The 288358-nt window shown below is 40.4% G+C and overlaps 3 protein-coding genes and 1 long non-coding RNA gene across 5 annotated transcripts; 2 read left to right on the top strand and 2 right to left on the bottom strand.

Moving 5' to 3' along the window:
* The first annotated feature begins 49738 nt into the window (after positions 1–49738).
* Positions 49739–213653, top strand: SLC35F3 (solute carrier family 35 member F3). Of its 2 annotated transcripts, XM_015621114.2 has the most exons (8): positions 49739–50007; positions 50287–50516; positions 167857–168181; positions 200742–200961; positions 206648–206773; positions 209130–209322; positions 210853–210942; positions 211976–213653. In XM_015621114.2, exons 1-8 carry the CDS (start codon positions 49955–49957, stop codon positions 212218–212220), a joined length of 1482 nt encoding a protein of 493 aa, XP_015476600.1. In that variant the 5' UTR covers positions 49739–49954; the 3' UTR covers positions 212221–213653. The 2 variants fall into 2 exon arrangements, with proteins under 2 accessions (XP_015476600.1, XP_015476601.1); XM_015621115.2 differs by lacking the exons at positions 49739–50007; positions 50287–50516 and adding an exon at positions 152046–152253.
* LOC107201614 lies at positions 150558–154583 on the bottom strand. The gene is made up of 3 exons (XR_001520291.3): positions 152925–154583; positions 152597–152845; positions 150558–151535 (listed from the first exon to the last, which is right to left on the bottom strand). It is a non-coding gene; the product is annotated as an uncharacterized LOC107201614 (long non-coding RNA).
* Positions 213654–222900: 9247 nt separating the features above from the next.
* LOC107201613 (cytochrome c oxidase assembly factor 6 homolog) lies at positions 222901–224801 on the top strand. Its single transcript, XM_015621116.2, has 3 exons — positions 222901–222968; positions 223093–223238; positions 224296–224801. The coding sequence occupies exons 2-3, from the start codon at positions 223095–223097 to the stop codon at positions 224389–224391; spliced, it is 240 nt and encodes a 79-aa protein (XP_015476602.1). The 5' UTR covers positions 222901–222968; positions 223093–223094; the 3' UTR covers positions 224392–224801.
* A 537-nt stretch (positions 224802–225338) lies between these two features.
* TARBP1 (TAR (HIV-1) RNA binding protein 1) lies at positions 225339–257604 on the bottom strand. Its single transcript, XM_015621113.1, has 30 exons — positions 256773–257604; positions 256590–256687; positions 255711–255780; positions 254737–254885; positions 253957–254009; positions 252930–253027; positions 251738–251873; positions 250630–250726; positions 249698–249787; positions 248871–249009; positions 247088–247184; positions 246620–246795; positions 243520–243617; positions 242712–242873; positions 240907–241100; positions 239966–240221; positions 239642–239830; positions 236258–236457; positions 236043–236114; positions 234765–234885; positions 233833–233943; positions 233146–233295; positions 231909–231995; positions 231153–231349; positions 230576–230657; positions 229055–229226; positions 228617–228808; positions 227537–227661; positions 226931–227067; positions 225339–225717 (listed from the first exon to the last, which is right to left on the bottom strand). Exons 1-30 carry the CDS (start codon positions 257602–257604, stop codon positions 225552–225554), a joined length of 4746 nt encoding a protein of 1581 aa, XP_015476599.1. The 3' UTR covers positions 225339–225551.
* Positions 257605–288358: the final 30754 nt, after the last annotated feature.

Here is a 288358-nt window from a genome sequence, read left to right on the forward strand (position 1 = left end):
CACATTATATTAGCTACCAGCTTGCCCTGAAAAGATGAGCATCCCTCAGATATCCTCTTTAACAGGTGAAGCAGGCCATGCTCCTCTGAGCACCGAACATGAGCATCTTGTCAAAAGCTCAGCTCATTCCTGGTCCAGTTTTTCAACATGCATTTTTCAGCACAGCACTGAAGCCAGGGTGCCACACTCCTGCCAATACACAGGGTGGTAGCTCTGCAGAGGAGCTGTGCTGTGGGCATGAAGTAGTAAAGGGAGATGGCATTAGCCACTGTGCCCCTGCCTCCATGCTTTCCCTCTCTTTGGTGGCCCCCTGGTTTCCCTTCATCCCTCTCCTCACCTGTGGAGCACACCTGATACTTGTCCCTACCCCTACAAACTTGGGGGAGACGCATGGGGACAGAGAGTCTGTGGCAGCATCTCTGGTCTAGATGGTCCTAAGTGTCTGACACAGAAATATTGATTATAAACACAGTCTGCTGCACCCTTCAAGAGCCAGGAGCTTTGTAAATACCTCCCAGTCCATCTGCCAGCTTGCTGTGCAGAAGCTGTTTGCCTCTTGTGTAGACCCCTGGGATGCAAAGAGGTTATCAGAGCTCAGAAGAAAGGTGGGCAGACCCACCAGAAAGGTAAATTGCACATTTATTTCAGGCAATCTCAGGGCACTCATTTTGGGCAATAGGGCTATCTCATCAATACTCCTGTGCTCCTGGCTGTGCATTAGTGCCTCAGGCATCAACAAGGTGCTGAGAACAGACATGAATGTATAAATGCACCCTTGGTCAGGAGTGAAGTGCCTTGGGGGGGGGGGGGGGGGGGCATTACACAGAGAAGGAAGATGACTTTTTATTAACTTCAGGGTACAGGTCAAAAAAAAAAATAAAATAAAAGTCTTCCATGCACTGGAGCTGCTCCAGGGCTGTAGCATCCCCCTGTGACAGTGCCCCTGTGATGCTCCTGGGGACACACGTGCTGCAGCCCCCTTGGTGAGGTCTAGTTGTTATTAAAATGTGTTGTTATTAAAATGCAACTGAGGCTGCAATTCCTTATTTGAGATGAGGCAAGAGACTTAACTCCAAGGTACTGAGGTAAGACAATGTCCTGAGTCAGGCAGCAAGGTCCCAAATCTAAACAATCCAAAACCCTGTGAGTATCTGTCAAGCTACTGATAATTTTAATGGTTCAAGTATTGCTACCTCATCTTCTCACCAAGGAGGCTAATAAGAGTTGCAGGTTTTGATTTCCAAGTCATGCATTGAAACATAAACAAATCTCAACATGAAAATAGTTTTTAGTCCTGAATGCCCTTAGATGTGAGCTTGGTGACTAAACAGAATATTGTAATGATTGGTACGTGGGCAGGAGACTGACACTGAAAGCTTGAACAAAAATAGGTCCCCTGAGCAAACGGTTACCCAGGACTTTCTTTCCTGGCTGAAAAACATAAGCCTGGATGAAACTCCCAGAGGTGGTAGCTGGAGCAGAGAAGCAGGGCTGAATGGAAATCACACAACCTTGGTTCAGCAAGACCCCCAATAAGATAATTAAATTGAATTCCAAGAAACAAGAGGATGTGTATGGACCAAAATGACCAAGAGGACAGCAAAGAGAACAATTTGCTTCTGGTGTTTTTCTGTCTTTATGTCTTTATCATTCTTTGCAGCCATCCTGTAATCCAGAAAGTGTCAGCCCTCTTGAATGCACTTGGTTTTAAATGTTTTCAGAGATGTTACATCAGCACCACAATGGTGTGCTAGTGCTGTGATGTTGGCAGCTCAGTGAGGCATTCCCTGAGGTCATGTGGTCAATCTGGCATTTTAATTGCATCTCATCATTTAACCTCACATCTTGTTAGATGTGAGATAAGAAATCAGTAGAAAACCTATGTGTCAAGTATTGCAAGGAATTGCTACTACAATTTCAACCTGTATTTTTGCAACTCTCTCAGAAAAAAAAAACAGTTTATCTTGTTTAATTATTTTAAAACCCTTTTGCTTGATAGACCATGGCTCTATCACACCTTAAAAATGCAACCAGATTCTGTCCCCTTTGTATTTGTGCTACTATTTTACCAGAGATTAAAACATTGACACAGTTTATCCAAGAATCAGAAGCATGTATGAAACCTGGAGCTTCTTCCTCAATCTCAACAGCCCAAATTCATCTCTGTAATGACAAAGTGGTCTCTAAAGGACTATAAGGAAGCAAGAACAGGCAGTGAGATCAGAGGTGATTTTCAGCTCCTGTCTTGCTTAGATTCAATTCATATTCTCATCCTGATGCAGCAGCCACAGTGCACATTCCCATGGAAGTTTAGCAAATTTAACATAAATTTGGTCTATTTCACATCCAGACTTCAAGGCCATGCATGAATCAGAACATTAATTGCTATTTTTCTGTGTGGTATTGTTTAGCTTCAAACTCAGCTAAGTGGATTACAGGAAGTTATTTATGACAATTCAATCTGAGGGACAAATTCAAAACAGAGTCTTGGCTTCGTACCAGCTGCAGGTATGTCTTTAAGCTACGGCAGAAAATATGTTTATAACAGGTTTAAGTCTTACTCAGTTATCAGTCCTCTGAGAGATGCTGCTGTCTCATGGTTTAGGCTAAGCACATCCAATATGCTTAATGGCTGCCAAGACTGGTTCTGAAGACTTCATGCCCATTTGCATTACAGATTAGCAGCTGGGAAATATTATTGGGTGAAAAATGCGCACTTTAAATAACAGCTCTGTTGGTTTTGTGTAAATGGGTTGTACCTCTTCAGCTATTTATATGCAATGTTTTCTATTTGTCACTTAATAGGATTTGATTCTGCTGTTTATTTGTTCTAATAAAACAAGAAAACCTGGATGAGTATGGAGCTTGGGAAGGGTGCAGACTGAAAGCCGTACTTTACAAATGGTCATGGTTTCTGTAGGCAAATCTTCCCCAGAATGTGAGCATCTTTCCCAGTCCAGATCTACTGATGTGTGGAAATCTTTGCAGGACTGGCCTCGGTTCAGATCAGAGGAAAAAGCCGCTCAGTTGCAAGGACATCTCAATTGCAAATGGCAGTGCCTTTTTTCATCATATTCTTTTTTGGTTTCAAGCTCTGTCATCTGCCAGACATGAGAGTCTTCCCCTGTTTTATCTAATGCCACTTAAAATTTCATGGAAAAGAGCAAGCAAAATTGCTTGCTGAACCACTCTGAGGCCAGGGGGGACACAAAGTGGTGCACTGCCAAAAAGTTGTCCCTGTGCCACTGAGGCATCCACACACCTGGACCAACATCCTGGTGCTGGCTGAAAAAGCTCTAGAGCTCTAAGGAAGAGTAAAATTCAAGCAAACCCAAAACAAACAGCATCAAGCACAGAAGAGAAAATTTGTCCTGGCACCAGGGGATAACCAGGAACCTGGCCTAGCATGAGACTAAATCTTGTGTCACAAACACATGTGACTAAGTCTCCTTTCAACTGGAATTCTGAATAACACTAAAGCAATTGAAACTCCATACATTACACCATCTTTTCCAAACCCAAGAACCATCCCTGTGCTGCACAACCTCTTCTGTAAGTTAATCTGACATTATCTTATAACAGTCAAACACCTTCTCCCAGCATCCCATGTTCAAAGGCCACTCTGGCACTTTATTTCTGAAAGTTAAGTATCCTCTTTCCAAGCCAAATACTTTCAGGGTCACCTGCTAAATCTTGTAGCAGCTTTTACCTAACTGGAAACAATTCCTCTCTCTTCCTATATTTATTGCTCAAATGTAATCCAACATTCTCTCAGACTTCTATTAATACAGCTGTACAAGACAGGCTATTTGATCTGCCCTTCAGAAACAGAGAAACTCAACTCCTGTTTCTGAGTAGCCCTTTTCCTATTTGTCCTTTTAAAATCATCTTTTTGAAAGGCAGCTGATGGGATGTGCACACTGACAGCTCAGTGAGGTTGTTGTTGTGCCTTAGCCAGAGCCAGAACCTTCCATGACACCTCTCATGTGACACTTCCTGGACCTACTATCATGTCTTTCCTGGCTGTGGCACTTAGCCTAAGCAGCAGTGTACGCTTTTGCATCAGCATCCCTTGAAAATATCTCAGCACAAGGCAACACACCTTCTTCTTTGACCCCAGGTGAATTATGCCACACTTTTTTCCCATCACATTCCATACTTTGACTAGCTCCAGGAGTACCTAATTCTTCCTATGACAAAATGCAGTTATCCATTATAAATACAGGCCTTGTCTTGCACCATAGGCATGAAGGGAGATGGGCTAATCTGTGAATTGAGATACCTCTGTGGGCTGGTAACACCCCTACCAATTGATCTTTTTATACTGCTCTGTTTGCCCAAGAACTTAGGTTGTCTGTAACTCTTGAAGTACATCCCAACTTTGCAAACAAATTCTTGTGAGTCTCTGTACTAAACACTTCTGTAGAGATGAGGCCAACCAATCTGTGTTATTTTCACAGCACTTCCTATCTGTATGTATTTGTATGTAACAGACAGATATTTCTATGATCAAGATATTATTGATATTAAATATAGATCATATTTCTATGATTTCTTTTCAGTGAGCATAATGGGTTTTGCTATCTTCCAGATTTACCCATGCTTACTGATAAAATGTAACAAAGGAGATGAAAATTACTTGTTGTGTGTGCTTGAAAGAAAAAAGGAAGTGTCTTGCATCTTGATGGATACCAAAACACTGGCTGTATATGTGAAATACAAGACCTAAAATGGTTTAATCTATTGGGTGTTTCTGCTTGATATCCTTCCCTTTCTCACAGCAAGAGGTGGTCACAGAGAGCCCAGATCTGCTCTTAATTGAGCAATGCCTTTTGTTTGCACAGCTTCCAACAAGCCCCCAAGTGCTTAAGAGTTAAATGAGATTCCCTGCATATGAGAAGTGGGGAGAAGCCTGATTCACCTTCTCTTGCCTGTGAGGAGGAATACTGGCCAGGGCTTGGGCTGGCTGGTGCCTTCCCATTTCTTGGCAGGAGGGATCACAGATGGTCCGGAAATCAAACCTCCTTCCACACCGGCTCATCTCCCTGCCATGGTCATTAATGAAGGTGCTTATGCCGCTTTTCTCAGAAAGGTCAAACATATGCTGGCTAACAGCTCTCACCAATTCATTTTCCCCCAATAATGTAGAGTTGCCATTTGTAGGGTTTTCTAGTCTGTGGCAGAATTTGCCTCCCACAGAAGCCAGCTGCAGCTCCACGTTCATGCTGCTTTAATAATTTCCTCCTCGGGGTGAGGGTTCGTTTGTTTGTTTGTTTGTTTGTTTGTTTAATCATCTCCTGCTCTGTTGTGCCGGGCTCTTTCTCAGTGCCTCACACTCCCCCACTCTGTTCCAGTGCCTGCTGTTATTCTTGGCACCCAAATCAATGCTAACTGGTATATAATCAGCCTGTGTTGTACCGACCAACATTTGTTCCACTGTCAGCTTTCATTTCAGCTTCTGCTCTGATGCCAGTTACTGTTCTGCTCTCTGGTGTGGAGCTCTGATTGCTCTGTGGGGTGCTGTACACCACTCTTTGGGCCTCTTCTCATCAAGTTACTGTCTGTACCAGGGAAGCTTGCTGCCCAGTGTCCCACCCTCACTTCCTCCTAGTCTGCATACTCGGTCCACTTCTACTCTGTACCCGCATATCCCATCCTCTTGTATTTGCAGGTTCATGTGATTGCAATTCTGCAGAGAGTAATTCCTAATTTTAAGGCTAATATGATAAAATATTAAATAGATGGCTCTTGAGAGACACATGTAGATTGTAAGATGACTCTTTGTGGTATAGAGCTATTTTATTACATTCTGCCTGTGATAATGAAAGCGCTAAAAACCTATTTTACTTGATCTCCACTTTTCCAAATTTGTATTTTATTGATCACTGGATGCATGTATTATGCTGAACCAATAGAAATGCAGCCACCTAGGCATTTATCTATATATTACCCATGCTGTGTGGGACTAGACTGTGTAAATCAGACTGATTTTTGTGAAGAAGAGGCCACAATTAAAATAAAGGAAATTGGTGTACGCAAGAAAGGGCCATGGTGTTTGGGCTGGTGGGGAAGGGCACAGTGACCAGGACATTAGATCTGTGGTTGATGAAGCAGAAGAAATGGAATAATGCAGACAGAGCAGCTGGGCTCATGCTTCACCTCTTCTGGACTCCAGAAGTCTTTCTTCTCCAACATCACATAGCTGATAAGTTCCAGCCTAATTGGAAAGAGGACACAGCGTTTCATCATTCAGAATGTGAGAAAAGTCTGCTGGAAAGAGCTGAGCAGCCAGGAAGGGCACTCACACCAGAAAGCCAGAAAATAAGGGGAAGCTGAATATGAATTTTTTTTAGTTTCCTCAGTTTAAGAAGCAATGATCAAATAAAATGAACCACAATTCTCTGCTTTTATGAATAAGGAAGAGATAGAAGAGTGACCAGGGGATAAAATATTCTGATAAAAATGCGGCAGTTCATTTGAAAATAATTAAAGATGACAGCCTGGATCCCAAGATAAGGAAAACAATGATACAAAAAGGAATCATCAGCTCAGTAAGAGTCTGGAAGCTCTTTTGTGTGGCCTGATGTGTTTTCAAAACTAGACAATACTGTCTGTTGGGCAAATACTAACAGAGAGTAAACAAAGCTGTATTTTTTTCAACAGATAAAGTAGATATTAACTCCCCTTAAAGGGGGAGTTAATATTCCTCAATAGACCAAATCCTTCCCCCAAATCATACTCAATGTTATCTTTAAGATATTATCATTTTCTTTTAGCTAAACACATTTACTAGCTTTGCTGGATTAACATGAGTGTACAGGCACAGAGTGATCTGCAGAGCTCCTTAAATAAAAAAAGTGTGGCCTCTGAGGTTGGTTCATGCAGTTCCACCTCTACCTGGCCTCAATGAGGCCAGGCAACCTGATGTAGGTGATGGCAATCAGTGGCTGGGTGGGGAGAGGTTGGTTTGAAGGGCAGGAGCTTCTCCTCTGTGGAGAGATTGAAAGGAATATGATGAAAATGTAAAGAAAGAAAACCCACCAGGTAAAACAAGTCCTGGAAGCTTTAGCTGTGGTGTCAGGGCTTGCAGCAGAGAGTGATGGTGGCTCTTATCAGTGCTGGCAGGTGTAGGAGGTGTGAGCAGCCTTGCAGGCAGACTATCCAGGTCACTGCATCCAGGTACGTTCAATGGCTCTGGCCTCACTCCTGGAGAAAGGTAAGACCCAAGTGTGCATCTCCTGCTTGCTGCACCTTTCCCCAGATCAGGGCCAGAGTTATGGAGCATCCTGGCCTGATCCAGGGGTGCCAGGGATGGTGAGGGGTTGCAGCTGGTGCTTGGGGTGGGTGCAGCTGTGAAGGACTGAGGGTGATGCTGGCAAGTGAGCAGCTGAGACTATAAAGAATCAGAGGGCTGTGCTGGAAGCAAATGTAAGGTAGAAGATCAATTTTCTTTTTATATTCTCACAAGTGCTGTTTGGAGACCTAGAGAAAAAGGCTGAACTGCCCTGGGACTAAAGGATGAGTTTCCTATCTGAGGAAAATTGCAAGGGAAGGATAAAGCCCTTGTTATGAGAATAGCCAAATATATTCCTTTGATCTAACTGGGTTTAAACCTCATTCATATGTTTATTAGCTTCCTCTTATCTGAGCCATATGCCTTCTTGCAGCTGCATTTCCCTTATCGCACAGCCGTGGAAAAGATTCCAAATGCCTAAAAATCATGTCACTCTTTCAAATGATTCATAAAATCCCAGCTGTCACCCATATCAATGTCATAAATGATCACTCATCAATGTCCATAACTGCCTTAAGTCCTCCTTGCTTTCCCCTTGATTTTCCACTCCTTTCTCCTCCCAGTCTTCCCTTCACCCCTGTCGCCCTTCTCCTCTGACCACCTCCTGCTGAATCATCCCCTTCTGGGGATCCCTTGAGCTCTTCTTTCCTCTGTCCCTGCCCAGTTCACCAAGTGAACGTAGCTTTAAAACCTACTGGGATGCAGAAGTGCCTTCATGGTGAGTCTCTGGCACATTTACAAACCCAGCTGCTCCAGACAATTCCCAGGAGAAGAAATCTCCCCATTGTTATGCCAAGTGAATACCAAAGAGCTGTCTGGCATGGGATGTCAGGCATTAGGGTTGAATGCTCACAAAGTTCCAAAAAATAAAGCAACCTTCAGCAAAATGTAGGCTGTCAGAGACTGGAGCTCTGGTATGTCTCTCCTATGCCTATCTGGGAGAGATTTTTGCATGGTACATCCCCCTGTGGGAAGGTGGAGGTATATGTTGGTGCCCTAAAGCACACTTGTAATGATATGACCTCTGTCCAATCTCCTCTCTAAGGCTGCCACTTGGCTGTGTCCAGTCTGAGGGAAATTTCACATAGAAAATACCTTTCCCACATGTGACGACTCAAGTGTGTTTTCTGCTTGGTGGTAACCTGTGAAAGTAGGACATGAGACACCATGATACTTGTGCTGAGCCTGTGAGAAGATGATAACCTAGGGCTGAGGCAGTGTACAAAGGAGCTGGACAGCCAGGTTGAGTCTGAGCTGGTATGAAAACCTCACCCATATTGTGTCTTGTGGAGCATATGGACATGTTCTGAGGCTCTGCTTGACCCCACAGCTTGGCAGGTGGCAGGACCCATAGCTGTGGAGGAGCATCTGAGCACTCCAGTAAGCATGAGCTGAGGACAGGACCTGTCTCTTCTTTCCTGCATAAATTGCATGTCTCCTGGCCCAAGGTGCTTGTCACAACATTCTGACTGAGGCTGTCCTCACAAGGCAAAGCACCAAGCCCAGGCTCTGCGTGCCGACACAGGGCACAATGAAAAAGTCCACATGGAATAGGGGTTGGAGCCTTTCTGAAGGTACCCTGCATGGAAGTAGTGTTTGGGCACCAGTAGCTGCAATTACAGGTCTCCACCTGCCTGTAGCCCTTCTTTTTGATTTGTTTTCCTTAGGGGAGGTTCATACTCTGACTCATACTCACATGGCCCCAGCTGAAGGAGCTGTGGCTTGCAGGAAGCCCTGATGTTGGTAGGGCTCTTCTCTGGCCACAAGGCTAGGATGTTCCAGGTGGCATCTCACACCAAGCAACATGGCAGAGGAGTCAGGTGGTTTTAGTTTTGTTTTGTTTGAATTTTTTTATTGTTGTGCCAAATTTCACTGATGGAATTGACCAAGACACATAAAATTACAGCTTTCTTCATGAGGTAATTAGCAAAGTGATCCACTGGCTCAAGAAGAGACACCAGGATTATTCTGTATTGCTAAAGTTTCATCTCTGCTCTGCTAACCAGGGAAATTACTTGACAGGGAATAAAGGAGGAAGAGGACAAGGGCACACATACAAGACAGACTGACACAAGCTCCCATGTACTTCTTTATTGAGGCAGCTCCAGAAACTGCCCAGCTTTGCCAAGTCCCTCAACCTTCCCTGAGCAGTGTGTTAATGAAGGAAAACAAGTGTGATGGTACAGGCAGAACAGCAAGGTGTGGCTGGAGCACAGGCATCATTCTCATGGCTATGCTCAGCCAAGGGCTGCTATAAAGGACAACATGGCAGGAGAGTGTAAACAGGCTTAGACCAGAGTTCTGCATCAACAGAGCGACTTCTAAACACTTTTTCTTATGCTAAATCTTAATTAAAACAAAAATAAAGAACAAAGTTGGGTTCATGTTAGGAAGACTGCTTAGGAGCCTTGATGTTATGGTGGTGTTTGGTCCATCCTCCAACCCCATCGAGCCTGACATTTGAGTTCACCCTCTTTCCCACTCCAACAAGGGAAGGAAGCCAGATGCACACAGCATGGTTACAACACCAGGTTTATTGTCCTGCTCCAGGCATGTTGAGATGTTGCTGCATGGATATTTGACAAATAATCCAATGAGCCCAGATCACATGAGTTGTTTCACTTAGCAGTCCTTTTTAACACCTTCCCTTTCCCAAATAACCAACCTGCCTCTATTTAATTTTCACCCACAGGGTGATTTGTTTTGTTGATTTGACCTCAGTGGCAGCCAATAAATCAGCACTTCCCTATCTCTTGGGGTTTCACCCAAAGGAAGTTTTCAATGTTCCCATTTCACTTGCTGAAACGCCTGGTAGTCTTTTCCAGTTCCTGTTGGATTACTGCACATCCCAGGTGTGGCTGGCCCACTGCTTTCCCTCTTCTGTGCAATAGTTGGTGCTTTTCCACACTGTTCTCCTGTTAGTTCAGCCTATGGGCTGATCACCTGTGCACAAACCTTAACACCTGATACTTCCTTCTAAAGACTGTGAAACATAAACCCTTTATGGCTGTATTTATGCTTGTTTCTTTCAAAAAGTGGTGGTTTCAGTTCTCTATTCTACCAAAACACTAAGGCTGAGTGAAAGGAAAAAAAAAGCAAAGTTCTGAATCCTGTGAATTCTGTGTGTAGAGTGCCAGTGTCTCCCAAGCTGTTCAGCTGGTATTAACAGTACACCCAGCTTCAAGGTTTCACACATTTGCAACTATTCTGGGCTAAAAAATACTGCTTTCAAACCCAGAGCAGACTTCATAATAAATATCTGGTGTTCATGGGAAGAAGTAATGCTTTTTCAGACACTGTCAGCTCTAAGCTTTCATCAACTCAGCAGCTGGGCAATTTGCTTTTTATGCTTTCTGTGGCCTCACTTGCTCCCTGTGCCCTGTGGTTGCTGTGGGACCAATTGTACATCACTTGACAGAGGGATCGCCAGGGCTCTTGGGCAGATGAATCCATTTGTTTTGATTGTTGGTCTTGAAGACAGCAAAAGGGAAACCACTCTCTTTGGACTTTGTGCCCATGTCTGTAGCAACCTGGAATGTTGCTTTACTTTCTAATGTATTTGGGTACAAGCACTGCACAAAGAGTTGGCAGAGCTGGGTGGGGTACTCTGGGAGCAGATGGTGGAGCAGGAATCTTTGAAAGCTGAACTTAAACCTGAGGGAAGCAGAAGAGAAAAAAGACACAGGATGGGACACCAAGGGAAGAAAGACTAGAAACAGGGACCATGCCAAAAGGGCCCACAAGGAAGTAAGACACAGAGAGAAGGGACAATGATTTGAATTTTTGTAGATCACATGGGCAGAAAGACTTTAATTCTCTACAATTGACTGTTGCCAGTGACTGGTTCTGGAAGTGCATGGATCTTCTTGCTTTTCTTCATAGGAAGATGCAGTTTTGAGGGTCAAATCTTGCAAAACCTCTATGTGAGGGAGATGTCTAGCAATTAAATGCTGACATCAGGCAAGAGACTGCCTTCAGACACTGAGCTCCCACCTGAATCACTGCTTTGACACTGTGACAGCTCTTGGGAATAGACAAAGTGTGGCCTCAATTTAGAATTACCGTGTATAACCACCTAGCAAGTGTGGTGTATTTGCTTCTGCAAGCCACAGGCAGAGCCATAAATAAGGATTTTTGCCTGAGTACATGGGCTATGAGCAGTGAACATCCACCACCCCCTGGGTCCTTCCCTGTGTGACACAGCCTTTTGAGTCTCCTTCTCCCACAGCATGAGCTGCACTCAACTGTTTGTTCAGATGCCAAAATCTCATTTTTCTGTGCAGACAAATCCTGTAATTTATTCCCCCTATTTCTGATGTAAGACTTACAAAAGCACTCAACACTCAAACACACCACTACTAAATAGCTAGGAACTGGGCTTCAAAGCTAGAGGTGGTGCCTAGGTGAGGTGGCACTGGGTTATGAGAGGGCTGGTGCTCCCTCGCACAATAATGCAAACACTCAATCCTTTGTGTCTCTCTCTGCTGGTTTGCCTAAAATACCTGCATTAGCCCGAGTGTCACCATGCCCACAGCACATCTGCTGTTATAGAACTCTATCATGTGCAGCAAATCTGTATAATGTGAGTATAGTCTCCTCTATAAGGAGAAATCTCACCTATCTGAAGCTGACTGTGCCACGAGTGGACGATCTGACATTTCAACTTCTCTTTATCCTCCACCTAGGAAGGGAGAGAAAGCAAAAGTTCCTCAACACCAGATTTCCTGTGGCAGAAAATGTACACCTATTTTTTATGTACTCAGACATTACAGTGTGAGTGTGAAGAAAAACACAAAAGAAGCAACAGTTTTCCTTTCATGAAAAAGAAATCCAGAAATTAGTGTGGTCAGACAAGACAATGAAGGCGAGATAAAACACTGAATAGCTATATTAAGCAAGCTCCTACTTTGTTCAGTGTACAAATGGGTCCCGCTGGAAAAAGCAAAACAAAAAGCAAGTGGAAAGCTGTAATTCAATACACTGTTTGAAAAAATGACCCCAGATGTAATGTTTCCTAGCATCCAGATAGTTCAACCAATATTACAAGACCATTAATGTCATAGGCTGTGTTTTATTTTACTCATAATCCAAGAAAAGGGAAGGAGAAAAGAGATTTGTCGCAGGTGTGTTCAGTAGAAATTCTCTACAAAGGTAAATGGCTGAAATGCCAGGAGATGGTCAGGCTTAAATTTGTAACACTCCCTCTAGAACTGTAGGACTGGATAATGCCTGCACTGCCAACACCATGCAGCATGTTACACATTTGGCACAACGGGTAAAAGAAAGATTGTATGTAAAGTGATGCAGCTGAAGCAACAGTGGAACAGCATTTTGGAAACTGCTTTCAGTGTGGGAAATCATAGGATTTGAGTGACAGGACTGGATCAACAGAAGGGCTTGGGGAAGAGGTGTGGAGAAGTTCCATGTTTGGGTCTGGTTTGTTTGTTCATCCCTTGCCCCCTCTGTACAGTCAGCAGCACACAAGACAATCTGTCATACAACAGATTCTGCCTACAGTCTGGGTGGGATTGCTAAGGGAATGAGGTTCTTCCTCCTGGTCTGATGACTGAGCAGAAAAGGAAAAGAAAGAAGTACTTTAATCTGAAAGGAAAAGTTCAGCTTTGTGGGTTCCTGACAAGACAGTTTGGTATGAAAAATAATCCTGCTGTGAGGAAACTTTTAATCACCCCTTTCGTTATTGTTAACAACAGATTAGTACAATTATAAATTTGATATTTTAAAATTAATTGAATTAAAAAATAAATACTATTATATAATATAGTATAGTATTATAGTATATTATATATACTATTCAAAGAAACCATTTCTGATGAAAAATATTCTTAATCCTATTTTTTCTAGACACTTAATTTGACCAAAACTCATTGATGAAATTCTCCTGAGACATCTTTGAATGCTGGAAGGGCTATGTAAGGTATCAAATAGCAGGGGCCACCTTCAGTCCTACAGTACTGGCCCACCTGACTCAAAAAATGAGTGTCTCTTCTCTGGATACAAACACCTCTTTTTCCTCCTTTGCAGAAAGAGCATGGAAACACATTAACTGAGCATGGCCACACTATTGAGGCAGGATGTTGTCACCAGTCTCATATCTTCTTCCAGCTTGCCATTGCACCAGTGTTAGCAGGTATCATCCAAGTCTTACCTGAGTACTTTGAACACTTTGCTGTTCCTTGTTCTTTTCCTCAAAATGTGACACCTGCAGAGGGTAGAGGTTTGGTTCTGCATCTTACCTGAGTGCTTTCATCCTCCAGCAGGTCCTCAACACCAGACTGGGACCAGAGCCTTCATACCTTGACTTGTCTCAATTAGCTGAGCATATATGATGCCACAATTTGCTTTCCAGGTAAATGGTTTTACTACATATGAAAAAAATAGTTATGCTGTCCTCATCACTTTGGAGGGAAGGTTTGTATCCACCATCACTTAGCCCAAGTGTTGTTCACATTTTCTTATATAAACAGGTTTTTATCTTCAAGTTATCAATAGCCTGAAGTTTTCAGATGCTCTTATCTTATTGACCTTCACCAGACACATAAGCTACCTTTTAGTTTAAATATTGGAAGAATGATTCTTGTCAAAATGTTGTCAGAGTGCTCACTGACTGCCCAGGCCAGCACTGTCCTGGTTTCACTTTCAAAGGCCCTCTGTCCTTCTGATGCTTGGGTCATGTACCTCAGTGCTCTTTGTCAATTTTAGCATGGATTTTGCATTCTCTTTGACCTGCCAGCAGGTATTTCCACCCTTTAGTAGCAGCCAAGGCACTCTTCTTCTCAGGCTGACACACAAGCCCCAATCCCCACACCCGTTTCTCATAGGTAGGCTGAGCAGCCAACTTAATTTTCTTTTTCCAGAAGAGCATGGCTCAAAGTCGATGGAATATGGAAGTAACTTGAAGATCAGTGGAAGTCATATATTATCTCTACTCCTTTTCTTTGTTACTTAATATTCATAGATGATTTGCATCTACCTAATAAGCACAAAGAAGTTCTACTGGGGAAAAAAAGGAGATTGAAACATGCAGCTGATGTAAAAGTCTGGAAATACATAGTCAGAAACTGGGCTCATGTGTATATAGTGTATAAAAGTGGCATGTGAAAATAGGATTTATAAATCCCATTAGCTCTTGAGAAGCAGATCTTTTGGGGTTGCACTTTCCATTGCAATTTTCATTTTTTATGTATACATATCACAAAAAGATATTTTCAAGTGCCTCAAGCGAGAAAGCAGCCTTAGGTTCAAGAGCTGCAGATCACTTGTGGTTTTCAGAAGTCTAAATTATCCATTCAGTGTCTAATGAAGATTTGGAATAACAAACTCTGACAAACAATTTGATATATGCAATATGTGGAAACTCTTTACAAACCCTCCTTCCACTGATACAAAAAAATAAAAAAAGAAAAAGTCATAACATGCTGGGATATCATTTTCAGTTTGCCGTAAATCTGGATCTAATAATGTATTGGGATTTCTTTTTTCTTTTTTTTTTTTCCCCTTTAATTGACACTCTCAAAATTAAAAAGGAAAAAGGTGTGCCTTGTCTGAGCCACCAGCCTGTGAAAGGCAGAAGAGATCAGCACTTTGCACAGGTGTGATATTATCTGCTGTAATTACTGACAAATAGAAGGGGAAGAATGGAATGCCCCTGTTTCAGTGATGGAACTTGCTGCTAGGGTGTCTGCAACCATGCCCAAATCAGGGGAAGGACAGAGATAAGCAGCTCCTTTGTGTGCAGAAAGGATCTGCAAAGGGGAATTTTAAGGTCACAGACCATAAGGCTATCCCTGCCTATGGCAAAACACACATCAACTCTCTAAATATTACTTTTCCAAACAAGGAGTTGCCACTGGCTCAGCATTATTCTGTGTCTGCTAGACAGAATTATCTCTAAAAACATGTTTCTACTTTAAAAATTAATTTCTACATCTGCCTATGAGAAAAGCATGATCACACTACAGTTTCATGAAGGAGAAGAATGTGGTTCTGGAAAAAACCAAGAAGACCTGAGGGGTAACACTCAAAAGGCAAATGTGTTACAGGAAACTGAGTAAGGGAGGGTTATGTCACAAAACCCCCCATGTTAGTAAATATTTTTTAAATTATTATTTTGATATTTTAATATTGTAATTGTTTTAGAATAGTTATGCCTACAAGTACTTATTTAATATATTGGTATCCCTATTAACACACATATATTACATACATGTATAAATAAATATGTCACTGTTATTTTTTACTTTCTATTTTTACAATATTTTACGTATTTAGAATCTAAACACATATAATAGAAGAATGAACAGAGTATTTAGAGTATTTAAACTGACCGGTACCATTATTGATCTGCTTCATATTCTGTAAATAATATTTAATTTTTAAAAAACAACAACAACAGTTCAGAATCAGTGAATATTAAAGACAAAAAAAGGACTGAAATCTGATTAATTTGTGGATTTATATTTTGTTGCCTGCAGGAAGGGGAATCACACAGTACACTGCTCTGATGTGCATTGTAGCACATTTCAAATACCTGTTTGTGACAATAAAGAAACTACCTGGTCTTGGACCAAAGGATGTATAAGCAGAGCAATATTGCATGAGCAGAAAGAATATACTCTTTCTGTACAGGTTAATAATGCCACCTCTGCAGGAATAAAACAACCTGCTCTAGAGCTAAAACTCTTTTGTACTATGCTTTGCTCAAAAGAGTTTAAGAAAAAAATTAAAATGTCAGGAAAAAGATACAAAATTTAATCTGTTTGCTTGTTGCAGTTGAGGTTAAGAGGTAACTTGATCATGGTCCACAGGTATGTGAATATGAAAGGAATTTGACTACTTAGGGAGAAAAGCTCACACACCCAAAAAAAAACCCCGTCTCTGGTGGTTTAATGATAAACTATCACATCTCTATTTCCTGACAAACTGGAAGTCAGAGAACTTCTGCAACTTAGCCTGTAATTTACTGATATAGATGTGAAGCAATTCTGAAATCCTATTCTTATCTCATGATTGTTCAAATATTAATTTGCTAAACTAATGACGTCAAGAATAATGTGAACAGGAACATCCAAGTATAAAAATAATTTATCTCTCCAGCTTAAAGCAGAGTCTCCAAAGTCTCTCCTTTAATTCTCGGTCTTGCTCAAATGTAAGTCAGGTTCATTTCTGGACTAAACTAAGCTGTCATTCTTCTACCTGAATTGTTTCACTATACCTCCTAAACCTGCATTTCAGGGATTCACGAGAAGCATTGGAGGCCAGGAGAAGTGTTAGTATAGAAAGGCACAAGAAAATTTTTAAACTTCATCAAGTACCATTTTCAGAAATATGTTTGGGTCATAAAGAGCTCTTGTTTACAGTTATTTTTGGAACTGTGTACTCAAATCATACAGATGAAAATCTGGGTTTGTTTATTCTCCTGCAGGCTGGTGGCTGAGTAGACGTCCCCAGAGACATGTTAGTAGATTCTGTAACAACTGGATAAAGAAGAAATGCAAGTGTGTTCTCTATCTGGTATCTCATTTATATGGAAATGGGATTACTTACATACATTTAACTCTCCCTGGCACCAACATCTTTCCCATGATCAACCCATCACTAGCTTTCCTTGGCACAAGAAGTCAAGCAACTTTAAAACCTATAGCTGCTAATATTTTGTTCCCAAAATGTACTAGTATAAATCCTAAACGTGACATGCACTTCATCTTAGTCAGATGGATGGAAAATAAAACCAAGCAGCCCAAAAACTTATAGTAGGTTGTTTTTATTAAATGTAAATTGCACATCTCTGATGGGCAAGGTCTGGCAGAGAGTTTTTTTTGTCATATAGAAACTACAGCCTCATTGAATGTATATTTTAAGATGTTTTGTGCACAAATTATCCTTTATGCAGGTCTGCAGCAGTCAGTTTGTGATTATTTGTGGTCAGGATGATTTCTCTGCAGATTTTCTTAAAGTACAGATTATCAGCCTAGTCTCTTGTGGAAGTGCTTCCTGTGCATGACACATTTTCAGTCAGATACATATGATCTGAGTCTAATTAAGAATCTGATATCTGTACTTCTGTTAAAAGTGTCTCCCTGATGGTTCTTGCTGTCTTTCACTTACAATCATGTGAACTCAAAAGGAATTGGCTTTTTCTCTCTCTTTGGTATCATACAATTTATATTCACTTCTTGCAGAATGATTATCTGCAGAATTGATGTGATTGCTCTGAAAATTGCACCTAGCTCATGAAAGCAGCAATTGATTTTAAAATGGTGACTATTCTCACTGTGATCTCTGATCAGGCTTGAATACACTGAACTTTGTCTAAATTTGCTGGGCATCTCTGCAAAAGTGTTTCACTAATGGGAAGCTACAGTTTTCATTTGCATATTTAATCTGTGACCTGCCCATGATATCACTTTGGATCTTGTATAGAAACTAATGGGAATTGCTTTGAGAGAATAAGAAACTTCCTAAGAGTCTCTGCAGACCTTCATGCAGCTGGTGAAGATAGGTCTGAATTGTATTAACACCCACAGTGCACAAATAAATACCGTTCAGATAGAGTTTCTGCACAAATTGGCTCTAATCTCCACCAGAGGCAATCATTGCCTGCCAAATTTCAGATCTTCAGCCTCCTTTGTCCTACTCTTGCCTCTAGCATCAGCAGCTGTATACACCTGTGGGAGAGCAAAACATAACAGTCTAAGCCACCTGAATCCTGAGTCCTGAAGAATCTTGAAGAGTTTTGCAGAAGAGCTCAAGCCAACACAAACTAGTTCAATGTAACTGTGTGATGTCTTGTAGAGAAACCTAACCAGCAGAGTGAAGTCTGCCTACTAGGAATCCCTGTGAAATCTTATTTTGTATCTTGCACTTCAGGACCCTGAATTGGGGGCAAGGGAGCAATCAAAAACCTATTGACTGGACTCATTACTCATCACAGCCTCGACCAAAACCTCCTGCCAAGCCTAGCTTCCCTATCAGTGTGTGGCAAAACAACACCACAGTGCTTTAGCTTTGCTTCATGCAAGGTGCTTCTGCCCAGGGAGGCAAAGATTTAGATTCAGGTAAGCACTGTTAAAGTGAGAGATGTGGCTTTAAAGCCCAGGAAGAGTGGATTCCACCCTCTGCCTCAGGGGATGTGTCCTGTGAGCCCGGGATGAGTTGCCCCACCCAGGACCCTCTTGGGGTGGCAGTCCAGGGTGTTCTGGTTGGTTTTGTGCCCCTGAGGTTTCTCCCTTGCTCTGTCCCTATTAGTGCCCAACCTTAAACTCCACCCTGGCTCTGCCCCATAAAACCCCCACCCTGCCTCTGTTCTGGGCTCTGTCTCTGATTTAAGATGAATAAATGGTTTCCTAAGCTTAAACAAGCAGAGACCAGTCTCATTGAATTCTCATGCTGGTCACCAGCTACTGTAGCCTCCCTGGACATGATCCTGCAGCCCCTGGAATGGAACACTAGGGCTTCTCTGGTAAATTTGATGCTGCAGTTATTTCCTGAGCTGAAAATACAGCAAACGCTGTTCTGCTGTACCTGGAATTTCTACTCTGGGGAGTTGCACTGTTATTTCAGAGTGCAAACGTGCAGCGTTATGTTGGTTGTTGCCTTCTTGCTGGTTGTACACTTTCTAGGGTGTTTTGGGGTTTTTTTGGCCATCACTTTCACAAAAGTCAAAATAGCTTTTTCTCACACTCCTTTCAGAGCTTGCCATGGCTTTGTTGCAGTAGCTATCCATGTGAATATTCTCTTTGCAGTGTCTATGATCCTTTGCTTGCCAGCCCTAAACAGCTACAAACTGTTAGCAATGGGCAATCTGTTGTTTGGTACAATCAAATCCCAGCTGAGCTTGTAATAGAATGAATGTATCTGGAAAATTCTCTCTCCTTTAGTGATAATTAGAGTTGAAGTGTCCAGTCTTGTGCATAAATTTGCAGCAGAGGGGCTCAAACATTGTAATGTTACCTTCTCTTGTAGGTAGGTGACATGGGAGGTCATCCTCCAGAAATATGGGGTAGTTCAGACAGGCTGATGATATGTGGACATTCAGAGAAGCAAAACTACTGCTGCAGTGTTACACTTTGGTTATACTTTTCTCTTAAGATTATCAAATATGCAGTGAATGGACGACCAAGGTACTACATGAACTTGAAATAAAAAAAAACAACTTATATAGTACATTAATCGCTAGGAAGACTAATTGTTAGCAACACAAATGGCCCTCGTGGTGAATTTTCACCTTCCAAAACAAAAAAAATATTGACAGCCAAATATCTGTAATGATTTCTGTTAGTATCATATATAAAATATTATTCAAGAATCATGTAGCTTTAGGAGAAACAATATTTTTTTTTAAAAGGTGTTTATTGAATTAAAGTGTTTGCATTTGAAATGGACTTTAAAACTGTAATATAATTTCTAGCTTTTTTGTGGACAGACTGAAGTGAAATAAATGTTGTATCTCAGATTTCTGCTTTTCCCATGAATGAATATTACTTACAAGTATTTCACAAGTGGTAGACTTCAATGTCTGTGGGTTTTAGAGCTCTATCCCTTTGCTAGACCATTCTTCAGCAGCATAGACTTTGGACAGTTAACTTAGTTTCATCAGCAGTAAAACAGTTAAGTTAGTCTTGCCTGAAATTTTCAGTGATTTGAAACAGAGGACTGTTGTGCTACAAAAAAATATTCCGTAAATCTATTGTGATTATTACAAAAATAATGCTGTCAGTATCATAATCTGGACTCAATATTTTTCTATTTACAGTTCAGGTTGTTTTTTTTTTTAAATGAACACTTTTTTCTGAATTAAAGCAGAATGAAAATGCTCACATTAGATACTTAGGTCCAAAGAGACAAGTAGGGAACTGTGAACTCCATTTGCTTAACCAGGTTTTTAGACAGCTTTCATATCTTCCTCCCTTTGCTTGTCTTTAAAATAAGATCATTGTCTTGCATTGTCTTAAAAGATGTGTTGGTCTTCGAAATGTGAAGGATTTTATTCAGGGTTGCTGGAGAATGCACAGTCTCAAAAAGACTTAGGGGAGAGCAGTATTAAAAAAAACTTACATATGGAGGCATAATCTTTCTTTGGTATTCAGGTTAAGGCTGGCCAAAAAGCTTCAAATGCGGTTTATGTTTATCCAGATGCCAGTTTGACTTACAGTTTATACAAACAAACCCACTGAAGACAGTGGAGATCAGCAGAGAGCTTTGTATGGATCAGGGGATCATGGAATAAAAGGTGGTATCTGACACGAGTTTGCCAGGTGATCACAAAAGATCTCCCAGCCTGAAAATCTGTATGCCGTTTGTTGTTGTACAATCTATTTCCACCGAAAATACCATTTAAATGAAGGCTACACTAAGGCATCCATAGGCAACACAATATTGCAATTTAATGGTCTGACACAAAGTCAAGGCTTCCTGTGGGATGGTGTTTGGTTTGCAAAAGTAATAGTATCTGAATGGGGTTTTTTTATTTTTTTTCTTTCAGCACAAAGGCTACTGATGCTGCAAAACCATCTTCAGGGTGGTTTTTGTTCTACTGCTGGCTCCAGGCTAGATTTGAGCTTGGTGTGTTTTGGGGCAAAACAAAATAGTTAGCAACTCTGGCAGCTCCTCCATACTGCACATACCAGTGCCTCCAAAGTGGAAATTCATATTCCTGTGGCATTAGAGAGCTCTAAACCATTAAGCTCTATGATTTTCATGTTTACAGTATTAGCCTGATGAAACATGTAGGAGGGCAATCCCGAATACGAAGGGGCCTCTGCTCACTTTTACCTGCTGTTACCTGTTCCAGTGGGATGGAGCAGCTGGGCCACAAGGACTAGCCTGGGTTTTTGAGAGCAGTCATTGCTGTGGATGCAAACACCCTTGGCAGCTCAGTGCTCAGACAAATCCAACCGTGGATTTCATCAAATGCAGCTTACTAGTGCAAAGAGTTACAGTAGGTGACTTGTAGCCCTTCACAGTCTTCTGAGGCTGAGGCAGTGACAGAAAAAGTGTATCCCCTGCAGCATTAATCTGCTTGAGCCATGAGCTCATCTTTTCTGACTCATCTGCTGAGTGCTTTCCAGTTCCTACAACAGACACAGGAGTTGGTTTAGCAACTTGCACAGCCTTGGTTCACCCTGCAAGCAGGTTCATCCCATGATCTGAAGGAGGAAGGTCCTGGGCAGAGCACTGCCTATAAACACATGCCACCACGCGCAAGAGAGTGTGCAGTAAGCACACCACAGTAAAGCTGCAAGAGGAATAGTAACTCTCACCCTTCTTGATTTCCAGACATTTTTCTTTCCAACCCCTTATTATACCCTGGTGTATAATAATTTAAAGTGCAACATTTCCCCTTACCATACTGCACTGCTACACAAGTAACCCAAAAGTTAATTAAATCGTGCTTAATCAAAAAGTAAAACCTCACTGTCCAGGATATGACAGTCATCTGCTTCATCTATTCTATTTCTTTCTTGGAAGACTGCAGTATCCAAATTTCTGCTGCTGCTTCAGAGTACCATGAAGAAAGGCAATAAAATTTGTCCAGGTATAATATTCTGTGCTATAGGCAGATGATTATAATCATACTTCTAAATATCTTTCTGTCTTTATACAGAACACATTAAACTCAAAATTAAGCATTATTTTCATATGATGAAAATCAATGAAAATATGGTGCAAATATGGGCTTATACTGGCATGAAATAACTGAATGAGTCATACTTTTGATAATTTTGAGATTCCTTTTGATAATACAACTTTTTAAATTTTTTCCTTCACTCCGTCACAGCTCTTTAACTTCATCCTCCCTCAGATAATGCTATTTGAGTAAAGGACTGTTTTCATGAAAGATCTTGTGACAAGGAAGAGTTATATTAAAATGACACCACTAACAGAAAGACAGCATAGTCCTTTCTTTTGCATGTGATGTTTGCAGTTCAAAACCCTTGAGTTATTTATTTACTTTGGAACTGGTTTGTTTAATGGCTTAAAAATCACAGTGTTTTGCTTTCTAATACCTTAAAATAGACAGAATAGTTTAGCTTAATGATCCCTTGGAGGCTGATGAGTATTTAGTTAGACTCAAAGCTATATCCCAGCAAATTTCAGGGGAAAATGGGCTGGGATGTTCACTATTCAGAGAGAAGCTGGGATACCCTTCCAAGAAGTTTGCATGAGCCAACACTCAACTGGAATGGTCTTGAGGAAGAAAAACCCTAACATTTCACATAGTTGCAAATGGACCTGTAGAAGAGAAGTGCTGAAAAGCAGGACTGTCCTAGCAGAAGTAACCAGCATTCAGCCTAGGCAGAAGGGGGGACAATGCATAACAAGGTACTTACTGCACACATCAATTCTGATTCATCCCAGAGAAATGTGGAGAGACATTTTAACAGGTATTATTAGGATTTTTCTTGGTTTGTAGACCACAGTCCAGCCACTAGGAGGGCATTGTTTTTATTTCAGGAGAACTTGACAGGTAAGATAAAGATCATGTATACTGAAAAATAAATACTCTTATAAATCCTAGTAAGAGCAAGTAAGATTCTTCAAATGAAAATAAACTATTTTCTCAGATAAAAATCTTATCTCTATTTCCCATGATTTCTATCCATATCAGTGTGAACACCATGTTATGAATGCTCATTGAGAACCTGTCCATCCATTTTATTATTGTAAGTGAAATATAGGTATAGTGATGTTTCTTACATACAGAAAAATACACCCCTTCTACAGTGCCTTTTTTTAGGAGAAGAGAAATTTTCACACGTATTCCAGTTCAGCAAAAATGCTGAGATAAAATATAATTCTTTAGCTTATTTTATAGAGTTCAAAACAAAAGATATTGAAGCTGGAAAATCTGAAGTCTTAGGACATAGCAAACTGTGTGAAGAAACAAATGGATACTGTAGGCTTCAGCCTTCATACCAGTTTTCAACTGGTTTCAGTATACATGAGTTTTTAGTTGTTATGCACCTGGATTCAAATACCAAAAAAGTGCATTGAAATTGACTAAAATCTTGCACATTGCCTGTTAAGAAACAAGTAGCATGAAGGGGATTTGACATATTTGGAAGCAACAAGCAAAATCATGGCAGAAATTATAGTTTCTGTGAGATGATGTAAATGTGATTGTCAGTTTCTGAGCATTACCTTGAAAACTCTGAGGAGAAAAATATCTAAAGCAAGGACAAATAGTTACAAGTTCTCTTAAAGTTATTCCCAAGACTTTAAGGCTGCAAAATCACCTCTGCAGAGCTATTTGGCTCCATGGGTAGAAGCCATGACATAGACATCTGTCATATCCACAGGTGTTCCTCCCATAAATAGAACTACTTTTTTTTTTTTTTTTTAACTTCTCAGCTTACTTGTCTCTAAGCACTGATTATGACAATTTTCACTTGCCCAGATTAATACAATTGTCAGAGCACAAGTGCAAGTATTTACAGAATACAAACCACAGAAAATCATGGAGTATATTGTATTTGCAGCATCTCCTTTGCCACAGTTCAGGGTCTCTCTGTGTTCAAGGATTATAAGCTTAAAAAACTGATTAGCAATAGTAAAAAGGTTGATATTCCATTACTAATGCTAATTCCCAGGTTTTATGCAACTTTTTTCAAGTTGGTAAAAATGTGTAAGTTTATCTATGTATGTATCTGTTCAAATAAATCAACCAACAGCTATGTGATACTGAAAACAGGAGCCTATGAGCAGCTCAATAGTGTTTGAGGAGGATATAGCGTAACCTACTGGCAGATCTCCTAAATCCCCCTGATGAGCCACATCAGCCTTTGCTCTATCTCTTCCAGATCTGTGTTGGAGCAGAAAGAGGCACAACAGCCCTGAGGCCACCTGGAGTGCAGCCATGAGGTCCCACAGCAGCACACAGCACATCTGCCTGAGCTCTGCTGCTCACTTTGCAGCCAGCTGGGTGTTTGTTACCTCTTGCCAGGTAATGAGGAGAGTTCTGTTTTCCTTGGTGACTTCTGCACATCCTGTGTAACATCTCTGTGTGTCTCTCCTTGCTTCCCACTGTCTGACAAGCTTCTGTCCCCTGTGGCCAGCACTGCACAAAATGAGAATGTGTAAGAAGAACTCTTGGCCTGGTCTTACAACTTTGAGATGCGTGGGAATACTTCTGCAGAAAGTTGCAGGCAACACAAAATGTAACCCCCTCCAATCACAGAATGGGTGAGGTTGGAAGGCACCTCTGGGACTGATCTAGTCACTCTGGGGATGGTCTAATCTAGTTGAGCCTCCTGCTCAACAAGGCTTTCACTAAAGCAGATTACCCAGGACCATGTCCAGATCTGGGACAGCTTTTAAAATAAAGAAATAGTAGGCCAAAATAGTGGTCTCCAACATTTTTCAGAATAGAAGGGACAGTCTACAGAACCCCAGGAGTGTACCAGGCCATGCTCTGCAATGACATAGAGTGTCACATAAATCAAACCCCTATATTCTGGGTAAGTAACCTGTACTGACCCATGAACTCACCTGAAAATAGGATGGTTTAGTATGCATTCTGCCCTAAAGGTCTGTTTAGACAGGGAGAAAAGGCATGGAGCTCATATTTAGAAAAAAAAGTGGGAAGAATTAAAGACCCTGTTTTCCACAAAGTAATTTCAGCACAATACAAAGACTGACTGAAATACATTGATCCTTCTCAAAGTGTAGAACATCTCTTACAAAGAGCCATCATGAGTGAACTGCATTGTGTCCTTTTTCTGTTGTCACAGAAATGCAAAAGAATGTCCAAGTCTTTTTGGAAATCAAAGCAGTTTTTCTATCACATTTGCATAAAAATACATGCTCCTAAGTGTTTGTACAAAAGCACCTGCAAAAAAGAAATGTGTTTTTGAAAACCTGCATCCTATGAAAAAGATACTACATGGTATTCTGGAGTGTATAGAATGGTTTAATTTTGAACTGAAATGATTGTGTTTTAGAAAAAAACACCTTTGCCTTCTTTCTTGTCATGAGACATTGCCCTGCTCTACCAAATGAAAAGACCACTTCATCCATTCTTTTCAGAATATTTCAGATATTCCTCCCATGCTTAGTTATTTTGGGGTAGGGGAAAGGCTGATTTGGGGTGTTTGTTGGCATTATAAAATTGTAAAAATATCTTATTTTAGTAATATTAAATGTCACTCAGTATGTTCTTTAATTTTGATTGTTTTTTATAAATGAAACAGTCTGCTTTCTGTGGAAAAGAAAGATGTCTTAAATTCCAAACATCAGAAGGTTCCAAAGAATTAATCCAGGAGATATACCAACAAATTCTTCTGAAGACATTATTGTTACTATAGAAACATGCCTACATCCAGAACTTCACTGTGAGGTAAGAAAGGAGAATTTGCCTCTTTAATCATTTTTACTCTCCTGTCTCTTGGTCGATGGGGATGATTGATGGTAACCACAGGGCAGAAAAGCACAGAGGTAGAAACATCTCCAGCCCTCTTCAGTAAAAACAGACTGAGCAAGATGCAAGTTGCTGTTCATGGCTGTCACTGAGGGGACCTTTCCTTCACCCACCATGTTGTGTGTTACAGAACCCAATGCCAAAACTCTCTTAGATATCTCCTGCTAAAAGACATCTACAATTGTGTAGTTATAGCTTCAAGATTAAAAATGTCAGCTTGTAGCCCTTGCCAACCTGCAGTGTGGTCATGCCCCTGTCTTCTTGTATCCTCATTCCAAAAAATATTTTTTTTAAATTTGATGTTTCTTTAAGCAGACTTTCATTAGCGGGTGGGTTGCGCTGCTGCAGGAAGTCACTGGGGCAAGTACTATGGCATGAATTTTTTAATTGAATGGACAATATTATTATTAAAGTCTTATCTAATATAGGAACACAGACAAAGATGTTACAAAATCCCAGGCTTTAGAGAGTATGGATTCTTTCATCTGCCATTACACCACTGCTCTCTTTCAGGTTTTAATAACGTTGCACGTATTCCACCTTCCCTGCTGTCATTTTCTCAAGATACATTGAAGGCTATCCTCTACATAGGCAAAATGCCCCCAGGAGCCAGAGCTGGGCTGTTATTTCCCTTAGATACCATTTCAGTGATTTAGCTCCAAAACAACAGGTTATGAGCGAGTCTGTTGGCCAAACAGACCACAGAAAGGTAGGACATGGGGTGGCATGGAGACTTCCAGTGATTTAACTTCTGTCTCTCTATGGCAGTTCCCAGAAGTACACCATGCCAAGATGGATTTCAATAGAGTTGGTACCCAAGGTGTTCCTTGCTGGGAGCAAAAGCTGCCTTGCTGAGATGACAGCCATGCTCTCTGGCCACTACATTCACTTGGCTGCAGTTTGTTGGATTTAGAAGTCAAGGAGGAGCTAAGGCACCCAAAACTGTGCTCACTGAACTTTCCATTAAATTTCTCATGCTCCCTGCAAAGTACCACAGAAAATCTCATGTGCAGGCAGGAAAGGACCTTTATGTACACATCCTTTGGGCTAGATTCAGAGAAGGCACTTTCAACAGCCGTTTCTGACCCAGGGACCTCCCAGATTTTCCAAGTAGCCAGGCCACATCCATATACTCACAATTTCATTTCAAAGACAGGTACACAGCAGCGGGTGTTGTGGAAGAGATCCGCACTGCACTCCATCCAGCCTGTCCCCAGCCTGGTGGTGCAGAAGGCCAGGGCTCCCCACGGACCTGTTCAGCAGAGGCACATCGCCACCCCAGTGTTACCTGTACCATGAAGGGCAGCACGCTGCCCCAGAGGGAGGCAGGCTGAACTGCTGGCTCCTCTCCACACATCATGAAGAAGGTAAAATTATGCAAAATTATGCAAAAGCTGACACAATTTCAACCATAGTTAAACTTTCTTGGAAGGTTCTTTACAGGGTTTCATAAAGATTAAAGCAGTAGACTACTTAAAAAACTATTGTCAGAACTACTGAAGTTAATACAAAATACCTTCTCTACTGAGATATTTCAAGAACATCAATTTAAAATGCAATTTGAAGGATGATTTAAGTTCCCTATGGATATCCAGAGAACTTTCTAAGGAGATCTGCCACGGAGAAAACCCATTAACTTTTATATGAGAATCTCTAGGAATCTCCTATAAATTGATTAGTATCCAAACCAGAAAGTACAAGACTTTGTCTCCTCAGAAGGAGCCCCCTTCTTATTTCTTATTTCTAGCCCCCCCCCCAGCCTTTTAGTCCTAAAATGCCTTTCAAAACTAATGATCCTTCCTAAAACAAAGATACTAAATTTGGGGTTCTGCCAAAGTCATAATTAATGGTCAAGCAACCAGACTCACATACTTGCCTCATTTTTTCTGTGTTTAATAAATATATATTTTAATATGGATAATAATTTTTATTGATGATACAGAGGTATAATGATTTTTATATTAAGAAAAAAAAAAGGTACTACCAAGTAATGAACTCTGAAATAATGAGCTAAAAAGCAAAAAGAAGACTACATTAATTTGCTTCATGGGTGGTTTCATGAAAGTTAAATTTCATGCAAAGATAAAACATGAGCTTTCTAATTTGAATTTTTTTATAGTTCTGGATTACATAGATAATTACTACAGGGGTTTGTTTTCTTTTTCCATGCAGACAGCTATGTACTATAGTCAATATTCTTAGGCTCACTGTTGACAAAATAAATGAACTACATTTTAAAATCTCTCCCTGTGAGGAATTTGCTTCAGCCCTTTAATCACTTCACAATAATTCTTTGCACTCATTTGATTTTGCAACATTCTTTAAAAAATTGGAGTAGGTAAGCACAATGCTCTATTGCAATATCAGCCTCAGTAGCCCACAGAGTTCCCCTGCCTTCTACACCCTTTACCCCTGGGCATCAGATCAGTCCACTTTGCAATACAACAACTTTAACACCTCAACCTATGTGGAGGTACAAGCACCCTTTTCTTTCCATGGTAGCAGCCTAGAAAGAGTTAAAAGGAGCCTGCTTCCTCCTCATGCCCAAATTGCCTATTAGGCAGGACTGCTCTAGAAGGAAGGTCCTCAAGACAGTCCTGGAAAGGGTGAAAAATGAGAAGGGTTCATAAGAGATCTACATGTAGGAAATGGGTAAGAGAACCCTTTGCAGGCTCACATGGGAAGGGTGAAGAATCTTATTTTAAACAAAACTCCCCATTTCTCTCATACCAACAAAAAGGAGGCCCAAAGTCCATCTGCTGGTATGAGACTTGCTCTAGTCTCATACCACTCTTGCTTTAGTATCAATGATGCTAATTTATGGTCTCTTATTTGGGGCTAGGTGGGACAGGTATCTGTGCCCCAGGCACCCTGTGCGAGAGGGAGCCCTGAAAAGCCCTTACCTGGGGCTTCTGCAGGTAGCTCTGGGAAGAGGGGGATGCCTGTGCTTGTGTTGGGTAACACAAGGTGAAGGCTATTGGAGGAGGCACAGTGTGACCTCAGTTGGGAAATGTCAGCTCTGAATCCCTCTTTAGACGCAGTGTAATTGGCAGAACTGTGCTTCAGGAAGCTGCCAGTTGCTAACAACTGGTGAGCATAGAATGAATAATTACTGGTGTGGGTCCTTCAGCCTGCCCCTGCATCCAATCTCTGCTTCTGGTTTGGTCTAGTAGTCCAGAACAACTCCCTGCTTCTTCTCCTCCCAAAACTTGGGAGTTGGCACATTGGGCTCAAGGTGTGAGGAAGTGTGGTTGACTTTCCCTGTTTTGCCTGTATATAATGTACAAAATAAACTTTGCTTGTTAGGGTTTTGGGTATCAGGAGCACACTTGTGAGAGGTTGGGTGGTAAAAGAAATTACTCACAGCAAGCATCAGTTGAAACTAATACTTTGTTACAAAGCCCTGTTTCCTACAGAATCTTATTATTGAAAGGTTCCTGCACTAATTGGAATCACAACTTGAAAGTATCAAGTTTTAAAATAATCATAATTTAACATTTTCTCAAACTGCCTTTTAAATAAATATTACATTACTTGTTTCATAGGGTTTTTTCCCTTAGTAATGAGGTTTGAGGTTTTTTAAAATATCATGAAGTGCAATCTTGCTTTCACCAAGGAGACTGTGTTTTGTCAGAAAGACAATTGTTCTTCTGGAACTGTTAGACTGTGAAATTTGTTGAAAATGTTTGCATGGATCCCTGAGACTTAAACTCCTCTGTAGTGTCACAGTTCATGCTGTGTAAAGCATTATGGTTTGCTTTTTTCTTTTGTCTTTCATAAAGCTCTAATAATGGTCCAGGTTACAAATAATAGCACAGATCTAGGAAAAAAGACAAAATTGATTTTTGTGATGAAGAAGCAAATTGTATTAAGATAACTGACATGTTTCTTATTTCCCTACACTTTCCACCTAGTATTGCCACCTAGGGCATTGCATGAATAGATTTATGCAAAGTATGTTCCCATGGGCTAGTTTGCCAACCACTCATTCTAAGTTTGTTTGCACTCTATCATTTTATGTAAGTCATACCAGAAGTAAAAAGGAGATGTGTTTGCCATTGGAGAACACACCTATAAATTGATATAGAACAAGGGCAAAATAGGGCAAAAACTGGAAAGGGAAGAACTAAGTTTTATCTGACTGGATTGTGTAAGACACAGAGGTTCAGGCCCCTCTTGTAGCAGTTACATCTCCATTGCACAGCAGGAACCAGTGAAGTGGGATTTTGAAATAGTGTGAATAAAATAATTGGTTTCACAAGATTTGAGGGAGGCAACTGCATACTCAGGCATCAAGGAATAAATATTCTTGCCTGAGTATATGTTTTGCTTCTGTTAAACTCTTTTGCTAATTTGTTTTTTTTTTTAACATTGTTTCAGACCACAGGCAGCATGTTTATCCTTTGAAATTTTATCTAGAGGTGGCTAGACTTTCTTGGCCTCATGTTGCGCAGTCCATAGAATGACGGCAGATGAAGGTTTGGGTGGATGAAGTACATTGGTCAGTGTCTGCTCTTCAGGGCAAAATGAAAACAAAACCATGCTTGGAAGAACACCCAACTTATTCCACGGAGAAGATGTCTTTTTCTGCCTCTCCAACCATCCACTCCACCTGCCACACATTTCTTGAGATGCATGCAAAATATTACTTGTCAGAGGTGAGCAACTCAGTTAGAAGCTGTTGTCAATATATATAAATTGGTACGTGCTCCCTTCTCCCACACAAAGAGGCAGTAAGGGACTGCAGAACGGGGTACATAGTAGAGATTTGTATTATGATTTGCCTTTGATATTTGCATCAAATATTTCATCATTGGTTTTAAGCTTGATTTAATTCCCTAAATGTGTTAACAACTAAAAACCATCAAGTTTTTTTCTAATGCAACTTATTAAATGCACAGTATAAAATAGAGTAAGGATTGAATTACATGGGTGTGTGATTATGCTTGCAAAAATGTATCGCAATGAGCTTTTCAATTTACAGGCAGGAAATGAAGTTCTGTAATTATGTGAAAACATAAAATCAGAGCACTGAAATTGGAATCTGGTTCCTTCTTTTTCTTGGTCTACTGTCAGAAGACATGACCTTGGCAATTCTCCCTTCCACGTAGCTCAACAGAGATTCTGGTGAGAATCCATCTGGAAACTGGTAATTTAGAGACTTGAGAAGAGTGTGTCATTGCCCAAAGCATTCAGGGGTATCTTGCTCCAGTGCTGATGAGCAACAGGGCACTGTTCCACAGTTCCTCAGCTCCCTCACTCAGACATAAGGTCTTTCAGAATACAACACATATTTTAATCATAGTAAAGCACCCCTCAATACAGAACAATTAAAGATGGTTTTGGAGTATGTTCTGTTCTGAGGTTCAATCATGCCATAAGATATACTTGTGAGAAGAAAAAGGACAAGCTCCACAACCCTTCCTGTCCCACACAGAACAAATCTTCAAATTGTAGGTCCAGAGGATGAACATGTTGTATCTCTGATGCTGCTCAGCGGTGGAAGTATGGTTTAAAAAATACAGTACCAATACCAAGATGACACGATAATGCCAGTTTCATATAATGCTTTTTATAAAATATTTGACAGAAAGGCTACAAGAAAACCAAATTGATCCTTTCTGCGTAAGAGATTCATTCTTATTTTGGAAAAAACACATTGAATAAGTACTGCACCTACGGTACAACGAGCTCTTCGTAACAGTGATACTCTCTGAAGTAAATTTTAAATTAAAGGATTGCAATTAGCTCTATGTTTCCAGAAATACAGTCTGGACCTACTGCATCTCTATGAATGCTTACTACCAAAGTGTGTATGACCCTCAAAATAGAAAGAGCTGTGTCTGAATACTCTCATTAGGAATTCTGCTTCAGCTGAAGTAATCTGTGGTTGGTTTTGTGATAGTCTAAGTGCAGAGACTGGAAGACAGAAGGAAAAAATGGACTAAGGTCTTTCCTGGTAAGGGTTGAGACAGGATGGAGCTTCAGCCTGAAAAGGGGTGCTGAAGGACAGGCTGAGCTGCCAGAGGAGCTATCCCTTGAAAAACTTGCTTCTGGGCTATGGCTGGGGGTTTTATGCTGAGGCTCAGTCAGGTATATGCTGAGAAATGTGGATAACGAATCTAGGACTGGGATTTCTCTTGGAAAGTAGAGAAACCATTGTTAATTGCTAGGAAAACCACAACACTGAGGTCTTCATTTTAAAGTAGCCCATATTAAGATAGTTTGAGTAACCTCCCCCTCAGAAGCTGATACACTTCAGGCACACTTCCAACTCTACAGAAGATGTTCTATGTGATGACTGAATATTAATTGACTTTTGTACAGAACTGCAGAACTTAAACACTTAATCATAATGTGTGGATCAATGCTGATTTCTACTTTCAGTTACATAGTTCTTATATGAAATTTCTTTGTACTTGTATAATTGTTTTCAGTACTGTGAGAATAGAGAGTATTTGCGATCTAAGCAGTTAATCTTGATTAAGCTGGAAGGGGATGCCACTTACCGCATACATAATGCATTAACTGAGTTATAAAAGCTTTTGAATCAGTGATCTCTAGCAAGTACATTCTGTGTTAGGCTGCTGTTATGGTATGCTGCTGTGTTATGGTTTACTTGACTTAATAGGAAGAATATATTATAACAATTTTTTAACTGTCTTAGCAAGAAATATAGATACTCTGTTTTTTCTCTTCATGATCATAGGACATATCACAAGTTGCTAGTGGAATATAAATATTCATTGTGTTAAGAAGTAGCATATGTATCTTTGTAATACAGAACTGAACACTGAAGCACAGATTTTTAATGTGGGAAAATAGATATTGCATAATCTGTGTTAGTAAAGACAAACCTTCCAGGTGCAACTGTATTGCATAGAAAATTTGAGTACAGGTCTCTTGCTCACTCTAAAGCCCTTGTTTCCTCTTTGCCTGAGAGGATTGATATTCATAGAGGAAAAGTGGGTCTGAGAAAATTATCTATATCTCACTAACATTGTCAGGTCATTGTTTGAGTTTTTTCTCCTATCCAGAGTGAAGAGGACTAACAAAAATCTGGTAATAATGTTTGCTCTGGCATGTGATCTATTTGCTCAAGAGGTTTCTGTTGTCACTGTTGAGAGATCCATTTGAGACCACCCTCATTCTGTTTCAAAGTGTCTGTTTGGGTAAGCTGTGTTTGATCTTCAGTTTGGTTGGGAAAAAAAAGCATTATTGCTGAATCTTACAGACCACAGTATAAAGTCAATGAGATCTCTGCAATAGTTAACACTGATCTGATGGAACTGCAAAATTAAGAGATCTGTCCTGTGGAGCTATAAAAGCCATAAAAAAAAAGCTCAGTAAAGGGAATTTCTATAAACATCTTTGAGTATTTTCCTATGCACACTAGTTTCTCAGATTGCCCTCTCTTCCATGCTTCAAGAAAATCAGGAGGTGAAACTTCCTATCTCCTCCATATTAATTTAATAGTTCTTTATTTTTCTTGCTCCTGAAGACAGATAATCTTTAGAAAAGTATTCTGAAAACCCCAGGAATCCTGTTGAATGAGTTGGAGATGAATTATCTTCTCAATGATCTCAGAAAAAAATGCCTGACTTCAAGTCCCAGTAATGCTATCTATCCGGCACTGGGAATGCTCACAGAGGGTGGCAACAACCTTAACCAATTTGGGACTCCAGACAGCATTAAAGTGTGATGATGAGGGATTGAGTTCTTCCCTACATTCCCTTCTGAATGGAGTTAAGTGGCTACTGCTGAATACAATTGTTCATCTTCTAAAGTAGTCCTAAATCAGCAGTAGTAGATATGAACACAAGAAGGAGCTGACTTTATACTTTCTGAATATCCTGTCTTGGGAAAAGGTGTATTAGATCATGTAATTAATAACAAACATTATTTCTAAATGATTTAAGTGAACACCCCATGTTCTAACTGATCAAACTCCTCAAAAAACTAAAGACCTAAACAAATGCAACTATTAATATTTGCATAACCACAGCACCTACACAAATTCTTCTCCATATTTTTAGATCTCTTATTTCATATGAAGAGTAGACAAGCACTTTAATACTAGAATTCTACTGTACTCTAACAGGGTTTTTTGATTAAAATTAACAATTGAGCTGCTAAGAATAGGTAAAACAAAGCTATGGGTTTGTTGGTTTGGGGTTTTCTAATAAAAAAACAAAAAACAAATCAGGTGGGAAAAGACCTTTAAGATCATTGAGTCCAACCTATGAGCAAACACCACTTGCAAACTAAACAAATATCACTGTCACTTCCATTCTTTCCTTAAACACCTCCATGAACAGTGACTCTACCACTGCCCTGGGCAGCCCATTCCAATATTTAATCACCCTTTTTATGAGGAATGTCTTTTCTCATGTCTAACCTAAACCTCCCCTAGCACAGCTTAAGACTAAGGCTTCCTGTCCTGTCACTAGCTGCCTGGGAGAAGAGACTGGATACCTCCTGGAGAGGAGGTACGACCTCCTTTCAGATAGTTGTGCTCCCTGAGCTCATTTTGTCCTGGCTAAACACCTCCATCTCCCTCAGCCAGTCCTCACAGGACTTTCACCAGCTTCACTGCCCTTCTCTGAACACACTCCAGCACCTCAGTGTCTGTCCTGAACTGAGGAGCACAGAAGTGGATTCAGTTAACTTGTTAGTGATTTGAAAATCAAAACTTGGATGCAATCTTTCTACCTGCAGATTAATGATATTTAAGTTTCCAGTTCAGACCAGGACAATTAAAAGTTACATGGTCCTGTTAGGTAAAATAATTCTCTACAGGTTGTGTTTTGAAAATTAGAACAATTTTTCTATTTGATGTCTCTGACATTTACTGATATTAATAAATTCCAACTATAAAAAAGCTTACACGGAGAAAGATGAAATTCTGGACTGCTTAAATGGTCAAGCAAATGTTTTCAGAGGTACTAATTGCACCATTCATCTCAATAGGGTTCTGGTGCTAAGGCCGAGTAGTGACAGCCTTTTTAATTTCCTCACAACTGATCAAAGCAGGCAAGAGGAGAAAAATGCTGTCAAAATTGTTTTCATAAGATCTTGATAAAAGCTCACCTAGTCGAGGCAAATGGATGGTATTTTGGAAAGTATTGCAAAGTCTGATCTGCTTTCCCTTCTGTGTAATGCATTTTCTCCCTGTAAATGAAGAGTATGCATGAGTCAGTGTCAGCCTTGACATTCTAGGAAGCAAAACAATCCTTAGAATTCAAGTAGCTCAATATTTTTAAATACCAAAATTCTTTTGTGTTGATGGCTAAGTGGGGAATTGTGGTGGGTTGGTACTGGCAGGACACCAGGTGCCCACCACAGCTGCTCTATCACTCCCCTCCTCAGCTGGGAAGGGGGAGAAAAAAACATAATGAAAGGCTCGTGGGTAGCAATCAGGACAGGGAGGAATCACTCAACAATTACTGCAAGAGGTAAAGCAGATTTGATTTGGGGAAAACAGTTTTAATTTACTACAAATCACATCAGAGTAGGATCCTGAGAAAAAAAACCTGCAATCTTAAGACACCTTTTCCTCACCCCTCCCTTCTTCCAGGGCTTAATTTTACTCGTAATTTTGCCTACCTCCTTCCTCATGAGCAGTACTGAGGGATGGGAAATGGCGGCTGTGGAAGACTTCGTCGTGTTTTCTCTGCTGCACCTTCCTCAGGGGAAGGAGTCCTCACAATCTTCCCCTGATCCAGCATGGGGTCCCTCCCATGAAGGAAAGTTTTCTGCAAATTTCTTCTGTGGGAGTCTTTCCAATGGGCTGCAGTTTTTGACAAACTTCTCAATCATTAGTCCATCCTGGGGACTGCTAACAAACCTGCTCAATGAGAAACATCTCTTTCCCTTCCTTCTCTGACCTCAGTGTCTGCAGGGCTATTACTCCCACATATTCTCACTCCTCTCTCCAGCTGTAATTGCTCTTGCACAGTAACTTTCCCCTTTTTGACTAATTATGTTATCCCAAAGCTGATACCATGACAGTGTTTTCTTACGTCTGCTCATAGCAATCCTCAAGGGAAACTGGTGGAACTTTACTGGCCACAGAAAATAGACTATCTCTCAAATTGAATATAGCTCTATAATCTGATCAAGGGTCAGTTCTGAAGCTCTTATTGAGTTTTCTGTGATGGATAAAGGTGATGATTAAAGTCTTGAATATGCAAGAAAAAGAGACACTGAACTGCAGTATTCTAGAAGCTGCCATTATGAAGCTGGTGAGTGCTCCTTTGGGCAGAAATCTCATCTGTACATCCCTGACTCAGAATCTCCTTTGAATCCAGAAGAAATATTTGTCTTCTAACAAGGCAGATTATAAGAACCTGGGCAGCAGACTCTCTTCCCTCTAGAAAATGCAAGTCTTGATGATTTTAAAATGTCAGGATGAACATCTTGACAGTATAAAAGCAAGTGGGAGACTTACTTTCACATGTAATGTGTGCTCAGTCTCCCTTTTTTCCCTGGGTATAGCCATGTCTCAGATGTTTGGGAAAATCAAACCTCATTCAATCAAGCTTATTAGGTTATTTTATTCAGGTATGGTCAGGGAGCCATTAAGGGAGAGAAGTGAAAGGAGAAGAACACATAGTCTGAAGTTCTACACTGTCTCATTAGTGATTAGGCTAATCACTAATAATTGATTAGGATTTCTTCAGGAAACAGGACAGGTGGACACACACCTGTGTCCTGTTCTTGATACGTGAAAAATGTTGAAAGAGTCCTGGTGAAAGCTGCAGACAGAGTCATCAGAAAAGTGGCTGTGTATAACGGACTGAAATAACAAATAAATGTGAAGTGTTGATGAAAGGTGTATTCATTCATGTTTTAGAAGCATTGTCTTCATGTCAGAATGAAGGCATGCGGTATTCTGTTGATTTATGGAGTTTTCATTGTTCCTGGTGTGGAGTGCTAACATAAAACTTCAGCACTTCCACAAGTGCTGAAGAGCTCAAGACGCCAATATAATATTTTAGACCATCATGTCAATAAAATAGCTCTGGTGGGCTTTTATCTAGCAGTGCTGGAGGTATAGATGAACACCACCACCAGCATGGCAAAAGACGAGACATTCCCAGTCAGTCTAGGATTTTATTCATCTTCTGCAATCTTTGTCTTCCTTTCTTAGGGCTTTTATCCATAATATTTGTTTTGGTTCTTTGGTTTTCTGTTTAAAATTTACCTTTGCCTGTCTGTTTTGCTCTCAGATGATGCTGCCTATCTATAATTGCCTATAACTCTGCAATTAATAATCAATATGCACTGCATTCAACTTTCATCTTCACTGAGTCAAAGGCCAGCATGCACCATTATTTCCTCTCAAATGTTTCCAAAATGTGTGGTACAATGCAATTTAAAAAGCCACCTATGAAAGCAGATTATGTCCATGTGATTAAAGTTACAAACAGCCGTCATATTTAGGGGCAGTGGTGCTTATGCTACTGTACTTTGTAGGTCATTGGGCCAAAGTATTTTCTTGTTTTAGGTGATTATTCTAATCAACTGTTGGGTACTGAGATGCACAAGTACACTGTTTTTTTGTTCTGCTCCAAAGTTCTTGCTCTTTGATTCCTGCAAGTTATCATAGTACTAGAGGTAAAAATTGCTCATTTAGTAAGCTCAGAGTTTGCTTTGGCATAAGCATGGAATGCTGGATTTTAGAATTGCTGGAGTTATTTGATCTGTATCTTTGTAGACTCTGACATGTTTCTAATTTACTCTAGAAAGAGAGCTCAGTTTCTTTTAGCTTGAAGTAGAGATCAGTGCCCACAAGCAGCCCCCTTGACACAGCAGCTAAGATATTAGAATGCAGGGCTTTTTCACGGCAGAGCTATATTGTAGTTTTGTATGTGTAGACACGAGAAAATCAATACACTCATTGTAAACTTCAAAGCAGTGGAAAACTACAAATGCATGAACAATGGAAAACAAAGCTACTATTATTCTAACAAGCATGCACCTGGTGGAATGAAGAGGTTTGTGTCAGTGTGGTACTGTTGATATTCATTCTAATGCTGAATCTTGTAGATATGTTTTATTAAGCTAAAATATCACATCTTAAACAAATGAATATATTTCATTGCATGGACAAGAAGTGCTAGGGACTGAGTGTGGCAAAATGTGCCAGCAGCAGAACATTCTGCATGGAGCTTTGCACCAAATTCATTCATTCGAAGCCTTGCTTTTGCACCACCTGGAGGCTTCTCTGAAATTAACCTCTCCAAACTCTTAACAAATGCCATTTTTTACTTATGTCTGTTGAGACAGCCCAGTGTTTTGATGCTATATTAGCACCAAAACTCATACCACTGGGATTTCCTTCTGGTCCTTGTGCCTGTTGTCATCACAAATACTGCTTTACATTAAGTCAGCATAAATTTGCCAATACTATGATGGTAAGCAAGACCTAAATTAAGGTCCTCATCTATTTCCTCCCACCCCATTCTTTCTGACAGCAAACTCTTGTGCTGTTATTTGAATGTCAAACTATTCTTATCTCCAAGGTAAGCTCACCTGACTTGACTGTTACTTATGGATTTTTGGATGGGTTTTTTTTGTTTTGGACAAGTCACGCAAGGTGACCCTGCAGTGAAGTGTATTACAGGATTACTGTCAGCTCCTGTAGAAAGTGTGTGCTCAAAAATTCCCTGCCATTTACTGGCTGTCATGGGTTAGATGTCAGAACTAGGAACTGGGCTTTCATTTCCATATCAACCATAAGGTTTTGGTGCTACAAACTAAATCTCTGTCTTAGTCTCTACTGTCATAATCTGAAAGATAAAGTTGAAGCTACCTGCAGCACTCAGAAATGCTGTTTTGATAGAAGTGATTATTGGCTAGACACTGTCATAGAAGAGGCAGTGACATGCAGGTGGAGGCCAATTCCACCACCCTCTGCCATGAAGCGTCCAGTGTTGCACCTCAGGGATCTCTTACTCTTTGTCTCCAACTGGGATAGAAATTTAGGAATCACTTTAGTTCAACTTAAAATACACATTGCTAACAACTGTTTTGCAGTTTTAACCAGGTCCTTGAATACCCATTTATATTGTCTGACAGTCTAGAACTAAGCAATCAATATGAAGAATTATTGCACTTCACAGTCATGGAGCTGCCACTGGAAAGGATTTATGATTTTGAGTGCCACAAGTTGCTATCTTGTTGCAGATAACCTGAGACTGTTAATTCATGCTGATAATGTTTATAATTGCCTAATAATTAATTAAACACAGTTTAAACATCTAGTTTCTGGAGAAATAGGAAACTTCTTATGACTCCTCAACCACCGCCTTCCATCAATAATATATTTAGAAAAGGAAGATCTAACACAAGTACTTATGCATAAATGACTCTCAGGTTTTGAACTGAGCTCCTTACAGTTGCATCTAATCATGGACCATAGAGTTGAGGTGGCAGAGGGAAGAGAGGAAAGACAATAATTTACAGAAGCTTCTCTAGCTTGACAACTAGAGCAGAAGCTGCGGACTAGCCAGAATTAGAAGCTGCACAATTAATTACCAAGGTCTTCAAAACTTCATCTCTTCCCAGGAGACAAGCAGAGCTGAAAGTTTCCAATTTTGTCAAGCACAGTGTGCCCTCACCTCTTGTTTGGTCCTTTTCCATGTTCCTGGCTCACTGCTGGAGAGAACAGCCTCCAAACAAAAGCTGTGTCACCTGCCCACCACTCTGCAGCACTTGTCAGTCTCATTTTAAGTGATGGTATAGCTCAGCATCCCTACTTAATGTTGTTATGGTGACCGTGGGAACATAACGCCGAGCACTGCATCTGTCTGCTTCTCTACTGCTAATGATCCTGCTGTGTACAACTTCAAAAGGAGCGGAACCAATGCGTTGTTTTTTAAAGCCTGGATGATCAAAGAGGCCAGCAACTACAAAACTGTCCTTCTATTAAAACATTTATGCTTGAGTTGTATCCCAGGTAGAGGAAGGGAGGGTAGATAAATCTCCTGGTACACCTCTACAGCTAGATCCTTTGTTTATTTAGGGCCTGGCCGTGTTCCTTCTTTTGCAGAAGGTGCTAAAAATGCCCCATGTGAGCAGCCTCCAGTGGGGCCCACAACTGGTACAGGAGCTTGGAGAACTTGCATATGCTGGCACATACTTGGGCAGTTCCATGCTACAGAATTGCACAGTTCTCAGGGGATATTTTCCTATCATACCTTCGTGCCTTTTGCTTTACACTGGCAATTGTATCTATGTAGATAAGTAACTTAAAACCAAATAAAATCAACAGGTGCTTAGGAAAAGTGTAGAAAGAAGTGCACATTTAAAAAAGCTTTTTAAACTCAAGTAAAAAATATAATTGATCAGTGAACAGCATAAAGGTTACCTTTTTATACTCAGCCACAGCCATATGAGAGGTCTTACTCTTTTATATCCCAGGAAGTTTCTGTAAATCAGATCCCTGACCTTTCCACTGTATATTTGCTTGTCTTCTTGGTCTGTGTCAAGCAATACCACAACACAGATGGCACAAAGTGCAAACCCCTGCAGTAAGATGCAGTAAGACCTCAGGTGATAAACGGGTGCCCTGCAGCCATCTTGCCTATTCTAGAACAAGGTAAGAGAGGGAAGGCTGAACTTCAGAAGAAAATGGCATTCTGATAATTGTTAGCACTGGTGGACAGCTATGGGCCCTCTTGTATGATGCTCAGCTATTTAGATTCCATATTAATGAGTTGTCAAGAATGTTCACAATTTTTTAATCACAAGATTTCCTTTTTCTGCTTCTGGGTAGTGGGAGGAGGTTCTGTTTTGGTTTTTTTTCTTGGTGCTGTTTACTTTTCCCTTGTGATTTGGCTGCTTCTGTTTTGTCATTTTGATGCCTGCCTCACTCATGTGCCTGCCTGAGCTCAAGAAGCATTATTGGGACAACACAGGCACATGGTGTGATTCCTGAGGATGGTGCTGTGCAGGGCCAGGAGTGGGACTTTGATAATTCTTGTGGGTCCCTTCCAGCTCAATATATTCTATGATTCCATGTGGTGGAATTGGAGCCACGGAAGCAGGCAAGCAGTGCTCCTCCTAACACCCCCCTGCATTGCAGGCTGCATGGAAATCTCCTTTGTGCTTCATTTTTATCTTTACAAAATGTCCCCAAAGAACCTTTCTGACAGTTGGTGCTACAAACTGCACTTCTAAAAGGTATGACACAGATAACACTGCAGCTCTGAGCTGGCTCATAGGCCACAGAGCTGATGAGCATCCATGAGTAAAGCATGAGAATCAAGAGTAATTAAATTTTAACAGATGAAACGATAACTCTGGAGGGGGGTGAAAAAAGCCTTCGTACTTAACCAGAGAATGGGCATTTAGAAAAGGGAAAACAAGTCATTACAAGCCCCAGGATTTATTTCCTTTCAATCTTGTTTGACAACTTGAATGTAATAAAATGGAAAAAGAAAGGAGGCTGGAGATAAAGAGGTATCTATTGACTAATGCAGTACAAAACATGAAATGGTATAATAGCAGCAACAGCAGCAACACTTCCCTCAAAATCTAATATTGAGTCTGTGTTTTTACTGGTGTGATTTTGGCCTGGCACATGAAATAGCTGCTGCCAGTGAGCAATGGAGATTGATGTCTCTGCTGTGGAGAAGAGATGGACAAGACTGAATTCATGCTTTGACGTGTGTGTCCCGCTACTTCCATAACGCTGATGGAGGCTGCAGCAAACACATCTAAGCAAAAGCCCTTAATTGTTTTAGGATGGAAAACTGCTCTTGGTAAATTGCATGCTTGTTGTATATCTCTTCAAAGTCATGAGCAGAACTGAATACTTCTGCTGAGGTTTTTTTTTGTTTTTTTGGTTTTTTTTTTTAATTGGATGTTAAAATTAGGCTTTAAAAAATGGCTTCTGTATACTGCAGTATCTCTGCTAGTGTATAATATTGAGGGATATTGTACCAGGTAAAGCAGAGAACATCCACCACTACTGGAGGAGGGAGGAAAAGGAGCCTGATTTGGCTCTGCAAGGACAAGGTCGTTTTTTATGGACTAATGCAGCCAAAGTGAACTTGAGGCACGGAACAGCACAGCCACCTCAATAACTGCCTTGTGTGGGTGGGCTTTTGTCATGAATGGTATCATAGTAACTCACAATTCAGCAGGTGGGAGGAGAAGCCACAAATAAAGGCCTTTTTATATATGACAACAAAAAGGAATAAATACAAATTTTCTCCCTAAGTGATGTCAAAAGCCAGACTAAAATATGTTGTGATGAGAATTTGTTTTGTTTTAGTTGAGAAATATATTTAACACTACAAGACAATAATTTTAGTAGTAGCTGAGGGTTAAAATCCTTGTTAAAAATGTGTATGAGTACTGGAGGATTGCAAAACACCATCTGCAGTTCAGTGTTCAGGAAGTAACAATGGCTGTGTTCTATTGGGGCTACTTGATTTCTTTTTTAATGTTTATAAAAGTGCATTCAAGGCAATATAAAAATCCCATGTGAGATACAAAATGTGCAAATTACATCTTCATTGCACTGTAAAGCATAAAAAGTTGCTGGTTTTCAACTTTTTAATATGTGAAATCTCAATTGCAGGAGAACAATAAAAGTAAAAATATTTATTCTGTTTATTTCTCCTTTTCAACTATTTTATCCAACTAAAATTTTTATTTCTGGCAGGCATTAAAAAAATCCAGTTAGGAAGGTTTGCAGTATCCTTGTTTTCTCTATTTATCACAGATTGTAAATGTCAAGGCTAACATTTTTACATATTTCGAAGGCCAAATACTCAATTAAAAAACTCACAGTGACCTGAAGAAGACTGTGGGAGAAAAACATTCTTACAGATCCTCTGCTTCACACAGCACTGTCACTTCCTGAAGTGCCATGGTGTTCTCTTAGAAAAACTTGTAATTTTTGTCTTTGGATTATTCTTTCAAGGACAATATTTGTATTGCAAGACAGATAAGGTGAGTGCCCTTTTTCTAAGGAAGATATATAAGCATAATGTAATCTCTTCCTTACCTACATGTATGGTTTTAGTTTGTCTTCCTTATATTTATCATGTTAAGAGGGCTCAATTTTTCTTTGAATTTTCTCACATTGCCCACTTTTACTTTAACAGGAATTTTGCACGGACCAGCAAAGGAAAACCTTTAGCTCAAAACCAATAAAGGTAACCTAGGAAAAGGAATGTAAAAATGCACTTTAGAAGAAATATTACCAAGAGAGGAACACAAGGTTCTATGAACTTTTAAGACATTTTTATGTGCTTAGCTTAAGCAAAAATAGAAGTTAAGATACTTGCAATAAAATTTTCTTTCACTCACATTTCTTTTGAAAATACAATAAAGGGATTGATCACAATGATCATGTCACCGTTCACAATGAGAGTCTACCTGTGAGTTCAGAGACTAGACACTGGAAGCAGCCCTATGCTGGTGAAGTTTCAGCAGTATAAAGTAGGTTAATTGAGCTTAGAGGATAACTTTGCCATAAATTTTAATGACTTGAAGCTAGTGTGCTTCTGTTGAGAAATGCAGTTGCTTGTGTCTACACAGAAAAAAATCTATTTCCATCTAGGTGACCAGAGGTAAGGAATGTTTCAACATTGAATTTAACATTGAATGTCATGGGTCATTCACTTTACATATTTAAGTAAATAATCTAAGCAGTGTTTCCAAAACAGAAGGTTGAAATCTGTTTTATAGGCTGTTGTGTATTAGAATTATAAAGTAATTTACTTGACAATAAAACTTTCTATAGGCATTATGCCAGAGATGAAAGATTTTAAACAACATTGATGTCATTAATCTTGATCTTTGTGATGTTTTGATAGGCACGATTATGTACACATACTTTTCATCCACTTTATCTGTGTCTTTCTGAGCTGGATTTGCTTATACAGACTGTGAGGCAATAGTTAAAGAGGTATAGTGCGTCTGTATCAATTCTTGTAAATTAAAATTTACCTTTAGACCATCAAGTGATGCTAGCATACTTCCAGTTACCAAAAAAGAGAAAAAGAACATCTAAAACACAAAAAACCTGCTAGAGGACATTGGCATATGTAGCTTTTTCAAAACTAAGGTTTTGTATCTAGCTTTCCAATCAGCATGCACAGCAAAACAAAGCCTGATGCATTGAATTGCATATGGAGAAACCATACTATTTAACATATTGTTCTGTGCAGTAAGCAGCTCTAGTATGAATGGGCAGGAGGGAAGTCTGGACAGTTCTGTTCTACATCTTCTGCAAGGTCATTTTCTCCTGACTCAACCTTTAAGAATATGATTTAAAAGCTTTCTGACTTTCTTCAGCAAATGGCCTTTGGCAGGATTAAGCTGCGCCGCTGCCAATCCAGCTCAATACCAAGCATGTTAATGAGGTGTCTTGGCCTTTTTATTAATTCTACAAGCAGGGTAGTCCATTCAGCAGTGACTGAGAAAGTTTAATCAAATAATCTCATTGTTCCAAATTTATCACCACAATAAAAAAATCTACTAAGGAAATACAAAATGAAAGAACTCATTTTTAATGCTATATCATTTTCCACTAAGAAGCAGTGCAGCCTTAAGGCTCACAGCAGTGCTAATGTCTGCCTCTCTGTGGGTATGTAGTGTACAGGGGTGTTGCAATCTGCAGGAGGGACCTGCATAGTAAATTGTCTGCCCCTGGCTCTTACTTTTGCTCTCACTAACAATTTATACTCTTAACAGATTTACTTTTTCTAATTAAGTCTTTTGATTTCAAAAAACATCTGGAAGAAAAGTGTAGTGAGATACAGTCTTTATCCATTACATGATGAAATCTATCCGTTGTAGGTGACAAAGGTGAAGAAAGGACACCTTTTTGCATATCGTGGGGAGAAATGAGGTCTGAATTGTGTAACAGAATAGTTACAGTAGCTTCCAAAGTTAATTCCAGGTCTGGAAAAATAAGTATGGTTAACTTACAAATAGGACTTAAAATGCATAGATGGAAGTAAGTGGCTTTGCTCCACAGTTTGGAACCATATGGCAAGAGCGTAATGCTTTTTTTGATCTTCTGTGCTTCCAGATCAAAAATTCATCTGTGTGTTTTTTAATGCTTCACACACATGTGCGGCATCAAACAGCTGCTATTAATTTTATACAGTAAAAATTGCCTGTCAAATCAGTTTCCAAGTGTTCCTTTCTCTTCAGAAATCTTTCCTGCTGAGAAATCTGTGCCATCCAAGGCTAGTGACACATTTTTTAATAAAAAAAATTTCAACTTTAAAAACACCTTCAAAACTAGAAAGTTTATCAATGCATAAGTTTATCTGAAGGGTGAGAACTATCAGGTTTTGCTTGGGACTAGCACAACTTCCAGATAAGCAACTTTAAACATAACATGAATATTGTCCTCTAGGTCACTAAAGCAACTTCCTACCCTGAGCACAAACCCAATAAAAGTTTTCTTTCATGCTCCTTCTGGAGTCCTTAATTCTCTTTCCTTTATCTTTCCCCCTCTTCCTTATTCCCTGGTTGTTTGGCTCTCCTCTCAGCAAACTTGTGGAACAAGGGTGAACTAGGAGTCATGCACAGCTAAATACAGAAAACTTACAGTACCAGTATCTTTTGTATTTCCTTAACATCAGTTTTGTAGCCCATTATTTCTAGCACAAATAACATGAAATGGCAGAACACGAAGGGATATCAAGGCTATATAATACACCAATGGACTTTGATATTGAAGCTTCTGGCATTTCTCAAGGTAAGGGGTATTGAACGGGTCTGGTCTATATTCTCTCATTAACAACTCCCACAGTCCTTTTGGGGCTCTTGCTCGAGAAATGAAATGTTACTATTTTTCTGCTCTTTGCATGTTTGATTTGAACTGGGAAGAGAGGCACTGGCAGGGCACATACGCCACTAAGACATGATGAGTTGTCCTAATTTTTTTCTGCACTTCTCATCTAACAATGGATATCAAAACAAAAAATAGGTCTATTTTACATTCCAGATATAAAGGACTTATATTTTCCACTGTGTCTGTCAAAGAAACAAAGTGAACACTTTATATTCAACCACTTCAAAGTAGCAGATTAAAATCAGCTTTCTAAAAAGCGACATACCTCCAAGGAACTGGGACACTAACCCTGTATGGATCTTCCTAACTATAACAGGCAGCTTGATTGTGATTTCCAGAGCTTTCCAGTTGCTTTCAGCAAGGTGTCATGACAAAAATTCTGATGCTGATTTGGTTTTGCCATGCATTGCAGGGGGATCAGAGTAATGTGAGAGCTCATGTGAAAAATTTGCTCCCACTTGTCTTAAATTCATCTGACTGCTCTCTCAAGCACAGTGTTGGTTTATCTACTTGAGAGAGCAAGGGTGATTCTGTCAGAGGTGGTCAGGCTAACTTTTGCTTCTCATTCAGTCTTCATTTGGCCATTCTCTGCTGCTGTATCAGTTTTTCTTGGTTCTCTGGGTTTATTTCAACCATTTCAAGATGGTGCTAAATATTTTAAAACATGAATGCAAGCAAATATCTAGGATGGACTAGACAGTTTCTGCTTTTTTGTTGTTGTTGTTGCTGATTCAAAATATTTTGTATGTGAAATGAATTATGCTCAAAGTTGCATTCCTATTCAATATGAACATGCTACAATTAGTCCCATGGATAGAGCTGGAGTAATTTGGGCTATGCAGCAGCATTATATTCATGTGGATGTCAAATTTGACCCCAGCTGGAGAAAATTAATAGCTTTGCCATATAGCATTTCCATATATTATATAGGACTTTTATAAAGGATATTGTAGTTCTGTCCAACACCCAACAGCCCTTGGGGCAGGAACATCTGATTAAAGTCTTGGGCTTTTACTTTCAGTGCTAAACATAAAAATACTAAGAAGCAGGACTATGCATTAAATGCAGAATATTTGGTGAGAAGGGCACTTGCTTAAATCTCTCCTTGCTTAAGGAGGGAGTTAAGTTGTCTGAAAACTCAGGTCCTAAGGCTAATTTTTATGAACTGGGAAAGAAGAAACACATCAGCCTCATGCTGTTGTTTATGCAGTAGTGATTTGTTGCCCAATGAAACAGTGTTGCTATCTTAGTCTAGTATGTCACAGAAACTTTTAAATGTAAAACTTCTATCTTGGGGAGGGGGTTGGGAGAAATAATAAAAAATGCACTTACCTTTCTCATTAAATGAGTAGTATTTTGATAAATACAAAGCTCTATCCAAGAGAATCTTCTGGCAAGCTAGTATTGATGGGAGGTGAAAATAAATACAGTTTAAATTATCTTTTCCTTTGATATGGCATCACACACTAGACAACATAATGCTAATATATCTTAATGGCTGTGCCTTTTAAGAGCTAAATATCAGTCAAGCATATAATTTCATGTTGTCTGGAAAAACATAAAGAGGAGTATCTAAGAGGACTGAATAAGGCGGAACACTCTAGAATAATTACTTACTGTTCCCTTGCTAGAGAGCTCTGCCTTTTAAAAAAATAGTTTCCTAACTCGCCTGTGTTTGAATGATTTCAGGTGTTTTACTAAAGTAATAAACTCTCACTAGTAAGAGGTTCAGAAAAGCTGTTTCTAGTGACTCCAGCTTGGTGTTGCATGCTATTTTGCCCGCTATTCTTAAAGTAGATACATTCTGCTTAGCAATTTTTTTTTTCTTACACTTTGTAGAACTGCTAGAATACTACATATTTTCTTCTCCTTTTATTCAAAAACTTAAACAGATCCATAAACCTACAAATTCCAAGTCATGTGGAATCCCATACTTTATGCTTTAATGTCCAATGCCATATTGTAATGTTTCAGTTTTAGCTACAATGCTTGAACATAAGTAAAATAATACACATGAGAATTTTTGCTTGCATGTCTCCAAAAAACTGCTATTTTAAAAGAAGAAACATCATTTACAGCAAGGTTTGGTAAGTTCCTAAGAGGTAGCTGTTGGTAGATGTTGCTGTTGCATCTTACTGCAATTTTGAAATGTCATCTTTATTAAGTGTTTCAGTGAACTTTCAGATGTTCCCTCCCAGGCATTATTTTCCTCTCTCACAAGGTGCATGCTCACTTCAAGTTTGTCAGTGCTGCCACCCAAGCTGTCCAAAGTCACTTACGTGCGTGAGAGGAGAAACACCCACTCATCATTTCATTTACACCTTGGAATGACAGCAGCTGGGGAGGAATAAAAACAGCTGAAAAAAAAATTTATTGGATAGAAGAATAAGATGGTTGTGGCATATTAAAGTGGATATGTGTGTAATAGGGTATCTGACTTCCATATCTATACTTCTGTGCTTTCTAGTGCTATGGGAGATGGGCAGCTAAACACAGCAGTGATGGAGGTGAAATTTCTAGCAGGGCTGAACCAGCCTCTGCTGTTTGCAGCAGCTCATGCCAAGAGGCAGATGAGTACTCAGCAGGTGTCAGTCACTATTGGCTGGTCAACAACATTAGGATTGCTTCCTTATTGGAACCTTTGCTGGCTCTGAGATTGTTTTATTTCTGGACCTATAATTATGGAGGAATTTTACACTAGATACATGCAGTATTATGGGAAATTCTCAGAATGAATCCTATCCTTGTCCACCACTTGAAGTCAGAGAGAGCATGGATTGTGCATACTGAACAATGCTGGTCCAGTGATGGCCTTTGGAGGCCTGACTGAAATGATTAATCCCATTCACGTCTGTTATCACCATTCCTGCCCTAAAGAGACTTAAATCAAGACAGTGATCAGTATCCTTAGATTTAGTGAGCATTGTGTTTTTATCCCCTCATTTTGAAGCAAATCATCCTTCTGCCTTGATCTGTGTAGCCTGCAAGGAGTTCTGTCATTGCTGGTGGGTGGCATCAAACACCTGCACAATTTACTCTGTATTTGCACTGTTAGACCACTGCTGTTCACCTGTAGTGGATTTTGGAAATGACTTCCTCTGCAGCAAACATTTTCCCCCTTCACAGACTCAAAATAGGGGTTGGAGAGGAAATAAAATAAAGTTAGTGCTTTATTCAGTACATGTGTGTTTAAGATTAGTTTGATTTTTAAACAAAAAAAAAGAAAGTGGGGTTTTTTTTTGTTTAAAAAAAAACTTTTTTTTTTTTTTGTTTAAAAAACTGTGTGATGATCAGTTTGATTTTTGTCTGCTGGATTTTTTTTTTATTTTTTTTTTTAACCTTCCCTTTCTGGTAATGGTGCAGTGATGCTGTAATGTTCCCTTCAGTGACAGTGAAAGGTTGCATTTAACTGATCCAGCTCACTTCCACATTTGATACCTCGGTGGTTTAATGTTCCAAGTAAACTGAGACAGTGCAGTGGTGAAAGGTAACAACCTTTTCTCCTTGGACTTGACTTTTCCCCCCTCCAAATATATATGGACACATATATACAAAACACTCTTTGATTTCAACTGTCTCTACATCTATGTGACCAAATTTTGCCCAAGAATCTACTATCAGATTTTAATCTTATTTCTTTGTGAATGAGTTCATTGTATAAGGTAACATCTATGCTCATATGTTCATTTAAGCTTAACTGCACGTTTGCCACTCAAGTTAGAAAAAAACTGTGTTAAAAAAAAATGATAACAGTAAAGGTGAGTTGGTAGAAGGCTGTGTGGCTCCGGTTCGGCGGCCTTACGGGGGTAACCCGGTGGGTGCCCTCGTCAGAGGGGGTCCGCGGTCACTTCAGAGCTGGCCCTGCTCGGGCTGCCCGAGCCGTTCCGAGCTTGTCGCTAGCGAACAGAGGTGGAAAAGGCTTGGCTGCTCGGCCCGGAGGGCGCACCCAGGGCCTGAGGCCGCCCGGGGAAGGTGAGGCCGCCCCGTGAGGGTGAGGCCGCCCCGCCCCGCCCCGCCCGAGGGCCGCTTGTGGCGGCGGCGGCCCCGGGGGCGCCCCCTGCCGGCGGCCGGCGGGAGCGCGCGGGGTGGGGGGCGCGGAGCGCGCCCTGCCCTGCCCGGCCCCCGCCGCCGGCGCTCCGCGCTCCGCAGGCGGCAGCGGCTCGCAGGCGGCAGCGCTGGCCCGCCCGTCTCCGTCTCTCCATCCCTGCCCGCCTCTCTCCCTGCCTGCCTTTCCCGCCGGGGCTAGCGCCAGCCCGGGGACCCTCTGCCACGGGGGCGCCGCCTCCCCCGCTCGCTCCTTTCCTTCCTTTCCGCCTCTTACCCGGCCGGTGAGAGCCGCCGGCTGGCCCCGCCGGGAAGCCTGGGCGCCCCCCAGCCATCGCTGCTGCTCCCCATGGGGATCCGGGAGTTCCCCAACGGCTCCGCGCGGGGCAAAGCCGGCACGCTGTGAGTACCTGCGGGGCCGGGCGGGCGGGCCGGGGGGACGGGGACACCCCACACCGCCCCACCTCACCTCGCCTCACCTCACGCTGGCCGGCGGCGCCGCCCGCTCCCGGGGGTCGCTCCGGTGGAGGGCGGTGAGGAAAGTTGTGGGCACCGCGGGCCCGGACCGGCTCCCCTGCCGGTGGGGGTCCCGCCGCCCGCAGCCAACTTCGCCCGGGGCCGGCGGAGGGCGGCGGCGCTGGCAGCGCGGCCCCGGGCTGACGCCCCTCTCCCGACCCGCAGCGGCATGCGGCGGTCCCCCGATGTCAGCCCCCGGCGGCTGTCCGACATCAGCCCTCAGCTGCGGCAGCTCAAGTACCTGGTGGTGGACGAGGCCATTAAAGAGGACTTGAAGTGGTCCCGCTCCGTGGAGGACCTCACCAGCGCGTCAGTGGGGCTCACCTCCATCGAGGAGCGCATCCTTCGCATCACCGGCTACTACGGCTACCAACCCTGGGCCGCCAGCTACAAACGTGAGTCCCCGGCACGGACGGGCGCGGGGGGGGTTGCCAGGACGGGGGCGAGCGGGCGCAGCCCGGAACCGGCTGAGGGATGTGGGCTTGAGGGTGCCTATCGCTTTACCGCTGGAACAAACCTCGCTCCGTGCAAGGAAGCTCTTCACTCTCGGCGAAGAATTCTGCGCCCGTGTTGGCTTAGTGCTTTGGCAGTGGCTGATTCACGAGAGCGTGGTGCTAAGGATGATGACAGCTAAATTCTGCTAAGAAAATAGGTCAAATATTTGTCTTGGTGTTGCAGGCACACTTAGCAACGGTGATTACCGTGGCTTGACAGCTGTGTAAATGCCTCTGCACGCTCATGCACATACCATTTCCACAAGTAACGCGTTATCAGTGTGTGTTTCCGTTGTTTTAGGAGTCTGTCAAATTTTCACAGCACTTGAGCTGAATGATCTGTCTATTCCTATGTCGAGTGGAACTGCTTCTTCCGTATGCATACACTTGAGAAAGAAACTTCAAATGATAACAATATGAAGAGATGTGTAGCTGTGTTCCTTCACATACATGATTTACAAAGGAAAGATTACCTTGAGTCTTTGTAACATATCAACTGTTTGATAACATATCAAATATTTTTTTGTGCGTAATGCCCTATTTCTAGTCCATCTTTCATCATGTTTATGTCAATTGTATGCATTAAAAAGTTTTAGAATTAATTGAAGTCATAATAGTAATTTGGTTGTCTTAAGGTCATTTGTAACATTGCAGGGATTTTTGTTGATAAAAGGATTCTGCTGTAACAGAAATCATTGCTTTGCTGGAAACACTGACTCTGATAAAGTGGTTGTTTTTATATTGTACTTACCGAAGTATTAAGTGCAAATTTTATGAAATATTTACTACTGGATTATCTATTTGCCTGTGTGCTTAATAATGGAATAGAATGATACAAGAATGCATAGCACACAGGACTAGTTCAGTTTTTCTCTGAGAGCGAGCTGCTCCTGATTGCCTGAAAATAGGACTTTACTAATAAATATTCTAATACTCTTCTGTGAGAGCCTTTTTTTTTTACTTTTTTCTTTGATTGCAATTACGACAGAAATATCCGTTATTTGCTACTTTACTCACTAGGAATATGGTATTTCTATAAGAGCAATCCAGTGCCTGGATTTGAGCTGTTGAGAGTAAAGCTTATTCAGGCCAGTTTTAAGGATCAGATCATATGTGGATGCCAGACTGAGTTGGATGTTAATGGTTCTATCTGACAGAGTGACTAATAGTCTAGCTGAAGTCACACTGAGCTGCTATGGCTGAACCTTCTGAAGTAATAAAGGTCATGCTGGCTCCTCAATTATAACCTATTTGTTGAAATTTATAACTCTGTCTGAAAAAGTTAATAGCAAGCCTAAGCCTGCTATTCTAGTTGCATTTTCTCTCCTAATTCGATCTGAATAACAAAATTACATACTTGAGTTAAAATGGTGGGGAATAAATATACAAAGTGTCTGAGTTCCATAAATGTATGTCTAAAAATAATAGGTTATGTGAATTTGTTGCCAATTTAAAATCTGAGTTACTAGGAACATGGACACATAGAAGAAAAGATACATCTCTACAGCATGGTTTAAGGAGAGCCATGTTGATGTGCATCAGCAAAAGAGCTGACTGAATACAGTATATAATCTGAAGTGGGAAGACAACTTTATCACAGCCACTTTGAAACATCTTTGAATACTCCTTCAAGTTGGGCTGAAGTCTAATTTTGGGATATGGACTTTCCTTGTGACTTTGCAGTTAGAAAATTTATTTGGCTCAAGTACTGTGAAAAATTATTTTTGTTAAGCTCAAATTGCAACCTGGCTACTTTTTGTCGTCTTATTTTGCATCTTTGTACACATTTGGATGCAGTGTAATTATAATTATGGACTGCATTAATAATGGACCTGCTCTGCAGAAAATAAGTCCATAATACGGTCTGATCTAGATTTATTTGGTCTATCTCTCTTGGTGACATTCTTTTTATTGTAACTAAATTGCCCATAGGGCCAGATCTATCTCTTTTGCTCTCTTCCATGAAGGTTATGTGAATTCCTTTTGTACTTTATTTAGACTCTTTAGTTGTATATATGTATATATAAAATCATTTGAGAGATTGAGAAAACTTTTGCTTATTTGGTTGTTTTTATTTTAGCAAAATTCCATTAGGGAAACTACCACTGATAGCCTGAGCTAGTGTTACCATGACCCCAAAATTAGCTTGGAGAATGATTTGAAACATACTGGGATGCCTCAAGGTTATGTAGCAATTCCAGTATGTAATATCCTTATAAATTAGTTGGAAAGAGAGAGGGAAGAAGTGAAAATGTGCTAAAGACACAAACTGGTGTGGATTAGACAGAATGAGAAAGGACTCATAACATTACCCTAGGGAGACCTGTCCCAGCCAGGTGACTTGCTGAAATGTCAATAAATGTCATTCAGTTATCACAAACAGAAGCCTCACATTTCCTGAAAATGCTAAAATTAGCTGCCAACTTTCACATTAAATTGGCTGGTGATTTTGGGACTGTAAGCAGCTCAGGGAAGACCTCTGCTGTTTGACTGCACTTGCAAACCAGATTTTAGGAACTGGAATAATGTACTGTAGTTCCTGCATGTTAGGATGCCTTCAGCAATTTAGTGAAATACTGTAATTATGGTTATCTGCTCTCAAAAAATATTACAGGAGGCTCTGAGATGAGCAAGGAGAAAGAGTACAGGCAAACTGCAAAGCACCTCAAGAGTTTCTGCTGTTTACCTTAAAGAGGTGGAAACAAAAGTATTGTAAAGTACTGGCACATGCTGCTTAGGGAGCTAGAGAGTTTTTCTTCTTACTATGTCATAAGAGAAAAAAGGTAGACAGGTAAAGAAGCTGAAAAACCATCAATGAAAAACTGATAGAAAAAGAAATAATGTTGAAAAAAACATGTAATCTTTTTCTGAAGATGAAGATTTCAAGGTATTGTAATAGCAGTGACAAGATCTAGAATTCTGGTAAAATGGGAAGCATATTGAAGAGAATATTAAACTTAATTATCCAGAATTTGAATTAGCCCCTCCTTAGGCTGTGAGGAGACTTTTCTTGAGGGTTTCTTGTGTTTCCCTCCATAACATCTGCCAACCTTTAGAAAGAGGAGTGTTCCCTGATCTAATCTGGTAGTTCTTATTTTTTTTAATTCTTTGATTTCCAGAGTAACTAATTGTGTGGTTAACTGCTCTCCAGTCTTAATCAAATATTCATATGTGTCCCATGGGAAATATTTTGCAGAATGTGATTTGATTTTTCAAATATAAAGGCAGAGGGGAAGAAACAGATAAGATGCAGTCAGATTGCAGAATTATACCCTTATGCAGCTACAAATGTGACAGAGCTCAATTATTTGTGAAATTCTCATTGTCAGTAAGAGGTATGTTGACTTTTATTTTTTTTTTCTTTTAGTTAGAACACAGGGATTGAAGACTTTAATTAAAAAAGCTCCCAAAACAATGCCATGAGATTTGCAGATCCCATTGACAGTTTTCTTGTTGTATGGAGATGAAGCTGTTGTTAGAGCTGTGTTAGCTCTGCTGCTCTCTTCCATGAAGGTTATGTGAATTCTCCTGATTTCTGCTTCTGGAAGCCTGGGAGCTTCAGTTGAAGAGCAGAGGCAAGTTTGGAGGTGAACAGCCGTATTCAAAGTTTCCATTTCACAGCATTGTCAGTTAGAATTAGTTTTCTAAATATTTTTTGAAGAACAGCTCCCTAGACCTGGACCTGAAATACGGTTGTCACAAAACTCTTGGACTGTCCTCCTGGTCAGTACGGAAGACTTGTCTATTTTAATGATTGGAACAATTGGCAGGGTGCTTGTTTCCACAGGAAGCAAGCTATCACCTTTGCCAAACATTCATTTTTCTCTTAACTAGGCCTGTTTTCTGGTGATTCAATATCACAGTGTGTCATTATGTGATTAGTATTTTAAATACATTCACGTGGGCTTGAGCCAGCTATCCCTATTTTACAATCTTCTTCCTACAGATCACCTGCTTCTAGTCCTTGTTCAAGATTAGGGTCTTTCTTTTAAAGCAGGAACTTTTGTACATCCTTAGCCTGTCTTCATAAATCAGGATTATATATGGGCCTTGGTCTTCCTCTTTTATTCACTTACATTCTTTGTGTGCTGACAGAGATTTCCCTACCTGCAGAAAGAAAATAAAGAGAATGGTATGTAGTTTTAATTCCTCTTAGTTCTTTTTATTAGGAATTGACTGCTGTCTGTGGATCATGGCTTGTGAACATATATTTCTTTGAGACTTTGACCTTGTAAATAATTCCAATTGTCCCAATGATAACTTTTAAGAGACAGGATGTTCAGGTGAAAGGGAACGATTGTGTCCACTAAATAAGTTCTCTGGCTTTGCTTCTCCCTGCTACTTTAAATATTAATTTTCATATTTTTAATGTTTCTTCATAGTTATTTCAGCAATAACAAAAGAAACCATATCATTTTAATGCACAAAATTTCAATACAGTACTCATCTGGTGTGTAGCACATTAGGTCTTGTTCTGAATGTGGAATTTAAGTCACCAATATCAGTAACGTACTGGAACATGTTGGCTGAATAGCCTGAAGATTGTTCAGAAAGCACAATGGTCTGACTATGCCAGTCATAGGATTATACCACAGAGTAATTTGGGTAAGAAGGGACCTTAAAAGTCATCTAGTTTCAACCCCCTGCTGCCATAGGCAGGGACACATTCACTGGACCAGCTGGCTCAAATCCTCATCCAGGCTGGCCTTGAACACTTCCAGAGATGGGGTACTCCTAACTCCTCTGGGCAGACTGTTCCCAGTTATAGACTTTGATTGCCCTTCAAGGTAAAAAGTGTTGGTTTTAGGTAATTAAATGTATGAACACTGTACCCTTATAAATATTAGAGTATCAGTTACACAGCTAAAGACCAGTGTTTCCAACTGATCCCCAGTGTTCTTCCATGTGATCTTCTTTTCATGTGCCACTGAATGCTGAAATTTCACAGTTGCTAAAAGCAAATCCAGCAGGGATATGAATCAAGAGAAATTTGTGCAAATACCATTTTAATGTATTTGCATCCGAGGGAGAATTTAACTTACTTTTTGAGGTGATGTACTCCAGAAGTTCAAAGACCTAAGTTGAAGACTATAATTTTCTCTGGGGAAAGCCATTTTCAGGCCAACTGTAAGCAATTAATTTAAACTGATTTCTTGCTTTCCAATGCATAAATACTGAATGTCCTAAGTTTATAACTAATGCAAGACTTGGTGGTATCTTTTATGTTGCTGTTTCTGAGCTCAAACTGTTATGTGAGAATCCTGCTTTACAGGTGAAAACATGGAGTAACCTCTAGGTCTCTTGGTGCAGCTATCCAAATCTCTCTTCCCAGGGTCGCTCTATACATCAACAGCCCATCTACAACACACAATCTGTAGGTCAACACTGAAGCTTAGAAGATAAATAAAACTATATGCTTTACATATATATATATATATTTATTTATATATCTATTATAAAAAGAATAATATTTTTATATTTTTATATGGTGTCTGAGGCCTTTTTTAATCAATGTTTTTCGACTCTTCTTTGTCAATACTAACATCAGGAATTTTTATGTTGCAAAGAAAACCTAAGAAAGCACGGGAACACCTACAGGCAAAGGAAAGCAATGGTGCTGAACTGCACTGCAGATTTAAAAGTACTGTAGAGTTGTTTCAAATGTCAGTTGCAGTTTTCTGCTGCAAGCTAAACCTATATGTGGTGTTACATGAACCAGGGATATTCCTAACTTATGTCCAAATGACAGCTCATTCAAAATCTTCTTAGGTAATTTCCTCATTATGTAGTAGTCACTGTGACTGAGAAGATCTGTCCCCGGAAATAGTCTCTGTAAGAATTTCAGAGACCTAATCACAAGTCTCTTTGTATCCCAAATACTAAAGGATATTTTCCTCTTTTGAAAGGGATCCCATTGGCTCTCCTGGGTTTTAGCTCTTTGGGTGGTCTTGGAACTGTGAATTTGCACAATCTGGCCACCTGAGGCAGGCCAGAGCAGTACAGGTGCTGAATACTGAGCAGCTGCAAAGATACCAGGTGAATATTTAAAGAAAAAGCCTTTCAGAATCTTCTTTTTTGAGACAATTCCAATAGAGAAGAAACATGGAGGTTCTTAGGCTTTTGAAAATTGGTAAGACATTTTTGCCCTGTGCTAAGTGGAAAACTGGTTCCTGTTACAAAATAGAGCTTAATTAATCACAAATTTTAAGTTTTAAATTTCTTGCTGGCATGCCAAGTAAATTCTCATTTAAACTGGTTTGCTGAATTTTTTTTACTGTTTAATAAATATTTAGTAAATTATAAATGTTTAGTGAATATTTAGTGACTTGTTTACTTAACAGTTTTAATTGTGTAGTGTTAAGTAACCACCACTTTTAACTAGGCAGAAGAATAAATATTTTGTGTTTTGTATCTAGTTTTCATAGTGAAGAATCTAAAAATTACTGCCTGCAAAATGAGCCATCTTTTTTTGTTTGTTTGCTGTTTAAACAAATTACTTCATTGCTTTCAGGTTTTTTTCAGTGCAGATTTAATTACATGTCATCTTTAGCCACTTATGCAAAACAGTTAATGGGACAGCAATTAAGAGTCTGTTGATTTCCAGCATTCCTTTTATACCCTTAATGAATGTTATCTTTGAATGCTGCTGTGTTAGAATATACTAGTGTAGTCTCTACCATAAAAACCTACTGCTAAACCTAGCTGTACATCTTTGCAGTGTCAGGAGCCATGTTAGCAGTTTTGAGGAGTGTTACCTGACATTTGAGAATCCTTCCACAGGAAAACTGCATTTCTCCATTTTTTTTATTTATTTTTTTTTTAATAGAAATGTGAACACATAACACGTTTTCTAATCTGTAATAATGTATTGTTGCTAAAAAAACACATACTACTCTGAATTGATGTGGAATAATGAGAGAGCAAGTTAATTTTGAAAACTTAATTTGTAAACTATCAAGAATTATGAATGAATACTTATTTTTGGAACTATTTTTATTGCAGACCCTTCCTCAGGGTAAATTTCTGTAATAGTTCTGGAGTGTGCTGTGTGATGGATATTTGCAGCTTTAAATAATGATTTCTTTAATAAAAGCAATTAATTGCACAAGATAATAGTATTGAAATCAGACTACAAAGCCTGCGTTGTCCTTAACAGGATATCAGGTACTGTAGTGTTAATGGAGTGTTACTGAAACACAAAGCAACAGGACAATGAGAAGCAATGCTCATTAGCTTCATACCTAATTTTACTAGATTCTAGCTCATGTCAGGGATCTCTTCAAGATAAGTTTTGGTGCCATAATCTCTCTTCCATATGATGAGATGTGGGTGTTTCATACTCCTCCTGTAAATTGCTGACAATTTCTGCCATTTGAGATAAAATAAGCCAAAAGAGAGGGATGGCAACCAGATATAGTGGCAGCTATCCCCTGCCAGTGGCAGGGAGTTGGAATTAGCTGATCCTTAAGGTCTTTTCCAACCCACATTGTCCTGTGATTCTATAGAAAAGTTATGTAAAGGCTGCTTTGGCCCTTTGGCAAGTGCCATCCTTTGGAATGCGAGGGTGGAGTTCTGCCAGCTGTTTTGGAAGCTGAAGCCATAGATTTTCTGCTGTTGCTTGTGAATGATGACTACTCTGAGAACAGTAATAAAATGAACGCTTATGTTCATAGAAATTTATCTGCAGATCATGTTCCTACCTAGGCAATAGCTTGCCTTCTCGTGGTACATCTTATTGTAGAAGACACTTCCCTGAGTATTTATGATTCCCTGTTTGTCTTCACTAGGCACATGTTCTTTCATCCCTCAGCATATTCTTGGGAGAAAAAAAGATGCTATGATTGTATGGAAGACCATAGAGAAATATTTTCTTTATGAACCACTACATGAAGTATTCCTTAGACAGAAGGGATGCAGTGAAGATATCCCCGATTTAATTTTCTTCAGAAGTTGAGAAGCTTGTTCTCCACTCAGTCATCTCCCCTTATAAAAAAGTGCATCTGAATGGTTTCAGGCACCTCTATTTTTCTGTGGAACTTGAGGGCCTAATAACGTTCATTTTTTTTTACCAAATGGGCCTTATTTTCTTTCATGTAATTTTGTTTCCATGAGTGTATCTGGCCAATGCAGGAGTTGGGTTATTTTCTGAGAAAAGTTCTTCCAGCAGTGTTGGGATTTAGGGGACCTCACATTCAGAAAACTAAGTGATATCACATAGCCAATAGGATATATTAACTCATCAATCCAATCATCTGAGGCAGGGAAATTTGAATATTTGAGCCTCTCCAGGATAAGGGAATGTAACTGGCTTCTAGTGAAATACTAAGACCTTAATCTTGCAATTAATTTATTTTTTTTTTACTGTATCTGGCCTCTGTCAAATAATTCATGAAAAGTGCCTTATATGTCTAAAGCAAGCAACCAGATTTTCATTTTTGAATACTGGTGCAGAGTCCTATCAATCCCATTGCAATATGAATATTGTGGCAGAACTGATCCAATAGCGACAACCCAAAGGGATTTTTTCCCTTGACTGTTACATCAGAAATACCAAAAATTTGGTGTTTTTCCTTGCTATCTCTTCATACCAGCTAAGGTACCAAAGTAGTGTGGAAACTGACCCACTTTTCCACTGTCCAAGCTGAGCAAGCCAAGCCATTCCACCCTTAAAATCACTGTTGTGCTGTGTGTAGCCCTGTGGCAGCCTGGGGACTCTGCCTCATGCAGAATATCTTGGTTTGGCTTTGCCAGATCCATGCAGTTGTGTGAACAGAGCACAAGTTTGTGCTCAGGTGGGAAGTGAAGTAAGGACCTGCTCCTTCAGAGTTGATGAGATTGTGTGAAGATGGTCACGGTGCATCCATGGCCCTGTCCTGAAAACCTGGAGTTGTCTTTCCTTTTTCAATCAGTAGCTGCTTTCCAAACAATCTGGTTCATTGGGTGTTCAGTAGGGATTATCTGCTTGCAAATTTTTGCCCATTTGAAATATGCAGCTCCAGGATTAATATCAACAGAGCAATATTTGCACCGTGAAACAGGAAATACAACTTCTTGGCTTTATGATTCTGTTGTCTCTCCTGCTCACTTCATGCAATGTTTTTTGGAAACTTTACGACTGATTTAATTAACATGAAGCCATTTATTTTGGACAAGAGAAGCTTTTTCAGCTTAGACACTAGCTACTGCTTTTGGTTTTAGTTAGCACTTCCAATGGAATGGAAATTGATGACAGAAACCATTGTTTCTGTCATTGTAGTCTTGCTGAAATGATTTTTTGCTACATGGCATTTAGTGTTCTACTGGCTTGGTAATTTCTCATTTGCAGGTCTTTCTTCACTTCAGAAGCAAGACATTTATAAGGTAAATAAATATGTTTAGGTTTGATTACCAGCAGCTAGTTAAAGGGAAGAAATTACAAAATAATGTAAAGATAGAAAAAGGCAGTCAAGAAAAAAAACCTTAAAGTCAGTGGAGCCATGGAAAATGTCTTTAATTAAGTTAGGAGATTTGATTACTTTCAAGTTGAGCAAGAGGAATGAGAAAAGAGAAAAAAGGCTAATTTTTTTTACAGATTTGGCTTCCTGACACTTCTACATTGTGTGTTGTGGCTAGAAGCCTCTGTTTTTCAGAACTTGTATTTCAGCTATTTCTTATATACCTTACAAGTGTATTCCATGGGACTGAATTTGGGAGCTCAGGTTTCAAGCAAACCAGAGATTATGCCCAGACAAGGTGAATCCTGGTGCATTCAGGAGCTCAAAAATTATTTAAGTTTTTTCAATAAACATGAGAAAGACAGCTGGGTCTTGACTTGGAAACGAACATAAGCCCACATTCAGTTGTTGTTGTAGGTATAGCACAAGACTCCTACATTCAGCTACATGAACTTTCTTCCAATATATGGGAAGTAAAGTCCTCTTTATCAGTCTGGGAAATTACATTAATTGGAATGTAATTAACATGAAGGAATAGAGCTACTGTGTGCATGGCTTCAGGGATTTCAGGGGGATATTTGACTCCTGCCTGGTTTCTTCAGTTTCCCAGGTTATCTTGGGAGAATATATGAAGAATGCACAGAGACCTCTTAAATGACTGCCTACCCATGGTTGTTGGTTTGTAAGACCTATGAAGATCCTCTTAGAGGGTGCAGTGTGGAATTGGATCTCTAGTTCCAGTTCATGAAATTACTTCAGAGTCTTTGGGAAGTATTATTTGATAAGCAACTTATTTAATAAAAAACTTCTCTATTTGCTTTTCTTGTTTCAAAGACAACTTGCTTTCAAACTTTACACCTTAGTAATGTGTGGTTTAATATCTGTAGAAAATGTCTTTTGCAAATAGTGATTTCAAGAGGTAGAGAGCTGTATGTGTGTTCTGCTTCACCCAGAATGAGAAGTGGTTTTGTTTTTTATAATATTTCTCCAAATGGAAACAAAAATGGGAGTAAATCATAGAAGCACAAATGAGTAATTTCTTTGTAGAGAAATGCATGGAGAGGAAACAGTCTTGTATTGGGAGCAATACCTCATGCCTTCTGTGGCTGCTATGTGCATAGCAAAAACTGCATCTCACTGTAAATCATTCTGACAAAGAGTATTAGGCATTCTGTATTTATTTCTACAAAATGAAAAGATTTTTGCATAGTATCTTTATAGGAATCTTTGCTATTAGTATTACTTTAAAATGATACTCGTATACCAGAGTGTTTTATCTCTCCATGTCAAATTTTTTTGCAGCCTACAATAACATTTCTCTAAAGGCACGATATCTCATGCCTACATAATGAAAATACACTGGAAGTGGCACTGAAACTAGAATCTTTAAAGTATAAGCCTAAACTCTCTTATGACTCTCTAGATAGTTCTTGCTTCGTGATGAGCTTCCTGTACAAGGGAAACTGGGAAAAGCATGTGCAATACAGCACTTTTTAATGCGTTATTTAGTTCTGCGTTGATAATAATGACAGAATTAGAAAAGCTTTTGGAATGAATCTCGGGCTCCAACCAAGCCCACGGTACTTTTCTCAGTAACTTCAGTCAAGACAGGTTTCATCTACCAGGCTTAAGTCTTTGAGTTTGCCTTTTAAGCAGGCTTCCTGCTTTGTATGCTGAACATTTGTTCCTAAGGCAACTGCATCCAATTACACCTACCCATACAGGGTCTTTATTATATGTTCCTGAGCACTACTGAGGAGCTCAATTTAAATTATAGAATAATTATTTCTTTTAATAGATGTGCAGTTTAAAATCTCTTTAAACTTGGTATTTAGTTAGTATTTAATAGCTTGTCCCAACATGAGTAGAAAGCATCTGCAGGAATTGAGAAGAGGCTGCTCTTTCTTCCCATTGCCTAGAAAACTGACTACCAGAGCCCAGGTGCTGAAAGGAGGATGAACATATTGCATAATTGTTTACAGGTTTAGGTTAGGAGTAAAGGCTTGAGACTTCTAACAGGGCATGTTATAGAAGCATCAGTATAGGAAAAAAAGTCTTCAAACAGATCTGTTACAAAAAGAACATTTTGCATTGCCCTAATCTCAAACTCACATTTTTACTAAATAATAAAGCATTGTTCATGTCTTTCCGCTTCAGATGTAGACAAACAATCTGCCTGTACTAGAGTGGCTGTCACTGAATGGGTCTGAGGCAGAAGCCTTTTAAAATAGTAAAAGAAAGGCATTCTAGCTCATCTTTGTATAAGCAGCAGTTAGTTATTAGCAGAAGTTAGTTTTTGACAGCCCTGACTCAAGTAAGGAATAAGAACATATAAACCCAGAACTCCTTGCAAATGCAAACAAAGGATGGTGTGCATTGGGATGGATTAAAGTGTTCTTGGAGAAATTTGAAATGCTAGGGATAATAGAATGTTGTACATCCAGCTTAGGTTTTTGGTTTTGCTGCTGTTTTTGTTAAATTATCCCACCACAAGGACATACATGTGGTGGATAGTATGTGGCTTGGAGAAACTCCCTGATAAAGTTTCAAATCTATCTAATGAAGCATTTGAGTTAGTGCATTAACCTCTTATCTCTTTATTTTCAAAGGCCAGAATTGATCGATCTTGATGTTGGTAAAACTAATAGAAGCGAAGAGGAATTTTGCCTAGCTGATATTAATAACTAGTATTAATAACTAATGGCACGAAGGAATACTGCAGTCCTGAAGGGAATTGAGAGCTCTGGTCTGACTCTGTAATAGATTTGTGAAAACTGTGCAGTTTGGGAAGTCTGGACACTCCTAAACCTCCAGAGAGTCCCAGAGCATGACCACCAAAGTATTTTTATAAACAAAACATTCTATATCACAAGGCTAGAGTTGCTTTTGCTATTACAACTTATTCTATGCTTTTCAAATGGAAGTGCAGAGGGACTGGATCTGGTCCCAACTTCAACTGACAGCATTTGTGTTGCAGCTGTCTATGGATGTAAACATGTTTAGAAAATTCCCTTCCAGCCAAGAGCATTACCCTAGTGAATGTCTAGTGAATTCTTGTTTTCTTCACTTTTTTTTTTTTTTTTCCATGCAGAAGGCAATTAGATAGTTGTTACTTTTGATCTCCCAATTATCTATAAGAAAATGATCCTTCATATTTTATGCTAGGTGAGAACAGCATGGGAGCAATGAAACTGCCTTTCTCTCTGAAGCAGTTCAAAGCAAGAAGAGGTAAAGCAGTCTCAAATGTTGAGGCAATTAGGATCTTGAAACACTTTTTTTGTAGGGAGCTTTGTAGAACCAATGCAAAGTTGCATGTCCATTTTTAGGAATTGTACCAGAGAAATAAGAGCTCAAGAGACATAAAATATCCTGGATATCAACTGCTCTGGCTGAATTACTAGCATTGTAGAATAATTGGAAGGTACAACAAAATCAGCACCTTGCAGAAAGGCTTCTTCCACTTGAGATGTATAGCTCTCAGTTAGTTCAAGGTTAAAATAGTTGCATTGTAACCTGCTTTGTGTAATGGCAGCTGATTTTACTAAAAGATAAGTGGTTATATAAATCTCAGCTCAGTGTTGAAGCTGATGTATTTCAATAACCAACCTTGAAAATCTGAGCTTTCTTGGGTTTTTTGTTGCTGTTGATTTATTTCCCAATAGGCTGAATTATTGTCATCTTATAAAAATTATTTCATTAGATTTTTTTTTTTAGTGTTAAAATTGGACCAATTCTCAACCATTACATAATACAAATATTAGAGCTCAAATGATTTTCCATTTATAAGATTTTAGGTCTAACTAATGAATGAAATTTAAACATTTTAGTAGCTATGATAAGGTAACATTTCAAGCATGTCAGCATTGAAGAAGCATTTGGACAAAGCCCATAATAATATGCATTATTTTTTGGTCAGCTCTGAAGCTGTTGGTTGGATGAGGTGATCATGGTAGGTCCTGTCCAGCTGAATTTGTTCCATTTTTTCCTACTCTTCATCTCTCATAATTTTTTTATGCTAATGTTACACCATTAAAATATTAAGGACCTTATCTGGTAACCAAAAGAATAGCTGAAAACACCCATGGGTGTAATTACAGCATCATTCTTCTGATTTGCAGTTGAAAAATAGCTCTTTAGTGGTTTTAGTCAGTAAAATAATGAGGAATCTGTATTTTGTTGGAGCTACTGAGTTGCAAGGAAATGTCACTGCAACTATTTGATATATAAGTTTCAAACCTGCAAAATTACATCTGACTAACTTGAGCTGTGCAGAGGCTGTGTGGCTAAAATTATTTGTTTGTGTATATTAGCTTTGAAAATGTTAATTATTGGTATTGCCCCAGGCAGTTGGTTATAGCCAACAGTGAATGTAATTTTTTTTTAAAATTCTAATTTAATATTCTTCACATCATAAAATATCATTTTTGTCTATGCTAAGTATAGCTATCTAGAAGATTGCATCTTTACACTCATATAAATTCTAAGTCAGTTTGTGTGTGAGTAGACCAAATTTTTTTTTGGTGCAAACATAAATAATTCCATGCACTGTTAAAATACTGGACTTAGTCATTTTGTCCTCTTCAACATAATCACTGATCTATGCTTTAATTTTTTCCAACAGTCTGAACTTGTCATTTTTTTCAGAATGTAATAAAATCCAAAGTAATTTGCATGTGCTGAGCAATTTAGCTTGACACAAAGGTCTGTCTATATGGAAAAATTCTTGTGACAGGGTTTCTTTGTGGTTATTTAATACAAATTAAAGCCTGTATAAATTAGTGTTTTGATGGACGTTTGACTTATTTCAGAAAAATGTATCTCCTCAGGTAATAAATCTGAGTGAGCAATTAGACAACGTTGCAACATGTTGAGAACTTAAGGCTTTGATACCTTGTTTGCAAGAAGCACCATTTCCTTAAGCAGAAAATCCTCTTCAAGCCAAATAGATCATTCATTTTATTTAAATTGGTTCTCTGTTGACTTTAATGAAGTAAAGTACTAATTAAACAGTACAAGCTTGTAGAATACAGCTTAAAATAAGTAGCTTGGAAAATACAAGTAAAGGCAATTATCAGTTGTAGGGTTTGGGGGAGACAGCATTTAATTTTCAGATTTCTCTCTGAAATGAACCTACAGTTCAAATGTCCTGGATCCTGAATGCAGCATGTGAAAAGAAACTGTTCTACCTTTTCCTGGTGTTTTTGTTTTGTTTGGTTGCTTGCTTTTTTGTTTGTTTTGTTTTGAGGTTTTTTATTTGTTTGGGGTTTTCTTATGCCTTCAGATTTAACTCTGGGTCAGGTTTTTGGACAGAAGTTTTGTTACACACAGGTCTTATAGACTTGTAGACTGTACAAGATTTATAATATCTTATGCAGAACACAACTCTTGGTGTTCTAGAAAAACATCACTGAAGGGGCAGCCATCTTTAAGTAGCCACTATTAACCACACTTTATTTGCAAGTGATTAGCTGCAATTTGAACAAAGAGAGTGTGAGGAGAGGGAGAGAAATTAATCTTGCCTGCTGGGAGGTGTCCTGTGGGAAGCTGTACTGTTGCTTTCTGCTCTCCAGCCAGGTCATTCTCTTACTCAGAGCCCACAACCTCTTCCTTTCTTTTCTTACCTCATTTACCACTTCAATTGCCTTTTCTCTGAACTACTGATGATTTTTTTTCCTCTCCTGTTTAGGTTTCTTATCTGTCACAATGAGATCTCTTTCATTTTCTTTCAGCTGGCTGCATTTTGCAACATGCTTGCAGTTGCAGTACTGGTCATGTATAGATAAAGACCAGACCTAAAAGAAAAGGAAATTCAGAAACTCTAACAACATTCTGGTCACTTAGGTACTAAAAAAAATACCTGCTAATACGTTCTGAATTTTCTATGGAAAACCCAAAGAGATAAGATGGCCAGTGCTAGAAAGGCAACTCTCAAAGCAGTTGGGGAAAAATGGCAAAGGAGGAGACTGGTAAATAATGAGTTATACCAGTTGATTTCAACATTTAAAATGAGTCAACAAAGGTTTCTAAGTAGAAATGGTGTTTCAAGTTGCTTTATGATAGGATCTGTACAACTCCTGGGCACCAGTACAAATGTTATGAATGTGAAGTAGTATCTGTCCTGCAGAGGGATATATTTCCCGATCTGTTTGCGTGTAGCCAGTAGTCTCTAAGAGTGAAATGTTAAAAAATTGTGTTGAAGCTCTCTGCCTCCTTTAAACCAGTGTTTTCTGAAAAGCTGGACAAACTGTTTGACCTTTCCCTCACAGCTCCTGCAGGTGAAATTAGAAATGTCAGTTCACACAGGAAATGTCTCATAATTCACCTGAGTTCTGGTTTTGATAGTCATGATGTGCTGGACTATCCATATGCATATATATGGCAGTTAACAAAAATGATTTTGGCATTAACAGAGCAACAGGGATAAAATATGGAAATCTAGGGAAAACACACTGAATCAATCCACCAAGTAAAAGAGGAAAAGCAAAATAAAACACCAAGTGAAAGAGATTTTTATGGAAGTGTAAGGGTACGTGGGTGAGATGCCATATGGAACATCAGGTTGCGGGCAGCCAAATTTGCATCTGATGTGAGCTCTGTGAAAACTTGTAAGGAAATAAATAGGATAAGAAAACACTGAAGGATAGAAAAGGCATAGGAGAGGTCATGGAAGTTTCAAACAGGTCTGAAGAGCTAGAACTGGGAAGAAAAGTAGGCTTCTCTTCTGTTGAAAATCTCAGAAGTGTCAAGGTTTCTGGTATTTTTATACATTTTTTATACTCTTATTTAAATACATGTTGAGCTCAAACATTAGTACATGAACTGATTGCACCCCAAAGAAGTTTTGTTAAAAGGTGAGCACTAGAAGGGCTATGTTGCAATTGAGCTCATTTTGTATGTAGGCAGAAAGAAAAAAGCAGCTTTGTCTGAAATAACCAAATGAAAAAACCCACGCAGTCTAGTATCAGTCAAAAATTACCTTTGTATATAGCCGTATAAGTACTTAGAGAATATTAAGAAGATTCCTTCAGTTTAAACCTTTCCTTCTCTCTGTACTGTATCCTAAGCATCCATAATAAACAAAAATAGTGGTCAGATCTTGGTTATGCTTTTTCTCACCTAGTATTGTTTCCTGACTTAGAAATTTGTTGGCCAGCAAATTAACCTTTTTCTGATACAGAACAAAGAACATCATCCATGGAAAGTAGATTTTTGGGGGGCAATGAGGTACAATTGGGTGATCTTAGAACAAGCAGCAAGGTATACCTGTTATTTTTTACAGGTATTGTTTAGACTTGTATCAGTCCAGAATAACAGGAATACAGGGAATGGAGTAACATATTGATGCTGTCTGTGCTCTAGAAGTGGTTTGTACTGAGAAATTTGTCTAAGAAAGGTACCCTTCCTTCCCAGATAAATTGTTCTTGGCAAAGTAAAACAGGGATCCACAGTTCTCTCTCCCTCCTTTGTTTTGGCTGAGCCTTGGCATATACAATATTCCAGATATTCCAAATCAAGATTTTAATCCTGATGGTACAGTGCTCTGTGCTTTCTATTGATTTAAACATAAATATGATTCACACAAATGCAAACCAAATGGATGTGTGTGCAGTGTTAGCAGCCAGTGCTCTTGGGCTTTTAGTGTTACCTTGGTGAAATGTGTCCCTGAACAGAAACAGCTAAGTTTTACCAGAACGAGTGCCACAAGAGAACATTATGTAGTGATCCCCACTGACATGTTTGGATGGTTTCTTTACGTTGACTGATTGTTCTTGCAATTCATTTCCCCCCCTGCCTTTCTAATAATTTAATTTGTTCACTTGTATAAAGCCCATTAGTTTTGCACTGAATTTATTGTCTCTATCCCAGCTATGGATTTGTTCATCTAAAGTATTTTGCAAAAGTCTTAATTTAGCCTTTTCTACAGTTGCAGCAATGAATATTATAGTTTGACAACCAGTTATTTCAACCTGCATAGAGCGCTCCTTGAGTGGTGTTCATAGAGAAATAGAAAAATTAGTAAGGGAGTTGGAAAGAAAGTCTGTGTACTGTGCCTTTTTTCTTGGCCAGAACAAGGCAAACCTCTTTAGGGAAAAACAGAGGGAAGGCATTAAGAAAGAAATTTGTGCAATTTTCCTATGACTAAGCTGTTCTGCTAAGAAGTCTGTAAGCACCCACAGTCCACTAAGATCCCTGTTTTGAATGCTCAATGGAATTCAGAAGTAGATTTATTTTTTTTAAATTTAGAACTTGGAATCTGCACTGAAAATTTATTTCAAATTACTGGAAATTTTTGTGTTGTCCATGATGCATAATGTCGAGCAGATAAAAGTATAATTTGAAATAATATGACAATACAGTTATAATGAGAATGTTTGAATTTTTTTAGTGGCTTCTTATTCAGTAAAGTTTAGGATCCACAGACAAGGTACTCTAACCAGAAAACAGTACACTTAGCAATTGCAAATTGCCAAGCCCCAAATCAGATATGTTTATTCTGGGCTGGTACAGTCCTTTTAATTTAGACTTTCTAACACCTGGATATAGCCCATTAGCTCTTGTAGCATTTCTTTCCAGTAACTCCTGTTACTTGAGGATAGAAATACAGGAATTGCCATGGTGCCATGGTTGGTCTAAGTTCCCTCTAATTGTTATTTGGCTTTCAAGAGAAAGCAAGGTTAGGCAGGTCTGAGAAGGTATTATGAGAGAACCTGTCCAGAAAGTTGCTGTTAGTTTTTTGTGTTGGATTTTTTTTTTCCTTCCCTGAGCCCTTAGAGTTAGCTGGTAAAAATAGGAGTTCACATATTTAAATTCAGGTTTTGAGTATTTTGGCAGGTGGTGTCTTACAGGTTCAGATAGCATCTTAAAATAATCCAACAGCTTGCCTATGTATATTTTAACTAAAAAATAGAATTTTTGTGCCAGTTATGATAAATTATATGGAATAATTATCTTTGGCCATGCAAATAGGACTTTATTGATTTGATTGTCACTGATTTACTTCAGAATTCTCAAATATCTGACAAGGCAGAACAGGTTTGAAAGACAACAGCAAGCTGATCATGAAATCATGTTTTTCTAAGCAGAAAAAAAAGCCTAAGCTACCAAAGTAACAGTGAAAAAATATCAGAACATTATGTCATCCCCCCTTATGCCATGTGTCTTAGGAAACAAACTTTTCTGAAATGGGAACACAAGCAGGTGAACCAGATAAAGGAGTATAACCTAAAATATTTCTGTGTCTTAAAAGTATAAAAAGGAGCTGCACTGATGCCTAGACATTCCACAGTTTTGCTGAAGGACAGGAAGATGAAAAAAGTAATTTTTAATTTTCAAAAGTATCATCAGAAGATAGACTTATTTTCTTCTTGGTCTGTTTCTAAAATTAAATTACGTGTATTTTTTTTTTTTTAAACCAGGAGACCTTTACAAAAGTGTAAGAACAGTTCAGTTACAGGGGAATTCAGCCCCATTAAGTAAAAAGCAAGCTGGTTACTTACCTAAACTATTGAAAAATGCAAAATATCTTTGAATGTAAAGTGTAAGTAAAAATTAATTTATTCTTTTTCACAATATCACTCTTGTGAAAGTTTGACTTTGTCTTTAATGGAGTTCAGATTTTCAGTTATTGTTATGTTTTCTAACATATTTAGCATGTTGTACCTAAACCCTGTCTCTAATGCTAGTTTTTTTCACATATTGGAACCACAACTTGAAAATTTCTACTATGTGGTATCCAAAAAAGACTGTAACCTGATAACAGGTATTGAACAGGTTTTGAATATTGCTCCCAGCTTGTCCAGGCATTAGATGTATTTTATGATATTTGCCACTGTTTCCTCCTCAAAACAGTTCTGTTTGTCACCTTGTTATACCTTCTTTTGATCCTGTTTATTTTGTATTTTTATTTTGTACTATTGCAAGGAAAGTTCTCTAAATAATAATTCTGTTACTGAAACTGATGGTTCCAGTTTAGCTGGATTCTGAATGCTACCATAATGTAAATATTAATAGGTTATGCCCACTGATAGTAATGCCAAGGGTTGGTGTGTTTCTTGTCTGGGAAGGAGGGATTGTGTGTGGTTTATTATTTAATGGGAGCTAGCTCATGGAGTCAGACAAAGCATTTGGGTTCTCCCGGTTTTGCTGGAAAAAAGACATCCGTATTAGTTGCATAAATGTTTTTCTTTTCTTTAACAGAAAAAGGTAATTGAGAGAACTTTCCTGTTTATAAGATCTATAAATACGAGATGGGGTGTTTGGATTTGCTGTAGAAGTTTGTTAGAAAATGACTCAAAGAGGAATGCTATTCTCTTTTTCACATGTATCCTGTAGGATAGTTTTGGACCTTTACATGTCTTCTGGAGTGACCAGTAACAGTCACACTGGGAGGTGAGTGACCTCAGGCTGGGGGCAGCCTGGATCTTTCAGGCACACACTGCCCCACAACTTAGAACTTCTACAGATTTTTAAAAATTTCTTTTTCACTGATTCCAAGGTGACTAATTCATTCAGAGAGATTACATCATGTTAATTACCAAGAAGTATTTGACAAGTTGTGTTCTTTCCCAGGGTGGAAGTATGAAGTACAGGAACATAAATCAAGCCTTGTGCAGAACAGGCTGAGATAGGAAGTGTCTAGAGATGGGATAGACAATAGTGTTATTTTGTTATAAGCAAACTGAAGTTGTCTCTGAATGTAAGTTCAGGACGAATGGAGTGACATTCAGCACTATTCTTGGCTGTGATTTTCTTAACACCTGGTGAGTTGACCTGTCAGCAGATATGTGCAGGAAATGGTGACAACTCACCGAGGTAAGTGAATAGCTTGAGTGATGGCCTCTTCCCTCTCTGGATTCTGTGGCTAATAGCTCCCTCCTGTATGTTTTTTCCCATGATTTAATTCTTTTGTGCATTGCACAGCAAAGGGAGCATACTGCACCAAAGAATGAACCTCTGAGAAAAATTCTGGTTTTGATGCTTCTGCAATATGGTGGCATCTGCAAGAAAGGTGTTCTCTTGTTCTGTCAGGCTTAACTATCCTCTGTATAATACAGTAGAAACAGATATTTTTCACTTCATAGTGGTCTTTTTCAGGAAGGATATGTCTAGTGAAGCAATTTTTAAAGTGGTGAAATTATAATTGTTAATAATAATAAATTATTATTATTAATTTAAAAGTATTCTGATGTAGCAGCAGAGGGTAGGAGATTCCAGTGATCAGGACAAAGTGAGCAGACTTGTTTGATTAGTAGGTAGCATTGCATGGCATTTTTCTCCTTTTATAACAAGAACGAGATTTGCAAAAGCCTGAATGCTGAAAGCTAGCATTTCCCATTGATTTTTTGGTGGCTGCATATTATGCATCTCACTTGCACCTTTGGAAGTTTACTAAAGTGCCTCACATTCTTAAGTGAAATTAAACCATTTCTCAACTCCAGCAGGATGGGCTTTTATTTCAATCTCAGATTTTTTAGTGATGGACATGGTAAACTGCAGTCCATTTTCTTTCCTTTATATAGATAATTAAATATATAACATTATTTAAAGGGCTACGAAAAAGTCTCATAAGTAAAACCTATTTTTGAAAATTTAGGGGACTTTATGTCTAAGTAAATACATTATAATCTATTCAGGTGATTCCAAATGAGTTTCTAGAAGTGATCAGTGTAACAGCTCTGTTTGCTGCCAAGTGTTAACAATTGTCAAAAGTGAAAGAGTCCCTGGTTGTTTAACCAGGACTGCATCTTTTGAATGGCTGAGCCCACTTTTGGTATTTGTAATCTCTTTGGAGGAGTGGAAAGAATTTTCTCTTGATTGAATCAAGCAAATGAGTAAGCTTGGAAGCTGAAGATCATATTACAATAAGAAGCCTCTTTTCTGCTCTGTGAGTGAACATGCAGTATGTGATTTTGATTTTGCTGGAATTTTTTTTAAAGGATGTACTAGCTCTCTAGATTCCCCTTGAGCCTCCTTTTCTTCAGTCTAAAGAATCCCAGTTCCCTCATCCTCTTCTCATAAGGCTTCTTCTCTAGATCCTTCACCAACTCAGGATCCTCTGAAGTTTTTTTTCACAGTATGAGTTATTCCATCCATTCTCATGAGTTTATATTAAATAGGTTTAAGCAGGAATGAAAAAATAAACAAGGAATTTTAAATAACCTGACTTAACATCCTTTCTCTTTAATGAGAACACCTCAAGTCAGAAAGCCACTATGCATTATTCTGTCAAGATTCCACATGTTCATTATTTTTCAGTTACACATCAAAACCTGGGGAATCTACAGTTATTAAACATGAGGAGAAACACTCTTCATATATTTTATTTAACACCTCCTTCTAAGCATCCTTCATTCTTTGTACAGAGAAAATAAAAGATACCAGGTTGTTTTGTTTGCGTTTTGTCTTTTTAGTAATCTTTTTAGGTTCTTGTGAGTATCTGAAATGTTTTCTTTTAATTCCAACCTGTGCAGGTGATTTCTTTTTTATTGGTATTATTGTTTTTCCTTCCTTTGGTAAGAGTAGTTCTGTAGGTAAGTGTGGATTGAATTCAATGCTGTTTTTCAGGTCAGATACCATATTTCATTCTGGCTTTTTCTGGAATTTTGAAACCCTACTAATTTTTTTTGTTGGCTAAAGCAGCAAAATCAGAGATCATCCTTAATTGGACATGTCATTTCAATGCTTTCTGAACAATGAGAAAAGTTTGGTTTCTGTTGAAAGAAATGTTACTGTTTGGATGAAGTTACCAATATTTCTGGTGACTGCTTAAGTATATTTAATCATGTGGCTTGTCTTCAGTTTTTCTATACTGCTTAGGTATAAATTATTACATTATTATGTTTATTGGAAAACAAAAAACACCACATAACAGTTGTATCCAGTTAACTTCTACAGTTTCTCATTAAATTATTTGTCATTTGTTGCCTTGGTTGGTATGATAAATTAACTGTAAGTAAGTTTATCTGGAATTACTTTTCTTCCTTTTTCCTTTTTTAATATTTCTGCTCTGTTGATATATTTGGTATTTTTCGTATCACCTCCTGTTTGATTGCCTCTGCATGTTTCCATCTTACGTAAAGTATCTGTAATTTCATTTTCATTAGACCTAGGATACAAGGTCTCTTTTTAATTAACAGGAGAAGGCACAATCATCTCTAATTCTGACAGAATTTTTAGGTGACCTTTTTAATCACTGAAACAAAAATAAACTTTCGTTTAGACTTTCACCTGGAAGCTCCTATATGTTGATTTTCTTACTTTTCTCTTAGAATGACCTCAGTTCTTCCTTATGTTTTTCCTTTAATGTCTTAAAACTTGCAACTTACCTGATAGTTGTGGTGGTGTTGTTTTGGGGGGTTTTATTCTGCAGTCAATGTTATATGCATAATGCAATTTTCTTGTGGAAACTGTTAGGTTTATGTTAGTGCTCTTGATCCCAGTGGATCTTATGCATTATGTCCGCTTTTCTTTTGCAGTCTTCTTGGTTGTCTTTCCTTCAGAACCTGCATTTGGCTTGGGGGTGTTGCAACCTGTAGTGTCAATACATCTCTGCTGCAGATTCAACCAGAAAATCTGACTGGCATGTCAAGTGCTGGATTGTAAATGACATATTTGCTGCATAGGAGTGCTGGAACCACCTTGCTTTCCCTGCACTGCTATTCTTCACAAGTAATTCTGGGTTTTAATAACATTGCTTAATTATCAGATGCCCATGCAAACTATTGTGTAGAACTTCTGTAATTAAGTTTTACAACTGATGAAATCATCTGCTTCAGATAGCATAAAGGAATTGTTTATTTTTCATAACTTGACGTGTTTTTAAGATGAATAGGCCAAGGGAAAGTGGGGGATATAGTTCTGTGGCACAGCCAGGTTATATTATTGACAAATTGTGTTTTCCTGGAATTTTATAGTGTTGTTTATTCAGCATTTTGTTGTTTGTTTGTGATTTCTTTTCCTTTATAATTTTATCACACAGTCATTGGTACCTGTGAAGGTGATATCCTAATTAGCTAACTGAATACAATAAATGCTGTAACAGCCATGATTTTAAAAAAGCAAGTGTTAGTTGTTCCCTGGTTGACATGTTACCAAAAGATAGGAAATTCTGTCTTAAAATGAATGGTATCTTTTCATTAACCTGAAATTTATCTCAGAATCTCTGCTTAAATGGGGAGAAGAATTATTGGAGAAAGTAATATACTGCTAAAACAGCTATACTTTTAACACTAAGTATACAGAATATATGTAGAGATAGTAAGTAATATAAAAATACCAGAATAGGTATTTCATATTTACATAAACTTAGAAATATGGATAGATGCAAAAGCTGAATTTGAAAAGTTGCTGTCACATCTCACACACTTGTGAGAGTTTTACTTTAAACAGTTTAAAGAAAAAAGAATTCAATATAAATATTTGTTTGAAAGAGAAAATGCCTGAGCCACAGCAGTACTAAGGGCTATCTGACAGTAGGAAAAATACCATAAACATGAATTTATAATGGGATATATATGGAGGAAAAGTGTGGCTTTTCATGCATCATCATCCCATCCTGGCAAAAAGGCAATTGAAGCAATGAGGGAATTGAACTGCTTATATAATTAGTTTGGTTCTGAGCACAATCTCCTTGGCATATTGTCAAACTTGGGTGAACCCAAAGGAAATAATGTATTTTGCATTAGGTGGCTGGAGGCAGCCATGCTGCAAGAGAAAAATTGTAGAAATTAATACAGTATTTAGCTTGCTTAAGAAATAAGAAGGACAGAGACAACACATGCTTAATTTAGCATTCATGTCTCTGGAAGTAGTAGAGGGACAATAATTCTGCTGTTTTCTACATAGATTATCAGAATCAGCATTGCCTGAGACAAACACACTTGGGAGTGGATTTGATGTGCTTTTCTGGCTGTGAAGCATCAGACCTTGTAGAAGAAAATCCTTGGGGAGGTCTTACTGGAACTGTACATCTTTGGTTTGTTAGCTGTGACCACATTACTTGTAATGCATCTACTGAAGCTTCATTGTGCAGGAAGCTACCTTAAGGAGTTCATGTGTGCTACCAATGGCATGTTTAAAAACTAGGTCCTGTTCTGTTTGCAGGCACGTAAATAAGCTGTACCTTTCTGCAGGATCTTGTAAGTTATTAAAAGGCAGTGTAAGGAGTAGAAGCTGGAAGAGATTTATATCCAGGTGTCATGGGCGGAGACAAAGCAAATGGATCAAGGACAATGAAAGCCTGAGCAAATCAAGAAGTGAGTGAGTCTCCCTACACACTTGCTGCAAATAGCTAAGCTTACTTTGTTTTCCAGGTCATTTAGGTTAATTAATAATGAATTTTTACCCTTAATCGTGAATGACAGCATACATCTTTGTCCTGAGGCTGACACCAGCTATTATTCTCACTGCAACATTGCAGAGACTCCAAATCACTTTAGCTCGCTTCCTAATAGTAGAATATGGCTGTTTTTACTAGGCAGTCCAGTTACCCTTAAGATATTCAAGTATTCTATCAAAGATGTCAAAATCTCCAATCATGTGAGTTGCATCGTAAATCATTGCTTAGAAAAATTAAGGATACAGTCAAAAATATTCATGGGGTTTTTTTTGAGAGTATCTCTGGGTCTGGCAGATTTTCATCTTTCTGATGAAGAATTTTTAAAATAAACTTTTAAAACTTTTTAAAAAAACTTTTTTAGCTAAAATACATTTCATATCAATTGATTAGAAATAATATTGTAGTTTATAATGCAATATCAAAGTTGAACTTGTAGTTATGTTTTATAATGTCAGCTTTTCTTTACAAGAGAATTTGTTGTGCATGATTGTAACTACAATGAAATACAATAGTGGAGGATTCTAAGGTCAAACAAATAAGATCACATAAAACTCACTTTTTCCTGCAGTCATTTCATATTTCTATTTTTTATCTTGCTAGTCTTTGGGGAAATTAGATTTTCTATTTTTAAAATTATTCAGAAATAATTTTAAATATTTTGCTTGAATCTTAATCCGTTTGTTTCCATTTCTTCCAAGGTCAACGTATCTTCCTTTGGTTAGGTTTTAGTGTACTGATGTTTCATGTAGGTCAATGAGGTCGCATCCTGGAATCTTTTTCTCTTATTCTCCTTATGAGAGGTTTTGAAACATTTGCTTTGTCATTATCTATTGTGGATTGTCTGATTATGACTTATTGTGCACTACAGTGGGAATGTAGGTAGAAGACCTTTTATATACTACACAACATGGCAGGGAAAATGTCAAGAAGCTTTGGTGTCTTGTATCATCTTGGAAATCAGGGAAGATGATGGTTCTTAGAGTTTCTTACTTTGATCTACTTTTGTTCCCATAAACATCAGAAGTAGAATTCTCTGGGTTTGAGAGCAGCCAACACCAAGAACTATGAATGTGCAGAAAGGGGCTTTCAAAAGCACCAGATAAACACAATTTGATTTGCTAAGTGCCCAGTAGCCCTGAGGGAAGCAACTAAACAAAACCTGTACCTCTCTAGCCTCCCCTCCTTCAAACCAGTGACTGTTGTAGCTTTGCTGAGCACTTTTGAGAGGCATCTCTCAGGCATATTATGCACACAAGTTTTAAGTGCTGTCACCCATGGCTTCATACCCTGTGACAGACTTGGCAAGAGTTGCTAATATGTATGTCCCCACATATTCACAATCCCATTTGTAGTGCACTTTCTTTGCTCAAACCCAGTGTCACCTCAGCTTTCAGCTCAGATACTTAAAACCAAAGCTTTTCATGGGAGTGAGTGAGCCCTGGATGTCTTTTCTCTTCTGCTGCTGTGTGGTAGGGCAGGCAGCCTGGTGGTGGAAAAAAGCTGGAAAAAGTGAAATTGTGCACTCACACAGCAAGGTTGGCACAAAACATCTGTCAGTACTTTGGTGAGTTTTGGAGGAGCTGGATCATTTACTGTTGGTGAAGTTAGTGATAGTCTGTAACACTGCAAGTGATAATTGGTGCCATGTAGTGGTAGAAGTATCCATCCACATGTTTATTAATTGGACTTGTCGTTTTTTTCAAGAGAGGCTGGAAGATATTAAACACGATGGAAATTATGCTTGCCCTACAGTGACAACAATTTTAATAATAACTGTTACATCAGGAAGATACCCTTTATGTTTATTAAGATCTTGTACATGTTTTCCCAGTAGAAACAGAATAATTTAAAAATGCAGAAAGATTCCATGTATTTATCTAAGAATTCCCATTCTGTGAAGTGCCATTGCTTGGTCCACATGAGGATGAAGAATGAACATCATGTCAGTTCCATTTCAGATGATGCCCAACCTGTGGGTTTTTTCCTACTGTTTTATCTACTGTAATTTCAACCTACTACCATCTCCAGAGACATACACTACAGTGCAAAGCTTAATTATAGCCATCTGAAGAAAAGTGACAATGAATCAGCTCTTCACCAGGCTGAATATTAAAATGATTCAAAATAAGATATTTGCAGCATTTACAGATGCAAAAGATTCTGTGGTTGCTGAGCAACCAGGGAAGAAAAAGCAAACAGCGAACACTTTTCTTCAGTAGTGATGGGGAGGACTGATGCTTCCTTGTCACTGGCAGTAGTCTGAAATGGAAGACCACCTCCTCCTAATGTAGGTTTCTGCTCAGATGAACACATCCACCTCCTCTGGACTTCTTGACCTTCGCAGAAGGTCATTAGCTAGAAGATCAATCGGCCGTGGGAGCACTTGCACAAATTGCTGGTTGTGTAGCCAGCCTTGTTAAGGAGAATTTGTGGAAGGGCGTCATCTCTGTAGCGACTTCATTGGCCTTTGAGTCAATGCCTCTTAAGCATTTAGTTCAGCTATGCCTGTGCTTGCTATTGTGTCATTAGACACCTGTCAGTGTGATGAATAGTTCATCACAAACATCAAGCTTGGATTCATCTGGCTGTGACTGAAGCTCACTTTTTATTCTTCCCTGCATGGACTGAGGACCATTATTCCCTTCCCCCTTGCAGCACTTTTTCATGTTTTGTTAGGGTGTTAATATCCTTGTCTTCTCTGTGTATTTTGCATCCCTTTGACTTCTGTTTGTAGGTCACTCTTGCCTGACTTCTGATAGTCTGATTCTGTCCAGGTGTCTGCTTTGTGGCTGGCAGCTCCTCCACTGCTGTGGCCTTACCTGAGCTGAATGTTTGGAGCTCCTTTCCCAGGCGCTGCTCAGGCTGCAGGACTGCATGCCTGTGTGGCACTTTAGGCAGCATTGAAGTGTGTGTTCTGGTTGCTGTGCTCAGCTCAGACCTTGTGTGGGGGTCCATTTGCTGGAGGAGGCTGCAGGTGGGTCCCTCCCTGTGCCTGGGGCACCCTCCTGGCCATAGCCTCAACATAAGGGAAAACACTTGGAGCACATCTGTATTAGATGTACCCAGTGTGTCTCCAGGTTTCTCCTCTTTAGACATCCCATATAGCAGTATGGTCTCAGTTACTTCTGTTCAACTTATCATCAACAACAGCCCACATTCCTACAGAAATGCTACTTATTCCATATTAGTGTTACTGGGTTTTCCCACCTGCACTCAGGTCCTTGCAGTTATGCTTGTTGAACAGCATCCAGCCTTCCCATCAAGGGGTTGGTGAGACAGCACAAACTCAGGTGGTGTTTGGACAGCTGTTTCTGCTTTCCCTAGTGTAGCAAATCATGTATTGGATGCCAAGTGAGCCAAGAAAGAGAAGTACATAATCACACAGGGAAATTATGGCAATGCATAGGGATGAATTGAGAGTGAACTTCCGCAGATGCCTAGTGATTCACAGGAGTAGTGCCTGATGCCTTTGCTCTGGATTTAATCCCAAGGAGAAGTTTGAGTGATGAGATGGTGAAAAAGTAATGGAAATTCATGAAATTATTCTCTTACAAAGGAAATGGAAATGATAGTTTTATAATGCAGGAAAGTTCAATATTGAGAATATGTTTTGCTGTAGTTCTGTAGTGTGTGCAGAAAAGATTTGATGTTCTTGCTATTTGATGCTACCATCAGCCCCCCCACTTCTTCCCTTCTGAAAATATATTAAGATTGGTTTTACTTTTCTTCATGGCAGAGTAAGACAAAAATCATACCACTGGTTTTTTTTCCCTTGTGAGAGTTCTGCTGGTAAGAACTGTACAGTGTAACTTGCCTAATATTCTAGCTGGTGTTTAAGAACCATCTTCTCAAATAGGTACTTATCCCTAGCCCTGCAATACAGTCATTTCTATAAGTCTATGCTCCACACCTGGCCTTTGTATTTTCCCACACAAATTGAATTGAATTGAATGAATTCCTTCCACACGCTTTTACAGCCTGGATAAAAATGTGATTAAAAAATGAGAATCTTGCAGGTTCATTATTTTCTATGTTTTATAAACTGAAATGTGTCATGTGTATAGGTTAACTTTTCTAATTGTGAAAGCCTCAGATTGTATAGGTTTCTTTAAAGTTTCAGATTGTCAGAGTATTTTTTTTCCTGCTAATATTTGATTTTAAATTATTATCTAAGCCAAAAAATGCAGTTCCAGGGCTTTACAAGTATCAGAATCCAGACACATTATAGGCAAAGCTGGGAAGTAGATGTTGTAGGTGATATTTTTAACCATTATTGCTATCTAGTACCCTGCACTTCTGTGTGTCTGGGTGAGAGTTCTGGGGCTTGTGCTTCCATGTCACTTGTGCTTCCATGTCACTTTCATGCTTTTGAAAATTGTCCTCAATGTATTTGAGCATGAATTCAGAAGTCACTCAAAGGTTTGTAAATGTGTCTGTATTTCAGAAGTTCACCATAACTGTGCTGAAAGTCTGAAAATCAAAATCACTTTCCTTTCTTAAGGCTGTGCTGTTTTGTTGTAAAGGAACTAAATCTTGTGAACTTAAAAAGCTTAGCTTCTGATTCTGCAATAATTATACACATGCTTAATTTCAAAATTTCAAAAGTACAAAAACAGTTCGTGAAAAATTTTAGGAATAATAATGCAAGTTATATTTCAGCAGTGTGTATTTTGCCCACAGAGATTGGGTTGGTTTTTTTTTTTGCAAATTGGAGAGCCATTTTCAATTTCCTCCTTTTCAATCAGAGAAGCCTTTTCAATCTCCTTTATTGTAGAAGTTTATCTAGAATTGGAGCAGTACAATTGTTCATATAATTTAAGGCTATGAAAAAAAATTGATAAATTATTTTTTAAAACCAAAGTTATTTTAAAAGGCAGGTGCAATCACTGCTTTTTGGGTTTTTTTTCCAGTAATTTCCCTCCTCTCCTGCCTTTGCTTTGTTTGCTCTTCAGCTACCTCTGGGCCATCTTTTTCCTCGTCCACCCATTCCCCTGTTGCTGTATTCTTTCTTATCTTTGCTTTACTGTTCTGTTGCTGCCTGATGCAGCATTTCCAGCTCTTTTCATTTGCTTAAACAAACTACACTACAAAAACAGTACCTTTGTGCTGCGGGTTTGATTTGAAGTCTGAGACCCCTCTGAGACCCCATTGTCCTTCAGCATTGAGAACAGCAAATATTTTAAGGACACGCTATTCAGCAGCTGTAGTGTTTTCTCTCTTATGACTGGTCAGCAGGATTTTCCCTCTAGACTTGAACCTGTGGGCTCATAAACTCTTTAGTAAAGTGTCTGGTTTCTGCTTGCAGGAAGGTGATTCAGGGATAAGCAAAACTGGTGTTGGTAAATGAGATTGTTCATAGGTGGGTCTCATAAATGATCTTGTGTGTTGAAGAGCAGATGTAATTTGTCGCCCTGAAAACTCAGCTTCTGAGCTTGCTAACATAGTTTTCTATAGACTTTCCCAGGACAGTAACTGTAAACATAGATATGTGTACATTCTTTCTGTTACACGTCTTGTGATGGGCATCTCTCATGGCCAGTGCAGTGAGAAAGTGTTATCCTGACCATCCAATCCCTGGCCGTGGTCAGAAACCTATAAATCCTGGGAGGAAAAATAAACTCTCTCTTCTTTTCATCACACCTCGACCTGTGTCAGTGTGATCTATTCCTCACCAGCAGCAACATAATTAACTGTGCTTTTCCTAACAGTGGAAATATTTCAGCAGCAGAAATAATCTGTTCACATCCACACAAGTGCAGACATACTTGGGGCACGGCTGCTAATTTTCAATCAGAGCAATTTCTCTGGTAATTTTAATAACGTTTGCAGAAAACTCATGGGGGATTCAAGGTGAAGCAGATCCACACATGGCAGAAGCTGCAGCATGTCTCAGCAGAGCCCCTTTGCCTTAGCTCTGAAAGCAGGCAGGTGACATAGGCCAGAGTAATCCATTATCTGTCAGAGACCAGGTGTTGCCCAGGACCTGCTTCTGCCAGCTGGGCCAGAGTGGGTTTGTGCATGTGTGAGGAAGGGGAAGGCTGAGCAAAGCAGTGGAACTGGGGACCTCAGGTCCAAGAGCCCCCAGGATCTGTGTGAGGTGCTCTTCTGTGGTGTAAGGCAAAGTGTGGCGTCTACTGTTTCTGCCAAAAGGTTGAACGGCCTTTCCCCAGGACATAAGCCACCAGGAGGGTCTGTGAGATGAAGTGAAAACATTTTTCTAGCATCCTGTATCTACTTATTCAGGTTACCTCCCTCTTGCCCTGCCTTTGCTTTCAGATTTAGTATTAACAATGGCAGTAATCTTGAAGTTGTCTGGAAATAGGGGGTGCAGGCAGTCCCAGTGTCTTAAAATATTTTGATTCAACAAAATTGGGCAGGCAGTGCCATTGGCAATCTGACACAAGTGGGATTGACATCCAGTTTGTCTTCAGCTGGTGTGGCTTGATGGTTACTGCAGACCTGACATTTGCTGTAGGAAATACTGAACAATAGCTGTTTGACCAGAGAGGATCAGGATGCTTTGCAGAGGTAGCCACCTTGCAAAACTTTGTACAAGGAAGTTTTGGAGTTCTTTAGATGACACAGAGAAGCAGTACCGGTTTATATATTTGCATATGAAGATGATTTTGGACTAATCTGTGTATAAAAGAAGCAGTCATATAAAATGCAGAATGCAGCTTGAATTAGAATTAAAAACCACCAAATCCATCAAGCAAGAAGAAAAAAAATGGTGGCAATTTTATGGTCAAAAAGCTAATTAAAGCTTTACAGAGCATATGGAAGAGATTTAAGCTTAGAACTTCCATGAAAGCTTGCAGAACCTATGCCAAAGCAGAAAATTAGCAACACTTTGCAATAGCTAATTCCTTTATCCAGAGTGAACTCTATTATCTTGAATTATTAGTGTTTATAGTCTGAATTGACTATACTTGTTTGAAAGGAAAAGACGAGGTGGGGTAGATAATGGGGAAATACAAAAATAACTGCATGCGACCAAATAGCAAAAGCAAGTAATCCAGACCTTCAGTTAGTGGTGTAATGCCAAGTTCAAGGATGATAGTGAATAATTTTTTTAAAAACAACAAATTATTGTACTGTAATTCACCTGCTGCGCTTACAAAGGTCTATAAATCTTTCTTGTTAAAGAATTTGTTTAGAAACACTTTCCAATACCTTTGTGTGTGGAGGGGGATTTATGGGCTGAAGATTCATAATTGCACAACTTTGAAGGGTCCTTCTTTTTTATTTCTCCTCTTCAAAGAGAAAACATTGGGAACCACAAAATATTTTGTAGCTTTTAAAAGGACAGAGAAAGAGCTTTTTGTTTGTAGACTGTACTTCTGGAGGATTCATCGTGTTGCTTTCTAATATATAGAACTGGAAAAGGGATGCAACCAAAATCTTCAGTAGTATTAGTTCTCAATAGGTGATACTAATCATGTTCTGTAGGTAATGGGAACTGTTGCTAATGCAAGCAACCAAAGGTGTTTTCATCAGGAATGGGTATTGGAGGCATCACCTGTGGGCAAAGACATTATTCACTGGGTACAAAGAAAGAAAGTGTCTCGGGAACCTTGCACTATATCTGTGATACAGTGTAAATTCTTTTAAGGTTTGGATTATAAATATTCTTAATTATGCAGCTGGAATGACACAAGGACAATTCTGACAAATACCAAGTTTATATGTATCTGGGTCAAATTAATCTCCCACTGGATTTGTTGGGATGGGTCAGTAATACAGACTCTGTGTTGAAACTGGCATTGATCTACACAAGTTTGGGGAAAGGTTTTCTGAAATGCTTTCCATATGCTCTTAATACTTTTTCTTATCAGCAATCATTACAAAACCTCAGATGATAAGACCAGAATTACTATCTCAGTTCTGTCTTATTCCATTTTATCTGATTCCGCCATTCAGCTTTATCTTTTTACTACTAAAATTCTTAGGACTATTCTCAGGAGCTAAATGTTTAAAATTGAGTGTACTTTTAAATATTTGTTTCTATTTGCCAGCTGAATTTATCTTTTCAATAATCCATCAAGAAAAAAGAAATCCCTTGATTCATACTAATTCTATTGATTTTGGTGGGAGACAGACCTACAAACTTACTTTCTAATTATTTCAGTTATTCCTTTTAGAAGGAAAAGGAAAGACTAGGATTCAGAAAATGAGTTAACAGAACTGTGACCGAGATAGCACAGCCAAGAATGAATCTGGGATCTAGAGACAGTTATGGACAGCTCAGACTGTGGAAGATCAGACAGCACAGCTCTTCTTGGGGAAAAAAAAACAAAACAAGAAAATAGTAGAAAAGTCTGGTTCTGCTAAAATATTCTCCTTTTTAGAGCTGGAAATCTGGTCCAGGACTTATGAATCTCAATATTCCTTAAAATTAACAAATAACTATGAAAACCTGTGTTTTATGCTTGTTAGCCTATGCTAATCACATGTCTGGTATTGATTCTTCCCCTAGTCCAAGTACCAGAAAGATAATGCATCCAGAAATATTTCACCTGGCTTGAGTAAAGTTTCAGTAGGGTGCTGCAAGATTATTTTTTTTCTCTTTGGTTTCACTTTAGAAGTGGCAAAATACAGAGAAATTCTCATTTAAAATAAAATTACAGACAGAAAAATGGAGTAATTTGGAACCACTAGAATTGAAGTTGCCTATGGAACCTGGATGTTACCCAGTTTGTGTAGGTGGAGACATCAGAGTTTCTGAAGCCAGGCCCACTGCAGCCTGTGTAGCCAGCCAGTAGCTGGTTAGGCCAATCTTCACCGTGTGCTTTTACTCACCACTGGCCATAAAAATCCTTTGATCCTGTATTGACCCTCTGAAAAAATTAGACTGATTTAAAAGAATGCTGCTCATGTTTTAGTTTCTGCAGTTGCTAAAAAATTGTTAGCTACATTTTCTCTAAACCATACCACAAAGGAGGCACAAAACTGTGGTGTTATTCTGGACACAGAGTGGAGCATGTCAGAAGACACATCACTCAGCCAGGTGAGAGATTCAAGGAGGTTTGGTCTATAACCATTGTCAGAGAACTCTGTTAGACTTGCCAGGATGGAAGCAATCAGCTAAACTGGGAGAGACTCAGAGCAGGGCTCTGCCAGAATTCTCCACACAGCTCTTTATTACATCTTCCTGTTGCTCCAGAGCAGGAATAAACTGCAGCCACCATTGCAAATGCTCCAGTCAGGCAGTTTAACAGTGCCATTATACCTTTCCTTATACCTGACTTTATATCTGACTTTATTTTTATATCTGACTTTAATTATAACTGACTTTATACCTTTCATTATACCTGACTTTCTCACCACCCACTTGGCCACCTGCAGGAAGGAAAGCTGAGCAGCTCTGTGGGACCTGCAGGCCTGCATTCAGAAGAAGGTGAATGCAGGCATTTATACAGCAAGGTATATAAATTCTTATCTCTATCCCAAGGTGCCGCTACAGCTGTGAGTTCTGGGAGGAGCTGACACTGCAGCAGGTTTCCAGCAGCATCCTCACACCTTCTGGTTTATATCCTCTGTTGTTTTTCTGGTACAGGTAGAGCTGTTGCTGCAGGGTCACTGCAACAAAATGGAGTTTCTTTTATGTGGCACTGCTTGAAGCTTGCTTACATCTCTGTGCTGACTGCTACATTGTTCTATTCTTCTTACCCACAATTACATGTTCTTTTTACAAATAGACAGAAGAACATGCTTTCTTATTTACATATATTTGTGTGTAAAGCCAGTTTGTAGCCTTACAATTATTCTTCAACCTAATTTGTTCACAGTAATAATGTTACCTTGCATATGAACCAAATGTTGATCATTCAGATTTTTAATTCCCTTTTCACTGGCAAATTTAGAACATTCCATGTCACTTTGTTGTCTTTTCTAAAGTCAAGCTAGAGGTTTTCTAAGTCTAACTAGGTTTGATACAAGTTGTAGAAAGTGATTTTGTGGTTAGAGATGATTTTAAATGTAACCTCTTTGTTTAAGACCAACTGGAATTCAAAAATCCTTGTGATACTCTGTATGACCCTGTTAGGAAAAGGAATGTATTGTGTAGAAGTCAAGCAATGTATGAGAAGAGTCATAAACACAGACTTGAAGGTGCAATTCCTCAGAAGATTTTTTTAAACTGAGGTTTCTTCCTGCTTTATGATTGTCAAAGTGTATATAAGTGTAATATTTGAGTAATATTTGGAACAATTTTCCATTTCTGAAGTCTGAGGTTGTAACTGAAGAAGTAACTGAATACACAATGGTGTGTTTTTGTATTTAAAGAAAAGAATCTATGAACTTCTTACCATATGCTGAATAATTACTTTTTCATGTGTATATATGGATATAAAGGAGAACAAAAAAACCTCTGAAAAACATATCCCTCTCTTGCAACTTATTAATTTCACTTTGCAGAAAAATTTCTTGGGTTTTCTTGTCACAGAAGAAATGTCTAACAAAGATAATACAGAAATTGAAGGCTTTTTAAAGAGGTAAAACTTTATTATCTTGCTGAATAAGAGGAGTATGAGTACTGTGTCTGTGAAACTTAGAGATGATGCAGAGTTATGAGTTATTATGAGGAGAGAGAGAAGTGGATAGGAGTGAAAAAACAAAATCCTCTTTGAAAAATGCAGGGTAATACAATGAGGAATTTCAAGATGAATGAGGTAAAAGCTGTAATTTATCAGATGAGATTAAGGTGTTTACTCATAAGCACATCTGTGAATATGTTGCATTAGTCAGAACATGCCTGAAGCTTTTATGACTCTGAAGACAAGGAAAGTATTAAGAATATTTTTCTAGATTACAGGTATTTTGATGTTTTATGAGGAAATTATTACCACCATGTTTTCTTAAGTGTGTGCAAATGATATTATGAGTGCAGACACACTGGTAAATAGCAGAGTTTATGCTCTAGATTCTCTCTGTTTTTCTTGCCTAGGATTCAGTCTGGAATAAATCACAACTGGAGAGAGTTCAGGGCTCTTGTATTAGCATTCCCTAAACCACTGCATGTGTTGCAAAAACAATATAGACTGCAATGTATTTATGCTGTGTTTGCAGCCATCATCTGGAAAGCTCCAAGAGCAAAACCAGGCTTTAGATTGACTGTTTGGCCATTCCAGACAGTGTTGTGAAGAAGCTGGGGGTAATGGTTCCTGAATGAAACCTCTGTTTATGCAGCACCCCACCCACACTGGGTCTGACTCTTCTCTTGTACTAGTATTCATAAACATCCCTGCTTACAAGATTCTCCAACAAAATATTTTAAAGGGTAGCAGACGTATATTGTGCATCTCATCTCAACCTCCAGTAAAACTTCCATTTAGTGTAAACATCAGGCAAGTATGACAGCCTTCTTCCTGTGAAGGCAATGATGAATTCTGACTTCAGGGGCAAGTACAGCTCAGTTATAGTCAATGGCAAAACTCCAGCTGACTTGAGCGGAACTACTATTTGGCCCTTGGTGTTCATCACATCTCTATCTAGCTAAGGACAGAGTAAAGCCTGGAAATCCATGTGTTTATACTTTGCAGTTGTTCCTCAGATAACTTTCTGTCAGCTCCTTAAAGCTCTCTGTGATTTTTTTCAGCTCAGGAACTTGAATTGCTGCCACATTCATGCTTGGAAAATCTCAAGACTTTTGGTATAGTCTTACCTACATTGAAAAATGAGTACGTAGCTCAGTTTGGTACAGCCATGGCTGTTTATTTTAGGAGTTAAAGCATGTTCTCATTTTTTCTTGCTCCTACTTGCCTTGCAGAGTGTATTTGCAATAGAGCAGGTATGCATCCTTCCCACTCTTGCTGTCATCAACACCTTTCCTTTTCCTCTTCATGTAAAACCTCCTGCACAACTTCAGTTGTTGGATCACAAATACCTTTAAACTGTATGAGGTAATGACAAGGACATTGTGCTATGTCAGTGTGGCTCAGACTTTGGAAGGGAGACAGAGACACGGGATGCTCCTGGCCACCACTCTCTTCACTTCAGGACTGCAAAAGTAAGTCTGTCTGAGCTAGGACTTGAAGAGGTCATGTACGTACCTTGGAACTCTTGTTTCTCACACTCAGTCTCTGCACAGGGCTCAGAGCAAACCACACCATGCATGTAATCAGGTGCCTAGAAACAGACTTTTAAAGGAGAATTGGAGACTTCCATTTTACCACAGGAGTTCAGAATCTAGGGCACTAAACATATGAAACATATGAAATTAGAGACAGAATTCCTTTGGTCCAGGTTGAGTTTTGGATGCTAGCAGCTGGAAATTGTTTTTCATTAGCAAGCCAGGTGGCCTTCATTCCATCTGTGCAGAACACAGCTTATTACCTTTCACTGTTAAAAATTACCTTAAACATTTTTGCTAAAGGATTTTCATAAAAAGATTTGAATAGCAACCTATACAGGAATGTGACTGATGAGACTGTCATCTTTAAATGTCATTAGAGATGCTTACAAAGAACCCATTTTATTCTGACTACTTGGATATAGGTGGGAAGAAATTAAGAGTTTTTCCTTCAGCGAATGTGAAGACCATAAATAAATTAAGAAATTCCCATTTAATCCTGGTTGGCCTCAGCGATGTAGGTCTTTTGACTTGCAACCTGAGAAAACCATAGACTATGTTTTGTTTATCAATGTTTTTCTCAAATTACCATCCCAAATTTGGAAGAATGACTTGATATAAAAACAGGCTAGCAAAACCCCTTCATGCAACAAGCAAACTCCAAATATAAACAAAACTCACAGAAAACAAGCAAAGAAAATCCCAAATATTTGTCCCATCTTGGTGTGGTCCATTTGCCTCTGACTTACATTTATTATTTGATTTTTCCAACAATTGGAGCATATAAGGAAGGACCATTTAAATACTGGATATCATTGTGACCTCTGCTAGAAAGTCTGAAGAGGTCAAATATCAATTATGGGAGGAAAAATATGGCAGCAAATAATTGCTTAGGATGTTGAAATATTGCAAATAAAAGAAAGAATCCTGTTTTTCTAAACTGGCTCTGGGGAAAATGTTTTAGAGAAGCTTGGGTGAAAGAGGCCTAAAGATACTTTTTACCATAATCTTGCCCTTACTTGAAACACTTTTTTGACTTGGGTACATTTCCAAATCTCCCCATCTTCTCCTCTTTCAAATCAGTCCACTAAACTATCAACCATGCTGAGTCTCACTGTCAAATTTCTGAAAAGTGTACACAGTGGATTTCCATGTATGTTTGCTGTGTTTTATACAGGATGAACTTGTGGGATAGTAAAAAGAATTGAATGAAAGCATCAGCAGAGCATTTTAGTGAGCATTTCAATAGGTGAAAGTATGTATGAATGGAAATTTGTGGTTGAAAGTGAGCACTAAAGGGAAGTGAGAGGATAAGAACTAGATAGATGCATAGCACTACAACAGGAAAACTGTTGAGGTAAAAATTCAATAAAGGGGTCCTGATTACTTAAATTCTTGTTGGATAGTAATGAGGCTGAGAATGAAAAAATTTTCTTCCAACTCATGGAAGAAAATATTCTGGTTTCTACCCCCATAATGTCTCCTCTTGCTCTCAGTCTCTGTGATACGATCAGTGTCTGTATGACATTGTGAAAATGTAGTGGCAGCTGAGCCCAGAAAATATATTGGAAATGCAGCTCCCACCCTGGCCATCCTAGGTATAATTTCTAGAGAGCTTTGAGATTAAGAAAACTAAAAGTGTTCAGTTCAGTTGAAGCTGTAGAATCAGTGGAGGAATTAATTGGAAATTAAGAGAGGAAGAGCTAGAAGGAAAAGTTTTTTGTATGCAAGTCATGCATTAATCTAGCCATGCTTCAGGTTTGGATGATAGTTTGAAATCTGTGAGGAAACAGCAGGATCTTCAAACTAAGTGTTTGACTCAGCACCGGAAATGAAGAAGCTTTGTAATTTGTTAGCCCAAAAATGGGGCACTTAGAGATTAAGGGCTGAATTACAAATCTTGGGGAAGTTCAGAGGGAAGGTAGACACAGCAAAGTTTATTCATTATTAGGTCAGTGATTTTAAGCATTATACTTCAATTGTCTGTCATTGGTAGACATCAAGTTCATTTATTACTCTTCCTCTTGGCGGACACTCCAATGGTGAGCACCACAGGACAGGTTTACTATCTCTCTTCATCCATGTGTTCCCATACAGAGGAGCTATCCAGACTGCATAAGCATCATTTTTGGTATGATAGTTCATTTTAAAGTTTTGATAAAATCTGAAGGTGCTGGAATGAAAAATACTATTTGTTTGAATAACTGAAGATTTCTAACATAGCATTATGGATTACTTCCGTCTTTCTGCACAATACTGTTTATATTTGTTCAGTTTCTGGAAAAGTTTTACTAGATGAGTTTCTTTCAAGACCTGACAGTGATAGATATATTGTAAATGTAAACATAGACAAATGATAAATTTATTAAGAACAAACTATTTTTCAATACAGATCTGTCTTCTTCCTGAGAGTATTTCTCATGTACCTATCTATCCAAGAATGTCAGTCCTTCTTAACCTTTTAAAAATCATCTCGTGTATATTATGTCATTTGAGTGCTGTTATTCTTTTTTTTCTTTTTTTTTTTTGTGCTGTTATTCTTTTTTTTCTTTTCTTTTTTTTTTCTTTTTTGAAAACTGATGTCATTGAATGCTTTGGCAATCTTTGTTCATCTGTTTGCCTGTTTCCCATAACTCTAAAATTATGCTGCTGTAGCAATACAGAGGGAGTTGTAGTTTGCACAAACCTGGAAACTTTTTTCTGTCTCAATGTAAGACCATTATAGAAAATCATAGGCTGGTCTAACTTTAACCTGTGTTATTTCTTAGAGTGGTTCTTATCAGATATTTTGAGAACAAGAACAGGACACGTAAAATAGGGGTTTCCTGGTAGGGAATTACTTCCCTGTTCTTGGAATTAATTTGCTTAGGGTCTTAGAATTTCACAGTGAAAAAGAGAACACAGGTACCTCATTTCACCTGAACAGGGTGAGAGGAAGCAGCCTCTGATGGTCTGAAAAGGGAGAAATAGCTGTGGACAGCAGCTGCTGGATAAAACATCATAAGAACAGAACCCCTTTGTGTGAGTTGGCCCCAAAGACTGTAGAGTGCTTTTCCCTGCTCAGAGACCTCCTGTGCCTGAGGTGGTTCACAGATGAGGCTCAGCAGCTGTGCTAGCACAGGGCAAAGACAGCTTGAGCGCAAGCTGACATTGCTGCCTATGCAAGACACTTCAAGGGCCCTAATGTATTTTAGCCACAGTTCTCATTTTCTCTGTGGACCTATCCACACATAAAACACATACTTCTCTGTAACCTATGTAGCGCCCCACCTACATGATATAGACTGTATTTTTTTCTTATCTAACTCATTGTGGGATTTTTGTTCATTTTTTCAGGCTTTTTTTTCTCTCTACTTGAAATGACTCTTCAGAGACTTCCAAGTGGCATTCTTCTCCCTGTCACATTTCTCTTGCCATTGATTTTATTCTCTTGCTTCCAGTAAAGCAAAATTTCAACCAATTTTGTAGTTCTTTCCTTCCATGATAATAGCTGATGTGGCAAACAATGTCCACACAGCTCTGACAGTATGGTTTAAATTGCATGACTGCAAAGATTTTCAGAAATGGAAGTTCGCATATTGTAGCTGTAACTTAAAGGCTTTTTTTTCAGATTTTATTTTACTGTTTCCTGGCAACAGACTCTTTTTTTGCCCTCATCTCTCTTTAGTAGCTACTAAGTTTTGGGAATACATTTCCAATCATTAAATAAGTGAAAGTTAGTACAAAAAAATGCCTATGCATTCTTTTTAGAATATTATATTATTAAATTAATTTGTTCTCTTTCTTGTGTATCTTCTCATCTGGAGTACATCTTATGTGCTGTAGCTTCCATATCTTTAGCCAAAGGCAAAAGCCTAGCTGATGTCTTGAAAATAAATAACTGCTGCTCTCTGGATTAACTACATCTCATCAGGAAATAGTCTTACAAATACTGATAGGTATTAAATCTAAATGCTCCTGGATAGTAAATTTATATAAAGGAATAAACCAAAGTACGTCAAAATTTAGCTTCAGGGAAAAGCATAAAAACATTCACTATTTTATTGTATAGGGTATGTCTGCATGCACAGTGTTTGATATCTTGCTTCTTTAAATGTTGACTTGTACTTTCTCTCTCTTTTTTTTTTTTTTTTTTAATGTTCTGTAGTTCTGTATTAGCCCAGATCTGAGGGAGTGAAACATGTGCATGCAATGTTATATATATATATAAAATGATCCTTGAGGAAGGAAGTGTATTGTGTGCAAGGCCTATACTAGGTCATATCAAAGGCCCAGGAACTTCAGTATATTAACTCTGTCAATGACTGTGAACCATTTTCTAAGGAGGAATAAAATCAGGACAAACCCATACTAGCACCTGTTCCTACTACTGCATCTAATATCTGCATCTCACTGACTTCCTGGGCAAGATGTTGTTGTTCCACTCAGTGTAATGAGGGTTTAAAATAAACACAGATGTAATTTAAAGCCCATTTTTTTTACCATTATTGTTTAAAATGCTTTTGATATAAGGGATAATCAGCATCTTTATTTTAGCATAAATATTTTTACTTTATCTGTGGCTGAAAAGCAAAAAGCATAAACTATAATTGTGTTATTAAGCACAATCTGAGGCCATTTCAAAATGAGGTTTTCATTACCATAACAGAGGTACTGCTACTCCTTTGTCTAGAGTACACTCTTTTGTTGGATGTGTCATTAGAAGTTGGGCAAACCAATCATAAAAATCTTCTTCCCCTTAGAATGTATTTCAGCACAGACTATTTCACATTCCCACTCTGTGTTTTGCTATATCTACAAGTGTCCATAACTGTGAAGTACCTGATCACATCTACAAGTAGTTTTCAAGCTTTTGAACTCTCCCAGGTCTTTTAATGTATTAGTTGCATTCAGATTTTCCGTACTGATTTTATTTTTGTATTCTGGTGCATGGGTTTTGTTTTTTTAAAAAAAACCCTTGATGTTCTTTGATGAACTGATGGTTGTCTTTTATAATAAAAGTTTGCCTTAAAAAGAAAGGATGAAAGACATGTATTAACCTTTCCTGATGAAAAGCAGCAGAGACCATAGAGTATTTCCCCTCTTATGCCCCAGTATCTAGGCACATAAATATGCCCTTGTATTCTCCTTGCTTTCATAGGACTAGACATCAGAGTAAAGTTACTCACCTCTGCTTCCAAGACTGCTTTTTTGTACTCATCACTCCAGGGTTGGTTGGAACATTTTATATGTTTGGGAAGAAGAAGAAAGTAATTGATTTCAATAATCTCTGGAATCCTAGCATCTGTCCTCCTGTATGAGTGCACTGGCTTCTCTAGCCATCTTTTTCTGTGTTTCAAGGATACACAGCTCTGTTTCCCACAACATGTTACCTTTTTACAAGTAGGAATGGCAAATCCACACCTTGATTCCAGTTCTGTCTGTAAGTCAAGGTCAGGGCACTCCACTGGGCTGTGTCCTGGGAAACCATCTCAGCCTGGCAGTGCTAAGTGCAGTAACAGGAGCCACAGGGAGCCAATGCCAGCTCCTGATGTGTCCTCTACTCCCTTGCAGTTGCTGAACTGCCTAATTTCAGGGCCTGTGCCAACCTGTGCACCCCACTCTGTCACTCCTCTCCCTCTCAGAGGCTGGGGGCTGGGTTCAGCTCTGAAAGCCCCCCTATCTGAAAAGCATCACTCTATCTAGCATCTTTTTGTGAATCAAACCCTAAGTATGTTTTCACCTCTTAAAGCAGAGAAATGCAAGTTAAAGACATTTTAAAGGCTCTTTGCAATGTCAAACGTGTTGCTGTGATTAAGCAAAGTATTTGTGCCAACGTATGGTATCTCATGAATCATTCAAATAGCTAATAATGGACAATCTGTATTCTGTAGTTTGATCAGAGATTTATTTTTTTGCAATTCTTAGGGATGAAATGTGAACTCTGCTGGTACAGACTGTGTCTCATCCTTGTCGATAATAAAGGAGCTAAAAAAACTTCAGACATCTCATTAATTTAAATTTCCTGGAATCAAAAATAAGGTGAAGGCTTTTCATTATGCATGAAAAAAACGTAGTATCCATTTCTTATTCAGTTGACTTGTCTTTTCTGCTGAACTGATTTTGTGATGGGTTGACCAAAATTCCTGTACACCAGAAATCCACCAAAGCTGCCCTATTACTACCCATCCTGAGCTGGAGATTGTTACTAAGTTGTACATATCCTAGGCAGCAAAATTTAAAAATAAAAGCAAACAGCATCTGGACAGTATTTTTTATTTTTGGTCAGAGAGTTTAGTCAAAACAGGAGGAACTGTGCTGTGTGCAGTTACAGACCCCTTCTAGTGCCCACCCTAGCCACAGAATTCCCTCCCAAGAACTGAAGGCCCTGGGAGATGTGGCTTCTGTTTCTATACAAAATCATTTTACTGTCATTTCCACACAAAATGCACCATTACATCAGAATAAAAGAGCAAGAAGCTGTTCCACATATAACTTTATATATCAGGTAACTGTGCTCCTTCCCAACTGGTACAGTCAAGTTCATGTTGGGCCCAGGTTTGTTGCTTCCTCCATTTATGTCCACAGAGTAGTCTGGCTTGCACCTCCCTGGGCAGTCATGCTCAGGGAAAGAGGGCAGAGAATTGTGATTCACTTTGACAATGCCATAAAACTGAAACAACAGTTCTGTACACACAGAGGATACTTAATTTACATCATGACTTTAGGTTCATAACTCAGGAATCTCTAAAATTTGCTTCAGAATGTTATACATAGATCAATTTATTTTGTTGATCAATTTGTATTTTTTGAAAGTGCAGCCAAGACTGTATTCTCTGCAAATACCTGCACAATCCTCTTAATTCTCAATGCCACTATGAATTCAGAGGTTTCATATCCAATAACATAATTTTAACTACACTCAAAGCTATGTAATCATATATTACTGGAAGTTTCAATGTCATTTTACTATGGAAAGCTATTTCTACAGACAGATGAATTTAAATCACTAAAAATAGTAATAAAAAAAAAAAGATATCTTTTGTTAGATTTATTTGAATAATTATGATTTATACCAAAGAGGTATAAATCACAATTTGGAGATATCTATTTAAGCACAGAAGTTACATCATGGTGTAGGTTTTATTCCAGTGGGCTCATTCTCATTTTTAAAGCAAGTCATGGCAGTATAATTCAGAATATCCGATGGTACTGTTTATAAAATTATTCCTAAGCATGTCTCTAATAGTCAGTTCCTAATTGTTCAGATCATTTTCACAGAGAAACTTCTGCACTGGATTGTCATCTGTGTTTTCCCTGCAATGCTGTAGAGAATCTCAAAAATCATCTCATGGGCTGCCTCTTGAGTATGATCTTTCAAATTGCAGCAGTTGCAACAACTATGTAAGCTGATGTAAGCTCTGTATACTCCCTCAGTATTGACCTTCATACAGCTGGAATTCTTAGTTAATTTAAAAAATAATATGGGGATAAAAAATATGACAAACCACAAGCTAAAACTTGCTGGAGTCTACCTCTCAGTGACATCTATCTTGAGTTATCATACTTCCTTACTAGAAGTAGGAATGTGTCTTCATGTTTCTGCTGTTGTTCAAGTTGCCAGTGATAGCATAATCCATTGACCTTCCTCTTTTCTCAGCCCTCTGAATCAGAGTAAAACATGACTGGAAATTGTAAAGCTCAAAAAAAAAGCTTTAATCTTCCTTTTCTCTCCATGTTTCTGTTGTATAAGATATTGTCTAAGAAAATTTCCTTTCCTACTCTGTAAACTTTGTGTCAATAGTGTCTCTGAGGATACATTAATATTAATATTCACCTGTTTCTTAGGAGAACAAGAAGGCCTAAGTTTGTAATTCTTTGTTGATCTAAGTGCCAGTTCTTAGTTTTATTTTATATCCTTTTATTATTGTAAATGCATTAGGGTAAATTTCTTGGTCTTTGTCCTGTATTGGCATTTCAAATGTTGACATAAATGTATTGAGAGAGGAAACATCTGGCACTTGGTGATCTGACTCCTTGCAGCAAGATTTTTTAAAAAAATCTGCACACTCCTTTCTTACCCTTGGAAGAAATCAGTAGGTTTTATTTGTGCAGAAGTGGCTAAGTGTCCTCAGCACAAGATTTAAGCACCCTTTAATTTTCTACTCAGGAGTGCATTCTTGAGGTCAAGAAAAGTTTGCTTCAGCTATTGCTGACTAAATTTCATCTTTGAGGTCTCGGTGTGGAATGGTTGGGATCATGAGATTTATCCTGTATCCATTGTGTACCTGAAAAATAACAAGGGAAGTCTCTTACCAAAGTTAATTTGGTCCACAAATTTCATTTGCAGCCAGATGGCTGAAGTTATTCCACCCATTAGTGAAATGATAACCATGAAGTGACATTTTTCTGCCCATTCTGAAAGATAGCTCTTTTATCACCAATGTCCTGAAACTTGTATTACTTATTCTTTACATTTGTGATTGTATGTATAAACTTACTTAATATATTGATGAATGGTTTACCTGTAAGTGCCACCCATGTTAGGAGAATCCTTATGAGCTGCACTGGGATAACCCAACAACATTAACAGCTGAAGATCATAGTGCAGAAATGAATCTCAAAGTGGAAGTGTGGAAAAATAATGACCCTGTCCCCCCTTCACTCTTTTCCTCAATTCAGCTGTGACAGTTAAGGGTCTATTTAATTAACTTCTGTGTCAAACAGCCTCCAAAACACTTATTTCATAACACACTGAAGTAGCAAAGAACTGTCTCTTGATTTATATTGTTATTCAATACCTATTCACACCCAGATTACATTAAAATTAATTTATTAGTGAAATTAGTGTTCTGAAATGTGAGTCCAGGAGGTACAACCTCCAGGTGAGTTGGTTTAATATTAAGCAGAGTGATTTCTTTAAGCTGTATAAATAGTTAAGCTGTCAGTGTCCAAACCAATGTAAGCATTTATCCACTTTGAGCCTCTGGGAATGGTGTGGGGGCATAAATCATCTCTCTTAGGAAAAGCAGTTGTGTAACTCAATTTTTAATTTTTACTGGAAAATGAAAACACAAGTACTTGTAGGAAATGCCCTTCATTTTTATCATTTGGATTTTTCTTGGGCCAGCAGACAAGTTATTCTGTGTCACAGTGTAGTATCAGAGCCTTCAGCTACTCAAAGCTATAAGAAAACGCTCAATACTTCACAGTATTTTAAACCTTTTCTTAAAATATTTTCATTTCACATACACACTTGATTGCCTCAATACAAAATATTTGAAAAGTAGCTTAAAAATAATGAATTGTTTTGCTGGAGACGATTGAATTGTTGATAATAGTTGCTACTATGCTATTACATTGATTGATAATTTTACTTGGAGGGTAATGTCATTATCCCATATCCAATCTGCTTTACAAGACAACTTTGTAATGGTGAAAGTTAACTTTTGATTGTGGTTTATCGTAGACTCTACTGCCTCATATTTAGAAAATAACCTGTTGAAATGTCTGAAGGTTTTCTACTTAGCTATATAATCTAAGTTTATTTATTTTGAGTGACTGAATTAAAGAAAAAAGTAATTCAAGTTAATTTTTTAGAATATTTGTGTACTTTTTTAACTCTTCTATAAATTTGACTTGTTCAAGATGAAATTTAAAAACCTGAAGTAGAAAAAAACTTCTCTTGATAATTTTACTTTCATCTGGCTCTACTTTGGAGAAATTATATAAGCTTAAAAATTATTTATTTGCAAAATATTTTCTTACAAGTAGTGATTTCCTAACGATTTTTAATCTTGTAAGTAGATGATATTAAGCTTTTCAGTCTGTCATGTTTTTCTCAATTTTCTAATGTTACAAGTTCAACTAACAATGAAGGTCACTTGTAATCAAAGGTAATGAAGGAGAAAATTAACTTCTCTTTTATTCAGAATATGCCTCCTTTGTATATATGGTTTATAAGAAGATTACTGTGTGCATTCAATCATTTTACATTCTGATTTATGGTATATTTTTACAAAAGAAATGGGGAAGAGGGAGAAAATGAGAAAATAAATGGTACAACTGCAGATACTGCCTGGAGGAATTAGACTAATATTGTAGCTAGAGGGAATTTTTTTGTGTTTCTTTTCCTTCCTAGAAATACCACTAAGATTTCAAATTCCCATTTCCTTTAAAACTATTATATATTTCAACATTTTATCTGTTCTTACAAAAGAGTTTTCTTCTTGTATATTTTTTAATTCAAAAGATTGCCAGGATGTGTTCATGTATTTTGTAATGGTTGTACATTCTGCAGTCTGAGGAAGATGAGAATCTGATACATGTTTCTATGGATGTCCTAGCCTTTATCCAGTTGTTAATAAAGAATCTGAGGAAGATGTCTTTCTAATGCATAACACAACTACGTGCTGCTTAACTATGCAGGTTGGGCCAGTTTTTCAACCTGAGTTTTGTTGAGGAAGAGCTGGCTACATCCTAACCTGAAAGGTACTGAGGGGTTACTTCTAGGCCATACAAAAAGCAGTAGAAATTGTTCTGTACCTTTTGAATGGAAAGCTGAAATCATGTTTTTTTTCTCAGGCTGATGACTTAGCAGGCTTCTAATCTCTGTGAGCTCACAAACATGATTTCTCTAGGTGCCATGTGGCACAGGAGCATCTGGCCTTTGCAGTGTTCATGGTGTACAGGTCCATGGCTGCTGTTTAAACTTCAGCTCTATACTTTGCCTTGGAGGTGGGGTTGTGTGTATGTGTGCAGGTGCTGTTTGAAGTTAGGACAGGGACAGGGAGAGCTCAGTTAATCTTTTTGAACTCTCCTGCTATGGATGGCATGTTACTGACACATTGGTGGTTCAGCTTACCTAGGCAGCAGCTCCATAAACTCTCAGGGAACTTTCTGAAAATTTGGGTGTTTAGGAATAAACTTCTAAAACCCGGTTCTGCTTTTTTCTACCTGTTTTTTGTTTTTAACTGGCCATCCACAGATTCAAACTGGTTCATTGGTCAGCAGATGGAAATAAAATTTTAAAATGTGCTAGCTTTTACAACATTTTCAGTGCTAAACCCAAACAGAGATGAAGAGGAATATTTCCCTGACTTAAAATGTATTTTAAAAACTGACTGCTTTGAAGTTTGAAGTGTTAGAACAAGTCCTTGTCACAATGAATTAGTGAACATGGAATATATCAAGCTGTCACCAGGGAGTGTAGGACTCAAGAATGGCTGTGACAGTCCAGACCAGAGATGTGTCCAGCACAGTATCTTATCTCAAACAGTGCCAGCAGCAGGCTTTGAGGGCAGAGTCTCAGACAGGGCAGGAATGCAGCTCTAGCTCCCCAGAATATTCTCCCCAGCTCCCATGTTTGTGGCTCAGGGACTTTTTGAGTATCACTGTCATTAGTCACCTTTGGTAGGCACTGTAAATATGTCACAAAGTGTGCCTGAGCATCTGCCCTACGAGGAAGCTTGCATGTACATCAGGACAGAGCTGGTTACTCAGCCTGGTGTGCCCTGCAAGGAAACATGCAAATGTACATGGGTTAGGAGGCAGCAGGTCATTGAGCCTAGTCCATCACTGTGGAGTCTGCATCCCCTGGCACTGCTGTGTTTGTTGACACTGATGTGAAGATTCGTGCTTATTGTCAAATTTTGAAGATTTTTAAAGAAAAACAGGAAGTTAAAAAAAAAAAAGAAAATAGTATGCATAGACGCCACAGCTTTGTTTCCAGGATTTGAATCCTGGACCTTACATACTTCATTAGATTCTTAGTGTATTGGTGAATTCACATTAGCTACTGCTTGTGCACTGCTTGCAAAGACAGCCCATGTGGGTAGACAAGTTCACAGCTGGCTTTCTCCTTCCCTAACAGGGACGCTGTGCCAGGGCAAGGATTTGCTTCAGGCTTTTCAATGTAAACAACAACAACTACAACAACAACAACAATATTTCATTGGTATTTATTACTTCCATCTCTGAAATATTCCTCTGAAATACAAACCATGAGTCTTGCTTTCCTTTTTGTCAACTACATGTCTGAAGTCCATTTTGTGCTCCCTGAATTGGTGTGAAATATATTTTGAGTCTAGTAGGCAATGTGGATAGGAAGATTCTGCCCTGGTTTTCTTCTCATTGTACCTTCTCTCTTAAACATAAAGGATTTTACCATCTTTATATGCTGTGTGCACATTGAAAGAAACTTTTCCTTAGATACGTTACAAATCTGTGCAAAAAGAGTGCTCAAAATATGACATAAAGGTTGCATTCGCTTTTCAGGATGAGTATAAACTGCTTTCAGTGGTATAAGCACAAAGGTATCAAAAATCAGAACTTAAAAATATGAAAACTAAAGCAGAAACAATTAGCCAAGTCTGAATGTAGGTACAGGTGATTCCATGTTGAAAGTCTTCCTCTCAGAAGTAACGATGGAGCCAGAAATATCTTTAAAATCCAGAAAGTCTTCTCTAAATGTAGCCATGCTGCATTCACTTAACTGTATGTGACATTTCTTTCTTTTCAGGGCTTACTTGCATCCTAACCCTTACATTGTGCATTCATTTCTTGTTAATCAGGGTCTGGCAAGTCACTGTTTTTTACCATTTCACATTCTTTTGATCAAAAGGTCTTGCATGCTGTGGCTTATCGCTCCACCAAATCATGCTCACAATGTCTCACCTATACAGAACTACACCATTTTATTGATTTCTACCCCCTTCCCCAGCATTTTTTTGGTGCTTATCTCTGCAGTATCTGAAGCATAACAGCTTAATAGATTGACAGGAAACCTTCAAGGCAGTGTTTCATACAGGGTCATTCCAGCAGTAATTTTAAAAGAAAATAAAGCAGCTTTTCTGTCATGATAAAGAGCATTCAGGAGGAGGAACAGAAAAAAGAGAGAAAGAAACAAGAAAGCCGCTGTTGCTTACATGAGGAAGCAAAAAGATCAGTTGATAGGAGAACTAGCACAGGTAGTAATTATTCACAGAGCTATGGGATTTTTCATACATGCTTGAATGATTAAAGTCTAAGATGTGAAATGGGAGTGGTGAGTGAATTTTAAAGAACAGTGTCCAAAGTCATATGTTTGAAAATACTAGGTTTGGGTGGTTGTTTTGTTTGGTTTGGTTTTTAAAGAAAGGGCATAATGATAGCTTCTTTTCTTACTGACATTACCTTGATTTGTGGGTTTATTTTCTCTCTTTTTATAACTATATGTCATTTATTTATTTCTTTTCAACTGTCTGTAGATGACTGTCTAAAATAATGAGGATAAATGTTGCATAATGTGCAAACACACAAACACAGATATATATATATATATATATATATATATATAAAATTCTGGATATGAGTAAGGAGTAAACTCTTTGGCATTACAAAGCCCTGGACTTTGAGCAGTTGCATGGCTAAAGTTGAATTGAAGATTGCATATGAACAGGAGATCAGAAAACAGAGATGTGACCCCAAACCTGAGGACACGGTCAGCGACACGGTCAGTGACACCTCCACTAAAGTGTTTTGTATGAGCTCAGCTGGGTTATTAAGACATGTAACTTATTAAAACTGTTTGAAAGATAAAAGGATCCTGGCCATTTCTGTCACATAATGCTAAAACCATTTTTCAGCTAACCATATATATTTTCAATTGTATATTGTATATTTTCAACCTTTTGTGAAAGTTTGGCTGCATTTGAAAAGGTGCTGAAACACATTTAAGGCCACAGAGGCACCATTGGGATTTGAAAACAGTTAAGGAAAGAAAGCAAGAAAGCACCACCTCTGTTTGAAGCCAAGTCCTTTTGTAAATTACCCTGCATTTATCTTTGCTTTTTTTCATGTATGAGTTCCTTCTGCAGATCTCATCTTACACTTCCCTCAAACGACCAGGAATCAGTAAATCACAACCTTTACAAGGTCTTCTGTGCTCTCTGAGAGTTTGAGTCTACTGTGGGAGTAGTAAAAACAGCAGGTTGCCTCACTTGTAGGCCCCTATTTGAAACATGACATTGTTATACAGTGGGCAGAACTATCAATCTTCATCCAGAGCTTTCAATGTGAGTAACTTAGAAAAATGGGTTTTGTTATTTCAGATATACCTTTTGCATAGTCCATCACAATGTACCAAATTCACCAGAATAAAGAGACTAAAAAGTACAGAATGTGGTCAATCAAAGCTAAAACATTTCACACACTTCTGATTCATGGAACCACTGTAAATGAGACACAATCATGGAACAGCCCAGACAGGAAAGGACCTCAAAAAATCACCTTGGATTACCTAGAACCCTGATCCATTGCATCTTGAACACCTTCAGTGATGGGAAGTCCTTTTACCATGTCCCTGGGGCGGTTTTTTGGATACCTGAATGACATCTTAGTACCAGGATATGAATAGCCTGGAGAGGAAGCATTCAAGAAGAAATGCTAAAAATTGCCTTAAGGAGGAAGTAAGAGTGATTTTTCCTTGTTCATTTTATGTGTTAGAAGCACCTCAGCAGAGCAGATATGAGTTGTCTCATTACCTTTTGAGTACAGAAAGAATATTTATAAATCATATGCTAGACTTCACATCAGGCAGTCAGTGGGGTAACAAAAGCTAATAGAGTGCCATCACAGCAGACCAACAGAACAGGAGTCAAATGGCTGCAGGTAACTTCAAGGAGGTTATGAACTTCAAGGCTGCACTATACACATTTATTTTTTAATGCAATAACTTAAAGTGAAAAGAGGAAATGTATTGTACATGGTCTTGATTTTAGCAGGATTCCACTGAGAAAACAACCTGCTGTAGACATAAAATGAGTCTGGTTTGACTTGCTAGAATCTGTCTTTTCAGATTACATGGAGATGCTTCTGAGACACAAGAAGTGTTGCTAAGGCAAAATGCATTAAGAATTACATTCAGTGCTTCAGGGCACTGAATAGGCATTTTTTTACCCTTAGAATTTGCTTGCTTGTCTGCACTTTTCACATATTGCACTCAACTCCCAGTTGGAGCTGGTAGTGGAGAAAATAGACAGGTTTATGTAAATTCTTGATCTCCAGGTAAAGAGTTGATCTTTCTGAAACATGAGGATTAGTTTTTCATCATTAGAAATGAAAATCCATGCTGAATCTGATATGAAGTGTATTGTGAAAAGAAATTTGTATCTCTATTCATAGTCTTAGTTCGGTCATAATAGCTACAAGTTCATCAGCCAGATTTTGGAACAGCTCCTCTGGAGATGAAGTCATGGACAATTTTTTCTAGAAACCACATTTCAGTTTATGTCAGTGAAGAAAAACCTGCAGCAGGGCTTAGGAACCTCTTTGATGACTCTGTGATGTTGAAGCTCGCCCAAGAGGAGAAGGCTTAAAAAGATTTATTATCTCTCAAGCTTAGCATATTTCAAGGATCTCAAGGAGGTGAAGGGCCTCTCCAGATAGAGAACTTCTGTCTGGAATATATCTCTTATGCCTGAAGGGCTCAATTGTGACATTTGAGATCTAATTTTGCACTGAAACTCAGCTGCTTCTAGTGTTGGATTGGGCTTCTTTTAAGAAAATGAATTGCCTTAGGCTGTCTTCCTTAAAATATGACTCTTCCAGATGCCAGTTTTTCTTAAAGGAAAAAAAGCCTGGTACTGGCTATGTTTAACAAATGTCTCTCCCAAGAATTTCTGCAAAACCATTTACTGCAGATCTGACCAGTTTCAGCCCCAGGCTTGTGGGAGATTTGCTTAGCACTTGTCTGGAGATCTGAGCTATTTATTAGCTCAGCATTTCTTTTTATTGTGAAAATATAAACCATACAGTGTTAATGAATGCAAATAAAAATACAGATATATCTAGTGTAATATCCAGAGTCAAAACATGGGTAGCATGGCTCTCTTGACAATGGGACATCTCTATAAGGTTTTGTATTAGGTAAGAACAGTAATAGTGGTAAAACAGAACCCCAAGTGCTTCTTGGTATTGAGTTGCTATTTCTACCCCAAGTTAGCTGCAGGTGTCAGCCATCCACCCACTGCTTACATTGTTCAGACAAGTACATTTTTCTTCCCATGCTCTAGAGATGCAGATTGTGCCAAACAAGTGGAGATTCTGGTCAACTTTTGGATTCTGTGAACTCCTTTTGGGCTGACTTCAGGAGAGATTCCCAGTAATGTTTTTTGTGGTTGTTCTCGTGAGGAGCAGTGGGTACGTTCACTTTCCTTGTATGATTCATCAATTTTCTGTATTTCTTTAAACAGTCCTAACAAAAATTGTCTCTCTGCTTATGTGGCAGAGGGATTATGTATGAATAAGCCTTGCAGCCACTATCAGGCTTGATACAAATAGGTTGTGTCCAATACATGGATCATCAAGCTTTGAAGAAAATAAATGCTTAACATGAAACAGAGTCCTGCAATTCTTCTTCCCTTGAGCATTTTAGCTACTTTGGCTTCTCATCTTAAGATTACCTTGAGTCTCCATCCTTTGAGAAAAGCTACAAATTGTTCCATTGAGAACAGTATTTAGGTGGTTTGAATGTTTCCTGGTCTTCAAGCCCTGTCTGTAGACTAAGCAGTGTAGAGCTGTGTTCTGTAGCAGTGACAGCTCACAAGCAGAACCATCAGCTTCTACAAGAAAAGCAGTAACAGCGTTAGAAAGTATGTAAATTTTTGCAAGTGACATCTTCCTCCTGTGATGGTGATACATACTGTGAGTACACTGTAATCGAAAAGATATTCTTCACTGTTTAGAAATCAGACAAGATTTTTCTTATCTGTGCTTTACTGAAAATACAGTGGAAGTTGCCCAAGCTCCTTTAGGTGATTCTCTATGGATTTTTACATCCATAACATGAACATGTAAAAATACATTTTAGAAATTTCACATTCAGTGGATAAAAATTCCTCTGCTGGGACCTTTTAACATCTGATCAGAAAGAACTTTGCTTCCTAACAGAGCAAAGCCTTAGGGGTTTTCTTTGCTACCTTGCCTTGGGTGGTAAGCAGCTTTTTGTAGTTGTGTATACCCTGAGTTCTCTGGTTTGGCACAAGCCATTGGGCACTCTCAAATACTTTCTTAAGAATCATCCTGTAACACACTGAAAAAAAAGCTATTTTAACTTGTGACTTCAGAAAAACATGTGAGCGTTGCCCATCAAGGTCTTCCAAATCCGACTTCTTCGCATTTCTAAAGAATACCTACCATGGAGGAAATTCAGTGTTCTCTGCCACATAAACATTTAACCATGGAAAAATTTTTATACAAGGCTCTGCTTATTTCAGAGGATCCCTTGGGAGCCCAACTCAGAGAAGCCCATCAAGGAGTTCTGGATGGTTTCAAATTGCCTCACATGTCATCATTGTTAGAGGCTTCTTCTGGCAAGCCTGAGTTATTGCCTCTATCAATTGCAAGTAAAAGGGGATTTTTCATCTTATCAACCAATTTTGCTAACAAGTGTGGCTTGACAGCTCCATTCAGGATGCTGATAGCTTTTATTCCAGGCTTCAGAATACAGTGCCCAAGGGAACACTCAGTGAGCTACAGCAATTACAACTTTTAGCTGTGCTCTCTTCACTGCTTATTTTCAAGCAGAGAGATTATCTGACATAAGCTTAACTCTTTCATCAACTGACATATTTGTTTCCCAGGGCCTCAGGTCACTGCTGTTGGCACACTGGTGCACGCACTAGGTTTCCTGGTGTATGTGAGCCAGATTATCATTGTGGCTTGAACCAAATTGTGCATAAGCACTACAGTTTAGCACAGGCTCTCGCAGACCTACAGTGATGTTCACAGAGTGCTCCATCTAGGCTAGTTTACCCTGCCTCTCAGACAAGCTTAGGTGCCACAAGAAATACCATTAAATGCCAATGGAATGTCCAGTTTAGCTAATTAAGAATGTTTGTATGTCTCCACTAAACTCCATCATGCAGGGTAGAAATTAAGTTGATGCCTATATAGGTTTTGTGAGACAATTGCTTATTTGGTATTTCTTATTAAAATGATTCTAGGAATGTTTTTTTCTTGAATGCTCGATGTGGGCATGGCACCTGCAAGCCAATGGGTACTTCTTAACTGAAAGTTTTCTCTCATCATGAATTGTTACATGTCTCATCATGAGCTGCTAAGTATTATGTTTTGTTGATATTTTTCCTTTCACTCAAGAGTATTGGATAGTTTTGACTTTTCTGTTCCTCTTGGCAGTGAACGGATTTAAAAATGGCACTTGAATGAGAAGGAAGTTGTTCAGATTTATTAGAAACTGCTGCTTTCTGAAGCCAGTGTACTAAGTTTAACTACCACTGTCCCTGTCTGGCTGGAGATTTGAATTAGATACATAGCAGGGTCAGTGATTATGAAGTATTTGCCCACTGTGGAGTCCTGCACTCACGTTCTAAGCACAAATTCATGGCCATAACACATGGGAGGTAATACACACGGGTTGGATCTGAAAGGAAATAACATTCTCTCACAAGGAGGCACTTCTGTCTGGAGATGAATATTCTGTACTTCCAGATTACTCCTGAGAAACCTTGTCACTATCCAAACTAATAGGAGAGACTTTCCTACTAAATGTGAGTGTTTTGCAGGTGAAAAGCATTACTTTCTCTCTTAGCAGTTCTATTAATGACATTGCTCTGGGGTTTTCACACTGTGTTAAATTTCTCAAACCTGCCTTTTGATGTCAGCTAAATAGTAACCATTAGCCAACTATAACCCAATTCTGAATTTCTTTCCCTGCTGTCTTCACAGAAATCTCTGACACTGGGAGTTTTCCTAGAAGTCTGGTTTTAATTTTCTTCCCTTTTTCTTTTGCCACTTGACTCCTACCAAGGTGACTTGGCCAGGTCATAAATTTTGGAATACTACATTCAGTCTGCAAACAAACCAACTTTAATATATCTTGATCTTGATAACATACACTTGATCAGTATTTGAAGTTTGTGAAGGTGTGTTCCATACCTTGGAGCACACAGGGAAAGTCATACAGGACCATCCAGTTCTATATGGAAGGAAGCACAGTTGTACCGAATGATCCTGCTCTAGAGTCAGGAGCTCTGAAACCATTTCAGCAGTGCTAGGCTCAGCCTGTGTGACACCATCAGGGAATGGATCTGATAATCAACCTAATGGCACAGCACTCTTTGGTCTCACCAGACACCAATCTGTGCAAAAGTTCCTGTCATTTGTGTAGTTAGCAGCCCACATGGACATTCCCAAAGCAGTCTTCACCAAGCTGTAAAAATATACCCACAGAGAGCTTTCAAGTCAGTCCTTTGCTACCTACACAGCAAAGCAGTGCACAGCTCTGTGGTCTCTTACATATGTGATGTCCCACATTAAGTTTACCAAAGTCCCTCCTTTGACTTTCCATGCAGTGTTCACAGGGAAGTAGCACACACAGTCTATTTGCAGATAACTCGTAAAGTGAGTAGGGAACAGGTGTGAAAGGTACAGGGTTGCAATACTTTAAAGACTATGCTGAAATTCGTTGGATTGTCTCATATCTCTTTGATCTTTAATTTCCTTTTTACTGTGTAATTTCACAGCAGTGTGCTCAAAATGAGTGGTGATAGGGGCATGAAAAATCAGAACGAAAAACTAAGTATATTGTGTCCTAGCAAAAGATACATATAACTTATTTTAGGCAGCCTGCGTGTTCTTATTTCCATTGAAACCTCTTTCTAGTTTTGCAATTGCAATTTCCAGCAATTCTAGTGATGTTAAGAAACATTAGAAGATATATTTACGTGTAGTTTATACCCAGAGAAGTATAAAGGGGTGAAGGCAGCTGTCATGAATATAATTAAGACTTCCAGTGGAGGAATGTTTTAAGCTCTAATAAGCAGAAGGCTTCATAGACCAATGTAGAGCACTGATACCAACTTACTAAATTCTCCCACCATAAAGATGAGTTGGGAGCTCAAGCTGTCTGCTCCAGAGGGGTGACAGCAGCAGTGTTAAGAAAAATCTTTCTTCTGCTTTCAAGTCTTCTACTTGCATATTTCCTGTCAAGATTTTGGAAGCAGAAAAGGCAGCTGCCAGGGCTGGACGAAGGCCACCACTGCAGGCCAGTGTATCAGACTGCTTGGGCAAAGCTGAGACAGGTGGTGGCAGGAAGGATGGAGAAGAAGCAGGAGTAGGGAGGGGGTAAGAAGAAGTCAACAAGCGGCTTGAAGACTGTGGTTAAGAGGAATTAACAATAAACTTTTAGCATATTGATGTTGCTCAATATTGAGTTTGTTGCTTTAATATTAAAAGGTGGATAAATAGAAGATTCAGCAGTCCCAGGAAAAGTAGCTTGATATAGCCCATTGAAATTTATACTAAGATGATTTTATAGCATCCTTACAGTTTCAGAAGCTCCTTAAAATTGATGGAAACCTCTTTCTTGTTAATTATTATACTTCTTCACACTACCAGAGCACTGGGAAATGAACTCAGTGTGACTCAGGAGCAAGTATGTTTCTCCATACCCAGAGCTGGCAGCCAAATGGGTCATGTGTAAGCTGGCACTGACTGTGCAGGTTCCTGTTTCTATTCCAGCACCAGCTGGAGAAGAAGCTGACTTTTCTGTCTTCTGAGGACAGCAGCACTGAATATTGGCAAACATAGTAATGTGCAATTCAGGAGCAAAATATTATGCCCTTTCAAAACTCAAATCCTTTCATTCTCAAAAAAACTGGCTTTGAGTGCTGTTTCATGACAAGATGCTCACTATGTCCCCAGCAATCCTTGCAATGGGATTTTTGCATGGTTTCTGTTAATAATCACCTTCTCAGTCAAAGAAAGTGAAGAAAGGGGTTACACACCTGCTGATGCATAATGTGCAATTTTTTTCCAACCAGCTCATAGCTGTACAACTGAGTGAGCTAAGAGATGAAAAATTAATGGTGGACTGAGAAGTGGGATTTGCTAGTGTTGCCAAGAAGCCTGAGACCTAGTGAGATCCTTGCTATTATCCTGCTGTTGGCATTTCTTGGGACTTACTAGCTTGCATGCTGGCAATGCCACTAATGAGGGAGTCTGTGCACTGCCTGGAGCATCCATGTTTCATTTCGTTTTCTGACTAACTGGTTCTCTGAGGAACTTGAAGCTCTCACATCGTTTGATTTGTGATGAAGCAGGAGATGTAAATTTTTGTTTTCTTTACTCATTTTCTCTGTTGGAAGGCAGAAGCCTTTCTAGTCACCTGTTAGTTCAGGCCCAGATTTTTGTGATCATATACCCAGGCCTCCTTTTCACTTTATACTGCACTAGTAAATTCAGTAGCTGCATCTGCTGGTTTTCTGGATATTCAGTGTTTTAATCACTAAGCTTTCCAGAACTGCCAGTCAGAAATCCACAAGGGAAGGCTTGAAAAACATCAGCAGTAGTAGTAGTAATAATAATAATAATAATGATGATGATGAAGATGGTGATGGAACATTTATTGCTCTTACCTATTCATTTTGTCATCTTGTGACTGAATCCCAGAGTGCATGTGCATCACATTTTTGACCATATTTTCCTAGCCAACAGCACTAAGAGTGTTTTTAAAGGTATTTCAGATTCTCACAGGGACACACCCACAATTGTGGTAGAAGCAAAACAGTAGGTGTCTTGAGAATCTGCATGAAATTGAGAGAATTGACAATGCTATAGATTTCCCTCAAAGCCTGACCTTAATGAAACTGAAACTATTCTTTGCACAAAAATTTCGTTGTGTCTATTGTTGCACTGGGACTTTTTGCAGCCAAAACATGTGCTTCTTTTTGGTTGTGCCACAATACTCATAGATACATCGATACTTTCCTCTCCTGTGTAAACTAGCTCGTGGGTAATTGTTTCATTTTTGTTTTAAAAATCTGCAATTTCCAAAGGTACACCTCACACACCCCCACAGACTGTAAGCAAGAGCATTCCCACAGGATGCTCTTCTTGCTGTGCTACACCCTGCATGTCTCCCTTCTTACCAGACATGACAATTTAACGCCTTCTCATCGCTGACACAACGTGGTTTTGAGCCTAGGACAACGGAGTAGGAGTCAAGCCTCCCAGATTATAGCAGCCCAGAGAAATTCAGAGAGCCACGTAGCTGCTCTGCCTGGGGCCAGGGCACAGTAAATGGGAGATGGCTCAGTCTGTAACCACATTCAGCTGAGCTGAACCCTTCAGCAGAGGCACAGGGGTCTGCACCCAGCTGTGAGCTTAAAGCCCCATGTTTGTCCTGCCAGCCCTGTCACTGGTGCAGTCTGGCCAAGATCCCTGCTGTGTCTTTGGTGTTTGATTGTCCCCACCTTCCTTCTTTGTAAAGGGATAGAAATGCTCACTCTCATTTCAGATGTGCTAAAGCACACATATGCATGCATACATACATATAGATGCAATACATGTACGTATATATACATACACATAAACTCTTTAGTGTCCCAGGATTTGTTTTGATCAAGGATTGAAAGTTATAACTTCAGGTCTGGGGATTTTTTTTTTTTATATTTCTGAAGTAACCATAAATCCTGCCTGGTTTTTGAACTCTTATTTCTCAGGCCCTAAATCACCATCCATTTATCTTCAGATTTCATGCATTGTGTGATGAGGAGTGTTCTGAATTTCCAAACAGCTTCCCTAAATTATTTAGAACTGAAAATGTCATGTTTAAAAAAAAGTGAAGGTAAATATACTGAGCATCTTTGCTGGTGATGGAGCCCTGAGAATAAAAGCGGAGGGGATTGTGCTCCCTCTTTCGACCATGGCCTGGTCAGAACATCCTGAAGCTCAGGACAGCAAGATCTTTGGCATGACAGAATGTGGAGAGGATACATATGTCAAGAGACTTTTCACACTTTAGCAATGAAGCTGATTTTGCAGCCACAGTCTGAAGTCAGGGAGAGAAAAGAAGGCAGCTATGTTGCAAAGACATTGTGAGCCTTTGGATTACTTTAAATGCCTAAGTCACTTTATATGAATGTTTAGTTCAACAAATCCAGATAGGTACGTATTAATGGAATTCTACCAGTTACAATGGGAGTCTGTAAAACATAAGCTCAAGTTAGCAGAAACATTGGAATCTTTTGTCTTACATCTGCTCTCTGTCCCATGTTGCTTTTCAAACTGTTTTTTTGAATCTCACAGTTCTTTAAAACTGTGGCATTTGGTGAAAAGGCTCGCACATTCACACCTCAAATATTTAAAGTCCTCTTAAAAAAGTAAGTTGCACTCTAGAGAGGAGGGGAGCTAGGACTGCCAAGTGCTGTATTAATTACCTCATCTGCCTGATCTGGGAATGCTCCCTCCAGTCTGGCAGAGGTGAAGGTCCTGGAGAACCACACTGGGACTTTATGGTGAACACTGACACAAGTTGCCCAGAGAGCTTGTGGAGCCTCCATCTCTGGAGATATTCAAGATATATGGATATGGTCCTAGGAAACAGGCTATGGCTGACCCTGCTTGGGCATGGGTTGGACTAGATGATTTCTAGAGCTCCCATCCTATCTCAGTCCTTGTGTCAGTCTTTGATGAAAGAGGCTTTTCATGTTTTGGAATTAGTGATTTAATTCAAGTCTTCCTGTCTTGAAATGGCACTCTGCAGACTTGTCACTGGAGTGAGGACAGTGTGTGGGCCCAGAAGTGCTGACACACAGCAGCAGGTCAGCACTTAGCAGTGTCCACCAACATTGTTCATGCACCTGGTTACAGCCAAGGTGTGTCTGATGGTGGTACTGATCACCATCCTGCATTATGTTGCCATCTCCTGGGATGGCCACTCCCTAACTCCTCCTGCCTCAAGCTACCTGGAACCTTCTGGTCGCTCTCCTGTCCTTCCTCATCCTCACAAAACCACCACATGCCTCAGTGAGATCAGCAGTGTCACAGAGGGTGCTACCAGGCCATGGGAGGTGTTTCAGGGTTTGCTGTTTCGGAAGGTCAGGGGCAGGGAAGGTGCTTGTGAGTTGGGTAAAATGCAAGGTTTAGAAATCTCTGCATCATGTTCCATGACTCATTCCCCAGGACAATGTCTGTATGGCTTTGGCACCCTGGAAGGGATTGATCTTTTCTCTGGAGCAGCCTCATAAAGCTGTTCAGGAGTGAGCTCTGCCTCCTGGCTCTCTGTAGGAAGAGTACAGCAGTGCAGTTGACTGAACCAGTAAAGCTTTTCTGATCCTAGGCTAGCATCAAGTGGTGCTGCATGTTTGATATTCATACCACAAGGGATGAAACACAGCCCCATGCCAAGCTAAACTCCTGTGTGCACCCTAAATTCCTCAAGGCTGCACAGCAGATGTAGAGATATTTCTTATCCATAAATTCTGGTTTATATGCAACATTGGTGACTCTGCTGGATCTGGAAGTCTTATATAAGGAAATCCATGAACTGTGGCCATTAAGCTTCTTTAAAAATATGTCTAGATGTAAATAACATACATTTATAAACAAATCTGCTGCTTTGGAGGTTTGAGAATGGCATCTAGTTTCTTGTGATGTTGTAAAATGACCATAATATGCCGAACTTCAGTGGAATTCCTTCACCTGTGCTGCTAGTTTGAGAGAAATTTCAGGGGGTTTTGATAATTATTACCTACACTTTCCTCAATGTGCTAACCTGTAATTCTGCAAGTTTTCTCTCACGGAATAGAAGTGACCTATTTTAGTGTTATACTGCATATAGAATGACTGCTTGTGTTTTCTCACCAGAGTTTATTGTAGTTAGAAGTGAGTTGCTGATAAATTTAAAAAAAAAAACAAAACAACTCCTCCATGTGGAGAGTGATTAAACCCAGACCTATACTTGTATATAGATCTTTGTGGCCTGTTGTGGTCAGGTTAATGTAATTTGCTTGAATGTTTTTTGCAATAACTTTTCCTTGAAAGTTCCAAAATTCAGCAAGTTCATTCATTCTCCAGGGAATTTTCCTGTTTATCAGTTTATCAGGGAAAGTCTTAACTGCCAGGTACTGCTGCAGTTTAAGGAACATTCCAGCTCTAGAAGAATCTGGGTTCTGAACTGAGGTCTCTGGAACTTCAGGAAGGAGTTTAATGATAAAACGTTTTCTTCTCCAATGTCCAAAAAGATGTTAAAGTAGCCTTGGGGTGAATCAGTTTCCAGAGCTGGAAGGCTTCTTTGGCACAACTAAATGGTTGAGGAGTTGAAAGGATTAAAAAATGTATCTGAACACAAGGTGGCACTGTAGGAATTAACTTTACAGTGTTTAATTCATTTTCTGAGTTAATGGATTTTTTTGTGGTGCTCTTAACAGGCCCACAGAGAGTATTCTTGCTTCCACATCTGTGTTTTCAGGAATTTGTAAGGGTGTATTTACTGTAAAATTAATAGGAATCAACCACAGCAATGTGGCTTAGCTGATCACAGGCTCTGCAATTTTTGCTCTCACAAAACTGAACAAACACAATGCAAATACTAAACCTTTCCTCACCCTGTTTACAAAAATGTGAAAATACAGAGACTGAGGAGCATCTGCGCTATTGATTAACTTACCGACTTGGCAAGATGGGCTTGATCTGTATCATCCATCTCCTGTTCCTCTCTTGGTTGCTCTGCCCTAGGTGTAAAATGTATGATCATCGGGCCGGGGGCATTACCTTTATTCTACTTGGTGTACTGCCTCACAGGGCTATCCAGTATGTGATCAGATTTCTAGCATCTACTAAAATATACGTCAGTTTTAAGTTAAAAGCCATGCTTTTAGCTGCTGCCAGTCTCAAGAAGTTTATCTCAAGGACACTTTATTTCAATATCTTCAAGTTGTGATAGCGACTTAAAAATCTGTAAATTGAAGTCAAATTTACTGCTTACTTGTGTCTGGTGATTTCACATCTCATTGGTTAGAAATGTAGTGGAACAAGATGTTCTGTTGAATGTACAGAAGATTTTCTAAAATGTTTCTCATTCTTTCATTGTTCTTTCATTTTCATAGACATGAAAATGTTTATAAAAACTTATCTGGTCACTATGTGCCTTGTTGGATGTCATAAAATATACCATGCACACAGAGCATTTGGGCTGAGGAGGTATTCAGTATTTTTTTTCTTCAATGTGTTCACAAATGCTGCTCCAGTTATTAGAATTTGGAATCGCGTCATCAGCCACAAGTGCTCAAAAGCTGTGAACTGCTCTTCACAGTCAAGGCTTTGTCTTGCAGAACACTGTATGCTTTTTTCTTCTTACGGTCCCAAACATAAATGTTGTCCCTGTGTTTTTTGAGCCTGGTTTCTTAGGACACAAAATTATACTTAGATGGTTGGTTCAGACCGTCTTTGCACAGTGTTATCATCTATAGGCATTTTTATTGAAAAACCTTAAAATGCTCATGTGATCAATCATCCAAGAGCTGAAACTTTAGCAGAAGAAAATATGTGATAAAACAATGACTGCTGGAAACACGTTCAAAACTTTTTCACGCAACTGCCATGGCACTAAAGTGAGGATCTAGCTGTGAGTTTCTCTGTATCTTTTTAACAAGATTATTTAGCTATGAATGACTACCTTCATACAATTAGAGGGTACTTTATTTGTCTGTAGTTTTTTAGCCCCAGAACTTCCTGCACTGCCTGCCAATCATGGTATCACACAATACTCATATCACAAGGGCTAAAAGCAATACCCCTTGCCATGTGGTACCAATGGCACCTCCCAGGGAATAACATTTTCATGTTACTAGTTGGAAAGATCAGGGGTCAGCTACTAACCTAAAATGAAAATTTTGGTCTTACTTTTAGTTCCATCCTATGTCAATTAATCCATGTCAAATAATTGTATCAGTCAAATTTTACATGATTTTCAAATAAAAGTTTGCATATAGATGATGTATGGTACCCCCCAAGAAAGTTTGAAGGCTGACCACTGATCCAGAAGGCCTGGAGTCTTCTGGTTTTCACTGTTCTTCCTTTAAAACATCTCTAGTTTGCACAATACTTCATAATTTGGAAAGAGAGAAATTATATAAGGAGCTGCTGAAATCTCCCGTGCTGGTGCATTGCTTAACCAATTCCCTGTCAGAGCCACTGTATAGGCAACCTCCAGAACACTCAAAACCATTTCTCAACTATGGTATTCCCAAAGTCAAAACTTGCAGGTGTCTCCATGTCTTTCCATCTCCATCTATAAATCCACCAGCATGCTGAGAACATCTCAGGCTGGAAAGAAGTGGAAAGACTTGTGTCAAGAAATAATCTTGGGTCTTGGGAAGCTGCAAAGTTTAGCCCATGTTGGATCTCTGAGCAGCTAATTTGCTCTCAGGTGGCACTGGTCCTGAGGATGCCTTGTGCTTGACTCAAGGTCCTGTGAGCAGGAAGCAGCAGTTTTGAAGGTGGTAGTGGTACCAAACTGGTATATAAGCACCTTCTGTGTTCCTTTTAGTTTCATGATCTGGGCTTTGGTTCCTAGGAACTCATTTGATCTGCAGATGTCAGCTCAGTGACACATTCTGGGAAGGTTTGGCTTAGCTCTACTTCATAAGGAGGATATGGGTTTGGCAGTGATTCAGGACTCAATAGTTGCAAGCCCTTATTCTCAAACTACTTTGAAATGTGACAGCAGCAGAACTAAAAATAAATAGAAAACATCTATTTCTGTTTTTCAAATTTTTAAAAAAAAATTATTTTACTCTTTCTAAATGTGTAAAAATGAGGCCTGGGTGAACATGTATATTTATTAAAACACTTAACTAGGAAATTCTAATGAAATGAATCATCTTGTCTCTGGGCAGGGGGTATTGTATAACTAGATAATCTTGAAGGTCCTTTTCAGCTGAAACCATTCTATGATTCTATATTAATAGTTGAAAGTGTCTTTGACAGTATCACATTGAGTGTAGAACAAAAGTACACATTCACAAGTGGTTTTTCTTATTTATCTAACAAATTAAGGAAGTATCCCAATTATTTACACTTTATGCTGTTAATAACTGTCTAATTTTACTTTTGGTTGTAGTAGCCATCCATTTAAATTAATATATTGTATATGCTAATCACAGCAATGGTCAGTGTAGGACAGTTTTGATGATGTTTACTCTTTGATGCTACCTAAAGCAGGTACAAATTTCATGTGGTATTCATTTCAATATTCCCCCTCTGCTCTAGAAGAAGACATCTGGTTATTAAATAATAATAATTACTCAAAAAATAATAATGGTAGGCTTAATTTTCAGATTTTTTTTTATCCTAAATAAAATATTGGCAATCAGAAATTCTCAAAAAATGAGAGTGCCAGAGTGGAAAACAACATAAAATATTGTCAGTACAAAGGGCTGAATTCCTGGTTTTCCCAGGTTTGGGCCAACAGGTATGGTAAGGGGTGAGTAACAAGAGAAGCATATTATTGTGGCTTAATGAATCAGTGCCAATCAACTGAGCTGCACTAAGTACCAAGTGCACAACTGCTTAATAAATCAGCTGGACAGAGGTCCAAGCCAATGCATTTTGTCACTGTTTTGGAGTGGGTGGTGAACGTGCAGAAGGTGCAGTGACTGTGGTGGGGAGACACAGCACCTCCATGGGCACAGCTGGTGAGCAGTGGGAGCCAACATCCCTCCCACTTAGGCAGTACCCAGGCCTTGTACCTGTGACTCCACGGGAGGGACACTGGCCTGGAGCATTCCTAGTTATCAGAAAAAAGGTAATGAAAATTAGCAGTTTGCTGATGATTATTCAGCGGATCTCAGCTTTTCCTAAATACAAGACCAGTACTGTAAATGGCATGGGTTCATTTCACAGGAACAAAGGCTTTTAAAAATAAATATTTACAGTTACTTCTTGAAAGCTTGTATTACGTAGCTGAGGGAGAAGGATCGGCCTGATTTCTTTTTTTTTGTAGACAGAATAAAGTCTACTGATGCCTCTGTTGACATACACAAGTAGATACTGTCAGCTCTCATCTGAAATGCTCAGTGATACAAAGATTTCTTTGTGCTACCCACAATGTGAAAGGAAAATGATCAAATATAAACCCAAGCCTCATTCCTCAATTATAGATTTATTCTGCTTTGTTCATAGCAAATTAAAAAGACATTTGAAAGCAGGAAGGTTTGAGATTTGATTTGGAAGAAGTAGAACTCCAGCCTATAAATAATAATTTCAATTGATCTATAGTAGTTATCTGCTCATGGTACATTGCTTCAAAAGATGAAAACTGAAGTGTAGGTTAGAAAAAGCTCCATGCTGCAATAAATAAGCCAGTCACTTTTTGATGAGACAAAATTTCTCTTTTAGTCAGGAACTTCTGCAGATGTCCTAAATGACCTTGGTGAGACATCCCTCTGGAACCTGTTGCAGGTTACCTGCTTTTTGGAGGACAGGTGCTGGCTCAAATGTCAACCACTGTGGAGTGCTCCTGGCCAAAAGACTTGGAGTTGGACCCATGGGGGTGCTAACTTTCCACAAGTCCTCCTTTAGGCCTGAACCTATGTTTCTATACTGTGTTTAAGTAAAGCCAGGTGATGCTTTTCAAGATCTTGACATCAATATTTAAATTGAAGTATAGCACATAGTTGAAACCAGCACACAGTTCCATCCCTGTGGTTCAAGGAGACTCTTTCCTGCTCTCTCTCTTTCTTTTAGGCATTTCTGTCCTGGCCTCTCTGCCAGAGGTTTCTCTATCCTAGAAGGATGAAGCAAGGTTTGCTTCTCATTTGGGCACACTGCAGCTTAACAAAAAAACCAACCAAACAAGCCAAAAAAACCCAAAAAGAAACCCCAAAAGGGATATCAGGGAAAAAACTGTGAAATTTATAGATTGCTTAAAACAATAAGAAGATTTATCCAGAAAGACTGAGAAGTTCACATTCAAGGTAACATGGTCATGGTTGACTCCAAACTTTTCCTTTAGAAAGTATTTACAGTAGCAAGTATAGAAGTCAAATCACCTATCTTGTATTGCATATTTACATAATTTCAAAAAAAGCTCTATTATCTGACAATGCTGTTATTCATAGCTTTTTAGCTTTCAGTCCTGCAAGGAGCAGGGAGTTGGAATGATCCTTATGGGTCACTTCCAACTTGAGATACTCTATGATTCTACATGTAACAGGAAACCTAATGAATTTACAGCTGGAAAAGAGCAGCTAAACAAAGAGAGGAAGACAGTTTCTCTTTCACAAAGCTCTCTGGCTGAAAACTTCTGGAAGGCAGAAGGATACAACCAGAGATACCATTGTGTATTCCCTCTCTCCTTTACTTCTCCAAGCTCCTGTGCACAATGTGCCTAAACACGCCCACAGGTGGGGACGCTCATAGATACTATACATCATGAACTGTTTCATTAGGGTTCTTGTTTCTGTTTTCCACATGTGGAACAGACACCCATTTCACTACAAGCTCCTCTGCCTGACAGCAATGTCAATGTTTTAATTGTACAAATAATAATAGTATGTGTAAGGTTTTGCAAAACAGCTTCCTAAACTCATGGCACATTCACATTCTAAGTTGGAAGTGGAAAGCCTTGAAATGGTATCTAAAATTAAAATTAATGAGATTCCTACTTTAAATAGTTAAATGACTGCAAAATTTCCTGAAGAGGTTTTATTTTAGTTATGACCAAAAAACCCCCAATTGTTTCTCCATGATAGTGCAGCATTTGTGATTTCTCATTAGCACTGTGCCTGTGGTGAGTGGTACAGAGTGATGCTGTTTCTCTCTTCTAACATGAGACAGAAGGTCTTAATACTTTGCATTTCCCAATAAAGAAAACATTATGGGTTGGTTTTCCTATTGAAAGAATTTGTATTCACTGGAATAGCACAAAGGATCACAACCTGTTAATGTATTCCCACCATTTATTGAATATCTTATTAGTGAAAGTCTCTGGGCATTTGAAGTCTTACTTTACCGTAAGAAAAGAGATGGAGCAATCAAGATATTTCTAAAAAGTCTCTTAGGAGATCATGTTCCAGGAAGCTAATACAGGGCCATTTTGTGAGCAATTTGCCATTGGCAGAACTTGTAGTCCTGAAACACTGATTCACAGTAGTAGAAACTCTTTTTTATTATCTTCACTGGCACTGTTGGCTTCCATTACCACTTGCAAATCAAAGAGAAAGCAAAGAGGAATGTACAAAGGTGTGAGTCTAGACACTCCAAACCTTTTGCCATGTCAGCATCATCTGGGCATCATGTTGCATGCATTGGGAGATAGAGGAGAAAGTCATTCTAAGGACCTGAACTTACCATTTTCAGGTAAATTGCTGCCAGAGACTTTGAAAGTTTTGGATTAATAAGGTCTACAAGTATTTTTTAACAGCACCAGTTTCAAACAATGAGGCCAGCTCTGCAGCAATACCATTTGCAGCCACTATACCACCTTTTCCCTGTATTGAAAAAAATGTTTCAAACTTTGTTGGCTGTAGCTGGTGTCTTAGAACTATATTATAGAATCACAGATCAACTAGGACACAGGATACAAATGATAATAGAGGTATAAAGCAAGCTTCAGTAGCAACTCATGTTATTCATATCTGATCATCAAAACCATACCTGTGATTTTAAATAAGTTCTATTTGCAAAGAGAAAATGCTTGCCTTATTAATAAAGTGGCAGCTAAAATATGTGTGTCCTACATGTATCTAGTGTGTCTATCTAACAAGATCTATGAACAGCAACATCTTATCATTGGACCACAAACAGGTGTGGTGAAAGAGCAAGGGTGAACCAGAGAAAGGCAAAATTCTATTATAAACATCTATTTTTGTTTAATAACTATGGTAAAGGTCCCTTTTTAAAGGTCTGACAGCTATTTGCTGATGCTGGCAATGTCGTCTTTTTTCTAGTTGAAAGAAAGCCCTGTTGATACAGTGAAAACCTTTACATTTTCTTGATATTGGTGGTCCTAATGTAGGAGTTTAAGTTGTAAAATCTTTCATTCTTAAGGAGTTAGATTTTGCAAATTTAGAACATTCTAATGCATGCCTGTGTAGTAAGATTATATTGTAATCATCAAAATGTCTTTTGTTCCCAACACATTGACATCATACTTTATTTTCAATTTAAGGTGTAAATGTTTTTCCACCACTCACACAAGCACAAGCACACAGATTGATGTATTTGTATACTAGTTTTCTAGGCCCAATGGAATTGTAACAAAAGAAGAGTTTGTACATGGATCTGAATATTCCATCTCAGTTGACAGGGAAGAGGAATAGTTCTTAAAATCTGATTGTCATGTGAGTCTATTCAGGTTTTAAAAAGTACATAGAGAGCAGTATCTTTTCTGTTATTGATATGGAGATTAAGATTTTATTTGAGAACTTGGCCCATAACTGGCAACTGAGAAGGAAAAATAGCAAAGAAAAGTGAGAAAGTGAAAAATTATAGAGTGGCCCAAAACTCTACAGCTTCAGGAGCTAGTGTGCAATATTTACTTTTGGCTGATCATTTTAAAGAGCAGGATCCTGTTGGCACTTGTGCCAGTATATTTGCTTTAATCTTCAAAGTACTGAGTGGAGAAGGAGGTGTGGCAGGATAAAAGAATTTGAATTAGAAACTCTTAAGCCTGTTAAAGAGGTTTACAAGATATGTTTGAATTTCCCTACCCTAGAACTCTCTCTTTCAGTGTCTTGCTTTCTTTTCTTTCACAGTCTGCCTTAGAAGCTATTTTGTTAATTAGGTAAAATGTTAACCTTTTTAATGCTGTACTGCTCTTGTTCTTATAGGTCATTATTCTTTCTGTATCACTTAATTTATGCTATGTAATTTATTTTTTTTTTAATACTGATTCTTGCAAATGTGTAATAGTCCTTTCCCCACATAGCAGTAAAATTAGAAGGCTTTTCTTAGGTTGAACTGTTCTCATTGTTCTTTTACATCTGACTCCAGTGCAGCCATCTCTCACTTTTAAGGAGCTCATTCTCCAGGGATCACGGTCTCTGAGGGACAAGCCACCTGGATGTACTGACAAAAAAACTCAGTAGGTAAAGAGTATAGTACCTAAACATTTCCCCTGGAGAGCTGGCATCTTGTGCACCTGCGCTGTTCCACCCACAGCTGGGTGTGTTTGTGTGTGTGCAGGCTTTATGTCCTGTTGCAACCTTTGTGATGAGTCTGTGGCGTTGGCAGCCAAAAAGTCAAAAGGAGATTCAGAAGTGGAGGGCCTCTGAAGCATCTCAAAAAAGAAAACAACATCTGTGATCTTTTCTGCACTCTCCAGGCACGTGAAGGACTGGCAGATGTGCATGAATTGTTAGGCAGCTGTGGAAGCTTCCAGATAAAGTGCTTTACTTGAAAAGCACAGTTGGGCTGGAGGTTTCACCCAAACTACAGGATGACTGATTTAAAAATAAAATTACATACAAATGTAGAGTAACTCTTTGAAATATAGATTGTGACTTCTTACTTCCATGAAACTAATTGCTTGTAGAAAGCCTTTCCCTTGTAGTTTAAATTTTAAACGTTTACCAGCAATAGGAGATTATTTCAGTGACACAATTTATGCCATATTTAAGTGTTTCATCTGTTTTTAGGAGAGATAATAAGCAAATGCTTTGTGTTTGAATACTGTACCTTGGAAAAGTCACTGTCAAAATTAGTAAGTCTAATAATATGTATTTCACAAAGGACAGCAGGAATTAATTTATTTTCCAGAATGCACATTAATTTCTGGTGAGTAATGCTTCACATGGAGTTATTAGTCCTATTTTTATATCCCCAACAATTTATCGTAATTAAAATCACTGCCATGTGCCAGATGTAGTCATAACACGGCAGCATTTTTTGACAAAGCTGTCCACAAAGCACTGTACACCTTTGATTGACTCTAATCTATTAATGAGATTTCCAGATAATTCTTTCCATTGCTTTGGAAAAAGTTTCAGCATTGCATTGCTTCACTTTATTCAAAATCTTAAGGACTCTTTAACAATATAAGACACAGATAACAATGCTACCATTTAGTAGTTCTTCTAAAGTTGTATAGACCTTCTTTGTGTGACCCCACAAGAATGAATTCAGAGCAAGTGTTTAGCATAACACCTACAAGAAATGGGAATGTGTGGGAAGTGCAGCCTCCTGTGATTTGTGGGGTGTGTTCGAACAAAGCTGTGAGGAGCCTTTGCAGAACAACAGTAGCTGGGGTGCAGAAGGGCTCTGGACAGCAGTCTGGACATCTGCTACCATCTAAATAGCAACTGGTCAGTAGAGAACATCTGATAAAATCATTTCTTGTCACAAAACTGAAACATTTTATGGAATGTATATAGAACTGAATGTATGTACTTACAGAATATATGTACTTCTATCTTGAATAAAAACATTGTTTTATTAATAGGGAAGTGTTTTCTTCAATTTTGATTTTGCTCTTAAATTCAGTGTCTCTTTTACTACAGTTATTGTCTTGGGTGATGAGACTATTTCATCCGAATTTGTGTCATTTAATTACTTTTCAACTTGAGTTCAAAATTCTTGGTTTGGAATTGTTTCATTCTCTTTCTCTGAGCTTCAGAGTGTATGATCCTTTATTTATTTGGGCATTCATACTTCTTGACCTCCTTTCACTCTCTGTAGTTGCAGGATGAAGTTGCCTCATTACTTGGCTTGTGCTGACCCAAATACAGTCTGAGTTACAGACTCCAAAATTTTCCATATCAGGCTGTTTTTCAGGTTGACAGCAATACATGGTAATTTTCCTTACCTACTTAAATTTTTAATATTTAATAAATCATATTGAAATGCTAAAAATAGTTCAGAAACTTAATGGCCATTTGAAGGCAGAAAGACCACTGGGAGAGACATTTCACTTAAGGCCATCTGACTTTCATAAAATGTTAATGATATGGGGTAAGACCCAGCTTGCATCTATGTATTTCAACTCTGCATCTGACTGTCTAGATCTGAATTTTAGATGTCTAGTGGAGAAAGCCTCCTAAAATAAGCACCTGCCTTCCATGTCAAATAAATGGAAATCTCTAAAGTGCTCCAGAGGGAGAACCTGTCTGCTTGAATTCAAGCATCTAAATAGGTATTTATCTCTCAGCTCAGTGGTGAAATTGAAAAGGTAAATTTTGCTTTAGTATCTCAATAGGTAATCTCTCACCAGGTGTAAGAATGAAATGAGCAAGTAAAGATCTGCTTATGCAACAGTGGCACTGCCATGTGTAGAAGAGAAGGTATGATTTAATCTGCTCATTATTCCACCCAGAAACACTACCAAGGACATTTTATCAGATGCCTTTTTCGGCATAGTTCAAAAATGGTTATTTGTGAAAACTTGCTTTAGCTGGAAACTAGATAAACCAGAAAACATATTTGCCTCACCTTAAAGGTACCTTTAAAGGTTATATTTTTTCAAGTAGTATTTATAACAGTTGAACTATGGGTTAGTTCAGCAGCAGTACCTATGAAAATGTCCTTCACCTTAAAGATGAGAGAGGTTTTTGTAGTGGTCCAAATGCAACACTGTCAGCAATGAGAGTTTCTGATTGACGGAAAAGATTATTGTTTGTGTTATTAGCTTGTAATTTAAAAGTAAGCTTTCAGCAATATTTTCCAATAAGAGATATGAGAGTCAGTCCTCAACAAGTAAAAGGAAAAAGGTAGATAAACCTTTAAAATAAAAACATGAATCTTAGAATGTCACATTGTGGTGGTATGAGGAAAATCTATTTTTCCAGAGGGAATGGACAACATGGCTTCCTAAGACAATTATTTTGAATAGGTTTCAGTTTGACATGGGCTAGCATTATTGACTTCAATCTGAAGTGATCTGGAAAAGGTTGATTCCAAAGAACAAACTTGAGTTTTGAAATAAATAATAAAAGAACACGCATAATTAGAATTTGACAGATATGCTCCTGTTACTTTGAACAGATTTTGATATACAAGTTTGCTACAGGAGTTCTTCATTTTAAAAAAGGCTGTCTCTATGTAGAAGTTCAAGAGAACAGACCAGAACAGAAGTCTGAACAAAACAGATGAAAGGCAGTGTTGTGACTGGTGCTACACCAGCAAAGCCCCGTGTGAAGGACATGGCCAGCTGGCTGCTCGGCACTGTAGTCTGTCTGAACTGCTTTGGTAGTTTTCTGGGGAGAGGCAAGGGTTCATTGGCTCAGGAGCTTGTTTCTGTCTCTTCCTTAGTGCCTTCAGTTTAAAAGGAGAAAGTACTTGATTGAGTTTCACATATCAGCAGGGGCTGATACAGGCCAGAAATGTGGTGCTGTTGAGTGTCTGTGCAGAAGCCTCACAGTTCAGAGAGGAGGGGGCAGAAACATCCCCTTCCAGCCCAATGCATCCTTTTCCCCTCTTGCCTCTTCCCCACACTGGCAGGCATATCTGTTGGTCAGCATGTCGAGGCTGGAAATTGATGGACATATGGACCACAGTATTATAAAAAAAATACTCTAAAGAATTTATGTTGTTTTTACAATTCCTGCTTTGCTCAAGAATGTTGTCCATACTGTAATTTCATGTTGTTTTCATGTAAAAAGTAACAAACTTTTATCTATTTACAAGTTGAAATCAGTATTTCTTCTACTTCAATAATTCTGGTTTGTTTTTTTTTTAATTTCTGTGTTTGGAACCTTTTTCATGAGTAAAGTATGATTTTTCAATAAGCATATTAGGTCTATGGAAATGTGCATTTGATCTATAGTCAGTTAAGATGATACACGTGAAGCTTAAAAGTAAAACTATTGATTTAAAATGTTTATTGGGAAAGAAGCTATGTGTATGTTTATGAATTATGGATGTTTCCCATAGCTAAATATTGCCAGTAAGCTTAATGTTTCCTCTTTTACATTTATTTCAGTTGCAACACATCCTAGGATTTAAATAACTGGAGTAATTTCCAAACAGGGTGTCATTGGTGTATTCAGTTCTGAGCTAAATGTCAATTCAAGTGCAGAAGGCAGCAGCTGCTAAAAGAGATTTAAAAAGTCAATATTTAGACTATTACCAGTGTCTAATAAAGCTGATTCTTGAACACTTTTACAGAGTTTATCAAGTGCCTATTTGTCTCTAAAACACTTGAAAGAATAATATTGCTGGCAAACGTTGTTAGAATAAATAGCCCTATAGCAGTACCTTCTGCTTGAGGAGTGTGTGTGTGTTTATATGAAATTAATCAAATCATGTTGATCTTTCCCATTTTAATAGTTTTAAAACCAATTCTAATAATTCTTCAATAAGCACTTGTCTATTCCTTATTGCACCCTTGAAAACCTTGCCCTTCAGTTATTGTAACTTTAAAAGAATCTTTGGCTCCTGAATTAGTCAAGGAACATTTCACAATGTGCTTCTTTGTAAGTTTTGACTGATTTTTGTAAGATTTTTAAAAGCTTTTGTATGCCTGATCCCTCTTACTCATGGTACTGACAGCTGAAAGATGGATTTTTGGCCTGGCATTTAAAGTTAGTGAAGCACCTAAAGCTGCAGAGAGACACTTATTGTTATAGACGGAGTTTGGGAGACCTAAGCCTCTTTCATTTCCATTTATTTCAGTGGAAATTTGGCATATTATCAGCTTCTGAAGTTCCTCATCTATACCTACCCATACCTTCAGGCTTCTGACTTTCAAATATGTGACCCTCAAGGTTCATTGTCTTTAGCAAACTCAGCATTGTAATTTGCTCCTTGAACTTAGGCACTGGAAATTTTTTTGGGGAAGATCAGCATTACGGCTGCAATCACTTGATCTTACAACATTTCCCAACGGGAAGATAAAACAGCGACTAAGACAACAGCACTGAGATTTTCTTCTGCATGTCCTTCTCGGTCCTGTGTGGTACAGTGCTGACTTTTGTCCCACAAGGATGCTGTGCCCTGAAAAAAGTGCTCTGGGGTGTGAAAGGTTCGAAGAGCAAAGGTTCACCAAGCGCTGTGAGCAGCTCCTGCCCTTGGGAAGCAACCTGCACCTCTCGGGGCAGGGTGTGTGATTGGGGATCACAGGTTAAAGCCCCAGAAGTCAGAGGAAAAGCAGACAGCCTAAGTGGTGTAGAAATTAATAGAAAAGGGTGAAATACACCTTCTGTCTAAAGGACATTTGCATTCTACACAGAGCACGTAGTGGCATGACTCAGCCCAGTGCCTACCACACAGTGACAATTTCAGTAGCCTTCCGTCTCTCCTTCACTGCAGCTGCAGAGCACCCCTGCTTGTACTGTGGCACACTCATATGCTGAGAAGTAAAATGTATTTTTTATGCTTTCTACTGTAAAACAGATTTTCATTCAGTGACTTCTTTCTGTTGAATTATCCCCAGAATTGTCCCTGCTATCACATTGGAAGCCAAATCTAGTGATACCTTGGTTTGACCTTCCATCTGTAGGCTGGGGATTTGGCATTTTCCTGTTTCTAACTTAACATCAAGCCACTTTCAGCAGTTCATGGAGCAGAACCCAAGTCATATGTGGTCTCCCCCAGCTCAAAAAAAAAAATGAAAAGAGAAGAAAAGAGAAGAAAAGAAAAAAAAGTTCTTTGACTTTTTAATTTCACAGAAGTCTGTGGAATCAGAAAAAGTAACTTGGCGCAAGAAACAATTTTAAATAATAGATTTCAAGGCTCAAAATAGTCTTCTCATAGCATTTAGGAAGTGCTGCTGCAGCTCAGTTCTTGAGTGTCTGTAAAATTCCAGTGAATTTAAAATCAGTAAGGAGAGGGAGAATCGTTCCTTGAGCAAACTGGGTTAAAGGAAGGACCCCATAAAAAAGTCAGGATACTTCAGCAGTTGCGTTTTAAGATTAAAACCAAAGTTAGTTAAGTGAATAGGATTCTTAGGATTCTGTCAACTCAGAAGTTACAATAAATAGTAATAGCTAAACTATTTTGGCAATAAAATGATCCTAGACCAACATATTTTAAGTCTCATTGAAAGCACTGGAATTTACTATATATACTTTAAGATCTCTGCAGATACATTGCTCCTCAGCTGTTAATCATGGACCAGATTTTTGTCTAAGAGTGACCTGACGTGACATCAGACACAAAGAGCGTGTGTGTCACCACCAGTAGATCGTAGTCGTAATGCTGAGTTTGAAGTATCTGGTTATGGATTGATGTCAGGAACTTCAGAAAGAAATGTAACCAGTAGGTTCAGGTTGTGCAACTTCTCAGCACATTTGCTGAGAGGAAGGAGCACACTGTTGTGGTTTAAGCACAGGTCTGGGAGCCAGGAGGTCTGGATCTATTCGTGGCCATGTGCTGTGACCTTGGATAAGTCAGGTTATCCTTTCTGGGCTCCTGCACATCCGGTATGGTATCTATGCTTAGACAAACGCATTACAAAGTGTTTCTATTGTGGTCACTACACTTCTCTTCTGAGGGCATCTTTGCCTTCAAGGCAATGGCAATGGTAGGGGAGGAGCAGGAGAAAGTTTGGGTTTTTTTCCAGGTGGACTCATAACTTCTCCAAGTCCACATGTGATTAACTTCAGTGTTATGTGTGTCTTTCCTCCAAGAACTAAGTGTCACCCTGCATGCCCCAGTCAGCTCTGGTGGGACTTGGCTGCTCTCCCCATGCAGTGAAACAGATGGGAATATGCAGTACATGTCTAATACTTGATAATTTGTAAGTGTGTAAGGCTGTAAACTTTCCTGCCGAAAGGAATGCTGAGGTGAAGCAGTGGCAAGACTCTCTTATTTGTGGACACTAGAGGGCATTAGAGGAATATTTTGTTCATATATATATATATATATATATATATATATACACATTTAAAAAAAAAAAAAAAAAAAGAGGGCAAAATAGTTCCCTAAATCTCAATAGTATCACTAGTAACGCTTGCAGCTGGAGGGTTGTACCAGGGATTGACATTTTTAGGAGCTTATCTGAATTGTTAGCTATCCATCCATTACTATTCATACAACGTTGCTAATCAAACATAAGATATCTCAGGTGTTAACTACAAAGGACACTCTAGCTTCTAAGACTGTCTCTTATACACATCTATTGCTAATCAAACATAAGATATCTCAGGTGTTAACTACAAAGGACACTCTAGCTTCTAAGATACATGACTAAGTAACATAATTGTGGCTGAACAAGGCAAAAAAAAGGGGATTACAGATTTGGTTGTTTATATTGTGGCTGATCACAATTCCAATTGCTTCTCCACTGTGCTTCCAGATCAGGTGGTGAAGGAGAATTTGCACAGAGGTTACTGTATCTTTCCCTTCTGGACACAGAGCAGGTAGAAGTTGATATTTTGCTTTGTCTCTAGCCATAGACTGGATACTAATAGTGATGTAGAAAACAAACAAATAACCAAAAACCCAAAACAAAACAAAATCAAACAAAAAAAATAAGTCATGAAAGCTGGATCACTAAAGCCACTGGGAGATGACAGTGTTCTGTGTGCAGCTCTGGGGGGTGGTTTTTGTGCAGAAGGTGGTGGGTGGTTCTGATTTTCTGCTACCCTGTGACAATGGGAAAATAATAGTTGGAATATGAAAAATACGAGCTGTTTTCTCTACCGTCTGAGACCGGGAGCTATGAAATTCTGTCAGTATTAATATCACAAAAGGGAGAGCAATGTTCATTAGTCTGTTCTGCTACAGTTTTTCTTTCCTGCAGCAGCTCTGACAGATAGAACAGCAGCAGGAGAGAATAAAATAAAAGGAATTAGTCTGAATTTTTACTGCAGGCTTTTCATCACAGAACACGAGTGGGAGGCAAAAATAATAGGAGCATACTGCCATCAGGTAGAAAATTAATAATGTAGAAAACTGCATAAGAGCACACACGTTTGATGTCAGATGCTGTGTAATGGGGTTTGGCTCTCACTGGTGCTCATGATTTTCAAAGAACAGCTGAGAAGAGGCCCTAATGCCTGAGCTCATCGCAAGCACTGAAGCAAGTTCTGGAATTGCTATATGAGTCACAGATTTTGAGTACATTTTGTCTGTGATTGCATGAAACACCTGTACTAAGACACAGAAAACACTTCACCTCAGAAAGCTTTTGTCTGGTTGTCTTGGCATCACTATCAATATATTTGTCCCCACGTCACTGTAATGACAGACTGATCTTAGCTGGAGTTCTCAGCTGTTGCTATAATCCAAAGACTAAATCCTGCCTCCCAGCAACCATGCCTATTACTGTCTCTGTTCTAGGAGATTTAAAATTTTGGCAGTTCACAAGTCTGTGACCAGTGGGCTGAGTGGGCTTATTTTACTTGGAATTTAAAAGCAGGTCTCGATCATGCCTTGGTGTGCAAATGTTAACAAACTCATCTTTGCCTCTGCTAAAGAAGATTTGACAGATGTGGCTGCACTAGCAGAGTAAAAATCTCCTAAATTTACTTCTTACTGGCAGTGATTTTTTTTCTTGTACAGCTTAATCCAGAAATGAAATCAGGTAGGTCAGCAGAACTATTTCCTGCCAGTATGACACCATACTGGGCCATTTTCTGGGCAAGTTCCATACTTTATGGATTAGATATTGTTTCTCAGTCCGGACTGGTACAATCATTCTGGTGAAGTTTCTGATGTGTAGGTGAGGGCTCTCTGATGCCAGAGGCTGTACTGAGTAGCAGCAGATTTCCTCACTTGACTATGGTCTGAAAAGGAGAGGCAGGTGGTTCCTGACATTCCTTTTGGAAGTCAGGATGTTCCAAATTTTTCTGATACTAGAGCCCATGCTGAATAAACAGGGGACATGTCCATGCATAAAACAAAAATCTGATACTAGCTCCTTTTTGCCAGCTTGCTCCAACTAGCTCTGAGAACACGGATAGCAAACAACCTGCCTGCCAGGATCACCAGAGGCTCCTGCTCCCATCTTCAGCTTGTGCAGAAGCACTCACTGCTGCCATCCGTCCCCTGTCGTGGTTCCCCCAGTCAGCATGGCTGACCTGGCCCTGGCACTGACCAAGCCTGCTCTTGCTCCAAGGTGCCAGCAAGCCCTCGGTATCCTGCACAGAGGGAAAACAGCCTTTTGCTCCACCTGTGCAGTGCTGTGATTTTTAACTTCTGGGTCTGTGTGTTTTAGAGATTTGAGAACTCACACTGTGCCCCTGGATAGCTGATCTTTTCCTTACGTTAGCTTGCATTTCATTGCAGCCAGGCAGTGTTGTTTAAGTTCTCTTTCTTTCTCATACAGAAGGCCAAATGGTGATAAGCTCCTTCTCCCCTGCCTTGCCATCAAAGTCCGCTAGATATTTACCTACCCCTCAAATTGTAGTTTAAGTGGTTTTTTTCATCCTTAGGTTGTTAATAAGTTCTAAGCTGAAGCCTTTTCTCAGATGACATTGCAAATGTTATTTCAATTACATTCTATTGCATTCATGGCACTTCCAGTGGGATGAGATTGCCTGCCACAGAAATAAAGTGTTATTTACAGTAAAGACACTTAATAGATGCTGGCATATGTGTCTTTGTAATGTCATATCTGCATGACTGACAGGGAATGCCAAAGAGAGCAGCAAAGGTTTCTTTCTTACCTTTGACTCTCCCACTATTTGGCAGAGGAGAGCAGACAGCCTAGCTCTCAAAAATACTATTTTTGTATTGCACAGAAGCAAGGGAATGAGACTTTCAGCTGGCATGTGCACTTGATGCCCATTTTTTAACTACTTGAACATGTGCAGGAAGAAAAACCATGGTAACGGAAACTAGTTATGGATAAAACGTCCTGGTGAGTATTTTTTGAAAACAGTATTCTGAACTGTCTGAATAATTTCAGTTCCTCCTCTCTGTGGTGCTTTCATCAGATCATGTTCTGCAGTGTGGTTTTGCTCCTGTGCATTATGCATTACTGATTTAATTCTTACCACAAAAGAGGTGCCAAGTCATTTCCAAAGATGCACAGATACTGGCATGAATTTAGACAGGAAAACAGGTGACAAACCCAAACTAAGCAGTACAGTCACCAATAGATTTAAAAATCAACGGTGATATGGCAAATATTGTCCAGACATGAATGGTATTTTGAGAGTTTCAATTGCATGAAATTTATTCTGGTCACTATTTCAAATTAATTTTCCTCTAAACAATTAGGCTGGGAATAGGATGTACCTACAGTAATACTGAGAGAGTTGAACTCAGTGGATCGTTGTTAAAGACCAACAGTTGGAATTCATATTGAAAGCAATTGGAATTGAAAGTAATTGGAAGTAAAACAGTAGAGTAGTGGGCCATATGGAAGCAGTTGTGAGTGTTATGAACAACTGATAGGATACAAATGTCTATTTTTGTCTCTTCCTCCAGTAAACACTTACAGAAGGAATCCAGCTTCAAATTGTACACTTGCTTTGTGTTAGCAATAAACAGCCATTTGTTAACAATGATCTGTTTTGATAACTCTGTTCTTTGACATTTCAGGGTTTCTATCTTTGAAAATGTTCATCTGCGCTACCCAAACTGTAGTTAACTCTTCTCAAGTCACTTACAGAAGAGCTAGAAGCTCATCTCCTCAAATTCTCTCATGCTGTTTCATAACCAGAATATTTAATATTCTCAGTTTTAACATCTGCTACCCCAGGGTGCTTCCCAGCACAGTCAGCAGTGCCTCTATATGGTTCAGGTATAAGGAAATGGGGCTTTTCAGCCCTTTACAACCTCAGAAGAATTGGAAGAAGAGAGGGTCAAGCTGCAAAGCATTGACTTGGAATTAAGGGACAGAAATGTGGTAGAAGAATGGGGCAGGAATTTGTTTATTTGGCTGAGGCTGAAAGGGGTCACCCAGCAAATACATGACACAGACCATGACTTTCCAGGGGACAAAAGAAACTTTTCGAGGAAAGGGAGGAAGGAGCCTGCTTGACTTGTTAACTGGGTCAAAAATCAGGGATGAAGGCCAGAAAGGGCAGGCAAAAGACAGGACACAGGGAACTGTAATGCATAAATCCACCAGTGTGACACAGTTACGTGTTATGGGCAGTCAGGCTTCCTTGTCTCTCTCATGACTTATTCTGATTACTGGAAGGTAAAGCCTGCTAGGCTGACTGTAGCTGAAGGCAGCAGCTAATGCTAGAAGATTTTCAGGATTTATGGCCTCCAGTGTTAAGTACTTGTGTAGCAATATTACAGAGAAAATACACAGATGCATTAGAGAACTTTTTGGCACCTTCTTCCTACTTGCAAGGTGACCAGAGATGGCAGGGCCACCCCAAGCACTCTGTGTTTTCATATTGAAAGTTACTCCACTGTTGTAACTTTTAACAATGTTTTGCACTTTCATGAACACTCACCTGATTCAAAGTTCCACTAAATAGTTAAGGAATAAGGGATTTATATTTATTTTGTGGTTGAAGGGTGAAATCATGAACAGAACAACAGTTACTTCCTCTGTTTAAATTTCAGTTGCTTTGTTTGAAACTGAAGCTCAAGGCAGAAGGCTTTGAAGCTTACCTTTGGTTAGTTATTTTAAGCATCTTGTGGGCTGCAGCTGAGTAGGAGGGTATCACTGGCAAATAAGCTTTGTATTTTTGACAGGGAGACTTGTGGCATTTCAGTAGGTTGGATCCTTTTGCAGCAGAAAGACTGATATGTGTGGCAGCATTTCTGATGTGTGAGGTTTTTCATCTGGAAAAGAAACCCCTTCCTTTTGTAGTAAAGGCATCTTTTGCATCATTCTTGCAGGATGAGAGAGGGAGACTTACTGGTTCAGCTCCTGTTCAGGCTAACGTCAGATATCAAGAGACATACCATAGGTTCTGCCGGATGATTTCTTGACAATGTTTAAAAATCTAGGTTGGTGTAAGTTAGTTGTTAAAGAAATCTTTAAAATAAAAACAAGCTTGACACTGCTGGGCAAAGCTTTAATGCAATATAACTGGGTTATAGGATTCCCATGAACTTTAATGTGTCAGGACAAATTATTCACAACGGAAGTTTCCTCTTCCCCCTCATCTCCAAAATACAGAAAGCCTAAAAGGGAGCCAGTTTCCATTAGTCTGTCCATGTGTCCTCCCCACAAAGTCTGCAGAGGTTTCAGCTCAAAACACATATGGAAAGTGTATGAATACTCAGTAAATTTACAGGAAAAACATGTCATTGTTTTCTTCCTGAAATATAAAGTCACTTGGGATCTTAGGCAGGAAAGATTTTAACACAATTACATGTAATACAATTATTCATACTAAAGACTGTAAAGTGAAAATTACCTGGAAAAGATTGTTGGTGATGTACAAGGCAGAAGACAATCTCAAATGTCTGCCCTTAAAACTGTGCAAGCTCTGTGGGGCTAAGACAAATAAAATTTTAGATTGTGCTTTTCACCTGAAATAGATGAATAAGAGAGCACAAATATGTATTTCAATAATCACCTGGCAATGGCTCAGTAGCACTGGATAAGAGAAGTTAGAGATGCACTTGAATTCTGGACTTGGCAGTGTACCATGGCCTGGAGATGTGGAACAAGATGAAGGGCACTTATTAAACATTGAGGGTTTGACATAGTTGTGCTCAAGTGCCACAGAAACTGAGAGTCAAGGGCACTCATTCCTAAAAGCAGAACTTGCTTTAGGAACACAGGCATTTTGGGGGTGAAGAATTAAGAAAATTATGACAGAAAAGGATACCATAGTGTATTTAAAATATTACAAATGTAACCCATGGCAGTGTGTGATAGCTTTTATCCTACAGACTTCCTAGCCCACTTAAAACACTTTCTTCTGGAAATCTTTCTTGTTTTCTTAGGCACTGAATAATATGAAGCCAAATACAATATTAGCTGGTCTATTAGGCAGTTTGGGGATTTACTCCTATCCCACATATTTTTTTCATGTTACATATTCTTCCTACCATATCAAAGCTGAAAAACTCATGAATGGGGTTACTAAAATTACTTTTACTTCATACTGCTTCTAAAAATGCCTTATTTTAAAATATACGAAGATGGGTGAGTAGTCCTTATTTTAAGGAATGGAAGGAGAAGCTGCACATTTCAGACTGTTTTTTCACTTACTTAGCATAACCATACTGCAAGTGTGCATGTCCTGTCATTCCTAAGAAAACTCCTTACTTACAAGATGTTCAGGGGAAGCTCCTGGTGATATCTGAGAGAAAACAAAGAGGAATGCATGGGGAACAGAAAGGAGATGTGTCATTCTTGTCTGAAGTGCTCACTGGGTGTAACCATTTCACAGAATGTGCATTGGATGAAATCCTTTCCCCCACAACTAAAGCATTTCATCTTCACTTCAGTGCAGACACAGATTTTACCCAGTAGTTTTTCCAGTGATGCTAATTACCTCTGGATCATTCTCTCTGCATGAAAAGATTGTCTGGGGAGTCGGTAGCGAGGTAATTTCCACTGCTAACAGCTCTTCAGAACAACTAAAATTCAAATCCCAATTTACAGTGTTTGTCTTTTGATCTGTTTTTAATACTGTCAGCAATGGAAGAGCTTCTACACTTTGCTGCCACATACCCTACTTTCAAACTAATTGATGTACCCTGTACAGCTCAGAATAACTAAACTCTGCTTCTCTTTCCTCTTGTAAGGAGAGGTTACTCATTTATCTTCCAGACTTACAAGTTTCTCCCCTTTTCCAGGTTTCTGTAATACACATATCTTTCCATGCAAAGATATTTTTGTTAACCTGAGGGTCACCCAAATTGGTAAAAGAACAATTCCTAACATAACTTTGCCTTTGAGGCAGGGCTGATCTCTCCCTAACACTTGGTCATAATCACCTTCAGAGCCTTTGGGTCTCTTCAGGGACCAAGCTGCAGACACAGTGGGTTTCTGCACACCCCTTTTGGTCTAGAGTCTTGCCTACCCAGAAAGAGAGAAAACCTAGGGGCATTAGGTTGTCTCAAATATGTTTCAAATATTAACCTAAAATACAAGCCCCCCAAGTTTATTCTAATGAAGGGTGGTGCTCTAATAATGTAAAACAAAATCAAAATGAGAAGTGGAAAACAGCAGCCTGCACTGTCAGAGTACCCCATCTGCATGGCACCTAGGGCTCTGGACTTGGCAAGGGTAGCCAAGTGTCCTTTTGGCAGCAATCCCCTGCCCATGGAGTGAGCCTCCAAAACCACCTAGCACAACAGGCAACTTAGTTTGCTATTTTGATTTGCTTTGGAAGCTCTCCTACTTTTTTGAATCTACCCTGTTCCTCCTTTTAGGATGGATCTCCATCTTCTGTCATTTCAGTCTTGCCACCCACCATCAGGTAAATTTTGTTCTTATAAACAAACTACTGTGATGAAGCCTTTTACCTTCCTATCTGGCACCAAGCTCTGAAATAAAATGATGCTAATATAGCAAGTGCTGTCTTTCTTTCTCCCCACTGTGTTGCTTAATTAGCACATTCTTTCAAGTTTGAATGGTTGCTGCATTTTGTGGAATAATAACTGTGCTAGTTACTCATGGTAACTACATTTCCAGAACTGTATCATATTTATAAACCATGTATCTGAAATATTCACTATACTTGTACTAACAGACTCTCAGCTTTCTGTTTGCTTTGAGTTATGCAAAGACAGCACACACAACATACAGCAATACAGATGATGCTCTTACCAGTTCTCTCTCCCCACACCCTCCTTCCCCCACCTTCCATCAGGGGTTTGTTCCCATCACAGCTTTGTGGCTCCACACTAACATCAGCCACACACAACTGCAGCAGATGCCAAAAACACCTAGTAATACTGCAAGCAGAATGTCTTGTCTCGGCTCTAAAACGTATAACAGAGCCAAATCAGAACAATCTCAAGTTGATTGTAACAACCAGCCAAAACGGCTGAGTGAGGAGGAAAAGCCCTATCACACTTTGTGTGAAAGCCTAAAGCATTTTGGTGACTTAGAGCCCAATTGTAGTGCTTTGACAAAGATGTTTTATAAAAAGCAGAGCAGCAGTTTCTGCTGCCTTTATAGGAAGGCTCAAACTGAAGTGAAGTATTTGAGATGGGCCATATCTTAACTGCAAAATAAGTCACTATATATCATATCATGGGTTCTAATAATAATCTTCTCTTACTTGTTTATTATTGTGCACCAGTTATGTATGAATGCAAGAACATTTTGATGAAGCAAATAAAATTAAGTGTTCTATCACTAGAATTATTTAAATAAAATTTTCAGGATTTTTTTTCTCTCTTGTCTTCTAGTTCAAAATGACAGCGAGTTTTCTATAAATAGTGTGTCTATGTGAAGATTATTTTACAATGTGTTTTAAGATGTCATATGTACAGGTTATAAATATGATGTTCTGAATACCTACACAAATTTTCTATACTTCTCATGATGTTCTTTTATCTGGAAACACGATGTCTGGTAGCTGTTCACAGATGAGGCATAGCTGGGGTAAATGCTTTGCTCTGGTTCTTTTAATCTCCACTGAAAAGCTTCTACACTTCCCAGCACTCCCAATGGTCCAGTTCACTGCTGAAAATGTAGTGATTCACTGAATTCTTCCTTCTGTGGAACTTCTTTTCTTCTACAGTTCCATGGACTTCAGCAGAATAGATAAACTGTGCACTAGGTGAGCTACCCAGAGTTGCCAAAGCCAGGAGTAAGTTTTCCAAAGATAGCAGCAGTAGCTTCTCCATTGACTCCTGTGGAGTCTGGATCCAGACCAGGATGCAGATACCTTCCTTCTGGAGGGTCAATAGACACAATTCACACAGTCAGCTTGTAGGCTTGTACAGATAGGTTCAGGAAAGTCAGGACATCTCCTCATTCAAGTAGCAAACTGAGCTTCCAAAAGGAAAAAAAGAACCTTTCTGCTTCACTGAAATTCTTTGGATAAATCTTTATCTTTATATGATCTGTAAAGAAACCAGAGTATACATCCACAGAAATAGCAGAGAGGGAAGTTCTCAGTCACAAGTTTTGCCTAAAAGCTCTGTCAAATGCTGCAGGATTCTTGAAGTCTCCACCCAGGATGGCTGAGCAAGACCTTGTACTTGCAGGGCTCCTGGGTGTCTGGGTGCACACATCTCTCTCCAAATGCCTTGCAAGAGGCTTGTACCTTTGCAGAACACTCATGCTTGGCCAGTGGAGCTGGGGGCACCTGTGCTCTGTCACAAATGGGTTTCCATGTTCAGCACTTCACCCACATCAGTGCACACTTCCCTCAGCTGCTGCTGCTTGGAAGTCCAAGCTGTGACTTAGTCTGCTGGCATCCACAGCCTGACTGTAGTACTGCTTTACCTCATCCTTTTGCTTCTGAGGAAGTAATTTATCTGTCTCAGGAGATTGAAATGATGGGCAGGCACAAAGTGAATGGAAACAAGTGTTGTCTAGCAAAGCAATAGGCTACTATTCTTGATCATAAATGTGAAAAAATAGTTAAAAATAAGAATGTTAAAAAAGGAAGATAAGATAAAATCATATATATATATATATATATATAAATTATATATATATATATATGAAATATTCAGTCTTCTAAACTTTTTCTGAAGTTTTCTGTTTTCTAAACAACTCTTAGCTGTTACAGCTGAGGGCTAATCAAGATCAGCATGTTGCGCTGTAGAGTGTAATAAATTGTGGGCTCTCCTCGCATAGTCTCCGTCTTGGATTTTCTCTAATACTTAACAGCTGTCAGGATTACAATGTGTATAAATGATATGTCAGAACAATTGTAGGAACTCTGCTTTCCTATCAATCCATTTAGGGAAATGTATTGTATTTGCAGTCTGGGTTGGCTGTAAATGTGCTTGAGACATTATAATGGATATAATGAATGTTCTTGTAAGATTGTTCAAGCCTATCTAGGTTGGACTGTGCAAAGCTTCTCTTCATAGGAGAGGTGACATTTTACAACAGACGAATCCTTCTGCTAATTACATTGAAGTCTCTTCCTGTCCCAGCCAGAATGGCTGTAATGTGAACATTCCTCCTTTTTGCAGGTAAATGTGATTTACGTATTATGAAAGGCAATACCTGTACAGCATTTTGGTCTCGCGAATTCGCTTGCAAGAAAGACAGACACGTAGTCAGTTCTCTGTCTTCCTTAACATTTAAAACCTGAAAATGTGACTTTGTATTTTCAGTTCCTTCTTTTGTCCCTATGACTTCTGTCAAAGTTGTTGGCAGGATTAATCACATTAGATCAGACCACTAAATTTAAAGAAGCACTACCCTCCTGGTCCTTCTGGGTTCCACACTGAAGTAGAATAATTCCACATAAGTATAAATTCCTAATTCATTACATTAAATTTATCTTTTTTCCTCAGTTTTGACCAACTGTTTGTGGACCAGCTTCAGTAAGAGCAGGAGAAAACATGACGAGGGGAAAAGACCAGAATCACAGAGAAGGTCCAGAATGAAGAGAGGATGGAAACAGAGTTATTTCATTTAGAGAACAGTTAAATAGGAGAGTGCAAAGTGAGTGCAGGGAAAATAAAAATGGTTGAGGGATCATGTTTCAGTATTCTCCTGTATGAATTTTCTCATAAAAGAAGAAAAAAAGAGAATTGTTTTGGATCACTTAGCCAGTAAAACAGATAGGCAGCAGCTGTGAAACTGAGAGTAGCGTTTTTCACAAGGGGCAAAAGTAACCTGTAGGACTCCTGCAATGAAAACTATATTGTAAATTCAGCAGGATTCAGGAGAGGATGGGACTTTTTGTGTGGAGTTCAGTGTAGTCCCAGTAGCATCAAATGAAAGGGAAATGTGTGTGTCGAGGGTTAAATATATGACATGGAGGGAAGGAGGCGTATCAGCATCAGTAAAGCACTGATGAGTATTTTTAGCTTTAAATATCTACTTAAAGCCACTCAGCAAATCACTTTGTAAGCAGCTACAGAGCTCTGAGGATGTGCTCAAGTTGGTTAAGTTGAAGCTTCATTATTTAGTGTTTTGATTACATGCCTGGGCACTTTTCTGTAGTATGGAGCCTGAAATTGAAACTTGCTGAGGGGTAATGTCAGCAGCAAGCATACTAAGCATGAAATTATGAACTATGCAATACAGCAGAAAAACACAGAATGCATATGTATCCAAAGGTGTAATATTTGAAAGCAATCCTCCTGTTGCCATTGCTCTGGCTTCAGCTGATGAGACATAGAGCCTGCTTAATATACATGAATTTTGTCAGAAATCATGGCATGTTACTGACGTGACAGATAAAAGTGTATGACTTACAATATGCTATTTCATATGACTATAACAGAAATTATTTTGTTCTGTGCTCACTTTCCTTTGTTCTTGTAAATCTGAGACCTAGTTCAAGTCATTCTTGGGGTTCTATGGCAAATTCCTAAGGCTCCTTCATATTAAAATATGTAGTGAGGAAGAAACATCTGAAAAAAAAAAGAGAGCAAATTAAAATAGGCCCTTGGTTGAGATTTATATTAAACCATTCTGTCACACTCTTGTCTCTTATGTATTATGCACAGTTGTTTTGCCTTTCTCATCCAGACATATTTGCCTTCTCCTTCTTATTCAGCTTCTCCCTTACTTTGGCTTTGGATTCTCATAATCTTCCTCAGTGCTGAACAGCAAAAAAATTTCCTGCAAGCCTGGAGGACCTTCTCTGTTCCCTTTCATCCATCTGTATTATCTGCAACAGAAGTAGCAGTGATTCTAATTATGGAATTTCTGTAATCATTAACATTTTATAAATGATCTGTTTCTTCTTTGCAATGGTCCTATTCCAGCAGCAGATATTCTGCTCATATTTGCCTCTGTTACTGGCAAGTTGTTGAGGATTTGGCATTCTTGAACCTGTAAATAAGCTCCCTTCCCCCACTTGTTACATTCATGGGTACCATTTTCTGTTAATCTCTTTTTAAAATGAGGTTTGTTAATGCTCATGTGCATCAGATAAGCAGGCAGAATATCAGAATGTTAGTAGATAAGTGAAAAGGGAAGCATTAATGATTTCTGTTTGCTCTTCAATACCTTTCACCTCAAAGTTATGCAACTATTAAAAAAAACAGACAAAAACAAAACAAAAACTAACACTCCCCCATCCTCCAAAAAAAACCCAACCCAACAAACAAACAAAATCCTCCCCCAAAACAATACCAGAATACCAGAAGCCCAACACTCTCAGAACCAATCATGCAATCATTGGTAATCCCTTTGGGTAACAATTTTGTCACACCGAATACATTGTACTTGTTTAGAGTTGGAAATAAAAAACATAATTTATCCAGGTGAAACACAGAAAAAAACCAGCATATTAAAGAACTTTCACAAAGCTGCCGCTGATGGGGTTAAAGGTATGAAAGGTAGGTATGAAAGGTATAACATAATGGCTTTGGTACTGCCAGTGTATAGTGACATTGCACTACCATTTATAGCAAAGTCTTCAGCGAGTTTTGGTGACTTCCCTTGAAGCAAAGAAAGCAATTTTGAAGCTACAGACTATCTGGAAGTGAAACCAATATGGCTGAACTTTTTATACAGCTCTGCAAACTGAAGTTTAGTCATTTTACTGGTAATGCAATAGGATTTGGTGTCTCTTCAGTTGAAAATTTTTTCGGTTAAAAAAAAAATCAACAACACCCCAAAAAAAACAATTTATAGTAGGATGAGTAAAAATCACTGTGAAATAAAATGTACAAGGGTTTATTGGGTTTTTTCCCACTAGAGTGACCCAGAAAGGGAATGAAAGGAAGAAACAGGATACCCACACCAGAGATAAAAGGCTTTTCCAATGAATGAAAGATGCTCATCACTACTTATGGTGGTATTCAGTGATTACAGCACATGATAAAGAGATGATTCTACCATTAAGGGTGACTTGTTTAGGATTAGCAATTACATACAACAAAGTTGTGTTTGATAAGATAGAGGGGAAATAGGGATGTAGCGAGATAAAAACAAATAGTTTGGCTCAATGCTAAAGTACTTAAAATGATCAAATAGAGTGCCAATGTTGGCTTCATTGAAAAATAACATCTGTTGGAGCAGCTGTATGGTTATATGTAAGATAAAGAAGACTTCTTTTTAAGTAAAAGGCCGTAAAGCAGTCCTGCTCATTAGGGATTTAGTCAATTTGGAGTCAGACATCAACTGGCAGTTAAATTGGGTGAAGCTTGATGTCAGTGGTATAAATTGACTAAAATGTAAACAGCTTATTTTCTTATCTTCATGTACATTATACACTGACAGAGGAGGAAGAGCAGGGTCAAAATTCATCTAAGTATATAGCATTAACTTAGATGAAGCATTACTATTATTATTAGTAGTAGTAATAGTAATAGTAGTAGTAGTAAAAATAATAATAATAGTAGTAGTAGTAATAATAATAATAATAATAATAATAATAATAATAATAAATTGCATGGACTGAAGCATAGAAATTAAGGGCTAGTTTTCATCTAAATGCATTCCCATAAAAACTAGAGTTGTAGTTTTGACGATTTCTCTGAAGTGGCTCTGCAGTTAAGTGAAGAAGATTGGCCTAAGGGATCTGCATCTGGATCCTGTCCAGATAACTAAAACATTCATATTTTTTAAAGTAATTTTCAAGTAAATCTTTCCATTCCTAAAATAATGAAATGGATCCAAGCTATCTGTGAATATCTGTTTGGATGCTGTTTTGGACTGATCTCTAATGCTTTTTTCTCAACAAAGTGAACTTGTACTTCCAATATTTGCCTTGTTAGTATTTCATGTCCTTCCTTGCTGTTGTCTTGCCTGTTTTCTGCCTTTAGACTGTCTTCTTCAGCTGATGCTGTTTGCTTTGTCAGACACAAAAGTATAATTCAAAAGAATATCTCCCATAAATAAGTCTTCTATGACCTTATTTTACAGTGATTAAAAGAGTAGCTCTTAAATATAAGAATGAAAAATCTGTTCTGAGATTCTGGTTAACAAGAGTCTTTTCTCCTGATTGATGGGCAAGAGCTTATCTCAAGTTCAGTCATGCAGTGGTCTTAACTCCTTGTAGATTTAAAGCTGTGTTTTTATTCTTTCATCTATCTCACACAAGCCTTCCAGGCACAGTTCTTCAACCTCCCTTGTTCATCCAAACAATCAGGAAAAGAGCACAAGATAAGCTTTTCTGATGAGCAGAAAGAAACCAAGAACAAGCTTGTCAATTCCCATATAATAATCTTGTGTCAGGGGAGTACATATGCTTTTTCGATTAGGGTTTCTGAAGTTCCTTTAAATGCACTAGCTATGCCATATTCAGTGATTAGGGGCTTCAGAAAATAGGGCCTGAGAGGCCTTATAACCTTCCAGTCTCCTATAAATGCATTTGCTTACTGATTTTCCCTTCTTTATGTGTCTGTTGTTGCTGTCATTTTAATCCGCTCGAGAAAGTGAGTCCTAGAGAAATGCCTTTAGTGGGGGAAAGACTGAGCTAACAGAAAATCTTATGCTTACTTCTGATGAAGTGCTGACTTATTCCTAGTGGTGTCTAAAAGAGCCAGAGAGCCTGGACTGAGTCTAACACTATATTTTTTTAGATCTTAATGAGCAATACTCAGTTTGTAATTACACTTTGCATTAGAAATGCCAATATCCAAGCCAGGTGTCCAACTCTTCATTGACACTGAAGGGTTATTTCTTTTCAGTGATTTACTACATGAAATAACTGTAAGTTATTTGCAAGGTGGTTTACACTTAGTTAATCAGGAATAAATTGCTTGGCTTTTGTGCTATTTATTTCCATCAGGTGGAATGGGATCTAGATTCCTGTTTTGAAGCGTTGTGGGACTGGACTGTGTATTGCATTGGTGAAGGCTTTAGACTGTTATGTGAAAGAAAAGCAGTTGAAGAAATACTGCCTGAATTATTACACATACCTAAATAATTAAGCCCCAGCTGCTTTAGCCTCCTGCCTGTAACTGCAACAAAAAGTATTTGTGATTTTAATTACTTAGAGAAAAATTCAAGTGGCTTATTAATACCAACATAACCCTAGGACAGAATTATAGTAATGTTTTATATATACTTGGGGGGATGCTGTTTGAAATAACATGCAAGGTATAAATCTGCTCTCCTGCAGCTTTTCAGTGGAAATCCAGACCTTCATCTGCTGGGAGTGGGAGAGGGAATAAGAGCATGAACAGTCAGCTCAGGGGGGGTTTCCTTGTTGCAGAACTCAGGAGAAAGTTTCTGCCATGGGTGCAGAGGCTGGAGCCTGTCAGATGGAGGTTCAGGGCAACTAAGAGGGAGATATCCATCTCTGGATATCCAGGCTGTCTCTGGCCCTCAGGTCTCTTGCCCTACAGTCATCCAGGCATCTGTCCAGTTCCTAGCAAAGATCAGAGCATGCCTCATCCTACTGTAAGTGACACCAGAAGCTGATGCTGCCCCAGGGTTATGCTAAGACCATTGGGTACCAGCCAAGGCAGCCTCTGATGGAGGGGAGTTGTCTCCCCTTTACTCCCTCTTCATATCTACGTGCCAAAAAGTGACTGTTCCTGTGGAAATATTTGACAAAATTGCTTTGCAGTCTTTGACAGGAAGGATACAAATCAGCTGGATTTTCCAAAGGATTTGTGTTGTTGACCATAGTGGACGGATCAAACTGCAGCTGAAGAACAAGTCTGAAGCCTCTTTGCACAAGGACACTAACCCCTAACAACATATTATAGGACAAGGAGTGTCCTTTTAATTGAAAACTGTTTTTAGTAGTGTGGTTTTTACTCTACTTGAAAGGAATGAGATCTGATTAATTCCCCTGCTCTTTTAAAAGCACACATGGACTTTCCTCACAATAGGCAGTTGCTTCAGTTTTTCTGAATTAACCTAACATTCTTGTTATTTCTTATTCCAATTATGTTTTGTATTTGTGTATCCAGCTGCTTTTGACTTATCCCACCTGGAAGTCCTCACTTTACTTCTTTATCTTTTCTACCTAATGCTTTGCCCTCTTTTAGTTTTCCTGTGGATTCCTAGCTTACCATGACCCTCCCTCCAACTACTCTATAAGCTAATATTTTTTGTCTACATTTTATATTTGGTTTCCTTTTAGCTGTTTTATTATCACAATTTTATCAGCAATGATAGTTCCAACGCAGAATGCATTGAATGCAGTAACAAAGTTCCCTTTAGTTCAAAAGGAAATCAACTGAGTCATGGGAGTGTAAAACTATGTGCATAATCTTATTACAGATATCCCTGGTACTGTTAATTAATCATCCAGATTAATCCCCCAGAAGCATTAACCAAATCCAGTCTAGAAGTTGGGGGATTAATGATAAGCAGCAAGAAGGCTTTACAAAGAAGTGTCCTGTTATTGTGTGAAAGTCAAGGCTTATAGCACAGAATGACACAGCTTTGGTGCTTACAGCCATTGTCACATAAGCATGGAACTTGGAGTTTCTACTCCAGCAGTTTTAGAAATTGCCATGACTATTTTAACAAGATCTATAAAGATTTAGCAGTTCCTACTAGCAAGAGACAGCATGAATCTGCTATAACTTCTTTCGTTTCATACTGCAAGAAAAAAAGACAAGATTCACCAATGGATATCAAGGAAGGCTGTAGAAACCATTGTTTTTTGAAACACTGTGTAAATTGCAAGCTCCTTAACGTTGGCAGAGATCAAGCTGACAAAGGATAAAAGCTGTGCATCATACAGAACCTCCACAAACAACACATATATCTTGTGCCAAGGTGGGTGGGGAAAAAGTAAGGTTGTAAATTTACTTAATTACTGTAGTAAATTTATGTGCCATAGTACAGTCCCAGCTTAAAATAGGTAGAAACATGTGAGTAACTAAGAGGAACCATAATTTTCTTCCTGTTTCTTTCCTGATCTCCTTCACAGATCCTAAGGCTGTGGTTTCTCTACATCTGCTGAAACCTAAGGCAATGTTTAAAACCTTCTCACCAATATCTGAAAGTATATAAGAAATATTTTAGCGCTAAGCTGAATTTCCTATCTGAATAATTGAACATACAAACTTTTTGCTTATTTTAGATTAAATTCATCAAATAGAAAATATAATGTTATGACCCTGCCTTGTTTATCCAAAGTAAATTGTTGGGAAAAAGCTTCCCATTTTCCTCAGTCTCAGCCCTCTCTTGAATGCTTCTACAAACACAACATTACAGTCTAAGTAAAAGACTGAATTTAATGCAAGATATTTGGGGTAGATGATACTCTGCTGCCCATGCATTTGTCTGATATGGCTATACTTAAATCTGCGGAATTATTCTAGTTTTGCATTGTTATGAATCTCCAGACTGTATCCATGGTCTTTCATATAAAATACCTTCTTTCTCAAGGCACAAAGCAGCCCTCCTAATTTTCCAGCCACAGCCTCAAGCTACTTTCCTGTCTTCAAGCCTGCTCTCTTAGTCAAAACTCCCATGGCCTCCAACCAGCACAAAGGACTTACTCTTTCTCTGTGGTGTTGCCCATGAATAACAGTCACTATACCTTTGTAGTAGGCATTCATCTGACATTACATTGTTCAGCAATGCACTTGTGAGGTTAAAATAATTCACTTTGTAAAGATGCGTAAGATTATGAATCAATTTATGAACATCTAGAGTATTAAGAGAGGAACTTGGTCTACAAAGCACTGTTTCACTGTCGTTTCAAAAATTAGTATTTAATATGTGACCCAAAGATTTTAATTATTCTTACACTACTGATAAGCAGTAATAATAATATATTCACCCTCTGCACTAATAATAAAAGGCATCTTCTTCATGAAGAAAGGGTAATAGATTACAAATATTAACCTGTTAGATATATTCTGAGCATTTTATAACAATAGTGCTTGATTTCTCAGGGCTTTTCAGCATAGGATCTCAAAAGCACATGAAGAAAGTAGCCAAGTTTTGTCCCAAGGTACTTGTGAGTAACTGGTGGCAGCAGTTTAACTCAAGCCTGGTGCCACACTAATGGCAGAGCCTGAAATGGAGTGGGAGGATTGCAGTGCCACTGCTCATTGCACACACTAGTAGTACTTTTAGGTTTTACAATAGGCATTTCCACCCCAGCACTTTTCTCCCTTTTCCCAGTGTCTGAAGGCAGATACTCATCTGGGAAACAGGCTTATGTTGTTATCTCATAATAAGATAGCTGGGACCCAGCTATATTAATATGTGCCCTAATGGCAGCTGAAAGAAGTAAAAGGCAAAGCTCCCCCCAAAAAAGAGAAATAGCCAGTGGGCTCAAGAAAAACAATTGACCTTGGTGAGAGTGGGAGATTGGAGTGATTAGGATAGCAGGATAGGGAGGACATAATTATAAAGCATGTGGTGCTAAAAGGCTCATCCTATGTAATTTCTTTTAAATAATATCTATGCTTGAAGGGGGAACTCAGTGTGCCAAACTGATTGGTCTCTCTGAGGGCAATCAGCACAGCTACTCGCTTTACGCATTTCAGTGAGAGTTCCCAGGAAAATTAACCTATTTGCTTCCAGAGATCTGACTTGCTGCTTCCTGAGAACTAACCTAGAAGCCCACTCTGCTGAACCTCACTTGGAGTTCCTGTGAGGAAGCAGGGCAGATTTAGAAAATCTGGGGAGAAGCTGTGCCTAGGACATTATTTTTGATCCTCATCTTGAATTCTTCTGGACATAGCACTGTTATTGTGCACAGTCAGAAACTTAAATCACAGAGCAAAGGGTCTGAGAGCTTGAGAGGTGTGCAGCTTCTGGACAGCTACAGCAAATTTACTCTGAAGCTGTAAATCATGAGGTCTAAGACACTTCCAAAAATCCCAGTACTAACTGCTAAAGACATGTGATGGACATGAACAGTTAAAAAAGAAGGCATAATTGAAATTTTTTATTATTATTATTTGTCTGTGTAGCTTTTTAAGTGGATGTGGCATTCAGTTCATATTGCAAGTTCTTTAGTATCAGGACTGGGAGGAATTTGACAAAGGAAAGACAAGAAGGAAAAAAGACAATGCAAAGGAAAAAAGAACTAAAGAAATGCTGACAATAAAAAATAAGAAGAAAGACAAAGTGCAGAGTATACACAGGAGAACAGGAAAGAATGTAGTTATTTAAAGTGTTTAAAATCAGTCTTCCTGGTAAAAGGGCAACACAGGAATCAGTCTGGATCTGCTGCTCTTACACATCCTTGTATTTTAGATTGGCAGCAATTTTCTTCCTGATAAATATCTGGCAAATTACTTATGTAGGTTGAAACCCTCTCCATTTCACAGGCCATTGGGAGTGCTTAAATCCTACTTAATCTTAGGTTCAAACAGCTGGCAGCAAAACTTAAATTGGACAGATTCTGTGATTTTCATCCTAGAGCACTGTCTGTAAAAACAGTGACTTGAAATACAGAATTTATCTCTTCAGAAGTATCTTTACTGTTATTTTCTGACAGATCTTTGGATGCCCCTTTTTCATCTCATCTCTTTTTCGTGTCCTGCCTGATACAAATTGGGAGGGCAGTATAGAGTTCTGTAAATATTCAGGATATTTATGAGGACATGAAAAAAATGTGATTCTGTCTTCAGCTCTTATGGTCTGTTTTTGGTTGTTTGAGGCCAGGAGCATGTGCATATTTGCTCAGACAGTTCTGAAAGAACCTTTTTTTTGAGGACAAAAGGTTGCCTCACAGACTGAATTTATGTCTTTTCTTTCTGAGTCAGAGGCAGAATGATAGATTTTATTTTTTTTAATTGTGTTTTTAGGTTTTAAATATTTTAATTCTGTTTTCATATATTCCAACTTCAGATGTTTTTCACCTAGTTTTACTTCAACACTCAAAGTGTGAGCTATTGTCAAACATGACAATGGCCTTTGTATCTTTGTTAGAAATCAAGTCCTCCTAAACTGAGGTGCTTCAGGAGTAGAGGTTTAACTCAGCTTACACACTATTTATGATTGCAGAGAATGTGCACAACTACACTGAAATGCATTTCACATTCAGTGCTTTACAAAAACAACTGGCCAGGAGTGGGCTGGTGTGAAGAATGCAGAGGTGACGCCCAGTTATTTTTAATACTGTGCAGATCTTAGGTAATTAAAGGGTTAAGAAGTAATTGTTGCTGCATTGTTGATGGTGTAACAAAGTATTTTTTTATGATTTGAGGTGATTTAGGTCTTGTAGTCAGACAGTGTCCCATATACAAATACACAAGGAAAAGCAATTGCCAGATAAACCCAGGAGGGTGTTAAAACTCTGAGATTAAATCTAGCTTTTTTCTTACATTTTTTTAAATTCACCAGTATTATTTGAAATGCAGCTGTTCTTTATGCACAAACCAGGAGAGCTTCTCATAAAATATTGGAAATAGTTAATATTTTATGAGACTTGGAAATAAAATCCAGCAGTGCCGTCTCCTCCAGTAATGCTTACAGCAGTTATAAACAGAAGGTTTAAAAAAAAAAAAATGAAAGGAAGACATTCTCACCAGGACTTTGCATCTATGTCTAGGAACAGTTGGATACATCGTTGTGTATATGTCATGTAGAAAATCTGCAGCCCTCATGGACACCTCACATTTCCCTGTTATCTGTAGCACTCTCTTCTGATCAGATTTGAAGAGAAGGGATTTGGGTATAGCAGTGTCTGAGTGGTGCACTCTGCTGAACACCTTTGCCCAGCGAGGTCTGTGTTCCTCCTCTTCCTTTCTCCTTCCTTTCTCAGCCTTGTTCTGTGAATTCAAGATATGATACTAAAAGTAACTGAACTGTTTTGGAAGAGGGAAAATCGGAAAGACATTGTCCTTACAGCTAGGTTAATACTGCAGAGAAAAACTGTATGTAAATTTGACAAAAATGTGAATTTGTTCTGACTGGAGGTTGTGAATGTAGGAGGCTGCAAACAGAATAGAGATGGATGGTCACCAGATAGAAGATCTCAATGCAGATTTCAGAATGACTGGAGGACAACAACCATTACTTCCAAAATAGCTAACATTTGTGTTAAAAATGTGCTTTTGATATCTGTTTATTGAGCTGGGAAATAGATTATGAAGTTATTAGTTATTGTAGCAAACCAAAAGTAACACAGCAAGGAGACTGATAATTATTTGTGGAGAATATTCACCAAATTACTTGAAATACTAGAGGAAAGGACACTTTTTTCCTGGCAGGTTGTGGCCATTATTGGTATTGTGTATGTGTTTGACTCCTAGCACATGAATTCTTTCTGGTATGAGATGGAGCCTATTAGGAAATTGGCTACAAGAGTAAAAGTCCACACTCCAGTTCCTTTCATGTTGCTAAGCACAACAATTATTGCCCTCAGTGGTAAGGTAAGCACGTAAATTAATAAATGTCCTATTAATGAGTACACTAAATATGAAAATGTCTGAACTGGGGAAATACCAACTGTGCCTGTTAGCAACAGGGCATTGTGTTTCACGTTGGATAAACAAACTAGCTAACAGGATAAAAAGCAAAGGTTGTAGCACACATAACTGAGAATTTAGTTTTGTCTTGAAACTACCTTTCTGTGTGAATAAAGAATATTTCAGGAAAGTGAAATATTTAATTATGATCCATAGGTTTAAAAGCAGTGTGATGCTGAGAGTTAGCACATTCGTATAAAGGTTTATATGTACAAAACCAACCTATTTACTATTATTTTTTAATCTAAAATGAAGAAGGGTAACAACTTGAAAAAAACCAGTTCCATCAAACTACAAAGTCTACAAATTCTTCAAATTGGCCAAATTCTGACTGCCTTACTCAAAATTTTTAATCTGACCTTTCTTTTTCACATCCTTGCTCTTGATTGGTAACAAAAATCTTCCTTCTTCAGTTTCCAAGGTCTGAGAGCTTCTCTCCACATTTGTAAGCTGTCCACAGCCCAGACATCCACCAGTTTCTCCTCCATTTCCTCCTGAATACAGGAGGGGTGTTTTAAAGGTAAAAAGACATAAATTTGACTTGAAATTTTACCCCATGTGAATCAATTTGGCATTGCTCATACTGTAGGATGCTAGTGGTAAATGAAATGAAATGTAATCCAGCAGTAAATGTGTTAAAGGCTGCGAAGGTGGGGATGCTGCAGCTACAGAAAGTAACAAGCCTACTGCCAAATGCAGCTTTCACAGAAGAGTCCCTGGAACACAGTCCTCAGGCACCCCAGTCTTCATTAAATAAACACAACTTTTTTGTTATTGTGATATGTGGCTGGTATTTTTATGCACAGTGTAAGACAGGGGCCTAGTGTGGATGTCTGGTGTAAGTGTATGCCTGTAAGGGCGGCAAGAGAAACCAGAGACTGTTAAAATGCTCTGGAGCTGGAATTGAGCAGAGCTGTATGTGAGTCAACTCTACTTCACACACACATCAGGCAAAAGATTTCCAAGAGCCCACAAGCAGTTGGATGTCTCTTCCCAGTTTGAAACCAGTCTTAGTTGGGTACTGAATGTCCTCAATGGCTCTGAAAGCTTCTTTGGGTGGCTGAACTGAACAGTGAGGAGCTTGAGTGCTGTGGCCTTGCAAGGCATCATCATCAGAGGAAGGAGGACAAGATGCCTCTCAGCTCTCCTGCAGCACCAGCTGCAGAGGGGGCCAGCCAGCCACAGGAGACACTTACTGCCATACACATCTTCAGCGTTAAATAAAACACTGTGAGCCTGAAATGTGTTAACAACTCTGCAAACCCCAAAATATTACACGTGTGCAGGGTTAAAATAACATGTCATACAAAATCCCATCTTTTCAATGTGATTTTCTACATCAGCAGCAGCACCTTCCCAGTAAAATAATGTACTTACCTTGTCTTTCCTTTAACTAATAAGAGAGCCTAAGTCTTTTAGAAGGAAAGAATATAAGTGTTCAGCAACAAAATATCCTTCTAATTCTTATGACCATCCTACCGATTACAAGTGTAACCAGAAGGGAAGTCTGATTATCTTTGTACAGCCATTTACCTCTGGGAAAAATTGATGATATTTGGATGTTAAATACTGATTTTCTATTTTCCTCTTTATATAGTAGAGGCTGAGATGATCCTGGAAGATCTGCTCAGAGCAGAAGCCAGACAGTGCTCTCCATGTTCTGGTGTTACTTGTCATCTGAATCTAAGGGAGTCTCTTAAATTCAGTGGCTGTATTTTAACTACATTTTAACTAGTGAGCCTGAAGTTCCTTCCCAAAGACAGTGTAAAATGAGTTAATATTTTATAATGTGCTTTGAAATCCTCAAAATGTTGCACTTGCAACATCACAAAATATTTAATGGACAGGACCATCTGAGGTGAAAATCACCTCTCTTTATGCAACTTCTTTAATTAACCAGAAATCAATTGAACTCTGAGACTAAAGAGTGCAATGAAACAAGATGGACCCATGGTTCTCAAATGCCTATTATCTGTAACATCCCAGGAAGCTGAATTTGTTAGACAATTCTACTAAAAAGAATTGGAAATAACCATAAAAACCAGGATTGTCTTTATTTCATTTGACGTGAAATTTAAGCTGACATTTTATGGTCTTAGCATCAAGTACATGATTATTTTTTTTCAGAAGAATCACTTTGAAAGTAGCCTAATGATTTTTGTATAAGGTTCATCCCAAAAGTTGCACAGAAGAGGCATAGGAAGTGCAAAACACCCTGGAGCTTCATCAGGCTGTAGATCAACCAACAAGAGCCGTGCAAATAGTGTGAGTCTGACCCCCTGAGAAAGCTTGCCTCTTAAATATAAAGAACTTTCTAGCCAGCAGAAGTAGGGTGGTGTTTTCCCACGGTTTCCTGAAAAGTCTGTCAGAACTGATTTTCAATAGCTACTATTGATATAATTAAAGAACACTTTGGAATGTTTGTGGAGCATTGATGGCTGCTCAGTCTTGTTTGCAAAGTACACTCATTTTAATTTGACCAGACCTTAAGAAATATTGAGTATTTGCACCTTGTCTGCTGACGCCTCTCAGTTTGGAACCTGGTAAATCTGCACAGTATTTTCATAGCCACAGAAATAATCAGAAGGAGTAAAGGGTGCTGAGGTCACTGTGCTCAGCATCTTGTGAATTTTGGTGATATAAATATTTTTTACATCTTTCATACTCTTCATTACGATGTGTTCTCTCCTGAATCTCCTTGCATTAAGTCCTGTTAATTAATGCCAGTTAGACTTTTGTGCTCTGACAGAGGAGTAGCTCTATCACACATTGTTGGTATGTCATGATTGGGGAATCTTAAAATTATTGCAGAAAAAACCAAAAACACTCTAAAAGGTTGCTACATACAAGCAGCATCCAGTTGTGACACACGACATTTTATTTAACGTGTTGGTATGGACACACTTCGTTTCGTGCCTCACAAAGGAGTTGTTAAACTGTGTTCAGGAAGCTGTAGAGTATGTGACTGCAGGTATTGGAGTATCATTGGTAAATCCATGGAGTATCTCATCTTGACTGCTGGGTCGAGTTTCGGTCTCCCTCAAAAGGATACAGCAGGAACAGAAAAGCTGTGGGGAGGATGGCAGAAATTACTAAAAGCACGCATGAAAATTGATCCAGAACAGTGGCTGGACTTGAAGGAAAACAAAGGAGGGATAATAGCGAGTAAATCATGAATTGGTTCGGGGAGTGTAAATTCTCCTTTCCCCTCAGAGAGCGCGAAGAGAACTAAGCAGAGCGCGATGAGCCGGGAGCCCTTTCCGTGCGGTGCAGCAGCCCAGCGCCGGCAGTAGCCCAGGGCTCGCTCCGGGGAACCCTGGCGCACCGGCGGCAGCGGGAGCGGTGTCCGCAGCCGCATTACGGTCCCGGCTCCCTGCGACCTCCGCCGGAGCCGGACCGCGGGGCCGGCGCCGTCCGGGGGCTCCGCAGCGCCTCTCGCCGCGGCGTCCGGGCGCCTCCCCCGCCTCGACCCGGGGGGCGGCCCCGGGAGCCCTGGGGGCGGGCGGGGGGGGCCGTGCCGGTGACGTCGGGTTTGCAGCAGCCCCGAGCGGCAGCGGGCGGGCGGGCGAGCCCCAGCCCCCGCCGCCCGGTGCTGCGGCAGAGGGCGGCGGGCCGGGAGCCGAAGCGGGGAGCGCCGCCGAGGAGGGCTCCGGCGGCGCCAGGATGTAGGCGCGGGGCGGCGGGGAGCTGCCGCCGGCGACGGGCTCGCCATGAAGAAGCATTCGGCCAGGGTGGCCCCGCTCAGCGCCTGCAACAGCCCCGTCCTCACCCTCACCAAAGTGGAAGGTAAACGACGTCGCTGGGAGCGGGACGAGGGTATCCCGGGAAGACCGGGTTCCGCGACAGGGGATGCTCCGAGGAGACCGGGTTCCGCGACAGGGGATGCTCCGGGGCGAGCGAGTGCGGTGCTGGGGCGATGCCCGGCGGCGGGGGACTGCGTGACTCGTGGGAGGGCGGTGAGAACCCACGGGGCGCGCAGCTCCCCCGCCGCCGGGCATCGCCGGCGCTTACCCCTGTCCGCCGCCTTTCCCAACCCAGGGTCTTTCCTCGCCCGTGCTCCAGAGGCAGAGCACCTCTCCGGACCTCCCCTCGGGGCTCGGGAGCAGCCCCCAAACCCGTGGGCAAGTACCTGGCGTGTAGGACCCTTGGCAGGAGGGAAGGAAGGTCCTCGGCAGATTTGTTCTCCCGGTGTGAGGAACGCAGCCCCGCGTTCCAACCATCTGTCCTCACCTCTATTTACCAATCCAGCTGCATGGTAGTCCTGGAGTTAAGAGTCTTACGGCCAGGAGGGACGTATGAGCCAAAGAGCAATGAGGGCTGGCAGACCTTTAGGGAGCACAGGGACCTTTGAAGACTTTCAGGGATCATGGATGGGAACCTTGAAAAGGACAGTGATGTGCTCAGGAGGGTTCCCTGGAGAGATCTGAGCGTGAGGAGCTGTTATCTTGGGTAGAAACCTGCGAGCCATGTCCTAGGGATGGAGGGGTGATGCAAAGGCGGAGTGCAGGTCAGGAAGAGGAGCCGGTAGGAAGGATGGACACAGAACTCAGTTCCTGAAGAAAGAGCAAAGGGAAAGCTGCTGGTTTGGGGGATACTGCTGGGGTATGTCGTTGGTTGAGAGAATGGAGTTGGTGAAAGAAAAAGGTTGGCCAGGGGGAATGGAAGGAGGAGAGACAGAAAAGGGATGAGCAGAGTGAGGCAAAGAGAAAGAACAGCTCAAAAAAGGGAATGATTGAATGGTAAGACATAAAATGTGAATGTGAGACTCCAAAGAGAGCTCATGAAAAAGAAAAAACTAATACTGAAAAACTGAGAAATTAATAAAGGAAAAGAAAAAATGGTAGCAAAAGATCTGTGGAGCAGAAAGTGAGAAAATGTAGAAATGTGCAAGAGGAGAAAAGGAACTTAAAGCATCAAGTAAGAGTGGAAAGTAAGGGGTACCTGAAGGTTCTTATTTCAGTTCACAGAATATTCAGCTGTTGCATTCCTGTAACATTAAAACCACCTACTGCAGAGACAGGAAAAGGAATCCCAGTTTTCTGATGGAAAGAGCAGGCCTGATCTTCATTACACTATAATTAGAATTTTAAAAAGCCCTTGGAGCTGACCCCATGCACAGTAGAGTGTTTCTCTCAAGGTTTGCATTGGAGGCTCCTCTGGGCAAGGAACTCGCCTTCCTTTCTTTTGGTGCACTGCACAAGCTTTATGAATCATAAATAATAATAACCTACCAGGTTCCAGCTTTGAAATGTGGGTCATCTCATTCCTCTTTTACCAGTTCAAATACAGTTTATTACCTACCTTATATAGAAACAGAAGCAGAGCAATCTTTCAGTGTGCCATAAAATTGAATCCTTTCAAGCATTTCCATGTCTGCTCTGCATACTAGCTCTTAGATACCCTGTTGCTGCCCACCAGGGACTTTGTTGACCTAGTTGGACTTTTCCTTCTTTACTTCAGATTCATTTTTCCTTTATCATCAGTGGCAAAAATCTAAATTGCCTTGATGGTGTATGATAGAGCCTGGAGTTTCTTTCCTTCTCTTTAATGAAACAGACTGGCTTTGTTTGAGAGCTTCCTTTTCCAAACCAATTGACAACATTTCCTTTCAGACTAACATTGACTAATTTTGCCAGCCGGTATTAAAGCCATATTAAAAAAAATAATAATTTAGTTATGGGCAAAAAATAAAGTGAGACAGCTGGCACACTGTGGACTGCTGACTTCCCTTGGCCTGGCTGCTGTATCTCCGGCAAAGATTTGTCTTCCTCTGGTAGTCCAAGTCCGTTGCAAAGGCGTAGATAATGCTACAAGAGCAAGACAGCAAAAACTTTCATCTGCTTCATAGTTATGATTATTTTCTCCCCTATCAACCGTCATCACCATCAAAGCGTTTCAAGGATCTTTGGCAGAACCACTAGGAATATGTTTCATTCTAGTATGGTTAGCCAAGAGGAGCCTTTCATTGATATGCATTGCTGTAAAGCCCTCCAGCATTCCTTCTATTTTCCTGCCGGTGCAGTGACTTCTTTGCTTTAAAAGGAAGATAAGGACTTTGTGCGTTCAGAAGCGTGACTGCCATTTCGAATTCTTTCGGAGATTGAATCATCAGTATGCTCGGAGCCTGCTGTACCAGCACTTTTCAAGACAACTGTGTCTACATGCATTGCTCAGGCAGGCAGTAACCATACCATGTGTTTTCTGTGCCTGGTACTATTGTACACCCTTCATATTTTGAGAAATGTACGCTTGGTGCCGGCTTTGTGCTTGTTCTTCCTACTGTTGTTTTTCTCACCAATTTCAGTCCACACTGCAGTGGCCATTCCTCTCAGACCAGCCAATTGACTGGTTTCACCCTGTTTGTACATGAAAGTACAATGTGCTTGGAGGACTGACTTCTCTTCCTCAGGAAGGTAAATATTTCCATTCTTGCTCTGCATCTTGGGATCTTCCAGGGACAGGTAACATCAGCTTTGACAAAGAACTGCAGAACAATCATCACACCAGAGAAAACACATCCTCCACTTAATTAGCCCCTACTAGGAGCTGCTTATTCCCAGGCTTTCATCACCAAGGAAATGCTATTGCAGGCTCCCCTATAGCATATTTCCTCTGCGCTGTTCTGTCAGGAATGAGTGCCTGATGATATTCCAAGTTTCTTATAAGGCAAATGACACCTCTCTGCTATCAATTATTGCACAGAAACATCTAAACTGAGTTGCCGTGGAACCAGATGCTGACACATGTTCAGCTGTGGCAATGCAAACCTTGCCTGCATTGCTGGAGTTGCAGGGAATTTGTATAAGTACAAATGAGAAATAAATTTGGGCTTTAGTATATTTGCATGCCTGCAGGGAGTTCATCACAAGCATATCAACACTGTAATCCCTTTAATAATAAACCTTTTTTACTTCTTTAGCAAGCACAAACTAAAGATCCCAAGCACAGCAAAACCTTCCATGAGTAGCAGTCGGCTTCTTTAGAGAGGAGATTCTTATTATCCTCATTTTGCAGATGGAGCAGCTGAGAAGCCGCAGAATGAAGCAAGTTGCCTAAAAACAAGCAGCACATCTTTCCACAGAGCAGGCAAAAAAATACCTACAGCAGACAGGAATGGACCCCTAAACTTCACACACATTGTGACCACGGGAGGGGCCATGAATGGATGCAACAGGGGTCAGAAAAGCCTTCATTTATTGAAATCAGTGACTAAAGGTTCCTTTTCAGAAAATAAGCTCAAATGCTTCATAAATATATTTCTGAATAAATACTGTGTAACTGTTAGCAGTGTTCTGCTGATGACATCCAAAGGTTTTGGTAGTCAGGCAATGCTTGTACGACTGAGCACCAGGGCAGACCTTGTGAATATCTCACCCAGAATATCACAAGTGTAGAAGCAAGATTTGGTGTCCACTGGTCTTTTTCCCATGAAAGGCACACATGACAGACCTGTGCAGTGCTCATGCATCCTAGAAAACAGAAGCAGCTGGTGAGCAGGAGAGGCCAGTATTTTGGTGGTTCATCCAGGGCTGTGGGTTTGCCTGTGCTTCCCCACTGAAACGGCCTTGGCAAGGAATTTGTGTCGGCTCCTGCATGGAGAATGTAACTTTCAAAGTGTTCACTTTTCTTCAGGTTGCCTCTCTGCACAGGGGACAGTGTTCAGTGTGAACAGTCAGGGCACTTTAACCCTCCTGGTTCTCACTCCTCAGCTATGGTAGCAGTTTTCTCCCTCTCCTGTCCAGAACTGGTGAAGGTGATGGTGACAAGTTCGCGTGAATGGGGTTTAAGTTTGTTGTGTGTCTGCTTCTCCTTTGGACCTGCCAGTATGCACTCCATTACCGCAGGATAAAGATAATGTCACTTACTCAGCTGACAGAAAAGCAGTACCCTCTTCTGTGGGTACTGAGTGTTAAGTACACATGGACAGTAATTACACTCTGGCTTTCGCCCAAGGCAGCTTTTGCCCAATTTTTGTATTCCTTGCAGTATTTTCAGTTAGCACAACAGCGTATTTGAGCAGATAGCCAAGATCTTGTTCCAAAGGCGTGAGGAGTTTCTTGTTGCATAACACCTGGCTCACTTCCCAAATGGCACCATGCTTTCTTAGGCTTTAAACAGCCTCAAAATGAGCTGCTCTTAGCTGTGCTAGCTTACTCACTGGGGAGTCCCTCTAGCTTATCTTTGATCACGTCCCCGGTTGTTTTGTTTTGTCTACCATCTCACCGGTGCAAACTCATGATTTATAGGTTTGGAGGTGACTCATTACTTCTGCACTGGGTCCACTCCTCAAATGGTACAAAAATAAAATAATACCATTTTGATGTTACTAAACTAATGCCAGAGCAGGAGTTTCAATGCATCACAAAGCAGGAAAAGAAGTTATTAAAGATTTATCTAAGCTTCCTTACTTTAGTGGCTGAAATGAGACAGTATGTACACACAATGGACGAACAGTAGTTTCATTTGCAGTGATGGAATTTAAGAATGACAGCATCCATTGGATCGTCTTCTCAATCCTTCTGTAGGTCAGAGACCATTACATTTCACCCACTTATCCCTAAATGAAGCAAGGTGCATTTTGTAGTCATCTTGAATCAATTTAGGCATTTGCTTTCAAAAAATAAGCAGATTACTAATCCACCTATTTAATTATAGGCTTCTCCCATGAGAAGTTGGAACAAGAACCAGTAAAAAATAAATATGAAGTCACCAGAATGCATTATTCACTGTCTCCTGTATTTTAATTTTATTAATCTTGTGAAAGAAATTTTGTCCTTCTTTTCTGATGGCTGACAATCGTAAACAGTAGGATTTGTAGCTCAGTATAAGAGCCAGAGTTCTGAAAAGATTCCTAGTTCAACATAAAAGTCTAAGTTAGCTCAACGTATTCCCCAGCAATTTCCCAGCAACAAGACACATATATAGGATTATTTATGTTGTTGCTTTCCTAGCACATTATACTCAGTACAGCACATTCACTTACGTAGTAAGCAGCTCTCTCCGCTTGGCTGGAGCACCACTGCCAACCTTTAGTCCACAGCCCAGTTAATCTTTGTTAATTATAAACCGTGAGATGCCACTGCAGACCTGGATAGCATCCTGCGGAAGCAGGAATTTGGCCAATGAAAGAGTAGGTTTACTTTGTAGTCTTCACTGAGCTTTGCTGACAGCCACTGCAGCATTAAGATCAAAGGCAACAGGAAACAAGGTGTTTTTAGCAGTGCAGAGCTGGCTTGCTTCTAGGCAGAGCTGCCCACTATCTATTGGAGAAATCAGGTACCCGATTTCCCACATTAGCTGCCTGGTTCCAAACACATGGACACCTCTATCTGGACATAACGTGGGGGTATCCAGCCTGGAAATTTTGTGAGACCTTTTCAAGGCATAAATTTTGACACGAGATCAAGCACCCTTTGGTTGTATATACAAAAGTTGTATGTTGACTCTTCTGGAAGTATTAGGTATACATTTTGTTCGGTATCACTACTTCTGCCCCCAAGCCTCCACAAGTGGAAAAACCCAAACAAGTGTGAACCCCATAAGCCTTGTCATTCAGTCATGGAGAATACATAAGTAAAAGCTCGAAATGCCTTTTCCACAATCACCTCAAATTCCCTAGCACAACTCTCTGTAAGGGTAATATTTTATTTGTGACTGAAAAAGGCATGAGTCTGTCTTCTGTAGCTGACTGAAACAAGTGAGGAATAGTGGGTTGCAAAACCCTTTCTCGCTGCAAAGAGCATGAGGCAAGTATCAGAGAGAAAATAGAAGCTAGAATTTTTGCATGTAATGTATTTTTGCTTGGAGTTATACTTGGTACTGAGTACCTCAGTGCCCACATGGGCCTAGCCAAACCTGTATTTTTTTAAAGGAGACTCATCTTTTGATGAGTTTGCTGCTTAGAGGTGAGGAGGCATCTCTTCTTCCTTCCAGGAGATCATTGAGTAAACAATGTGGGGACTTCTGTGGATATATGTGCATTACTCTAACTATCGTGGGCACGCTCAAGTCCGTGTCAAGTCCACACTAGCACCTAGTTATTGGTTGACAGAGAACAGATACTCCAGCTATCTTGATCTGAACTTAAGACCTAAGAAAAGCCTTGTGTTTGAGGTTCAATAGCAGGTTAGGCCTTTAGCTTCTAGGAGAAATTCAGGTGGAGTTGGAATTCACAATGGAAGAAATCAATGGGCTACAGCAGAGTCTTCTGTCTAAAGGTGTGCTTACTTGAAAGCCAGGCAGCTGAGTTTTTGGAAGCTCCTTAAGAATGAAAGAACATTAGCTTTTTTTTGATAAAGTGCAGTCAGCAGAGCCTCCACAGTTAGCATGAATTCACTTATCTCCCTGTATATATGCACTGATATAAATGTGCTCTTTATATTAGTATATAAGTAATTGAATTCCCTTGGAGATAAAACTATTACTCAAGAAAGACATGTAGCACTCAAATGCCTGGATAATTATTACAGTAGTTTCCTGCAGAGAATCTGGCCTGTGTTTTTACCATCTCTCAACCCTTAGTTCAGTCTGAAATTTGAACAGACTGATCAAAATTTACCCAGAATACAATTTTGCTCGTATCTGATTTTTGTTCTAATAGGAATTCTGCTTTCATAACTCCTCAAAGTAAGTGGTAAAACTCCCAGAGACCTCACCAGGTAACTCACTATAAGATTCAGTCCAATTTTTATTTAAGAATGGAATGCAGAATAATATCAAGAATATGTAGCTTATAATCAGGGTTACTCCTTGCATGTGGTTACTTTCCGGTCCCACTGGAATGCTTCTGCTGTAAAAAGTACCCAGTATCTTCCATTTTCACAGTGGACTCTGGTCGTGAATTCCGATTAATAATAAGGACAGCATTTAGGGGAATTCCTCACCTCATAAAATTCAAAGTGGAATATCATAATAAAGCCCATTCGAATGCAGCACTTTTAATGGAATTTCAAGGCAGTTGCCTCTGAAGATGAATTAAATGGATTAAAGTCCAAATTGCTGCAGTATGAAGTTGATTACTTTTCAGTTCTCTTTATATATCACTAACAGGAATTAGAATATGTATTTTGCAGAAAGCCTTGCTGGCACACTTGACAGAGGCAGAAAGGCATATGTATGCTAGGGAGGAGAATTTGGCATATCTTCAAAAATATGTGGAGATTATTTAATTCCAGCTCTTAGTAAGTGTAGATATAATATTTAGCACAGGATAAAACAGGAATTAATATATATTAGCCATCAGTGATAAAACCCACTACATCTGTGAATAATACTTTAGGATATGAGAGTGCCTGCTACAAGAAACTTGGGCCTATTTGATACAAATCAAGCTGTATAGATGATCTGGTGATATGGGGCAGATTTTCACAGATGAGAATCACCTTGATTCTCAATGAACCAAAAGTCCTATTTTCTATCCTGCTGAAATTAAGGTGAGAGGATCAGACAAGTTGAAATAGCCTGCATAGATCATCATAACACTTTAATAATTACCTAATTTATACTATGAATTTCAATAGCAGAAGAGGGTCTGAACAACTCAGAATGCTTTTTTCTTGGTTTTTGTTCATGCAATTTTCCCTATTTTCATATACCTACGTCTCTTATTCTGCAGCCTCAAGCAAATTCAGACCTTCTGACCTAATAGGTTAATACCCTAGGTTTGTTCTTTAAAATAATTATATTGTGGACTTTAAAACTGTTTTCCATATTAATTTATTCTTAATTTAGTAATGCTGTTTCATGATCAAATTAAGTAAAATTATTATCTTACTGTAAGAGCAAAGTATTTAAAGAAAGCACTTTAAACTTTTCTCAAATAGCATCTAAAAATCCATTCATGCAATGCTGTTGTTGACCAAATATTCTAATTTAAAAACTGATTTAATGAGGTTTTATGGAGTTTTGTCATTTTTCCATTGTGATACATTAATTGAGATTCAATAAAAAATAGAGAACTGATCTTTTAGACCTTCAGCCCTGACCATGGTTGGAAAATTGGGGAGCTGTAAGCAAACCCAGAGTCATTCCAATGCTGTGTTACAGTCCCACCCACCAGCCACCCACAGGGACTCACAGCTTTCCTGTAGGAACCTGGGAGCAGCTTCCTCAAAAATCACACGCAGCTGCCATATGGACCTGACCAAAAGTCCGTCGGGTCCTGCCTCCAGCTTGGTGGAATTGAACAGGAACATGTATTTTCTAGCCATTCATCTCTCACAGTGTGGGTGTGCTGACAGCTGCAGCTTTGCCAGATGTAGGAAAATAATTTTTCTGCTTTGTTCCTAGTAATTTTTTGGCAGTTATTTTGCCTTTTTTCACTGCTCTTGAACACTAGGTTAGTTGCCCTTTTCTATGTAGCATCCTTTGAAGAGTTCATGATCTCTGATGGCCAGAGCCCATCACTGAGTGTGCAGTATGGGGGTTTGTTTACTCCCACCTGCACCTCTTTATCAGCACTCTTCTCCATCTGCCGATGTATGACCCAGTCACACAGTCTGTCATCCCCTGCAGCTGGCCACTGCCCTTGCTGACCTGCCTAACTTCACAACATTAGGAAACTTTGTCACCTTGTGGCTCACTCCCTTGGTGAGGTGACCCTGGTTAATGGTGAAGAGTACAGTTCCTACAGCAAACCTCTGCAGAGCTTTGGCTGCTTCCCCCATTGCTGTGTATACTCCTCATTGGTTTCCTATCCTGTACTGAGCCTTTTGTCCATTCTAGCACTTTCACTGTCTGCCTGTTTTCTGCAAGGCTCTTTGGAGTGGGATTTTATTGGGAGCCTGTTCAAAACCTGGAAAGAGTAGCTGCATCTCCTTTATCAATGTGCTTGTTGACTGCTGTCAGAGAACACTGATGAGGCTGCAGGATGAATCATCCAGTTTGCCCAGAACATAATGCTGTCCTTTATGCCATCTAAGATGTCCATCCTAACTATTGCTCACTCTCTTTAGCACTTACCACTCTGTTTCAAAGCTAAGTTGGCAGGTAAGTTGTCGCCCTGAAAACTCAGCTTCTGAGCTTGCTAACATAGTTTTCTAAGGACTTTCCCAGGACAGTAACTGTAAACATAGATATGTGTGCATTCTTTCTGTTACACGTCTTGTGATGGGCATCTCTCATGGCCAGTGCAGTGAGAAAGTGTTGTCCTGACCATCCAATCCCTGGCCATGGTCACAAGCCTATAAATCCTGGGAGGAAAAATAAACTCTCTCTTCTTTTCACCACACCTCGACCTGTGTCCGTGTGATCTATTCATCTTCAGTGTCAACAGTAAGTGGCTGAAACCTTTCCTTCAAAAACTGGAGGTGGAGTGTGTGTCTCTCTTCAGCAGCTCAGTGCATAGAGCAGCCTTCCACCCCTCTGCTAGGAGCAGGAAATCTATCTGCTAAAGAGAGTGGCCCTCCAAAGCCAGGGGGACCCAGATAGCAGCAAAACCAGTTGGCTCAGGATAAAAACATCCTTACTTACTAGGAGAGCATAAATTCAGGAAGTCATTTGCCCAGAGGAGAAAAAGTGAGGCCCTAGCTTTATTCCAGTGACTACTTCAAATACAGAATGGAAATATTTATTGGAGATGACTCCTAAAATGAGAGATGGGAACTCTCAAATATGTCTCTGAATCCTGACAGAGTCTGGGTGTAAGAGAGGCACTTGGGTGTTAGGAGTCAAGGTCCTTTGGCATGCCCAGGAACAAATTCTTTGGCATCTGATGAGCTCTGGTGGGATTGTGCTACAAGCAGCTTTGCAAAACTAGAGCTAATTTGGAAAATGAGGGAATGTCCCTTGATGCAGGAGTTGGTCTGTGCGTGCTCTCACTACAACACTACAACTGTGCGGGAAGTTTGATACATGGAGATTACTGGCTTCCAAAATGAAATATTAACAGTTTCTCAAAACCAGACACTAGGATGACCTGTGAGAGGAGAGGCCATCACTGACAATGGCACAAGAAAGCTGCACTAGGTACTGGGTGGTCCGCCAGGCAACGAGTGGGTCCCTGAGATCTCACTCTTTAACATGACTGACTGCGAAGAAAATGCCTGGGAAACAGATCTGAACAAATATCAACATTTTTCAGGTTTAGACAGCTACAGTGGTAATTAGAGATGTAAATCACTTCATGAATCTGGTATTTCATCTTCTCTTCACAGGATGATGTCTCAGCTGGTTTTTAACAGCTTAGTTCAAAAGTCTTGAACACCTAAATAATGCATGGTTAGTGTGGTAGGAATGGGGTAAAAATCGTGGTAGACAGGAACAGGATACAAACAAAATATGAGGAGTTTGTGAGTCTGCTACTGAGACAAATGATACTGGGTATCCAGAAGTCCACCATCAGAAGCCATCGTGTGTGTCCTCAGGTATGTTGGAACGAACTGTCTCCTGATGCCCCCATGTAGTAGATACTGGGTGAAGAAGTCACACAGCATCCGAGGCTGTGAGAATATGCCTTGGGTAGCATCTGGCCCTGATCTTCCTGCATGTCACAGGTTTCTAGAGCTCTAACCATGCTGAGGATCAGGCACTATCTTACAGGACTCCCCTCAGCTCCTTCTCCCCTCTTTATTATAAGCGTATATTTTTGCATGCTTTATAAACTCGTTCTGCGCAATGCTCAAGCAGTTACAAAACATTTGACAGGCTGGCAAAATGGATATATCTTCAGGATGTCTCATTTATAATTGTCAGAGACCTGTGAGGGTTTTTCTTTTTATCAGAACTTTTTTCCAGAAGCCTGATTTAAAGAACTGTTTAAGAATATGCTTATTTTGAAGCACATTCCTAGCCTGGGGAACCTGTAAGAGTTGTGCATTATCATTAGGTACATGTTTTGGTCCCTAATAGGCAGGACCTTAGTCTGTAAGAGTCACTTTCTCACTCTGAAGGGTTGGAAAGGGCACCCAGCACTTGTGTAATGCTTTCTTGCCTGAGTTGCTGACTAGCTGACAGCAGCTAAAGCAGGTCATTGATGACAGCTAAATATGTTCATGTGGCACTGCACAGCTCTGAGTCCACCAGTGCTGTCTGTGGTGGCTTTACCCTCTGTTCCTGACAGCAGTGGTGGAGAGGTGGGACTCATCTCACCCAGCTTCAGACACCCACACCAGAGACACCTACTTCCAGCTTGTCGCCCCAGACTGTTTAGTGCTGGTGGAGAGAAACAAGCACTCAGAGGGAGTGATTCATCTGGCTCCTTTTAATCATCTACTTTAGGAGGAGATAAATCGTGCTATGGAAATGTCTTTTTTCTGTCTACTAACTATGCAGAAAGTGTAAATCACTGTCTCAGATACACAAGTCGTCACGGCAGATGTCTCAAACTAAGACGATGAATGCCACCCTTGGTTTTTATCAGTATCATATTTTTAATACACACATTTAGGTACAGTGTGGGGCTGCAGTAACCCTATAGCTGTCTAGCTGTGCACAGGAGTCTTAAGACTCTTGCAGAGACTTTAGAATAGGCCAGGACAGCCTATTTAAAGGTGTTACTTTAATGGTTTAATGGTGTAGTTCTTTCCCATGCGTCTTGCTTCATGGCCTTCAGCTGGGTCCGGGGAGTAAATAGCATGGGTATAGATGGGCCTTGCTACAGGTATCCACAGTTGCCTGAGAGGGGTCTTAGCCATAACAGAAAAAACAGAAGGACAGCTGTTTTCTGAGGTTAATGGCACTGGCAGTAGCTTTGGAGATTATTTCCTTGCTTTGTTTCTGAATGCCATGGGAGAGAGGTTGGACTGAAATGGAGGGAGGAGGAATGGTTTCATTTGGGATTTATGAAAAAGGAAAATGCGTGAACAAAAGGGACAACAAAAAACCAAAACTAGTAAATAGGCATTTTTCCTCTTCCTCAGTATCTTAATTTGTTCTTTTGGGGGATACAGTAGCATATAGATCAGCATGCTGCAGGAAGCAATGGAAGAAACACATTAAAAGTCTGCAGAAACAAATTCTTCAATGTCCTGTCTCATCGATTCTAAAAAGACATTTTTCCATCTTTAAATTCATGTGCATTCTGTTGCCAGCTGACTCTTGTGCAGTGTTAGAGACAAAGAAGCTTTTCAACCACGTGTGTGTTTTGTGCACATGTGGTTTGGGTGAGGAAAATGTCTCCAGCAGAGACACTGGGACTGGCAGGGACTAGACAAGGTAAACTACAGATCTGGATTTTGTTTGCCAGCTGGCAGGACAGTGCCCTCCACAGTAAATGAGGGGATGGGACCACATGAGTGTATATCATATGTAGGGTCCACCCTCTTCAAAGAAAATCTGTTTTTTGGGGGGCAGATTATGTCACAGGTATCATCCACGTTGGTGGTGCATCTACTGGAAAAATCTGTGTCCATTTGGCATCTAACTCTCCAGCAGCACAAGCAATCATGAGGACACAATAAAGTTTCACTGAAAGATACTACAAATACTGACAGATGTTACAAGTCTCAGCTTGAAACTGTTAATCATCAGATAGTGATTTTTACCCCTACCATCATGAAATCTATTGTGCATAGGATAAGTTTTTAGTCCCTCCAGTCTGTAAATACATCAAAAGCATGAACATCCCTAGAAAGTTAACCTTTCAGGTGCAAGTTCATTTTAGAAGTCACAGATGCAGTATTGTCTATTGCTGAAAGCAAATGTTTCTGTGAGTGTGTTTAACACAAAATTAAATATACCCAGACAAGTAATTTTGCCTATGTAGCAAAAGAAAACATCAGAAAATTCAGCTTTAGGGAGCAACTGCCATGGAACAGAGTAGAGGGCAGTGACATTCAAGCTGTCCAGATGAACTGCTGACTCTTGTGTACGTGCACAGTACAATGGTGACCTGGGCAGGTGGCTTCAGTCCTTCACAGGGGGGAAGATCTTCACCACAGTGTCTGCAGTGGGCTGTCTATCAACACTGTATTACCAGATGTTGTCTGGTTCATCAGACAGTTGTGAGTGATTCTCATTTCAGAAAAAATAACACAGCTTCTGTGTTGTGAAGCACCACAGCAGCGACACATCTGAAATTCTCATATACCCTAGTGGATTTAGGCACATTCCCTAATGTTAAATATCTTCAGCAGGAGTGGTTTAAATCCTGGTTTCCTGTTTCCCCAGGGAGCAACTGCAGAAAGATGCGAATGGCAGATGCCCCACTGTCTGTCTCAAGGAGGAGGATCATTTTTGCATACCCCTCCAAGCAGTTTCAAAAACATAAACTCTGTGTGAAGTTGCATTGACACAGAGGCACAAATTCCTTTTCAGTTCTCATTTGGCACACCGGCTTCCTGAATTTGTTTTTTTCTGTGCCCAGAAACCCAATGGTCCAAGGGAAGAAGGATGCTGTACTTTTTACGGGTGTGTGAAGTGTTCGGTGTTGCAGGGACAATGCCCAGAAGAAAATCTTGAGTGGAAAGGAAATATTTGGTAATCATTCTGGGACTTGTGTGGTGGATAGCAAAGAGGGCACTGGCAACTGCCCATGACATGGTGAAGTTAAAAGAAATGAGTGTACCCTTGTTTGGTACAAACTGAACCCTGACACTAGTTTGTGCAGCAAGTGAGGCAAGAAGCATTAGTTACAAGCAATGTATTACTAAGAAAATGCTTCAGAATTATTTTGAATGAGCTGAGCATTCACAGGCAGTCTGTTTTTCAATTCAAACATTTGACAGGTAACCAAAGGTAGTAACCTTTCCATTATGTGTTTAATACAAGGTCACATTAACTTTGGACAATCCATTGGCTTGCCGGTGCATCTCTTGTTATGTGGGAGGCTGTCCACACAATCTTCTATTGAAAACTGAAATAAGTGGAGAGATCAGAAACATTCTTATCTCTCTGAAAGCCACACAAAGAAGCTAGATGTTTATATCTTTGCTGCTGTACATTCTTTTTAGATATCAGGCCATCAAACAGAGGCCACAATCCTTCTTGTTATAAAATACAGCTTTACCAGGCAAACTAATGGTACTTTTAGCTCAGATCATGCATTTCTTATCTGTAGGGAAATAACAAAATAGTTCTTTCCATAGAAAGAAACATTTTCTTTCATAATGTATTAGGTCATATAAATACAAATTTAGGTTAGCTTGAAATAAGAGATTTTGCATTCCACATACTAATTCACACCAGGATAAGGAAGGATTTATTTATTTATTAATTTTAATTTTTTTTTTATTTTTTAATGTAGACCTCTCTTAGTCTGCCTTGAATATATATAAATGTTTGGCAATATTATAGTCTCTCATTGTCCCAGTTCAAGTTACATGTTTTCACCTTTCAATGCATGCAAGTAAATTCTGGACAGCTTTGACATTGTAGATTCCTGGATTTCAACATGAACTACTGTTACTTCCTGCTTTAGGTAATGGACCAACTAAACTGCAGTCAGCCTCTTAGAGAAATCACTGCTGAGTGCTGTGTTTGGGTGACTGGCAACTTCAGCAGATGTTGAATGGGGTAAATTCAAGAAAGGCAGGTAGAAAGCCCTAAAGGCAGTGGCCTGCTGCTGAGGTCTGCACAGTGACAGTCTGGCCACAGTTTTGATCTCTGTGAGAACTCAACCAGCTAACCTCCTTTGCTCATTCATTCAGAAGCTGGAAATACTTCTGACTGACAGCTGTAGGATATCAGGACTGTAAGAATTCATGTTTGAGGGTTGGAGGGGCAAGGTTTTTAGGTGAAAAATTTCCAGCAGCATGCTAGGCTTATTTATAATGGGACAAAGCTCCAGTCCAGCCTCAGTTGTGCAGGACTTGAATTAAAAAACCTTAGGATTACCTGGTCAGAGATGGACTTTGTGGTTGGTCTAGTTTTTGCCATCTGGCTACAGCCACAGGAGACCTGTTTTTCCAGGGATCACTGAAATGCCTGGTGATCCAATTCATTATTAATCACACACACTGTTCTTGTTGCAGTGATTTTGCTTAACTTCAAGATTAAATATGTTGCCTTCCCTCTCTTTTAAGAAACACCATATTCTATAAATTGGCCATTTCTGCATTTTCCAAGACAATAACAATTTCAAGTGCTGTTATAATCCCCCTTGCTGCTTTATCAAACTCAATACCACATTTTTCGTTCATTTACACATCCCAACAGCGCGAGTTTAAGTGGTGTGTTAAGCCTTTCTATGTACATCAAAGCAACATGTAATTTTCACTTTCATTTTACCCAACGGCTTCTAAATCTAGAGGTGATAATTGTTATTTGCATTCTAATTATGCTTCAGTTCAACCAGAGGCTTTGCAATGATCTAAAAACAAAGGACATTTTGTGGCAAGATCCGGTGGGCTCCTTTGCTCGTAAAGCTCCACATGACTTCAGAAGGGCCTAAGATTTGAAAACTAAAATGCAGGATGGATTTCCTTAGTAAGCCATGTGTTTTCTCCTCCGCAGGGGATGAGCGCTCCCGGGAGTCTCCAGCCCCAGCCGAAGCACAGATGCAAGCTGGGGCGGAAGGCAGTGGAAGGGTGAACCGCTGCTGCTGGAAATGTTCCGTGACGCAACTCAAGAAGATTTTCTGGGGTGTGGCCGTGGTCCTGGGTGTCTGCTCCTCTTGGTCAGGTTCAACCCAGCTAGCAAAACTGACCTTTAAGAAATTCGATGCACCCTTCACTCTAACATGGTTTGCAACAAACTGGAACTTTTTATTCTTTCCTTTGTATTACCTTGGACATGTTTTTAAGTCAGCTGAAAAGCAGTCTCCAAAGCAAAGATACAGGTATGGGAGCTTCTGTTTTTAATCCCGTGGCTCTTGCATGCTGCTCTGCATTTCACAGACATTTTGTTCAAATCAGTCAGTTCCATCAAACTTGTGTTTGTATCCTCTCCAGGTTTGTTAAAGGATGATCTGAGTTCATTGTGTGTCCTATGTTAGACGCTTTTATTATTCCTAATATAATTTCACTCCAGAAGTAAGAAATCCAGATTTATTTCCAACACATGCAAGTCATGTAATGAAAATCTGCATTTTCTGCAGTTATTTATACAGAGTTTTCTGCGAACATATTTTTTTTTTTTTATAAATATCTCTTTCCCCTACCCATGGCTGACTTCTTTGTCAGTCTCTGAGTAAGCTAAGTTTTTCTTTTCCAAGCTCAGGTCTACAGCAGAGCCTTGAATAGCTGAACAAAAAGAACTGCAGTATTTTCCTGGCACTACGCCCTTGACATCAAAGGCCAAGCTCTGATCCCAGTTAAACTTGAGCTGTTATGTTTATTTCCGGGAGGAAGCGCAGTCATAACCAAAGGCAGCACTTTGTCTTCAGCACACCTTGTCGTTAGAGCAAGCCAAACCCGCAAAGCCTGAGTCGCTCATGGAAAGCCCTGAGTGCCTGTCCTCTGTGAGAGGCTGAGGATGCTCTGTCTGCTTGAAGGACTGCCTCTCACTGAGCACTCCCTCAGCTCTGCTCTGCTCATTTTGGCCTGAGAGGTGTCTGGGACAGATGGGATGACTCAGCCATCAAGATGTCCCATGTCAGAGAGCTTCCCTGATACGTGGAAGGATGTGAACAACCTTTTCCCCTTCTGTTACACAGTGGGGCTCATAGACTTTTAATGAAGTAGCTCAGAAAAGTAAACAGTAAGAAGTACACATTTCTCAGCTCCCAGCTGCGCAGCAGCAAGGTGGAAACCTACTACAAGAAAAATCGAAGAAACCACGTTACTCAGGAAACGCTCTGCCTCAGATGTCTAGGGTTAAGAAATTTTACTGCTTAGCCATTATCATGGTTTCTTCAACTTTTACATAATGTGGGGGCTGCAGATAGTGGATATGACCATTCACTGCAGGTTCTAGAGCAGGATCTAGAAGTTCTAAAGGCATTTTGTTGAGTGCCATGTTTCCTGGATTTCAGCTTTCAGGTTGTATTTGTTCACAGCAAATGTGGTTGCTTCAGAGATGAGAGGAATATGGAGGTTACAGAAAGCTACAGCTTAATCTAAAAAGAGCAACAAATCCTAGCCTAAAAGCAAATACCTTTTTATTTCTTTGGTTTTAAGTGTTTTTCTTCCCAGCTGCTCTCAGATAATGTTTTAAATACTGCTGAATTCTGGGGTGAGCGGTTGTGGTTTGCCAGATCCCTGGGGTTAAAAACCCAGAGCACTGTACTCATTGCTGCAGTAAATTGATACAGTTGGTAGTTTTATGTCTTTCATTAATTAAATGAAGGCTGAATTGAAGAGCAGGTGCAAGCCCTGCAGCCTGTTTGGGTTGCAGGGGGACATCATTAGCAGTAGGTTTGCCCAGGCTTCATAAAGAATGTGCGTTTGTGTGTCTGACAAGCAGACTGAATAGGGTTAACTTAGAGGGGTTTTTCTGGGTGTCAGGGAAGATGTGTGCATTTGAAGATGCAGCTGCAGCTCCCAGCTTTGCTGCAGGTTTGGTCTGTGGTTTGGAGCAAGTCACTGCAGACCTCTGATTTCCTTGTACTCTCTGTTCTTTTGGAGGAACCCGTCCTTCAGGATGGAGGGAGGACTCCCCCTTACCATGTGTTTACCTAGTGTCTGCCTCAGCATGTCCCCTGTCTACACTGAGGCCTTTTGGTGGTGCTGCACCAAGAGTTACTGTGAAATTATTTAATGTTCATCTCCTTGCTCCATTACAGCTGTCACTTGTGTATGCCAGTAAACCCAAGCACTGCAGTCCAGCCTCACCTCCTAATTATTCCTCCTTTTTTCATGCTATGTATGTGTGCAGATATATAAAGAAAGAGGTGCACAGGGACTTTGCTCCATATGAAGCATCACCATCTTCAGGAAAGCTTGCAGACCAAGCATGGCTGGACACAGTAGGGAGATATTTCACAGACTGCTGGGTAGTTAAAAGAAGACAATTGTGACCTAGAACTGTAAAGAAACTGGCATAATCACTTTCTATTTCTTTTATCCTTCACTTTTATCTATATTTTACATCTTACCTGAGATCTCTGGCAGGAATTTGGAACAAGATAAATTAAAAGGTGATAATGGGAGAAGGTGGAAATATGATGTTTAAGTCACCTTAGCAGTGAAGTAGAAAAGGAAGGGATTCTCAGATTTTGCCTACACAGGCTGCTAAAATCCACAGGTACCTAATGTTTTTTGGCAGCAAAGCTCCCCCAGGACACCTACCCACCCACCCCAGCAGGACTGGGCTGCTCAGCCTCCCCTCCACATGGCACAGGCAGTGCTTTCACACCGCCCCTTCCTGAAGGCACTGGAGCCAGCAGGTGTGCTTTGGCTACTCCCCTATACAGTTATAGGGCATGTAAAAATAAGCAACCACCAGGAAAAATACACAAAAAGGGGGATCATAAAATGTAGCAACAGTGAATAGATGTGTAGTCCCTCCTGCACAGATTATATGGTTTATTACAATTTTTTAATTCCTATTGTATTGTACCAGTATGTTTACTATGCAGTAAATACATTAATTTTTATGTTTTGTAGTCTCACAAAAGAACATACCTGTCATGGACATAAACCAGTTTTCAGCTGGTTTATGAGAGAAAACCTGATGGGTTTGTTTTTTTTAATAGGATGTATAACAGTAGTAAATTTGCCACCAAATTTTTTTTGAGACACATTGAATGTAAGATCAGGTTTATTAAGTTTCTTTATCAGATTTTGAGTACTAGGCCGCAATGTGAAGTATTAAGGACTTACGACTGAACCGTATTGCACGGTAAGGAACTTGCTGTTTTAGCTGAAGTAGACTCTCAGCATATCCACACTGTGGGGAGAGAGCCACTCTTCATACCAAAGCAGAACTCATGCATTCACTTCTAACTGCTCTGTACTCCCTGTGCAGCTCCATCAAATGCTGCCAGGGTTGTGCCCAAGTGTAGACTGCTCAGGGAGAACCTGTCCCATGACTGCTACCAAAGGTGTCGTGGCGCAGGACTGCGTGCATGGAAGTGATACAGAGAGCTCTGGAAGGTCACAGAAGAGCATGCCAGGGTCAGCATCATTGCTGCTTCTTTGTGCAAGTGCTCTCTACCTTAAAATAAAATTACTGTAACTAAATTCTTATTCATTTCAACCATTGTCCAGTCCAGAAATAACACATGTAATGATTTGTGCACCTAATGCATCATTTAAGAGTACTTCATACTTTCTGCTTCCAAACTGCTTTATAAAATGACACATTTCATCTGATGAGCTATCCTCCATCATACCTACATTATTAATTTATGAGGTAACATAAATTAAAAGCACTAGGGCTTAAAACTCCCTGGCTACATGAAAGATTAAATTAAAATCTCTGCAAGATATTGCTTAGCTTTGTGTATCTCTGGGCAGAAAACATGCCTTTTATAAAGATTCACCCTCTTTGTTCCAGCTGGGAGGAATAGTGGAGGGGCTTCTTTATATTTTAGATAACTACCTCAGAAAGCTTGTTTATTTTGATGGTATAGTCTTATCTAATGACTTTTTTGAGAAGGAATGGAATGGACTTTCAAGAATAGTTTGCAGGATTATTTACTTATAGTTTAGGCCTTGATTTTTATTTTGTAAAGCTTTAGAAAACACCAGAAGCTAGAACTAAATCTCTTCTGAAACCTTGAATGCACCTGATATGTTGGGTGTTTGAATGAAAGAATCATCACAGTGCAGTGCCTGCACTGATCTGCAGCCACATTTGAACATGTTTTAGAATGCTCTTTTTCATTGATTCAGAGTTTTGTCTCTGTATTGCCCCCAAATTATCTGCCATTCATCTTCCAGAATTTGAAGATTTTTCTTTGAAAATAAAGAAAAGGTTACAGGTAACACTGAAGTATTGTCATGTCTTTGAAACTGAATCAAAATACTGGTGCAACAATGGTAGAGGACTTACTCTGATATCCCAACATACTGACTTCACAAAAGTCACTTTTAATATATATGCCCATGGGCTCCGAATTGAGATTTGGTTCTCCAGGGACCATGAAGTTTCAGTGCCATAGCTTCACTTGAGATTCAGGAGAATGTGGGCCAGTTTCTAAATGTGTTTCACAGGTGTGAAACAGGTATTCACAGGTATTCACAGGTATTTCTGCTATGATGGAAAAGACGAGACACTAGCCATCACCCCCAGTGATACAAGGAGTTGAGTCCATTAGTTTGATCCTGTCTCATATGAAGTGCAATTCACTGCACCATGGATACTGCCTGGCTTTTCTGCAGCAGGCAGAGAACCCCACTGGTAACCAAACCCCAGGCCATGATGAAGCTCTAAGGGGAAAGAAGGTCAGAGCCATTTGGCATGACTGGATGCTGTTTTACTATCGATTTTTTGGTGGTTTGTGTTCGTGAGTCTCTCTTACCCAGCAGCATTAAAATGTTGCAGTGTGGTTAACTTTTGGCATCCTGCTGATTTATATTACTACTTAGATGGGAGCTTCACCACCAGAGCAGACAGCATTAAGAGAGTCATAAATAAGCTGTGGAGGCATCAAGACATGACAAATGCAAGTGTTTTTAGCAAATGTCACCCAATGAAGCATGTTTTCTTTCAAAAAACTTCAGTTTATAAACTCCATTTGTCTAATTCAGAACATTATCCTTAAAATACTACCTATTTACTTTGTGTTCCTCAAAATAAAATCACTTTACATTTCAAGTTCACATTAGCTTCTTAAGGAAAATAATAATAATAATAATGATAATAATAATAATAATAAAAATAAAAATAAAAATAAAAAAATAAACAACCAACCAAGAAACGAAATAAACCATTGAAATTAAAAGAGAAAGCATCTGATTCATACCAGAGTTCAACCAGTTAGGAGTAAGTCCAGATTAAATCAGTTTGCTATCTAAAGCAAGAAATCAGTTTGATCTCTATAGTCATCTGTCAGGACTCACCTTTGTGCTTGGTATCAAAACAATTAATTAAAAGAAGATGTGGATATTGTACAAGAGGTTTATGATACTTGTAGTCATCTTTATCTGAGCTGCTGGCAGTGTGGGGTTACTGATGGACCACTGTATCACTTCTCTGACTGTTTTCAGTGAATATGCACTTTTCAGTGCTGGTGGGCATGTGTCCAGCCTGCTGTCCTTATGGCATCATGCTTGGTCATGGAGCATCTATTTGGGCTTAGCTCAGCTGAAGTCCAAGCCACCAAGCTCAGGGTGATGCTGTTGTTAACTTCGGTTTCTCAAGAAAAGAAATTACCACTTTTTGATGAAACCTGCAGTAGCTGCTGTTTCTTGCCTTTTGAAGAGGAAAGTGTGTCCCCATGCAAGGTGGGATGGGCCTGCCATCACCCCACAGGGGCTCTGGAGGTGGCTTCTCGCTGCTGCCTTGACAGAATACAGCTATGCTGTACTATGGCCAGATGATTCCATGAGTCGTGGTTCCAGCTGATCTTTGGGGACACTTGTTTTCTTAGGTGATTAATGTCATGGTCCCTTGGTCTTTATACCTCCTGAAACAAAATTTTCTCAGCCAGCACTCAAAAATATGCTCTACAGACTGCCTGTTCCCAAGAAAGTAACAGCTCTAGAGTTTTTCTACAGTAGCCTCCTGTTCACATCGGTCTCCTCTGAAGACGGTACTAGGGGTTGGATTAGGGAGGAAATGTGCCACAGCTGGCTTCTCAATGTCACACTACATATTCCAGCACTGCCAGCTTGGAGCTGAACATCTGGTTTCCCCACAGAATTCACAGGGAGAGCAAAACTTACAGCAGAAACACAAATGTGAGGCATGTAAGGTAGACATGAGGAAAGGGTGAGGAGAAAGAGAAAAGGCCGTGGTCAAACTGGCTGCTAGTGGAAGCCGTCCACCATCCCAGATTTAGGCACCTAACTAGAATTGGGATACTGTTTGTCTCAATGTCTTCCATTGAAAAGCTTAAAATACTGCTTCTGGACCATGGTGAAGGTGAAAATTTTTCCCTCCCTCAAATGCATGGTATGGAGTTTGGTATCTGCATCAGATTCTTGATGTGAGTGGCTGACAGAAAGCCACAAAATTAATGGCCCAGTCTTAGCTTCTCTGGAAGTAGCTCTCACAATGGTAAACCTGCACGGTGGCCTCAGGAACATGAGGTGGCATTCATATGCTTATCTCCTTTTCTAAACCTCCTGGAAATACCTTTGAGAGATTTATTTTAAAATTCTGTTTGACTGATTTGCTAATTCCTTCTGTTCAGGTAGCTAACACTGTCTCAGAGAACTCATGTCTTAGCTTTTGTGAGAAAACGGTCATGGGTCCTTCTTTAGGACACCAGTCCTTTCTAATTTAATCTCACAGATTATACTTGGAGTTTGCATTTGTTTTTCAGACTATGATGTTCTGAAAAGAGCCTAACATTCATGTCCTGTGAAAAGCTTTCCCTTAATCTGAAGAGCCTTCATCTGTTGAGAATCACCTCTTCTGGGCTTTTGGACTATTGGGAAGTGCTAATTTGAATAAAAATTGGCTACTGCCTGATCTGGAGAAGCCCACATTCTTTAATCTTGAGCCTGGTTTGCAAAATCATTCCAAGGATGATTGAATTAAGTATGTCCTGTAATTTTCTCTTGTTGTTCCATTACTTTTGTCTCCTCTGCTGTGGCTTGAACAGATGCTTCAAAATAATTACATTATCTGCCTCCTATGAGGTAACAGCGCTTGAGGCAAGGACTAGAAAGAAAAGTAATTGTTCTTGTTACCTGCAGACAGGGCATGTGCTATGAAAACAATGTATTTATGTAATGGGTTTTGCTTGGAAAAAAATGTTGTGTCTTGCAGCACTGAATGATCTCTCTCTGGTCAGTAGTTGAACTGCATTTCATTAACACTGCCTCTGGTTACTTAAGCAAGCTGCCAAGCTCCCACACTGCTAAGGCTTTTCTCAGGAGACCTCAAGAGCAAATCTGCCTCTGCTGGTCCCAGCCAAGATGATCTGACCTCTCTGCACTCACTGAGACCATGGGACAAAAGCAAGCCAGGCTGAAGAGACCTCGGGTCACCTCCTCCCTTTCCTGCCTCCAGGCATGACCTGCACACACAGACAGAAAAGTAGCTGTATTTTATGGCTGGCAAAGGGAAAAAAAGGACTGGGAAAAGCATGTGTGATTGTGTTTACTGCATAAAGGAAGGAGCAGAAAGCTGAGGTGAGCATGGGTTTGCTGTTTTTCCAATCATCACAACACGGAAGAAGGTTTCGCAGGTGGCCTTTTTGAAGAATGTTGTTTACCTTGGTCACCACACCAAGTGCCTTGACCCCCAGTGCACAAACTCATTAAATGGGAACTGTCCTAGATAGATTCTCCGTGATGTTTACAGCAGCAACAAAAATAACAACAAAACCCAGGAAGGAATGATAAGAAATTCTGCTTTTGTTTTTTTCAGCTCAGATCTGTGTCAAAATACCTTGAAGGCATCTACCTTTAAAGCTGCTTTAAAAAAGGAAAGTGCATGTATGGCAACAGACTTTGTAGCTATAATTAACAGCTCTCAATAAAGACGGATGATACAGTGAGAAGTGTTGGAGGCTGGCAGTACTACAGAAGTGGAAAAAACCTATTTGTCCAGCTGCCTAGTGGTTATGGACTGTGTCCAGATTTCCCAGGATTGTTTGTGTTTGTATGAAAAGACAGCCTCATATAAATGCACATGTACCTGACTGACAATCCTGCTCAGCCCAGGTCTCCTGGAGCTGGCCACCCTTGCTTGCCAGACAAAGCTGTAAGTGGTAAAAAAGGACAAATAGCCAAAGGTGGAGGTTGGCAGCAACAGAGGTATATGAACAGGGCATCATAAACTGAAAAACCCTGTCAAGCAGCTACATAATGTTGTCTGTATGTCTGTATTACATCCATAATGGCTTTTGGTGGGAAATAAGGTATGAGCTGATGGGCAGACAGGTTCATATATGCGTTCACTCATGTACAACCATTTTGTTTTCCAGTGCTAAAATACCTTTCCAAATAGTAGTTTTTTGCCAGAGAATCTGACCCAAAAATTGGGAAGGCAAACAACATATAATTTTGTTACCTTGTTCACCTTCTTTGGGTGACAGTGGTTAATTAATGGCTTAATGGTCATTGCCATATCGTTTGGGTCTCTTGGCTAAGCAAGCCTATGCTAAGTCTCCTGTGGCACCTCATCTGTTCCCTGTTCCTCATATCTCTGACTGAGCTCTTCCCCACCCAGGGCTGGTGTTGGTTGCTTGTGGTTTGTTGATTTATAAATTGTGTCCCTTCTCTTTGGAGCTGGGAGCTTTTTTACTCATTTACTGAAGCTGTTTATTTCACAAGCAGTTAGAGCTTGCTGCAATGTTCCCTTCAAATATCTTCAAAAACCTTCCACTGTCTGAGTGAAACATTCAGATTTCCACTGGGGGACTGGGCCTCTGGAAGCCTTATGTGAAGGATTGCATCCCCCATCTCTTTCAGCATCCTCAATTGTTAAGCCTCAGGGATCTCAAGTCTCTTCAAGCACCCATGAGTCCCCCTTCAACAGCAGAGTATTATTAACCTTCATGTAGTACATTACTAAGGTGAGACACCTTGGATGGTATGAATCCAGGTCCATTTGCTAGAGAAGGAGTCTTATGTCTTTTTCTTCTACATCATGTGGCATTTGCCCTTGCACTGTCTGAAAAAATGTTTTGCTTCACCAAAATACTGCACTTTTTAAACTTAACTCTCCTCACTGTATCTATTATAGGGGCCAGCCAGGACAAATGAAAATTGTGTCTTGCACTGGAGCTGCAACTTTCTTCACTAGTCTGGTTTATTATACCTTCAGCTGGAGTACATATAGATTTCCAAGTACAGAAAGATAATTCTTCCAATATGAAATACTCCTATTCAATAGGACACTAGAAAATAGCAAAAAATTTCACCGCTACTTTCAGTACCTCTTAAGACTGACTGGAAGAAAAATGAAACTACAGCTCTGTAATGTTGTCTGATATTTTTTCCATCTAACAAGTGGTAGTCTTGTTAGACCATCTCACCGCGATACCCTGAACATCAGGTCACAGAATCATGGCATAATTCTAGCTGCTGAGGCCTGGGGAGGCAGCTCTAGTCCAGCCTGCTCAATGCAGAGCCACATCATATCTATCTTTTAATTTTGTTAATGATTAGTGGTCTGCAGACACTGGAGGAGGCATAACTGTTATTACATGTAGGTGTGCTTTTATTCTGATATCTTTTATTGTGCTGTCTCTAGGATATCCCAAAATTACACATACCAGAACATATTGCTGTGAATGTACCCTTTCTGATTCTGTTTGCCCCTTTTTGCCACAGCCATCTTAAATGTTTTTCTGTCCTCAGGCAAAGATATGTTGACTCAAACAGGAAACATTTGATTTTTTTATTAACCTTGAAATTTAAAAAGAAATTGTATTAAGCCACAAAAAGGAGAGCTTAACTTATTTTTAATAATAAAATAATTTTTCACCTAGTATTTTCAGTATTCCATGAAATTCTCTATATTAAATGTGATGTGTACAGGCAGCACTTGACCCTATCTAGAATAATTCCACTGAGCCCCATGACCGAATGCTGATTTCATCACAGGATGGCAGGGATCTTAAGGATCATCTAGTTCCAACTCCCCCACCATGGGCAGGGACACCTCCCACTAGACCAGATTGCTCAAAGCTCCATCCAACCTGACCTTAAACACTTCCAGGGATGCAGCATCACAGCTTCTCTGGGCAACCTGTTCTAGTGCCTTACCACCCTCACAGCAACTAATTTCTTCCTGATTTCTGTCAGAAATTGTCTGTCTGACTGAATATTAGAATATTAGAACCTTGATCCTCCCCACTACTTTTTTTGAAGTTCCTTTTGATTCTGGAGAAGTGAAATAGAGAAACTTAGTGTTGAAAAATTGCGTGCCAGAAGAGGATATAGTGACATACAGACACATGATCAGCTGCTTTCTGTTAAAATGCATGCAGACCTGCCCTTGCTCATGAAATTATTAACAATTAAGGCCAACAGTCTGAAAGTCTTACAGCATTTAACAAAGAGCTCTATTGATTTCATAGCCTTTTCAGACAATTTACAAAACCATGCTTTTCTGTTGTTCCAGATAGATCCTATGCTATACTTTTTCTATGCCTTACCAAGTTCCACATGGATTTTGTAGCAGAGTTGTACTCACGATCATGTAAGACCGATAACCGTACAGGAGTATGATAAAGATCAGCTAAACCATGGATTGAGGAAGGTGAGGAAAAAGCTAAGTGGCATCAAGCAGAATAAGGGAGGTATTTGAAACAAGGAAAGTGACTTATCTCAATGTGCTAGTGAGCTGTCAGGAGTTTGAAAACCAAGAAGAACCTCAAAGAGTGGTTAGTGAATGCTTAGGAACCAGAGATGGTGGGCCAAATACTGTGTGTTGTGGAAGCAGAATGTATGAGCTCTGCTGAAACATAACATTTGCATGAATAATAGTACTTATAGCTGGTCTATGAGATAAGCTGGCTCAACAAATCCTGTGTGATTTCAGTGGACAGTGTGCTTCTTGTAGCAGTGCTCATGTACAGAGAGTCCTGAGGCTGGCTGCTGGCTTTTAGCCTGGGATACACCAGGGCTTGGTTTGGCTCAGCAGCCATCCAAGTCATAGAGGTGCAGATAAGTCACTCAGAACCACCTAGGGAAGATATAATCGTACCACCAAGAGTTATTTCATGTGTTAACAGATTTGTTTCTTAACAATAATGAATGTGCAACTAAATCTTGCCAAACTACTAAATGTATCTTCTTGCAGTCTTTTCAAAAGTAAGCAGTGAATTTGCTTTATTTTCATGTGAACAGGAGTCATAATGAGGAAGTTGCTCTTGAAAATTGTGCCAGTTATATGTATAGTTAATTGTGGACTTTACTTTTGGCTGCCAAGTTGCAAACTAACTTGTCTGCTGCTTTATATTTCTTGAGCTTTGCTTTGTTTTAAGGATTAAAACAAAACAAAACAAAAAACAGCTGGCTTCCTGGATGTGTTTGCTGCAAGAAACCAGACGCAAGTGGTTTCAAGAAAATGGAGACAAGTGTATTTCTTCCATAGCAATTGTGCTAAAAACAAACTGTTCTCTTTGTCAATGTGGCTTCAGACACTTTCCACTATTATGTGGCTGGTATCTGGAGTCTCAAAAAGCTTTTGTCTAGCACAGAACAGTAAATAACCTCAGGTTCTGGGGACGTGTAGTAACATCTCATTAGGGATATTTGAGAAAGAGATGACAAATAAAGTCTCATGTCATGATCTGAGTGTGCAACAACAAATTATCCTTCCTCAAGTAACTCAGCTATCAAAGCCTACAGATGGGTTTTTCTTCAGCAAAAACCTCAGCTTTTGCAAGCCTTTGGGCTAACAGCCATGACCACGCAGTTCTTCCACATGAAGCATGCTGATGGCATCTACAAGATGTTGTGCAGCTGACAGGAAAAAGATGCAATAGTTCATTAGTTTTTTCATTCTGTTTAATTCAGACATTTTCAAAAGGAATGGCACTGAAAGCTTTGTAGTACTGAAGGTGCATAATAATTGCATCAAAATTGCCCATCTGCGGCTAAAGCAAGATAATTGCCTAGGCGTGTTCACATTTGCAGAAGAGATTTTGAATAATAAATGTTTATAAAGCCCTTCTGTCATCATGTTATCCAATCCTCACCCGTGAGCCAAACTCTCAGTTCATTTACACTCTTTTCAAACCAAAAATATCTCAAGTTGGCACAGCTCTGGGGTGGGTGAAGATGAGAATCTGGACTAGTGTAAGTTACCTGAGACTGGTTTCCAGCTCCCCAGCAGCATTTAGGAACCAAATGGAAAGAGTAATCAGCAAACCCTGCTGATTCCTTGCTAGTGTTATTTTCTGTATCTTTAATAATTAATTTTACTAATTACTAAGATTCAGGAGTGCCTGTGCTGATTTTCGGATATGCTGAATGGCACTCCTTCCTGAGGAGCAAAGCTTGTCAAAGAGTCAGAGTCACAAAAAGGCTAAGACACCCTCCCCATCCTGCAAACAGCCCTAAACATCTATGTGTGGCTTTCAGCAGACATTTCCTCCTCCTCAGGAGCCTCTCTTCTCTGCCAGAGGTAAGGCGTAAGCAGATCCATCCCCACAAGCACAGACAGGCTGAAGATACGATGGTAGCAGCAGGTGAGATGCAAGCCATCTTAATTTGGCTTCTCATAGCTGATCTGACCCACCCCAGAAGATAAACTCCTTAGCACACACTCAGCTCACCCAAGCCTCTGAACACAGTCCCTCCAAGCTCAACAAAATGAAGGGAGCTGAAACACATGTCCTGGTTTAAGTGCTTGCTTACTTGGTCAAACCCTCCTCCACAGGGACTCAGTTTATAGCTGCCTCTGTGTTTTGATGTTCTCCCCTTTTCTGGCAATTAAAGATGTAAATAGCACTGACCAGACAAGATTTTTTAATGCAGCTTTGTTTCTTCTTTGAGGATGACTTAATTGATTTTTCCATTAGACTTGGTACAAATCATGCTGATGTCCCCGTAGTCCTCAGTGTGCCTGAGTGTTCCCAGTAGCTGTGTTACAGTCTTCACATCTCATGCCTCTCCCCTGTTCACACAGAGCTGCTCATTCCAGCCCACCACTACACAGTGAACCAGAGCAGGTGATTTGCAGTGAGATGGAAAATGTCTCCAGCTGAATGCCAGGTTCACCTGCTTTCTGCCGCTGCTTGAACAGAAATTGTCGTGCCTGGTGTGGGATCCCTTCAACAAAATAGCCACCTGCCCCCCCATGACCAGGTAGCTGTGCAGCTCTTCAGCTCATCCTTGGTGTTGTAGAGAGATTCCAGCTGGCTGTACCTCCTAGGTTACCCCATCAAGCCGTGGTCTCCAGTTCTCCAGCATTAGGAAGGTAGCCAGCAACCTTAGGAGATTACTAAGCTGGTGTTCCCAGCTATTTGGAGCCCTGTGCATCTCAGAGTGCTTTGCCCACCTGCCTTAGTGAGGTGCTTTAAATCCCTTCTCTGCAGTAGCAGGGGCCTGCCAGAGGAGCAGCACCCTTTCTGCTAGGGATCCAGCAGAGAGTAGGGTAGCAAAACAGGCATTGCCTCTGCCAGCTTTCTGAACAGATAGCTGAAACCACATTGCTGCATTTGTCACTCTTCCTGGGAAACAATCTGTAAAGATCGTCAGACTAAAATTAGTAACAATATGAACTACTGTTCAGTACATTTTTCTGTCTCTCAAGGGCTTAAGCTTATTGAGTAACCTCCCTTTCTCTCAGTTTCATCACAGTGCATTAAGTTTTGAGAAAGGGCTGAGTTCAAACACTGAAGCTCTTTATTCTGGTTGTGTAGGTGCAGTATTGATAGAGCCAAATTTAGCAGATTCCCTAGTGCACATTTACAGTAAAATGAGCCAGATTTTGTGTTAGGTACCTTGGGGGGAATGGGGGAAGGGAATGACAGATAAGGATATCACAGGGCACTGTGACTCTGAATTACTCTGTTGCTGAGATTTAGTGAGGCATTGGGATATTTTGGGTAACATTTTTGAGGTTCTGCTGCTGGATTTTCCATTCTTGCTGAAGGCTGTGGTGGAAGGCTGCAAAGATTCAGTTGTAAGGAGTGGTGAACCAGTAGTAAAAGCAGTTGGAAATACCTCCTTGTGGTGTTGTACATATGTGTGTGTGTCTATATATGTGTGTATATAGGCACCATTTGATGTCAGCTACATGCTGTGCCCCTTTATCCTGCAGGAACAGGGATTTCCCAGGGAGGTAACAGGCTTTTTAATTTTTGACAGTCTTTGTAGAACATCCTGCAGATCAGAAGCTCTTCTGTAAACTGCAAACTTTAGAAAGGAAAGTGAAGTTGTAGATTTTGTGCTTTCTAGCTCTAGGATCAATGTGGGGTCATCCTCTTGAATGGGGTGGGAAAATTCTCTTGTGCAACAAGTATCTTACCCTGGGGGTCTGGATAGAAAAGCACAGTCTCTAGGATCAGGCCTGAGATTGTTTGCTGTGGCAGCTGACACCTGCCTTCTCGCAGCAGGAAGAAGGATGCTCATTCTCAAGCATCCTGCAAGGCACTGCCTGGTGCTGCTCCCAAAGACCCTTCCGCCCTGCCTGCAGACAGAGCTGAAACCCCAGGAAGGGAACGAGGCACCTCCAGTACTCATCTGTCTGCAAACCTTCCAAAAGGGAAAACTCTCCTTCAGGAAAGTTTTCTGACTCTCTCCTGGACTGAAATCCCACCATGGCTGATACCCTGTGTGAGAGACACCGTACTTAACCTTCCTACATCTATTTTAAGATCCAAATTGATCACCCATAATTCCTTTTGAAGTCTATGGGTAGTGACAATCTCCAGCCCACTGGAAAAGTCAGTGCATTAGTACCTGAATATGAATTGATGTTTTTAATTTGGTGTGATCCTCCCACGGTTTCAGTGTGAAGGTGGAGTAATCCAGTAATTTCTTGCAGTTTGCTCATTTGTGCTGTCTGTGGATTATTTGTCAAATTCTTTTTGTATTATCTTGATGAGAAATTTAATCAATCTCACCAACACCAAATCAATTGTGTCTGTTTGTTTACGTTTTAGGATGATTTATGCATACCTTAAATGTGATTGTGAACCATTTCCTAACACATGTAAACCTCATTTGTCAAATATCTCCAGGGATGCTCCTAAGTTTCAATATCAGTCTCACATAAAAGGCAATTACCCCATTCTGACAGTGAACACGAGTAAAAATGGACATGAGGAGTTACTAAAATAATAGTTTGTTATTTCACAAATTATAATTAGTGAAAACTCCCTTCTAAGAATGCATTGACCACATACCCTTAACTTGGTATATTCATCCTTGTTACATATGCTATCAATAATGAAGAGAAAGGCTAAATCTATTTTTACTGAACAGGCATAGCAATAAGCTAAAATTCATAGCAAAGAGCAAGTACTATTAGATAGATTAGTCTTTTACTATGTGTTTTGAATATATTATTCCATGTTTTCTTTTTGGACGGTTGACATTGTTTGCTTCCATCTCCTATGTGATCTTAAAGCTGCCTGCTCATCCTCTCTCACATGCTGGGATTATTTTAGTTTATGGCTCAGCCATCCTACCAACTATTTCTGCTCCTGAGATGCAGTGAGCTAATTAACGCATCCATCATCTTACATGTTCTTCAGATGCCGTGAGCAATAAGGAGACTTAGCCTTAATCTTTGATATCTTATTTTTTCTCCCAGGCTCAGGGTTCTATGGCTTAACTCAAGCCATACACATTTTTGTTGCTGAACGGTTCATTCATGTATTTTTGTTCTCTATTTATTGACTTCTAATTCCCTTCCTCTCCTAGAGATATGCTATATTAAATCTCCATTATCTAAGCCCATGTCTGCTTTTCCTAGCTCACACAGTCATGCAAGTATCACTATTGCTTAGTACTCGTATGAAATCAGCATCAATACTTGCATGAAATTAGCATCCAGGAAATCCTGGTCTGGACCAGCTTGTGCTTTTTCAGCAGGGAAGCAAACACAGCACTTGTGCCACAGAGTTTGCCATCAAGGTTGAGGCACAGATCAGCTAATACCTGCTATTTTTCATTTAACTGGTGAGGGCTGACTTCTTCAGCTGCTGCTCAGCAACCTGTGGAGGGGCTTTGGTCCCACAGTGCTTGCCAAGGGAAGGCCATGTCCAGAGAAGGGCAGCAGAGCCAGGGACAAGTCTGGAGCACAAGTCTTATAAGGAGCAGCTGAGGGAGCTGGGGTCATTTAGCCTGGAGAAAAGGAGGTTTGGGGGGGACCTTATCACTCTCTGCAAGTACCTGAAAGGCTGTAGTGAGGTGATGTCAGTCTCTTCTCCCAGGTAACAAGTGACACATGGAAATGAAATGCCTTAAATTGTGCCAGAGGAGGTTTAGCTCAAGTAGGAAAAATTCCTCCATGGAAAGAGTTGTCAGACATTGAAACAGGCTGCCCAGAGAAGTGGTAGAGTCACCATTCCTGAAAATATTCAAAAAATATGTGGCTGTGGCACTTGAGGACGTGGTTCAGTTGTGAACATGGCAGTGGTGCCAAGTTGATGGTTGAATTGGTAATCTTAGAGGCCTTTTTTGACCTTAGTGGTTCTAGGATTCTTTGACTCTGGACAGAAAGATGGGGACATCAGGGAGATGCTTTTCTCATCTCTTCATGGACCTCACCATGAACCTAAATAACACAACTTGTGATGCAGTAGCAGAACCTGGCAGGTGAACAGGAAGGGAAATAATTACAAACATCCTTGTAGATGCAAATAACCCCAGGATTTTCAAAAGGCCCAGTTCCTCTTCTGCCTGAGATCTGCTTTCTGCCAACATAATGCCTCAATCTCCCCCAGTTCATGTCAGAATATGACATAAGGTGTCCAGATCTTACTAGTGCCAGAGGAAGCCCGATGTGAGAAGCAGGCAAATGACGAATCTCACTGCAAAGCTCCCCTAGAAAGCTTGCAGCACTGAGCTCAGCCTGGCTGGGCTGGCTTAACCAAAAGCAGTTTATTTCATAAAAGGTTGAAAGAAATCTGAGAGTCTTATAAAGATGTAAACATGCTTTTCCAGATAAAGTCAACAAGTTATTTGGTTAAATTAATCTATGTCTGAACTTAAACTGAGGTAAGTGCTTACAGAGTATGTAGGCTGTGATAAATCCCCAGCAGTAATTCTGTTAAATTTTTCAACACCCCCTGCTATGCATGTGTAAGGATTCACAGGCACACTGAAACAGGCCAGCTAACTATGCTTGTCTCCTCTGCTTTTAACCACTCTCAGAACAGCACCATGCCTCCTCCTCTCATGTTTTCTGCTATAAACCCAACCATTTTCATTTCCCAGGCAATCCACTGTTCATGGCTGCAATTGCACTAACCATAACTGCAACCAAAGGGTATCTGATCCAAATTATGTAGCACGTTCTGATGTTGGCCTCTGGAGCCACAGATCTGGGAGAGGGCCAGAAAAGCCATTTTGCAATTATAGTCTGTCACAGGCCTTAAAAATTTGTTATTAAAATGAAGACAGAGCAGGCACACCCACAGGGCAGGCATTAATCACGGCTAGATAAGGTGCACTTCTCTCCTAGGTGGCAAGCTGCAAGGTTTCAGCAGGAGCTGGCTCCTGCTGCAAGGACACCCTGTGCTTCCTTCCCTCGTAGTGCTTTTACCCTGTAATAGCAGGGAGCAGATTTTTCACTGCTCTCTGTACAGCTGCTCTGGAAATAGTGTGATGCTGGAAGCAAGGATCACAAGGTCATTTTCCAAAATGAAGGAAGGAATAAGCATGTCACAGGAGTAGAAGGTGGAAGACAAATGAGCCCGGTAATTTCGTATCTGGCAAATACTTGGCTCTCCTCACTGCTGCTCGGCTTTCAGAACCAACAAGCAGGAGGGAGGCTCCTTGCACAGCCCTTCCTGTCTCGCTCAGAAAATCACACTCCTTGTTCTCCCTCTACCCATGAAATCCAAAAAGATGCCATAAACTGCAGCTGTGTGTCACAAAGCTATTTCATTTTAGCTGAAAGTCAGTGATGTAAGAATGGATATGCTGCATGCTTCACTGATGTAGATTAGAAGGAGCTTTACTCCTCTATTCATAAATAGTCAAAGAGCAGAAATTACTTTTGTGACTTTAAATCTGGCTGTAGTACATGAGGGTCTTCCCTAATATTCTTACATTTTATTTTAGAAATCTACTATCCTAAAAGGATGTTCATCATCAGTCAATCCCATGGTATCTGAGCATCTAAATCTAAGAAAACTCTATAACAGGCTCTTTTCCAGACATTTTATTAAAGCCATTACCAGAGGCAGATCAAAATGTAATAACACAGAAGCAGATAACAGCCAGAACACTTCCAGCATGAAATGCATGATCTATTCCGATTAAGGGAAATCCATGTTAAAAGTTGTCATTTCCATTTGACGCTTTCAAATGTCACAGTCATATTTCTGAGACAAATCCAGATACCTTGTTTCTGAGTCACCTCAAGTTTATTGTCAGCAGTCAGTCTCTGCCACTTGAAAGCAAGGGATCTCTTTGCAAGTCTTCCAGGAGCTCTCACTAGACAGTGTACCTTCACCCTGAATAATCTGTATTCTTCCTCTATCTGCTCTGCTAATTCCCAACAGGTAATGATACTGTTTTCTCTCTAGAGATGTAGTCTCAGTGAATCCAAATCACCCTGCACCATCACAACATGCAGTATGGATGATTTCTTGTCACAGGGAGAAGCCCCAAATTTGTCAGACCGTGCACATGCAGTGCATTCCTAGAGGGTGGCAAAGTCTCAGCTGAGCTGTGCAGATAATCAGGAGCTTACGACAGGGATTCATAAAGAAAATAGAGCAGTACTTTGGCTCTGTACTTATACCTGAGTGGTTCAGAGTGCTTTAACTAATGAAATTTTAATTAATTTTCACTGCTCCTGAACTGCTGGGAGATACACTTGTGTTACAGGCTGAGTAAAGGTACATGGCTAATTCATCCAAGATGGGTTAAGCATGAGAGCAGAAAGAGAAAGATAAGAAAGTGGCAGCTTGTGCCAGGGGACAGGTTTCTTCACATGTGCCATGTCCCTGGTGTCAGCAGCTGCCAGAGATAGGACAGGGCTTGGCTGGACCCAGGGTGGTAATTCCTGTGGGATCCAGGTCCATCTCTTCTGAGGCACCTCTGAGTGAGCGCCTCACTGACACAGATTGGGCAGAGAAGGAAGGGACGGTTTATGCTTTATTAGTCTTTCAGTAATTTTGTTCCCAAAAAGACAAGTATGGCATTTGGACCAGCAGATGGGTTTTCCAGTTCATTACCTCAGGAGTTCAGCATCTTGTGCCAAAAAGTTCCTATGTTATTACCATTACAAATAAGGGCTCCTTTCTGTTTTTCAGCCTTTCACAAAGTAAATGGGCATGTTCAGCAATGACTGGGTTGAAATCCTCATGTATGGATTCACAGCCAAGATCAGGATGGTGCTAGCAATTACATGCTCGCAAGGTACCAGCTCACTCCTCCTCAGGGCAGTTTGCAAAGTGCTTCTCTGAACAGAACTGTTTTCTTTGCACTGAAGTTCACACAAAGCAGAGCCAAAAGAAACCATTTAGTAGGCAATAAAAATATAAAATAAAAAGAACAAGCACATAAAAAATGTCACTAGAAAGGAGAGCAGTGTGTGCTTAACAGCCTCATCCAAACCACACTGACATTCCCCCCCACACATGCACAGCAATGACAAGATGCAACTGCTCTGTATTTTCCTACTTCTGTGGCACTAGACTCTGCCAAAGACTTTGGGTGTTTCACTACTTCTTATCATGTCAGAGGAAAACCTTAAAAATATAAAATATTTCATATAAATAATATAACATTTCAAAACACACAGACGAGCACTCCGAAGCATCGTATCTGTGGAAGGCTTCAGATTCAAAACAAATTTCCGCCTGGCCTCTAAAGAACAGCTGTGTGTTCCATCCAAACACATAAATAATAATGGTTAGCATCCTGTTCAGAGGGACTCTCGTAGCGTCCAGCAATTTTTAGTCACAAGCACCATTAAGACTCTACCATCTCAAATTCAAGTCTGTTTTTTAAATATGGCAAACCTGAAACTACCTTAAGTATCCCCCACCATGATTCTCATTTCTGGTCTTTCCAGGGATTTCAGATAGATCTTGCAATGTCTAAGCAGTGTAATCACCTCAGTGCCATAATCCTTTTGCTTACTTGTAGAATGAATTAATTTCTATCTAATCTCTCTCTTATATTTCTTCTCTGTTCTTTTTAATATCACACTTGCTTTACTCCATTCTGAATGAAGCAATTGAAGGCTACCCCATTAGGTATTTATATTACTATTTTCTGTCTAAGGAGGATGTTGGCTGGAAAATCCAGAGTGGGACATTTGACAGCAGCTGGAAGAAAAGTCAGCGCCAAAGGTGGCTGCTCTAATAGCCAACAGTGGAGGCACAAGGGTGACCCACACATGTGCCACTCCACACTTCCAGTAGGAACCAGGCAGGTAAATAAAGCTACACCACCCAGGAATTCAAATGAGCATGAGGCTCAGTAGCCACGGCAGCTGACATCTGCTTTAAAGACCTGATCCAACCGGTGCAACAATACGCGTAACAGGGGCATTGCAGCTCTTTGAACCTGTGATATGTGTTTACTGTTTCTCCTGTTTCTGGATCCCAAGTTCACACCAGCATCGTCAGGCAAGGCTCTGATGGAGTCTGTCATTCCTGACACTGCTGGAGGATGGTTGCTGTTTATGGAGTGCTTTGTAGTTCTCCTGTGCCAGTGGCCACATGCCGGAGAAGATGCAGGTGGGCGTGTGGCTGCCAATGGCAGACCTCAGCAGATACCTTTTCTATCCTGTGCTTTCCCAGCCCACAGGTAGCCCTTTCTCCCATGCAAATGACACATCTCTCAAGGAGAAAACCAGCTGCAGTTTCTTTGGAATTGGAGGCTGCTGGCTTGAGCAGAGGAGGAAAGGCAAGGATTACCTACTTCCACAGCTCTGAAATGTCAAGGACTTTTCACCTGGGGTGTCTGGGGAAGGAGATGGATATTTTCTGAGCTGCACAAATCATGTCCCTAGAAATGCTCTGCAGTAGCTCAGCTTCCTCTCTGGAGGGAAGGATCTATCACAAAACTCAGTATCCTGCTCGCTTCTTTGGAGCATACAAAGGAGAAAAGCTCACAGCCTATGGATTTATGGATCATGGAACTGAGATTTAGCTTCTGAACCATGTAAGAATGTTGGCCCATCAATCCATAAGCATAAAAAGAGCTTGAAAGAACTATGAAGATGTCAACCCCTCAGAGTGCAAGAAGACTGAAAGACAACCGTGTCTTGTATTTATCCTATAAACCTGCCTCATGCTCAGAAAGAAAATGAAGTTGATGCTCTGTACACTTGTGTCTTGAGAAGAATCATCAGAGAAGATTTTGTTTTTTTATAGGAACCTCATATAATACTGCATGTAATTTTACAGATTCCTTTATAACTCTGAAAAGTAGGGAGGACAAAATTCCTTGGAGACAAGGCTTATAAACTGGCATGTGCACAATCAGGTTTATTATTTCTTTTTAATATTTCCTCTGCAGGTCTTATTTATGAAAATAACTATAAATTATATTGTAAGGCTATGGAGGGTAAAATTCCTCTCCCTCTCTTTAAGAAAGTACTTTCTTGACATTTAAGCTTGGGTCAGCATTGCCTTTTATGCAGACACATAGAAGAGTTGTTAAGGCATCATATAAAGGGTCATTATTATACTTTGCTTTCTAGGATGCATTCTGAAATTTTAAAAGAAATCTTATTCTAAGTGGGTGATAGGCAAAATCCAAGAGTATACAGAGGTGAGAAATGAAAATAAAACCACATTTCAAGTAAAATATGATCTGGCCATTTTTTTGTTATTATTTTCTGCTGATTTTGTTCACTTCCATTATTTTCCACTATGGACTTAGTTGATATTCATTCGGAATTCAAAAGACAAATTTGACTTAAATCGTTCAAATAAAAAAATTTCAAAACTTATTTCAGAATTTTTGTAAGTTTTTTTGTTAACCTGTACCCTTCTTCAGAAGCCTCTGATTCAGTGAATGGGCATTTTGTTTCACTGGAAATTAAATGAAAATAAACATGTGCAACTTTTTAACCAACATGTGTAGAACAATATTGTGGAGGAGATGTTACCCTCAAAAATCCAAACCACGCAAGTTCCTGCAGCTCTTCACTGGAGTTATAGCTGCCTAATCCTTCATGGGTACATTCTCTTGGCATTTCAACTACTATGGCTCCATTTCTGTACTATCCAGTCCCTTAAAAATACAGTAAGTGTCAGTATTTTTTAATCTGCATGTTTACTGTTCAAACAACAAAGTTCTTACATGGGAAATTTCATGTTTCCCTTGGACAGCAGGAAATTGATTTCAAGCCATTCTCAGTTATTGTATGCCACTTGAGAGACCTTAATGTTCTAGTAGCAGAGATGAAAGCCATTCAATTTCTGTTACATATTGCTCTGGTTTTGGCACGTATACTAAGGTGTTACACAAATTTAATGCAACTAGCAACATCAAAGTTTTTTGAAGGATTAGTCTATTCTATTCTGTTGGGAGAAAGGTCAAAACAAGCAAAGCTGCTTAGAAATCTCAATCTCAGAAGCAATGGACATCGTATTTTCTAACATCCCTCCTTTTTGGCACCAAACTCATCAGCTGTACTCGTTCACCTCATGTGACTGCTGAATTTCTCAATCTTTCAGAGGCTACTTTTCAAAGATTGCTGTGCTCTGTGCTGTTCAGTCAGACTCTGGGATGAGGGAAGATGCCATCACAGTGTCTTGAGACCTCCTCACTCCACTTCCATGGTCCCCTCCTTGCTCTGCTGCTGTGTGCAGGATTTGGATGACTTTGCTGTAGAACAAAAAGTAAGAGAGTACAGGGCAGAGAGTGCTCTGGTTTTGTGTTAAATGGACATCAGCAACGCAACTAAAAAGGCAGACAAATTTCAAACAGAAAAGATTCACCTGTTCTTGAGAGGAGGTACTCTAAAAATGACCACAAATACAAGAATTTAGAAAAGATTATTTCCTTTCTATATCCCATTTACTTAATGCATCTAGGGGCAATTTGTGCATTGTAAATGTCAGCTTCTCTGTTATGTCAGCAAACTCTCAGCTTTATTTTTTGTATAGCTTTCTTTCTTTTCATAGACTAGTTGCCAAGTTAATGGTGTGTGTTTTGGTATCTCCTGACTCACCAAGTGACACCAAAAGGCACTGAGTGTGCTTTCCTGTTCCCAACTATCTCCAGTATCCCATCATGGCACTGAACAATTAGTACTTAGGCTATGAAGTCAATTATTTTATGCCCTTGGCCCAAGGCTGGCAGTGCCAGGTGTAAGCGCTTACAGGGCTCTTTGCCCAGCTGGAGCCACATCTCCACACAAAGTCTCCCTGACAATCCACAGGCATAAAGGTGCAAATGAAATATGTGTGTGAGGGTATATATATGTGTTTCAGTAACAGCTGTCTCAGGGTGTTCGCATAGCTAATTTTATCATTGAGATACTTCTCTCCTCTTTGTTTTGCCTCTTGTCTTGTTCCTTCTCCCAAGACACAGCAGCACTGCTCCCCCTCCTATCAGCACTGTACTTCTATATCAGCAAAGCACAGAAGCCAAAACAACAACTACTAGAAAAGCACTTTATTCTTGCATACTTTTTTTGGTCTGCCTATGCCAACCACTACAAAAATCCAATTTACAGGAGGCCAGCTGGCCAATTTCTTCTAAAAGTTTCATTCTGTCTGTTCCAAAAAGTACTAAGTGGTTCAGGTCACAGCTGAAGAGGACAAGCTGGATATAAATCACATCAGGCCATGCTTAAGATATCCACAAGCAATTGCTGCACAGTTTCAGAGTCTGCAGGCCTTTCACACCCAGAACATCCACTGACGTCAATGGAAATTTTGGATGATGATGGAGAGCAGTGATGATGTTGACTCCGGCAGTCAAAGCCTTGAGAGTCTAATGTTTAGGTTTTCTCTGCCTCAGTTTGTATATGCTGTCCCTCACCACACGCCAAATGCCGCACAAATGCTTGACTGCATTTACCTCAACACAGCCCTGGGAAATAACAGCGAGCCTGTACCCTCATACCCCACTGCCAAGGGGGGACAGGCTGGCTGGGGAACTTGTCCAAGCTCACACTGAAAATTTGTGATAAACCATCACTATGGACCTCAAATTCTGCCTCCTAGTGCCCTTTCCAAGTGCTTTTCCTGGAAGGCTTTCCACGCTTTTCATCTTCTCAGTAAATGAAGTACTGAAGCATTGCATAAAGAGCCTCTCCAGACTGCTGGGACCTGCAGGGAATTGCCTAATCCACTTGGGTTACATTAAAAGTAATGTGGGTTTGTGGTTCAGTGGTTCTTCCAAAAAACAGTTTGATTAACTAACATTTGAAAGGCCAACAGTAGCAAATCCATTCACACTGGGCCAGGCAGGACACAGTTTAGTTGTGGCTTTGGTGCCAGTGTATCTCCCAAGCCACTCAAAACACAGCCCCTGCTCCTTAGTGCAACACCCACCTGCAGTGGGCAAGGAAAAAGGCCCTGAAGCAGATGTTCTGACAGCTGGGATGTCCCCCAGAGCGGGGCTGTGTCCCCCCAGCTGGGCCCAGGTGGCTGAGGATGCTGGTGATGCTGAGGTGCTGCTGTGCTGCTCTCTGTCTGGGAGAAGCTGCACCTGCAGAGGTGAGAGGCCTTCCCTTCAGGCAGGCAGAGCCCCAAGGGGTTTTCTAATTGCAGCTGCAGAGGATAAAAGTGAGGAACAAGAGCCTTTAGGGGAAAGGTCCCTCTGGAGACCCAGCAGCCCCAGGCCACTTCCACATGACTGGTGCAGTGGGAGATCCTCAGGAAGGTCTGAATTCATCAGCACTAAGTTGCTACAAGCAGTCAGCATCCTGTTTTTGAGGGTGGCAGCAGTCATTAGGTGCATGGTACAAGCAGGAGCATTCCTGCTGGGCTTAGGCCTTAAGGACACCTACTCACCAGCCAGTCTCCTGGGATGAAAATACTTGCAAGTGCCTGCAACACCTGGCTATGTCAGCATGCTCCTTGAACTGAGCATTCCTTGTCCTTGTTGCTCCTTGATGAACCCAGGATGAGGAAGAGGTGCAGTCTTTAACTAGCAGTGCAGTCTTTAACTAGCAATGGTCATCTTCAAATTTTATGGCCAGCCATAGTCACTGCACAAATCAGATTTAAAGAATCAATGTGACATTTGCTTTGGGCAAGAAGGCTGTTTTAAGGGAATTACAGAGCCCTGTTATGGATTCCAAATTTCATTCTTGGGCTTCTGTGAACTCTTGAGTAAATGCTGTCTGATGACGTGGTGCTGCTCATTTTCTCAGCTTGCTCCACAGCTCCCTAAGGACTGTCATTAGCTTCCATACAGATCATGAACTGCTCCTCACAGCCTGCCGTGGCTGCCTGTGCCTGGCTGTACATGGTGCTGTTGGAGCTGGCAGTACTTTGCCTATACTCCATTCAGCATGCTCTTCATCCCACCCCACTGTGCAAATGGGTCTGTTCCCTCCAGCTCATCTTCCAACCCCATCTCAGACACCAGCAGGAACTGTCCCTCTGCTTGCATAATAACCCTCAGGAGCCTTTGGAGCTTTCATTCCCTTCCTTCCCCTTTCAGCTTCAGGCACTGTGGCTGTGGAGGGGAATGACCAGTGTGAGCCCCTCGGGGCCACTGCTCTGCTGGGCTCTAACAGAGATTTGAGGCCAATCCTGAGTGCTACACCAGGTCAAGTCCAGGGCTGCATTTCTCCTGGGCTAAGAAAAAAAGATGCTCCTCAAAGCAGTCTTTGAGTGTAACTAAAAAGCTCATTTTTGTGTTCAAGTGTGATGCCTGCCTGGTCTGTGGGTGTTTGGAGCTCGCACATAGCAACAGTCTTACATTTTATTTGTATAATGCCAGTTGTCTAGAAGAGCATAAAGTACTTCAGGCTCTGGGTACCTCTGGGGTGTAAAGGCAAAAAACGTTGGATAATTCATGATAATTTCAGATGCATGACTGCTGAAGGTATCTTGTCACATTAAAAGCTTCTTGCCAGGAATACTTGCTGGATTTTCTGAAATGTGGTTCGGTCTTGTTCTTTTAAACTTTTTTTTTATTTATATGTTAGTTTAAACAGTCTCTCATTAAGGTTTCTGAGTCTGTTCTAAGACTTGTCTTGAAAATATGTATTCAGGTGGTTTGTAAGATTTGTATTATTTGCTTCTTTTGGAGCCATTCTGGTGTATTATGTAAATCCATAGCTAAGCATTTCCTGGGACCATTTATTGTGCAAACGTCTAGGATGGCACGTGCACAGAGCTGAGCAAAACCAATTGCTTCTGTCTCTCTAGTTCAGAGAAGGTCAGTCTGTGGATTTCTTATTTCATTTATTTTTGGTTTAATTTAAGAGAAAACAATTTTCTCATTCCATTACCTATTAGAATGTATTTTCTGCAAATGAGCTGGAAACTCCCAGAACAGATAAAAGTTTAAAGGCAGAACACCAGCCCCAAACTAAGTGCAGAAACAAGTAATCAAGTCAGTCACAGGCACAGACATTTAAAAGTGGCAGCTGTATGCTTGATTGGCTTCTGTGGTAATTTCTTGCATTTAATAATTGCTTGCAGAAAAATAAGCATGTGACAATGGGCATTAAAAAGCCATTAGAATATTTTAGATAAGCCACCCTTTACATCTGTCTCTGGAAACCAGTGCAGTCACTCCAGGGCTGCAGTACCACCATTCCCATTAGGAAGGGTATAACAAGAGACAACCCTAGGAAGGGCTAGGGTTTGCAGCCCTAGTTCACTCCCCAGCATGGACAGACTGGACTGGATAAATACAGACATCTCTGAGGAGCAACAGGTCTGTGGCCACGGGCTGCAGCATTCCTCAAAGGCACTGCAGGCAGCAGGGCAAGGCACACCAGCACACCCAGGACAAGTCTCAGACCTCTGCCCCATGGAAACTGAGAATATTGTGCCCTCCCAGCACCTGGAAGCAGTTTTCCTGAGGAAAGCTTCAGACAGGGGTATACAGGTTTTGTTGTAGGAGCCTCAGAGCAGCGGGGCAATAAAAGCCATGGCAGGAGTCCTGGGCATCTCTCTGCAAAGTGCTGAGGCTAGCGGGTTTATTCACAGCATTTTATGATCTGGGACACACCACAGGAGCCTCTGTGCAACTGTTCTGCTGGCATGTGAACCTGTGGTGACTCAGGAAAAAGGCACTCAGGGACTGTCTTGATAAGTAACAGGAGCTGGCTATAAAATAAACATGCAGGAAAAGCAAATCCCCATATCTCTGAAGGTGCAATCAACAGGCAGCCCTCATCCTGCCACTTTAAAGCACCCAGAGATTTTGCTTCTCTGTGCCCCAGCTGGCACATCTGTAAAATGGGTTTCATTACCTCACCCTTTTCTTGCACTGCTTTGAAATCCACCCACCTGAGCAGCCAATTTTGTCATGGCTACCTTTTGGGTCAGTGCTGGCTCAAAGGGGAAGGAAGCAACGCTGGAGGCATGATCCTTTTTTCTGCAAAACACTACTTTCCTGGACACCATTCTTGAAGAACATATCGAGTTAACTTGCATTTTTTTATCTGTACAGCAGTCATACTTACCTCCACTTGTGAGCTTAATGCATGAGAGATGCTGTGGTCCTAACAGGATGAATTACAAAAAACTTCCTTGTGGGTTTTTTTCACTGGGCAAAATTAGACTTGAGTCTAGTTTCCCTCTCTCCTATTACTGTCAACTCATCTTGTCTGTCTGCTTTGCTTTTGCTTACTACAACTGGCTTGTGAGTCCTCACAGAAGACATGGCATGACATTTTAGTCCATGTCTTTTTTTTGTACATTGAGCAGAAAATGTAAGACTGTTGCACATCTGCAGATTATTTATCCATGCAGGCCTAATTGGTGCAGGGATTAGCAAAACATGTTTTGCCTGCCAATCTCTAATCAAGAAGACAGATTCACTGGCACAGTGGTGGCTTTACTGTGCTCCAGGGAGGTGATGCTCACTCTGCTGAAAATCAGAAGCAATTTAGCCAAATTCAATTTGCAGGTACAGACCTTTCAAGGTCAAAGTAAGAAGCACAGTCTACAAAGAAATAATATTACCCTCTAAGAGCAACAGCAGATCCAAATCTGGTTTGGAGGAAGAGGAAGAAGCTCCAGTATGAGCACTGAGAAAATGAAAAGATTCTAGCAAAAATTAACAGTCTGGAAAGGAGAAATAACTGGCTTGTCCAAAGTATTCCCATAGGATGTGTATTACTCCCAGAAATTTTCTACTTTATTGCAAATTTCCCAAAGATGTAATGGCAGTTTCAATGGCTTACAATTTTTTTTGCCATGGGTTTGTTCTGCAGGGAGTATCAAGAGACCAAACCCCTGCCCTGGGACAACACACTGTGTGTACTTTTTCTGGTTCTTGTCTACCTTTCCTCTTCATAGGTGGGATTTTGGTTTTGCAAATAGGGAAAAAAAACCATTCATTCCAGTGTTGGAAAGATTTTATAAATTCATTTGCACAAGGTTCAGAGAAGTAGGGAAACATTGTGACAGCCTAGCAATGGTTAAAGAGAAAACAGGCAGTGGATGGTGAATAGTGTTAAATATATAATTGTGAAATTGGTGAGGAAAAAGTGGAGCTTTACTGTCATATTTCATTTGCAAGTTTTATTTAACTACAACACCTGCTTTCAATATAATTAACTCTTACTTAGCATAGCATTTTGGCACTGATGACTACTGGTTTACTTCACTGGGGATGCTTGATTCCAGTGATGGAGTTATTTTGCTAGTATTGTGCTGGAGACTTGCCTAATGGAGTAGAGCTAATTTGCCATTTGCTGGGTTAATGAAGACACACACGAAAAAAGTTATGAGGAAGAACAAGATATAGCAGATGAAAGCTAAAGAAACCAGCAAACAATTTAGAGTTAAGACACCAAGAGAAGATTGTTGTGCCTTAGGCTTTTCTGTAGTATCTTTTACCCCAGTTCCTGTAGTACCGTAGCAGCCTTCAGGGTGTCTGAACATGGACATGGCACTTCTAGGTGGAAGCAAACTTCTCTATATTGCTGCTGCAACAATTAAGCCAGAACGTTTCCCTTCCAGTCTCCTTCCTCTGACATTTCCATTCCAGTCTTACACAGACCTTGGCTGTTGCCTTTGTTAATGCCTTGCATTTATATTTTAAACCAATGGCTGTGATTACAATGGAGCGCCAGCTCATGATGGCAGAATCAAGGAAAATAATGCAGGAAGATTATCTAAAAAAATACAGCATTACACCCTGCAATGCCACAGCTCCTTGCTGTGTGCTGCCACACTATCTGCACACAGCATGGCACTTGCAGGAATTTACTCCTCACATAGAGGATTACAGAGATTAAGGGGGAGATCATCTCAGCAGAGGAGCTCTGCAGGGCGGCTTCTCTGCCAAAGAGGAGCCGTGCTCAGCACAACCTGGGGATTCACAGGGCCAGGGTGCACATGAACTTTGCACCAACTTTCCCCTATAGCCTTTCTGGCTGTTGTCCACACCAAAGTCCCACTGTTCCATGGGCAAAGCATAGTGTTCCCAGCAAGGTAAAAAATGTATAATCAAGAGAGCACCAAAGCAGCTTTCAGGCTGAGGAGGCAGGTGGGAGCAGCAGGTGCAGGATTTCTGGTAATGTGACCAGGAATAGGTTTGGTCAGTCTAGGATGACAATTCCTCTTTTAACACAGTGTGGGGGTTAACATAGTGGATATGCCCATGTCTGTGCTGGGCACAGAAATAAGTGGACAGCAGGAACATCTGTGTTCAAAACTTCTGACAAAATATTTTAGATTAAGGTTGTTTTTTCTGGAGCCATCCCTGACTGTTTTGAGTTTACAGCAGAGGTTATACCACAGTCCTGCCTTGCTTCCCATAACTTTTTATCCACAGTTACTCACTGAAAACTCTTCATCAAATGCTTCCTGGTATATCTTCACAAGCTGTGCTATGGCACCAAGGGAAAACCAGTTTTCCCAGTAAGCAGTGGCAAACCGGGGAGGCAGTTAATTGTGAGAGTATTATTTATAATACTCTCTATATACTCTCTATAATACATATTTATTGTATGGCACATAGACGAAATACGCTACATTCTCCCAGATGCTCCTCATGCTTCAGTGAGGATGCCAGGTCCAAGGCAGCCATCTAACCCATCTACAGGAGTGCCCCTGTTTGGAACAACAGGGTTCACTGTGGATGTGGGTGCATGGCTGGCAGCACCCCCCACAGCCCCAGGAGTCCCCGGGGAGAAGCTTCCTTACAGCTCTGTGCTGGAGAAGGAAATCCCTGCCATAAGGAGGTCTCCTTTGACAGCTGGAGCCAGCCTACGAAAAGTAATTCACTCTTGGTGAAGCCAGACAAAACAGCTAAAAGGAAACATTATTGTATAGGGCAGAGAGACACTCCCAAAGTGAGCACTGAAGCTCAGGGTCATGATCCATGTCAGGGCAAGGCTGTCCTTTGGGGCAGCATGGAACTACACTGGATGCTTCAGGGATCCAGGCTGTGGTATCATAGGAACCCAGTGGTATTTACTAAAGAAGAATCAGACCCACAAGACAGTAGAAGCACACATTTTTACTGTATATGAAATAGCGATAGCCAGTTCTATATGTGGGGAACAGATTTTTGGCAGGAGGAATTTTTTTTCCCCAGGATGAATCCCAACATAAATTCCATTTTTGTCCTTTCATTTGAGTACAGCCTTCCTGTTCCTCTCATACTAATCTTGCTTCACGTCATTTAATTTAAACTGTGCCTGTGTTTTTTGTTTTCAGAGCATGAGGCTGACTGTCTATGACACTCTGGCAGTGGAACCCTCCATGGTGTTTTAGGAAGCAGGTTTAAGCCTCTAATGAAGTTTTGGACTGGCTTTTTCAGTGTGTCTCTGCTTCCTTTTGCACTCCCTGTGTCCCCTGTGGCAAGTGGCTGGTACAGTCACTGCCCTGACATCTGCTGTTCATCATAGGATGTGCAGGACTGAAGGGCAGACCTGAAGTGGGTAGAGTGTTTGTGGAAGGGGAGAATGGATCAGGGCCACATGCTGAGCACAGGCAGCATCTGTCAGGGTCGTGAGCATCCCTGAACAGCCCAGCACGGCCCCAGCACAGGGGAAGTCGGGCTGTGGTTTGTAGTGCAGATGGGCAGCTCGTTTACTGGTTCAGAGAGGCAGGGAACAGGTTTGGCAGGGAACAGGCTGCTGCCAGCAGGCAGTTTTGCAGAGGACAAGGAACACTGAACAACACAATGCAGAACCAGCAGCTCAAATTGAAGTGTCCATGTACAGCAGCCAAAGTACAGGGTCATCACATCCAGAGATGGGTACGTTCTGCATATGATTTGATACAAGGGACTGGCAAGCAACGAAGTCCAGTAAACACAAAAAATGTGTTTCCTCTACCTTGCAGTCTTGCACCTGCTGTAGCAGAGGGGCTGCAGGCTGATGTAGACTTGTGGATATGTAGATCTGATGAGGCTCAAATAATGGATGGGGTTTTTTTGGGTATTCATTTGGTACAGCCCTGTCTTCTGGGAAAGTGGATCAAAAAAATGCTTTCATTGGCATCCAAATAATGATCTTTACATGCCCAGTCTCAGGAAACAAACAGCTTGAAATTCATGACAGCAGTGAAAACGTATTCCTCCATCATTGTCAGCAGGAAATTTAATTCTGCTCAGGTTTTGTCAAAACACCCCAATAAAGTGCTTCAGGGTTCTGGGGAGTTTGCAGGTTTGAAAGTGAGCAATGGCAGTGCAGGCAGGGCACTGTGCTGGCTGCCCCACACACACCTTGCAGGCTGCTGGCCACAGCCCCAGCCCCGCAGGCTGATTCATTCCTTCTTTGTGTTCCTGATTTTCCACGCAGTTGGCAGCTTCCAGCTCTGCTGCCAGGCAGGAACAGGCTGCAGGCAGGTTTCCCCCCCATGCCAGTCCTGCCAGCAGGGCCAGGCTGTACCCCATCAGCTCCTGTGTCCTGTTGTCCACTGCTGCCTTCGGGACACAAACAAACTGCTGGTGCTTCTGCTCTTTGCACCAGGGCTGAACCTGCTCAGGGATTCACAGCATCCCCAGCCTGGACTGCACACATGATCTCCTGACTCCCCACTGCTGCTCCAGCCTGTTCCCAGGTGCTACCATGCCACATTCTCACCTCAGGGGGAGCAGGCAGCTGCCTGCTGCCCCCTCCTGCTCCTGCCCTGATGCTGTTGGAGATCTGAGCCAGGTCCCACCCCTTGGGTGGAAAAGCCCCAGACCGGGCTCCTGCAAGGCTTCTCCCAAGCCCCACACAGCAGATCAGATGGGCACCAGCTTCCCATGGCAGGAGCGGGGAGCTAGGGGCTTTGCTGCCAACCCTGGGCCCTCAGCATCCACAGGGGTGAAGGGAGGAGGATGGCCCCACCCTGCTTTGCCCCACAAAATGTTCACTGTGATGGGACTGGCGGAAAGAGTGAGATTTCACCTCCTGTCATCACCTCTCCCTTTGCTCTTTCTTTGCAGCCCCCTCCCATGTTTGCAGCCCCTGCCTGTTTGTACCCTGTGCAGGTGCTGGCTGTTGCAGCAGAAGCTGAAACTTGGTTTTTTTCTCCTCTTTAAGGTGTGTGCCTCTCTTTCCCCAAAGGAAAAGAAGAGGAGCAAAAAAAAGCCATATATTTGCTGCAGACTGTGACTGGCTTATGTAATAACACTGCCTTTCTCTCCTTGTTTTAGGGAGTGCTGCCGATTTTTTGGAGACAATGGCTTGACTTTGAAGGTGTTTTTTACCAAGGCAGCACCCTTTGGTGTTCTTTGGACACTCACAAACTACCTTTACTTACATGCAATAAAGAAAATAAACACTACGGATGTCTCCGTGTTGTTCTGCTGCAACAAAGCTTTTGTGTTCTTGCTTTCATGGATCGTTCTGAGGGACAGGTTCATGGGAGTGAGGGTAAGTGACTCCTTATCTCTGTCTCCCCTCTTCCCCCTCACCCTTGTGTCTTTCCTTTACCCCTTGCCTCCTGCTGGCTGGGTCAAGCAGCAGCCATGCAGACAGCTGCAGGGGCACAGAAGTCCTTGTGGAGCAGGGATGCATCTTTCCCTGCAGCCGTCCCAGGTGCCTGTGAGCTCCTGGAGCCCCTGGCTCCAATGCTTCTGTGCATATTCCATCAGGAAAGAGGTAACTTGCTCCAGAGTGTAGCACAAAGGATATATGTGCTGTCCCTGTGCTGCTGTGGAGGTGTGTCAGCCCTTGCCCATGCCTTCCAAGAGATGATTCCTAGGCTAACACCAGGCCTGGTTGTTTTTAACTGCACTTTCTCGCAAGCCCTGGCTACACACTTCTGGTCCCATCCTGGGAATTTAACAGTGATTTAATAATCACTTTTCTACGTGTGACAGCAGGCTTGCAGGGTGGGACAGTTATCTTTTGCAGGTGTCAGGTAGCAGCAGCTGCAGACAGGAGAGGAGAGCTGGGCTGCCCTCACCCACCTGTGGCCGAAACGTGTCTGCTTGTGTCACTGATGGAAGATCGTGAAAGATGTGGAAGATGTCCACAGGGACTTGAATTTGGCCAGCAGCTGTAGGCTGCTCTTCTGGTGGCACCCCAAATGTTTGCTTACACCTTTAGTTCTGCATCCCACACAAATGCCGCTGCAGCAGCAGCAACAGAGCCACGTGCAGGGGGTTCATCACTCCTCAGCTCCCTGCTGACCCTGCTGCCATTCTAGCAGCCCTCAGCATATATTTGGGTAACCCACCAGCCTGGGGCCAAGGAGCTCCTGCCAGGGCCAAGATCAACTGCAAGGAAAAGGCACCAGTGGGTCCCTCCTTCCTTGCTTTACCAATTAATATTAATTAATAATCAAGATCAACAGCAATAACTGTAATTATTCCTGTCTCCTGCCCACTAGAGGAGCTCCCTGCTTGGGCTGGTAGTGCTAAGAAGAGGTTGTTGCTTGGAGCAGCTGAGAGTTAACTTTTCAGGAAGTATTCCTCTCTGGCAGGAGAATTTGGCAGGAGAGTTTGGCCAGCCTTTCTGTGGTGGCAGCCAAGAGGCTGCTCAGGGGATGGTTGCAAAATGTACCTGCCAAAAGCTCGGTGTGGCCAGCTGGTGTCTGCCCACCCCTCTGCCCAAGTAGCTCTACCCTAAAAACAAACTCACAGTGTTTTTTGAGAGCAAAAGCAAGGATATCCTGAAATGATCCTGGAAGTCTCATTGTTATCTCATTGTTATCAAAGCTGGATGTGCTGGCCATTTAGATAAATGAAAATAAAAAAAGGTCTTTTTGTGTCTTCATCTCTCTTGTGGCACTGTCAGCTGTAGCACTGGTGGGACACCAGGAGAGATGGTGTATGGAGGGGTGACCACTGCAGTCTGCACCTACAGCTCGCTGCTCAGTCTGAATGTGCCATCTCTCACCCTGGAATATGGCTGTGGCATGGAGGGATAGAATCCAACCTGTGTGTGTAGGGATACCCACATGGGTGCATGCATGCTGCAGTAGAGGTGCTCCTTGGGCTCTCCTGAGTGCATGGCCGTGATGGAAGAGCACATCCATGCTGGTCAGGGACTTTCCAGCAGCTTCTTGGGCAGGTTGCCTTGTGCCATGGCAGGGGACATGCACTGGGGGATGAATCCTGTTCTGTATGCCTCCCTTCTCCAAGGGGCAGAAGGAGTGGAAGGAGCAGAGAAGCAGACCCAAGTGGTGGTCCCAGCCATGTCCAGCTGTCTTCTATTTCCTATCTGCACTACTTTGGGAAAGCAGCAATGAAGGAGAGAAGCAGAACAGGGGCCAGGGCAGTGGTGGCTGTGTGATACTCCTGCCATGTGTTCCAGCCTCTCCTTGTGGAACCTGGCATTGTGATATTTTGGCAGGGGGGCTTCCTGAGAAGGATCAAGCTGTCTCCTGAATCCAAGAAGGAACACAGCTGTCTCCTTCCCAGGCCAGCAACAAACCTGGGTGCAGGGAGAAGGGGTTTGCAGACAGACTGGGCTATTTGCTCTTAAACAGTTGTGGCATCCTGACCTGTGGCAATATGAGAATGAGGAGCAACTTGTCCTTAGGGATTGGAAGGGCACATGGCCGCACAGCAGTTCTACCACCCAGCTTTGTGTGGCATAGTGGGAGTGCCAGGGCACTCCTGTCCACAGAGGACATGGAGTCTTAGGAGAGAATCCTTTTCTTCCTCTTTCCTCTCCTTTCTGTACAGCCCATGTGAAAAGCAGCAGGCAGAAAGAGTTTTGCTGCTGGGGATAGCCTCAGGATGACCCCAACACACTGCCTTCTTCCTGGGACTGGCAACCAGGAGGAAAGACAGCTGCTGGGGCTTCGCTGGGAGTGACAGCATTTTCACCACACAGCCTGGCCCCAAAGCATGTGATCCCTCAGGGCACCCTCTGTCAGAGCTGCTGACCCTCTTGAAAGCACCCTTTGAGAGGGTACTGGCAGATAAGGCTGCAAGGGGGAGAGTGCCTTCCCATGCTTCTGCTCCACCCCCACACCAGTGCAGCAGGATGGATAGTGCCACAGCAAAGCTCTGACTGCACATTTGGGTGTCCCTGTTCATGCTCACTGACAGAGGCAAGGTGAGAAAGGCTCAGTGGGGTTAAAGCAAGTACAAGTACCCTATTTGACCTTCAGAAGTGCAACTACTAGCTCAATAAGCACATCAATCACAATTTGGTTGGAGTTTAAATGTAAGGGCAAGCTACAAGTTCCCATCTTTGTCATTCAGGTACTTTTAAGTGTCATCATCTCCCCTAATGAAGTTGAGCTTTTCCCCCTTGCCCTTCATTGTGCCCAGAGAAGGACTGACTGGGCTGTGAGCTGTCAAAGACACATAATGAAGCTGTGAGTGTCTGTACCACTGCCTCTGCAAACCCTGCAGTGCTGTGACATCTGTGGGCACTGTGGTGTGTGAGCAGCCTGTCACCACCACTAACAATGTGCTTGATAGAAAGGCTGAAAGGCTTTCAGAGTAGGTGTATGTGACACCCCTGGCAGGTCAACAGGAGACTGCAAAGTGAGGCCAAGACTCGTCTGACACTGGTGACGTGCTTGATGGAATAGGCAAGGACCTCTGCCCCAGCAGAACAGTTTGCAGACTGCATTTATTTGCTTCAATCTTTGACTTTGGTGTTTCCCTCCACGGTATGGTGAATAAAACAGCTCAGGATCGAAGAGAGCCATCACCTGCAAGTGCTTCCTATGTACACAACATATAGACAAGCACATCTGCCTGTGGGACTTGGAAATACATAACCTATCAGATCTCAAACTGTGGAGGCATGGAAGGTGCTCTGAAGCTGATCAGCTCCTGATGTTAAAAGCCAAGCTGGAGACTTTTCATTCTGCAGTTCATGCATGCACCCCTCAGGTTTCCAGTGCAGAGGCATTACAGCTGCCTGTGGGGGTTGAGGCAGGCTCCCTCCACTGATTCACCTGTAGGTGCCAGCTGGATGGTACAGCCTGAAATGTGTTTGAGGTCCTCAACCCTCCAGTGAAGGCTGGACAAGCCCCTCCACGGTGAAGGAGGACAGCCACAACTGGAGCAGCTGCTAGAGGAAATGCTGCATCTCCCACTCTTTGTCAACTCATCTGTAGCACAGCTGATGCTGAAGGAAGGTATGGAGTTGCCATCTTTCAGCTAAGCCTGAGCCATGGACCTTGCAGCTCTCTAAGAGCCATAGTGAGTCAAAGCAGAGGTGCCGCTGCCCCAGAAGCCTCCCTGCAGCAGCTGCCTGTAGTAGACACCTAGAAAAATCTAAATAGGAAAAGCCTGTAATGATATTTCCTCATGAGACTTTCCAGCCTCCAACAATTTGAGGCTCAAGGACTTCCTGAGATGGAAGCAGTGTTTCTATAGCTAATAGTCATTCACTGAATTTTTTTCTTCTATGAATTTATCTTTGTAAGCTTTTCACATCCACAGGGTGCAACCACAAAGCTTTCCTTCACTTAATTATGTGTTGGGTGAAGGCAAATTTCTTCTTCCTTTTTCTGCACCTGCCTTATGCTTGTCTCATTCAATGACCTTTTTTCTTGTGCCTCTGAAGCCACACAGAGTGTATGGATTTTTATTTGACAATCATCAGCACACTGGTGAGAGAGCTGCTCCACACTGCTGTAGAGCCATGCAGGGGGGGTTCTCTCCTTGCCTTTAAAAGAAGTCTGTCCTGGACCAATGGGCCCAGTTACACCACCAGAAAACTTCACTTTAGAAGTGATGTCCCACAGCTGTGCATGTAGAGACCAAATGCCAACAGGGCTGCAAGCCAAGATGCTGTATCTGAACCTCTCCAAATCTAAAGTGTGTATACCCAGCCTTTGCAGGTTGTACTGGGCTCCACCCTGTTCAAGTCAGAAATCAGCATTCTGCCTTTATGCCACCCTGCCATTATACAGCAACACCTGTGGAGAAACTGATAAGATTTTGTTTGCAAAACTAGGCCATTTTCGTGTTAGGTGAGATTGAAGGCATTGATGTCAGTGTGCAGGAAGGATGTGCTGGATGATTGTCTGGTTTCTGGGTGTCCCCTGGCACCAGCCCCGCTTAGCCCAGGGAGGAGGCTGCTGGTGCTGCTGGGGTTGGGACCTGCAGAAGTAAAGAGGCTAGCTCACCACATCTTGCTGATCAGGCAGCAGCAGAGCTTGGCACACAGACTTTCCCCCCTGCATCTTCACAGTAGCTCCGGTATCTCTGGTGGGAAGCAGGTAAGGTGAGAGGAAGCCCATGGATGTGTAGGCAGCTGCAGCCTGTGGATGGGGCTTAAAACCCCAGTGTGGTCCTGGGAGAGGGAGCAGATGGCTGACACTTACCCATCTGTGGATCAAAATAAACTAATGTCCCAGTCATCTGGGAGGTATCACGGTGACTGTGCAGCCAAAAGGTATGTGGTGTAAGCAGGGCATCCCTCAGAGCCATGCAGAGCAAGGAAGCATGAGCATACAAAAAAGCCCTATTCACCCCAGAATGAACACCCTGAGAGGCTGAAGGTATCTGGCAGAACAATCCCAGAGAAGCCAGGGGTTTCTTGCTGACCCTGGGAAATCTGGGCAGCACATCCCCTACCTTTGTGAATGCTCCCTGTTTGGGAGACACCCCTCAGGCATTGCAGCGTGCGTAGCTGGCTGAACAAACCCTCCTCCTACTCTTTGCAATGACTCGTCTAGACTGGAAAGTAGTTTCATGAATTTTATTCCCCTGTTTATTTCTATAACCTTTTTCCTCCAAAACTTCAATAGGACTCAAAGCCTTTTCTGCAAGCTCCAGGGAATTATTACTTGTGTATTATTGTCACGCACAGGCTGCAGGGACCCAGTGATGGGGAAGCTCAGTGACAGAGATTAAATCCCCACTTCAGCTCAGTCAGAGGCCCTGAGCCCTGCAGTCTGGCCTGTTGCACACACCCAAAGCAGCCACTCCTTTGCAGCTCTGCCTGCAGCTTCCCTGCAGCCAGGGAAACCACGAGGGCAGGCAGCATCTGCTCCCTGGGTATTGGCTCAGGCTTGCTACTATTATCTACATAAGCAGACGATGCAGAAGTACTGTGCTTGCATGTAAATCTGCCTGCCTCCTTCTCCACCGTGGGGGTTGTCTAGTAACACTTCCTTGTTTTCTTTGTCTCCAACCAGATCGTGGCTGCTATATTTGCTATTGCAGGGATAGTTATGATGACGTACGCCGATGGGTTTCACAGCCACTCCGTTATTGGGATAGCCCTGGTGGTGGGCTCTGCCTCAATGTCTGCTCTCTATAAGGTAAGAACACCCGGCTCTTTTCCCCCCAGAAGGATGCCTGTCACCCTCATCACTCACTTTGGCTGTTCTTGTCTTACTTGCAAACCTCTGTGCAGTTCAGTGCCATGTGCCCTTGTTTGAGAGCTCTGCCACAAACACACTGGTTCTGCAGCACTGCATTCAGGTGTTCACTTGCTTTGATGTCTCCTCTCACTTAGGATAAAAACTCCTATTTCCTTGAAATAGTCTCCTCCAGTGCTCCTCAGCCAGAGGGATGATTTACAGATATCCCACCTTCCTGAAAAATGAGTTGGATTTTCCACAGATTCTGGATTTAAGCAGTCATTCTGGAAGTACCCTGCAGAGATTTAGCTTCTTCAAGTCACTTTGTTACTTCACTTTGCCAGTCCTCCTTCAGTGGCATATGTAGCCTGTGTTGGGCTTAAAGCATTGCTCATCATGGATGCAATCACATCCTTAAAATGCAAAGCACATGCCTATGAATCAAGAGCTCATCCTAAGCAGCTGGGTAAGCTGCACTACGTGTAAGATGCAGCCTTCTCTGCTGAGCAGAGCCATTTCACTCAGCCTGAGACACTTCTGGGCACTTGCTGCCCACAGTGCTCAGAGTCACAGTCCACAGTGAGGAATAAGCATTTGTAGAGAGTGGTTTGCCCACCCTGGCTTGGATGTGTAGATTAGGAGACGTAGACAGCTTCATCTGGTCTAATGAATTGCACTGTAGCAGTCATACCAGAGGAATTGGCCAGGAGAGCCCTGCAGCCCTAACACCAGCAGTCCAGGGAAACTTGCCAAACTGAGAAGCATCTGCCTGTGCCCCTCAGCACAATGCTGTGATGCTTTCTGCTCACTTTTTCAGCTGATATCTTGCATTAGGAAGGTCATGAAATTCCATGCAGCTCATTCCTCTAACAGCATTTCCTTGCAGGACCAGAGACGTGGCCCACCAAACCAGAGAAAAGGAAAGAGCCAGAGCCTAGCTGTGCTCCCTTCCTGTGACACTGCTGCTCTTTCTGGGAACGGGAGTGTCAGGGCTGCTCCAGCAGAGCCCGTGCACAGGAGGGTGGTGGTGGCAGTGCCAGCAGGGTGTTACTCTGCAGTGTGCTCTGCATGCCAGCACAGATGAAGCTCTGCAGCATGTTGTGCAACACATTCTACTGCTGCTGCCACCCTGCTCTTGCTCTCCACGGTCTGGCTCAGTGTCCATGAGCTGCCAAAGGGGCAGGCAGATCTGCAGGCAGACAGATCTCACCATGTGCAGCAGAGCCACTGCCTATCTGGGGTAGGAGGACAGGTCGAGGTGTCCCTTCTGGGGGCAGCACAACACGCTGGCCTCAGCTGGCAAATGAGGAGTAAGTGGCTTTTGGGACATTTTGCTCCACACTGCAGAGCAGCAACACTGCTGCACTGGGCACGGCTGTGGGATGGTGGGAGTGGGCAGAGCCCTGCCAGCATGGGAGCCCTGCAGACTTGCCCGCTCTGTGTAGGCAAAGGAGAGAACTGACACTGGTGATGGGGACTGCCAGTGCAGCACAAACCACTAAGTCACACTGGCTGGCCTATTCTGCAGAGGAAAACTCTTCCCAGACCGTGGTATCCAACAGAATCTCCGCAGCTGTGGTGAAAACCGATGCAGACTCCAGATGAGACCTGTCCACAGGCAGACCCCAGCCACAGATGGGCTGCTCACATCTTTCACTTCTACTGTCCTTTTTTCCTTCTCCCACTAACAAAATGAAGATTTTAAATCCCTCCCCGCAGTCTCATTGCCCATGCTGTATCTGTGCTCTTGGCTTAGGTCTGCTGCTCTGCTATCTGCCTCCTGGAGATGGGTTCCCAGGGAGAAGGTGGAAAGACAGCTAGTCAGCATGGACTGTGCTTGCCTGACACCACAGCACTGCTCAGGTGGCAGCCAAAGGCCTGGACCAGTGATGTCTCATGCAGGGAGACTCTTCGTCTAGATTGCTTCATCTCCTCTCCTCCCCTCCCTCTGTCCTGCTCCACAGTCTTCTTAAAGTCAAGTTTTCTGGAGGTGCAGAAAAAAGACTGAAGGGTCTAAGCCAGGGTTGAAGGGTCTAAGCCAGGGTTGAAGGGTTAGTGACCTTTCCTTTCAGGACACGCACAGACAAAGGTGCTGAATCCCCTTTCTGCCTGGACTCAGTTGGCAGCTGTCCCTGCCTGTGCTCCAGGGGGTGCCAGGAGGGTGAAGGCTGGGCCACAGAAGCTGCTCACCACAGTTTCACGAGCAGCCATCCCAAGTGTCCAGCAAGCATCACTGCACAGGGGCCAGAACAGAACACCAGCCTTCCAGGGATGTGGTGAAAGAGAGTTAAACCCATGTATTTTCCTCTCTTAGGTTTTATTCAAACTTCTTTTGGGCAGTGCTAAATTTGGAGAAGCTGCCTTATTCCTGTCTGTGTTAGCTGTCTTCAACGTCCTCTTCGTTACCTGTATTCCTGTCATCCTTTATTTTACCAAAGTGGAGTACTGGAGCTCTTTTGACATCATTCCTTGGGGGAACCTCTGCGGATTTTCAATTCTCTTATTGAGTGAGTAGATGGGGGGGTGCTCTCACACTGCCTGGGGTGGAGGAGGGTGCCAGAAACTGGCCACTGGTGGAAACTGCAAGCATCTCCCATACTGGAGCTGTTTTCTCTTCTTCTCATCTTAATTATTAGCTTGAGGTATTATGAGAGGGCCCATTCCTAGGAGCAATGTAGACCTCACTTCTGCTGTTATTACCACACCAAAATACTGTGTCTCTCTTTAGAAGGTGCTGTGGGACTAAACTGTAAAGCTTGTCCTAACTCCTACTCATGAACTCTGTGGGACAGAGACAGGTAACATTTGCCCAGGCTGTGATGGAAGCAGCCCTGCTGGGAGGGCAGTGCCTGGGGCTCATCAGCATCCCCACAGCAAGGAGGTTAGACCAGGCCAGTCAAAGCCAGACTCCAAAGCCTCTGCTGCCTGCAGTAATAGCTCATTCCTACTCCTAAGGAGGAGGAAACTTTTGAAAATGTAGTGTTGCACAGTGATGGAAATTTTGATAGGAAGCAATCCTCTCTTCTGCTGCCACTGCTGTGCCACAAAAGGAGTCCACTGGGGAGGGATGCCAACCTAAGTTTTAAAGGTTATCAGAAACATGATGTTCATTGTTAAACTAGATGTGTTGACTTGCTGCTGCAGTTGGTGCCTAAACTGGATGATGGAATCCCCTCTCCTAAAACATTAATTTCTACTGGAAATAGCTCTTCTCTACCCCTGTCTTGAGTCCCAGCTTCTTTTACCCAGAACAATTACAACTCCAGAAGTACCTTAAGTTACTTATCAGTGGACTCAGTGGAAGGAGTGTGCAGAACTTGGCAAGCAATCCCTGGCATGTGCAATAAATGGGAACTACTGGAAGACAGTCGAAGCCCCAGCTCCCAACAAGCTCAGTATTGGCAAGGCTCTTCTGAGTCTGCTATAGCTGATCACCTTAAAACAAGGGTGAATTTGATCCAAAGCAATTATTAATTTGTCATGAAACACCCCACAAACTGCGTATGGTATTACAATGGAGTGATATTATAATCATTCCGTAGTAATGATATTATAATCTCATTGTACTAAATTATATGTAGCAAATTCCTGTCTGGAAGAGGGTTAGATTTACACCATCTTCCACCTGCAACTGGAGGCAGCTTTTCTACAAAAAAGCACCCAGACAGAACCTCCTGTTCAGCTGAAATCTCCCAGATGAAGAATGTTAAGTCTTTCAGCAGGGCCAAGGGGACCACTGGATCAGTGTAAAGAGTGGGAATTACTGCACGTGACACTGAGAGACAGGCTGTACCCAAAACCCACCCCGATCCTGCCACTAGACTCCAGAGGAATACAGAGTTCCCCAGAAAAAGCAATGTCTCAGACAGGTGGACATGCAGCAGGCAGAGCTTTGTCCTCTGGTGTCTTCAGGAAAAACAACAGAAGCTGATGTACCCTTTATTTGAACAACAGAGTAATAAAATATACGTGTTTCATTTTACATTCTTTCTGCCTAATTTCACTGTAGTAAAAGACATTTTTCTTTCCTTCATCAGCATTCAATATTCTACTAAATTTTGGGATTGCAATTACCTACCCCACCTTGATTTCTCTTGGAATTGTACTGAGTGTCCCAGTGAATGCAGGTAAGATTTTTCTGCATTTTAATGAATACATTAAATCCGTGGCCTTTCAAATACACAGCAGGGATAAAAGAAATAGATTTATTAAACATGTTTTGCACCTTCTCTCAAAGACTTACATAGATGACACTCATTAAAAATTTATTATTTATGTGTTATATATGTATTGTATAATATTACATGAATATTCATAGTCCCTAAAATTGGTTTTTAAATTACTGTCTGAAGAAGCCTGCATACTGAAAAACAAAGTTGATTTGAAGACATTCATCTCTGGGCTGGAATAAAGCCCCATGGATAAAGCAGAAATTAGTTTTTAATGATTTCTTCAAGGCAGGCTTAACACTAAATTCAAACTAATAAAATTGCTTACATTTTAGAGCAGATATGTACTAGTAACTCTGCTTGCTGTGGTAAATAACACTGTGGGTGTTTATCAAGAACACTGGACAATTCAATTTTGGACATGGCCTGGTACATTTCTCTGACAGTTTTTCTGAAGTGTAGTGAAAGCCAAGAGACTGCAGAGTCTGAGAGGGCTGGGCAGGGGAGTGCAGACACAGCCCCAACCTAAAGCAGTTCCTAAAACCCAGCAGGCTCAGCTGGTGCCACGGTGCAGGTGGCAGCTCCCAGCTTTATGCTGACTAAGTGCACAAAGAGCTGGGCACTGCTCCCACAGATTTGGCTACCAAAAAGGTGTGATCCTTCCAGAGTGTGTGGATGGCTCAGCCTGGGCAGGGTTTCTTACTTCACAGGGCACTCAGGGTGACAAGAAAAGTTTGCAAATCAGGAGCTGCTGTGTTGGGAAGGGAAATGCCCCTTTCTCTGTGTCCCTCCTCCTCAGCAGGAGCTCCTGTGCTGTTGGTGGACATACCCTGCTGTGTGGTCACCCAGCAGGAAATAGTGTCCTTGCCATCACTGCCCCCATGGCCATGTTCTCCTGCCACAGCCAGCCCTCAGAGCTGGGGAGGTGAGGGGGAGGACAGGGGATACCGTCATTTCCCATGTAATAACACCTGTTCAATATCCCACACAGTTGTTGACCACTACACAAGTGAAATTGTCTTCAATAGTGTCCGAGTAATCGCCATCATCATTATTGGCCTGGGCTTCCTCCTGTTGCTCTTGCCAGAGGAATGGGATGTCTGGGTAATAAAGCTCCTCACACGTCTCAAAGTCCGGAAGAAGGAAGAAGTTCCTGAAGGGAATGGAGACATTGCTTCAGGACTGCCTAATAAAAGCCGGAGAACTCGCCCTTCCATGTCATCCTTTGCTCATTAAATGCTCTTTTTACCAAAACTTTGTGGTTAACGTTACATATGATGATGCAAAGGTCTTTTCTTGGGAAGAAGCACACCTGTCCAACACGGTGTACATACCTGTACAGTTTTGATATGATCACCATCTAAAGCATCGAGTCTTGGCATGTCCAGTTTGCTTGTACTTTTTCCACATCTGATCTTTCACTTAAGTAGTACACTGAAAAAAACTGCAAACCAAGAACCTCTCTTCTCTTTTTAAATGAATGTAATATATAGTCAAAATATATTTGCATAGGTTATTTTAAAGAATGACTTTCATGAAAAGCAGGGCAGACATTTTGTACATTAGGTACTGAATGATGCATTGCACACTGTGATTTAAAAGAAACAAATGCTATGCTACATCACATGTTTATTTTTTGACCAGAGCTGTACTTTGAAAGTTTTCAAGGAGCAAAAAAAAAAAATGGGAATCTTTTTGGGGACGGGAAGACGGGGGGAAGAGTGGAAGGAAGATTTAGAAATCACTCTATGTAGGTGGGCGCATGTTGCGCTGCAAACAGGGAAAATTCAAGCGCAAAAAATGCTTGCACTAAAGCATAGAGAGAAAGCAGTCTAGAGCCCAAATCTCCTTATTCTGCGTATGACTGTAGTCCACATTTAAAACCATGCAAGAGAAATCCAGTGCCTTCTACAGAACTCTTGTCTTTATCCACGCAGAACCAGGTCCTGCTGCGAGGCACTTGCAAAAGCAGGGCTCAGGTCCGTGGCCCCGAAGGACCCCAAATTCCCACCGACATCAGGACGTGCCTCCCGTACACGCCGTGGCTTCTGTGGGAGCGTGGGGCCCAGGGGACTGCAAGTTGGAGCGCAGGAGACCTGGTTCTCTTCTCACTTCACAGGTTTTACCCCTGTGTGGAGCTGCGCTTGATTAATGCCAATGTGAGGAAGGGGAAATCTTGGTCACGTGTGGGACAATCCGACTGAAAATGAGCAAAGGGGCTGGCAAGAGCGTGGTTGCTGATGTACAGTCTGAGAGCATGGACTAAGGGGGTGAATCGCCAGTTGCTTTTACTCCATAATTGTGAGTGTTAAGAGTTAAAAATGTAAGATATTTACATCAAATGTAACACTTTTTATGAACCTTGTAAGCACCAGGATGTTTACTTATGCGATTTTGGTTCGCCATTAAATTTCTATCTGTGATAGATCACATGCTATGTATAAAGGGGGGGAAAAAAGGTTATAGTTTACTATTTTTGAAGTTTACATTGTTGCATACAAAATTAAAAGTGTTCTTTTGAACTGCTGCCATAGCCTAAGGTTCCTGCTGCCACTGAGGTCCTCTTTGTCTCAGGCAGGGGTGGCATCCACTTCAAAACATTTTAGCAAATCAACTTCAGATTCCATTATCTGTTTGGCAAAGCTAAATAATAAAAGATTTTAAACTCAGCCTCAGTCAATGCTATCCTTTTCCTTCTCTTGATTGAACTTTTATTGCAGTTCTGCTGTGGGTAGTATTTGGCTGAAGTGATCAGAAGGGAGAGACACGACCACCAAAGCAACCAAGGCTGCATCTCAAGGCACTGCTGGTGCATCTGTGCAAGACAGCAAAGTCTGCTCTACACTGCCTGGACAAATCCATCTAGAGCAATGCTGTTGGGCACCAGTCAGGAAACAGACATCCAGCAGAAGTAGACCAAAGGAAAAACTGATTTGAATGCATCAGTGAGCAGCTATACATGCATATGCTAACAGGTGTTTAGGGCCATGTGTGGGGCATGAATTTGTACATTAATATCCAGGCCCTAGTCCAGTCTGTGTGCTTGTCCCCACCCATACTGCTTGATGACCAGACACTAAAGACTTGTTAACAGAGATTACACCCCTGGATTTTTATATCTGTTTCTTTGGAAAAAGGAGGGTAAAGGCACAGGTACACAGGGTAAAGACAGGAGCACAGGTACAACTCCAATAACTGCATTGAGAGGCACACATAGAGACCTGACCTTCAAAACTCCCAGATTCAAGTTTATTTCATCTTTGGACAAATCATTTTGTCATCCTCGAGGATGTCATCCTCCCCAAGCCTTGTCCCTGAGCAAGGCCAGACAAGAATATATAAGTAGTCCATCCATTTTCAATAGCCCCAGAAAGTGGCATCTTCTGTGATCTCCACACTTCATTCTGTTGTGTGTTTGATGCAGTCTGTATGTATTCAAAAGGCTCCAATTGCCATTTTCAAAACTGCAACTAATGCGTGCTTTTAAACAAAAGGGAAGCAGGTTTTTAAGCATTCAGTATGGATTGGGGGGGAATTTATGCACCAGAATGGATAGCAGCATTAGTAAAACTGTGATTTACCAAATGCAACTAAGTCATTGCTTCTGTTGGCTCATCCTTCCTGAGAACAGGCTAAACACATGCAAGGACTGGATTTCAAACACCACTTCATGAACGATCTCTGTTCTGAGTGGGAACTGTGCAAATTAGATTTACCTGTGTGAAGCAATTCTGAGCTAGCCATATTAACCAGATGAAATGAACTACATTTCTTCAGGCAACACCTTGCCCTAAGCATAAGCACCTGACTTGACAGTAAGCCATTGAGTGGAAAAACCTTCCAGACAGTGAAGTCCAGTGAAGTCCATTAGGGCAACAAGAATGCAGCATGTCCATGTGGTACATGTGCACATCTCTAAGTGCCAAAGCATCACAGGTCTGAAGCTGAGGAATGAAAAAAACTGGGTTTTTTGTCAAAAACTTGTTGGAAAGAAAACCAGTTTTTGCTTTCTGCAGAAGGACAAGCCAGAGCAAACCCCTCTGAGAAGGCATTAGATGTAACCAGGCCACCCTTCAGCTGAAAGCAAGATTGAACTCCTGATCTCAGACTGTGAAAGGATACCCAGGACAAATTCAGTGCCTTGGAGAGGAGGGCTGAGCTGTGGCAGACTGTGCTGCTTGCCCTCAGAGGCACTGTGTGTGCAATCCCTGCAGCAGCCTGAGTCAGACCCGCTGCTGCCCTGTATGGACCCCACACTGCCCTGCAGGGCCCTACCTGCTCTGCAGCACAGAGCCACACGAGCCTGGAATTTGCACTTTTAGCCCACCATTGGCCACCTTGCACCTCTTCCTTAGGCAGAACTGCAGGTCCCTCCAGTGTGAGGCTTCTTCAGGTATCTCCTGCATCATCAGTGTGTCTCCTGCCCTCACAGAGCACTGCCAACCACAAGTGTGCACCCTTGGTCAAGGGCTGACCTTGACTGGCAACTTTCTGCCCCAGCTTAGCCCTCAAAGTGTCCAGTTACAACCCAGTGGGGTTGTTATAACAGCAAGTTGAGGGGAAAAAATTCTCAGAAAAGCAAATAGCATTACCAGACCTCACTGCAGCTTCTGGCTTTCACCGCTACACAATACAGCAGAGAGAAGGCACAGCAGTCCTCCTCCTGCCTTGTGTGCCTTTGTCCCTGTCCTGTTGTCTCCTGCTGCTACCTTTATAATAATTTTATATTGCAACTCTTCACAGTGACTGCATGAGCCTTTTATCAGCACATGGGTCAGAGATAGGCTTATTTTAAAAAGCTTTTCCTGATCTTCTGTCTAGAATGACTGCATTCATATCAGCAGTCTCCAGAAAACAGCCATGAAGGGCAGAAATCCAACCACAATAATCAACAGATGAACAAAAGACACTGAAACCAGTATGTAGCTTAAGTGTTTTGGGAGCTGAGGGTAGACTAGCAGGACCTGTAGATCACCAAGTTCTGGGGCTGAATTGGTATTTCCTGTGAGCCTGGGAACAAATCTCCCACCCTCAACTCTCCAGAGCATCTAAAACAAAACCAGAGCAACACTGAGCTGGTCAGAGTTACTAAAGATACTGTATCTTCAACTTACAGAGAAGGCAACATGACCAGGCTGACACCTTTCTGGTGAAAAACCTGTCTCTATGGTGTCTGCAGGCCCAAAAACAAACAGAGAACTGAAGGTTTCCCTGTGCAGTGAGTGAACATGAAAGCCTAGATGGATTTGCATAGCTCTGGATCATATTCCAAATAAACTCAACTGAAAAGTTGAGTTGTGCTGAAATAAGCACAACTGAAGCACACAGAAACACCCTGCTCTTCACTGAAAGGATGTAGATTCTCCAGCCCTTCAGAAGCCCTAGGAATAGCACCAGCCACCTTGTCTTGGCTGTGTGGGCTCAGACAGCAGCCTGGGACTGGGCATTTCCTCCAGGAAGGGGGAAAGAAAAGCAGCCAGAAGCAATGCAGTTCATGTGAAGCAGAAGCAGGGGAGAGCTGATGATAGAATCAGAAATAAATGCTTTTTGTGAAACACCTTCCAGGGCAAGATGCTCACCTGTCCATTACAATGTTTGAAGAAATGGAGTTTGTGCATGTGCTGTAAAGCCATAAACTACAGCAAGTTCAGCTCCATGTCCCCTGCTTGTGCTGCAGAAAAATTGGAGTCTTCTAGGCCTCCAAACCTAAACTATTCCTTGGTAAAGGCCAAGGCTGAGAAACTTCTTTCAGAGTCCAGTCCTCATGCAAGCTCACTCTGCAGAAACTGCCTGCAGAAATAGATTTTGATGGGTGAGTTTAATTACCTCATAATTTTTAAAGCAACCAGATTCTCTTCTTTTGCTGGCATGTTCTAGGGAATTTCCATAATAATCTGCACCTTATGCAAAAGTCCTGAACATTAAAAAGGAAGTAAGGAAAAAAAAGAGCATAAAGATCTTATGACCTGTAGCCTAAAAATCTTTAAAGGGGAAATCATGAGGACAGGACCAGTAGCTCAAACTAACGCTTCTGAAAATAATAAACCATATACTTTTCTACCTGAAGTTCTGTTAGAGGGATCTTCATATACACAAGTTAATTTTAAAGAAAGTGACAATTAGTATTTATCTGAATACTTTACAGATATACTAGCATGCAAAAAACCTCTCAGAAGTGAAGAGTGAAACTTCTAAGCAGAGTTACAATTCTGGAAAAGGCTTAAACAAGGGAGGTTGTGGAGCTCACATTAGCAATGTACTCAGGAGCCTGTTATATGCAATTTTTCTACAATGACCTAGAGGCAGTTCTTTAATCCTACTGCTGAAGCAGATGATCCCTTCAGAAGAGAAATAAATTTTTCCAGCTCTTTATCCACAGATTTCTCTTCTCTTCTAGATTCAGTCCCCCTAACATCTCAAGAGAGCCATCAGTGCATTGACTGGGAACAACAGCAATCAAAGAGCTATTTTGCTGTTTGGCTACGTGACAGTGGCAGATCCCCCTCTCAGTGTTAGTCTCTTGAATCAGTAAAAAAAGTATTATCAGTAAAAGGGTTTTTTTGACCAATCATTTGACTATCATTGACCAAGAAGATTGGTCTCAGCACAGCTCATTTGGTAATCTCTCTCCTTTTGAACAGCAATATTTATTTCCTGCTATTTCCTGCCTCATTACTCAGTTACTAAACCACAAGAAAATGTCCTTTTATCCACAGTAGCTTCATTTCTTTGGTAAGAAGCATCATTAAAAATACTTTAAAAATCTAAGAGCAGTGTTTCTGATTATCTAAACAAAAAAAGAGCAAAGGCAAGTTTGCAGAAAGTCATCCATCCTTCAGACTCCTTTTAACATGAAAGGACACGACAACCAAGAGCTTGAGACTTCAGCAACATTTTGCCTTTCCTTAAGGGAGGGTTTTCTTGCCTACAGTAGTATTTACACCAAAACTCCAGCTCGGAAGAAGATGACCAGACACTTAGAAGATTCTTGAATTAAGACTTGGATTCCTGTGAGTTCCAAGCAGCAGGATTTGTAAATACTTCAAAAATGTGAACTTGTCTTTCCTGGCTATGAGCATATATTATGGGCCAGTGAATGTAGCTTTCCAGTCTCCCTGCAATAGGTCCCACTGCCCCTTTGGCTTCTGAAGCTGACAAATTTTTAATGACTGCAGCCTAGAGAGCAGAGTAAACTGCAGAATGGTCTCCTGGTGATTTTTGGCGAATTATACATTTAAAATGCCTTCCTGACTTGTACACAAAACATTGCTCTTTCATTGTGTGATTCTGGATTTGGTCAAAGGCATGTCACTTGCTAACTTGGCTACTAAGAAAATTAATATTGATCTTGGCAACAAATACCATGTTTGAGAACGATGCTGCCTTTGTGTATGTGTAAGCAATCCCATCTGGTACAGTACACCTACATTTCAGACAACATTTATAGTGCACATAAGGTAACTGGTGCATCTGCAGGGTTATTAAATACAATACCTGAATGCAGGAATGCAAATGGGTATTTTACAAAAAATGGAAGGATATGCTTCAGTCTCAGAGAGAACTAGGAACCACTTCCTTTCTTTAGTACATAACATGTCACAGAAATTTGAAGACATCCAGTTAAACCCAAAGGATGAGTTTTCCTCTTCTAACACACCTTTGAAAACTGAAGTCTGCTTGTAGAACAGGTGGATTTCCAGTTTGACATCTAGTTTTCTTGCAAAAAGCTGGGCATCAACATTGCAGCAAAGCGAAGCTGTCTCATCCTTGGTTGGCTTGGAAAATTGCTATGCAGGAGCCAATAGAAGAAGAATTAGTCAGTCTTCCCACCATCGCCTGCTTTTCCCAAAATACTCCTTTTTCTGCTTTCTTCCTTTCTAACAACTGAACAAAAATGGAAGTCTGGCATTAAAAACAAGTGCCTACAAATAATGTAGATTACTTCATCACCCTAAAAGAATCCAAAACCTTCAGTTTCTGAACTTTTTCTTCACCATAATCACCACTCTTTAAGGAACCTAGTGATTTTCAGACCACACTCCACAGAGTACTCCACTGATGTCCATGACAGGTGACAAAGATAAGACAAGCCTTTGCTCAGCAGGCTTCAAATCACCCAACACAGGCCTGGAGAAGGTGAAGAATCACCATTCTGTCTATTCTTTCTCCTCTGTCTCCATATCAGCCTGCACAGATGGCTCATCTTTCCCAGCCAAATCCCCTCCAGCACTGCCTGATGAATGCACGCAGCCAGCCCTCTGGTACACACGGAGCTGCACACAAAGCTGGGGCAGTCTCTGCCTCTGTCCCTCCCCCAGTGTCCCAAGCCCTGCTGTGCTGCATCCTCTCTCTTCACATCACACTGGCACTCCCTAGTGCAGGGATACAACACCCAGCAAAGAGAGTCTCCTGAAGAAATTAAGAATCCAAACACACAGTTACAAAACAAACAAACAAACACAAACAAACAAACAAACAAACAAACCCATGTGATAATTCACATCTTCTTAGGGATCTGGAGAACTGATCTGCTAAGACCACCCAACACAAGCTACAGTTTTCTCCTCCTTCTTTACTAATACATAAACCTAAATTTTTGATAACTCATCTGAAGTTTAGGCATGCTATTGTTAGAGAGAAATTCACAAAAGTAAAACATAGATTGAAGTCTTTATGAAATAATGGAGCGCTTCGCATAAGGCCACAGCAAGTACAGTATAGACTTCTTAAATGTTTCCAGTCTAAGATTACTATATGCAGTTCATGAGGCTTCTTTGCTTAATTTACTCCTTTTTAATAATAAAACCAGCTGCAATTAATCACTGTAATGACTTTGCTTTTTTATAATTATTTTCTTTCACCGGGCATAACAAGGAACTCTGTATGGCCAAAGGAGTCAGAGTTACATCCTTAATGGATATTTAAGAATAAGTTGGGGAGGAAGGAAAGAATCTCAATATATAGTTCTCTTGAACTATGTATATTTTAATTTTATAAAAAAAAAATTCTTGTTATTCCACAACAGAAGAAAACACCCCAGTCTACTGTAATTGTTATTATTTCCAGCAAAATAAATAGTTAGACGAAAGGCTATACAGCTTGAAGAACTCATTTTTAAATTCAGTTCCCTAAACATCTGTCATGGATAAGGATCATACATCAGAATACTTCAATGAAAGAAAAACAGATTAGCTGAACTGATGTACTGTAGCACACAGCTACATCAGGGATTGCTTCTATTATTGGTCATGGGGACACCTATAACATACTAATTGCTTCCAAGGTAAAGGGAGAAATCATTATAGTTACAAATGAAGAATCTGCTGGGAAAATTTCAATGAAATAAGGTTGTAGGTGAGGAGTGAGCTGTTAGGCATTAACTGGAAGGCAAAGCACACACAATGCCCTATCCCAATTAGCAAGAACAGGCACAAAAGAGCTTGAGAGCTGAACCACAGTGTAAACACCACATGATTCACTTTAACACAATGCTGGCAAGAGTTTCAGTGGGAAACTGGCATCCATTTCTTCACCATCTATCTCGCTAAATGCTAAATAGAAATGTAATTCAAAGGCTTCAACTGTGGCAACCAGCACACCTAACAAGTCTGGAATTTTTTCTCCCCCTTTCTAGAGCATTAGCCTCTGCCTATTACTATAAATATCCCATTCATTACTCCCTGGGCACATTTCCCAAAATAAAAGAATAAAGATAAATATTTAGAATTGGCTAACTAACAACAAGAAACCTCCACCCCCTTATAGACAGCAGTTTAACCAGATGGCAATATTGCCATTAAAAATGCATTATCTGAATCTGTGTATTTTTTTATTCATGCACTTTCTAAAACCATATCACTAAATTTCCTTAATATCCATTACACAGAGTTATTTACAATTGTCTCCAGTGAGTACTTGTCAGGCTACAGGTCATTAAAGAATAAACTATTTATCACAAATATCCCAGTTGTGCTACTTGGGCTTTGTGATTAATTATATATAATCACATTATCCTCTCTGTTTCATAAATGCAGTAACTAAACAGCTTTACACACATCATAAATTTTGAATTCTAAAACACAACTGGCATTTCCTATTACACTCCATTATCACATGGTTCCGGTCTTGAGACTTAACATTAATTTTCTTTCCAATATTCATGCTTGTAAAACCCTGCTTCATAAAAGCCTGAATGCAAAAGGGTCCTAAGTAAGCTACAGCACAAATTTACTTCTACATTAATTCTTTGCAACATAAAAACAACTGAAATTCTATTTTTACAGTAACTTAAACTCACGCTAAACCCCTTGTCCTATTATTAGAAACTATATTATTGCATTTCTATCTCTTACCTATCAAAAATAGTTAAACAAATAGGCAAGGAGCTCATGCTCGTGTTACTCAGCACACAGTGTAGAGCAGCAGTCACATTCACATTGCTCCCAAAGAGTGTCCCTTCCAAAGGGATGGCTGGGCCTTCCAACAAACAAAATCCCTTCCACATCAGGCTGGTTTACCAGGGGGCTCTGCTGAAGATGTGCAAACCTCTGGCCCTCTCCTCAAACAGCTTTTATGTACCAAGATGAGTGAGCCCCATGCAAGGAGAGCCAGGAAAGGATGCCCAGCACTGCCAGACAGAATCATTAGCATGTGCTGAGGAAAAAAGCCAGCTCAAGGTGGGGTGACAGCTACAGCCACCCCCCGAAGCTGAGCGCCTCACACACCAGACTGAGCATCGGCTACCAGCAAACTCCCGGGAGAGCTGCCGGACATTCTGGGAACCGCCAGGAAGAACAGCCTATAAAGGTGCCCGGGCATCTGGGAGCTGCCAAAGGCTCAGCAGCTGGCAGAGTTAGGCTCTTCCCAGCTGCCAAAATGTCACCTTCCCCAAAACCGCAGCATGTTACTATGGGAACGTGTGCCATAGCTTTCAAAACTGCAAAACTGGTCCCCATTTCCAGGTGGAATTGACGCATGAAAGGAGACCGACAATTCTTTGGCATACAGGAAATACCACCAAGTCCCAAATGAAATAATGAAGCAGCTTCTGGATGCTCCCTACCAGTACTGCAGACTTCGGTCACCACCTGGCTGCCTCCAGGCTACTCCTGCTCTTTTACCATCTCCACTATGGGTACATTTTTCTTTCACTGGGGTAATCAGCTTGACTCAGTGACAGAGTCCGTTCCAAGAAACCTTTCTGGAGTGGTTTGAGCATGCTGAATTAATTCAATGGATCAGCTCTCAGGGGAAACCTGCTGCAAGGAAAACTGTCAAAAATGCATTAGATGTATATGCTATCTTTATCAGCCTGCCACCCAGTCATTACCTTACTGTTATGCTATTTAAAATGCTGTAAATGCTCTCAGACTTTTTTTTCCCCCCTGATTCATAGAATTAACAAAGCCTGAAGTAGCTCAGACCTCATGCCCTTGCCCAGCATTACTGGAACTTGTGTTCCAACACCTAGGGCTTTATAAATATCACATGGAAACTGGTCCTGGCCCCAAAGATTTTACACAGTGATTTCATCCAGCTGTCTTTCTTAGGCGTCAAAAAGGAAAGCAGAGACACCTCGTTTCTATGAACAGACAATCCGCTACGGCACTGCACGGAGCTCACGACAGGAATGTTTATAGCGGGCTAGACACCAGAGGGCGATACCGGAAAGAAATTAAGCACAGAAAAAAGCACATCAGGCAACCGGTACTTCCAAATATCTTTCCTGCGACCTGGCGGGGACGTGACGGGAGGAAGCCTGAGGAGATGCGGCAGCCACGGCAGGTCTGGGCCAGCACTGCGGGGTGGGACAAACGCAGGGGAGGGACAACAGGCAGGGAGAGACAGGAGAAGGGGAGAGACAGGAGGAGGGGAGGGACAGGAGAAGGGGAGGGACAGGAGGAGGGGAGGGACACGGCGGGGCCCGGCCGCGCCCCGGGAAAGCGCCGCGATCGCTTCCGGAGCGCGACCTTCGCAGTCAGGCGGTGAGTGAGGGGTGCGGGGCCGAGCGGGGCCCTCCCTGCGGCGGCGGCACCGCCTTCCCCGGAGCCTCGGCCCCGCTTCCATGGCAGCGGCTAGCGCTCGGACAGCGCCGTGTGTTGTGTTCAGGGATGGCGGCGCCGACGATGGAGGAGAGGAAGGCGTGCTGGGGGGCCCGGGACGAGTTCTGGCAGTGCCTGGACAGCCACGGGGATGACGCCGCCAAGTGCGAGAAGCTGCGCCGGGCCTTTGAGGCGCGCTGCCCTCAGCAGTGGGTGAGCTCCGAGCGCGCGTCCCCGGCAGCTCCAGCTGCCTCCAGGGCACAGCCTGGGCAGCCCGCAGAGAAACCTGCAGCTTCCCGCAGAGAACCCTGCAGCTTTCCGCAGAGAAACCTGCAGCCGTGTGAGGCCTAGCTTGGTTTGCACGCTTGTGGCTGGCTGGGAAAGGACAGCTCCTGAGCGCAGCCCTGACTGGCCCGCGAACCAAGATAAGCAGCGTTAAGGGTGTAGTACAATAAGGAAGGAAAATACGATCTCAAACTTCCAGATAAACACGCTGGATTATTGCTTTAATTAAAAAAAAAATATTAGAAGATACTTGAAAGCTTGTAGAAGTACCCAGAAATTCCTGTTTAAAGGCCAGTACGGAAAGGAGCAGCCAAATGCAGGTGCAGTGCATTTTAAGACTGGCATCTGATACCTTGTGCATAGAAGTACCTTTTTTTCATGCAGTGTAATTTCACAGTAAGGCACCTGCATGTAACCCGTTCATGTTGTGTTTTTTAGTTTCCTGAGCTCAAGCTGTAAGAATTCCTTTCTCATAGGCACTGCCCTTTAGTAACAATGGTGTTTGAGGGTCTGAACATACCCTGTTGCAGGTAGCAGACTGAAGTAATTTGAAAAGCTGTGTACCTTCACAGCTGCTGTACTGACTCACACTTTGAACAGTGCAGTCCTACTATTCAGTGTCTCTAGAGCTGATGGTTTTATCTAGACACTGGACTTGGAGGTTACGTAGGCTGTGATACCATAGAAAAGCTTCACAAATGCCTTTGCTTCACAAATGATTTTGTTCAGAGCAGTGAAAAGAGAAAAGCATGTAAGATCTTCATGAAATAACAGGGTGGTGAACTTAAAAAAAACTTAAGCTCACTTTCAAAATGGTAAAGAACCCCCAAAAACTAAACATGCTACTCTTTATAGTCTTCACCAGGAGAAGCTCCTAACTGATGCATTAAAATCCTCCTTAAGTTCAGTGACCAAAGACTGTTTACACAAAGCCCCTTTCTCTTGCTAGTTTCTTCTGATTAATATAATTTCTCTTTTTAAACAGGTTAAACACTTTGACAAAAGAAGAGACTTCTTAAAATATAAAAAGAAGCTTGAAACAGAAGGGTTTCATCCTCCAGAAGCTGCTGGAAAGTCTTAGGAACTCTGCTCTCAAATCAAGTGTGAGTGACTATAGAAGATGCCAGAGAAAGGAACAAAAGCTGCTTGAGTGCAAGAACTGGTAATGTAGCAGTCTCCCTGAAGTGCAGACTTCAGTGCTCTTCTTATTGCCAGGGCTCATGTGTCTGCTAAAAAAAAAGATCATGGACAGCTTTTTAAGTCAAAGAAATATGGTGCAGGGCTGTTCAAAAATGTAAGGGTTTGAATGTATAATTAGTAAAATTGTTTCACAGGAATAAATGATTATTTAATACTGCAATGTACATATTCTAAAATGAAATTGTTTTTTCAGTAAGTGAACCAGCTTTTTCCTAAAATAAAAGTCCATTCCAACTTGCCTTTCTTGTCAAAAGCAGTGGGTTGCATAATAAAATTTGTATTTGTCATTTACCACATATTTCAAAGAATTTTAAAATACGGTTTAAGTCACATATTAATTTATACAACAGTGGTCATTAGAAGACCTAAAACATCCTGTGCATATGATATGTAATTTTCTGTTTTGAGTATGCTCATTTTTTATAAGCAATAGGAATATTTACATTGGTGATAGGTTTTCAGTCAGTATCTCTGCTAGTAGTTATTTATCACATTCTTACATTAGGGCCTTTTGAAGAATTGGATTGCCTTAGTCATGCAGCTTTATTTACAGGTACAGACTGTTTACAGCAGGATTAATAAGTGTGACTATAGAAGGCATTTAAACAAGGAGCAGCATTGAATGTAATTATGTAAGTGAAGCTGCCTTCCAAAAATCATATAATCTAGTATATATCTACATGCTGGAATGATTTAATACAATGGCTAAAAGCACGACTTCAAGCACAGTCACCACAACCAAAGGAACTGCAGTAAAAATGCTGTTTTGAGTTTGGGTTTGTTCACAGTGCTGTGCTGACATTCAGCAGAATAAACACACATGCCACATGCAATATAAATAGTATTTATTTCCAATGCAACAATTTTAGGAGGTAAAGTATTAAGGCATTTAAAAGTCACTCTGACCACTACAGAGAATAGAACATGCAAAGTTAAGAACTCTCGTTCACCCTGAGTTTTTATCTCATCTATTCAGAATTTCATGTCATAGCACCGTAGGAAGCCATCCAGCTGTACAGTAAGGCACAAGACTCTAGGCTGTTACTGTTGTTGTTTTTGTTTGATCACTTGTTGCCTTGTGTACTCCCAGATCAGCAGAGCTCCGCTCACATGGACATTGAGTGACCGAATAATGCCCTGCTGAGGAATTTCCACACAGACATCCAGATGGTGAATCAGGTTGGCTGGGATTCCTTCATGTTCATTTCTAGTAAAGAAGAAACAGTAACTCGTATCTGAGAGAGGGCATGTGTGTTCCAGAAAGCAAAAGGTACAAACGTCAGAACAGCATCCAAACACCTTGTGACAAATGGTGCATCTGCCTACGGGATAACTGATGACAAGAAATGAATTTTTTAAAACAGTAATACATTCCAAAGAAAACATGGAGAGACCTGACTTAAATTTCGATGTAAAAATCCTGGTGCAAGATTCAGTTTTCAGTTCACTGGTCCAACAATAGCTGAGCACCCAGCATAAAGACTCTCTGCTTTTGTTTTTGTACTCCATATACAATGAAATCATCAGTGTATGAAGCTGCTGGAGAGCTCAAGTACCCACTTTACATTCAGGTCTCAGCATGAAGGAATGTCAAAACTGAGCACACCACAGGCTACTGAAGTTTACTGGTAATTAAAACTATTGTTTTTAATTAAAAGAAAACAAAGTGGTCACGTGCTCTATTCTGAAGACAAGCTATATATAAAGAAGTTGGAAAAAACCTTTGTCCTAAGAGGACAGCCAGACCCTTCTTCCTGGTCTCACTCAGTAGCCCTGCAGTGAGTGAGGTGCCAGGAGCTTTCTCACTTGTATTGCTTTGCTGCAGATTTCTTTAAGTAGCCTCCCCCTCTTTGTATCACACATCTGAGGCTTCTCTGCTTATAGAAACTGGAAACTGCTTTTCTCTGAAGTTGTCTCATGGTCTGCTTGAACTGCAAAACCTTGCTACTTCATCTTGTGTCTCATCCTTAACTTTTAAATCATCTCCTAGCTGTGCACTCAGTGTGCTCCAGCCCTCCTCTCCAAGTTCAGCAGGGCAAACACAGCCTCCTCCTGGCTGAGCTCAGCAGAGCCCAAACAGACAGAGCCCATATAACTACACTGAACAGATGGGACCTTTAGTACTCCCAGAAAACACAACCCATGCTGTTGCCACCTTCATCCATTATTAAAAGGTATTACAGTGTATGGATAGGTTATTAAACAGGGGAAGGATCTTTCAGTAGGTGTCAATAACCTTGTGGTCCTTAGCACACAAAGCCAAGGACTGCACTTTCAATAATCATTTCTCACTCCAGAATCACCTGCTGCAGTGTCACCTGGTTTTCAGATGACCAAACTCTGACTAGAGAAAGGGACAGACTGGAGATTTACAAAATCCTCCCCAAAAGAGGGAGATTTACAAAACTGTGAGCTCTTACCCCAGCAGTAATAGTGATTTCTCTGGGAAGCAATATTCTGTAAGATCAAAACTTTTAGCTGTCTGCTCCACACCAATAATAGTGTAGCCTTCTGTTTTTTTCTGCTGTAAATAATCAACAAGCTGAGATGGTTTCACCTGTGCATTAAAAGCAGAAATATAAAAATACTTAAATATCACCTTTTGTAAACTTCTGAAGTTATTGTAAAAAAAAAATAAACCATCTACTTGGACACTTTTTAAAATTACTTTTATCCCCAAAGACTGTCCATATACATAGCTTAACATTTTAAAAGCTCTTCAGCAGTAGCACAGAAAGTTAGGCAATGCCACAAAATATCCCCACCAATACAATGAAGAAAGGTGCAACAGTGACATTCACACAATCAGTTTATCACAGCAATGAGAAGTTGCAAGTATTTTCTAAATGCTTTTTTATAAGGTTGACCCAAAACATGTAAGATAAAGCATCAGAGATAACAGCAGGAGCTTCCATTAAAGAAAAAGATCATTTTTTCAACATAAAAAATGTAAGACTCTGAACTATGCATTTGACAGACTGAGGATGCTGAGTACACTTTTTAGCTATTAAAATGTTTCCATTCACCTCAACAAGGGGGAGCCACTGCTCTGCAGAAACACTCAGATGCTGAAACTGCTTATCCTGTATATAATGAAGACTGCCAACAACTAGTGCAGATGCCCCAAATATTTCACTTGTACGACATAAACCTACAAAAACAAGAAATAACGTGATTTATGTGTAGAAAATAAACACTAAGTCAGAACACCAAGGGAAAATACAAAGAATGCAAAAGAGAAATGGCTACTTTACCTATTATCTATTAGTTACCTATTTTTAATTAGTTTCAGTTCTTCCAAGCCACACCTTGTTCCATATAAATTACAGGGAAAAAATGTTTTGTAACTTAGCAGAAAGATAAAAATTAGAAAAGCACTGTGTCTGACAACATGCTTTTACAATACTAATTACACAAAGTAAGGGGCTAAGTGCCCAAGCCTTAGCAAGGATGGATGGTTTTACACATCCACACACAAGCTTAAGCTTTGAACCCAGCACCTGTTAAATGGAAGAGGATGACATGTAACAGAATTACAATGCAGACAGCACCAGCTTGTGGGCTTTTCATTACTCACTGCAGTTATTGAAACTGCTAACATTAAACATAATAGCAATAAAGTGTTTGCAGGATTTATTATGTCACAGCTGACACATCATGAAGGAAGTCTTATCAGGAAATGGGACAACACTGTCCAGTGGACATGAGAATCTTGTAGGTTTACAAGATTTGGTTTAATTGTTACAAGAAAAAAACAAAAAAGCAAGTGATTTCCTTAAACTGCACACACAGTGGAAAAACTCAGCTGTAGCAAATACAGAATCAGCAAGAAACTGAGCATGATTTACATCAAAATTCTAATTAATTAGTGCATGCTATGTGTAAGTACTTCTATTTTTTCCTTAAAATGTATCTGTAGAAGACCCCTTTCTCTGAAGTGGGTAGGATTTTCTGTGGCTACCAGTTTCTTTCAGCATAATGATCTACTCTTCTGAGCAGTACTTAAATAATTTTCTAATTATCGACATAAAATGAAATTAACTTCCACTATCTAAGTGTGCTCAAAGGTCTAAAATGAAAGTTTGAAAATGTGCAATCAACCTTACCTCCTAAATTGGTAGGTTTATCAATAAGTGAGGCCACCACAATCAATCTGCTGTTTGATTTGCCAAGTTTAGCAGCACGATCCTGAAATGTCGTTTCCAAGTCTAAACTAGGAGTACTGTTCTTCCAGGGTATAATCTTCTTCTGAACATCAGTCCACTCTGGCTGGCTGTCTGCTTCAGCTGAATGTGAACCTGTAACAACAAACTGGATGTTCATATGGACATGCAATTGGGAGTGACACTAGTGCTTCAATAGAGAAGATAATCCATATGGTAATACTGGAGATACCATGCATCATCTACTGTTATTTTATGGGACATGTCCTGCTCACATAGATACAAGTTTACTTCAGCTGAAAACCAGAGCTGGGATTGACTACAGATGTACACAGCTACTCCATCCAAATAACTAAAATCAAGAGATGGGCTATATTTTACCCATGTCTTGCTGAGCCCAATCGCTTGGTTTCAGATCACAAAGTTCCGCTCGGGACTGGCACCACCGAAATGCTGCTGGCAAAGGAATGTCAGTGAACCTGTCAAATTTAGAGAGGGAGATCCATTCATCTTCAGCGAGTTCCGAAAGGCGGGGGAGAGTGTAAAATATCGTCTGCAATGCAACACAGTGTTATCAGCAGAGACTCACCAAAGCAAGCAGAAACAGATCATTAATCCCTGGTAGTTTAATGGAACATGTCTATTATCAAGCCTCCTATGCTTCTAACACTTGTTTTTTCTTGGTGCTTAATACAGCTTACCTATGGGTCTCTAAATATTCATAACTTTACATAATACTGCTATCCAAAACGTCCATAAATCTAGACTTGTTCTCTCTCCAATTACACTTTTCCTGAGGACCTGCACTGATTACCATTCTGAAATTCTAGAATACCAAAGAATTAACACTATGCTACTCAGCACAAGGCTCTAGAGAAAAATCTTGTATGTGTAACACTGAAGAGTTTCCAAATACTCTTACAAATTTCTAGTAGAGGATGCAGATTGATTTAGTATCAAAAGAAAAACAGTTGAAAGCATTAAACTCTAGTGGTAAAATCCAGCTCAGCACAACCAATACATCTAGCTAACCATGATTTATCAAGAAGGAAAAAACAGACATCCCAAGGGAAAGACTGAGTTTTAAACCCAGACTTTTTGTTTATCCCAATGCACCCTTCAAGACAAAGGTGAAGATGCACCCTGAATACATTTAAATGCTTCACAAATATTAGTCTTGCTTTGTTGGTTTTTTTGTCTCCTGTTCAGAACTTTTACTTTCCACTATTCAGCATTTTTGTGTTCACAAAAATATTTCACAGAGCATCAGTTAAAAGAAGAAACCATTTCTGTCAAAGATGGCACTGTTTCTCCAAAAACATATACCCCATTCATATCCACATTTATCTTGTATTTTGAGCTTAGTTCTTCTGTCCCTTCTATTCATCTGCACCCTTATTTTTGCCTTCCTTCCATTTTCAATCATGAAAATGTTTATTCAGCTGTCAGTTATTTGAGCTATATCTAAAAAGGTGGCTGAAAAAGGTGTTCTGGAAGTGATATATCTCTTTCCCATTCACATCAAACTATCCAGTTAAGCTACTTCAAGTTACTTCTGGGAACAGATGCCTTAAAAATCCTAATAAACTACCTCAACTAAGTAGATGCTCTTCAGTTACTAGAGCGGACCTTTCCACTCACAAATATAAAACCTGATTAATTTCCACAGATAGACACATTGATCACACATTCCTCCTCCTAACTGACCTGGGTTTTTAACACAGTATCAAATACAAAACCTAAGATGCAATCTTAGACTAATGCCCATCACAATCTCGGTGAAGTCATTTTTTTGGGTTTTTAATGAATAATAGTTGGAAATTTCATCCCCCATTAGAAGATATCAAAAAAGATAAAAAATACAGTTGTAGAACTAGACAAATAGTGTGGTCCTGGACTTGCCTCTAGACTATAATCCTCAACTGGATGAAATATTGCAAAGAAGAAGTGATCTTGGATTCGCTGCCAGTTCCTCTTGGCATTCCTGCAAGTGCAGAAAGTAATGGAAGATACATTAAAAAAGCAATGTGCTGGATATTTTTAAAAATTCAATCATCAGATTGGCATAAAGCAACCTAATTTATTTACTATATATTGCACAGGAAAGAAAATACTTCAACAATTAAGGGCCCGTTTTTTAAAAAACAAACAGCATTCAGAAAATAAGCTTCATTTCTGTTTCAAGGAAGGACATAATACATCTCCAAATTCTAATATCAAAAGGATTGAATTTGGCAAGAAGTATCCCATGGAAACTGGACACTAGCCTATGGTTCAGAAAAAAAAGAAAAAAGGAAGTAAAGACTCTTCCCTTTGCTGTTTTTTTTCTGTATCATGTCTCCCCATATCAACTTCTTTTTAAACAGAGATAAAAACCCCCAAAAACCCCATAAAAATTATCATGTGCCATTTTAGAAAATTTAACTTGCTGCAAAATGGCTCAGAAGAACAACGTTAAGCTGTAGAGAATGTTACTAACCCTGTGCCGTGCATGTTTTCCACTTGTTGAAGGCTAGATTCAATAACTGGTGTCAGAGCATCAAATTCTTCCACATGCAGCATTCTGCACATTCCCCAGATTTTTTTAAGGGCGACTAATGCATAAAGTCGAACGCTGAAATTATGGCTGAAACACCACTGCAGAACAACTACGAGGGCTTTCTTCAAAGCTGGCTTCTAAAGAAACAAAGAAGCTTCTTTTCTGTCAAGTTTTAATGAACCATTCAGAGGTTATGAGTGGCCCAAGAAAAAGTTCCACAAATGACACCCTTCTGGAAATCACAAAGCTTTAAAATTATATTAATTTTCTTCTTTCCATCTCATCAGGACAAAACCTACAGCCCTGCCTGTTCTTTGAAAATGTATTCATTTGCTTTAAAAATCATTATTCTGCCCACAAGGAAACCTCTATTTACTTCTGATTAAAAGAGCAGCAAGATAAACAAACCCAGGTGCATCCACATGTTTACTTAAAACCAGAGTAGCTATTCTAGAAAATGTCACAGGTAATCAGGCTCTATGTATCCACAACGCCTGCTAAGTTAGTCAATTTTCCTAAGTCAAATATTTCACAGAGATGACAGGAGGAGTTAGTGTTTTGCATAACAAAGGATACCTTAGTAGGAAGTAGGTATTAAAGAGACATTTAAACTATTTTAGCAGTCCTATTTTCAATTCAGAACTCTATACATGCACTGGAAGTGAATGAAGAATGAACACTCTTAGAGAAATGTACCTTCTCTGAGGTATTTTGAAGAATGATGTCAAAGTGGGCCAATACTGATAAAAATGTGCAGATACTTTTTTTAAGATTTTCTTCATCCTGAAGTAAAAGAGAATGTTAACAAGAGATATGCATATATAAAATGTTTATATACTTTATGCATTTTCATGCCATGTTCTGCACATGCAATAATATGAACACTATTAAAAATCTATGTGTCTCCACAGCCAAATTTATGAAAATACAAGGTAGATATTAATTAGGATTTAATTTTTCCTAACATGTTATTTGCTTTTTACTAGCACATCAATCAGAATAAAGTATAAAGTGGTGTAAGTGAGCTAAAATTCAACTCAAGTTCACTGTATTCCCCCAGGAATGCAGAAGGTCAGCTCCATTGCACAACCCCTTGGCCTGGGGCTCCCACTACCAGAGCTCAATCTGCAGCTCACACTGCTGTTGCACATGGAGCCACCTGCACTAAACCTATTCCTCAGCACCAGGAGAGCCTCTGAAAATACAATCTGTATTCCTTTTTCATACACGTACATGTTTTCTGCTCGCTCTGATGGTTTGAATGGGACCACTGTGATTTAGTACACTTGTTATCAGCATGAAATCACTTTGATCCAACAGATTATCATCTACTAAAATGACAGCAATTCCAACAGCCTGAGCTTTTCAAAGGAGCTCTGAAATAGTCAGCTCTCCTCAGTCACCCTTTTCACGACTTTTGGGTATCATCACTCAAACCCTGCTTCAGTTTTAAAATTTCATGACAGAACTCCACCGTGAGGGAAGGCCATATTAAAAGCTGCAAACTGAATATGTATTAGCAAGTGTCATCTTCTCACTGACAAAGAGGCTGTGACAAAAATGAGGAAGGTGGGCTGTGGAAACCACAAGTACCTCAGACCTTGAGAGTCAGGATCTAGGGCATCTATGTGATCCTGATGGCTCCTAAATTGGATTGCTCTGACTTGCTGTGCCACCTCTACTCTGGCCAGAATAAAACATCATAAAAGGAGATCTCTCAACAGGAAGAATTTTACTTTTCTTTGGCCATTTTTAGGTGGCAAAGTTCTTAGTATCTCAGACTATTGCTCAGACTCACTTCCAAGCTGAACTACTCAACAGTCCACTGCTTCTAAAGGAAGACTGGAATACACAGAAAATAAGGTATGGGACAACAAACTGTACCCTCTTTGTTCAAGTTACCCTTCAAGTGAATGCCAAAGGTCTTACTTACATAGCAAAAGCAATCCCAGAATTTATCGAGGAATTGGGGATATTTATGTAGACTCAAGATAACAATCCATTCTATGAAGTATTTCACAGATGCCTGATTATTACTAAATCCAGCCAGAAAAACTCTGTCAAGAGTTCCACACAAAAAATTCTGAGGAAACAAAATAAGACAATCCTTTAGTATTTTTTTTTTCTTCCATGAAGAAAAAAATAAATAAGAACATTCTCATCTTTATCATATTAGATATATATTTTAATATGCAAATTAAAACATTTTAAAACTAATTTCTTTATTATACTTTTCAAATATTTTCTTATGAAGCAGCAATTTGATGAAAGTAACAAGTGCCAATTTCTTGACTGTTCATAAAGTAGCAGTAGTTTTACTAAATGAAAAGCTTACAATCAGTCAGTACAAACTTTAGCTTTAACAGGACCAATCTGGCCTCCTAAAATTCACCATTCTAAGAATCAGTTTCCAGTGTCCTCTAGAAATGCATGATAAATCCATGACTTCACACTGAAAGCTACACGAAACTTCTACAACACAGAACTTCCACATCAGCTACAGGTTGCATGCCTTTTGTATTCTACTGTAATTTAACATATGCAGCTTGCATGACACCAAATTAGGTCTTGAAAGTAGATAATTATTTATTTATTTAAAAATAATAGCAAAGAGCAATACCTGGTTAAGCTTTGGGAGAAGAACTAAGAGTGTCTGCCATACCCGGTTTTTAATTCTATGCTGCAAAGAGTTTGCATAATAGCGTGTTCTAGATCTGGACACCTCTTCATCCTAAAAGAAAATTAAAAGGTTTGTTGCCTATTCTTCCTTTAAATTTGAATACATGTAAACACACTTTTCTGTAGTAAGAAAGCATCATCTACTACACAGCTAGGATGAGAACTGCAGATAAACTTAGGAAAACACATTTACTTAATAAATTAAGAATCAAATTCTGTAGTTCATAATTAAATAATAAAGTAAGCAAATAACTTGTAAAACTCACTTTTTCCCTCTTGGGCAATCTCACAACACAAATAATCATTTTTCTGCAGTACTTAACTGAGAGGAACAAAGGACCCACCCAGTCCTAGCTCTTCAGACAAAAGCAGGATTTACAGTACCAGAATGTAAGGGTGATGTTCTAATAGCAGCTGTAGTAATTTACCACTGACTTTAGACTCTTGCCAATGCATAAGCAGCTATGATATAACAGAAAATTGGACCCCAACATTATTTATGTCCATAAAGATATTCTAAGGAGACAACAGCTCTCCCAATTTAAGAGGTAGTCTGCAATTGTTGAAGTGAAATGCTGTGCTTCAGAAAGCAGCCTAAAGGAAGATTCTTAATGGAACAATTGCTACAATTTGGATAATGTTCCAGGAAGCCAAAATATCCTCTAAAAAGAGAGAAAAACCCCAAAGGCAATTTTTACTATTTTGACTGAATTATTCAACTTTTGTCTCATGGCAAAGAAAAGCCAAATTACTTGGCAAATCGAGAGATGCTACACAACCAACCATAAATGCATCCCGTATCAACTGTAAATATTTTGCATTATACTAACTGTATTAAAACTACATTTATCTACCAAGAGAAATTAATTTTACCTTATCGAGTAGCTTGATGAAAATGTCTTCCATGAACATCTTATGCAAGTTATTTGATCCATCCAACAAGCACAGAAATTTAACAGCACAAATGCGAACATAGTGATCATCTCGATTTGGACTGTAAAATATTAATAAAAACAAAAATCAAACTCCACCTGTTTAGACATAAAGGCAATTCCTAAATTATAAAAAAGTACCAAACATCATCTTTAACAAACAGCCATCAAGTTGTCTACAGTGAGACAAGATGCAAATACCCAGAACTGGAATTTTAAAATCTGTTTGTCATTGGTGATGAAAAAAATTAATGACTTCACAACCTGATCCTGAGTCTATGCAGAGTTCTGCAGTAATATCTAGATGTTTTATTTTTTTTCTATAGAAAAAGGCTGTATCAGAAAGCTTCTGAAATTTTGTGCCTGTAAACTGTAACCTTTTAACAACTAATTTATGCTTAGCTTGGTCAAATACCTAGTCCCAAACAACACTTTATTCCTATTAGTTAACTACAGACATCTATAATAATTAATGGCAAGAGTAAAATTAATGACATTATAGGTTGTGACAGCTGCAGACTATCACAAGATATGATTACCAAAAAGCTTTTGGGAGAACATACAGGAGTAGTGAACTTTTGCAGCAGAATTTTTTAAAAGCTCAGGTTTTATAAATTACTAGCATTTCTGAAAAGAAGGTGTCAGAACTTTTTTCTCTGACTTTCTTCCACTGACTAAAAATTAGGAGGAGTGAAGCTATAAAAAAATACAACAATCCAGTAGCTAACATCCCCATTTCAAAGGCTGGAGGCAAAGGGCTTGCAACCAGTGTTAAAAAGCCAAGCTCAAAATCTGACTGCATTAAAACCTGACTTTCTTACCTGTCTTTCTTACAATAACAAGGTATATACTAGCTCAGCATCCTAAAAAGTCCTACTTTATTGAGGTGAGACAATGAGCAAGTAGTTATTTCAGCCACAGTCAGATTTAATAAGTGGGATATATTTTCCCACTTATTAGAATATTTCCCACTTTATTTAGAAAATCCATTTTTCTAAAGTTTGTATTTGAATTATGAATATAATGTGATGTAAAACCCTCCTACTAGCATTTTAAAAGGTTGTGAACGTATTCCTTGTGGGTCCCCTTCCAACTCATGATACTCTATGATTGTATGGTAAGCAGCTGACTTCAAAATCAGCATCTTTCCTATCAGAGCATCAACCAAGACAAAGACACCATTCATAAATACTGTAAGATGTATCATCAAAAGCATTACCTTTCTGTAACAACATTTGCTGCACATTTTTCTCCAATATCTTCTATGAAGGCATGCACATCCTGAATGTGTCTTCAGAGATGAAAGAAGAGAAAGCAACAAGATTAGCAGAATAACATACAAAACCTGTTTTCAGTTTTTCAGTCATTATCTCAAAGTTTAAAAAAAAACCACACAAAACTGTAAAATATAAATCAAATATTTTTCTTTTATACCTTTGATCTCTCCTAAATACAGTTCCAAAGACACAAGCCTCAGTGATAAGTTCACTGTAATTTCCAGCATTTAAGAAAGCATTTGTCAAGGCACTTCTCTCATCAACAGTGGGAAATATCCAAGACTGACAACAATGACTAAGGACTACATTGAAGACTCCAGTCTTTGTAGTGGACAGATCTATGAGCTTGAAAATTATCTGAAATAAGAAATAGAAGATTCAAAATCTAGTTTTCAGAAGTGCCAGATCTATTAGATTAAAACTGCAGTGTTATCTATTTTAATAGGTATCATGGTCTTTTTCATCCTATCTCTGCTCAGGTTAATGCTGTCTTCAAGCTATTTATAATTCCCTGATTATAAGAACAGGTGAACAACTGGCCCAGTATCTGCTTCTCATAACAAAAACCAGAACTAATCTTTGCTTAAACAGATACAATGCCAGATGCTTTAAACAAATCTCCTGGTAAGTGGAACAAATGAGCCAGGGCTTACTTCATGTGCACAAACCTAGTGTTTTTATCAATCCTTACCAATTAAGAAAAAGTTAAACATTAAGCAAATTTTTTTACATAAGCAGCCACATCACCAGTTCTGTTCTACATTTATGTCAAAGTTCATATTTTAAGAAGTGTCTTGGTACCATTTATTTTTTGTTTTTAAGGAGGGCATATTTACAATATTTCAAGCTGCTATCTAAAGCTTCTCTAAAAAGAAGAAAAATAAAACAGAACTAGAAAAATGGCCCCAAAATATTTCTTTCTCCTCCTTAAGGTAAGTGCAAGAGTAAATTTCACTTACAAAGTATATTTTTTTTCCTAAGAAATTGCAAGCATTTGGGAGAGGGCAGGGAGATGCAGAATGAACAGGTAAAGCTTTCTAAGAATTCCTTTCTAGACAGCAGTTAGAGCTGTCCGTGAAAATGTTTTTTCAGAAGGTGTAACAGCTCCTAATAGACAAAGCTGCTTTGCTTCCCTGCATTGAAATTATAGTTTTGATAATGTGACAATTCTTTGACAATAATGCTGGTTTTATAGAGGAAGTTGTTCTGAACTGCTAAGCATTAAAGCACCAAGAGAGTTCACGAGGAATTTAAAACTGAAATACTGCAATGCAGTCTGAAGAAACACTTGCTGGAAAGAAAGCTCTATGCTAGAAGCATGTGGGGCTTTTACCAAGAATTCAAACCTATTTTCTAGTGCAAAGACAGGCTAACTTTCCTAGTAATTCCAAAATTGAGCCATTGTTTCACCTGTAGGGAAGCAGCAGAAGAGCATTTACAACACATTTCTGAATCCTGAATTTTTCTTCAACTGTTTCACTAAGAGAGTTCAGCACACACACAAAAAATTTTAGATATTTAAGTTCTAGCATAATTAACATATGAATAATCCCAAAGGAAAGAGTGCAGCAGAAGAAATTAAGCTAAAGAACACAGTGCTCTGGGTACCTTCTGTGGAAGCCCTTCTCAACATTACCATAGCTATTACCATAAGCATTCCCTTTTTTGACTCAAAAATACCCCTCTGCTCCACCCCTTCCAACTATTAAAAAGACAGAGTGCACACTGTGGTAGACAAATTACAATTGTGCTTCTGTGATAAATCAAGATCAGGCAGTTCCATTTTTTCTTCTCTTTAGCTACAACCGCACAGCATCTGCAAAGCAGGTCAATGGCAACGGGGACTGCCGAGGACTAGAATAAGAATATACATAAGTAGGCACTTGCTTGGGAACTTTATCTTCATTTTCTTATGAAGGGGCAGAAGGTGGCTCGACCAGATGCCCTTTGTTGAGTATAGGAGACCTTCATTAGCTCCTTGATGCCTGCTGTCATGGAATGTCCCACTGCAGACAATGGGATAGCTGTCACACGGACTCAACACTCAACAAGGCAAAATACACCTTACATAATGCTTGAAATACTAATGCTGAAGTTAAGGCAGTAACTCTAAGAATTTAAACAAGTTTTAAGATCAAGAAAAATAAAATACTAACTTTAGCTCATTAGTTATTATGACACTGAGCATACAATTAGCTGTTATAGATATTCCTTAAAAGTAAAAGCCAACCAATTTCCACAACAGAAGAGATAATTTACCATATCTTGGCTTGGGTCCACAGGGAGACTACAAATTCTAAGTGCTTAAAACAGAGACCAGTAACATTCATTTGAAGCAATTTTTTTAAAAAAACAAAGAAAATAAATGGGACTACATTTCAAGGTAATTAAGGCTAATAAGGATATATCACAGCACTTTTAAACAGCTAGGAAGTGTCCATTTCTCTGTATTTTATTTAAAATAATTTTGGTGTGTCTGGGCTGAAAATAAATTTGAAACTTGCTATTACTTACAGCTTTGAGTGTGACACCAGGATGGGGCTACTTATGGTGACTTCAAAGCAAAACTGCAACCCCTCCTGATGTGATTTTTGTGCTAAGCACAAAACAGCACACGTGTCAGTAAACCTAAGCAAATACACTGGCAGACAGTTCACAGTGCATTACTGCCCTAGCTAAAGTCTTGCACTCACTGTGGACTGCTCTGCACAAATACGTAATTAATGCTTAAAGGGGAAAAAAAGAAATAGAAAGAATCCCCAAGAAAGATTATGTAAAAAGAAGTAGCTAACAGCTTAGCAGTGCATAAAGCCAAAAGGAACCAACATCCCCAGTACTAAATACAGTTTTCTGGACCTAATAAAAAAAAGAGTACTACGACATATGTGAGAACTCTTGGAGTTCTGGCAGCTGCATAAATCTTACAAAAGAAGAATAAAGGTTGCATTTTTCTTCTTAACTCTGGAAGCAGGTCAATCATGCAGGATTAAACTGAACTCTTAAGGTGACTGTGTGTTTTTATTCTCTACACCTGAAGCAGAGGAAAAGAAGCCTTTAAAGAAGCAGTAAAAATGCTTTATCCAATAGCACCTACAAAATTTTGAACTGTTATAACTTTTCTAAGACAGCAATTTCATAAAGAGTAAACTATTAGAAGAAGGCATAATTTTCCCAGAATATTAATAGTTTGACAGTTCAGGTGTCAAATCCTAAACAAAACAGTCAAGAGGAAGAATTTCATTTTTATGTAAAAATAAAATAAATGAAAAAAACTAATCTTACTGCATGCAGAAGATATTGAACAGTCTAAAAATCAAAGACACAGTACTTGTCATTTTCTGTGCCTCAAGAACAAACAACATATTTGTTTATCTTCAATCTTATTCTCAGGTCTTTTATCTTGACACTCTCAAACCTGTGCTTTTTCAGAAATTAAAAGTTCACAACAGTAGCTGAAGGGAAAATAAAGTGTAAAATACAATCTTACATTGAGACAAAATTTATGTTCCCATCTCAAAAAAAAAGAATTCTTGAAACTGACCTCTTTTATTTTGGTATATGCTTGACCTTTTGCACTTGCAGCAACAGCTAGAACCTCACTATCAAAGATGAACTGAACAAAAGCTTTTAGGTTGGCCCAAAATATTAGCTGTGTGTTGCTCAAAGAGGATATAATTTTCCAAGCCAAATCAAATGCTTCTATGCAGAGACCCTCTGATGAGTCCAGAAGCTGTAAATAAAGAGATGAAAAAAGTGTTACATTTAACAAAAAAAAACCCAAAAAACCAACCAAACAAAAAAACACAAAACAAAACGAAAAAAACAACCCAAAAAATTATTCGTACTGTGCAGGTTCATCTTTTACCTTGGGAACAAGGACTTTCATGCAGTCAAACACAGGTAAAACTTGGTCTGAAGGAAGAATAGATAGGGCTTCTAATGCAGACTGTAGAATTTCTTTTGACCTCTCAACTGTAGACAGTGACATTACTGAAGTTGTTTCATACCCTTGAGCCGATGTTACAAATGAATTTAAAATGAAGTGGAGGCAAATCCACTGGTCACGAACATAGCGTGCAACAATCTTCCCCCATCCTTGAGAGGTCGTTTCTTCACCTAAGCTGTGAAAAAAATACTTTCCTTAAATAAATATTGTGTTAGGTTTATCCTGCACATTCCTACTCCATCAGGACGTGCTTATTTGGACAAACCCTCTGTCTTACTTCAAGGTGCTAAGATTTATACAGTTCACGGCAAGAGTGGAGAAACATGGAAAAGAAATCTAAAAATTAAGTGTTTTTTTAAAAAAATTCAAATAAATTATGGACTTAGTCAGTCTCATTAGTCAAACACCTGTGACATTATTCAGTAGAAACATCACTATGTGCTGGCTGTGGTTTTTTGTTACCCAAGTATTTGGGTTTTGGCACTGTGGCTTCCTCTGGGTTTCCCTTCCCAACAGTAAATAATTTACATTTAAACTTGCTTCTGCACATGTCATGGCTTTCTGCAGTGTACATATATTTAATCTGGCCTAAGGGTAAGCACTGTTCATAGCTACCTCTGGCTTCACAGAACTAGAGGACTTAACAAAAGAACCTTTGCTCTGATCAATTACGGCTGCTTTAATGTTCTAAAACCTGGCTGTTAAGATGAAAGAGCAACAGAGTGCACAGTTTGTTTACAGAATTCTTCCTTTTTATCTTGGCAAGAAGTTGTTAAAGAACAGGAAAAACCAACATCTTAACCACTGCTTCACATTAATCAACTTTATTCTAAGAATTACCGAAGCTTTAGCAGGCATACCTATTTTTTTCTTCAATGTAAGACGGCTTCTTTAATACTTCATTGAATTGAGAAAAGGAAATGAATTTCTTCAGAGCATCCACAGAAGGCAGAGGCTCCAGGTGCACTTCCAGTTTCCCAGCCATTATCTCACATACAGCTGCAAGTGAAGCCATGCTAGCCACTTTTCTAATTTGCTCCTTAACCTTCGGCTCCTAAGTAAAACCAAATCATACATGAACAAACACACACCAACTTCTTCTCTTACAATACAAATGACATACTAACACTTTTAATAATCCTCCTCTTTGCATCACCACAGACACCATAAGGTAGAAACTCTGCATCCTTCTATTCCTGTATTTTCCTCCCTAACGCAGCTTGGCTTGGGCTGGGTCAGCGCAATCACTTGCAAGTTACAAGCACTGACAGAAGCATAAATCTTCCAAATTACAGTCACTTAGGCATTAAGTGCAGGCAGCTTGGTGTGATGGAACACTCCTATCTTGCCAGGCAATAGTTCATACAAATTGCTGGGGAGGAATTAGAACAAAAGATGTGGTCCAGTTAATCAGAAATTCAGAATATGACACAGTAGCTCCTCCAAGCACCCAAAGATCACAACCATGCCATGGTTATTTTGTGTGATAGACATACACATTCAGAGAGGCATGGAATTAAAAGTCTCATAAAAAAAAAAAAAAAGCCAGTAAGCATATGATGCCTGTACAGTAAGAAAATCTTGATGTTATTTAAATATCTCCAAACTACATTTGGCTGTCTAGAGCACAGAAAAGACTTTTCTCATCTGTAATTACTCAGCATTTTCTCCTTTCTTCTGAAATTGAAGAGGTACTATATGTGCAGCTGAAGAAACCATCATGAAAATATTATTCCCCTGAACTCAAAATAAGTTGTTAAAGCCCCCAGTGAGCACTAAGTCTGAACCAGAAAATGTTTACTTTGAAACTACTGGAATAAGTATATAATACACATAAACGAAGGGAAAAAATAAAATGAAGTATTTTAATTTTATTAAGATAAATTAAGTTCTTTGTTCTGGTAAAATGCAAACCTAGCTAATCAAATACTGAAAATCTTTTAAGGTGTTATTAACTATTCTTGAGCAAAACAATAGTACCAAATAATAAGACCAAAGTTTATACTGCCCAACAAATCTTAATTTAAATCTCCTTTTTTTAATGGAAGTCATTAATGTTTCTTTACATTTTGAAAATTTATCTATTTCAGATATAGTACCCTAACATACAACTGTGGGGCAATCAACATAACTATGTGAAAAAGCCAAAGTAATGCTGGGTTCTGGAGTTTCTTTTTCTCTGTATGTTCCAGGTTTGAAGTCAACAAACACCAAAGACATTTTCATTTATTAATCTTGATCAGAAAGATTAGTTCATATTTGAGAAAAATGTCTTTGAGTACATAGTTCATGATTACAGTAAGAATTCTACTTTAGCTATACAGACTTCTAAATAATGCAATATAAAAAAAAACAAAGTACTAAAAATCTTAGCTATAAATATTATGCATTCATATTACACTGCCAAATAAAGACATTTGTGTTAGGGAATATATATGCACATGCACATTCACACAAACTATTATTTAATTTCATGTTATATATAATCATATTATGCATTATAAATATCATAATAGAAATAAATGATTATATATTAACTTATATTTATAGTATGTCTACATAATTATTATTGCAGAATCTAAATACTGTATTAGCATATATTTAAATTACTACTTATTGGCTTGTTTTATTTTAATATTTATTGTTGTAAATAATGTTAAATTACCTTTTCAGAATTTCTCTCCTGAAGATTACGAATAGATGCATTTACTAAGGATGAAAGGAAATTCTTGATAGATGGTATTTTCTTCCAGTTGACTTTCAAGCACAAACTGACCATCTCTGGAATTAAAGCCAAGTACAGATCACAACGGTCCAGGTCGCCAACCTAAAAGTGAGGAAACAACAGCAATCCAAATCAGTAAGAGGAGGAAAATTAAACTGAAAATCAGAAAGAAAACCACTTGCAACAATGATAGCAGAAGGAAAAACACAACTGTCATTGCAATTGAATAACTTTTAATTTTGGGGTTTGTTTGGTAGAGGTTATTAATGTCTACATCTTAAAAACTGACTTTCAGATGCCATTCTCCTGATTCAACTTAACTTTTGCTTTACTTAAAAAGTCTCAGGTTTCTTTGGGATAGAAACTGAACCACTGGCCACAGCAATTAGGAAACAGGATAAGAGGCAAAAAGATGATAGCCAGGCTGAGTACTAAAAGTCTCCAAACACCTAACAACTTATGTCCACAGCTATACTAGAAGATATCATGCAGTATATGATACTCAGGATTTGTTACTATATGATTTCTTTAGATTTAAGAAGAAATAAGAAATGCAGACTACAAACACTTCCTGTGAAGACACTTTTTTTCCTTCTTACTGTGCCCATTGAAAAAAAAGTTAACAGAAATGTTTCTATGCAAATTGACTTTCTAAGTGTTTGAAGATTTTAAATGAACTTTAGGAACACTGGTAAATCAAATTAACAAGCAAAACCACACCAAAGTATGCCTCATAATCATTACTTACAGTGCTCAATTCATTGGCAGTCAGCCGTCGGAGAACAAATTCAAGAATACTCTCCACAGGTGTCACAAGAGATTTCCAGATAAAGGACAGTACCTCATCTGTGTGGAGGGGAAAACAAAAGTATATATACAGAAATACAATTCCCTTAAGAATTTTATTAAATCATGCAGATTAACTTATGTCACAAAGTTATACAGTAATAGTACTCAAATAAATAAAAGTTACTTAAAACATCTCTGTACTCCTTTGTAATGTAGGCCATAAGGCTGAAAGAATCAAACCAGATTATATTATTTCCTGAGATTCACAATGTGTATTAGTGAATCAAAACTCACACAAGAACAGAAGACCTCCTACTCTTAACCTTCTGCACAAACAGCTTATTAATGAACTTCGTCTTTAATAAAAACTAAAAGCTCCCATATCCAGCAATTCACTTTTATGTGGGAAAAATATACTTTTCCACTGCTACTATTTATAGACTTGAAAACTGGTTTGGGGGGCTTTCTGGTTCTTGGTTGTGTTTTTTGGGGTTTTTTTTATGTTTAGGAATAATTTATCTTTGGAAATAGTAATCTTAAAAGATTTTAGGCCAGTAGCTTCCAGGCTGTAAATGAGAATACAAGATTATGACACAAAATGTGGTATTGTCTAGAAGATAAGGCTGGGCTACCATGTATACCTCACATATATAGTATTTCACAAAGACACAAGTTTATACACAAGGGAGAGTAGGCCACTTGGGTAAAACATATTTAACCACAAACACACTTCAGTCTGTGTTTCAAGGGTAAGGGCTAGCTGAAAGCCAAGGAAATAACATCTCAGTATGAAAATGGAGTAAAACACTCTGCATAGCCATCAGGTTTTAAAAATACCACTCACTGGTTTCAGTATTTAGGGGACTATTACCCAGAGGCTACAGTTGCTGTTTTTTTCCAGATGTGACCCTTCATGAGTAACACTTCATGTAGAAAAACTATTATGAAATGGAAGTAAAAATATAAAGGGAAATCTTTCCTGAAGTTCCAAGTCCATATTGTACTTACTTTTAATATTCCATACTAAAATGGCCCATTGGACTACATTTTTAATGGTTAAATTGTTTAGAGCCAACAGTTTAATTATGTCAGATTCATCATGTGTCATCATAGGTCTCAAATCACTAAAACATCTTCTGCAATTTATATACATAAAAACTTCAGATAAGCATGTTGGACATAAAACCCAATTCATTACCAGTGGCTCTGTAACACTAGCAAAAGATAATAATTACCAAAATCTTACTGTTTAAAATAATGAAATCTAACAACAGCAAGAACTGTAGAAGAATGCTGATGATTTCAGCATGCATTTCAGTCATGTCTATCCCCACACTTCCCACTTGTTGTTATTTTTGTTTTACAAGGTTAAATTCCTTTATTACTCCCTACCACTTTATTGTTTTCCATTTGACAAACAGGACTTTTCACTTCCCATTGAATCAACACAGAAACATAACTCTGGTATTACACAGCCTTAATCTTCCTACCCCTCACCTCAGTCAGTTCACAGCTACAGAAAAAAAAAAGATGCATTATTTGGTTCTCCTGTGCAGAAGGAAGAAGCACAAAAACACTGTAGAAAATAATTTTAAGCCAAGTAATCCTTGTTTAACATAAAACTACAATGCAATTCAGAAAGCCTCTCAAATGACTGATAATGGGCTCTACTGGAGCATCTCTAGGGACCTTCAAAAGGATGGGGACACTGCAGTGCTCAGCCTTGCCATACCTTTGGAACTCTGTTAGCAGAGCTCAACATGCCATGTCAGGTGTCAAAATTCCCAAAGCAGGAGCAATCCATTGCAGGTACATTAGCAAACACATAAAGAAATAAGGCACACAAGGAAATTATTCATTACTGATACTAAAAAACTAGTAGGAGCCTGCATGTATTTCATAGGGTTCTGTTTCAGGCCTGTTCTATCCTTGTGCTGTAGGCTGAATGCACAGTGGCAGCTCAGTGGACACTTCTTCCAGTCCAGTTCACTTCAAGAAACCCACTTCAACAGTCAGAGACCATGCCTCAATGTTAACTTCAAAAGCCTGCATAAGTAGTGCCCAGTATTTCACACAAACAGCAAAAATTTAAGGGGGCAGGGGGGTTGAATGCATACAGCACTTACTAAAATGAGGGTAGGCATTTATTTGGGGCTGCACTTAGACATGTGTATGAAACCTGGATATATAAACTATATGAACTAAATGAAACTATTTTTGTTACAAATAAGAACCTAGATATGGAGCCTCCCCACTCCAAAACTACTCTTCTATTCCATGTTATTAACACCCTGAAAAAAATCCCAAAATAATCACAAGGAGCAGAAACCAAACACCAAGATCCCTCCTATTCCCATTCAGCATCCCAAATTCCATGAAAATAATACTGCAATTTTTAATTTGCTCTCAGGAAAAGCATTTTGGTCTACTCTGGTTACAAACTGACTTAAGTTCTCTCAAAAGGAGCAGTAAGGACTCAGTAGCTCTTGTTCAAACTCTCCTGAAAGGTCTACAAGTTAAATCTGTGAGGGGGGCAACACTCCCAGACAGACAGATCACCAGGCTTGTATTTCAGTGAGAACCTCCTAGCCTACCAGACAACTGAGAAAAGAGGATGCCCAGCAGGATCACTTTGTGCACTCAGGGAAGACTCTGGCTAAACTTGTGGCAACTAAGCAGGTTAGTTTGGGTTTGTGTAGTAACTTCTTTCTCTGAAGCATCTAAATGATTTATGGAATCCATTCATTTGCAAAGAATAGGCCTATAAATACCTGCAACACAGTCACACTCTTCAAATTTTAACTGATAATCTAACCCTAGTGGGTAACAATAACTTTCTCAGAAGGCTTCCACATTCTCAATTCCCAGTCCTTAGGACACCTGTAAGATTGGACCCACAGCTCATGATGTATAATAGACATGCCAGATTGCCAACTTTAACATTTACCACTTCTAGGCTAGCGTTAGTTTGACACTATAGCCATAAAACAGTTAAGTAGCTTAGGTGTAGTTAAGACTGTAATGAACAGAAGACACAGTAGACTGAAGATGTCACTAACCATCTTGCGTATTGGAACATTTTAACGAACGGGTCTGCAATAACTTCAAGAGAAGCTGAAGGCTTTTATCTGTTTTCAGTGTTGGTATGTAAGCATTACTGCCAAGTTTCATCAAGACATCCAGAAGAGGGTTCAAGAAAGCCTCTAGTTCAATCCACTCTATGTTGCTTTTTCCACTACACAAAAACAAAAATTAAAAAGAAAGTCTTCTTCTGAGTATCTGCCTTAAGTGCTGAAGTTACTTAGGGAAATAAACAGGACACGTTTCCAAGACACTTAAGCATCTTTAGAATGTTACCCAGTATGACTGCAGCAACAGCTGGACAAGGCCTAAGGAATGATCAGGCTGATCGAAAGTCTACAGAGAAAAGAGGACAGCTTCCCAACTTCATCAGGCTTCTACTGGATCCTTCAGGAATGAGGAGATTGAAAAAGACAGAAATGTAAAATAAGGTATTTCATACTTACCTGTATTTACTCTTCATCTGCTCCACGTCAGCAGCCAACAGAATCATTGTTGAGACAAGCTTAGCTTCAAACCAGTCAGGCATAAAGCAATTTTCTCCTGATTAAAGATATTTTAAGGTTTCCACAGTAACTAAAAAATACCTTTGCATTATTTTCTAAAACCTCTGGCTTTGTAACTTGTTTTACTAAATTAATAGGACAAAAACAATTAATGCTAACAAGTATTATTACTAATTTTCAGCATTCTTTATACATAAATTAAACTCTAACACTAGTGACCCTTATGCTCAAATAAATTTTACTCAATATACTATGTAGTATCATATATTATGTAACAGTTCACAACAGACTTTTCCATTGCTTTAAAAAATGCATTAGCACATTCAAATTAATTTAATGAAGAACATAATTCCACTATGCTTCATCTGAAACACCAGCTGTGATTTTGACCAAAGAACTAACCACATAAAGAGCTAAAACTATTCTGTAAAGAGGAAATTATAAAAAAGACTAAGTTAAGTTTCTCTTTTTATCGATCTTTTATATAAATTACATCATCATACTTATAAAACGTTTATTAAATAGCAGTACATAAGTTGGGGGATTTTAGGGGTATTTTTAACTGATGTTTCTGGCTTTGGGAATTTAGAAACTAAAACACACTTTGGAAGTCCAATTCAAGCAGCTGGACATGTTTCTTTTTTTTTATTTTTCTTTAAAGAGCTGCTTAGTAGTAAAGTTTCATATAAAACCAGAAATACAAACATCACTTTTTACAAGTGAAATGCAGATGATTGCCATGGAATTGCAGAAAATATAGACCAAGGACTGAACAAAGGAGTCAGGAAGGAGAGAAGATCTGCCAAAATTTTTAGCAAATTTACCCTGGATCATAAACAGGGAGAATTTACTTACTACATCTCTAACAGTAAGACAATCAAGTGAAGTTTCCCAGTCTGCAGGAAGTTTCTGAAGCTATTTATGATCAGCAAACTCTGACCTAGCTTTTTGATCTCCTATATATATAATACTTAGAAAGTGTTCCATTTTGACTTTTGACAATATAAAACTATACAATATTCTCGACAACTGCAAATGCCACACAAAATTTGAAGTATTTAAAAAAATCAAACCGCTACTCCTTTTAAAACATCTAAATGAAGACACTAACCTGACACTGTAGATAATTCAAAATGTGGCAGTGAACAAGGAAGGCCCTTTGTAATTTATCTGCAGATTTATAGAGCCTACAAAGTACCCTTTTTGGTTAGAAGATGTGGCAGCTCACCCCCTGTCCAAGATCAGAAGCATGTAACAACTCAGGAAGGCGTGCAGTGGGCTGACAAGCTGCCTCACTCTATGGCCTCTCCCTCTATAAAAATACTTGGTCATTTTACAAAGCTGAGCAAGGTGACAGAACCTGTGTGGGTTCATATTCCCTTGCTCTTTCCTCTCCCCCCTGCATTCCAGCATTTTCAGACACCATCAAAAGAGTGACAAAATAAATCTAATGGACAAGCATCAGGGCAGCATTAAACCTGAATATTAGGACTTAATGTTCAATTAACACTGCAGGACTTGAATTTATGGAGGAAAGCTAGAATTACTGAATAAGGTTCAAACTTAAGTACTGTGAATACACAGGCTGGGTAGAACTTGAACAGGTGCAATATGAAAAAAAACCAAACAAGAACATTCTTCTAAAAACAAGGGATTGCTGTAATTATTTTTTTTTTTAATTCTCTTTAAAATAGTGGTTTTTATTAATACACATTTAACTTACTTTCAGCTGCAGGTGTCTTAAGGTACTCCCCAACAAGACTGCGCACATATTGACATAACGATGATGCCTCCTGACGTTCCAAATCAGAGGTTACAGACTTCCTGAAGCACCTGTCATTCACTTGCAACCAACTGCAAAGCTGAATTAAGAACAGCACATCACTCCCTGACCACAGCTGGCAGCTGTGCATTGACATCACTCATTCCACAGCAGCACACCAGAGCACTGTCAAATACAAACTCTCACATCAGCAAACCCACAAGATTTGTGGTCATCAGAACTACCTCAAGAGCCTTAGCAGACTATTCCCTTCTAACCACACATAGGAAAATGTTCTTCCAAAGGGCAGCTCACAACACCCCCAAAAAAATCAGTGGTACCAATGTAAGAAAAAGAACAACTCTTAAAATTAAGCAAGACTGGTAAAAATTCCCTTATCTCAAAAGGGTTTCTTCCATTCCAGTGTAATCTAGCGAGACCAGATTTCTTTTAATTTGTATGCCAAAAATGAATGGAGCAAGATGAAATGTACAGAGCACGTGACAAGAAGACACTATGCAAAAAATCACTCTATCATTATATGGCCGTACAAGTAACCAAAAGTTATGGCTACATGATCAGCTGGCTCTCATATATACTATACAAAAACTTATTTCATCTTTGAATTTTTATTCACAGCATTTTACATCTTGCAAAGTCATAAAAACGTGAAAATTTACAATTTACAATCTCACTCTATGTGGTATGCACATTTGTCCCTTGCCAGTGAGATTATTATTTCTGCCAGAGACGGGCTGGATGAACATAAAACCAGCTTCAGCTCTCACCTCTGTCCATAATAAAGTATCTCTTCTTAGGGACTCCTCTGGTCTGAGGGACAGAAGAAAGCTTGAAACTTCTGGGAAGGACACTTTCTCCTGAAGAAATTAACCAAGATACAGTAGCTGCCAACATTAATATACAACAAATAATAACCTATATGACAACTCAAGAAGTTTGACTTTATCTGGCAAGTTTTAGTAAAAGAAATTTACTTTTTCTTTTTTGTGATTCAGACTAATTTCTGCCTCTTTAGGACCAACATATCTGTACCAAGGAACGAAACTTAATTTTTCCAAGTATTAAGGTCTATCTGAAAATAAATTAATGACTGCAAGAATAGTGCTATTCACTGATGACACCTTTTAAATTAATGTAGGTAAATGATTAGGAGTCACTCCTAAGTACTATTTCTGCATTTCTAAAGAGAAATTCAGACAGATTTATAGCCATAACACACAACATGGAAGCCTATTTATTTAGAAAGCCAGCTATAAAACAAAACAGGAATACTTTGATTACTGAATAACGACAGTCCTGCTATTTCAACACTAATGGTACTTTTATCATTCCAATATCACGAATACTTTTATTATTGGGAATTACAGGAAAGTTATTTAGTTTCTATCTGCTAAAACCTGAGTTTATACAGTAGATATAGAATAATATCCTTTTACGGTAACTACCACATGAAAACCCCAAAATAAAACATCAAGTAATAAAAGCCAATGAAAAAAAAATTTCTTATGGAAAACCAAAGGTAACATAGCACAATTTAAATAATCACTAAAAAATTGCAAATCCAATAACATCCGTATAAATACTGCATTTAGCCATTTTTTTGAATACTGTTGACCCTGTATAAGTGTCAATGTATTTCTATTACATCAGGGAAAAAGAAAAATTTAAAATAAAACAAAACACAAAACCCCAAACTGACCACATCTGTCAAATGCATAGTTGTTTGAAGAAGATAGCACTGAGCAGCTCCACGCAACAAAATCTGATGTGTAATCATAGTACACTGGAGGACATCTCTGCAAAGAGGAAAAATACACTCTGTATAAATCACACACTTAAAAATACAAGCATTTTCATATATTTTATAACGATTAGCCATCTTAAATACATTAGATTGCACGTAACAGACATAACCTGTTAAGTATGGCACAAAAGCTGCCTGACCAGACCACAAACAATCCAGAACCAAGACTACTTTCAAAAACTGGTAATAAAATTCAGATGAGCATAAACCTGACAAAAGAAAAAGGGGGAGAAGAACAACAGAAACATTAAAGGAACATTCCCCTTGATCACATCAGTTCAGACTGGTAATTTATTATAAGCATTTCTATCTGTAACAAGTATACAAATGTTTGTCATCAAAATCTCACTTAAGCAAAGAACTGGAAGAAACATTCAGTGAACATTCAGAAAAGACATGCCCAACATTTTTTTTTCTTTTTGTAAATTGCTTCTATCCAATATTCCTTCAACCGCCAGTAAGATTTTATTTAAACGCTCAAATTTGATTAAACTGGAACGACAATTGATTTTTAGTGGCTCTAGGAAGTGGAAGCAGACACTTAGGAAATACCAGTGAGATTAAGGTCCATAGTGAGGCCAAGAGCTTCTGCCTAGACTTTTATTTAGGAATCTTTCCGTTTCCAGCACTGCAGGATGTGTCCTGATATAGCCTCAACTGCTATTAAAGCAGGTTGTAATGCAAGTAGAAGAAAAGGAAGTGTGAGATGCATCAGCCTGAAAATGTGCAAGACCGGGGGAAAATTATTCTAGAAAAGTAGAAACTAAAAAACTAAAATGCAAAAATTCTTTTTTTTTTCAAACACTTCATAAAGAGATATAATTACATTGGTTCTTGAACTGCTTTCCTCTGCAAATTAGACCTAAAGGAGACAGAGTCTGATATTCCCATGCACGACCATCCCTTCAGAAGTCACAAACATGAATCAAATTCTGGCTCTCCAGCCTGTCAGCACATTTCTTTGGAGGAAGGCTGTAATAACGCAAGGCAGTATATATTTTACCTTAAAGCATGAAGTCCTTCAGCACCAAGTACTTTACATGAAGGGATAGATGCCAAAGCCATAGAAAGGAACAAAATAGGAACAGCACACCAATGCCTACTTGTCATCTTCTGAATAAATTTTAACAGGAAGCTACCTTAAAATAAAAGTAAACAAAACAACCCTGAGTGATTTTGTGTTCTCCAATGCTTTTAAATAACAAGAGCTGCAGCAGAAGAGTGCTATTTTAATTTCTAACAATTAAATTAAAGATAATAGAATAATTTCCTAACCATTTCAATGAAAAACATTACATTCCAAAGAAGTCTGTCAGTAAGGTGATATGATTCAGGGACAAACAGAAATAAACCTAATTTTGACTTTGGTCATCTGCACTAATCACCACATTCAGGAATGGATTTTTAACTCGATTGTTTTTTAAAGTTGCTATTGAGTTTGTGATATGGCTGACCACAGTGATTCAACCAGTTAAATGGATGCTGGAATGGGCAGAGCAATTCTCAGCAAGCCACCACATCTCCAGTTTGAGTTAGCAGGGTACCCATCTCAGGCTAATCACAGACCTTGTTTAGTAATAAAATATATGCCTGGGGACATGGCAGAGAAATAGGGCATCTGTGGCATTACAAATATGTGAGGTGTCTCCTACCAGAATATACCTGTACATACAGATATATTCTCTTCTGTGTTGAAGAGAGCTGATTCTACCCTTACTTGATCCAATTAGACCATTATTAACTTCTGGTTGTCTTCATTTCAGCCTACACTAGCAATGAAATTAGGAAGAGTCTCAGAAATCTTCCTCCACCAAACCTCACAATAAAAGAATCCTTATTCTGTTTCAGCCCTTGGACTGGGCTCTTTTGGATGCATCACTACATAAGTCATGACTGAAAAAGTCTGGCAGAGAAAGAAAAATATCTCCAAGTACTGTTCAATTCAGATCTCAGGAGCTTGTTTGGGCTTTTAACTTTTCCATTAATAAAAACAAAATCATTTTGCCCCTAGAGCAATTCTGTAGCTTAGTACTGCAGGATACCTTCAAGTCCCTGAAGACCTTTTCTCTGGAAACTCCAGACAGGACAACTATTTTTTTTTCTCTCAAACACTTACATGACATATCAAAAACAGCTCTGTGGTTTTTACTGGGTTTCCTTATTTTAAAAAAGATCAAGGTGAAACTGAAACATACCTTTTTCTTCCTCTGGAAGAAGAGTGAAATAAGTAGCCAAAAACTTCTGTAACTTCATTCCCAAAGGAGGACAGTCTCCTATTGATTGACCTGGTATCCTGTTGGGTTTTAAAACATTAGGTACACAACTGGCATGTTAACAGCTTTAGGATTAGACGTAACCGATTTAATCTAAAATGTAACCAATTCAGAATATTTAGAATTGCCCCAAAACAAAAACAAAGTGTCATTCTGTGACACTCCGTCAGACCAACAGAGACAGTCTATGTCTCAGCAGAAGCCTCAGGATCCTGGCTATTAAGGATTAGCATCAGTCAAGAGATTCTGTAGCTTTCTCTCAGATTGATATTAACTGTAACAACTTTGTATATTCTTGGTATACTCAAACATACACCCTCCTCTACACCTGCCAACATGTTCCACCAGAAATACAGACGCTAAGAGAGAAGATTAGAATTATAAAGTGTTGATTTGACACAGATCTAACACACTGAAACACGTGGCATTTGCTTCACCTCATGAATTCCCACCCATGTATGTCCAGGGAAAGATACTGCAGACTGAGATGAGAAATGCATAACTGCTGCAAGTGCCTGCAGAGGTCACATTTGTCCTGCCATATTTAGATAAAACAACCTATTGTGACTACACTTCATCCATAATCTCCTCACTCAAACTATCACCAGTGACAGTCAGTTTTAGCTCCCCAAAAACGAACACATCAATCCAGTGAACTCTTAGTTTCATGGACTTTCCCCAGCAGCTCAAGACTGTGACCATCAATTCAACCAAGGGGCTTTGAAAATTGCAATCAAGTCTTGTCTCTGGATCCATACTTCATTGTTCATACCCACCCATCTCTCCTGAAAAACTCTCTCTCTGTTAGAAAGTTCAGAAGCATGATTTTGTATTAATGTGTTTTCCTTTAGTTAAGATTTTACCCACACACTTAAACCAGTGTAATTAGAACACTTTTGCACAATCCAGAAATTAAATAAATAAATGATTGATTAAACCAGTGGTTTACCTGCTGTAGAGGGAACTTTCTGAGAGGGCATCCATTAGTGGTCCAATAACAAACTGCAAAAGAAAACAAGAACAATGGTGAAATGTACATTTCCAAGGCACTGTTACATAGAAGCTAACTAGATTCATTTCACCAGACTTTAAAGGACAGAGCCAGAAATTACAGAATAGTCCTGTTAGTGGTAAATAGCAGAAGCACAAAGAGGAAGAAACTAAAGAGAAGGGGGACCGGGAGAGCAAAGAAGAAAAGAGATTTTTCCACTAAATACACTTCACAGAGTATTGCAAAAGATGCAGGCAAATAAGAAATCCTGCTGGGAAACAGATAGAGAAAATAGATTTAGACATCAAATAGAAGAATGACAAAGAGTCAAAACAATTAAAAAGATTTAGGGTGCATATTCAGGTTGACTTTATTTCAAGTTACTCTCAAGATGCTGACTTAATTTGTATAAATCAGGGATGTTAACAGAGCTCTGAGGGGAATGCTCCTATGAAGTTTAGATAGTATAATGTACATCATTCCTTACTACAGTGTAGGCTGCTTGGAGAGTCAATACACACGTAAGAGTAATAAACAAAACTTTTAAGCTTTAGTATTTCTTCCCACATAAAGAATATTTTAAAGTGTGGGGATTTTATGTTTTATGGATACAATAATACACTGATTATACTATAGAGACAGAATTTATGCAATTCCAACTACTGAAGCAATTAGTGTTAAGATCTGTTACGAATTAGAACATCTGTTTGTTGTGGCAAGTAGCAGTAACAGCCTTACCTCTGAGAAACCAAGCGAATTTGGAAGATGCTTTGTTTCATAAAGCTCCAGAAAATGAAGAATTCCTTCCTTGGTCAATGTTTTATTCTCACTCTCAAACATCCGTCTGTAAATGCACACATGCCACGATGGGTGAAACAGCCAACGGCCTGTTTAACAAATAAGAAATCTTCTAAACTGACACGGAAATGACAGTGACACACTAATACATAACATGCTGACATTCTAGACAATGTTCTAGTCTATTCACAGGACATTTCAAAAATGTGACTATATTATTAGTTTCATAAAAATACCCTGCTAAATCTAATTTAAAAATTATCAGTTTTCCAAAGTTACTCTCTAGTTTATTAATTACAAATCAGAATTACTAAAAAGTGCCACATCCTTCTTCCTGCAACTCTATTTATACAAATGTATTTACCTGCAAAAGTTTCACATTAATAGCCTCACCACTTCACAAATCTTTAACAACTTGCACTACCTAATTACATGTGTTCATGTGCCCTAGACCCACTGTCCCAGTACTCATTTTATTTATCCTCTCTCTACTTCTAACAAATTGTGTTGGGGTTTTTTCCCCTTTTTACAAAGTTGTGCTGGTGAACTGTCCTCTACAACCCCAAAAATCTCAGGCTTTATTTTCACATTATCTTAAGTCAAGCAAAATACAGTGGGAAATGACAATTTTTTTGGATTTGCTGACAGAAAAAATCATATTACAAGACAATACAGTAAGCAATAAGTATACATGCTAGGATTTCTTCTCAGAGCAGAGTGGCCACTGCCTATGCATGTTTGCAGAACAACCTATGCATAGAGCAAACTCACAAAAACTGGAACAGCCATCCAGAAAACACCTAACTTGAGAAACAAAACATTGAAAAAGGCTGCTACTAAAACAGAAGAAAACAGAGAAGTGTAACTTAATTGATTAATATTTAAGAGATTATGTAGAAAGAGTTCCATCTTACCTTTATCCCCTGATATGGCAAGCTCGTATAAACTGTTTAGTTTTGGTAATACTGGCTTTATGACGTGGATCTGAAATGCAAATCAGGTATAAATAGTTTATATCTCAAACCCAGAAGCTATCAGTTACTCAGACGAGAATTCACTATCAATAGCATTAATACAGCAAATGACAACAGAAGTACATTTAAATAAACTTGCAAAGCCTGTGGTACGCAACACTCAGTTGAAAAAAACCTGATACTTCAATCAGCTACCGTGTTTTAAGAAAAGTACTTACTGATAAGCATTCTATTCCCCAAAAATTAGAACAGCACAAATATCTAAAATCAGGCATTTAAATTAACAGTATCTCAGTTACAGGACAATCATGTGCAAATAACATAAAATAACTACAGGGAGGTGGGCACACTACTAATAGTTAACACCACAATACCACACAATTATGGAAGCCTCAAGTCAACAGGAATCTTTCTGCCGAGTATGCTGGACCCACAAAACTGTTTTAATCCAAGGCCCCAGGTACTTTACCATACAGACATAGTCCCCTATGCCCGAGAGAGGCTATTATGTGCAATAACTGCGTTTTTCACTAAGCTCATTATCCTGGCCTTGCAATTACCTGCACTCCACGTTTCTGTCACTGCATTAACCAGATGTATTCCCATCATGGAGAAGAGTTCTGAATTTTTTCCCAATGAATGACACACGCTGTGTTTAAAATATTTAAGAGTTGAAACAAAAGTACTCCAGTTACTGCTGACTTAAATACCCTCAATCAATAAAACTGGACATACTCTGCCCTACAAAACCGTTCACATAAGCCACAAGTGAGGCAGGACGTCTGTCTCGGACGGGCACAGATTTTACGGCGCTCCTACCTGGTTTCCTTCCAAAGTTTCCATTATCAAAATGTAAGTCTCCCAAAACTGTAGGAGTTGCTCGGTCTTCTCAGCAGACCACCAAAACAGACTCGGTTCTAAGGAAAACAGACAAGAACACGCGTTTCTCGGGGCCCCTCAGGCCAGGCCGCGCCACCCGTCCCGCCGCCCGCCCGGCCGTACCGTGTCCGCCGTCCTGAGGGCAGCGCAGCTCGGCCCGCTGGCCGACGCTCAGGTCCAGCGCTCGCTTCAGCAGGTAGCGGGCCCGCTTGCGGCACAGCCCGTCCCGCTCCGTCAGGCCCTCCTGCACCAGCCGCCAGAACCGCGGGCACAGCCGCGCGTCCAGCCCCGACCCCGCCGGGCCCCGCGGCAGCAGCGCGTCCGCCAAGGCGCTCAGCGCCAGCAGCGCCCGCCCGGCCCGCGGCGCCCCGCCCGCGCCCAGCAGCCCCTCCCAGACGCGGGGCAGCGCCGCGCCGTTCGCGCCCAGCGCCGGCAGCAGCCGCCCGGCCACCAGCGCCGCCGCCGCCTCGCCCTCGCCCTCCTCCCGCACCAGCGCCAGCGCCGCCGCCGCGCACCGCGACAGCAGCTCCGGCTCCTCCAGCCGCGGCACCGCCGCCGCCAGCGCCTCCACCGCCGCCTCCTCCGCGCCCGCCCCGCCGCCCGCCGCCAGCTCGGCCAGCGCGTCGCGGGCGAGGCGCGCAGCCAGCGGCGGCCCGCAGAGCTGCACGCAGTGCCGCAGCGCGCCCCGCACCGCCCGCGCCCGCTCCGCGCTCCCCGCCGCGCCCTCCCCGCCCCGCAGCAGCGGCCGGCACCGCTCCAGCGCCACCTCCCAGGCCGCCCGCCGCAGCGCCTCCGCCTCGCCCGCCGCCGCCGCCGGCACGGCCGCCGCCAGGCGCTGCAGCAGCAGGCGCAGCGCCTCCGCCCGCTCGGCGGAGAGCGGCGCGCTGAGCGCCCGCAGCAGCGCGGCGCGGTCCCCGCAGCGGGACAGCAGCGTGTCCGCCAGCACCACCTCCATGGCGCGGGGGGAGGCGGAGGAGGAGGAGCGGCGGCTGCGCAGGCGGGGGCGGGCGGGGCCCACGAGGGGCGGCGGGAGGCGAAAACACGGCGTGATTGACTGGTTTGTGTGAGCGTTTAACATGTTCTTTCTTCATCTTTAGGTCATAGCCCGCCTGCCTGCCTGAGTGTTGCCCGCCGTGGTGGCTGCTAAGCGCAACCTGGCCCAGCACGGGTGGCCTAAGGGAGATACCTCAGGTGCGAGCCTCTCACTCGAGGGAGCACAGTTCCATCCTTGTGGGCCGTAAAAACTCTCTCTACTCTTCATGCGCACTGCAACGCAAGATCCGGCAACAGTAATGCACGGAATGCCCGGTTTTCTCATCTGTCCTATTTGTTCTAACCATTTATGCCAAAAGAAGTTGCTGAAACCGGTCACTGTTGTCATCGCAGCGTAGCAGAGGTTTGTCTGAATGCCTTTGTGTCTGCCTCAGGTCAGAGGCATTCCTGGATGCTGGCTCCGTGCTGTTGGCTTGTTGGGATGGTCCAGGCCACCAGCACTGAAGCCAGAGAACAACTCCTGTGCAGCCAAAGCCTAACACAGAAAATCAAGCTGTCTTCCAGTCAGTATGAATTCACCAGGTGAGATTACAATTCCCATGAAAAAACACTAGAAATTTAGAGATCTGCTCGTCAAAAGTGATGGCGAATTACTCTCCTAGAAGATGTGGTCATAGAAAAAGGCAAACCTGGAGCCTTCTGTTCCTGTGAAAGCAATGGATAGCAAATTCCTGGCACAGCTCAACGTGGTTTCTAATGGGTGTAGGCATTACTTTGGCCAAGTTGTAGTTGCTTAGAGTCTAATGAACAAGAAAGGCTTACTGCAGGTTTTCCAAGTGAGGTTCCGCTTAATCACTCCTCTCCAAATCACATGAGTTTCTCCTTTTCCTGGCTATCCATTTTCTCCAAACGTTTTTGAATTTTTTTTTATCTTTGAGAGCTTACTGATTGGAAAGTCACTGAATTTTCTTAGTAGAATTGAGCCTGTACTCTGACTATATCCGCAAAATATATTCTGGAAAAAGAAGGTGGAAATTAATTATTAGCATCTAGCTAACATGGTTTCCGTGTGCCTTAACACTCTGCCTGTGTTCTGTTACACATAAATTACAGAATCTAGTAAAAGCTCAAGAAAACAGTACAAATTATACATTTTACTCAAATGTAAAGTAAAACTTAGTACTTTGTTTCACACACACAGAAACATGTTTCATAGGAGGAATTATTACAATGTACTTCGGGAAATAGTATACTTACAGTTTAAATCTCTTACATGCCATAATATATTTTGGTTTTCTATTTGCTTTTTAGTATTTTTTTTTCATTTCCACTCACAGCATGCAGTCTGATGAATTGTGGAAATTTCTTTTATCAGGCTTGAAACAGTGTCAAGCTGTTCTTATTAAAGGATCCTTCCTATAATAATAGGAATAGGATCTTCCTATACAAGATCCCTTCTTCTTACAGTTTTACTCTTCCCATCCTGGCATCTGTAACTAAATGAAGAGTTAATAATCTGCACAACTAGTAATCAAAAGAGAATCAAATATACTATGTGTTGTGCAGTTTCTTCATTTTTGTCTGAATTCTGCTCTGCCTTTAGTTTTTTCAAAGGGGAGTGCCAAACCTCAAATCTTATTACACCAATTTAAACAACAGCATTTAAATTTTAACTGGTCCACTGTAGATTGCCCTATCAGACAAGAAGGGAGGTCTGGCTTGGGGACCTTCTGAATGGGACATTATGACAACAAAACAAAACAAAACAACCGAACAAAAACAAGCCAGAAAGGTGGATATGGTGTTAAGAGAGAGAAAACGAGCAAACATTTTGTAATTTTCATGTGTCAAGAACCACACCATTCACATCCTCTTAACCACTTAACCATAGTTGTTAAGTGTTCTCATGCTAGCACCCTAAATTTGTGCTTTCCATCTCTACAGTCCCAAAACATATCCCTTCTTCACCCAAGACCATGTCCTGGTCTGTTTTCTCCACTTTCCAAGCTTATCCCAACCACTTCCTGCCTTCTTCCTAAGCCAGCCCTGCTCTCAGGCCCCCTCCAAACTAATGGCCAGTCTGCACATGTCCCCTTCACGGACCACTTCTATCTAAAAGGGCCACAAAATACTTCTCAGCTCCTTGTAGCTCCAGGTGTAGAGCTTACTTCACACTCTGCTCCCTTAACCAGGCTCTCTCTATGTCATTTAATACTATTACTGAGCCAATGAGAGGCAGGACAAAGATGAGAAACATACTGTTGTTGATTTTTATCTGAACTTTGTAACAGCACCTTTACTGATGATGTGGGTTTCCTGCGCATAAAAACAAGTTGACCAAATTTGGGCTGATTTTACAATTTAAATGCTTTACAGTAGTAGTTTATTTGTTTTCATCAGAACCCATAATTCTACACCAATTTAGTAATACAGGAGGACTGAAGTTCCTTCCTTGGACTCATAGTTAAAAAATCAGTGCCTTTAGTTACCTGCATATTCTTTTGGACAAATGTATACATGTTCTTATGTAAATGCTTTCCCCTGTGATCACACAAACATGCAGTTCTGTACTAGGAAAAAATTCTGAATGATCATTCTAGTGGTTGGTTAGATTAGAAAAGGGTTATGGACAAAACTACAGTACAAACTACAGAAAATTATAAGTCTTGGAAATCCCTACTTACAGTTTTGGAAGGATGTGTTATGCTGTTGCCACAAAGCCACTACTAAGGTGCTGAGGCACCACAGATTATTAGAACCCAGGCCAGGTTTATATCTTTAAAAACTTAAGTTTCAATGATGGTGTTAGATCACACAACATACATTTACCTGCACGTTTACAGGTAATTCTGCACAGTTCATAAAGAAGAAGGCTCAGCAAACCCTGCTCCATGACTTTTTTTTCCTTACAGGAGTCTGTAGGAGTGTGCTTGCACAGTGTAAGGTCTCTAGGGGGACCAGGTACATAATACAGCCTTTTCTTCCCTCTCCCACTGCATGCAGGAGAAGGAAATGGGAAATTTCTGAAAGTTATGCAGAAAATTTCCCACCAGATCTCTCCCACACATAATGAAATTAAAAGCCCAGATGTGCTCCATGCAGTAAACCTCAGCAGTTATTATGGTTACGTATATTCATGTTCTCTTCTAGATTTCTTCAGTGCTGTTGTGCAAAAATCCAGCAGCACACATAGTTTTTATATGACTCTCTAGGACAGCACCTCCCCTCTCTGCCAGAGGAAAAGGAAAAATAAATTTACAGGATGTAAGACAGGGAAAGAAGAAAATTGCCTAATTTTTGTCTGTTGGCCCTAAAGTCCTTGAACCCTCTTGCTAAGAGAGATAGAGGCAGAAGTTTTCTAACTGAAAGAGAAAATGGTTGATATGCAGCCAGGAAAGCTGGTCACAGCAATTTCCACAAGGTGGTTGTGCTGTTATCTCCTGATCCTCCAGTGCTTGTTTCATTTGCCTCCCCACCCCCACAAATGATCCTTCCAGCTCTTTCACATCACAACGCCGACATGTATTAATCTTCATCATTTTAAAATGAGATTCGGCTTGTCTTTGCAGCTAGTGCCTTCAGCCCTCCCCTTCACCTTCTCTCCCTCCTCCTTTTCATTTCTGAACTTACTACCCACATACAGTGGGCTTGGAGTTTGTCCTCTGTGCCATGATTCATATATCCCAATTTGTCTATCCTGTCTACTGTTAATTACAGTATATCAGCTATGGCTGCTCACAAGCTACCTGTTGAGTTACTAGCTCCACATTTCTATCCCCAAACTTCTTTATGAAAGATGAATAAACCTTTTATATTGCAAAGTCTATCTGCAGAATTTCCTCAAAACAGGCACATTCCTATCTATTCCTATACTTAAAAATTACTGTCTGGTATCACCCTGAAACTAGAGCCTTCTGATTGTTTGGAACATTGTTTATTTTCCTTTTTGATTGTTTAGAATATTGTTCATTTTCTTTGTTTGTTTTACTTTTTTCTTTTCATTTTTTAAAGGAGAAAGGGTGAGATGTCGCCCTGAAAACTAAAGCCTTCTGATGAAGTTTCCATAGTTTTAGTTACTTTCCCATGAAAGTCCTGTAAACATAAGTTGTTTATCACATTCCTTCTATGAAATGTCTTTTGATGGACATTTTGCATGACCAGTGTGCTTGGGAAGGTGGTAACTTAATTATCCAATCACTGGTCATGGTTGAGAATTTATAAATACTGGAGTCAGGGAATAAAGTTGCTGTTTTCCTGTTCTAACACTGAGAAGCATTCGTGTGAATCATTTTGTGTCCTTTAACCACAGTCTGGTCTGTTGGTGTATCACATCCATATCCCCTTTCCTGGCTTAACAAAAGCAATCTTACCCTAATTAGATCTTGCAGTTGTGAAGATGTGTTTCTTAACCTGCTGTTTTGACCTTGCCACCTCTCCCCTTAAGTCCCTCTGCTGCTTCCCTCTTCTGTGCTACATCAAACACATGCTATTTCTTTTCCCTTTCCGTTTCCAGACCCATTAGTCTGTCCTTCCTCATCCTCTTATCTAATACCAAGACACTGACTTCCCACTGACCTACCCATGCTGCCAGTCTGAGTTGTCCATATATTAGTTTTTCAGGACTTAATGTTTATCTTGTGCTAAATCCCACCTCATTTTCCTGTTATACCCCAAACAACCCTTTGATGTCACAGTGACACAAATTTTAGGCAGCAAGCATGTGTTCTGTGACCTTCTGTGATCTGTGGCCTTCTATGTGGACTGATAAGCTGATCCCCTCTCTGTGTGCATCTTGTCATCTATTGGCACTGGATATTTTCCCTGGTGACAATTAGTACAGTACTGTTGGTAGAGAGTAAGGGTAACACTAATTGTGATAAATAAATAAATGAACAAACCCAGAAACCGTCAGTGTTCCAAGCTGCAGGGAAGGAGCCTAATGTTTGCAACTGTACTTTTATGAGGAGAGGAATAAAAGACAACGTAAATGCATCTCACAGAGAGAAGTGCTATGAGAACTCCTTGTTGCCTTTCATACACACATACTACTCCACATACATTCAGAGTTTTCAGACATTGAAACTCATGAAGAGTTAGTTCAGATCCAGCCATAGCTCCAGATATTTTTCAATGAGACCTATGTCAGAAGTGCTCATAGACACAAAAGTGAAGCCTTCATGATCTCTGCAGAACAGAAGATGGTGCTGTTGTCACTGACATGTGCTTCTCAGGTTTTTTTCTGGTGAAAGAAGAGCAAGGGATAGCAAAGAAAAGGAGAGGAGAGAAACTAAAATAAAAGGTACAGCAAGAAAAGTAACTGACATTTCTTGGATTTTTTTTCACTGGAGAAGTTTAGAAACTCAAAGGGAAGAAGGATAAACCCAGAGCAAACCAAAAGGACTATGTAAAAGAGCAATTAGGAGGAGCAGAGAGGGCAGCACAGATTGATCATATACTGGATACACTCTTCCTCATTTCTCTGAAGATACTGTAACCACACTTAGGAAGGTGCTGAATACCATCAGTTCCCCAGTGACTTCATAAGGAGCTATTATTGACTGTCAGCACCTGGGATCATCAGGGTCAGCGTGTCTCAAGCCAGGTGTTTGAAACCAAGACATCAAAAAACAGTGGGAATTTTAAAAATAGCATTAAGTAATGGAGTGGAGAAGAAGAAAGAGCAGTATCAGGCAGGCAGTGAGGAGCTGGGGCTGCAGCACAGACCCTCTTGCACTGAATCACGGACTGCAGGCTTGCAGCATTATCAGGGCTGTGCTACATGGCTTCCTTTCTTTATCTGCATGGGAAAAAAACAGCACAGGAAAGAAACAGCAAGGTATCTTAAGGACACTGCTGTTAGTGTTGTGCTGTGAGATTGTGCACATCTGTGTAAGAGATTCCAGTGTGAAATTCTTCTTTGACTAAGCAGGACAGCTACCAGATTCACCAGAAACACTTAAATATTCCTGGGCTTCTTAGGATGTTTACTTTAAAAATAAAGCTAGAGTTCTACTGTTGTAATGCTGTAAACATCCTGTGTTCAGAAGCAGCATTTAAAGGCAGCTGATGAAAAGCAGTTGTGTCCAATTAAACATTCCTAATGATGGGAAGTTACAAATCTGCTATGTGGTTTGTCACTGTAAGCTACAGAGAGAAAGTTAAGCTGGTAAATCTCTCCAGTTAGACTGAGTGCAGTGGAATGGTCAGGAAAAGATGAATTAGGAAAAAGAATTAAATATAATCCTTTGCCATCTGTCTTTATTTTGCAAACCTACTTGACAGGATACTACTGAAATCTGCAGACATTTTTTATCTGCTTCATGTAGCTGAAGAGCATTTGCTGTACAGACTGGAATTAAAATGCTTCCCAATAACAGTCAGCCATCCCACTTATTGTCCTTGTTTGCTTTCCTTTTTTAAAAAAACAAACACTTAGGATTTTAGCTTCAGCTGAGGCTGCACCATTAATTTTTAACCTCTCCCCTTCAGTAGGACTCAGAGCTGGGTGTCGAAGGCTAAATAGAGTTCACTATTGGTTTTATGGGAAAGCAAAAGGGCTCTTGAAATGTATGTACTACATTCTTCTCCAGCTTTCAGCCTGAAAAGCATATGTAGATCTGGAAGAAATGTGACAATCGGGAGAATGTCCATATGGTATCACAGCTTCTCCATAACAGTTTTTGTCTTTAGGTCTTCATCTAGCAAACCATGTAAACACGAGCTTATCTCCAAGCACACGCCTGAGTATTTTGCTGCCTCTGGATTTTATTGTACAGGGGATTCTACTGATAATGAACCAGATAAGAGGATCTACTACAGTGGGGAAAATACGCTGTAGCTTCTGCATGAAAATTTACCAGTGGCAACCCTGGGAGCCTTTAGTCTTTTTAAAGCCCCAGTGTTATTACTGGGAATAATACTACAGGAAGGGGGATAAAAAAACCAAGCAAATATAACCAAAGCACCCCACAAGGACCAAGCTAGTTCTTACTTACTTCCTTGGGAATACAGCAAAATGCTTCTTTTTTTCTTTTTTTTTTTCTTTTTTTCTTATTTTCTTATTTTTGAGGGAGGAAAGGAGGAAGGAAGAAAGGACAGAGGCAAGAAGAAATTTCCCTTTATTTCCTACTCCTACATATTTTTCTTTGCAAATGTGAAGGTTTGCATGTCAGCGTCCTTTCAGAATGCATGCTATGAAAAGCTTTGTTGCTCCTTGGCTTCAGAAAATAGAGCAGTGATGATTAGCTTTTCACAGATGAGCTAAAGTTAATTTGTCCCTTCTGGAAGTGTAGAGATAGCCTGCTAGGTACAAAATAGTTATCTTGGGTTTTCACATCACTGGAGGAATTTGTCAGGCACTGGTTGAGACCAAGGTTATTTCCTCAGTGGGAATTTAGATTATGAAAGGCCCACACCACTGCTGCCTTCCATCTCTCACAGTCTTTCACATCAACAGAGAGCAAGGGAAAACAGCTTTAAAATATTCTCCTTCATCTTCCATAGTACTTTAGATTACACTAGTTTAACAAACCTCACAAGGAATAAAGCGCGAATCTGTTGTGCTAAGATGTAATTTTCACATTTTGACTTGTGCATCTCACTTCAAAGGACTTCCTCCAAGTTTATTTTGAGTTTCCCATGCTAAAAATAAAGACACAGAACAAATCAGTTCAGTTTAGCTGAGAACAGCAGTTTTGGAAGCATTAGGCTCTAGTGTTTTCAAAACAGCTCCTAATGCTGTTGTCTTTAATGGGGATGGCTAATCCTCCCTGCTTTCTCATATTCCCAATGATTCTCTCTAGGTGGAAGTCTGCCAGTTATTCTCCAAAACTCCTGACTCATTCCAACATCATTTAGGGCCTTCCTAATTGGTTGCAGGATATCTTCAAAGTCAGAAGAGGGCTCTTGTTTGACGCTGTGAAAGGTTTGCCAAAAAGTTACAATCTCTCCTGTTTCTGTAATGTACTTTAAAGATACTGGGATCAAAGGAAAAACCTCCAGATCAGCTAATTTTTAGAAATACCTCACTTCTACAATTTCATTATTAAGACAGTGGGTGTTACTTAAAATATTTTTCAATTATTAATTAATTCATTTACCTGGGTCTTGCAGGTTTGCTTTGGGTTTTTTTCCTGCTGCCCATACATGAACAGCAAAAATAAGCACTTGTCATATTGCCACAACATTTCTTTTTTCCTTCACCCCTTAAATCTGAATCTTGTAAAAAATGATAATAGTAGTCTTTTACACATTTATGAGGTCTTCCATTAAAGTCTATTTGAAGCATTTTATAGACAATAATGTATGAAGCCTCAAAGCACACTGCTGCAGTATTTATTACCATGTTTTCACACTCAGGAGGATGTACAATAATCACACAACTTCAAGACCACAGTAACTAGTTGTCGAGTTTTGGGCAAAAAGAAATACTTCAATGGAACCCAGTATTCAGAAGCTGAAACATTTTTTAAAAGTGTGGCTCTCCTCTAGTAGCTGCCCAAAAATGAAGGCATCCAAAATAACTCTCCATCTTCAAGAATCTTGACATTAAGATGTTTTCTTCGACCTCCGCCTCCTGTCACTGCATCTAATTAGTTCTTTTTTTAATCGTGTTGCATAATTCTGAAACTTTCCACTGTAGAGGCATAACACTATATTGTAAAAACTTTGCTTTCTTAAAAAAAATTAAAGAAAAAAGGTCTTTTTCCAGAAGCCATTTTCTAAAGCATTTGGCCTTAGCCTAGACCCCCTTCTAATTTTTACTGAAATGACTGAATATATATCAATGCTGAGCAAAACCATTTCTTGGGAGGTTTTGCAATCTTTTTCATGGGAAACTGGTTTAATAACACTTGCTCATATTGGAGTTGCATTTGTAAGCCCACTCTAGGGATCTTTGACCATCTGTGCTTTTAAATAAATGGTGTTTTCAGATCATGGTGCAAAATTTTCCTCACACAGGCTCCCAGCTTTTGGTTAGCTCTGCAAGGAAGTTCTCAGACAAACTATCATAATACCTGTTCTAGATTTAGCCAAAATGCTAATCTTTCACATGAGATCCTCTCGCATACTCAAAAAGGCATATAGCTTTTGACAGTAAATGTATAAATGTATATGTATAAATGTATAAATGTATAAATGCTGGCTAGTTCCATATTCTATACTGTAAGGCATTCTAAAATGTGCTACAACAAAGAAAAACAAGTCCAAAAATAACACAGAGCTGTGTTTGACTTTGTGTGTGGAAGAAGAATACGGCATTTCTCATCTCTTGATAATTCTATGTAAATATGCCCAGTTTATATTATAGAAATACTTTCTCTACCTAAATGTTACTGAGGCAGATTCATCCTGGACTCTTAAAAAGAAACATTTGTGTAGATTCTAATTCGTGAATCACTGTTAATAAATAACTTGTTGCAGGAGATACTTGGTTAGTCATTGCTTGTGGTATGAAGTCCAAGCCAAATTCCTGTTCATCCTGTTAAGATCTGTAATACATAATTAAAGCAGAGTCTGTTAGGTACAGGAAACAACCTACTTTTGTCAGCAAAATGTTCTTTCACTTTAGAAATATAATTAACCCAAAATGTTTGGGTTAATGTTTTTTTTTAATCTTTAGAAAATCAGAGCAAACCTTTCCTTTATCCTAAAAAGAAAAACCCTCATCTGCCCATAAATCTGGTAGATACATTCCAGTAAGGATTAGCAATACTGCTTCGTTCAGGGCCTCATAAGTGACAAAATAAACACAAGAGATGAAGGACAGGGGGAAGATTAAAATAAGTAATCTCGTTCTTAGAAAATAACCTGACTTTTTTCTCCTGCAATAGCAAATGAAGCCCGGCAGATGGTAGAAGGAGACCACAGTGCTAAAGGAGAGCTCTTTGCATTGTGCTCGTTATAGACATTAGTCCTTAAAGGAAGTTACTGACTTATTTTTCATAATGCAATCTAAGTGTTTAAAACAAAAATAGGACCACGATTGTTTTGGCTATGCATTTTGTGTCCAAAAACCTCATGATTTTGACTAACATGGCAAATGTATTCTTTTTCACTGTGGAGCTGAGGCTTTGTTTTAAAGGCAATTGACATCAATGACAGTAAAAAAATCACTTAACCAATAAAAATGCTGCTGGCTGCCTTTATTTGCGGAGGTATTGTATTGTATTGTATTTCTTTTTTTCTAGGTTTTTTTTCTTTGGGCGGGGGGGGGTTGGTTTGTTGAGGTATTTTGTTGTTGTTATTGGGGGGGAGTTTTTATTTGGCCAGCATTTTGATTTATTATTCAGGTGCTGCTGAAGATCATATCTGCATTACCCAAAGCCATAAAAAGAAGAAAAAGACATTACACTTTTCAGACCATATTTGCACTCTGAGTGACAAGACCCTGCAGAGCTCCCTATCTGCAGCAGCTTTCTGTCATGAGTGCCAGTGAAGACCTGGAATCCAGCAATATGTCTGCTCTAATCCTAAGAAATGTACAATTGGAGGCTGACATCTTGTTTTATCTGGTTCATTCTTAAAATATTCTCTCTCTCTCTCTCTAACTCCTATGTCTGGCTTATGTCATATCAAGATAGACATTAAACACCTGAGAGATGATCCAGATCAAAGGCACCCCGAATTTTCTCTGTAAAGGATCAACTGTTATATAAAAACTACCAGTGTTACTGCAATTTTGGTGACACTCTCAGTAATTAGAATGGGCTTCAGAAATGTGAGGACAGAAATGCTAGCAATAGGGAACCCCATTTAGGAGTGCTAGTGCAGAAGCACTGGCTGACAGGCGGTAGCTCTGTCATCAGTGACAGCATGACACACCTCTTCCTACTCATCGTTTTGGCACCTAAATCCCACAACCACCCCAAACATTTCTTGGCCACAGCAGAAGACCCATAAAAATACATTCCCCAAATAGTTTTCAAACAACCAGTTTCATTTTATTACATCAGGTAGAAACTAAAAATGTTTGGATCTTTTTTTGATTAGTGGGCATCCTACTGTTTTTTGGGGGGCATGCGGGAGAGGGCATGTATCTCTTGCTGAGTGACGCCAAGTGGGCTTATTTTTTGGTTATCTTTTGCAGGCTTGATGGCCAGGTGCTCGAGTGCTCAAGCTTGAAAAGGTTGCTGTATGTACACTGTCTTCTACGGTCTTCAGAATGAACAGCAGTTGCTTATTCCTGCCCTCAGTACAGTTCCCTAAAATGATGTGTTTATAGGGTGCACTGCCAGGGCCACCAGAAGTGTCACTCCTCCTGCTCTCTGCAGCAGGCAGGGAAGCCTGACTGCCCAGGGTTGTGCTCCCCTAGGGACTGGGACTCTGCTGCTCCCTGCCTCTGCTCTGCCTCCCACCCAGACTGCAGCTGCCTGCTACCTGCAGCTCAGCCTTTCCATGCTGCAGGTTTCTCCCTCCCTCTGTGCCTCCTGCGCTCCTCATTCACCGCTGGCTAAGGTGACATTATCCTCTGCCGGAATATCCAAGTCCCAAGTGGGAGCTTCAGTTTTGCAGCTTTAGTCACATTTGAGACCACAGCAACAGCATAACCTGTGAGAACATTTACATATACATTCTTGATATGTCTCATTTTATAGCTAAAGTACTGGGCTGGAGGTTTTTGTTTGTTTGTTTGTTTTATCTCTTCACTTCTTGTGGGAGCAAGGCTATTTTCCTCTGTGGCTGAAGAGGCTGTTCTTTCATGTCAGGGTACTGTAGTGCCTTGTGTGTACACCTGGAAGCAGCCTTCATTGTTGGAGTTGGTGTATTGTTCGCTTGTGAGCACGGATGACTGCATTCTGCTTGAGCTCTTCAGCAGTGGATTTCTGGGGTATCACATCTATTCCTACAGTCACTGCTCTTTTGCTTTGATATGTGCCCTCTCAATTAGATCTGCAGACTGCATAATCCACTGTTATCTCTATGTCTTCTGCACACAGCAACTTAATGTATTTGAGATCAGGGAAATACATACTTACAAATGTTGTATTACATGAGCAAGAACTTAAGTATTCAGTAAAATAGTTTGCATCCCAGAACATGGTATGTCCAGCAGAAATAATCTGATAAAAATACCTTGTTCTTCTGGTAGTTCTGTGAGGTCTTTATTACATCAGTCACAGGAGATTTTGGCTTTCATGTGTTTCTTCTGTACATGCTTGCTTTCATTGCTGTTAGTCACATCAGTGATGCCACTGCTCACGGTATCAGACGATGGAAGCAGATTGAGCTGCGTTTTCTGAGATTGTTTCTCCACTCAAGAACAGAGATGCCATGTCCTTTCTTCACGTTCTTTGGCATTCGTAAAATTTAAGCACTTTAAGTGCTAATTCACCATTTGGTGGCAATGCTGTGGTGGTAACTGAAGGGAGTCAATTTGAGGATGGATTGCAAGAAAGCAGATGTGTTCCACTGCATAGGATATTCTACCTATTAAAGTACTTCATTGCTTTAAACTCACCCCCTTGACTAGATGTCTGAGTAGCAGCCCAAATAGCCAAATTTGGGGCTGGGAGGCAAATCTGTGTTCTCCCTATGGGTGGTGGAAAGAGCAGTGTGCTTCCACTTTTCATTGCTGGTTGCCCTAAACACAGCACAACAGACCACCAGATGTTGGCTAGCCTCTGTCGTATTTGGCCAGGACAGAGTATCTCTGGCATCCTCTGCACACACTGCAGATCCAGAGGAGAGCTGGACAATTCCCAAAGAAACTGTCCATTCCCTGCAGTCTGGATATTGTGATTACCTTCAATCTGTTTTAGTAGATCCAGTAGTCTTGAAAATTGGGACATTTCCCTCTGCTTTCTGGCTTTTCTAATAAGAAAAAAAAATAAACCAACAAAGCAAAGTTTCTGTTTGGAGGTATCTCCCGTTCTGCTGGAGATACTAAAATTAATCTGTAGCTTAGCAAGAGGAACATGTCTTTTTCTAAGGTACAGAACTGCTCACTACCAATATGTTATGTATCTGACTCTTTATTAGAAGTGGGATAGTTAGGTGTCTGTTTTTTCTCGTGGGTGATTGGTGTATTCTCTGATGATACCAGCTGTCCATATTGCATCTCTGTTGAGGAGCTGTATCAATGGCTTGCACATATGTGAAAGCTGTGGGAGAATAGCTGTCAGAGAGGTTGCAAATCCCAACAGACTGTGGATGGAGTGTGTGCATCTGAGAGCACGAGCCTTCTGTATGCTCTAAATTGCTGAGGTTGGTGCCGGCTCTTGGGAGATCAACAGATGTCTCATACAGGATACTGTGTAAACAGTCCCCAGACCAGGATGGTTTTATTCAGCTCTAGGTCTGTTCCCTGCCTCCTTCTAGCTGACAGATGAAGGTGGGATCATGGTGTGTCACAGCTGCTGCCACACGATCTCTGCGTCCATCCCCAGAACCCAGCAGCCATTGCAGTGATCCCTGAGAGTCCTCTGAACACATCTTACTGCCAGCACTGATACTCTACCACTTCACATCCGATCCCACTAGGGCTCACAACCATTTGCAGATGCTCTTCTCCTGGATGTGGTGAGGTAGTATCTTTCTTCCTTTCTTTCCCCAAAAGTTTTTGTCAATACCCTATGTACCATAAATGTCTTTGTTCTCAGCAAGCTGGATATTCCCTCATTTGTAGGAATTCAGTTGCACAGCCTTTTCCTGCTTGTGGAAGGTACTTCAGGTTTCAGAAAGGGGTAGGTTGTCTGGCATCTCAGCATCCATACTGCATGTGTGACTTGTAACTTAACACTGCTTAAACATGTCTTCCTTTTCCATTCCCTCTACTCCTCCGATTATTTTTTCTTTTTATTCTGTACTCACTCCTGAAGGCACAAATTGAAAAGATAGAAATAGATGAAGGCAATTGTATGCCTGGAAGACATCCTCCCCTTCAAACACTTCTTGATATTCCTCCCAACAGCTTTCTTGCAAGGATGCTAGTGAATATTGCCAGCGAGGCACATATAATTTTTTAATTTTTTTTAATTTATTCTACCTCCATTGCCTGAATGAATTGTTTGCTTCAAACTTAAAGTGCCTGTGTGATGACATTTTACTGGATGCAGCCGGAAGTAGAGGATCTGTTGTTGCCAGCATCACTGATTCAACCTGCAATTTACTTTGCCTAATGGCATGGGGTCATTGCATTGCTTTAATTCAGATTTGCATGGTTACAATTCCTTTCCCTCCTTGGCATAGCTGCAAGGAAGCCTTTGCATCCTAACACATTCAGTAATGTCCTAGTGTCTCCATAGCATTCATTTTTCTAACTAAGTGCTGCTGCTCTCTCTTGGAACAGCTCAGAGTTTTGTTTTTGCCCTTTTGCACCATATTAATGCCATTGCTGTGCATTCTATCACATGCACATTTTTCTCACAGCACTAAAGGTCTTCCCTGATATCTTCTGCTTCATATTTATGCATTTGCTTTTGGTATTATTTTATGCTTGTTAGTTCTACCTTCTGCCCCACCTACACTCTGCTTTGCAGCAGCTTTAGACACTCCTATAGTGTACTATCAGTGAGGACAGCTTTTCTTTCAGCAGTCTCATTGCACTTTTTTCCCACTTACGAATCTAACACTAATTATTTCAGGTTTAAGACTGCATACTCGCATGAGTCAGCCATTTTCTGCACAGTTTGGCAGCATACCAATTTATTGTTTCTCCAGCTTCTTGATTACACAACTGTGGGGAAGATACTTTCCCTATGTGTCATTTTTCTGAGGACTGGAAATGCTTCTGAGACATTTCTAGGATTTTGCATGGAGTTCTTCCAGTCTGCAGCTGGTGTACATCCAGACACTGCAGAAACGCATGGGAGTTACAGCCCAGTACAGCTAACAGCAGGAATGGGCTTCTTTTGGCTTCCTGCTTACCCAGCCCCTCAGCAATGGGTTACATACCCCATGTCACTCTAAGGAAGACCTACCAGAGCTACTGCCAATACTTCCTCTTTTCTTTTCTGCAGCTTTGGGGCAAGAACCTGCTATGAACCCATGATGTTGTTTTCTCTGTTCTTCTGGGCTTTGGGGAAGTGCAGTGCTGTCTCCTTTTTTCCAGTCTTCACAGCTGTCTATGACACACGGGTGCTTAATCTCTTTTGCCACAATATCCAGTGTCCACTCTGGCACTGAATATGAACCTCAGGGAGAGCCAGGGAGCCAGTGCTGGTTGATGATTCTTATCTTCACCCCCTTTACCTCCTGCTCTGGGAGTGCTTTGATAGCAAGGAACTCTTCCCTGCTTTCCAGTAGAGCTACCTTCTCTTCTGGAGCTAACACAGCCTGTCCCAAAAGGAAATTGCCAGGTCTTACTTTGTTGTGCCAGGACAGACACTAAGTAGTCAACTAGGGAAGGACTGCTGTAATGGAGACTGTGGATTTTGTACAGGAGTCCAAGCAAGAGACAGCTGTGCAGTCTGAAAGATGATCAGAAGATAAAATGACAAAGGCTGAATTTCTAAAGACATTATACTGCCAATTAAAAGTCTGAAATCTTCCTGGCTTGCCCTGCCCCAGAAATTCAGATCAAATCATTCACTGAGCTGTTCCCACAAAAGGAGCTGGAAATTCAATAGGTCAAATTGTCAGCTAGAATAAGTCCACTGACTCCAGGGGAACTACTCCACTTTCTGTCATCAGAGAACCTGGCCCCATGACCACAAGCTTCAGATTTTCAGATTTTCCACATGGCTGTTTCTTTGGGATTTACATCATCACCCTGCACAACAAGAGTTCAAGGTCACAGTGAAGAAGGATTTTTAAAGAAGCAAAACAAGAGATCCAAAAAAACCTCAAGTTCATGCTGTGCTTCCACAATACCACCTGGTTTAGTAGACCTGTGCATCAGTATCTTCCTCAGGTTCCATGTGATTGCTGCCATATCTCAGTGCTGAGTCCTTCAACTCAGGACCAGAAATGGTGGAGGTCAAGGACCCACAGAGCAGCTGTGCTATGACTTTGCTTCTTGCAAGTCCCATCCCATCTATGATACAACACTTGTGGCATCAAGGTACAGATAAGGAATGCCTTAAAAGTGTTAGTTTCCCTTATTGTTGTCTCCTAACCTGCTCTTCATTAATACAGAAAGGAATACCTTTTATCTCAGTCTTACAGTAAGAACTCAAATAATAAAATAACACATAGAATTTCTAGGATGAGCAATGCCAATGAGAACAAGCTTTAAAAATTCTGCCTGAAATTTCCAAAGCACGACATTCACCCCCAGGCAGAAAGCCTGCAAACAGTTCTGTGTATCAATTAAGAGGTGCTAAGTCACTTCTTCAGCCTCATGTGGGCTGCTCCATCAGTGAGATTCAGCTAAAAATCAGTTAGGAAGAAGAATGTCAGTGCTGCTATGAAGAAGAATGATCATTACCTAACACACCTATTCTTGCAAAGGCATGAGTTCAGTAATTTACTGTGTCTTTCCTATTACCGACTACTTTGATATTATAAGCTATATATCATATTAACAAAATAAGAGCTTTGGTGTTATCCCTTCCTGTCCTCTGCTGTCACCCCAAACCTTTTATGTGAGGACTGAAAATCTAAACTGTTTCAAAACTGTCAGAACAGCAGGGGTAAAAACTCTTTAAAATGAGGTACTAATTATTAATGTGAATGCTTTTCACATCCATCTCCTACTAACTATCTCAGTGGAATGATTCAGTTGAACATTGCTCAGTGAGAAGATCCATTTCTCATACTTCTTTAATTTTTTATCCATTTGTAATGTTTCCCAAGACCTAGCCAGCAATAAGACAGCAAAGAAATTGCCCAAGGCATCCTCTTAAAGAAGCAGTATGGGCTGGGTTTTGTTCTGCCACAGATTAGTCTAAATTGGTAGTTATTCCATGATGTCAGTGAAACTGAACTGCCGAAATGCAGAGGCGAATCTGGCCCCATGATCTAATTCCATGATGAAATTGCTAGTGTAAATAAATGACTGCTGCTGTTCAGTGCTTTCCCCCCACTCCCCCAAGTGCTCTAATGAATAATGAGTTTTATGAATAAGCTTTAATGAATGACTGAATACATTTTAACGGCCCAACTAATAAGATTGTAAGTTAGAACACTTCACACTTTCCTCCACTGCCTTCCTTTGCTTCCTTGAACCAGAGAATTGCCCTTTTAAACTACCTGTCAATCACACATACAATTACCACATCCCAAAAGGTGTTATCAAACGGCAAAAGTGACCAGTTTTTAATTCCGGGAAAGACGTTCCATATTTGTTTTACACGTCTAACTCAGGTTTCAAAATGCAAGTTGCTGAAACAGAACAAACCTCTAAGCATTTATTCCTTCCTTCCCTCCGCCCCCCAAGATTAAAATCCATTCATTTCAATCAAGTCATTCAGAGGAAGGCTGTAAAATGAATTACATAATTAGACACTTAATACACTGCATATGGAATTTTAATTTCAGATGAAAATCAGAGAGGCTTTTCTAAAGCTCTTCAGTGAGAAAAAAAAAAAATAGTGGTATTTGAAGACAGCTAATGCTTTTCAGTTTAGTGCTCCTTTTTTGTCTGAGTTCCCTATTACTCTCAGCATTACTGAATAAACCTTCTTGACTTCCATCAGAAGGGGCAAATATAGCTTTACAGAGGGAAGAAGCCAGGAAGACAGTCAGACTAAGGACGTAGTTTTGCCAGGTTACAATGCAATCACAAAGAATGAAGTGACTGCTTCCTCTGACTGAATCCTATGGGAACCAGTTTGGGGACAATTTTCTGAAATGTCTTCCAAGAGGCTGAAGCACAAAAGTCAGAAATGAAGGCACCTTCAGATGGGTCTGTACTTCTGAAAACACTCACTCAGATACCTGAAGTCATATGAATAATATGTATCTGATCCAGAAACAGTTTTAACCAAACACCTGATGACCAACAGTGGGATTTTATGGCTGCAGCCTAAATAGTAATTGAAATTAAAAAAAAACAAACAAAACAACAACCCAACCACCCCACAGGAGAGCTAGAAGGCAAATGGACAGTTTGCTATCTGATGAACTTCACTGTCTCTGTAACCAGTTCATCCTGTTCAATCCTGTTGGCCACTCATTTCTGTCCTGCTTGTGTTGACATATTCTGCAGGCTTTTAACCACGCTACTGAGTCAGGCAACACCAGAAGATGACCTATTAGCCTATGAGATTAAACAAGAAATGCTAAACAGTAGATAATAGTCAAAGGGGAGGGAATGGGAACAAGTCAATATTACTCAAGGGTTAGAAAGATGTTCCAAAATGCAATCTGTGTTCATTACCTTGAGTAAATATACAGTCAACCTCCATTTGCACAAGCCCTGATCACATGAAGTAATAATTTCAGGGGGAAAAAACCACATTCCACCCATGTGGAATTTGTGCAATGAAATACTCTTCCCCACATGTGCTCCTCCCAGACTTTGGGAGCAATTTTATTAACCTGCATTACTTTCACTGCTCGCCGATGACTTTCAGATCCATCTGCCATACCACAGGGAATGCAGCAAGAAGTACAACGATTCTACTGTGGAAAAAAAGTCCCAAGAAAACTTTGGAGACAGAAGGAATGATTAAAGTATTGAAATCCTCTGGCATTGATCTGCATTCCAAATTACCTCAGTCGTACTACCCTCTTTCCTGTTTTGCTTTGTTTTGTTCTTTTTCTGAAGGTCAAAACAACTGTATTAAAAATATGCTTATCAGTATAAGTTCATAATATTTCTGTTCTTTTTTTGTTTGGATTTTTTTTTCAAGGGTTGAACTAAACTTTGTAAACCTGATTTGCTCTGTGAGTTGCATGTGAGAGGTTTTTTTCTTATTTTGGTCTAGAGGGGGGCTGAGGAGGAACTTCCTGATTCTAATGGAAACCTTTGAGGGTTCCCTCATCCTACATCATGCCAATCCCATGCACTTTACTAGATGCATAATTCAAGTCACTGCAACATCATTCTCAGCCTAGGCTGGCATACATCACTGATGGTGGAAAAATCAAAAGCAAACCTGCCCAAGAAAGCAGAAGAAAACCTTTACAGAGATTTGCAGCATCTAAACTCTAAAAGGTTGTGGGGCTGTTGTCCTGAAGAGTTGCTCTTGTTGAACAGGAGGAGCGCAAAATCTTGTACCACAACTGGCACACACAAGATAAAGATGTGCTCCAAAATCTTGGCTCTTTCTTCCATGTCCCTTAGGCAGTTAGAAACAACAGGGTTGTTAGTTTTTTGGGGAAGAGGTATGGGCCTTGCAAGACTACTGGAAGCCCCTTCCCAGAACACTTGTCAAGGAGCTTAGGCCAGCAGCTTAGAGTCACATGCCATTCTTTCACTTTGATTGCTACAGAGGATTGATTAGGAAAGAGAAGGGATCTGTCTGGTTTTTCCAGTACTCCAGCTCAGCCTCCTGGGGACCTGATGCTGAGGCAAGAGCCATTGTTCTGATCCTTTGTGTAACCAGGCTGCTGGCCTTGGGCCCTGGCACCCTGTTATCCTCTGGAGCCCCACCACCTCTCACCTGGCAGCTCTGCAGTACAGTCCCCAGATGTTAAGCATCAGACCTCACACTGAAATGCAAATGTTTCATTTTTAGATGTTTATGAAGGTGCCCTCACAGCAGCTCTGCCTTCATATAATGCTCAACAAAACACAACAGCAAAGGCCTGCAGATAGTTGAGTCATCTCACTGCAGAGTTAAGTTGTTCAAGACCTCCAAAATCATCTTTTCCAGCCTGAGCAAACACAGAGCCTGGCAATTTTGGACATGTAATATTATAAAAACTTATTGAAATCCATCTCAGAGTGTCTTGTTTCCATGCACCACTTTTTTTCTCCCTTAATTATTTGATGTTTTCAGCCGCAGGAAAACACCCCCCTGCCCTTGGAACTAGAGCAACTGTGTCACAGGGATCACAGTCCCTTTAAAGTTCATGTGGTTACAACATTGCTGTCCCACTTCTATCACAAACAGTGTCACTGCACATCTGGTCTGGCTGTGCCTGTTTTCCGCATACCCTTTCCTGCCCAGGGATCACCTTGAGCAGATGTCGCCCTCCATCCAGCGGCTGGTGAGCAGCCACGGTGGCACCGATCCAGCGAAGGAAACTGATGAGCCATCATGTTTCCCCATCCAGTGCCAGCAGGGCCCTGGCTTGATTGCCCTCTTTAAAATGTTGCTTCCAGATGGAAATTCCCACTTGGAGAAAACTCTCTAAAATGCACGTACCCATAGGAAATCACTGGGCAAACACAAGAAGAGGCGTCTGTTTATGTCTCTAAAGCCTGTGTCCGCACTAATCTGACTCCAGGCCTCATTATTCCTGTTGTGCTCACTGCAATAGCTTACCCTGTCAACAGGAGGATGTATCAGGGCAGCCAAGCACTGACTGACTCAGCATAGTCACAGCTTAAGAATTCCCTGAGGATGGGTGGACAGAAGTCAGCATGGAGGACAGAGTCACCAGTGTTTAGCTTAAAACGGCTGCAGGGGGAAGCTCTCCTACAAAATACAATACAGCAGCTGGCCAATTTAAACTCTTTCTCACAGCCACAACCTCTCTCTCCTTCTAGACAAAGATGAGAGGCTGTTTCTGTCAGACTGGTGTTTAACACTCCCTGAACTGTGAGAGATGCAAGAGTCATGCACCATGGCAACATGAAGGTACAACATGCTGCTTTCCCACATGAGTCCTGAGCTACAGACCACACTTTCCACATTTGCAACACACTTTCTGAGTGGGTCAGACCCACAGACCTTCTCTGCTCCCCTCCACACTACAGACCTGCAACAATGTCCTAATACTCCTGCTTATGAAGGCAACAAATAAAAAACTTGTGGTATATCTTCTACAATAAACACACTTCTCATAATGGCAGGTGCAGACAAAAGAGGGAGAGAAGGTGGATGAGGTTCTTTGAACACTGCTTAGCTGGGAGGACATTATTTCTGCATATTTTCCTGAGCCATCAATTCAAAAATGATGCTTTGAGTGGGATTTGTCTCACTCTGCTCTAGATATCTACATCTGAGCAAGTCACCTTTCATATTCAATGCAGAGAAACAGGCATGTCTGGGGTGTGAATCATCTGATTTACTTTATGCATCTCCTTTAGACTAAGATGAATCACACCCCAGAAGTGCTTATTTTTCTCTATTGACTATAAAGGGAATCAAGATGAGTACTCAGATAGAGACACCTACATTTGGTCAGATGACTCTTACCCTGCACCTGCTGAGACACATCATCAGGTAACATCCTTCACACAGGCAATCATTACTCTCACTCCATCACTCACCCATGCCAAAGCCTACAACCAAGACAGCAGTCCACTCAAGATCCCACTCCAAAATCTGCTACATGTCCAAAGCCAGGGATCTGAACATAAGTCTTTGCTACAGAAATTAATAGAGGAAATAGGTGGGAAATGTATTACTGTATTGAAGGAGGCCCCAGAATGGAAGGGTAGAATTGAAGTAACATGCCTGGAAGGAATTACCATTATTGGCATAGAGGATGGGATCCTATTAAAGACACTTAGTCCAGGGTGGGGTCTGGGGAACATAAAAATTTCCATTGGCAACTGCAACAGCAGGAATCACAAATTTTTAAAAAACAGAAGTTATCAACTATTAGTATTTTGAATTTTTCACAAAACCCAAGAAACAAGGAGAAGGAAGTATCCATTTGGAGAACACCTGCATTAATCCTTACAGGGTTCTGTGAAGGCAGATGTAGTTAAGGCTGATTCCTACAGTGCATTTGCAACACTGAAGACCTGATGTGCACAGAGCTCAGAGAAGTGGCAGGTTCTCCTGTTGGCATAGCCTTCCACTTACATGAGAGTGGCCATTCCAACCAGTGATCAGTGGCCTGCATCCTTACAGCAGATATCCATTTCAGTCCATAGCCATCCTCAGCCTGTGAATTTCCCTGAAGTTTAGCCCTGGTTCACTTATACCCATTCCACATTTGTATGATATTCTTATTTACCTTCTTTTATTTCTTACCTTCTTTTATCATCAGCCATGTGCTGCTTGCTGCTATTTATGGCAGGCAAGCTGGTTGGAAGATTTCATTGAGAACCAGCTTGTCCCATGAGCACAATACCCGGCACATGCTGTGCTTTTTCAGTGAAATCAGTTAGAAACAGTACCTTGCTTGACAGAGCACTCATTACCCAAAGAACTGTTTCCTTGACCCATCAGGGCAAGTTCATAGACATCCTATCTGGATGTCCTCAAGGTTCAGAAATTTCCCCGTCTCTTGTCCTGTTCACATCCATGCCCTCAAGAGCACTCACTTGCTGTCAGAGGTGTCCAAAAATACAGCATACACTCCTCACATGAGGCACGTACTGGCCAGAAATAGCCAGTGTTTCCATTCAGCATGCCTATCTGCCCTTTGGTCTCCCAAGCATTCACTATACCCACATTCTGCAGCTACGCAAGGAAACATTCATTTACTCATTGTCCTGGCCCAAGTCTCCAGCAACAGATTTCCTAAGCTGGGGCATGGGAGGACAAGCTGGGTTTCTGCAACTGACATATGGAGTCATAGCACTGTTGATATCCATTAGCACAGACCTATGAAAAGTTCAGGACAAAAGTGAATTTTGGATAAACACAAACAAGGCAGATTTTTATAACACGTATGAAGTATTAAAAGATTCTTTTATTTTTATAAAGACAATTCAAAACATCTGGAATCTCAAATAAATCTCTGTACACACTGTTTTAACCCAAACTCCCTGATATTTATGGTATTTTCCCTGCACTGCATTCTGAGCAGAGCTGACAGGCTGAGGTGGACCAGGCTTCTCTCCTGTGTTAGAAGAAACAGCTGAATACAGAGCACCTGCTTTGGGTGGACAAACACAGTTAGCTGACAAGCCAATTTTTAATGGGAATATTTGGCTGAGTATCCATCCCAAAACCAGGCGTGAATTTCTAAATAATCTGGCATCACAAAAGGGACATGTGATACCTTTGTTTATGGGCCCAGCACAGCTCCTCCTCTGCTACCACAACATCTGTCACCCTCCCCATGCAGCTTATGAGTTGGCTCACCTGTAGGTGACTCATTTCAAACTCTACTCTGAAAACAAAAGCCTCAGTGCCGGGTCTTCAGATACACTAGCTGTTGCCAGAGCTATCTTTCCACAACAGAGGAAGACAAGTGAAGCCAAAGCAACAATGTCCTTCAGATTGCAACCTGAGGACCTGTGCGTACCATCAGAAAGCCACACTTCCCTAACTCAGTATTTCCTCGGGCTGCCACTGACTTTCTCTGCTTACCACAGCAGGAAGTTGCACCATATGACACCTGCCCAGAATACTGAGCATTTGGCTTAAAAAGCACAAAGTCATGGGGAAGCAATGATTAACTGTAAATCACTGTGGAATCCAGTCCCCAGGGGAATACCTGCAGACAGCCTAGCAAATTGGTATGGATGTACATTAGCTTGCCAGACTGCATCCAGGGCTAATTTAATGGAGTATTGCTGCAGCACAAACAGAGGAAAGATACTGACTAGTCCTCCAGCAAACAGTTTCAGTGATCTGTTTCAGAATATCGCAGAGCAAAACTAGTCCTATTAAGTTGGCATGCTTAAATGAGGCAAAAGAACACGATGTGTCAAATCTGTGCCAGCCTCTGAGGATTGCTTGCTTCAGACAGATTTAAAAGCTGGTCAGCGCAGCCTCTGAAGCTTTTCATCCTGGCATCATGCATGGGAAAAGGACATAAAATATTGAATTTATTTGGGGTTTTGTAGATCATTTATCAGTGCCGTGAGGGTATTTCTGCATTTACTGAGGTCAATGGAAAGGCTCCTACTGCCTTCTTTGGGTGCATAGGAGCTCAGGGAGTGTTGAACTGCACCCAGAAACAGGGAGGAAGCGCTATTGGAAAGCTGATAGGAAGTGCAGAGCTCAAGGGCAAGCTGGCACCCACCTCCTTCAGCTGCAGCTACTTGGTGACCGTAAGCAGTACTCTTGAGCAGCAGATGTCCTAGGGATTCAGGTATCACTGGGATTATCAAAGCCCAGATATCTCGGTGGTACAAAAGACCTCAACTTGCAGCTTTCTGGGACAAGGAGAAAGTTAATTCACAGAACCATAAAAATTCAAACCTGTTCAAGAGCTGACCTTCATTCAACAATCTTTTTGAATAACAACACAAGCAGTCAGGATAGACCAATTGTGTTTTCAAGGCTCTGTTTCTAAAGGTTTTGCTATGCATTTAACTTTACCTCAGAAAACACCCTTTGCAGCAGACAGAAGCCTTGTGTTATATATAGAAATACATGATAGTAATAGACAGAGAGGAGCCACAGGGCTGTCTGAAGGAGGGGTCAGGGCTTTGAAGTCAGATGCAGGACTCATCGCACTTGGTAAGAAATCTGGGGTCCATAGCAGGTGAATGGAGGCGTGGAGGCGATCCTTGGAGGGGTGAATTACAAGTGCTGTCTCAGAGAAGGAAATTTTTCACTTCCCTTTGCCTTCCCCACAGTACTGATCCTGCTGTGGGGGCTTCTTCTACCTCAGCCTCTTATCCCTGGAGCACAAAGGCAACCTCCCTCAAGAAGGGAACCACAGTCCTGTGCTGGTCTCTGCAGCAGCCAAGAGGCAAAAGCAGCTACAGCTGGGATCAGTTCTGCTTCTGGCATCTGTGTTCAAGCCCAGCTGCTCAGCTGGGGCCTTGCTCCTGCCTCTTGCCAGGCTGGTAACCTATAGCCAAGTGTCCCTTGGTTTGCACATCAGTACTCTCCAACATATGACCCTGTCCCAGTTTTGGATCACTCTCATGAGTCACTTTTCCTGTCTCCCTCTTCCAGCTCTCCCAGCAGAATGGCAGCATGGGGCCAAGAGTAGAACCCATCATTATCTGGCTCCAACCCAATGAGCAGCAGGCTCTGTGAGGGAAGCTGGGGTGCAGACCAAGCAGCTGAGTTTGGTTATCTCTATGTGGGATTCAGATGCCGTGAGGTTAAGGGTAAAGCCAGTTCTGCCGGCACTCTGAGACAGCAGAAGGCATGGCTGCTCCTCCCTAGGGATGCTGCTGGAGTGGGTACTCCATGTTCTCCACTGGTCTGAGTCACTCGTCACCTGTCTGTCACGGGTAAAGCTGGCCATGAGAACTGGAGCCCGGGGAGGCGGCAAAGTGTAAGGACAAAGTGTAAGGACAAAGCAAAGTGTAAGGACAAGCAGGCACGGGGCTGGGGCAGGAGCGCCAGTTCCCTCACGAGTGGCTGCGTGCATCAGGCAAACAGTGCCTCACCTGAAGGGCTCAGCAGCTTCCTGGCTGCTAACACGGGCTGTCAGCTCGGGAATTGCCCGGGAATCTCCCTGGTGCCCTGCAGCGCTGGCCCGGCTGCGGGCAGGGAGGGCCGGCACGGCCCGGCCCCAGCGAGCGCCTCTGCCCCGGCTGCTGCAGGAAAGCGCTCGCCCCGGGGGCTGCGCGGAGACGGATTCCAGCGCCGGGGTCAAATTCCTCGAGCGAGGGATCTGGAAGTCCTTTCAGTGCTGGCTAAAGGCTGCAGACTAACAGAGCTCTCTGTCCCCTCGGCAGAAGCGAGATCCAACCAGCAGAGTGGTTTTCTGCTCGGTCAGTAGGTTGCGTGAAAGGCATACAACAGCGATAAATTATCACGAGCACTTTGTAGTGCTCCTTGACCAAAATTATGTTACTTGCAAAGTGATTTCTTACAATTACTTCTTTGCTCTCTCTTCCCGAGCTATTAAATTGCAAGTCTGTGATTAATTATTACAGCAAACTTTAAATTGTCACCTAAGAACAAAAGGTCTTTTTGATAGCGGATGTTTACTATCAGCTGAAAGGGCACATGCTCAAATATTGTTCAGCGTATCTTACTTGCATTTTAATTCTTCGAGCTGAAAATATCATTTGGCTGCACGGAGAAGCAGAAAGGTGAAAATGTCATTGGATAGAACCTCAGACTTTTTCTCACAACTGGCACTTACAAATGTCTTCCGGAAGCTAGAGGTCACTGCGCACACAGTCCCACAGCTTTCGGGCATTAACCTGAAGTTATTGTGTGGAACTGGAATTCCTACGGCAAGGTCAGATAGTTTATCCCAAATGTTAGCAAATTCCAACAACTGATCTAACACAGATGCCTTCACTCCCTCCAGTGGGATGCTCCGGAGGCAGAGGAGTGGTTTTGAACAGGGCTGCTGCTTCCTCAGCGCATCCAAACGGCAATCCCGCTGCGGATGGGCTTCGTGCTTCACCCAGATCTGACTGTAACTGCTGTGACCCTCCCCACAAAGGTATTAATCCTCATCTACATGGGTATATAATTATTTAATGGATAGGGCAGCAGGAGACACTAGCTGCGCTGTCACCTAAGTGTTTCTGGAAGAGGAAAAAGAGCTATTCAGCATTAAAGATTCAGGAATGTCTGTTGACATATTAAGGAAACAACCTCGGGGGACAGCTGACACGGCTCCAAGAAGCATTACCAAGGGAACAGTGACGCAAATGTCTTCCATTTTTACAGGCTGGCAGCTCGCCAGGTTCCCTCGCCTGATGGCTGATGTAATGCTAATCCCTATCTGGGTTAGCGCTCGGATATCAACCACAGCAGCTCACTGTGCTGCAATCAATATAGCACACTTTTTATAGAAGAGCGTATAAAAAAAAATCTGCTCTAATCTACTAGGAATATGTACAGTAGAGTAACAGCAGGGGAAATTTAATGGCTAGCCTGGAGCTCACCCAGCGTGTGCTTTTGCAAGCGTGCACGTGTGCGCGCAGGCTTGTACACAAACCCATCTACACCTCAAATAATGGCAAGTCCAGGCGAGGGCCACACATTGAGAAAGGGCTGGCTGTTCATCACGTACAAGAAGAGCCTTCCAATTCCTTTATTAAGTGATGTAATGGCAGAGAAAAACAAGCAAAATGGGACTGGAAAATAAAATGGGTTATCAGTCATAGCATGGAATAAAATGGATGTTTCTGTTTTATTGAAAACATTGCTCTCTCTGTGAGTACCAGAGGGCTCTGTGGGGATTAAGGAAGCCTTACAGCACACCTCTGCAGGGTAGAGAGCACTGAGTCAGCGTGAAGGACGCGCAGTGGGTCAGTAGCTGTCAAAACCCACCAGCTCCGCAGTCAGTGTGCAAATTCCTTCACAGTGCCACCAACACCAGCACCTTAAGGCAAAAAAATGAGGAGGAAAGGAGTCCAGAGATCCTGAATTACCGTGCAATTATCTGAGGAGAAATTTGGCTTCCTCATAAAAGAAGAATTTTGAAATCCTGAACACTTTCCAGTTAATATAGTCCTGGCTTTATACCATCTACCATGGAAAACCTTTCCGCTGCTTGACTGCACCTAAACCACTCAAGAGCACTGGTTTGCCGTGAGCTGATAGTGCAGCTTCCTGCTTCAGCACTCCATTTCCTGCAAGGGGTAACCCCCTGTCAGTTTATTTCACACGATACTGGTGTCATAACTAGGAAAGTACCTAAGGGTATTCTTGTCCCAGATAAAATTTTAGGATAAAATCCATGCGTAACAAAGTAAATGAATTCCAGCCTTATCCCATGCTTAACTAGTGTGATGAGGGATTATGCAGGACAATACATTGTTTCTTTCTATTCCCCTCTTTATCAGGTAATATTTAAGGGAAAATTAAATAAAATACTACTTAAAAATAGAAGCTGATATTCCAGTAATATTCTAATCCTTGGGTAAACTCCTGGCAGATGTGAGAAGAACATTAACCACATCATTCAGGGTTTCCAAAGAGGGTCAGCTTCACAGAACTCCCAGCCTGGGAGCTGGGTTGGTATTTTGGGAAAATCCAGTTACATGGCCTATGGAGATTAAAAAGGCAATACTCTCAACCCCATCTTTCCCCAGGCCACGCTCAAGACAATATTTCTACAGCAGCTGGTGTTATCTGGACTGAGTAACTGACCCTACCTTTCACTTCAGCAAAAATGAAGGAAACCCATGTCCATTCATGTTAGGCCATTCCTACTCAAGCAGCACATGGCATAAAGCTGCCCTGAGATGCTCACCAGCACTCAGCTGCAACCTCACACATCCGTCGGGAGTTCCCTTGTATTCCTGCCTCCCTTTAGCCAGGAGCTGCCAGGGCACAGCGCTGTTTGTGGCCATCCCTCACTCCTCTGCTCCTCCTTCCCCACCTGCAGAGTCCTGGACACAGCAGCAGGAGCTTCAGGAAGGGCTGACTGCGGGAGTGATGTGGGGGCAGTGGTCTGTAAGAGGGTTTTCTGGATACCTCCAGCAGGCAAAAAGGCTCAAGGAGCAAAACAGGGAAGAAGAATGAGGCAGGAAAAAAAAAAAAAAAGCATGGCAGGTGTGGCAAGACAAAAGCAAGAAGAGGACAGCATTTAGCTTCATATCTTCTTCCTTCATTTCAACACCTTTGGTTATCAGAAGCCATGGCCCTCTTTCATCCACCCATCCTGCTCAGTTCTTCCTGGCCCAACACTGGCTTCTCTGCCTTTAGTTCCCAAAATACACTCTAAGCAAATGGACAGTCTTGTTACAACAACCCATAAAACAGATCAGTTGAGACTGTTAATATAATCATATTAACACTCTGATTTGTGAAGAGGTAAAATGTTTGATCACCAAAGAGCTCTGTCCTCCAGCAAAGGATTTAGCTGAGATTGTTCACGTGTCAGCACGGAAGGAGAAAGTGTATTTCCTTTTTTTTTTTAAAAAAAAAAAAAATAAGGAAAAGGGAAATAGCTCACAGAAAGATACATTTCAACACACTTTATACATGTCAGTGCTCCAGACATGCCCTCCCTTTGCAGCACATACACATTTAACAGGGAGGGAACTATAAGCCCAGTCCTCCTTGCAGTCAACGATGATCTCATGGAACTATGATGCAATACCAACGTGAAAGGAAACTCCAAGTCCTTCCTATGCAACCTATAGGACATTGGCACAATTTTTAACATATGTGTTTATATATCCTTAATATTTAATGAAATGCTTAAGAAAAACATGTTCTAAAAATTTTGATGCAAATACAGTTTGTTGTGCGTGAATTCTGAAGAACAATCTCCATTATTTTTTCCACATGCTCGTACTACATTATATTGAAAGCATACTCTGCTCTGACAGACATGATGTGTGTTTTATAGATACTTTGCACAGCTGGAAACACTGATGTTTAGCAAATGCAATGTGGAGAACCTCCTTTGTAGCAAATGGTCTGCATACTGAGCATGGGAGGTGATCTCCAGACCATGCATGAAGGACCTCCTCTGTATCTCCATGCAGCTCAGCAGGGCTCCTCAGGGTCCAGCACTGCTGAGTGAAGCACTCATCCCTCTGGAGGATACAAACCTGAGGGAGAAGACTCCTGAAAAGTTAATAGTCTGGTCTAGGTGGCGTTTGTATTATTGTATTTTAAAATGCAAGATACATATCAGCACTAGTGCCCTGCAAGGTTCATTGCCTTCCCAGCTTCTCTCACACTTATGGCTGGGTCCAGTAGTCTCTGACAGTACAATTAATTAATCCAATTAATCCACAATCTTTCTGACTCTAAACCCTACTTCATTGCAGTATTCCTAGAAATAGTCAGAGAGCTCCAAAAAGATCGTTCTAGTATTTTGTTTTAAAATGTGAATGCAAGGCTGATACTCATAATCTCTAGTGACCAATTAGTAAAACTAGGTGGTTTTCAGGGAAAAAATCATTAGACGAAATTCACGGGAATGAGAAAATGTCATCTTTTCATTCTTAGAGCAAATGTGGTTCTGTCTTTTCAGTGCGAGACTCATTCTTATCCAGGCCAGCAGCATCTGGGGATTTCCACATTTTTTCTATGTATAAACAAAATAAACTTGGGGTGTGGGTCAGTCTCAAGTTCTAAAACCTCTGATTCCCTTCCAAAATGAAGGCTGTGTCAGGTGCAAGACTGACTTCAGTTCCCAACTGGAATAATACGTTCTCTGTGTGCAGAGCTGGAGTCAGTGTGTTTGTGGATGGATTTGTGCCCATTCCATATTAATGGCAGGGTCAGAAGGAAAATATTTGTGAACAAGTGCATTTTACACACCTTCCCTTTATGATGTGCCACCCTACACTACACCAACATACATTGGCAGCAAGTGAGAGACACAAGCCAGTTCTTAGGCCTTAATGCCCAATGGCATCTTGATGTGAGGAAAATGTGTTTGAACAACATGCAGGAAAAACTGCTAATGGAAATAGGCTTTTAGAAAAGAAAAATCAATTATTTCTTTGCCTGAGAAACACTGAAATGGGTCTTTCTTTCTTGAATTCATGAGAGCGCATTTCCTTTATTCATGTTAGCAACTGTGTGGCAATTGGTAATTTACCTCATGGTCTTCATATTATACTCTTGTTTTTGATATGTCTAAGGCACACGCTGGTCAGGGGCAAGGATAAGATCTGTGAACCCTCCTAGCACCCTGTGAAAAGCAGGACCTGTGCTCCCATTCAGGTGATGTGAAGACCATAGAACACAAAAACTCTATTCCTAAAGATAGAGGAGAATTTGCTTTAGCCCAGAGCACAGGAGCCTGGGTTTCTTTTCACACTCCTGCACAAGCATGAATTAGCTAGAAAGGGACTTGCCTGCTCTGTCGTAACAAGTGTCACACAAAAGTAGAGATGAACGATAACCTTGGCCTTAACAGCAGCATCTGCCTTTGAAGATGCATTTCTTAGTGGCAAGACACCCATCAAAGGTGAACAT

The sequence above is a fragment of the Parus major genome, chromosome 3 (genome assembly GCF_001522545.3).
Source record: "Parus major isolate Abel chromosome 3, Parus_major1.1, whole genome shotgun sequence".
Classification (NCBI taxonomy): Eukaryota; Metazoa; Chordata; class Aves; order Passeriformes; family Paridae; genus Parus; species Parus major.

Excerpts from the sequence above, each read along its gene's own strand:
- LOC107201613 (XM_015621116.2), top strand. The coding sequence starts at position 223,095 with ATGGCGGCGCCGACGATGGAGGAGAGGAAGGCGTGCTGGGGGGCCCGG. Across the intron at positions 223,239-224,295 it reads CGCGCTGCCCTCAGCAGTGG|GTTAAACACTTTGACAAAAG; the intron begins GTGAGCTCCGAG and ends CTTTTTAAACAG.
- SLC35F3 (XM_015621114.2), top strand. The coding sequence starts at position 49,955 with ATGGGGATCCGGGAGTTCCCCAACGGCTCCGCGCGGGGCAAAGCCGGC. Across the intron at positions 50,008-50,286 it reads CGGGGCAAAGCCGGCACGCT|CGGCATGCGGCGGTCCCCCG; the intron begins GTGAGTACCTGC and ends CCCGACCCGCAG. Across the intron at positions 168,182-200,741 it reads TCTCCAAAGCAAAGATACAG|GGAGTGCTGCCGATTTTTTG; the intron begins GTATGGGAGCTT and ends TCCTTGTTTTAG.
- TARBP1 (XM_015621113.1), bottom strand. The coding sequence starts at position 257,604 with ATGGAGGTGGTGCTGGCGGACACGCTGCTGTCCCGCTGCGGGGACCGC. Across the intron at positions 254,886-255,710 it reads TGCCATATCAGGGGATAAAG|GCCGTTGGCTGTTTCACCCA; the intron begins GTAAGATGGAAC and ends TTTGTTAAACAG. Across the intron at positions 234,886-236,042 it reads GCAAATGTTGTTACAGAAAG|TCCAAATCGAGATGATCACT; the intron begins GTAATGCTTTTG and ends AATATTTTACAG.